General features: G+C 41.0%; 1 long non-coding RNA gene across 5 annotated transcripts; it reads left to right on the forward strand.

Moving 5' to 3' along the window:
• Positions 1-13,156: 13,156 nt before the first annotated feature.
• Positions 13,157-146,024, forward strand: LOC127019504 (uncharacterized). Of its 5 annotated transcripts, none has more exons than XR_007766946.1 (5): positions 13,157-13,200; positions 13,304-13,391; positions 16,441-16,587; positions 119,935-119,982; positions 144,508-146,024. It is a non-coding gene; the product is annotated as an uncharacterized LOC127019504 (long non-coding RNA). The 5 variants fall into 5 exon arrangements; XR_007766942.1 differs by having other exon boundaries at positions 13,158-13,200; positions 13,300-13,391; XR_007766944.1 differs by lacking the exon at positions 144,508-146,024 and adding an exon at positions 120,081-120,703 and having other exon boundaries at positions 13,158-13,200; positions 13,300-13,391.
• The last annotated feature ends 142,334 nt before the right edge of the window (positions 146,025-288,358 follow it).

Here is a 288,358-nt window from a genome sequence, read left to right on the forward strand (position 1 = left end):
GTGGACCAGCCGAAGGCTGCTTGAGCCATCCTGTAGTCCCCAGCTGCCTGTGAGATCAGGCCTTTGTAAGAAGGAATGTGTGGGCCCGTGGATGTGGCATTGCTGCAGGGCATTACGAGTGTACGATGACAGACTGGGGCTGAGCATGCACTGCTTTTCCCATGCTGCACATAGCGGAGTTCGCTTGCACTAAGCTTTCTCTCATTTTTGTTACGGAGTTTCAAAACAGTAGCAGAATAACTAAAGGGCTAGTGGTGAGGCAAGTCCAGCTGCTTTCCAGGTGAGGGAATTATTCACCCATTCCCTGTTTTAGGAACGTAATCTTTTGGCCCTCTGAATCACCACCCCTGTTGGAAACACCCCTCTTCTTTCACCTTGTATTCTCCTGGGGGGAATACAAGCTCCTGTCTTTGGATACTGTGTTGAAAACCAAAGCAGGCTCTGTGTGTGCCCCTTCATGCACACAAAGCTGGAATAGGAAAAATAAAAATATTACCATCTATTCCTTGGAACTCTGACATCTGTCTCCTATTCTCTGATTTTCATACCATGCCATTTCCTCATCTATTTTACTGGGTGCGTAGGAGCCTTTATTGCTTCCAGTATTTAGATAGAATGGAAACTATTGCTTAAATGAATAGCTCCTGAAATTGTTTCCTTGCTGGGAATCGTTAATATGCCATATGGATTCAACTCATGTATCTGAGCTAATATTGCACCCAGAATTGCTAAAACTATTTCTTTTGAACCCTTAACCCTTTATTGGGTAGGGGAGGATGATTTTTTTTTTTTTCTTTTAGTAGCTGAGGTTTCAAATGTATATATGCTGCAGTCATTCAAGATGTCGCATTTGGGCATCTTCTCCCGGAGTGTTGTATATCTCATTCTCTCACCAAGGATCTCAGGATGTTTTGCAAACTTATTCTCAATTCAGATGTGAGGAAAAGGAGGCATAAGAAATGTCAAAAGGTCTCTTGCAGAGCTGAGAATAGAGCTGCCCTCTGGCTTGCTAGGACACCAGGCAAGCCTCTTCACTTCCGTGTGCTGATGGTCCAGAAACCTGCATTGCTCAGGAATATGTCTCCAGCACTCAGAGGTCGGTGGGAAATTCAGCAGGAACTGGCCGGAGTAGCCAGTGTTGGGAGAGTTGGAAAAGGCTGAAATGAAAATGTGGAGTAAGGACAAGAGATTGCATTTGATGGAGATTTGAAGGCAAGTGGCTGTAAGCGGCTGACAGTGCTCTCTCAGCCCACTGCAAATGCATAATTAAACATACTGGCTTTCATCACCTTCCTCAAGCCTTTCTGATGTTTACCTGCTGCATGCAAGGAAATAGTCACTCTGGCTCAGCTGACAAATGGTAGTTCATTAGGATACGGTAATTCGATTGCTTGTGATTGTCTTTCTCTGCTCTTAGTATCTGAGAAAGAAGAGTACTCTAAATTGTAAGGGAAATAATCCATCCTGATTTATGCCACCAAAAAAAAATCCCAGAGGAAGATTAATTCCAAGAAACAGAAGTGTCTATTAACATAAATGACTGTTAGCTATAGTGAGGATTAAACTTAAACATATCTATTCTCTCCATGTGGCGCCACAGTTTTTAGCGTAGAGGCTTGAGTGCTACATTAAGCTGAATGAGGAATAGTGGAAGCTTTATAGCTCAGCTAGGCATTGAAATGGTACCAGTTCGGAAAGCTTGACAGATGAGACAGGCTTGAGAAAAATAGGTGAATCAAAGCTGTAGTTAGAAAACCAACTCAGCCCCAATACACCCATTTCTCCTATGGTTTAGTAACGATACTTGGGTTGATTTACTTGCCTCACCTTGTCTCAGGAGATGAGATCTATAACAATGATGGAGAGCTCCCTTTTGAACTTACGTGAACTCACTCAACAAGGGGATTAAAATTGGATTTCAGCTTAGTGGCTCTCATGTTGTCTAGCATCAGGAAGTGTGTTGCTAGCAGGATAGATATCTTGCCTCGTGTGTGCCTGTGTGTCCTTGAGTATTAATGTGCTGCATAGATGCCTCCCATTTTTAGGGCAGGGTTGCTCAGACTGCAGCTTGAAAGCCTGTTGTGGCTGAGACTATCCCTCTGTGAGCGGTTCTCAGACCAAATGGGTTGTGCTGGTACTAGCCCGCTCCTGCTCTCTGCCTTCGCTGTGTAACTCTGCCATCTCGGCCGTGGGAGGACAGTGCTGTGCATTTGCAGTCGCCGTTCTGCGTGTTGGCAGGCAGCCACAGAATTTGCGCCTGTCTGCACTACTTCAGCTCTGCAGTAAGCCCAGCATGTTTTCCTCAGCTGAAGAAGCTACTCTTCTGCACTTGCAGAGCAAAGCACATTTGCTTTGGAGGTGTCAGGGCTGTGTGGCTGTACAGTCAGCCCAGCATGGTGGGTGGAGATGTCGCTGCGGTCTCTGGCCCTTCTGAGGCTGAAACTGGGGAACTGACCCAGCTAGCCAAAGACGGGGCAGTTGTGTCCGTGCTGCAAGGTGGAGCAGTCTTGCAAGGGGGCTTTGCATGCTGAGCTCTGTTCCCTCCATTTACATTGCTCCGGCACGTTGTGCTCACGCTGGGTTGATGAGTACTCAGTCAGTTTTATTTTTATTATTGCCCAGTTGCAGTACTATCAGTGGTGTTAAAAGAAATGGGAAAAGCAACAAAAAGACTTGAGATAAGCAGATGCAATAATGCAACGCCAATCTAGACAATGCCAAAAGAAGTGGTGACTTCCACAATTAGCCAGCCTCCATTTTTAAGGGGGAGAGAGTCAAAACGTCTTGCAGATCTGTTCTGAAAAGGATGCTGGAGAGGCAAGGATACGAAGGTGTCTGTACTAGGAAGTTAAGGCCTGGTAGAAAACTCTGGAGCCTACTGCAGCTGTTTAACAGGCAGCTAGCTGTTGGAGAGCTGGGGACTCTTTCTGATCTGATGAAATGGATCCGTCCTTCAGGATTAACTTTGTGGAGGCAAGCAGGGCAGCGCCTGCTTCCTCCTCTGGCTGCTACAAAATCTTCAGCTAAATGGTTACCTCAGTTGTCAATCCTGGACCAAATAAGAGGCCTGATTTTTTTTTTTTTTTTTTTTTACCTGAAGTGTCCTTTGTCTTCATATAAAATACATGTGAGAATAGCCGTTGAAGTATTATCTTGGAAGATAACTATTTCTAACAACCTGTTCAGAAAGGAACAGACTGTTACTCTATCTGCCAAAGATCCTAGCTCCAGCCCTTGTTTGTTTATTACTGTTGGAACGCTGAATAAGAGTAAGTAAACGCTCAGATCATTTGGTAGTTGAACTTCATCCTGGTAGGAAAAAAACTAGATGAGGCTGCAGAACAGCTGCAGAAGAGGTAGCAGTGTCACTATCAGAAAGCATCTCAAAGCAGACTATATGTGTTCACCACAGCTGGCAGAACTTAAGGAACAGAAGTTCCTTGGCTTGAAGGTGGTCACTACAGTACTGAAACATAGAAAAGTATGGTAGAAACCAGTCTGGCCAAACAGTATATTCGTGAGGCTATTCCATGTATTGTCCTTGGTACCATTCATCCAAAGGTTGGCAGTTCTCTACATTGGCTGTAGCTGATTCTGAGAGCTGTTTGCTTCTGATTCTCTCCACTGGAGGATAAAGTAGATATGTGGAAGAGTTGCTACTGGATTTGCTTTTAGATAGACTTAGAAACTGAAGAAAATGAAACTTTTCCTTAAATTGAGGTGGAAAGGCTAATGTGCTGGGAGATTGCTTGCTAAAGCTGAGTTGCTTTCCATCTGACAGACTGGTCAGTAGACTGATGTCTTGATTGCATTTGCTTTTAAGCAAATGTCTTTCTGAAGGGAGAAAGTAAAATAACAGCCAGCCACCTTCACCTCAGTAAAAAGAGTGCTGCTCTTCTTCCCAAGCTTGCAGTCAACACCATCTCTTGTTCTGAGCCAGCCCCAAGGGCTGGATCAGTACACTGTTAGAAGCCTTTACAAAATACAGGCAAAGCAGACCCCAGAGGAGCTGACTGTGTTTTAGGAGAGAAAGAACTGTCTGAAAGCTTCATCCTTTGTTAAGGTATGGGTTAGTCTACTGCCTGTCGTATTTTAACTCCAGTTGCCCTTCAAGCACACATCTAAACTCTTGCCAGTAAGAGATCTTGTAAGCCATTTCATTCTGACTGCTTGATATCTGCTGTTGAAAGACTGGTGATAAAATCGCATGCATTAAATTACACTGGAAAACTAGCAGCATGATACAGAATAAACTGCAGTGTTGTATGTATATGGCTCTTGGCACAGTATTAGTCTTGGTCTGTGAGGAGGACTCCCACAAAGTAAATTAAAAAAATGCACAAAATTTCCCTATTCAAAGCATTTATTCTACCCCTGTCAGCTCTGCAGCGCTTTCTAAAAGACCCCAAACCAGATCTGTACATGGCAGAGCTGAACAAATGCAACTGGGGGGAGACCTCTTGTTAAAGAAAACACCGGCTGTGTTAAGCCTTTGCTGTAGTGCTTGACTGCAGAATAGATAAAAGGTTTGGGAGTAAAAGGAGAAACGATGTTTTCCCATTTGTCTGCTTTTTCCTGTACGATCACGAGCGGCAGAAGTGCATGCCAGATCCACCCTTCAGCAAGGTGAGGCACAAATAGGTAAGTGCTAACTCCTAGTTAGTGCTTCGGTCCCTTCTGAAGGAGAAGACAATTATACTGCTGTACTGCAGGAAGGGAAGAACTCCTCCTGCTCTGAAGGACTGGTGCTACTCCTCCCATTTCCTAATCATGCAATTAGAAGGAGCTAGTATTGGACTACAGTCCCTGAGCGTGGCCTCTTCTACATCTTGAAATGATGGCTTGGAAGTGGAAAGGACCAGGGCTGGTTTTCTTGCTGTAAGACATTTCTCTTAACTCTGGAGGCTGAGTTGCAAGTTGCATGGATAGAGGGGCTGTGAGTGCCAAAGGATGGCTGTATTGGTGGGGTTGTACAGGAGTTTGGCAAGCAGCTCCTACAGCAATTAACCCAGGGCTCTGCTGGCTCCCACTGGTCTGGTTTGCTCTGGGTGGGTTGGGGGGGGTGGTGGAAATTATCTCCACTCACAAGACACAGTGGAACACGGTATCCTATTTTAAGAACAAAATTCAAATTTTTGTAAGTACAGCTAATGGACTGAATGTTTGATGTAGAGCCCACACAGGTCACTCAGTGAAGCTGAAATAACATCATGAGCCTTAACCCTTAACAGCTTGCTGGTTCAATAGAGGCCCTGGAAATAGAAATCCGTCTTTTTAAGTTCTAGTGAGTGCCAGGCTGCATGCTGTTTGCTCTCGCAGCACCCCAGTACCAGAACAAGTGCTCTTTGGCAATGGGATGAGGTGTTAGGCAGTGAAAAGGATGGGTGGGAAACCTCTCGGCCCTTGCTTCCTTTCTTCTTGCCAGATCAAACAAGTGACCCTGAGGCTTTGGAACACTATACAGAAAATAGCAGGTGTGTATGGATCAAGCCTAACTATTCTAGATGGAGTAGGGACTATCATGTTTGACTCAATTTCTTTCTTTCTTGCTTGCTTGCTTGCTTTCTTTGCTTGCTTTCTTTGCTTTCTTTCTTCTTTCTTGCTTGCTTGCTTTCTTGCTTGCCTGCTCGCTTGCTTTCTTGCTTCCTTTCTTACTTGCTTACTTCCTTTGCTTGCTTTGCTTTTTCTTTCTTTCTTTCTTTCTTTGCTTGCCTGCTTGCTTGCTTTGCTTTCTTTCTTTCTGTCTGTCTGTCTGTCTTTCTCCTCCAGATGCGTTATTTCATTTCGACTCCAGTTATATTCACATCTGTTTCTCAATGGAGATGTTTGTTTCTATACCTGGGAGCTGAGGCTTTTTGTTGAAGATGAGTTATAAAGTGCTTAATTAGGAGGGTGGAGAGCAGCTTGAAATGAAACCTACACCTTCCCAGTGAGAGTGACATTGTGCTTCTCAGCAGTAGAGGCTGTATTGATTAATTCACGCTGCCTTGAAATGCTATTGTGCTAGTTACCTTAGCTCTAGCAAACGGTGTTTTTATAATGAAGCAGAAAGGGTTTGAAATAATGAGACACAAAAATAATCACTGTGGTGGAGCAATAGAAAACTCCATCTTCTTAAAAAATGTACAAAGCGTCTTTTCCTGTGTGGTTGGTCAGCGCAATGGTAGGGTAGCACATCACATTGACTGCTCTGCTTTCTTCCATCTGAGATCATGGGGAGAAGGCAATCTCTGAAATGAAAATGAGAACACAATGAGGGTACTTAAACTACTCCAGACTCCTTGATAAACATGATAAGTAAACTTAGACAACGAGCCGTATGTCAGAAAAGCATACAGATTATGCTCTGCTTGAAGAGGGGTGAGAAGGGAGCCCTCGCTTATGCCCCCAAAAAACCACACCAAAACCAAGCCCCAAAAACCTGCTGGGCTATTTCTTGGCTATTTTGAAAGCAAGCAATCTAGCATGCATCTAGCTCTAATAGGCTGTTTTCTAAGAGGAAGGAAACCAAATCTCTTAATATTAGTGGAATAGTACCACGGGCATCTCTATCTTGTGGCATATTCATTGTAGGAAGAAACTGGGGGGGAGAGCAGAAACAGGAAGGAGACTCTTGTCCTTGACAATATTCTGGTTGTCTATATGAAATAAGTTTGTGATTGAAAATATTTATTTGAACTGAATGCAAGGGAGGATCTAAAGTATTATATCATACCCTGTGAATAAAGGGGGTGAAGGAAGGGTGTTTAGGTACAAAGATTTCATTGCCTTTGAAACAGCATTTCCTATAGCAGCAGAAACTGTCAGGTGCTAGCCAGCATTCTTACTTGCTTTTATATAAAACAGATGAAAGAAAATCTCTACCGCTTTAATGGTTCTAAACGTTTATGTATCATCCTCTGTTTCATACCCACCAAGTACTTCGACAAGCTCTGAGTAACTTCAGCTGGCAAAACACCAAGAAGTAGTTAAGAATATTTGCTCCTTACAAATGGGATGGTCTCAAGCCCAGTTAATTTTGAATTGTAATCCTCAGAGCTGTTGCCTTCTTACATTCCGGTTGAAGACAAGGGTAGCTGGAGAAGCTTCTTGTAAGAGAGGATACAACGAGATTAGGTTGGGTATGGTGCTGTGCTGACACAGGTACAGCCTCCAGCAGTGGAGTTACTGGGCTGAGAGCAGGGGTAGGAGACTTTGCCTCTCTCTGCACCTGCATTTTCCAGAAAGCCCTAAATGACTTGCCAGGAATAGAAACCAGGTCTGCGCGGTGGTAATGATCTTTCTGCTCTCTGTGTGTATTTTTGAGATGAATACATGCTAAAACTAACCTAGTGGCCATAAAAATCAGTAAAAATTACCCTGCTTGAAATAAAAATGTCAGACCCACTTGTGATTATTTAAGAGGAAAAAGTCATCATGTGCTGCATTAGAGATGAGGCCTGTGCAGAAGAGATTTTTAGGAGATTCTCTGTATTCAATCTCAGTGCAGCACTGATGGCTACTCTGGAGCACAGCTATTTAAAATAATAGTTTGATGACTTCATTAAACTGTAAGTTTCTCCAATACAAAGTATAGTCCAGAGAGAAGTTTTTTTAAGTATACTCTTAAAAAGTCAACAGTCCATCCCTTCCTGATGTATATCCTTGCCTGTGGGAACAAATGGTGCTGTAACTAGTCTGAGTCCCATCCTTGTTCAAAGAGGCAAAGTATTTCTCTAATTAAAAAAAAAAGGGATTATTTGTCTAAACTTTTCTATGTAACCTGAATTACAGAACTGTGGATTTGGGTCCCAATGTAATATGGATGCAATTGCAAAAATCAATGCATAAAACAGAGCCAAGAAGAGAATTATATTTAACAGGAGACAGAAAATCAAAACAGATTCCAGACAAATTAGAAATTAAGACTGCAGCAGCTTGAGCCGAGTTTGCCTTATGGGGAAAGCTGATTAATATAACTAAGGTGATTTTTTTTTTGCCAGAACTCCCCATCAGTAGTATTTGCCCATGTCACGTCTCTGTTCTGTGACTTAATACAGCGATACGGATAGCAGATCATCTATGGTAAAATGACAAGAAGATAATTAAAGCTTTACTTTACAACATGTTGGAACTTTAAAGATATTGGAAGGTGCTGATACAAATTTTGAGCACCTGAGCTGTAGCAATATCACAGAACAGAAGCAATATAGCTTTTAGTCTAGAGAAATATCCTGTATTTCCCAGATCTAATAAAGTATATTGGATCCTTAATTTGTTTTAGAAAAAGATCCAAGTGCTTTGCATTTGTTTAACCTAATCCAATCTTAACTATTGCTAAAATGAAAGAGCTCTGTCTTGCATGTCACACAGAGAAAGATCTACCAAATATGTAGCTTTTGGAAGAGAGTGGTCACTTGTGTTTACAATAGTAACCAAAATGAGAAGACCACCCTCTTTCATATAGGTTCATGTAGTTTAAAAAGCATTAAAAGTCTTATAACTATTCACTAGCTAAAATATTTGTAGGAAGAGAAGGTTCAGGGGAGACCTTACTGCTGTCTGCAACTGCCTGATTGGAGAACAAGGAGGAGACAGAACCAAACTCTTCTCGTACGTGCACAGGGACGGGACAAGAAGCAATGGGTGCAAGCTGGAACACAGGAAATTCTGGTTAATTATAAGGAAAATCTCTTTTACTGCAATGGTGCCTAGAGACGTTGTGGGATCTCTGTCCTTGGAGGTGTTCAAGCCTCAGCTGGACGGGTCCCTGAGCAACCTGCTCTGAGCAAGACCTCAGGAGGACCCTTCCAACTCAAATTATTCTGTGACAATATGATTTTTGAGACTGGAACTGGACCTTGAACTCTTGAACTAATGTTTATTATCTCTAGTAGTACTAATATAGATATAATCTCTTGACCGTCTGTAGCAGCTGAAATGACTTGAAGGCATTTGACTTGACAGTATGTATAGCAAAATCATTTGCACCTGGGTCAGTATGTGTCAGGCTGTTTTTCATGGAGTCTGGAAGTAAAGAAACAACCATGGGATTGTTTCTGTATTTCCCATCGTCAACGCAGTTGAAAATAATGGGAGTTAGAATGCTGACTTGTGGTGCTGAAAAATGATAATTGGAAAGATAAACCTGTTCTAATTAAAAAAAAAGAAGAAATAAAAAAGAAACTAATTCAGGATATGGCAGCATGATATGAAGTTGTTTATGTGTCAGTGCTATGGTAAGAGTAAGAACAACTTCTATGTTACAGATTGACAGTGGAATATATTTTACCCTGAGTTTACATTGGATTCCAACACAGATCCAGGTGTTTCCCCAGTGCTTTCCTTCAGGTAACCTGTGTTGTAATGGCAAGTGTTTTATGGACTGCCCAGTTCTGCTGCTCACCTTCCTGGTCCTAGACCATTTCTGAGTGCTAGCATCAATTACTGAGGAGCATGTGCTTTTTAATCTTTACTGACAGATTTTTTCTGTCTGAAGCAGGTGAAGGAGCTCGTACAAGGTCAGCTGGTTATTTACAGCTGCCCAGCAGTCCATTAAATGTCTGCTCTGGGTACCTGAGGTCCATGGATCCATTTGGATGGATAGTTTAGAATGTATTTAGCACACTTAAGGACCACTGTCCCTTTTCTCCCTTGAGTTACTGCAGCATTCCTTAAGCCTCCTCTTTGTTTAATTCATCTTGCAAAAGAAAATGTTTAATGAGCCTTACTTGTGATTTCCAACTGTTTGTCTGGCTGCAAACTGTCATTTCCAAGAGGATATATTAATGGTGCTGTTATCTCTTGATCACGTCAATGTTAATGCATCTATGTGCTGTTTCTGCCTTGTTTCCACATAATTACAAGCTTGTGTTTGGCAAATGAGGATATGTTTGCTTTCTTGATTAAGAAGGTTCTAAGAAATTTTTGCATGCTTGGTAGGACATAACTTATGAAAAGAGCTAGTTTAGAAGAGAAGCCCAGCAGTAGAGATTCTTAGCATTTCCCTAATACTTTCCTCTGCTGGGCAGAAAGCAGTTTGTGAATGCTAATGAAATCAGCTTCGCATTACCCCAGTGAAGTAACTGTGCATTATTCCTATGAGAAGATGGAGGCACAGCATGATTAAGTGACTTGTCTGGATTCATATGGCTGCTGGGATTCCAGCATTTTCTCAGGTGTTGGCTTTCAGCACTAGACCCAAGGGCCAAACTAGGATACAGTGCAGGCTTGGTAAAGGGGTATTTTTTTTTCTTCTGGAAACTGCTATTTTGTGTCCTAAAAGCTAAACTCTTGTTTAAACTAAAATGTCTCTACTCTTTATGGTTGGGAAGTTAATATTCAAAACATGAACTGCATGTAATCAATGCCTTATTCCTGCAGTCAGCCTGAAATAATAAATATTAGAGAGAAATGGATTGCAGGCATTTTTCCCATGATGAATTAGTTCAAAAGTTTGTCATGAAGACTTGGATGATGCCAATGAACTGTTTCTCCTCCAGTCAAATGAGACAAGAAAGGAGCAGGGTGGGCACATTAATGTGCTAGAAGAGACTGTACACATCACATCTTCCACATCAGAGGGAATGGATGTTGGGTTGTATGTGAATCCCCATTTCTTTCCACTCTGATCCCTGCCTGGGTCACAAAGGGAGGAGCTGTCCCTTAGAGCTGATCAGTGGTGCCCCATCGTTCAAATTCACCTGGTGGAGGCCATCATTTAATGATTTTTTTTTCTGATGAGCCTTCCAATGTCCCTTCATAGCTGTGGCATTGTCAGAATTGCATGTTTCAGACTAGCTTCTTCTACTGTAGCACTTAAAAGGAGCCACCTTAGTATATTCTGTCTTGTTGTATACTGCTGATTATTTTTTACTGAAGTTGTTTTAGTAGCTATTGTAGTTTTACTTCTATAATATTATAATAATATTTGTCTGTATGGTCTTCAGAATTTTTAAGCTTCTCTGGAGGAACCAGGAAAGTTGGAAAGAGTTGGCTATGGAGGGCCCAAGCCCTTTCTTGATATACTCATGCACACCAATATTTAAACTGAAATAAAGCCAGTGAATCTGGTCAGGCAGACCAGACACTTTGTTGACACGTGGGGATGGGAATATGTACAGGGATTTGTTGGCTAGGTCCATGTTCAGTTCCGGAAAGCTGCTAAGATCGTCCACTGGGTGAAACGAAGCCACTCTCTTGGAATCAGTGGTGCTGCAGCTGCTTTCCCAGTGCTGAATCCCAGCCAGCTTCAGAGCTGATACTCCTTTTTATGCTACCCTGCAGAGAATGGCATAAATTAGAGCCTGTGCAAGGAGGCCAATAAACAGTTTAATGTAGTGGTTGGTAAGTACTCCTGATTCCCATGATCCTTCCAGGATCTAATTCTCTAAGCACCTGTGTCAGTGAAATTACTATTAACCCTCAGTTCACTGGCAGTGTTGCTGTACCTAGTAACTTGGGGCTCTAGCAGCAGAGGGGTATCACAATATCTTGTGATCTCAGATATTTTTGAGCGGAGAGAAGCCATCAGTTGAATGAGAGGCTGGATTGTAATGCAAAAGGATCTGTTGTGTGCTAAGCCCGGTGTGAGAAATGAAAGCATACTTAAAAGAACCAGCATGCCAGCAAGCAGCAACAGGAGTGTGTCTAATGCTGGACGGCCTGCTGCGGGACAAGGAGACAGTAGATGGTCTCTTTCATCTGGTGCTCTTGTCCCCTGTGCTGACAGCAGGGTCCCTGCAACCAAAATCTGAAACTGAGGTCATTCCTCATGCTTTGGGAAGGATTTCTGTTTACCCAGACAAGGGGAAAGTGAGCAACTTTTGTCAGAGTTAATAAAGTAGCTGTCTGAGATCGTGGAAGCTGACTGGGTTATTGGGGTAGTGCTCTGCAGTTCCTTGTCTCAGGATGGGAGTGCAGGCAGTGATCAGAGCCTGTGGCCCAGCGGCTGGCATGCCAACTTCATCCATCCCGGATCTGGGGTTTCCAGGTGGCAGCACACTACTCCACTGCCCTTCCACCTCACTAAGTCCAGTAGCTTTTGCATGAAACCGTGCCTGGAGCAGTCTGTCAATTGCTGTTCATCTAAAAATGCTATTAATAGGCAAGCATGTGCTTGTGCTTGTGTGTGTGTGTGTGCTGGGAACTGGAGAGTAAACAGTCCAACACCGGCTTTTGATTTAGGCTTTTGGGACATAGAAGCCTCCACAAAATGTGCTTTTTGTGACGGATAAGCAGTGAGATGCATTTATATGGCAACTATTATGGTACATGATAGAGACTGGGGACAGTACTAAATTTTTTCCTTGAAAGGCATCAAGCTCTACATTGCACAGGAAGAGCTGGGAAACTTATGTGTAATCTTCTGTGGATATGAGTTTGTTTGTGGTGTAAGCCTCTCCTCCTGTTGCCTGGCCTGCTGACCTTAAAATTTTAGGTCAGTTTCTGGAGCCTCAACTAATGAGGACATGTGCACACAGAAGCATTTGACAGAGATTGGGTCATGTCACTCTTCTCACTGTTGTAAAAAACTACCTTAGTATATTAGTGAAAATTGCTTTTTTGTGTGTGTGTGTGTGTGTGTGGCAGAAGAGAGGCAAAGAGTACTTTGCTGTCTCAACAGCCTCACCCCTGGCAGAATCAGTTAAAATGGAAAGTTATTGCAGCGTGAAGATCAGAGCAAAGACTCTGACAGAGTGCCGCTGGTTCAAATCAGCCTTGATTAATCCATCATCTAGGATTGAAAACTGGTGGTGTAAAGTTGGCAAGGTCACTGCATACAGGACAAGGCTGATGGTGGTTATTCCCTGAGGGGCTGGGCTTTCACCCACAGTTACACCAAGCCCTAAATGAATAATACTTAAAAAATGAAGGGAGACAGTGGTGCCTAGCAAAGGCTTATTCCCTTCTTTCTGAATTTACTTGGGCTTAGATCCTCAAGAAGGCAGATATGGGACAAGCTGCTACTTTTGGGACCTGCAAGTCCAAAATTAAAATCCTTATCACTCTAGGAACCCCAGAGGAGCCCAGGTCTTCAGGTGTATTTGGTTTTTGTTACTGAAGTGCCACAGGTGCCTTGAATTCTGCTGCTTGGCTCAGAGGGAGGTAAATCACACCCGTGCTGGGTGGCCCAGTCCGTAGCTGGGGCTGTGGTCTCCCTGTGCTTCCCAAAAGGAGGGCTCTCTGTGCTTGTCTTGATTGTGGCTGCTGATGAAATAGGTAGTTGTTAGGGCCTATGTAGGAGAGTAGGCCCTCTCTCACCCTGTAGAAGGGGAAAGGGGTCTTATGGGAGGACTAATGTTTCCTTCTTTTATTTAGGAAGATCTGACCCAACTTCTGGGTGAGTGCTCTGCCTGTTAGACCACGTGCCCTTTGGAGAGAGGAATGGCTGGCTGCTGAGAGAAGAAAGAGTAAGATGTTTTTACTTTGGGATTTGGGGGCATTGGGAGAGGGAGGAACCGGGAATCTGAAGTTATATGAAATAGCGATAAATTGGTGGAGGGGGGGAAGGACTGCAATCCAGGTTGTTTTCCTCTGCTGGTATACCTTGGGCACTGTGGTCCTCTCTGGTCAGTGATGGTGTAACTAACTACTCAATGTGGAGTAGATCTGCCTTAGTTTGTATGAGTGCAAGTATTGCTCTCTCTCCTTTGTCTCAAGTAGCCTGTTGCCAGAGCATCCTCCTTAGAGCAGTGTGCTTGAATTTCCTCTGGCAAGGAGGGATCTGAACTTGTGACTTTCTGTGTACTTGATCCTGGGGCTAGATAGGCTTCTTTATAGCAAAGCTTAAAGATGGCACGTTCCTAGTGAATCTGTAACTGCTATTTGCTGACCAGGTGAACAGCTTTTGTGTGTCAGTAGAAAACATATTGCAGGTAGCACCGACAGCTGGGGGAAAGGTATTGGTTAGCACAGAGAAGTCGGGGGGGGAAGCAGGGGCTTTTGTTCAAAAAGTTCAGGAGACTTTTCAAGATATGTGGGGAGGTGCATCTCTGCAGCTGAAAGAGAAAGCACTTTGGAGAAATGGGCGTTCTGTGCTCTCAGCACTTCCCGCTGACAACCTTAAGAGGCTCCTGTTGTGTTCTTGGGAATTCCCATTAATTACACTGGAGTCGGGCTCATAACAATAGAGAGCCCTGAACATCACAGATAACTAATAAACCACACAGGGAAGAACATGGGAGGGAGTGGTGGTGGTATTTGTTTTCTGGGCTCCGTACTGAGTAGTGACACTGGTCCTAGTGTGCATTACAACAATTGGGTTATGTTTCAGCTGGAGCCTTATAAAGGGCTCCGTGTTTAGTGAATGGGCCTTTGTGGTTCCCCTTCTGCAGTGCATCGGAGTGTTTGTATGGTGCATAGGGACCCTGGGAGTGTAAGTAAGTCAGATGCCACGCATTCCTTCACGAGGCAAAACAACACTAAAACTTGGGGAGCTACAAAACTCTGTGGAGACGTTTTGTGGCTGCAGCTTTCATTTCTTTCAAATTGGTACACTTCAATACTGTGTTGAAAGAACACAGGGTTGTAATTAGTTGAGCCCTATTTTTCTGATAATTGCTTAAACCTTAATATCCTGAAAAGCATGGTATTTTTCTATCAAAAAGGAAAGTTTATGGTCCATATTTCTGTAGAACCTCATTCTTAAGGAGAAATGGTCCATTACATAGAATAAATTTCCCCAATGTTTTTCAAGTACTTATTTGCTTTAATAGAATCATTACTACCACAATTACTTATAAAGAAAAATGCCAACTAACCAGAAAAATGCTTTGCAGGTCTTGGGCTGTTAATATATATAATGCTGCTATGTACTTTATAAGCAAGGAGGGACTTCTGTATTTATTCTGAAAGCTGGTATCATGTTAATAAGCTGAAGGCTTCCTTAAAGCAAGGCTTTAGGACAGTCAGATTCTACTGAACTTGTAATTGCTATTTGCTGGCAGGGTCAACAACTTTCAGATGTCAATAGAATACTGAATGGTTGCAAAACTATGCTATCCAAATACAGCTGCAAATATATCACCCTCTACCTCTGCTCCACCCGCACATCGTAAATAGCTAAGGGAGGAAAACATCTACTGCTGAACAAGAAGACTCCTAAATGATAGACATCAATAATTTAACGGATTGTAATTTATTTATTCCTTCATTACTCATTGCACTATGGCTAAAATGAATGTTTTTGTGTTTTGCTCTTTTCTAGCAGCGTTACCATAAGGAGAGGTTCCTTTTTTTATTCCTGCAGATTCAGTGCATCTACAGGCAACAATTCATCACAGCAGAATGAACTAGTGTAGACAAAGAATGGCAGGCTGAGAATTAGTCTGCTTACAAAAACCATGGGCAGACAATCTCTAGAGCGTTCAGGACACGGGGGGAAAATGTGCTTTTAGTTAGATAAGTAATTACTCTCACTGGCCATCAGGAGTTCTATTGTGTGTTATTTTTCTTTTTAATCTATAAAATAGCTGACCTAAGGTTTGTACCTAATTCTGAGGACAGCCTGTATAGTTTGCATAATTCACCTTGAAAGTGGCTACTGAGCTCAAAATGTGTCATTGTAACAATTGCCATCAAGGAGAGGCAACGTGGCTTGAGGAAGTTTCTGTACTCGTTAGACAGTCTGTTCATTGCAGCTTAGTATTGAGTAAAATCTAATTTAGTTTGTGTCAGAAGCTAGGTACTTTAACAAAAAAGAAACCTGAAGATAGGGTGTTTCTCAGGATGTTCAAGTTTCCATAACCCATTGTAGTAACATTGCATAGAGGGTATACAAAAGCATAGGCCCTGCTGTTGATATATTAACTAATACTGTTGTAAAATAACTTAGGTTGGGAGGGACCTCTGGGGATCATCTGTTCAGAGATGCCCTGCTTGAAGCAGGGCCAGCTTGGATCAGGCTGCTCAGAGTTTTGTCCAGTTGAGTTTTAAATATCTGCAAGGATAAAGCTTCCCCACCCACCTGGCCCCTGTTCTGGTGTTTGATCACCTGCATGGTTTAAAAAAAAAAAAAAATCATGCAAATATCAGAATTTCAAGCACTGGTCTCAGTTTGGTGTTGTCTGCAAACTTGGTGAGGATAAAAACCTTTAAATAGCATTGACTCTCGTATCTGCCTCTGAGGGGTGTTACTAGTGGCACCAGTTGGACTTGGTGCTGTTAATCACAAGCTTGGGGTTTTTCATTTAAGCCAGTTATGCTGTGTTTATAGCATTAGGGTAGTAGCTGATGACTTATATGTTGCACATAGCGTGCCTGGATGTACTTCCTCTCTTGTTGGTTAACATCCCCCATTCCTTCCCCATTTAAAAAAGAAAAGCAAACGAAGTGTTGTGACTAGTGTGCCACTTACAAGCCACACAATCATACCTGACGTTGATGTATCTCAGAGAGCAGCCTCTGGAGTGCAGTAGTGCTGGCCTGAAGGGCCCCCCCCTCTTTTTTCCTCTTTTGCAGAGCACCCATGAGAACATGCTGTTCTGTGCATTGCGTGGCTTGTACTTCAGGAGCAGCGGATCCTCAGCACTTCCAGCTTTCATGGGTTTGGGAGTAAAGTGTCACTGGGCTGCTGCTTTGTTGTGTGTACAGCACCAGTGGATCAGGGTGAGTGTTGGATAGGTGTGAGGCAGGCAGCATGCCCAGAATATCAGCAATAATATCCACCATAGCTCTCGTTGTTTTGACTCATTGCCTTGACCATCTCCTGCCCGAGTTCAACTACTAACGATGGCCCTAGAGCCAGTGTTGGTTATAGAGCAGAGTTTGGGAATAGTTTGTATTAGCAATAATGTACTCTAATTACAAATGAGCAGAGGTTACTCAGCTTCTGTTAATGTGAAGCATAACTTTGAATACCAGGTGCCCTACCCCGGTGGTGATTAAACAAGTTAGGTGTCAGGGAGCAGCAAGGGCAGACTGCTCTGCAAGGGCAGGTGAGCTGGGAGCCAAGGGTGATGCTGAGCCAGGCAGAGCGGTGACCTCCCTGAGCTTACAGACACCTCCCGAACCAAGGGCGGGAGGCCCCAGCCAAGATCTCTCCTGTATCTTTCCCCCCTGTGGCTCTTCCCAGCAGTTGGATCCCAGGTTACCGCTGTGCCGGGTCAGAGCAGGCCTTGAGCAGCCAAGCCCTGCCAGGGAGAGGCTGCAGAGCATCTTGATGCACTTGGACCCTTACGTTACAGCCGGAGATGTGAATCTCTTTAATTTGTACGTTGGTGCTACTGAAGATTAACAGTAAGGCTTGTTATTTTTGTGTGGATTTTTCTTATATTTTCTTATAGTTGATAAAGGGAATTAGGACCTGAAATTTAATGTGTTTTATCTAGCAACTTAATCAGCTGTGAGACTGGCTGTGCAAAACAAATCATAGGCTGTTAATGAAGATTCCTCTGATATGTATAAGACCTGAGGTATATTGACAGCAATGAAAGGAGAATTTGTGTATTTCAGCTACAGACTTGACAGAAGGTGAATTAGAGAGCAGTAAAGTCAGCCTGAGTATGATGTCTAGACGATATTATATTATGGGAGCCTTATTTCCAGATTAATATAATGCAAAAGAAAGGGGATGATAGTATTTACAGATCAAGAGACTCAAATCCATAGCCTTGTCTCCCTGACTGAGAGCAGGACCATCTGTTTCTTGCTAGCATTTGCAAGTGTCAGCTTTTATTGCATTCCATCTTCCTTGCTGCTCAGAGAAAATCACTTGCTAATTAATAAGGAAAACCTCCCAGGATGTAATAAATATAGAGACCTTTCTTTAAACCTGTTTGGCTCTACTGAGATCTATCTAGTCTTCAGATGGCCAGCTCTTACCAAATGATGGTACATTTCATAAATAGCTGTCATGTCCCCTGTGATCTTATCTACTCTGCTCAGGAGAATGGCAACTTGTTTGGAAAACAGATGGCCTTAAGTCACAGTTCTGCTACTCTGCTGGCCAAATGGCAAGGCATCTCTTTTGCTTTTACTGCTTTCCCACTATTTTTCTTGCCGTGACGTTTTCATACTGGTTAAAAATACTGTGGGTTTGTTGCATTGCAAGTTGTTGCGTGGTCATACTTTTAATTCCAACCGGCTCCTCTTTCTTCTATGCAATTACTATTCACAAGTTTAATGTGCTACTTATTTGCTCTTCCAGATGCTTCAGTAGAAATGTTATATAAAATGGAGTCTAATGTTAATCCCCGTGGAAGCACACTTACAAATGCCTTTCTTGTTCAAAACACTGCTGTCCAACGTTGCGCTCTACTTATGATTTCCAGTTAACTTTCAAACCATCTGACAGTGCTTCTGTCCAAACCAATTTGATTCAAACTTTTTAGTGATTTTTGTGAGGCACTGTAGTAGATGTTTGATGAAAGTTGAGATATTGCATCTCCTGTGTTCCCTTCAGCTACTGTTTTTTGTAATTTGATCAAACAAAGCAATCAATCTTCCTTGGCCCAATTTGTTTTATTGGCTGTAGTGCCACACAGACAATCTTTATCCTGGATTGAAGCGGGAATGTTTTGGTGCCAGTTACCAGGGTTGCTATCATTTCTGCCTAGACAGACAGGCATTACCGTGTAGGTGATGAAAATAGAAAAGACGCATAGATGACAGAAATGCAGCACTGCACTGTCAGGAGGAAAAGTGCTGTGTTGGTTCTGTTCCAAAGTTGCCATGCAGATGCTAAGGTAGTGGTAACGTTACTGTGGCTCAGCACGCATTCCTCAACCTCCTCTTTCTCGGGCTTGCCCGTATAGGCTCTTTATGCCCATTTCTCTTCCCTGGGCATTTCATATGCCAGTCTCTGGTCTCTGACTCAAGCTCAAGGTGCCACAGCAATGCATGTATTAAAGCACTTTTCATAGGCAAAGGGGACCAAAGGGGCTCTTCAGAGTTGTCTGAAGGAGCTGCACTTCTCCGGGACTAACAGGAATTGGTCTGGCTGAAAACTAACAGCATAATGAACTAGTGACTAAAATTCAAGATGCAGCAACTTTACAACCAAGGAGCTTGTTCTCCTTGGTTGGAATACAGTCAGAATTATAACAAACCTTGGCACATACAAACTCTCTAGTGCTCCTGCTCCCTGCCAGCACAGTAACATGCTGCAGCTGGCTCTGTACTGCAACAATTGGCTCTGTTGCTGCCCGTGTAGCTTTGTATCTTCCCAGCTACCCTGTCAGCCATTTTTCAGAGAAACCTGTAGCTCTGAAAGTGCCCCTTAGACCTGCTACGTATCCTTCACTTCTGCGTGCTTCAGCATTAGCACAAGGGAAATGGAGAAAATGGGTTTATATTTGGCTAAATGCTCAAAGCTAGGAAAAGCCTTCATGTGTGGAAATGCTGCAAGAGGAAAGCTTTCTGAGGTTATCTGCAGCTCCCAGGCTGAGAAAGGGTGAGAGGAGAATTAGGTTGAGCCCAGCAGCCTTCTGCTGTGCAGCTGGAGTGTGCAGGGTGCTGCTAGTGTCCAGTTGGCGCTGTGTGCCAGCGTGCTCTCTGCTTTCCTGGCAGTACTGCCGTGCTGACCAGGCTTCCCTTAATGGCTCTTGCATTTGGAAATTTGTCTAAAAGTGCTTGCTGTCACAGCTGTTCAACGTGCTGCTTTGCAGCGATGGCCAGGCTGGAGCTCTGTGCATGTGTCTGAAATGTTTCCTGCTGGGGCACAAAGCAAACCGCTTTTAGCGGTGTAATGCCCTGACTGTGGGGAATCGCAGCACTGCTGACGTGGTGTGCTAAAAGAGCGTGTATGTATTTTATTTCTTTTTTCCTCAGTGTCTCTTGAAAGACAAGGATTCCTGCTTGTGTCTGGTGTGTGTGCTGCATAACAACCTGTCTGTTTGCAGCTGGCAATCTGCTGCAAGAGGACCTATATCACACGCAGAATTTGTGACTGCAGTTGAGGGGTGTATTGATTTTGTGTTCTGTACTGCTTGTCATCTGTTTGGGGGTCAGGATCGTTACAGCTGCACCGAGAGCTCCTGATTTCTTCCCCTTGTCCCTTAACTGGCTAAAACAACCTAATATGCACAGTTTTCTGGAAAAGTGGGAAATAGTGTGGAAAACATAGCATGTGCTCAGAAGCGTGGCACCCAAATAAATGAAATGGGTAATGTTGCCCTGAGCAAATAGGATTTATAGCAATTTCAATATGTGGGTGTGGGAAAAAATACAGAGAAGTGTAATAAAAGAAATATTGGTTGTTTTTTCAAGCAATCGCTGTGTAAAATATTGTCCTTGGGACAGAAAAGTTACCTTGATGCTGAAATAATGCACTCAGCCTCTGCCTGTCAGTGCTATATCAAAGCCTCAGTGATTTTTCATTCCCCCAGGCATTATTGTACAGCTATTGTTCTCCATACCAAACTCCATTCATAACATGTATTTATAGGGGGAGTGATCTTTGAGATTCCTCATAATATATAAAAATGAGGACGCTGCCACAAAATGGCTTTTTGTTTCCTCTGAGACTTGCAAAATAGATGTTAAAAGCAAATGATTTAAAACAGCAATTTTATTAAAAATGTATTATTGCCATTTGTAGCTTTCACAGCTATTCTCCAGAACTACCCCAGGCTTCCAAGGATGAAGTGTGAAGCTTTGAATCTGCAGCTTTGTTTTTAGTTTATTTTAGGCTTTGAGGCAACAAATCTGCTGGACCAAATTTATGCCAAATAAATGTGTGCCAGGCTTATGCCAGTAGAGCCTCTGGTTCAGTCTGTCTCTCTCAATATATACATTCAGCTTTTGTTTCATTTCAATGGGAGACAGTCAAGACAGAGAGAAACTAAGGACTAGCTATATTCAGATGCTTAGTTATGCAGATCAATACCCAGATGGATTTACAAATGTCGAAGGAGGTTATGTGTTTCCTTGCCACTGGCTTTGGCAATGAGTGACCTACTTAAGCCTGTCTGAAATCTCTAGTAAATACCTAGGTACCATTTGGGAAAATCACCCATGGGCCAGATGTATTTTTCCAAGTCACACAGAAGCTGGGATGGAGCAGGAATTTCCAGCTAGATTTTCATGTGCTAGCTGACGCCTTCCTCTGTTTGGAGGCCAGGCTGTGCAGCTCTGCTTTGCTGATCTGGGGTCAGAATTTGCATATTGATCCAGGTCTCATTTAGCCTTTTATTTACTTCCAAAAGATCAGCAGGTACCAGGCTGTATTTCACTGATCAGTCTGTTAAAGTGGTAAAAGTGATGGTGTTTAATGAAGACTGATTAAATAGGCCAGACAATGCAGTCAGCAATTAAGATACATAATTCAATATGACGGTCACGAATCTCTGCAAGAAGTAGGAATCTACCCAATGTTATCAGTAAGAAGAGTGGTCAGCACTTGCAAGTTCCAAAAGTGGCAGGAGAAGACTGACTCAGCACAACACATCTCCATTTGAGGTGTAGGATACTTGGTAAATGGGGAACACATTGGTAAAGATGGATAATAGTTTTGAAAATTTTAATATTTCAGTGTTGTTTTCTATGTACCTGTGCTGGTCCATATGCACATGTGAATTATTTCATGCAGAGCTCTTGAGCCAGAGATGAAACAGGCCTTCATCGGTGGTAGAGAAAGAGTTTCCTTAGTGCAGAAGAACTGCAAGAAATAACATCGTCTCCTGCCTTTGCTGGAAGCACGTGGGCTTGGGGTGAAAGCTTTGCTGTCCTGCGCACCTCTCCTTTGCACACCAGCATGAAGAACAGCTGGGAGAGACGTTCATCTTTGCAGGCTGCAGGAGAAAGGTTTCTTGCAGTGTTTGGCTTTGTTGGTTTAGGTAGCTCATTTTTCCTTCCTCTCTAACAATTGAAGAGCAAGATAAAATATAAGTGTAGGAAAGCCTTTGACAGTTGAGCATAACCTATTGATTAAGTTGACATTTGTGTCGGCAGTAGTGGAAGAAATTCAGCTCAAGTTAAAGGGTAATGTTTGTGCTGCATACCCTGCTTTGTGAGCCTATTTAGTGAGAGAAAACATTTTTTTTCTCTCTTGAAAAACAAAGATATTCACTGCTACATTATGGCATCAAGAAATTACATCATAAATTGCTATTTTTGTCATTAAAACTGTTGGGCATTTTTTTAAACCTAAGCCTTCATAAACAAAATGGAGACATAAAGCAGACAGGGTATACTTCAAGGTACTGACTAGATCACTGTTTTTCCACCTCCTGTTTTTATTATTCTTAGCTTCTGATAATAGCTTCTTTAGAGGAGGTTTTAAAAATGGATTGTCCGTGATGTTCTTCAGTGTCGGATATAAATAAAAGAAAACTGCTGCATGTTATTTTGTTGAAAGCTTCTTGTAGAGCTATGTAATCAGGGCAATTATAACTTCGCCTGTAGCTGGTCTTGTGGGTTTGCTGTGCATACCAATTAAATCCGTCAAGAATTGAACATAATTGCCTGGCCTCGTTGTACATCTGGAAACTTGCTCAGAGTGTAGTGGTTTCTAAGGCTGACTCCCCTGGATCCTACATTATTTACGATAGCAGTTTTTCTTATCCCTTGAAATCTATTTTGAGGGTGTTTTCCTTTTTTGCGTTTTTCTGCATTTCTCATTTCTTCAGTGTATGGATCACAGTCAATGGTGAATGATGTACATCTGAAAAGCCCAGAGCTACTGCTTTCCTGTTAGTGGAAGGAGATGAGAAGAAAGAGGCAGTAGAAGCTGGCCAGCAGAGGGGGCAAAAAAGGATGGCCCACCTGGAGAAGCTGCAATGCTTAGGACTTCTGGAAAAGCCAGTATTCCAGTAGAATGAGACTGCTGGCATGGGTGCATGTACTTGAGTGGGGAGGAATAAGACTTCGTGTCCAGATAGTAGATTACTCTCTGCTTTTCTCCCTTGAACCTGTTGACCATCCTATTTGTGAGTGCTCTCATAATCCTCTCGATCTTGGCATAATGCTGTACATGGACAGTGTATCTTCCTTTGTGTATGCAAGCTTGGTTCTCCTTTGGAAACATTGCCTTTGCAAAAAAAGAAGTGAACTTATTTTACACGCTCTCTTGGGAGCACAGTCTGTGTCATGCTCCACAGAATGGTAACTCTAATGTCCAAACAATTCACCTTACGAATCTATTGTTTCTCTTGTACTCTCAGGGTTTCCCATCTTGATGCTAGGGAATTGGCCGCTGAGCTTCAGATCGGAAACTGCCTCCTCATGCCGCCTGCCCCGTGCTCCAACCAGCCCCATGTGCCCCAGAACACCTTGACAGATAGCGTGCCAGCATCCGTAGGGAATACGTGATGGCTGGTGATGGATGGACAGTCTGAGTAATGTAGTAAATTCAGTTTTGAAAGGGATGCTTGATTATAAAACGTAACGACAGGAAAAAATGAGGGAAGCCAACTTTGCATTGTGGAGGGAACATTCACTTCTGAAGCGAAAGCCTAAATTATTAAAAAAAACCCAAACAAAACAACAAAACAAACAAAAGAACGAATGATTGTGGGTACTAAGGAGTTCCCTATGTTCCTAGCCTCAACATTAGCACCGGGGTTGTAGGAGTAATGAAGAAAATGGGGAGCGTCTCTGCATGTAAAATACTTATGTTATGAATTGATTAATAATGATAAATAATGATAAAAAAACACTTTCAAGAGTGATTCCAATCTTGTGATATGGTAGCCAGTGAACACTGAAGTTGGCATTTATCAGGTTTATTGCTGTGACTCTAAAAGCACTGGAACTTCTGCATTTTTTTTAATAGATAATTGATTTAGTTGATTTGACAGATTATAAACACAGCTGTATTTCTGCCAGGGGAGAGTGGGAATGAGTGTCTTGTTTGGTTATCTTATGAGATCTGCAAGTGGATTTCTAATCTCTTCATTCTCTTCTTATCTTCAGTTTTGTTTCCTGATTGTGGCAATTTGTTCAATATATTATCCAAGGAAAAAAAATATTTATTAAAAGTCTCAAAATGGTGAAATGGGGAAGAGCAGTTGATGGATTTTTATCATAGAAATTAATTGATATGTATTGTGGAATATAGGCATTTTGAATAACATAGTACAGTCTCTTTACTGCTGAGTGGTGTTATATTGCTATATTGAATATTAAATACTCAAAAATTGGTTACAGTATTGCATAGGTTTTGGATGATATGGCTACAGCTCATAACACACTTATGACCTGATTATGGGTCAAAATCTAAGTAGAATCATAAAATGATGAATAATCTTAGAAGTATGTAATACTTCTGCAGTTCTTTAGTCTTCAGTAATGATCAGTAGGACTAGATAATATATTGAGAAAAATAACAAATATTAGTGGATAGGGCTTTGTTGTGGTTTAACCCCAGCCGGCAACTAAGCACCATGCAGCCGCTCGCTCACCCCCCCACCCAGCAGGATGGGGGAGAGAATCGGGGGGAAAAAAGTAAAACTTGTGGGTTGAGATAAAGACAGTTTAATAGGATAGAAAGGAAGAAAATAATAATAATAATAAAATGACAATAATAATACTAAAAGAATTAGAATATACAAAACCAGTGATGCACAAGGCAATTGCTCATCACTCGCCGACCGATGCCCAGTTAGTTTCCGAGCAGTGATCCACCCCTCCCGGCCAACTCCCTCCAGTTTATATACAGGGCATGAGGTCATACGGTATGGAATATCCCTTTGGCCAGTTTGGGTCAGCTGTCCTGGCTGTGTCCCCTCCCAGCTTCTTGTGCCCCTCCAGCCTTCTTGCTGGCTGGGCATGAGAAGCTGAAAAATCCTTGACTTAGTATAAACACTACTTAGCAGCAGCTAAAAACATCAGTGTGCTATCAACATTATTCTCATACTAAATCCAAAACATAACACTATACTAGCTACTAGGAAGAAAATTAACTCTATCCCAGCCAAAACCAGGACGTGCTTGAGGAGAAGTTAGGAGTCTTCATGTTTCTGACCAACTTCTAATTTATAAACTGTAGCGTTCAGGTATCATTCGGTCTGGGTTTTTGATGTCTACCAAAGAAAGATGGGGTTTTTTGTGTGTACATTGTCTGAAAAATCTCTTTATTGCCATTAGTAAATTAAAGAACATGCTTAAACATAAGGGATGGAGACCTCATCTTTCAAATGGATGCTAAAATGAATGTCTGAGTCATTACATATTCCAGGAACATTTGGTAAATTTAGGGATGCAAGTCTGTTTGCTCATAACAAATTTCAAAATTGTACTTAAGAAAATAATCCCTGTAAAATATTATCACTGTATGATGTTTAATTGGATTTGATATATCTATACAGTAAAACTTTATTACTTTCGCTTTCCTATGAGAGGTGTTCTGAAAAGGGTTTTATTTATATAAAATACTAGTCTGAGGAGAAACCAGGGAAAATGTCAGTGAAATCTCTCAGCAGAGGAAAACCTCTGGTGTACAGAGGGCAGCCAGTGAGGAGGAAATATAGTGTGGAAGGGCAAAATGGGTTCTGAGGTGGTGAGGAAGGGTTGGTGACTTGATCCAAGGAAGACGTTGCAATCCTGCCTGGCAGGTTGCCTGTGTCCCAGGATTAACCTCTTGTGCTTGTAGTCAATGGAAACTCTAAAAATTGATGCAACCTCAAAGATGTCTTTTGACTATATGTAGCAATCATGGTGATAATAGTAATAGTGAGTATTATTGCCAAATGTGCCTGCCATTGTCTTTTAAATACACATAAGAACTAGTAGATGAGTTTCCATTATCATGCCATCGGTTTACTGAAACTAAATATTTAATTGAGATAGAGAAGCTATTAATGATCCATGTGAATATGCTTTATGGCACTGTTAAAAAATAATTGGTCTTTTTTTTTTTATACTAGGCCAAGCTATGACTCTAAAGTCAGCAAAATTTTGGAGATTACTGTTGCTTTTGGTGAGGTGAGCTCTAGCAGTTGTGCCTGTGGGGCGCAGCTGGTTGGAACTGGGGGGCTGTGCTGGGCAGCTCCACCAGCCAGCCCTGGGGCGGCTTCCCGGGGAGAGTGGGGAGGGCTTGGGCATCTTTAGAGCTCCAGTAATCTCAGTGTTTTTTATCTTCCAGAGTTTCAGAAAAACAGCAATAGATACATTTGGGTTTAAAACAATTAAAAAAAAGTATCCTACAGCATGCAGGCAAAGCTGGCTTTTTTTTTTCTCATGGTTGTTGAGCTCCATATTTAATAAATGCTATTAGAATAACAGTGGGATGTGAAGTATCCTGTTGAGTCTTAATAGCAGTGTTATCCATGTGCTGGCAGATCATAGTGGTGTGTTAATAGGTGGCTGGGATGGTTTTTGCCACATCCATTACAAGCTTGGTTACACAGTCATGGGTGATGTTGCCTTCTGGGGTGATACCCTGACCACTGATTAGACCCTTGTGCTGGATTTACGTGCTTCTAAACTGAGGTGCAGGCAGAGAGTGTTTCTCAGACAGATATCCTGAGCAAGACCCTACCTGGTAACTCTTCTTAGGACTTGCTTTTGGGACCAAGTCTAATGTGTTTTCCCTAAAGTATTCCCAGTGGTAATAGCTTTCTTATGCGTTGCATTTGTATGTGCTCTGACTGACGATGTAACCCCCAAGAGGAGGCCAAAGGAAGCAATATGGAGAGACTAATACAGCTGCTATATCAATCATTCTCTGACAAATCGTAGAAGATGCATATATCTGGGCCAAATTATGAGAACTGCTGTATGTGTAGCAGAGGTGGATCTCTACAAGTGTGTCCTATCCACATGTGAGTAATCTGTGCTCTTGAAGTATCCCAGGGACCTTACCCTAGATCCCATCCTCCAGCTTCTTTTGTTTTTTATTTTTTTCTTGCTAAAATAGTCTTCTTTATTAACCAACATGCTATTTCCAAAATCTATTTTAACATCCTGTCACTCTCCCCACCCTTCTGCTTTCAGTAGTGTTCCTCCATTCAGATGACAGGACACTTTTCTCTGGGGTTCAGGTACCACCTCCTGAATTGCTGCGGTACTGGGGCTAGCCCAGTTAGCTGGGTATCGTTGCTCCTGTCCAGCCCAGTTAGCTGGGTATCGTTGCTCCTGTCCAGCTGAGGGTGAGGCACCAACCTTGTGAGTAAATAGCTTGTTCGGCACATGCTGAGATACTTGGTAATACAAGTCTCGCAAATGAAATGGAATTAATTGTTAGCAGGATTTTTACTGGTAACGTTGCACCTCGTTTGTATGATCTGTGAAAGGACATCTGTGTTTCCTGGTCCTCTGACTACTTTTTGATGTGATATGGGAGGTGTCCGTGGAGGTGCCCAGCGCTGGGCAGGTGAAAAACCCAGGGACAGGAGGAAGCCTTGTTAGTGTTAGGGAATTAAGAAGCAATAAACAGAGCTGGAAAACAATTGGGAGGGGAAAATTTAGCTGCAATAGAAATATAGGACTTGAAGGACAAATGTATGGACAACTCTGGTCAAGCTACAAATGTCCCAACAAAAAATCAATTAACCCTCTGCCTCCCCCCCAGTCCTGCCCCAACAGTCAAGTGAGAGTGGTGATGCCTGCAGGGCATCCTGAGGCAGCTTGAGAATTTTTCTTTCTCTAAACAGCAAGGCCTTCAACATAACATAATAAGATAATATGAATAATAGTCCTTCACCTAGCATGATTTGCTGGCTTTTAGAGATGATTAAAACAATTATAATTTATGGAAATATCAGGAAAATTCAGTTTCTAAAATCTCCTGCAGTCTTGTGTTAATTTCTGATTGAAAACTGGTATTTTTGAAAGCATTCAATTTTTGGCGACTGTATTTGATTAACAGCCAATTAAACTTGAGATGTGGTAACATATAAGTAGTTTGGGGCCTTTTGTCTTCTATAAACTACCTGAAAATGCTTTGCAATAAAAGCTGAAACGTATCTTACTAGTAAGTTGGAAAACTGCTTTTTTTTTGGGGGGGGGGGGGTAGTGTTAGAATTCTTTTGCAAGGTAAAACACTGCATCCTATCCTTTTTCCTTGTTTCCATTAATGGGAACAAGTGTTTTTATGTATGACTTGATATGTTGGAAAAAATAGGAAGGGATGTAATAACAGGCTTGAGATCACTAGTTGTGAGCAGATTCGAGCTCTATAATAGTCTCTTGAAACTTACTTTGTGTATACTTTTGCTGAAGAGCAATACAGCATTGTATAATTATGACTATAAAAGTGTAAAACCTGCCACCCCCTGAATAAATTATAGTGATATATAAACACCCAGATACATGTTTTGTTTCTTTGAGTGATGATAGAGGTAGTCCAGGGATTTGCAGTTAAGAGTTTTCCTCCTCTCATCCTTTGATTGCACTCCCTATCTACTGGCCTTAGCTGACAGGTTTTGTTTTCAAGGAGAAATGCTGAAAAATAGCTTTCTCTGTGACAAGATATGGTTTGTTATTAATACTGAAAAGAAACTTGCCTTTCAGCTAGTGTTCTAGTGAGTTGCATAACTTCTTTAATAAACTGAACCCAGCCCAAATCTTTAAAGAACCAATATTCCAATACTTAAATTTTAAATAAATAAACAGAACAGATGGTGGCTTTTTATCCAAAGTACTCCATCACTGGTAGTGTAAAAGCAGTCATCTGCTTTTCTTGCAAACCAGAAGTCTTGCATAAAACCTCTTCAATGCTACCATAATTGGATTTTACAGGCAGCTATTTGCATCATCCTTCACTTGCACATGTAATCCAAAGGTATGCTTGGCTCCCCCTGCTTGAGAGTGAAAGGACGGGGAGACTAAGGAACGGCAGCTTCTTGAGGGCTTTGCAGACATGACTTCTCCACTTAAGAGTTTCTTTCAGTGCATGGAGACTGGGGAGTAAGGGGATCAAGGCTGGCTGTTTGGGTGAGAAACCGTAATGTATTCCAAAGAAACTTTTCAGAGATGCCATTTTAAAATTTGGTTTCTCTTTGCTCTCTTCTTATCTTTCCAGTCTGTGATATTCTGGGTGAGACATGAGGAAAATGAGTTAATTATTTTGGGAGGCAAAGACTTGAAAGCAGACTAAAATTTGAGCTCTATTCTGCATTCTTGTTTTGAATTAATCCTGAAATATGGCACAAACAGCCTGGTCTGTCCCTTACTGATCTCAGAGGACCTGACGTGCCCAGTCCCCAGGACAAAAGACGGGAGCGACTGCCAAGCAAGGTTTAGGATTGCACCCCTGAACAGCAGGAGCTGTGTAGTAAAGGTCATGGAAATGTTACTCATGTGCTTACGACAGAACAGGAGAATACACAGTTTTGTATTTCAGTGGTTTTACAACCTTCTGTAGATCACTTCTTAACTCTGCTTGCTTTGTGAACCCAGGACTCTGCAGCCGTTTACCCGGGACCCTTCCTGACATCCCTGCTAATCCATTGCTTACCATCCAAGGACTGCTGCCGCATAATCTAACCCAGATGTTACGGTGACTGGTATACAGGACAAAACCCTGTGCAGAGCACAGTGGATGCTGACTGAATTGCAATGTTGGGATATGTGGGTGGACAGGATATAATCATCTTGGGTGACAGCTGGCAAGACCCTTGGTTGTAGGAGCAAAAACCATGAATGGAAAATCACTTAACTTGCAAGATGGAGTTTTCAGGCAAGGTGTTTATGAACCCAGATCTATCATCAGGTAATAAAAGTAGGATAACTGGATAAATGACGGTGAACCCTGACAGAGGTTGCAAGTTTAAGCACTTCTGAGAAAGGGAAGAGCTGGCTTTAAACTGAAACACCTAGATATTTTTGATGCTTGTTGACCCGACTGTGACTTGCTTTAAGAATAGTGCAAATTGCCAAGAGAGCAATAATTGTCCTGCGTCTAATCAGCAATCATAAGGGCAATGTGCAATAGCATCGTTATAGAGTAGCCTGGGATTACATGCATGAGAAGAGGCTGGTAAAAGAGGATTTCCTGATTGTTTTAGTCAGGAAAATCTAGTCCACCAACTGAGAGGAAATTAAGGTAATAAAACCCCCTCTGACTAGCAGGCAAGAGAAAAACAATAAAGCTGAGGGTCTGAGAGCTACATTTTTAATAGAACCTTCCCTAATGAGGCGAATATTACCTGAGAATAGATGAGTGCCCTCCAATTCAGCAGAAGTTAAGGGCTTAAACTCTTCATGGTAAGAGGCCACTTGTAACAACAGCTTACTCTATTCTCTTCATCCATCCATCCATGCATTTTTCTTCTCTCCTGGCCTTCATGCTTATCTTACAATCTCTTATGTTGTGTTTCCACATAAGAATTACAGTTTTGTCCTTTTCAGGTAGGAAATATAAGACTAATACATGGGGTGATTTTTGTTCCCTTTCCATACTAGTAACTCTCATTTTGTGAATGTATCCCTCTGTATATGGCAGGGATATCTTAACTGTTCCTCCCTGCTGTGTGTGCTGAGATTTCTCCTCGGGGGAATGTTGAAGAGAGCATAATAAAGTGAGCTCAGGTCACTTTGAAGGAAGTGGATCTCTGAAGGTTTAAAATTATCCTTGATGTGGCTGATCCCTTCAATGTCAGTGAGCATTGACTAATAAAATCAATATTATAACGCATGGATGAAGAGATGGCTTGAGTGCGTGTAGACCGTGGATGAGCAGCAGTACAGTGTCGGCTACTGGAGTTTAGCAGGAGTGAATTTCTGAGATGCGTGATCCTTCCAGTAGTGGAAGGCTGGAGTGACAAGGCGAGGGCTGTGGGCACAGCAGCCAGTGATCTGACAGTGGAGTGAAGATACTGCACGGGATGCGCACACAGATCCTGGGAGTAGCTGTTGCCCTAGACTTCTGAGAGCTCTATTTTTCCTGTGGGTGATATTTTAAAAAATTGAGAGCTTGTTCTGTAGTGGTTAGAACAAAAGACATGTGGCTGGGAAGGATTTGTGCAGATCCAGGCATCTGGTCTCACCTGAGGAAAATTCAAGGCCAAGCTTGTGTTAATAATCTAATTTAAATATGCACTCTGGCTGTAAATGTTGTTGTTTTTTCTTTTGTAGCATGAAGTGTTGTTAAACTTATAGCTGTCATCCAGTTTTGTTTGTTGGCAGTATGTGGCTCAGGTACTATGTAAGTTATCAAATTAACTTTTTTCCTTTCAGTTGCAATTACTGGTCTAATTAATAGTATAATTAAAAACGCCACTACCCATTGGGAGCAGAAGAAACTGCAAGGTGTTTCCTCTTCTTGTCAGAGTGCCAGCACAGAGCGAACTTCAGCTGAAGTTATGGATGTTCAAGTGGCACTGAAAAACCAAGCCATGGGCCTGGTTTTGAATTCTGTGTTTACATCCTGCTTCCTGATAGCAGTGTTGTTCTTCTGCATGTGTCTAGCCTTTCATTGTTGATAACAAATAGGAATTCTGGCAGGTCTGATGTCATGGCGTAATCCTTAATCTGCACAGCGAGTTTAACACCGGGTAGTTACGAATGGGACATGCCTGCTGAGCGGGAGTACGGGCAATGCTTTCCAAAGGGTGCCGGTGACTCTGTTGGATCCTACTCCAGAGACAATCTTTTTCCCAAGACACGACTGTAGATGTCAGTGTTTAACTAGCGCAGTGTTACTGACTGCCCTGCTGCATTAATTTAAGTCAACATTTGATTCTGGCTTTTCACTGCAATGGGAAAAACTGTGCTTTCCAAACTGGGACTCGGTATCTGAAAAGAGCAGTCTCCTTCAATGAAATAGTGCTTGATTTAAAAGCCTTTTTTTCCTCATTCATAATGAAATTCCCTCTGTGACCTTGCATCTTCCCACAAAAAAAGTCTGAATTACAGACTTGTAAATATGTGCTGTTGATTTGAAGCTCTGGGTTGTTTTTTTCATGTGACAGGATGCCATACAGTATTGCCAAACGGTATTCATGAGAAGCATAGAATAGTTCTGCATGTCTTTCAGTATTTCCTGAGTTTGTAAATAAGTATTTTTACCAAGGACTTGTATACTTCAATTAATATATGTTTCTTAATGGGACAACTGAAGCATAGTGAAGGCTCCAATTGACAGCAGAAGACTCTGACTGTAGAACATGGCAATTTTTGCACAACATATGCAATTTTTTAGCATCTTTAATTGTATAATCTTATTAAGTCCTGATTTTTTTTTTAAAGTCTGATTTGAAGGGCACTGAGCATTTTAATTAGACTCCTTTTTGCCAAACCCTAAATATCTTTTGAAGATGAAGGTGGGGTAAAATTATGAAATTTTGGAGCATCTGCTGAACTGTGGAGTTGAATTTTGTGTTACATGAAGGCTACTGGTTAAAACAAATGTAACAAGCATATATTGTTTCCAAATTAGGTATGCTGCATGTATTACAATATGAAACACAGTTAACTTATACTCATGTGTCTGATTTTCAGGATAACAGGCCTTGCATGTTATAATGGGCTTCCAGGCAACTGCATCCGTCACTACCCAGTGAAATCTTTCAGCTAATAGAACAATGTGTAAATAGGACTTGAAGTCAACATGCTCTGATTGTCCAGTGCCAGAAATAAAGCCTGTGGAGTGCTTGTTGCTACATACTTATTTCAGAGTGCTTCTTCAGCATTCTAGTTAAAATTTAAACAGGTGAATAATATCAGTTCCAGTTGTAATTGAAAGAGATGAGGAATTCCAATAAAAAATTAAAGGGAAGATTTCTTGTGAAAGAAATAAGATAGTCTTCTGGAGAAGAAACTCTAGAAATGTTATGGGTGGGACAGGTAGGGCAGTCCTTTAACCAGTCTTCATATTTCTATGCTTGGCGGGGGAGATTAAAAAAAAAATTAATCTGGTTGCAATTTTTGTGTCAAGGCTCCTAGCTGAGGAAAACTTGGCCAGACTGTACTCTCAAACACTGCAAAATTCCAGCTGGGACAGGACTCTGCCACCTGCGTCCTGTCTGATGTCTGCAGCTGTTGCAGGACAGGGAATGCCGGCTGGGTATTGCCTCTCCTGAGAAACCTCACTTTGCTCTCCAGAGACCCGTGCCTTGGGTGTGGAAGTGGCGGCTGCTGGCTTTGCATCTGGGGGGATAGGAGTGATAGGAGTCCAGAAAATGGGAATGGAGAGCCTGCAGGAGACTGAGGGGTTGGAAGTGCAGAGAATTAGAATGTATCAGTGAGAGCTGCTTCCAGTGGAGAGCATAAATGCTACTTAACAAGGACCTGAATTGATCTCTTCTGGAATATTGTGTACAGTTCTGATGACCCGTGTCCAAGGAAAATAAACTGGTGCAAAGAAAGCTTGCTAGTGTGATAAGGAAAATAGAGAGCTTACTTTATGAGAGGAGACTAGAAGAGGTTGGCTTGCTTGCTTAGCATAGTATAACGAAGGCCAGGAGGGGATATATTTGCCTATAAATATATCAAGGAGATAAATATCAGGCAGGGAGAAGGCTCCAGCTGGAGGCCAGCTAAAGCTTAGTTCCTAGTAAAGGCTGTTGCTGGCATGAGGATGAGGGGGTACAAAACACCTATTCTTTTGCTGGCCATGAAAGTGAAGGCCCTGGTGCCGCTGTGTGGTGGGAGATGAACCACAGTGTTGAAGGTGGTGATCAATCAGCCAAGGACTGACAAATGAAGGGTCCCGTGATCCTTCAGAGCAGGTTTCATGGGAAGGGAGCAGACCAGCACTTTGGCCAGACTGGTTATGATGCACAAGGACCTTCCAGTCTCTGATAAATGGGAATCTTTTGACTTGATCCTGCACTTACGTTTCTGTTAATATTTGTGGGCTTCAACACAGCTTGCCACAGGCAGGAGTGTTTGCCCATGTAGATGTCAGACTAAAGCTTGCCCAGCACCTTTTAACAGGAAGATTTTTCATTGTTTGCTTCATGGCAGCCTGCCATTTCTAATTAAATTTAAACTTGGTGGGTATTCTGGAGTATGGGAAAGCTTTGGGGTAAAGCTGGAAATAACAATAGATTAGTCGTTAAGGCACTGATTTGACATACTACAGGTTCAACTCTCGGCCAGCCTGAACTGGGCTTTAGAACTTTAACTTGGTATCTCATATCTTTGGGCGGGTGTGTTTAGTCCCAGTGGAGTCCTATTTTGTCCTCTCTCCTAATCAGTTACAAAAATTTTTTTATGAAATATATGTGTAAACCTATATTAGAAACAGGGGTGTCCTAGCCAGGGTCTTTTAGGAAAGTGTGTTAGAGGCAAGAACTGAAAACAGTGTGTGCTCTGGGAGCTGTGCAGCTGGGTTTTCCTAGAGTCCAAGTCGTTATTAAAGGCTATCACGCTACCACATCTATCTCCATTAATGTGAGGTGTAGACTGTTTCCACATTGTGCAAAGTTGCATATGCTTACTTAGAGGAGAAGGCAGTTGTTGTTGGCTTTGCTGGATTAGCTGCTCTCTGAGATCCTTTAAAGTCAGTTCAAATGTCGCTGTACTAGTTGGACATAAAAAACCTGTATTTCATAATTTATCAAAAACTTTACAGCATGCTGTGGGAAACAGGAATTTTGCTGGCCATTTAGTTAACTTAAAAGATTAACTTCTCTTCTTTCTGCACTTTCTCATTCAAATGCATGCTAGGAAATGCCACTTATATCAGTAAAAGCCTGAGGCTTTATTAACATAAAACTCAATTAAATATGCTAACAGAAGAGATTTATCATCATTTCTATACATTTATGGAAATATTTAGCCATGAAAGAATAAACTTGTAGGGCCCAGTCTTGCTGTCTAAACGTGGGCAGCTCAAGGATTTCTAAAGCAGATGCATGTCTTTCAAAATGGCCCATGGAAGACCCATGGGCTTTTAACACTGTGCAGAGGCTGTTCTCTTTCCATGCCACTAACTGCCAATAACTTAACTGGAGCGGCTTTACCCTGTGAGAGGGCTGTCTGTACACAGGCACTGAGCTCTGCCTGCACCAAGATTCTGTCACTGGGAGCCCTTTTAAATTGAAAGCTGACTTAGAGCTTTGTACAGAGCAGCTCCCAGGGGAAATGCTTCACAGCAAAGAGAACAATAAAGAGAAAAGGCTTCCCTCTGGGAAGATTTTCTGGATTATATCCAAGCTTTGGACCACTGTAGATCCTGTTCCCTATAGGAAGCATGTGTCCAATTTTCCATGTTGGATTGAGATTTAATTTTAACCTTAGCTTGAGGGTCTTGTGTACTTCAGCACCTTGTGGAATGATCTTTCTGCTTTGTAAAGACATTGCTGAGAACTGTATTGCTGGAAGACATATCTTGATCCCAAAACACTAACTGTATCCTGTTTGTGTTGAAGAATTTGTTCTGCGTTTGTGAATCATCTGTGAGAGATGGTTGTGATTCAGCACCACCTACAATCAAACCTGGTCAGATCTCCATTTGTACAATCTCCATGGCTGTCACTCAGCTGAAACAGGATCTTGTCTGCTGGGATCTGAGCGTTACTGTTACCCAGAAGAAATTTGTTAGGAGAGTCAAAACCTGTGCCTCCCAGGAGAACTTGGAGGCTCAGGAACCCCATTAGCTCTGTACTTTTCTTGCCTCTTGCAAGAATTGGTATCCAAAGTTCAGGTAGGCCGCGTATTTTGTAAGTGTTTGCAGCAGGGAGAGCAAATGCTCTCTCTACATCAGCATTTTAGCTTGGATTAACAGTGTGTTTTTGAAACTTATCTCCGAACTGTCCTCACTTTGAGTACCTTTGTTTGCATCATGGGGCTGTCTTGGAATCTATAACCTGGATTTCTTTTGGGTGAAACTGAACTGCAGAATACAATCTAGGATCGCATCTAATATGCTCCAATGACCAATGGGCATGTTGGTCCGTGGGACCGACTAGATTTGGTCTGAAGGGGAATCTCTCAGAAGTGTGCATAATGCAGATATTGGGTCTTTAACACCACCTGTTTTACTCTGTAGATCTGCTCCCGCTGTGCTGTGCTACTTGTCAGAGTAGACATATAACCTGAGCCCTTCAGAGCTGATAGCAAAGAACCTCTCTGAGCCAGAAATTCATTCAGTGTCAAGAAGATAATCCTATGGAACTGTGCTGGTTTTGGCTGGGATAGAGTTAATTTTCTTCATAGTAGCTAGGATGGGAATATGCTTTGGATTTGTGCTGAAAACAGTGTTGATAACACAGGGATGTTTTCATTATTGCTGAGCAGAGCTTACACAGAGTCAAGGCCTTTTCTGCTCCTCACCAGACTCCACCAGCGAGGAGGCTGGGGGTGCACAAGAAGTTGGGAGGGGACACAGCCGGGACAGCTGACCCCAGCTGACCAAAGGGATATTCCATACCATATGACGTCATGCTCAGCATATAAAGCTGGGGGAAGAAGAAGGAAGGGGGGTACATTCAGAGTGAGGGCGTTTGTCTTCTCAAGTAATGGTGATGCGTGATGGAGCCCTGCTTTCCTGGAGATGGCTGAACACCTGCCTGCCGATGGGAAGCAGTGAATGAGTTCCTTGTTTTGCTTTGCTTGCGTGGGTGGCTTTTGCTTTACCTATTAAACTGTCTTTATCTCAACCCACCAGTTTTCTCCCTTTTACTCTTCTGATTCTCTCCCCTATCCCACCATGGGGGGAGTGAGCGAGTGGCTGTGTGGTGCTTTGTTGCTGGCTGGGGTTAAACCACGACAGGAATATATGAAGATTATCAGTAGACAGCCATTCTTTATAACTCTGTGACTCAGTTAAGACTTGGATATAACTTGGTATTACTGACATAAGTTATGCTGCTTCACTTGCCTGTGACTCAAGGTAGCACTTTAATATTTCTTTAATTTGCCTAACTTCAAAAAGCCCCCGAACACTCCAACAAACCTAACCTGATTTTGGAGCGTCCCAATACAAACAGTACAAAAAAAGTTGTCTTGGGAAGCTAGACATTTTAACTGGTGAGATGCTCAGTGAAAGGCAGACATGGACGTCTCTAATGAAATGGAAATGCAGTCATGCTGAAGCACTCGGTAGAAGGGTGCTTCCCTTCTGCTGACGTACAGGTCTTCAGGTAGGATTGCACTCTTCTTGATGCTAGTGTCAAAATTCCTCTGGATTCCACTGAACAAGGCTCATGTATGTGTCAGCCTTTGTCTGACACAAGGCTGTGTTGCAGGGAAAACAAAACCTTTGCCCAGGTGTGCATATGTTGCATACAGACTTAAATATTTTTTCCCTCATATACTGTCCACCTTCCCAGGTTTAGGTATTTTGTTCGTTTTACTTTCTTATAGAAAGCAGAATGTTCCTGGGGACAGCAGAAATTGGTGACATACTGATTTGAGGCTTTGTGCTGCACTGTTAAATGAAATAGTATCTTATGCTCTGGCAGTGGATGTGGGGGGGGGGAAATTCTTGTGACTCAGTGACTGTGTATGTGGCAAGGTCTGAATTATGATTCCTATCAGTTTATGTGGGCCTTCAGGGTTGTTCTGGGCACAGTATTTCCTTTAACTTGATTTAAATCATGTCAAATCCCTAGGGTCTAGGGAGAAGAGGTGGGATTGTGTAATTGCAGAGTATTAAAATCCTCAGGCAGGGTTAGTTCAGAATATGAAAACTCAATTACTTGTTCTGGCAATTACTGAGACATCACAGGCTTTCATGCTGCACACCACGCAGTTTAAGAGTCAGATTCTAAGTTCATAGCATGCTACAGCCTTAGTCATCCTAACTCGCATCCAGCAGGCTTGTAAGAACAGCCCTATTTTCATTAACTGGCATAGTTTGCATTAGCCTCTACTTGTAGTACTGAGATCTGAACCATAGAGGTTGCATAACGTGACACTTAGCAGAATGAACTCATGTGTTTAGACCAAGGCAATTCATTGCAGGCTGTAGCTTATTCCCATGCATTTGTGTATATATTGGGTCAGCAGTGGGAGCTGTTGCAGAACAGTGGGCTATATGTGGTGCCATTGTTTTAAATATGTCAACTTTGAAGCCTCTCTGTGGAAGGTTTGGTTGCATGGGACTTTTTCAAGGTGTCTTAGGAAAGGTTTTTCAGTGTTGAAGGAAGTATTCAGAACACCTAGAAATAACATGGCTAATCCTCAGGAGTTGTAAAGGATGGCAGTAGCATACTCAGCAGAATGCAACACTTTAGCTTACAGAGTACCACCCCAGTGGAAACTGTAAGATCTAGTTGCAAACCTTTCATTAATATGAACATCCACATGACCTTGGGCAATTTCTGCTCCTTGCTTCTGTTTCTATTCCTATCTTTTCTGCTTTCACTGTCGGCACAGGATGCTTTTCTGGCGAGAATTGTCTGTTATTTTGTGGGCTCTAGTAGAAGCAGAATTTGGTCATGGTTTGCACCTCTGGATGCTTCTGCAATGTAAGTGAAAATAAAAGCTTTCACAGAACAGCATAATTATTATCTTTCTAATATCCAGTTAGTTCTTTTACAGAACATTCAAGACAAGCCTCTGAGCACTTGTCTGGGAAGCAGTGGGCACATTACAATCTAGGACAGTGAAAAAGGTTTCAAGGGGTAACCAGTGTACAGGCCGTAGAGGGGGATAAGACATTTTTGTAAGAATTAAATCAAGGAAAACTGTAGTGGTATTTTCAGCTTATTTGTTGTGACGAGCTGATGGAATCCCTTTTTAAGCTCCACATGCTTTCTTGTGGCTGTCTATCCACTTAAAATCAGTGCTATATTTGGCCCTCTGTGTTACATGGCAAAAGGTGACGATCGGTCTGCAAGTGAGTTCCCCGATGTTAATTTCTAGGAGGGAGTTTTTAGTTTGACTGAGAGCTTTTCAGGGCTTCATAGCTTTGCTGTATTCCCCGGTAGCAATAGGCTTGCCTCGTAGGGGCATTGGGAAGCTTAATGATTGTCAGGTTCTCCTCCAGAAAAGATCCTTGGGCAAAAGGCAGTCTGAGTACAATACCTATCTTCAGAATGACTTCAACCTTTTGCAGCTTGGATGGCAGCATGTTGAATGAGAATCTCTGCGACTGACGGTAGTGGAGTGCCTGCAAGCAGTTCGTTCTTGTTATATGCATTTTGAGTTTTCCAGTCATCTGCTGGAGTATGATCAGTCCCAAAGGCAGGCAGAAGAGCCTCTGAACTCATCGTCCTCTTTTCTTCAGTGTTCAGGTACTGTCTGTTGCAACAAGTATGCTCAAATGTCTCGGCACATATTGTGCCAGTGCTTAGCTGCTTCTGCAGTGAAAGACTTAATCCTGAGTAGGTGACAGCTGCAGTGGCAGGCAGGCTATCTGTTTAAACCATCCTATTCCAGGTACCTCTGCCCTCTGAATGGCTCAATAGATGTTTGTTTTCAGGTTGTTTATCTGCAGGAAAGAAGTTGTGCCCTTGTTGGGGTTATCCTCACCCCGCAGATCTTGCTAGTGGGAGAAGATCTTGCTTCTGGAATTATTTTCTCTGAATCCCGAGGACAATTTGTCCTCTCCAAGTGACAGGGTGTATTCGGTTTGCGTGGCAAGGTTTTGGTAGTGGGGGGGGGAGGGCAGGGCTACAGGGGTGGCTTCTGTGAGAAGCTGCCAGAAGCTTCCCCTGTGTCTGATAAAGTTAATGCCAGCGGGTTCCAAGATGGACCCGCTGCTGGCCAAGGCCGAGCCCATCAGTGACGGTGGTAGCGCCTCTGGGATAACAGATTTAAGAAAGGGAAAAGAAGTTACAGGGGAGTAGCAGTTGCGGCGAGAGAGAGGAGTGAGAATATGTGAGAGGAACAACTCTGCAGACACCAAGGTCAGGGAAGAAGGAGGGGGAGGAGGTGCTCCAGGCACCGGAGCAGAGATTCCCCTGCAGCCCGTGGGGAAGACCATGGTGAGGCAGGCTGTCCCCCTGCAGCCCATGGAGGTCCACGGTGGAGCAGATCTCCACCTGCAGCCCGTGGAGGACCCCACGCTGGAGCAGGGGGATGCCCGAAGGAGGCTGTGACCCCGTGGGAAGCCCGTGCTGGAGCAGGCTCCTGGCAGGAGCTGTGGCCCCGTGGAGAGAGGAGCCCAGGCTGGAGCAGGTTTGCTGGCAGGGCTTGTGACCCCACGGGGGACCCACGCTGGAGCAGTCTGTTCCTGAAGGACTGCACCCCATGGAAGGGACCCACGCTGGAGCAGTTTGTGAAGAACTGTAGCCCGTGGGAAGGACTCACATTGGAGAAGTTTGTGGAGGACTGTCTCCTGTGGGAGGGACCCCACGCTGGAGCAGGGGAAGAGTGTGAGGAGTCCTCCCCCTGAGGAGGAAGGGGCAGCAGAAACAACGTGTGATGAACTGACCCAAACCCCCATTCCCCGTCCCCCTGTGCTGCTCGGGGGGAGGAGGTAGAGAAAATCAGGAGTAAAGTTGAGCCCGGGAAGAAGGGAGGGGTGGGGGGAAGGTGTTTTATGATTTGGTTTTATTTCTCATTATCCTGCTCCATTTTGACTAGAAATAAATTAAACTAATTTTTCCCCAAGTCGAGTCTGTTTTGCCCATGATGGTAATTGGTGAGTGATCTCCCTGTCCTTATCTTGACCCATGAACCTTTCATTTTATTTTCCCTCCCCTGCCCAGCTGAGGAGGGGAGTGATAGAACGGCTTTGGTGGGCACCTGGCATCCAGCCAGGGTCAACCCACCACACAGGGGCAGGTCTGAAATACAGCCTTAACCTGACTTATGTTGCTGGGTCAACCTTCTGGTAAGCAGGACAGTATGATGCAAAGCAGTGTTGACTTGACTTCACATAACATTTTTGTCTCAGCTAAGCCTGGACAGTACTCTTGAAATATTCACATACAATCTCCCCAGCTTTCTAAAGAACTGGAACAATAACATTGAAAGTTAAGCTAGTGGATAACTTGAGATATATGATGCTGATTTCCATAAAAAGAACTGCTAATTACAGAAATAATGTGTTGATTTGACCCTATAGACAAACTTAGTGATTTCATGTGGCTTGCTTCTAGCTACCTTAGCCTTTTTTTTTCTACGTTGGACATGTATTTGATATAATATTATTAGACTTGCTTGCAGTAATCCTTAGGGATGTGTAGTCTTTCTTTCCATGAGATCAATAACACTTTCCTACTAAAGTGCTTTTTTTGAAGGATAGTCATTCCAAATATGGTAGGCTCAGTATAAAACCCTGTAACTGTTAATTAAAACAGATTGAAGTCTGCACCTTCTGTTATATAGTCATATTTGGAATGAGAGAAAATAAGATGTTCTGTACAGGAAAGCTTTTTGCTCAGACATCGCAAATGTCATCTCACCAGCCACTGATTTCCAAAGAGTGATACAAGATACCTGTTCTCCTCTACGTTCGTAGCTGGCAATAGAGGTGGTATGTGTCAGAAATTATTAATGTTCTAATGACTGCTGTGGTGATTGAGAACAAATGCTGATATAATCAGAGCGCAGGATGGTGTGCATACAGAAAAGTCCAGTTTAGGCATGACTGAACTGTTAATCATTTGAATGCATTCACATGCTTCTGAGTTTGTTGCTGGTCATCGGCCAGTAATGCTGTAGTAGCAATGATTATATTGGAACAGCGTGGCATGCAGGAGCAGGACTTATCAACTCACCAGGTTACCGCCACAGTAATTCTCTCTAGAAGTTCCCTACTTTGTTTTTTTTCCTCAAAACTTCTGATCATGTAAGCTAGTAATGTATATGCATGAAAAAGATGATAGAAAATTGCTGCAAAAGATCCTTTCCTGAAGACTTTTGTTTGGAAAACTTTCTGTTAAATCAAACTTGAAAAGCAGGTTTGCAGTGTTACTTCATGTGTAGTACTCGAAAGACAATATATAGATTCCTACATTTTTAGTATCAGACTAAATGGAGGTACCTAGTTCCTGGTCAATATGCACATTTTCCAGAACTTGAGGTACTTGAAGTCCCTTAATTTCCAGTGGCTGTTTTTTTTTTGGGGGGGGGGGGAGGGGGCTCTAACAAAGTACAGTGGCTGGCAGAAGAGCATGAAGAATATGGTTTCTTGGAGGCTTGGCCTCGAGAGAGGCAGCGTGCAGTGGCACAGTCTCTAGCAAAAGCACTGTGAATAACGGGTGTTCTGGAGGCTGAACAGAAGTGTAGAGTTGTTTCGCACTGTCCTAAGTTGAAAGCTTTGTTCCATGCCAAAGTAAAAACCCTGAACTACTTTCCCTCTAATGGATTGTCCCTTCAGTTTTCAGGTTTTTGAGAATTTTTTTGAGAGTTTAAATGTCTTGACACATTTCTTCTTGCTGATAAGTGGGGTTTGTATCTAGGAGTTTACCATGAAGCTGCAGGAAAGAGAAATCATTAATTCACAGAACTTTCTGATCCATCCCTAGTCCTTGGAAACAATCCCCAGACCTCGGCAGGTCACGCATAGCATAGGCAGTCTGGTCATCTTTGCTCTTTGTTACTCTGTAATACTGAGAGTTAGAAACTCAGGCTGAGTAATTTTTTTTGATTCAACTTTCCCTCTAAAAGAGGGTGATATGTCTATTAAAAACACTGAGAAAGAATATTGTGTTACTGCTTCACTAGTTGCATTTTTTTGGTACAAGTACTTACTGTAAAGTCTTTTCCTTTCGACAGTACTCTGCTCTTAACCTCAGCCTTTCTCTACTGTGGTTTTTAAAACAGGTCGTCAGAGGGATCATACTCTTATATCTTTCCATGTTTTAGGGACCTGTAGTATATTCTCCTGTGTACAATTCGTGTTTCTCCATCGCTGCAAGGAAGTCACTTCTAAGGTTAACTGCAAAGGCTGTTGGTGAAATGAAATTTTGCATGGTGGAAAAGGAAGCACTTTATCAAAAGGCACTGCAAGGATTGAGGTAGGTATTGTGTGGAGTGCCTAATAGTGCAAGCACAGCTTGACAGGTAGAATGGTCCAGCAGGAAATATATTATGTAGGGCCTAACTCTGTGAATTGCAGGTTTTTCTCTGTAATAGTAAATGGAAATAGGCAATGTTCAGCATAGGTTAGGACTGAGCCATGACTGTCAAAAATTAATTCTTTAAACAAATTAAATAATCGGAAGACTTGCAAGATTGCATCTTTGTTTTATCTCCCACCCATTTGAATTGATGATGGGTTATTTGGTTTAATGCAAAATAACTTCAGCAATTTTTCAGAGGGTTCAATAAATGCTAGTTCTGCTTTCCATATATGCACTCATTAAATGCTTTTGTCTCTAAAATGTTTGCAATACCTTGATTTCTATGCACTGCTCATGTTAGTACTTTTTTACCAGAGTTCAACTTCTACCTACTGCAGGGATTTAAAAAAAAAAAGGGAAGCAAAAAGGTATTTTCAGAGTTGTATAGAATGCCCCTAGATAAAATGCAGAGAAAAACAGCACAGCAAACCTTCCTTCCCTGCCTGTGCACAGAGGAAGAGCTCATGCTGACCTGCTTGATTGTTTTTCTTGTCTTGTTAGCTGTAGCATGTGATAAGAATAACACAAAGCTCTTGTTTCACTAATTTACCCCTCTCTGGTATCGCTGGTCTTGTGGGCGAATAGATTTCAGGACTGCACCCTGTGGGCCATGGCCTGTACACAGAGGAGCAGGGTGTGAAGCTGGGCTGCACCCTGCTGTTGTCAGCTCGCAGCTGGACACCCCCCAGCAGATGCTTCACATTCAGCTATGGAAGCAAAAACAGCTGGAAAGTTGATTTTTGTTTCCTGTTTGGAGATTTTTCCAGCATAAGATTATTCCTGAGTGACATAAAGTCAGTGTAGCTGAATGCACACAGGCTCTGCTGGGAGCTCTCCTGCTTGCTTGCCCTGGGCACAAAGAGAGTGGGGAGGGATGCGTGTGACTGTAAGGCTGTTGTACTCTGAGTCCAGGCTATTGGAATAGTCCCTTGCAGCCAAAGTAACTCGGTCAGATAGTAAATCCTTTAGGCTATTACAATTTTGGCCTGATGCGATTTTTTCTTTGCTAAAACTGAACATAGCCTCTTTTCTTTTTTTTTCTCCTACATGAGAAATTGGTTTGCACATACTTTTCTTGAGCATGGAGATTGTTGGCTTCTGTTGTTTGATCTAATAACTTTACTTGCTGAAGTGACAGCTGCCATGGTGCCTGTGGTATTTTTTTCACTTAGTGAGTGAAGTAATATTGGGGGCTTGTGTGTTTGAGGGCTGTGCATCATAAAGGACTGCCATGGTGTTCAGCCCAGAGGTGTAGTCTATGGGGAAAGAGCACCCCTGCTTGCCTCCTTCGTCCTCCTTTATATAAGAATTTACTCCTATAAAGAAAGCAAATTGTAGAGGACCTAGTTAAACCTGTCTTGCTCTTAGTAACGTTTTATCTTGCTCCTGGTGACCACCGGGAAGGGGGAGATACACATCCTTGTAGCTACATAGCACCTCTTCGATGTCTGATGGCATGGACCAATGAGCAGGATGTATGGCTACGTGGGGCAGGCCCTTGAATTGGGATAAATCTCTGACTTCCCAGCCTAGAAAGAGGCCAAGGTAGTTTCTTCCCAGAAAAGCTGTTCACTTGTACAGTTACCATATGGCAATTGCCTCCAAGCTGTTGCCTTGACGTTGCCAATCGAGGGCAGCTTTATTAGTGCTTAATGTACCCCCGTCCTTTGTGGGTGCTAAAAAAAAAAAAAAGGCCTAATTTGTGGACGTTATGCACTTAAACATCAAAGGAAGTTACTGGTCTCAGCTGCTTGTATTTATTTGATGGCAAGCTCTTTCTTTCCAACCATGGCTGTGTTGCAAAAGTGGAAGGAGGTTTGCAGTGTGTTGCTGCCTCTGGGTGCCTGGCTGCGGCAGACGGGTCAGCCGCTCCTTCCCTCCCTGCTACAGTTCATATGTCACAACAGCTACTCTGCTGCAAGATCTGCATGCAACTCACTCTGTTTAATCTGCATTCAGAGCCTTCTCCAAGGCAGTTATTTTGCCACTGAACAAAAAATAAAGATGATGTTTACTGGACTTACAGTTTGCCCAAGGCCACCTTTTACCAAACAACGTTATTAGTATGTTTTTAAATGGTAAAAGCAAGGTTTGTGTGCCTGGTGCCCCGACTTTGCTACCTGAATTTTGGGAAGCAAAATCAGAGACAAAATATTGTTGGTTCTACATATATGACCACCTCAACACAGTTTCTTTTCAGACACTGTTGAAGACAGGTGGATAGTGCCTAGCAATCTTTTGGTTTGGAAATTACAACTATGGCTGGGCTCTGAGAAACGTGGGCACCCAGAAGCCATGGGGGAGCCTGGTGTCCGTGAGCTATGCTGTAAGGGCTTCATTCTGTGCCTCTTGTTAAGCACCTGCGAGTCCAGTGCTAACTTCCCTTTCCAGCACCCGAGGACTGTGCATACTTATTTTAGAGGAGAAACACAGCTTGCAATGAACTACCTTTTTCATTGTCCTGTACTTCCCTAAACCTTTGGGCCAAAGTCCTCTCTGGTGCAAACCTTACAGGCTGAGAAGCCTGTCTGGGGATGACTCAGTGTGTGCATAATAAAGAGGTTAAAAGGGGTAAATGCTGTGAACTGTGGCTTCAGCCCTCTTGAGTTCTGGCCTTCAGAATGAAGGGCTGCCTCATGAAACACCATCTCCTGACTTGTTCCAGCATCCATCCTTGCACATGGTTACTGTGCCCCGTTAACACAGTATGGAATTTCTTCACGGTGTCCAGTGTATTTATCTGCTTAGTGCTCTGTGAGGGGCGGTGCTGCTGATGTCCCCAGGAGTGGGCCAGGACTGCACAGAGGAACTCAGTCACCAGCAGTCCTTAGTGAAATAAGAATTTAAATCTGGGGCTCCCAGTAGGTTAGTGCCCAAACTGCGCGTCTTCTCTTCTTCCTTGCTGTGCCTCCAAATCCAGCTTTCACAGCACCGCAGGCGTTTAATTATTCCTTGGTCATTGCTGACCTCAGTAATTGTCTGGAAAACTTCTGAAAGAAAAAAGTATCTTTAAACCATTTAAAAAAAGTGTTTTCTTTGATTAGTCACTTCTCCAAGCCTCAAGGACTTCACTACCTCTTCCTTAACAGCCTGTTGGGGGAGATGGCAAGTTATGAGTGCATTTTTGGGACTGTTTGAGCTTACGTTGTCCCTCAGGCCCTTGTGATGTACAGGAGGGTGCAAACATCCTGCTGTTGGGTGTTGCAATGGGTAATGTCAAAAATGCGTAGTTTTTAACATGAGACAGTGCTGTTTTATGAAGGAAACATGGTATTGTAAACATGTTTCTGAACTCTTCTTGACTCTGTGATAATGGAAAGTCATTTGATCTAGGTTCAGAGACTCAGAGTAGTAAACCAGGTAAATGTCTCTTAGTGTAGACATATTCTGAAAACACACATGTCTCCTGAGGGATGTTTTTGTCTATAATAAACACTAAACAGTGTACTAGCTTAACAACATCTTAATATGCTATTTTCCTGACCGACTCAGCTCTTTGTCTTTTAAATTTCCTGACTGTAACGGTGGGGAAACTTACATGTATATATTTGTTTTTTCTTTCTGAAAGGGTTTGTTGTGAGACAGCTGTGATATTAAAAGTGGTAGGAAGCTTTTAAAACAGTGTTGCTTTAATCTTTTCCTGGCGGTGAATGTAGAAAAGCAACCTATTCATTACAATATAGCCACATTTCACTTAATGTGGTGGGATTTTGACCTCTGATTGCTGTGGATTGCTCATTTGTTGTATTGAGATTCCCCCTGGGGCTCCAGATGAGGATGGCTGATGAGACTTCATTGCTGAAGGAGAGTGACTGAATCCCTACAGTAGCATTAATTACTGCCTGGAGCAGCTCAAGAGAGGACAGAGGAGCTGGCATGTTACTGAAACCTTCCTGTTGTAGCTCGATTTCTGTGGAACTAACAGAAGGAGAATATAGTCCTTTCTACGTAACATTTCATTGTTTACTCCTAATTAGGAAGGATCATGCTAAAATGACAGTTTATTTTCGTATTTACTTTTCATTTTCCTGTTCTTGAATTGCTTTAGATTTCTGTCATGCCTTTTAGGGATTTTTAAATGTAAGCACTCGTGTTGAAGTAAAAGAATGTGTTATTGTTGTATGCTGTTGTTTTCATATCAGGGAGATGTGATATATTTCTGGCAATGCATTACAAATACACTGGAGTGGTCCTCTGCACTCAGTAGTAGTGACTTGTGTGTGCTGTTTGTTCTTAGAGGAATTTCATCCTTAATTTCTCTTTTCAGTAGTAGTTGAATATCAACTGTACTTAAATATCCTGAAGATCCAGTGGAACAGAGATCCCCAAATAGCTATGTCATTATTTATGCTGTTAAAAATAGTAGAGTCCTTGTTTAATGTCTGCTAGCTGTACCAAATAATGAGAATTCATCATGTTTGCTGAGGTGCTGACAGGATGAGGGCTCAATTTTTATTTTGGAAGAACTATTTCTTGTAAAAAAAAAAAAAAAATAGAAGCTATATATTTGAAATAGTTTGTGGGGAATAAATGCCATAGTCTCCATCTAGTGCTCATCCATTTGACACCCATGGCATGTTCCAGGCTAATCAAAAGCTGTAGATATTTGTGCTGCTCTTCAGCTCACTGCTGAAGTATTTTTCCTGGTCATGCACTGAAGTGAACCAGCGACTTGCTCCAAGGTCCCTTCTTAGTGCTTTTGACAGACTACAAGAGGGTATGATATTATTCTCTGATTGCATCTGCGTCCTTGCTGTAGATAGTGTTTCGTTTTGACAACTCGTGACCTAATGTGGGTTGGTTGTCACTGGGTCTGCTCGTGGCATGTGTTAGCGGAGCGGTTTGCCTGGTGGTTGCTCTGTATGGAGCCCCTTGCACCCTCTCTGTGCTGTTCTCCATGACTATGTACCTGTCAGGAGCTCATGTATTCCTTGTTGGCCAAGCGGAGAGAGAATTTGCTTAGGTAGTGCTCTGTCCTGCCTCAAACAGCTCTCTGTTCCTGAAAGTGAGATATTCTCATACTACTTCACTAAATGTGCTGGGCAGCAATAGGAAGGTCTCAATCCTCCCCCCAGTTATTGATTTTTATGCAAATGTACAAGTATTGATAACCTCAGTTTTGCATCCGTAATCACAACAGTTATTTCCAGGTACAGGTTACAGGCTTGCTTTTGCCAAATTGTCATATATACAGTATAAATTGAAACTTCCTGATGGAGGCATTTTTGATTAAATGTAAACTAGGACTTTTAAAGCTTGCAGGCTGGTCATGTGGTTTAGGAAAGATTCTAGTCAGAGCTCCCACCGTGGACTGAGGATCCCAGTCTCTGTTTTCAGGCCTGGCAGTGAAGGAGTAGTCTGATGAATCCCAGTATGTGTTTTTGGGGTAGTCATAGAATCGTTTAGGTGGGAAAAGACCTTTCAGATCGAGTCCAATTGTAAACCTAACACTGCCAAGTCCACTGCTAAACCATGTCCCTAAGCGCCACATCTACCTTGTCTTTCAAATACCCCCAGGGACGGCGACTCAACCACTTCCCTGGGCAGCCTGTTCCAATGCTTGATAACCCTTTTGGGGTTAATGTGTCCAAGGAGATGAATTCTTTCATAAAACTAGCAATATGTGAAGCATTAAATATGTACATAACTCTTATTAACCACAAACAATTAAATCTGCAGCTGAAATGACAATGTGCATAAAGCAACAGGCATGAAGGCAGAAAGTACAGGATGAGCAACGCTGGCATGGCAATGACTGTGCTCTCAAAACGGGCCCCTCCGTGGAGATTCAAACTCCCTCAGTATGACATAGAGATGATAATACTTTGCACTTACATTGCACTATACATGTTCAGTGTTGTACAAACACTAGTTAATCCTCACAACACCCCCGTGGGGAAGATAAGTATTATTACTTATTCCTGTGACAGCATTGGCAACTATCACAGGTGGGCTACCACTGACTGGTTATTGTTGTAGTCTTTATGCAGAGATCCTCAGCAGTTGGCACTCTAATTTGTACCAGGATGTCATCAGAAATGTACTAAGTATCTCCAGCTAGTCCGTATTTTTGTGTGCCTTTGTAATCATGTGGCATCTTGAGCAATGGTGGCCTTTGCCTAATTCAGTCCTATGTCCCTTTCCTGCTAATAGTTTCTGGGCTGACGAAGTCTGCCTCTGGTGTTACCTTTGTGCAGCCCACCCTCCCCTTGCACTCCCAAAAGAGTGTTAAATAGAAAACTAAAATATCTGTGTTGTATAGAGTCATGAACAGCAGTGATGTCTAGGTTGAGGTGGTGTTCTGGGGATGTTTCTGTATGAATTTAACATTATTTCTATATACCATGTAAGTTCTAAGATTTACTTTGGTTGCTAAATACCAATGCTATTATAACTTCACACCAGGGCACTTAACCAAACTTTAAGCAACCCAGAGAAATAATGATCATCCACCCAGTGATGCACTCACTTTTGTGCCCCTACATTCATGGGACCTCTTGCTGTAAGTAGCCGGTTGTTCCTTTGCAGCATTTCTGTCCTGTTTGTTCAGGGTACCTATATGGTGTGCTCCACAAAGGTGTCTGGTTGTTATGGGGCAAGTTATTTTAACGTTTGTGTAGTCAACTCCTGCAGTTTAATTGTGAACCTGTTTAACTTTTAGTCTTACTGCCTATGGGTAAGAAACACAAAGGCACTGTATTTTTTTAACTTGGTGCAGAAAACGTTTAAAACTGATTCAAAAAAAGTTGAAAATACTCAAGAGGTTAAAAAGGATGCCTCTATAAAGACTGAAATTAAAATGGAATTTTCAGAATCTCTTTTTTCTTTGGAGGAGAGACAATCTTGCCTTAGATTTTGTTTTGGTGGCACTGAACGAGAACAGAGCTCTTGGCATTGAGAAGCTCAGTATTTCTTGCCTGATCCCAGCTTGGGAATGTGCCCGCTTTCTGCTGCGAAGAGGTGGGGATACATAATGCTCAGCCTTCACGTAGGCTCTTGTTCCTTTTATTCACATTTGCTGATGACACTGAGATAGCAGAAGAATATTAACATGTATAATATAGTGGTCAAAATAATGTATTTGTTGTTTGAAGTTGGAGGAGGAGTATGTTTTATACTACGTAATCCTGGAGATCCTAGTGGGAGTTCCTGGTATTTAGCAGAGCTGGGATCAGGTTTTAGAATGAACTTGAAAATGTAAAGCTGTGTTGAGATTTATGTTTTAACAGTGGAGTAGTTCAACAGGGAAGTTCTTGTTGTAAAGACTTCTTTTTATTATAAGAGGTTCCTTATTCTCATTATGGTTCCTGCCGAGGTTTTAACATGCTGGGCCATATCCTCATGTTGAATGACGTGCAATGCTCACTTTCATTCTGATCTGCTCAAGGAAGACTGATAACATACAGATATGTATCATTGGGTGCTGTTTCTGTTGATATATCTACCTTAATAATGCAGGATTTTTCAGAATTTTAGTGGCTTTAATCTAGTCTCTGTTGGTGTCACTCGTATGGCTCAAAATGAGCTTTAAAAATCGTTTTGTTATAAAGGGAATAATAGAAGGTATAGACCAATTGCTTGTGCAAGAATGTTGCTTGTGCATGTTATTGGATCATTATATTTGCTCTTGAATTAATGCAAGTATGTAAGGCAGGGTGTTTTGATCCTGCACTGTTGATTGGTATGTGCAAAGGCATGCATACACTTGTGTACACTTCCAATGCATGAATCTGTCATCTGCATCTGAAGCTACTATGGATTTGAAGAATTTTTTTTTCCAGTTGCACAAATGTTTGGATGCTTGTTTCAACTGCCTTTTTTTTTTTTTCTTTTTTGAGGTCTCCTTGGTGGCTTTGGAGATCTTGCACTAAAGGGGAGGAGATGCTAACCAAGCTCTTCATCCAAAGCAAAGTTTTTTAGAAGAGTCTGTTTCTTTTATCAAATTGTGTAAATGAGAAAGAGGCCCAAAGGAAAAGACTGTGGCTAGAAGCAGAAGAAAAACATCAGCCTGCCTGTAGAAGAGGGGAAGTAACTAAAATATTTATTTCTACTAGGTTGGAGAGCAACATATGTTAGGCAGGCTTGACTTTTTCCAAGCATAAACTTTACTGTGACATGCTCTGCTACACACAGCAACAAACGCTCCCTAAAGCAGAACATCAGATGGAGCATTCAGTGAGCACAGGGTAGCGGATGCAGGATGGTGTTTGTTTAAAAAGAAGCTGACATTTGTCAGAAGGCATGGCAAATATGCCATTATTTTTTATTTTCTACACAACCTGTGAGATATCAGACATGTTCTAATGAGATTCTGAAATACCAAGCTTATAAATATTGATAGGGAAAGTTTGTTCTCATCCATGGAGAGAGATTGCATTTTGCAATTATACAGCTTCACTCATGTGAGCTGTATTGCAATTTGTTCTTCTGTCTCCTTCACAGGAGAAACCATTCAGAGTTACAGTTCAATCTCTGTTCTCAATCAACCCTCTTTTGCCACCTGTATTTCCTAGTTGATGAGAGATGTAAAATTGCCTGGTGTTCAGAGGATGCCAAACAGGGAGATTTCAAAGGCTTAGTGCAAAACTTATGAGGTGGCAGCAGTTGTTTTCTGTTAGAAGAATGTGAAAGATGGTCACAAATTGTCGTTTTAAAGAAAATGATGTATTTTTAACCAAAGTTTCTAAAAAATATTGACCTGTTAATTTTTTTTTAATGAAAATTCTTTTATTTCAGAGTTTTATAGATAAATTCTGTTCAATATCCTCTGCAATAAGTCACGGCACATTCTAGATATTACATGTTATTGTGTAAAACTGGGCTGTAAGCCAGTAGTGTGCTATGGTTCTGTATCAGTTGCAATGAAAACATAGGAGATTTTGCATCAGTCTTCAGTTCATTGCAGTACAACCCATCAGAAATTTCCAGGCCTTATTTAACTTCAGACTTAAAAGCAAAACAAAACAAAAACCAAATCCCCCAAAACCCAAAGAAACCAACAGAAAACTCAGATTCCCTGGTTAATAGCCCTGCTGGTGATATTTCATCAGGTGGGCTTAATTTTGAAGTCTGTGAATATCAAAATTGGCCTGCCTTTCATTATGGAGATGTAAGTCTCTCTCCTTAAGTCTGACTGGCGCATTGATTTGCGGGCAATATGTGATTGCAGAGATTGCTTTTCATTCTTTCAGCCTTCACTGAGATATTTTCACTACTGCATCTAAACTAACATCCGCCGTGAATGATGGCTGACAGGTACATAGTCTCTCGTAAGCTGCATAAGCCGTGTACATAATCTTGTACTGCTTGTTTAATGTCTTTGAAGCTGAAGACTAAGCTTTTGAATCTGATTTGAAATAAAAGATATATCAAGCAAATGCTTCCTGGGGAAAAATGACTGACCTCAGCTGCTTATGTGTAACCCTAGACAGGGAAACTGAGCTTTGCGTTCCCTGTTTTGAAACATATACAGTAAAACTGTATAATAGTGAAGTGGGTTGTAATACACCTCACGCCCAGAGGGATGTTTGTAGGGGCATGGAGGGCTGTTCAAGCTGGCTGCTGCTTGACTGTCTGTAGTGCTGTCCCTGGGTTTTCATCTTGCAGCTGGGCAGCAAGGTCTGTGTGCTCCTGTGTCGCACCCTGAGCATTGCTCAGGACCCTGCTGCTCTTCTCTGCTCTTCTGCGCTTGCTTGACTTGGTCTTTTTCTTCTCTCCTGCATGGAAACCCTAGTGCTGTTTAACTGGGAGGCCCCTTTCAAGGGTCCTTGCTGTGGTCCAACAGGCCAAAACCATCATGGGGACTGGCTACCCTGTCAAGGTAAAACAGAAAGGGGAGAATCTCGTGGCTTTTCAGAGCTGCTGCTTTCCTGTGCCAGCCACAGGCTTCTCGCCTGGTATCCCACAGCTGGTTGTATTTTCAGCTCTCTGACCGTAATTTTCTATGATTATGACTCCAGTCTTTGTTCTCTAAATAGAAAATCGGGATAGGCCATGCAGTGAATAGATCAAAGCTGCTTTAATAGCACACTTTTTGTCAAATGTACATACGCATAGCAGAGCTGTATTCAAACTGAATGCTGTTAAGCTTTTATTGGTACCCAGTGAGAGCATGTAAATACATAAGATATTGAAGTAAAATTACATCCTGAAGTTCTTGCCCTCAGAATTATGTAGGCATTGATTTTTCAGTATATATTGCAGTTTCTTCATGCAGAACCATAATGTGTTTACTTACTATCTGGTAGAAGGGCTTGTGGAATTACCTGCTTCTGGGAGCATGAACCCATGTCAGAAATGAGCCAAAATCAAACACAAGCAAAAATCCAGATCTCTCCGAGTGCCTGAAGCTATACTGTCCTAGGCTATGATTTGGCAAAAGAAGCAGGGTCATCCCAGTTGGGCGCTTGTATTTGAGCCCCTGTAGAACCAAGTACCTTGTTGCAGAAGGCGATGGCTCTTCAGGTGCCTCTTTTTCCTTAGATGAGGAATTTTTTTTTTTCCTATTTTCCTTAGTCCTTCCTTGGGACTAAATGACACATTCTTCCTGTCACTCTGCCTGGAGACTTTTCTGTAAGTGAAGTGAGCAGCTTCATGTGACTGCCAGGGGTGAATATCACAGCCACATTGCAGAGGGAAAAATCCTCACGGAAGGGATGAGGCAGAGGAAGATGAGACTCGCCTCTCCAACTTAGCAGAGTGTATGTGCTGGGTCACTGAAATATGAGGTGAAGTTAAAGCAACACGAACTTAGAAATTGTTTTTATGACATTCAAACTGTGCTGATAAATGTACTGTGAGGGAGAAACGTGTGGTGGATGGGAGCTCCTCTGGGCTTTGTGCCAACCAAAAGTCATATGGCTGTGGCAGGTACTGTGCTGAAGCTGCACTAAGAAATTCTGGCAAGAGGCTGAACAAATGTTTTTTGGCAAGAATCTAGAGAACTTGGATTCAGCAATGCATGAATGTGATTGTATATGTTTTGGCCCTCTTGGACCTATGCTGTATTAAGTGGGCATCCCCTGGATATTTTCCTGGGCTCTGGCTATTGGTTTGGGATGAGCGGTCCCCTGGAATAGTTTTCCTACCACTGTGCAAGGCAGTACAGGATGATGGAACAGCCAGGCAGCAAGAGGTTTTGCCCACTTGTGGCTTATTAAATGGGCACAGTAGGTCTTGCAAGAACAGATACTTTATCCTTTGTGTATTATGGTGAAATTACTTCTCTGTGCAATTAAATACAAACACAACATTCTTCTTCATGTTTTCTTTTTTCCTTTGTGTTGGCAATTGCATGCCATGTGTGTCTCTGTCCCTTCTTCATCCCCTTCGTCTCCAGTACAGCTGCATTTCACTGGTGGCTGTGGTGACCTGCTGGATGATCACTTCAAGGGTGTGTTCCCTGCTTTGAACTATCCTTCGTGGCAGTAGTGGTTCTGTATGCAGATGACTTCAGTATCAGGCCCAAGACTTTTAAGAAGCCTTCAGATTCACTGAATGAAAGTGCTGTGAAGTGTAATTAGCTTGAATTTAGAGTAAACTTTAGTCCCCTTGAAGTAAATGCATGTAAAACTTACTTTTAGCTTTTGATGGAGAAAAGAGCATGATGTTCAGTCATGGATGTAAAACTCATCAATGTTTCAGGCCAGTGCTATGGTTTGTGGTGGTACAGATAAATGCCAAATGTGAAGCTCTGCCCAGTGCAAAGCAGCAGCAATGTGAAGCAGTCTGTACTTTATAAGTCACTTAGTATAAAGAGAGCTTTTCTAACAGCAGGCTGTGATAAGACTGACTGCAGTCTTTGGATGTTCCCCTAATGCACTGCAGCATGTATGGAAAAGTTAAATGCTTTAGAATGTGTGAAATGTTAGTAGAATATATGAAATGTTAGTAGAATATCTGTGGTGAGTGTTTCCTGTTGATATTAAGTGGGAGTGACTAGGGCAGAATATGTACTAAAATGCATTACACCACCTCATCAGCAAAGGCTGCAAACATAGATTTCTCATTGAAATGCAATGTTATGGTATGCCTCAAGGGCACATGCAGATGTGTTCTTTAGGTACTTACCTGTGAATGTTTTTCACAGGTTGATGCATTAGTTACCTTGCATTTGTTCAAGGACAATTCGTGTGTAGAAAGAGAGGAATTCCAACAGCCCCGGGTGGTGCTTTTATTATAATTCAAAATTAGAAGGACCACATTTTTCATAATTAGGGAGAAAAGCAGGAGCAGCTGACTGACTTTTTTTTTAATTGAAGAATAACTGAATATTCCTGGCAGATAGGTGAAAATGAACACGAATTATGCTTTGGGATTGTTAGTAATAAGGTAGTGAATCTTTCTTGTTAACACGGGAGATATTTCCCTAGAATTGTTTGCTTACTTGCAGTGCAGTTGCTGTATTCTAAGACAAGAAAAATTAACATTGCATATCACTGTTTTCTCCCCATGTTTTTGTAGCCAATTACAGCTCACAAATTCATAAATTCTGATGGATTTTAGTAGAATACAAGTGGAACAGGCAGATCATCTGCTTATTTTTGTTACTGTTATTAACACTGCAGCCCATGAAGACAAACACAAAGGAATGGAAAATCAATGTAACTAACTCCTAAAATCGGGCAGCAAAGTTGTTGGACAGTAGGGAAGGAGAGGGAAAAATATTAGTGCATGTATTGAATGATTCCCTAGGGAATGGTGTCCTTAGTGAGGTCTTTCCTACCTTTTTCCTTGGGAGGTAAAGCTGCCTGGTTTTGAATTTCAAGATTAAACTGCTACTGTGTGGTTTAAATAGCAAAAAAAAAAAATTTGAAACCCCCTAATGACTGAGCAGACCACACTTCAAAACTGTTTTCAGATAGAGCTTCCTGGCATCGTGTCTGTGCTGGATCCAAGAGCGATTTAAATATTCTTGAATACCTAGCTCAGATGTAGAGTAATGGAGGTGCAATGTGTTGGAAGAGAGCTGAGCTCCTGCTGCTGACGGTGCTGGATCTGCAAGGTGAGGGAGGGTGTGCACAGACACAGAGTGGTTTTCCTGGTCCATGCCATATAGTAAAGCTGTCAGGAGTAGTTTCTTTTGCTGATTTAGAGTTCATCAGTGACTCTTGCATTAGCAACACAGTTTTGTCTACCACACATCTGCCTGTTAGTTCTTGCTGCCCAGGGTCTGGGTCTGTCTCCTCCGTGGGTTTTCACCAAGAGCGTTGCTCGGCCGAAGGTCGATCCTCCACCAGCCACTTCAAAATTGCATTGTGTGGCTTGAGTGGGACAGAGCATGTTTTGTAGATGGATGATTTAGAGAGGACAATCTTGCTGGCTAGTACAGGGTGTTTCACTTGCTAACACAGTATCCGTTAGGTATTTGTGCTCTTTGTCTGCTCTGATTTTGAAAAGTCCCATGTGGGGATTTTTTAGTTCCATCCCCTGAGAGGGTTTAACTTGCTGCTCTTCCCATTGGAGCATTCCTGCTATGGGAATAACTCATCCATAAGCCATCAAATGGGAGTGTCCATTAACATAGCACAAGAAGCACGTATGTTCTCTGCTGCCTCGGGATCAGTTTCATAATCGTGAGACTTGGTTTTATCCAGGCAAAGCTGTTGTAAAGCAGAATTAGATTTTTAGTATTTGCATTCTTATGTTGGACTGTTTAATTTCTTGTGAATGTCATCACTAAGATAAGGACGTCACTAAGATGCCATCACTAAGCATAATAGATGACTTTTGTCATCTCAATGCACTGCACACCACAGGCCAAAATATGTACTCTGAATACGTTTTAAGTTCTTGTTTAACCCTGTTTATCAAGCAACAGTTTTGTAAATGGACAATACAATTGAGAAGAAAATGTTACCATTATACTGTCTGCTGGGGCAAGTTGTGCAGAGCAATGTGCTTCATGCACATAGGAGGAGTGGGTGAGGTTGAAAAATATATATGTCATGTTGAAGCAATGAGGCTGTAATCTGCTGGATACTTTGTGGCAGTTAATTTTCACTCCTCCTTTCTGATGATTGATACGGAGGCTTTGATCAGATGTATTTTCTTATTGTGTTTAACCAATTACTTAGCATGTGTTCAACTGTATTTAAAGCGCATAAATAATAACAAATAGACCTTCATCATTTAGTGCTTAGGTAGGGATAAGAAAGGCAAATTTCTAAGGCAAAACAGCTTTGTGAAAAAGGGACTCGTATCCAATGGATTTGGGTGATACAAGAAAGGGATGAAATATCCTTTCTCAAGAATGAAATGTATGAAAGCGGGCAAGATCATTTTAAGAGGAGCTTGGGGCCATGTTCATTCGTGGGTTGCTGCTGTAACCAGTCCATATGATTGTATAGTTTTGGCAGTGATGCATAGGTTTAACCAACCATTGGCTGTGAAGAAGACAGTGCAACTAGGCTGGCATCAGGATGTTCTCAGTGAAAGCTGGCATAGCCGCTGACTGGAGCAACAGTTGAAATCGGCTGGTTTTACATTTGTACTTAAGACCTGTACTTTTTTGTCAATGCTGTTTGATTTGCATGGTCACTAGGATGTTGTCCAGGACTGGCGCGGACACACTTCATCCATAAGCGCTGGCAAGCTCTTGTGTGTGAAAGGGAGAGGAGGAAAGCCTGCTCTGTGTGTCGGGGTCGCTCTGCACATGGGCCCCACCAGCGTGTCCATCTGCGGCGCAGTCCTTGCCCTGGCTCCTGGCTGGAGCAGCTGAGCACCATGGAGTGTGCAAGTAGGCAGCAAGGGGTCCTGCTATGATTTTCTGGAGTACTTCAGCAATTCAGCAAGGGGCATAACTCAAGTGCGGGACCTAGGAAGGGGTAGGACCATCGTTTGGGTAAAAACAAGTGGATGACAGCTCACTTCTGTGTCTGGAGCCCGAGGGTGGGAAGTGATGGGAGCACTGTGGGGTGGGAGGGGGAGTACCCTGCCAAAGCTGCAGCATGGGGAGAGGCACGGGTGGGGATCACGCTGTTCAGAGCAAGGGGCAGGCTACAGCTGCTAGAGCTCTGGTCCATTTGGAAGCTTTCCTGATTTTCCTCAAATAGGCAGTATCAGAAGGGAAACTGAGTCGGGGCACTCTCTGAGGGGAAACTGAGCTGGCCTGGCACAAACCTGAGGGGAGAGATTGTGTGGGTACTGCTGTCTTCTGTGCCTTCAGGTTATTGGAAGTATTAACATAGCTTCCCCTTTAGCACGTTGGGGAAAAACAATCCCCTTAGCTGATTCTGCCCCAGCCCCTTAACTAGATGCTTTGAATCTGTGTATTGCTCACCCTTTCATTAATTTGCACTGATAGGAGGAATAAAAAAATCTTGGTCTGGCCTGGGCCCGTGCTGTTTATGTGCCGGCTTGCTGCAGCACACTCACCATCTTAAAGCTTCCTTGCAGCGCTGTTAGCAAAAGTATTCCCTGGGTATATCATTCCCTTGCATAAACAACTATTCCTTGCTTTGGTTTACCCAATAATATGCAGGCTTTCTTGTTGCTTTTTCTTCTGGAAGAAGAAAGCTCTTTTCCTTTCATATTGCTAAAATCATATCCCCTCTGTCTCTGCAGAGCTGTGTCCCACTCGGGTGGGAGCTGACAGTCCCTGCTACATTGCTGGCATTTGATATAAATAGATTCTGAAAAGGTGAGGCAGGTTCAGCAGTTGGAGATAAGGACAGCGAAGGGAACTCAGCCAGGATGAAACGATGATGTTGCATGACTGAGAATTTCTTGCTGAAGCAGTTATTGGCTGTGAAATGGTGAGAGTTGACAAGTATTGCGTGACATCTCTTATAGAGGAGATTTCCTAGAGATCTTTGGACAGATTTGACTTTGCTTTTCACTACCTGTTTAGGTAAAGAAAATTTGAAAATGGAGAAAGGGAATAATCATGCTGATTTTTTTTTTTTTTTTTCCTTTCCTGAATGCTGTTGATGAACTGTTATATTAATTTCACTGGAAGGGGGAAACAAGTAATTGGTTTGGGCAGGTTCACAGCTTTAATGCTATTTTCTGATGCTTGCCTTGTGTAATATAAACCTAAATGATAATTTAAGATTAATATGTGACAATTCTGTCTTGATTACTTTGATGCATTGAAAATATAGCATCTATGAACAGATTGGAAGGATAAAATAGAGGGTGCACCTGGTCATTGCAGGAGACTAGTAATATAAGTGCACATGTACATGTTGCCTTTCATTTCAGACCCATTGCAGAACATAAATACTTCCACACAGGTCTTATTTTCCATTTAGCACAGCAGTCTGTCTCTGACTGTGGCCAAAAGAGGATGCCTAGGGAAAGACGTGGAACAAAGCAAATATACTCCAGTCTTCTGCCTATTGCAAATACTCTCAGCAATCAACAGTTTAAGATTTTTATACCCTCTGGGAATGCAGAGATTCCTTAATATATCTTAAGGAACCTGACAGATTAAATCATGCTTTGATTCCTTGTAAAATGATTATGCTGGGGAGCGAGCCATCCACTTAGAAAATGGGCTCTGAGAAGGGATATTAGAAGCTGCAACATTCTCAGTCAAAGCTGGGGGAAGCAGACTAGTGTTTTAGCAGATGGGAATGACAGATAAACAATAGCTGAGATCTTTGAGAAATGAAAAAACTTAGAAGCATCTGTTAAGGGACTGGGTGGCTTAGAGACTGGTAATAAATAATGTACCATTTACCTGTTCAGATTCAGTATAGACCTGCAAGAATGCTGTTTTCTCTGCTTATGACTGTTATATAGCTGATAATGCTGCTGGACTCAGTATCGTGTGTAGCTGTGCTGAATATTCATTTGTTTTGTGTATGAATGAATTTTCTACTTTGTTAGAATGATGGATTATACTCAGTACAGATGGGACTGATGTTGGCCAGAGTCTCCTCTCATTAGCTCAGTGAGGAAATTCCCATTTATTTCAGTGGAAGCACGCTTATGCCAGTGCTGGAGGGCCTTTGAAAGCTGACTTTGGCCCACGGCCACTTGCAGGGCAAAGGTAGGCTTTTGTGCCAGGGCAGCAGCATGTTAAATATTTGCACTGTTTGTTTGTGGATGAGGCATGGGTGCAAAGATGCAAACCCTCAATCCTTGTTAATGTCATTTTTCACCCACGACACTGGAATTTGGCACATTCCTATCCTCCACAAATGTTACTGCAAGCACATGGCGTTGCACAGTCTGGGATGTTAGTTACCCCTTGTAGTGTGCAAAGTATTACTGACAGTAAGTTCTGTTTTTTCTAATTCATTAAAAAAAAGCCAATGCTTTGTGACACATAAAATAATGTTGTCCAGAAACTCTGTTCTGTCTTGAAAACAGCGCTGTCTAAAAAGAGCAGAGGAACTGAATTGCTTGGGAACTTGCTAATGACAGCACTGTGTGGTCTTTATCCATCTTTTGCTCTGTGTAGCTACTCTGTACTAAATTTGTACAGCTAAACCAGCCAAGATCTGTAACAAACTCCCCAGAACCCAGGAGTATTGAGATATGTAGTTCTGGGTTTAAGGTCTTGATTTAGCTGTTTAATTGGTTAGGAATGAGCTGTGAACTTCTGTACCTCTTAATCCAGAGTTGCCAGTATCTAGAGTGTTGATTCAAGTCCCCTTTCCTGTTTAGAACCGTGGAGTTAGAGTAATCGAATATTTCGCTTCATGCCCTTTTGTCTTAGGGGGACGTGGTTAGACACTGTCCTCTGGCTGCAATCTCAGGTGCTCAGAGAGTCAAGATGGGAACTGTTTAATTGGCTTTTGCTACAAATACCAAGCCCTTTCTTCCTGACATTCACTTAACAGATCCCATTTTATAAATGTCTTTACTGGATGATGGACACTGTTTGAGGTCTCACAGCTGAGACCAAGTACAGACCAAGGCTGTACTGTTTCTTGCCTAATTTAAACCTTCTCCAGATCATGTCAGTCTGAGGAGTTCCTGGCTGAGACTTTGCTCTGTCAAATTCTGTCTTGTACAAGCGTCTGAAAAAAATCAGTACAGAGAAGGACAGAAAATGTAGTCAGATCTTCCTTTCTGCTCCTTTTCCCACTCTGCTGTTTTGAGGGGTATGTGACCAAGCACTATCTACAGTTGTCTAGAAGAATGTGAATTCTTTTTCCAGTAGTCCATTCTACTTTCAGCCAAGGAACATTTTTGGGGGGGGGGGGGGCGGGTGTTCCGATGAACCTAAATGTGGTGAGTATTCTTGAAGTGACAGCGATCTCATTTAGGTGGTGGGTTGACTGGGTCTTTACAAGCTCGTAGAAGTTTGTCAGTGCTGGTTCTGCTCTTGATTTTGCTCCCAAACATTTGGCTCATCTGGTATTTAAGTGGGCATGTGATCCTGAGTGACAGAGCCACTGCATTCTCACAACTCGGAGTTGACTCTGTTGAATGAAGAACTGTATTTCCTTCACCAATGATAAAAGAATTGGTTTCCTGCAGGAGATCAGATATCTTTGCAGAGCTCAGTTTGGATTTTCCAGTATGTCAGGTGTTTGTGCAGCAATACATAAGATAAAGAGGTATCTCTATAGATTGCTTAAGTTATTCTGCAAGTTGCTTTTGGAGGACGGAAATACTTAGTGGAATATAGGACACACTGAGTGGCAAAGAACCAAAAGCTCCTATCTCTCTTTCCCAGCCTTTTGCATTCCAGATACCTGAGCATGGGCTGAATAGATGAATCCCAGAGCTTATGACTCAACACCATCATTTAAGCTCATAGAAGCACATTCCAAAAATACATTGAAAAATAAAGCTGTTCAGCTGGTCTTTTCTAGCAGTAGAGAACGAGGCTTCCTGTGATATAGCACTAGTTATTGTGTAGTGATTTAGTAAGCATTTTAAGAATCCATTTATTCAGGGCTAGAGTTAGACATTTCTGTCCTGAGCAGCATCTTGTTTTGTTGAATCCAGGCCCTGCTGACAGCAGGGGAGTACTTAGAGACTGCATGACTAATTCAGTGGTTTTATGTTACAGTAAATATTTTTGCTTCAGCGTTCATAGCGAAGGTCCTATACATGTATATCGCTAATTCTAGTAATAATTTTTATTAATTAGCTGGTCAGTGGTGATGTGTCTTTCCCAGTTTACCTGAGCTGGAGCCTTTTACAAGCTCCTCTTACTGTCATCCATGAAACTCTTCTGTCTGGGGCTGATTGCCTCTATCTGCCAGTTGCTGTGTTTCAGTGAATCACTCCACTGAGGAGATTGCTCCACACCTCTGCTTCTTAGCAAATTGCCTTCTGAGCCCTGGCACTGAAATGCAATTGGTTATGCTTCATTATCTCATTCTACAGAAATTCAGTCTCCTGAAGACTGCAATTAAGTTTCCTCTTTGTCTGAAAGACACAGAATTTAACTGCAATCTTGTTGGTCTTCTCTGAAGCAGGGGAAGGAGGAGAAGTCAGAAAAACACAGAACCAAACCAGAGACAACACACTCTGACAGACTGTTTTTTATTTGGTAACTTTGCTTTCCTCTGTGTAACTTAGATCTGGAAGCTGAGAGCGCTGTGGATGAGACAGCTTGCCCAACAGTGAGGGAGGCACACCAGGCTGGCAGTTACAGCCCGGGCTGCAGTCACGAGGTTTTGGTGACTTTAGGCCACTCAGTTATCTTCAGGGCCTGATGCTTTGGCCCGCATGATTCCTGCTGCTCATGCCACCTGCAAACTCTGTATTTGTCAAGCAGATCCCTTGTATTTATCATGCTTTAACTTTAATAGAGGGGCTGTATAGGTATCATGTTTTCTGTTCAGTAAGGATAAAGGCCTGGTCATAAGCTACAAAAGTAGTTCGGGCAGTCATAACTGGAGATATTTATTATTGCCCAAATGGAGGGTATATGGCTTATTGACAGTAAAAGGAATTCCCTGCTTTACTGTCCAGAATCCTTTTCCTGTCTTAAGACGAGCTAAATGCATGAGAGAAGTTTCTGGCATTAATTTCTGATGCTTGAACTCCTGGTGGGTCAAGGGCTGTGACTAGTAGTGGAAGGAATGACTCAGCGCTAGGAATATTTGGCCCATCCTTTTTTCTGCAGGTTGTGGAAGACAGAGCAGGAGATGCCTTAAATTTTGTGCAAAACCACTGCTGCTGTTCTGCAGAAGTCCAAAACCCTGGATCTGTAAGTTTTAGCTGCTACTAGTCCCAACTGCTGTCCCTCCTAGTTCTTCCCTTTTCAGGTCTGCCTCGTTCTGCCCGCTGTCCCCAAGCTTGCTGAGTTATTCCATGCCACTGTTGTGAGCTCAGTGGATTTTTCAAAGTGATGGCTTTATTTTTTCTCTGTTCTTCATAGTCTTGCCAGACTGCCCTGCAGCAAAATGCATTTCAGGTACGAGCTCTCACCAGTCCCTCTAGGAATAAGTCACTGCTTCATTTCTCATCTGTACAAGGGAAGCAATAGCTTCCGCTGTCTCATGTGACATAGAAATAGAAAGTTCATTTGTAAGTATGGGATGTTGGGACTCTATAGACACAAGGCTGTCCAGGTTTTTAGGAGAGCTGTAGATGTTTATCGTCCAAGGCATTTCCTTTCCCTACTGCTTTTTTTTTTCCTGTAGGATCAGGAAAAATCATTCATTAGTCTACTATTTTGGCAGAGAAAACCAACACTGTTGTTCTTCAGAGAAGAAAACAGTATGAAGAACAGCCCCCCTACTTAAGCACCTTGGCTATTAGCTTCTGTTGGATGAAGATGAATAGTAGCTTGTACTTCCCAGCTATAATAAGAATCAACATTTTTCCTAGGCTGTTTTTTAAGTTCAGGCAATTCTACCAAGATGTAATATAATGTGGTGGCCTCACTTTTCTTAACCTTCCCAAATCGCACCAAACAACAAACGTATCGGTGTTTCTGTGGCTGGGGAGAGAAGGTGAAGCTCCAGGAAGCTATGGTATGCTTCTCTCCGCATTCCCACCACCTTCATGTGGGCTCAGCTGTAATACTTCACTGCCTGCTGGTGCCACTTTCTTTGCTCTCTGATCTCTCCTCTCCCCATCCCCTCTAAGGTGGGAGCTGTGCTGTGGAGCTCTCTGGCTCATGACTTTGTAGACAGGTAAAACTGGGCACAGCTGACTTGCCCAATAAAAGCAAACTGAGTCATTGCTGTCAGAGGTAAGATTCAGAAGCAAGGGACAGAAATACAGCTTGACTGTGGGATGAAAGATGTGAAGGTGATTTATAAAAGCTCCTAGAAAGCTGTGTTCAATGGGGCCCAGAGCTGGAGGAGCCTTATCACTATGATGGTGGCATCAGGCTGGAGGCTGGTCACCAGTGGGGTTCCCCAGGGCTCAATTTTAGGGCCACTGCTCTTTAATGTTTTTATAAATGATCTTGATGCAGGAATCGAATGTACATTGAGTAAGTTTGCTGACGATACTAAACTAGGAGGAGCTGTGGACTCCCTCGAGGGTAGGGGCCTTACAGAGAGATCTGGATAGGCTAGAGAGCTGGGCAATCACCAACCGTATGAAATTTAACAAGAGCAAGTGCCGGATTCTCGACCTGGGACGGGGTAATCCTGGCTATACATACAAATTGGGGGATGAGAGGCTGGAGAGCAACCCCGCAGAAAGAGATCTGGGGGTTTGGGTTGATGGCAAGTTGAACATGAGTCAACAGTGTGCCCTGGTAGCCAAAAGGGCAAACTGTGTCCTGGGGTCCATCAAGCACAGCATAGCTAGCTGGTTGAGGGAGGTGCAGCCCCACCTCGAGTACTGTGTGCAGTTTTGGGTGCCTCAATATGAGAAGGACATCAAACTACTAGAGTGTGTCTGGAGGAGGGGAACCAAGATGGTGAAAGGCCTCAAGGGCAAGACTTCTGGGGAGTGGCTGAGGTCACTTGGCTTGTTCACCTTGGAGAAGAGAAGGCTGAGGGGTGACCTCATCAGAGTCTACAACTTCCTCAAGGGGGGCAGAGGAGGGGGAAGTGTTGATCTCCTCTCTGGTGACCAGTGACAGGACACGAGGAAATGGAATGAAGCTGTGTTGGGAAGTTCAGATTGGACATTGGGAAAAGGCTCTTTGCTGAGAGGGTGGTCAGTCACTGGAGCAGGCTCCCCAGGGAATTGGTCACGGCACCAAGCCTGTCAGAGTTCAAGGAGCATCTGGAGGATGCTTTTAGTCATATGGTTTAGTTTTAGGTAGTCCTGCGAGAAGCAGGGAATGGGACTTGATGATTTATGGGTCCCTTCCAACTTGAGATATTCTATGATGCTGTGATTTCCTTGCTAGCGGTGTCCTTGCTGAAGTTCAGGTTTGGCTGAGTAGCAGTCAGCTAGTTTGTCCTCAGGATATTTAGATCATGTTGGTTATTACTGTACATGACAGCAATGATATTACCTGACAGATTTCATCACTGCTAAGTGGTTCCCTTTAGACTTGGCTTTTCTCTGTTAGCCTCTTGTAGCCACCTCAGGTTGTGACATACCTTTAGATCCCTGGGAAAAAAATCTCAGCTGTAATAATCCCTTGTTTCTTACATGGCCAGTTTCCACTGCTAGAGGCATCATCTCCCTGAAGATGGAATGTGGCAGATGTGAATGTCTCGATTCAGACGTCTTCCCTAGTGAAACAGCAAAATCACTTTTTTCCTTGCAAGGTTGCTTATGTATGTCAGCATTAAGTGGTGTCTCTTGCTTTTCTTAGTTTATCTGCTCTAGAGGTTCTCCCACTGTTCACTCTGTGTCTGTGTTGCTAGAGAAGCTAGGAAAGTTCTTCCGCCAAACCTTGGAGCCCCGAGTGTACAGTGAGCCCCAGCTATCTGTTGGTGTCAGTCTGAATGTCTTGGTCCTTTCTGCAGTCTCTCCTTTTTACCTGACCCTTTCACAAATGAGGATCTAAATACGGAGAGAACTTCTGAAGTACTCAACTCCTTCATTTTAGTTGACTTGAAAGGGAGTTAGGTGTCTGTATCTAATGCCAAGACTATGTGCCAAGATGACTTGTTCAGTGCTTTGCAGAGATCTGTGTTGGAGCAGGGCATTAAGCAAGTCCTGACTGGTGGCTTCACAGTGGATCATCCTCCTCTCTAAAGAAACTATTCAGTCATGCAGGCTGTCTCTGGCCCTTGATGAGCTATTTTCTATATTGACTTTACTTGTTCTTGCAGAGCCAATTTTTGACTGTCTGGTAATAAAGTTTTTGCTACTGCTTGCCCTCTCCGTTGGTTAAATTGCTGATGCATCAGGCTTGTGGAAGGGGGTTGAAAAGCTCTTTTATCTCATTGTATCATGCTGTACTGTATAACAGACTGCTTCAGCTGTGGATAGCAGAGTGTAGACAGGTAGTCTTGCATGCAAAGCTCAACCATTTAACATCCACATTGTGGAGAGTCAGGTTAAAGGGAGTTCACTTTTAAGATGTGAGTGATAACTTGGGACAATTTCTCACAGCATTTTCCTTGCTCTGCTGTTAGATTTCTCTGGATTTTTCTGTTGTTGACAGCATGCCCCTGGCTCTCATCACCTGCCTGCTGTCATTAACATGTCTTTATTTCTTTTTCTAGATCGCCAGTAAAGACTGCAAAAATACAGCCTGCTTTTTGGCAGATTTCTTGCCTTACCCTAGTGTGCTTTTCCTCGACAGACTGGGGCTTTATCTTGTGATGCTATCCTTTTCTTAATAATGTTACAGGCAACTGTCAGTAATCTTATGTCCCAGCTGTTCTTGGTTTTTCAGAGTAAAATTTGAGAGACGTTGTGCAGAAACCAAATATATTCCAGCTGCTTCTGTAATAATAAACAAGTACTTTTGTGACTAGCAGAACTAATGAAAACTTGTTTCCTATGGCTTTGTGTCTCATGGTTGATTGGCTTTTTAACTAAATTGTTCTAAAGCTGCAGTAGCGAGGCAGAGCTTTATAAGACATCAGAGAATTCACAAAAAGTGGGAACGAGTTGGAGAGAGAATATTTTGGTCATGGGAAGAGCTTTAACTGAGTTTACAACTAAGAGTGAGCTCTGGAGGATTCATAGCAGCATAAAAAAAAGTGAATAAGAGGTGGAATTTCTCATGTCTAACAAAAGCAAAGTTTGAGAGATGCTTTTTCTGCAATTAGGGCACTCAAAACAAGTCTTTCCCATGAAGGTTTCTTGATGATTAGTAAGAGCTGACCTTACACTGATGTCTTACTCTCTCTATTCACCATAACATCTCTTTTTCCTCTACTGGATTGTCTATCTTTCATGAAATTTGAGGGATTTAGTAACCTTGAAGACCTCTATCCAAGTGGATTGCCATCAACAAATAGGTTTACATGTGATTGTGGTAGAGAGGCAGAAAAAGACACACATGCACAAAGATTGTGCTTTCACATAAAGCTCCAAACCAACCTGGTGTAATTTAGAGGAAGATTTTCTGGTCTTTGCAGTCAATGCAGAGCAATTCCAAAGCAGGCATTTCTTGGGGAATGTATGTGTCGAGGGACTCGAGATCAGAGTCTGCCCTGACACCCAGCTCATCTCAGGCTTTGCTGTTACTTTTAACCATGGCTGCTCTGCTCATCTTTCCAAACTTCAGCTTGAGTGTCCATATTCCTTGTACAGTCCTTTCATTTCAGCACTTCCACTCACAGTGTAACCACTCAGAGTTAAGGACATGCTTGTTGTAAAGTTGAAAGGTAGTTGGAAAGGCAGCGGCCTTCTGTCTAAAAGAGGTGGAACTTTGTCCTGTGGACTGACAGTCTGCGTAAAACATGCCATATTGTCTTATGAGGAAGATCTTTGATTTGCTGAAATATTGGGGCATTAATTGAACACTGTTTATCCCCCATGTCTAAAGTGAAGGCCACAAACTAGTGTTTAGTTGGCTTTTTTCACTAGCCTTTAGGATATTTGTCTAATACTTCATACTTCAAGCCCATTTTCCACATACCTTTGTTTTCTTCCTTGGCTTCTCAGTGATACCTGTCGGCGGTTACTTATGTGAAGAATTTGCTAACTGAGCTGCTGTGGGTGATGAAAAGCATATTGGTTTTGGTGAAAGAGCAGCTAAGAAATGAAAAATAAAATCTGAAAATACTGATGTAAAACATCTCAAAATCCTAGCTGCCCCAGGGAGTGAAATGCTCTGAAATCCCAGGGAGAGGTAAAGTGCAGCACAAAACGTGTGAGTATGTCTTCCTTAACAGCAGGCAAACCAGTGACCAGTGATGCTGGCACTGTTTTTATTCCCTCCAGCAATTTGTGTTTGGGATTTTTTTTTTTCTGTTCGTCATATGAAAAGCATTAGTATTGGCTTTGAGTCTCTTACCTCAAGACAGTGTGAAGTGTTGTATAAATGTCTTGGTGTTCCTGTCTAATATCTTCTGAAAGGATTCTGGGCTCCCTGGCAGACATGCTTTGGCAGTCTGGCACCATATTTATTCAAGAGAAAGAAATTGTTTCATGCAGTGACTAGTGAAAACACTTTTTTTTGCCTTGAATTATCATTGCTTTGTGCTTAGCCATGTGTCGGCATTACTTTTTACAGTTACAGATAATTACAGATGGATGTGATCTGTTTCCCACATTGAAGCAAGCTACAGACAGTTTGAGGGAGACAGTAGATAGAGTGAGTCTGTGTCTGTGGCATTTCTAACAGGATTCCGGCTGTTTGAGGTTGTAACAGATAAACTTTATCCCTGTATTTAAAAGTGACTGTTGGACATATCCTGTGACCTCTGTGGGCTTTAACTTTAACCTGGAAGTACATGGAGTCGGTCTCCCCTAAATACTTAGAACTGTGAAGAGATTTGGGCATCAAAGTGCTGCATTAGGCACTCAACTCTAGAATTTAGCGCTTTAAAATCCCTGCCCAGCTCCTGCCTAACTGTGGAGGTACCAGTGTTTCCTTGGGTGAAGAAATTCCTTTGGCTCTTAGGTTCTGCTTTCCTACTGGCAGGGCCAGAAGTCCTGAGGTCTTGACACTGCTGCATAGTTAGGAACCTAACTTGCACCTTAGTCTGTGACAGTCCATCCCAGCCTAGCTTGTGTATAAAGCTCAGGCTTTCCCCCGCTTGCTAATACAGCACCTTGTGCAGCAATGCTTACTCTGTCTCGTTGTCCCAGTGAATATCTAATTATTGCATGTGAAGTGGGGCAGCTTTAGCACCTCACATTGAGTGAGAGTGTCATATTGTCATCGCCATCGGAACTGCCCTGTGTCTGCACACAACTTGTTTTTAAGCAGTTATCTGGTGCCTTAGGTCACAGTAAGCAATCTGCTTTGGAATGAGAGGAACTCCCTCTTTAGAAAGTTTATCTTAACTCTCTTTTTCTTTTTTTTCTTTTCCTTCTTCTTGGCAATCTTCCAGCTTCTCTCCTATGCTGCATTGCCCTGGGCTTGACTGAGCCTGTCTGTATACCTATGTAAACCCCAGTGCACTGGTTTATTTTCAACAGTTGCCACCTGTCTGTATGAATGCTTCCAAAGGAGACCACCTCTGGTTGCTCGTTGTGAGTTCACACCCGCTCTGTTGGCTGTGATCCTCCCCTACTCTGATTCCATGGGGATCTCTTCAGATGTTCAGGATATAATTACTCTTTTCAAGAGCTGCACCCCCAGCCTCTTTTAGGGGAAATCATTGCTGTCATGTGTGGTAAAGAGCATCCTTTACCTCTTGAGATACTTTGGAGAGACCCTTTCTTGCTTGTTGTTAATGTCTGCTTTCTTTTCTTACCCCTTTTCTTCCAAGTCTTATCTGCCTGGATTCCTTGGGGAATTTCCTCCAAAAGTTTGCATTCAATTGATGACGAAACAACACCTTGCTTTTTTTGTAGGGAATTTCTGCTGCCTTTTCAGTCTTCGGAAATACCTGGACAATTTAATCACCTTCCTCACTTGTTAGCTATATCCCCACAATATCAAAGTACTGCACATCCCTATGTAACCAGAAAGCAAGTTGCTTAACAAAGGTAGAAAACTAATGATAGCAAACTAGTGGATGACAGAAGAGGAACTCCAGGAGTTTTAGTTTGTCGTCTTGTCCAAAGTCTTCTGTTGTCTCTGGTGGGCAACCACAGCAAGGACGAGCATCGTGGGATCGTTTTCTTATGTCCTGGGGTTTAGTCAGAAGACGACAGCACTGGGTGGCTGCAGTCCCTTTAGAGGTGGGGACTTGACCCTAGCATAACTATTTACATGTATGAATACGTACACACTTCTGTTCAATGCATTCCTTCTGGTCCACATACAACAGTCAAGAGATCAGTGTGACGGTTCTGTATGCTTAAGTATAAGAAAATGATTAAGATCGGTCTTAATGTTGTTTAAGATCATGGAACAGTCTCAAGTAAGGCTTGGCAAACCAGATGGTGTACTGCTCTCCTGGGTCGTATTGCCACTTCCTGGGAGCTCACATAGGTTTTTAAAAAGACTTCTTTGTCCTGTAGACAATCAGATTTTTAACTGAAGCAAACACTAGCTAATATTTTTTTTTTTATGGTACCCTCTTAGATGGTTGATTTGTTCAGTCTTTGTAGCAAAAATAGCTTTGTGAAGGGTGCTTAGTGACCCTTTATAGAGCTGAGTCATGAATGATGAAGTTTTTGGCAAGCTGAGGGGGGGCCACAACTGATACTGAGAAACTGCTGTCATGGAACAGAACAGACATGTTAATTTTTGATTTATTCGTAACTTGGGGGGGGGGAGGAAATCAATGTTTGCCAAAGGGAAAGAACAGAATCAATAGGGAAAGACATTTGCTTTTCAAGCCTAGTGAGAGGGTATTAAAACATGAGTTAAAAAAAAAAGGAAATCTATAAAAAATGTCTTGACAGTGTAATTTTAATCTTAAAATTGCCAAAGCATACAAGTGGATTATATGTTTTGCAATAATGGAGAACTGATTGATGACTTGGATTTTGAGTGACTTTTTGATGTAGAGCATGGAGAATGGGGTAAATACATTTTACAGTGACAACCCATTACTATCCTTTCTTTTTTTTTTTCTTCTTTATATTTTACCTCTATGGGATGTTTTTTTTTCCAAGGGGGAAAGACAGGTCAGTGTTAGGCAAAGAGATAGAAGCTCATCAAAAGAATTAAAGCCTAGGGACAGGCAGAGAGAAAGGTTTATGTGAGGTTGAGAGAGACCCAGCAGAGCAGAAGAAAAAAAGATGAAGTAAAGGAGCCTGTTCCAGCGACATGCATTGTATGAAAAGTATTCTGGGTGGCAAATTTATCAATTTAGTTTCCACATGCTAGAAGGTGGTCCAGAGTTAGAGAGGTTTTCCCACATTCTTCACAGCCCTAAGAAGTCTCTTTTCATTGTTGGAACCACCTTCCCTCAAGGGGAACAAGTGGAAAAAAAAAAATCTCTCTTTAGAAGCTTTGCACCTTTTCCCAAATAGTCACCACAGTCTATGTGCTTTACGAAGGTCTGGGCATGCTGTTCTTTAATATCCCTGTGCCTGCTGCTCTGGATTAGCTTCTGTTCTCCAGCATTTTCCCTGCTTCCTGGCAGGTTTAGTACTTAAGAACCCCATTGCTATTACTCTGTTGATGCAATTTCTTGTGAAAACTGTAATTTCCAAGTATTAAATTGATTTATCCCTGGGTTCTTGATCAGGCAATGGGAGCATCTAATTATGGAAAACAGACCACATCCATCCCCTCAGCATGGGTCTGAGAAATGCAGCATGAAATCTTTTATTATTGGTTGTCTTGCAAGATTTTCAGCTGCTTTCAGCTTCCCTATGTGCATAGCGTGGAAACACTCTTGTGAGCGACATGGATGTTTCACCTGTGTTTCCTGCTGAGAAGCCCTAAGCAATAGTCCTGCTGGCAATAACACCTGGTCTGCAGGAAGAAGGTATTCATGCTAGCCACTTCTCAAAGACCTGGCTAAAGTAGATGGGCGTGATAGCCCTTCGTTCTTCAGCCAGAATGGATGAGGCCATTTCACCCTACATGTGATGGTGGAAACGGTAGGAAGCTGCTGTTTCAGGCCTGGGGAGGTATACAGCAAGGCTGATTAAATTAGACTCAGAGGACTGATGGCAGCAGCCTGGGGACTGAGTTCTGCCTGTGTGGGTAAAGCTAACGATGAGGAAGCACCGAGTGGTGAGCACAGCCCTGGGAGAAGGTAGAGAGAGCGAGCTGCTCTGGGGCATGGGGCTTGTGGCAAAAACTGAGCTAGGAGGGAGCTGGTTATTCTCGTTTGTAGTGTTCAAGCAAATGGGATTTTGTAGGTTCTTTGTTAACGGCAACAGCACCAGAAGAAACTTCTCACTCACATAAATCCATTCTTGCTCTGAAAAGGAAGAAACTCAAAACCCTGAGTGCTTACCTAGGTATCACAGTTTCTTAGCCCTTTGCATCTTGAAAATGATTTTACAGTCTAGGGCTCTCAATCTCATTTCAAACACGATGCAAATCTCTGCATTGTGTGTAATGGGTGGAAGGGAGATTCAGAGGAGAAGGGGAAGCTCGTGGGAGACATTTCTTTACGTGGAGCCATGGATAAGAGGAGGAAGGGGAACAGTTTCTGTTCCACATAGAGACTGCTAATAGGATATCAAAAGCTTCTTACTGAGGTCTAAGACCCACAGAGGTCTCTCTGGAGAGGAGTGCAAGCCTTTTTATATTCTTTCCATTGTCTGTGCTCCTCTGCTAACTTTATCAGGCACTTTGGAATGGAGATTCAGATCCTGGATCAGTTCACAAAGCATTGTTTGTGTGTCTGGTGCTGTCTAGGTAATACTAACTGTATGAGCCGCTAAGAAATGAGCTTGTTTCTGTTCTAGCACTGAGAACTACTCAGCAAGTTTTTGACATCATATCTGAACCAGAAATCTAAAATGCTAATGGCAGGAATAAGCTCCTGTAAGTGGTACAGTCTGCCCCTGTGGAACTAATGGTCCTGGGATAAAATGGAGCATTACCTCATGCCTTTTTCCCATATACTGTGATTTCCAAATACTGATGGATAATTGCCAAAAATAGGGGGCTAGTGAGTCCAGAAGATCAATAAAAAGCATGTGGTGAAAGTGCAAATAGAAAAATCATGTGTCATAGCAGTTTTATACAGTTCTAGTGTTGATAGTCAGGAGACCTTTAACACAGAGACTAAAATAGCTTTTAATAATTTTAATCAACTTCATTTCTAAAGAATGCTTTAGTCATGAATAAGCCTTTGCCGAGGTTTGGAACTGTTGAGAAGGTTTTGTCATCCTTTAATTAGTCTTGATAATGAGGCCTCATTTTAGAGGAAAACTTAATTTAATGGTCTTGGTATTGAATGACCTTGATGTGGTTAAGACACTTGTCTATATGTGTGTGGGAAATGCAAATAATGGAGACTGTTTTGGCTCACAGTCTGTGAGCCTCAGTAAGGTACTGGATGTTACTTTAAATTTGCTTGCTTTGCAGGTCAGATTGAAGGATGCCTGAGACAAGCAATAAATTTTTTTTCCTGCCGTTAGGAGGTTGAACCTGCTGATTAATGCACCTCTCATTTTTTCAAATGCTTGAATTCACCCTCCCTTTGAATTTTCTTTGTGGCGCTAGAGGCTTCCAAGATTTTTTTTTTCTAAATAAATGCCAAATGAGGGCTATGACTCATCAGGGCCTGATAATTGAATCCAAACATGTAATTTATTTTAACTACAGTAGTTTTGAATGTGCTGCACAAAATTTCTGTAACATGTTGCTCCTGAAAGCGAGATTGCGCTTGAAATAGTAAGGACAATTGTTAATGTTTGATGCCCTACTTCATTGGGCAAATGATAAAATATATTGTATTTATAACTGTACATATTGGTATTTGTAAATTGTTTTTTGTAATATATAAGTACATTTTCTCTCACCTTAAGATTATTTTTTGTGTGTGTTTTCTCTTAGACTTGAGATCCCAACTGTAGTTTATTTTAGCATTTGCTCCATATTACATCTTTGTTTTCAGTCCTAAACTAGCTCTTAAACTTCTTATATGAATTGCTTTTTCAAACTTAATGGAGGCCTGGGCCAGAGCATAGAACAGCAGTGATTGGAACAGATTTGAATTGTAGAGAAAGCTCTTTATGGCATCCTGCTAATAGTCTAATCTGTGAGAGCAGAAAACAAGCTGCTACTTTACTGGGAGAGCAGCCTGAGAACATAGTACATGGGGCACTGGGAATACCAGGTTTCTATATCTAGAAACTGGATGGTGCACGAGTCACTTTATTCTCCTGGATCTGTTTCCTCATCTCTAAACGGGGTGATACAGACTGCCATTTGAAGCTTGGTGATCATCTGATGGAAAGCTTTCTTCTATAAAAGCTACTATTACTGTCTAAGTATTGTTAATTAGGCATTGCAATGAAAGTGATAGTATGGCAAATGTGAATGACCTCTTAAAACTGAGCAAAAATAGTGGCAATGTGGGTGTCTGTGTGGGAGAAAGATGGAAGGATGGGAAATAGGATGGAAACAGCTGGAACTATCCAGATCATATCTATTTTCTTCTATTTAAAAGGAGGATTACCAATTGTGGCACAGCCGTGATCATTACAGAGCTAGTGGGCCTTTGCTAATTGGTCCCAGCCAAGGACAGCCATGTGTCTGCCCTGTGTTTTGCTTTACTTAACTGACTTTGTGCTTGTACTTTATTGCACTGGAAGACCAGAGCAAGTAGATGGGAGTCGGGGCCCAAAGTGCTACTTGAGATACCATTGAGGTGAGAGATGGGTATGAACTCATCTGTGTCTCACTTTGCTTATTTACAAAATGGATATAATACCTGCTTGTGAGAACACCTTGTGCCTCAGCTTGTTGATCTATAGGAAGAATGTTGCCATGTGTTTTGGTGGAGCTCAGTTCAGACCCAGAAGACCTGTAGCTATGCCTGGGTAGAGGGTGTTGCTGACTCCAGGCGGTGCAGTGCTGAATAAGGAGGGCTTCTGATCGATGGATTCTGTGATTACACATTATTTATTTTTGATCTCTCCTCAAAGTAAGCTTATGAGGCAGTATTAGTATTTGTGAAGAGTAAAATGGGCTTGGGGCAAAGGCCAAGGTGAGGGATGCACAGGGTTGATTGCTTGTTCTGGTGCCTGGTGAGGCCTTGAACATGTCTTCCATGTTCTCAATGTCTTCAAGTTTGAAACTGGATTAGGGTTTAAACTGAAGTCAGCAGAGCACCTAAGCATCCACCTGATGCACAGAGAACTTTCTATGACCATTACATCTGCATGTTAGGTATGTGCTTTTGCTCTGTTTAACCAAGGATCTACCATATTTGTGCCAGAAGTGGCCCTGTATTCTGGCCGTAGTGTGGATCTCCTCTAAACTGGTGCTAAACCAGTGGTGGTGCCTTCTCTCAGTGTGTATGGGTGTGCAGGTGCACGTGTGTGTGTGGAATCATGTGATGTGGCCATGTCTCAAGTGCCTCTGATACCTGAGCCTTTACCATAATTCACTGCATTTCCAAGTGCATAATCATACATGTCACCCTAAAAGCTGGTGGGCAATGTAGTGTTAAACTTTGCCTGTTAAGATTACTCTTATGTCCTGTTTCTTAAAACAGAAGGTACTTTTTTTGCCCCACTGAAGCATGGCTGACATAGATTTCAACTGCTGGTGCACGGAGATGCTTTGCTGCAGAACAGACAGATGTAGCTGGGCAGCAGGAATAAAATTTGGGTTAAAAAGAAGTGTGTCCAGGTTGTACCTTTTTTTAATAATTTTTTTTAAAGCACATTAGCTTTGCTGCTCTGTGTACTTGTGTGCTTCCTGGCTGTGGATGAATGCTGATTAAACTTCTGCCATTACGCATTTGAGCCGCATCTGTGTTGATAGGCAGCAGAGGAATGTACAGTAATGAAGAATATAACACTGCATTTCACCAGCTGCGAATCAGGACCCTCTCTTGTGCATTTGTTCTTCCTCATCCTTCTTGATGGAGAAGAAAAGGAGGGAGAAAAACCAGAAACTTATGTAATGATCAGCCAAACTAGAGCATATGTTAGGCACTGCACATGTGCTGCGTGTCTGTTCTCACAGCATCTCTCTTATTGATGCGCACTGTTATGTGCTTAGACCACTGCCTTTGAACTTGTGCAACAGAGCAACAATAATAAAATATTTTTAGTTAGTGCTATCTTAGTGCATCATATATTTGCTTCTGCTACAGCATGTTTTGCTCATATTCTAGATACTGTAAAGTTAAAATGAATCCTTTTGTGTCCATAAATTATGGTGCTTAAAGATTCAAATTTTGGTTCCTGCATATCCATAGCCTTAGATTTATGAACTCATAAAACACTCACTATGTTTCTTTGTGATTTGTATCTGACTGTTTTTTTCAGACATAACGTATAAATGGAGTACACTGTTCCCAAATGACATCAGCTCTCTGGAAACCTATAAAATCATTCTTGTGTTTAACTGACTTTACACTATTGCTGTGTAAAATTAGAATTTTATGAAGATGAATAGGAAACTTACAGATTACATAAGGCCTGCTTCGGAGCTGCAGTGCAAGCCGTTTACAACAAATGCAAATAGCTTGACGATCTTGAGCCTTCCAGTCTGCTCTTTGCTCCATGGATTATCGTGATGGTTCATTTACATTTACTTTGACAACAGTACCTGCCACTGATAAAGACGAGAGAGTCTGGATTCGAGGGGGAACATTTGAATAACAACAACATTGTATTTATAAAAATTGTCCCTTGGGGGCAGACCGTGGCTGCAGATGAGCAAAACCCAGTTTACTTCTTGTAATCCATTACTGTTAATTTGTTGTTCTCTTTAGGAGCGTTCAGATGGCCAAGTGAGAAATTATTTCTCTTGCCTGTCTATGGAGCCCTCTGAACTCCAAAATGTCAAATGGAACAGTAAAAATGGAAGGGGAGGGGGAACCACCCCAACCTTGCTTTTGAAGTCTGCAGCTCAGCCTTGGCATCCGAAGGGCAGCTCTGGAGCTACTGCCTCCTGCCCATCTCAGTTAAGGAAAAATAATCCGTTAAAGTGAAACCATGACAAGATGTTCAGAATCTTTCTAAGCTCATTAGACAGCGAAGCGGAGGGAACTCTGACGAAGCTGATCATAGTGGAAGGCTCAGTCGCGGGTCAGGGAGCTCAGTCTGCAAGGAAGTAGGACAGTAAAGCTGGAGGAATGGATCATGTAGCATTGCAAATAGCCTGGTCACAGTAACTGCTGCAGAGAAGGGAATTCAGAATGCAGGAGATGGGAAAGAGAAACGCAAGCCCTTTAAAAATCAAGGGGAAACCCTTACTGGATGTATTGTTGGATGTCTGTACAACGAACAAGGCCCATCTTTGAAGATGGTGGCCTTCCTCAAAATAGCAAAATAGAATTCCTGTTCATGATACCAACACTCTCCTTGAACAAATATCCCACTTGCATGGGAATTGATTACGGGCTGCATCCCTAGTGGTCTGGGACTTTGGGGACATAAAAGAAAAGGTAACTGTTTCCATATGGGTAACCATTCTCTTACGCAGCCTGTCCATGTGCAATCCATTTGGATAAAGCTGATTGCTCTCTGTCTAACCCAGCTTGAGTTGATGCAGACAGCTTTACAGGACAGTGATCCTGATGCTTCTTTTCTGATCTCTTTCCTTTTGCTTCTCCCTTGCAGAGACTTGCTCCTTAGAGCGGAGGACTGTCACCTTTTATGTTCTGCACTGAATGTCTAACAGCTAAAGTCTATGGAAGGGAGGTTCATGCTGAGGAGAAGCTGAGAAAGAGGTTATGTGGTCTGCAGTGAGAAACAAGCCATGTTGTGTATGTGAGAGCCCTGATGTGTTTACGGGTGTTAGTTTGAGACTGTTAGAAGTGTAGGTAGGTAGTCCAGGTTAGCTGGGTTAATAGCAAGAGTGCTGCTGGCTATGTCTGATATGCAGTGGAAGATGTGAGTGGAGCACAATATGGCCACTAAAAGCCATTCTCCTATAGAGAATCAGCGTAGCCATGATTTTGTTTGGAAAAGAAATATTTGCTAACAACCATTTCTATTGACTCATTTTCTCTGTCTCTTCAGTGTGTCCCATAAGAGACATGCCTGCCTTGAGTGTGTGGATTCCAGCTACAGCTGGCTTTGGCTGTAATGCTGTTACAACACCAAAAACTTGTGAAGTTATATCTATAAAGTTTCCATTTCAGGAATTCTGACATATTTCAAAGTACTTTGTGGAGGTGAGCTCAAAGCTTGCAGGATTTATGACCCGGTGCTTTTTGTATGCCTGGGAACAGCAGTGCTTCCCTTTGGAAAGAGGTTCTGAAGCTTCTTTGAGTGAGCCAGGGACAGATGGGAATAGAAGCAAGATAATCTCTATTACTTCTGGTATGTTTTAAACCATGGACTATATTATTGTTTGGGACCGTCTGACTGAACATCTTCTGTTGGTCCATCTGGTCTCTCCCTGCCTCACAATGGACTGGGTGACACAGTTTTTGGATCAGCCCTTGCAGTAATCTCCTTGTGCTCTGAGCATTTACAAAGCCTCTTTTTTAGTTTTATTTTTTGTTAATTTGGCACAACATTCAGTGTGCCTTTTTTTTACTCTGTAGTCTATAATCTGAATTTCCTCTGCTTCAGTTTTAAGCCTGTTTGTTTTTCTGAGATGATGACTAAACTGGTCATTAGATTTTTCTTGTATTTAGTGATACTGTACCCATGACATGACTGCTATTTTGTAGCTACATAATAATTAGAAAGTAAGAAGTCAGTTTCACCTTTTTATGAGAAAGGATGGAGATTCATAGTGGGTTTTTTCCTCTTAACCAAATGTCTTGTCATGCAGAATTTAGTGATGTTTTTGCAAGCTGGGCTGCATTTTTCTAGGTTTCTTCTCTGTGTGAATTCCTCTTTAAGTTCTTAAGTCTGAGAAGTTCTTTACTCATTTCCTTTACATCTAGCTCTACTGTAGGTGGGAGGTTTATGGTTAGGATGTGAAGTTTTCCAGATCAAGCAGTGGGAGGCTGATGCAGGTGGAACACTGCATGGTACATGGATAGCCTTTCATGTTTCATTTATTGGAAAAGTGAAAACTGTGCAGGAGTGGAGTTCTCTCCTGCTATATTTGCAGTGGTACAGGACAGCAAAATCTCTGATGATAGTTGTTACAGTGGAGGCCAATTGTATAGGTTAGGCAAACAGATACAAAAATGATTTCAGGCCTTCTCCCTAAACCCTAACATTTTAGCCTAAGGGATTATATTGTTATGAGACAATTGTGAACATAAGTAAATAAAAAAAGTTGCAGAAACTTGGAGCTAAGGCTGCTTATTGATGAACTCTTCTCATTGATGTATAGACATAACACACAGATTATAGATACAGGATGCAATGCTATTTAACATATAACATAGCTTTCTACTTTCAGATGTCTCTTTTGTTCTAGGTACTAAGCCAAGTCTGTGAAAGTAATTTATATCTGTAGTGTGTAGAACCTACTATCAATTAAACTGAACAAAGCAAGTATTTGCTGCCTTCTGTGAGGATAAAGCAAGTGTCTTGTGTTCTCAGCCAAATTAGCTTTATAGTTTAACTGCCTTCTCCCCTGGATTGTACCTTGTAAACTGCTGAAATGACTCAACAGAAAGAAAATGAGTGAGGCATTCAGTGAGGTCTCTTCTTGGTATAGCAGTTATAACTGACGATAGTCAGCAGCACAGTCTTTAATCACTAAGTGTGCTCTGCTCAGAGCTTGGCTGTAAGAGGAGTGCTGCATTGAAGTGCAGGGACGCAGTCTGTCACCATCGGCTGCTGCTTGCAGAGCTCTGCAGACGGTGTTTGCTTTCCCCCATCCCTTCCTGATCTCACAGGGGGAGAATCTGGATGTGTAGAAGAGTTGGGTGACCTGGAAAAAGATGCACTGTACCTCCTCAGATAGGCAATTCTGCATCTGAACAAATAAAACAGAGAGGAAGTTTCTTTTTACTTCTGGCTGTCCATGGCAAGGTGCAGTGAGGTTTCCCAACTCTGAGTCTCCTCTCTTTCTGTAGAGATTTGCTCTTGGATAATAAGAGTACCTGAAGCTCCTGTTGGTGGTAGCCATTAGGTATGACCAAACTCTTACCAGCCCCTCAGGTCTGGACCAGTCAGTCATGTCCACTTGTGAAGACAGAAAAACTACTGAGTATTACTAAATGGTCATTAGTAATGGTAATTCAGATCCTGGGTCAGGAAAGGCTGAAGGAGAACAGGGGGAGGCATTATCCATTTCTATCCTGTTCTAACTTCCCTGTGGCCTCTGCTTACGGCCAGTGTTGGGACACAGGAAGGAGGAATGTTTGACCTAACTCCATATGGCTGCTCTCATATTGTAATTCAAGTGTAACTATGGAAGCCTGAAGCCTTGTCTGGCTGGAAAGCTGGGCATCCAGTGTTTCTTCTCGGTACTACGTGTACAAGGCCAACAGATTTCATAACAAGTGGGAGCTTGTTGGCTGTTTGGGGTCTGTGCTGCTAATGATCAGCTGCAGCCCTGAACTGCTCCCTCACAACAGGCGGCTTTTCCATCTGGTTTCCTAGCTCTAAGCTGAACAGCTTCATCAGACCCTCCTGCCGTTTGTCAGTGCACCTCAAATGGGAAGGAATGGTAGTGTGTTGCTTTCCTGGATGGGACTGTCTCCTGGTTTTGGCTTTTCCGGAAGCGTTGGCAGGAGTTTCTCCTAAGACATCGACTGTCTTGGGGTTAGCTGGGCTCTCCCTGCATCTTCCTCTGCCAGTTTCAGTGTACCTGGACACCAAAAACTCACAAAGCTAAAAAGGTCATGTGTGACGGACCACACTGATCCTGCAAGTTCTGACTGCCTGTAATAGAGATGAGCTGTCCTTGTTACCACAAAATATATATTTTTCAAATAAAAAGAATAGGGGTGTGTGTTTTGTGGTGTGTGGTTTTGTTTGTTGTTGTGGGGGTTTTTGTTGTTTTTTTTGTGTGGGGTTTTTTTTTTTGCCACGAAAGGGAGCGGGCACAAAGGTCTCTCTGGTCTCCCCAGGGAGTTGCTCTTTTTCTCTCCAACCTCCTTCCACCCCCAAAAGCTTTTGGCTGGTATTTCCTCTGAGAGGAAAAGGCACTTGTTCAAATAATCCTGCCTCTCTAGTGTGTTGCAGGCATCGAGGCTGCTGTCATAGGCTATTCTCCTCCGCAGTCCCAGCAGCACTAGTGAGGGGCATGTGCTGTTTGATGCAGCATTTTATCCCTTCTGTCTGCCCTGCCTGGGGGGCTGTTCATTGTATTGCAGTGCTGTTTTTACGTAAGGTATTGCATCAGGCAGCACAAGGGATGTGGTGCTGAATTTAAACAGCTGGAGGTTGCGTTGTGTGCTTTTCGGGCAGACTGGAAATAGCCACTGGCTTTTTTTTCTCCTTTTCAGTATAATTCTGTCCATTCTAAGTATTATGGCCATCATATATTTCCAGTAGAGGCTGTTGAGCTAGTAGCCAGGTTTTTCAGTGTGGTATTTTACCTGTAAGCCTATTGGAGATTTGAGTTGTGTTTTATCACCACCACGCTCCAATGTGTTTTTTTTTAGCAGAACATATTTTACCAATTTGACATACTCAAACAGTCTGGTCATGGTTGGTTTTGATTGTTTTGTGAAGTTTCATGGAGGACAAAGAAAAGAGAAAGTGTAAAGTTTGTGCCTTGGGCACACAACAGCTGTGGAGGGTGAGTTTATTGGGTCATTTTCCTCAGCCCTCTGGAAGAAAGCGATGTAAGGGTTTGTCATGCTGGTACAGCAGTGTTTCACAGATGATTTCTCAGAGCTAACTTTCCTAGTGCTAGTCTCCGTTGCAGGAATCTTGGTGAACTACTGTCTTATATATGTGCAGGCATTGTGTGCATCCTTCGTTTCTAGGGAAGTGAGGGATTGCCAAAGCTTTACACAGATGGCTCTGCAGGCAAGTCCGTGGAACCAGCTGTGTCCTAGCTCATCACTTTTTAATGACTACTTCAAACTTGTCTCAAAGCTGTTTGTTAGCATGATCTCTTGGCTGGCATTTATATATATTTATCTCTTATGTCAAATTCTCCTTTTTTCATGGTAGGCTGCTCTTTTTCATTTCATAGCATATATTTATTTTAAAATTTTGTTTTACCGTTGGTAGAGATGAAGGTATGCTTTGAAATGAAATGGATCATGTTATCCTTATGCAGAAGGCTTACCTTCATACAACACTTTTTTTTATGGTCTGTTTATAAGCATAATCAACCTAGAGGGTAAAAAAATGCATATCTGATAAGCTATCATTTGGAACAGTTGGTTGCCAGTGCTGCTAATATGAAAATAAATAATTCTAAGGCAGGCTTAGTACTTGAATATGGCAAGAGCTAGAAATTAATTGCCCTGAACTGCATGGTTACTGATCTGCATCAGGTCACACTTGCACACATAATTTCCTGTCTTGTGGCTGTGTTGCTTTCACTTTCTGGATTGCGTGAGAAAGGTCTTGGCAGAAACTGAAGCTTAGAACTCATCTATCAACCAAGAATATATTAAAACAGAGGTGGATGTAGCCTTTTCTGCACGTCCATTTTGCTTGTGAAAAGTAAACACAGGGATTCAGGTAGGCAGCAGGAAAGCTTATGTCTTGGTAATGCCACAGTGCTGCCTACAGTGCAGACTCCGTGGTGAGTAGCTGGTTGAAGAGGAGCAAAGAGCAGCCCGCAACATGGGTAGCGAAGCCATTAGAAGTGAGAGATATACTGAGGAGTTCCACAAATTCCCAGTGCCCTTATCTCTTAAGACTGCTAGAATCAGTTTCTAGCACACACATACACTTCATCTTACTGGTTTTGATCACAGATTGTTCCATGTACACTAATGCTATTTCTCCAAATTATTATTTCTCCTATTATAATTGATATCTGAGGACTTCTGTTCCAGGAGCACTATTTGTAAAAGGGTAAATTAGCTGAGATGCAGATTACATGCATGAATGTATATGGTATATCTGAAGTCTGCAGCACATACATCTCTGTCCAGGGCAAGAGATTTGAGGGGAGGATTTTGCTTCCAAGGCAGAAAATGGTTCAAGCTCCCCAAGCGCATCAAGGGCCGTTTTGCACCCTAATCTCTACGTTGCTATTTGTGCAATGTCTTGTCCAAACGGGCTGCTCCATTTATATCCATGATGGTCCTTCCATGCGTGTTCAAGTTGTAGGACAGACCGCCCTGTTACGTGTGGCTGCACCCCGGTGAGTCTGCATCCTGGCTGGACGCGCGTATGGTCAGTGGTGCCTGGATAAGGACAATACTCAGCTGAGACTTTTGGGGCTGTGTAAAAGAAATTGACCCAAGCTGTACCTATATGGGATCTGGAAAATGGGCTGAAAAACATGATTTAATTTTTATCTCTAGTATTAAGAGCTCTTCCCATTTGCCTTAGTGTTACTTTGTAATAAGAGAAAACCAACCAGCTGGGTTTCACTCTCTGCTTGAAAGTAAACAAATAAAGCAAAACTCCCTGATACAGTAGTAAAACTATTTCGCATACTGTAAAAGAGGAATATTACTTCTATATGTGATTGACTCGGGTTTTGAGCATAGAGTAGCTTGCAAGTGTGTGTATTTTCATAGTATGTCATCTCATGAATCTCGGGACTCTATTTCAGCAGTACCTTCAGAGAAAGCAGTATCTAAATTAAATAACTTCAACAATAATTTTCAGAATTATAATCAATGCAACATATCTGACTTCCTAAAATCTTGGGGAGGTTTTGGAAACTCTCTTCCTCTTTATATTGTCCCTCTGTAAACTAGCTATCTCTTTGCATTTTGTGAAGGGTGTGAGCTCTTTATCAATTTTTCCTCTAGAAATTTTTATTAGTTTTTTCTCTGATACCTTTTTGATTAAGACTTTTGGCAACAAGTTGACCATTCCTTCAAGATTTGCTACTGCATTGCTATGTTTGGGAGGTAAATATCACACTGATGCTCACTTATATTCAAATAAAACCATAACATATTTTTGTTATATATTTTTTAAACAAACAAGGATGTTCTGGCCCATAGATGGACTCTTTGTGTTCCTGCTGTGAAAGCAGACTGGCATTATGTGCTTCCAGTTCTTCATTTGTTTCACATGTGGCAAGAAAGTGAATACATCAGTGCTTACTCATCAGTGTGTTTTTCTGAAATGAGTTCAGACAATGTCCCTCTTCTCTGAATTACCCTGTTGTACAGTTCTTCCGTGTTAAGCCCTGGTTTATTAGGGAATGTATAGGAAACATGCTAATTTATCCATTACGACATGAAGAAAACAAATTAGTACCAGAAACATTAATTTAACAACAACAAAGTGTCCACTTTGGGACTTGTGTTGATGACATGAGAACTACTATTGATGTGACATTACTGACTGGTGTAATAACTGGCTTAACTATGTTTATTGATGGTTGTTTCAGGATTACCATTACATAATTTTGAAATGGCACTTAAAAACAATGTTGAAAATAAGAAATAATTTATTGATGGGACCTTCGTAGTCCTCACTCTGACACCATATTCCTGCTGCTTATTCAACTTGTTTGTAATTATAGTGAGGAATTTTGTTCTTTTTATCCTTTCTCTTTGGGGGGGGGGGGAATACTGCTTCTCATATGTGTGCTGTGTTCTGTTCTCTTAAAGGGCTGCCTCTTACCTCTTTAACAGCAGTATGGCAACTGAACACTCTGAGTTTTTTGGTATGTCTACCTGACTTTGGGTGGCCTACATAGCTGCTTTTGCTCAGGAAGTTAAAGTGTAAAGATACATTGTTGTCTTCATGATCAGGAATATGTAACTGCTGTGATAAGTTTCTTATGTCTGGTTCTTCCTGCTATTTTTTTAATAATCTTTATATAACTGATATTACTCTTTTTTTACTGGAAATTGTGCAGTACTTATATAGCTTATTCATTATGGTATTGAGATAAATACAGAGCAACTCTAAATGAATTTCCATTTCATGATATCCTTCCAGATAGTGTGGAACTTAGCATTATATTTTTAATACACAAAACGACAATTAGAAACAGCATTAGTATTTTCTTCACCTGGAGTGAAGGAAGGTGTCTGATGGCATGAAAAATAAATAAAACAGGAGACGACGTACCCTCCATCACTGCCCTTTAATGATTGAATTGGACTTCCTGATGTTGCAAGCATGGCCCTGTGCTTTGTACAGGGGTTCCAAAATTCCTGACGAAGCGGGCAGGGTTTTAATAAGCTTGGCCTGAGTTGCATTTTGGTGCAATGGCGAAAAATAAGAGTTGACTAGGAGAACTGGACTCAGCACTGCAAGCACAGCAAACAAATACCAAAAGCTTGAGTGCTGTTATTGAAATAGAAGTAGGATGGGCAAATGGTCTTTCTGATGTGAAACCAGACTTAAGGAAGGTGACAAATACCTGTTGTGGCCTAGGTCTGTATTTTTTTGGTAACCAAGAAAACTTGTGCCTCTACCCCTAGTCCGGTAGAGTTTTATTATGTTTTAGCTGCAGCTGAAAGTTTGTATCTCTACTAGTGTGGTGTATTCCAAAGCAATTTTTTCCCCTTTAAATGTGACTTAGAGAAGCTACTTTTGCAGCCTGCTTCCGATGTTGTTGGTAATGGAAAGTAAATGCACAGCAAATAGGATTTCATACTGACAAGAGTCATGAGGAAAATAACTTTTTGTACATTATGAGCAAGTTCTGTTCTATATAGTAACAAATTGTGGAATGGACTTCTATTCTCGCCCCCCCCCCCCCCAATCTTAATCTGTCCTGGCTCTTACGTAGCTATAACCTAATTTCTAACAGTTTTTAAACTTAAACCATCAGCTCAGGTTCTGCTGACTGCCCAGTGACACACATCGGTCTCATCAGCTAGCTTTTAAGACTATCTCTGTAGGAGTTGCATGGGAACTTGCCACTAGCTGTATCATTTTACGTGTAGTAGGTGTACGATGGGGCCTTTTTTTTTTTTCCCCGTTCTGATGCAGTCATTAGCTGGAGCTATCAGGTGAAAACTACAATGTGACTCTACTGACCTGCTATCCGTACCCCAATATGGACAATCACATATTCCTTTGGGAGAGCTGATTTCTCCAAGCGAGGGTAGGGGAAGATGATCACTCACTTGTATTAGGCACAACAAAAGCAGGAGGCACCGTGTCCCTGCAGAAACACTGACTTGAAAAGAGATAACAATAGGGAATTGCACAGAAACTATTTAGCTCCAGTCCTTTTTGCCTGCAGCTGCATTGAAAACAAGGTGATGACATGATCTTGCTTTGTCAATACAGAATTTAGGAAAAGCTGTTTACAAACTTGTTTTCTGAACTTGTTTTCTTGGGGGGTTTTTGGGAGGGAGGGTGGAGATGCCTGGAAAAAAAAAAACCCCTTAGTCTTCTTTTTTTTTTACAGTCTCCTCTATTTTTGTTTGCACTACTGCTTTTATACTTGCTAAATACTAATTTAAAGGAAACATCATTAGATATTCATAGGTACTATAGCTAGTTTTGGTGGAGATATCACACTGGTAGTGACCCATTGCCAAGGATAGCTCATGTCTTGATCTTGCAGCTCTAGAGACAAGTGATGATTAATGGTAGGGCTTGACACAGAGGAGACAAGGCTTAGAGGAGGTCAGTGACTTTTAGGATAGATATCAAAGTTGTAGTTAAGATAGATATGTTAGTGATCTTTGCCACCCCTCACTCCTGCTAAAATGAAAGAGGAAAAGGCATATTTAAGCTGACGGAAAAATTTCACAAATTTGTGCCCATTTGTAGGTTTGGTTTTTTTCTGTAGTCAGTCTTGCTGTGTGAGTTCTGGGAAAAGAGGAAGTCTCTGTTTTTGCCATGTTCTTAAAACCAAGCCAAACCCTCAAACACTTCTGTTTAGTTAAACAAACAAAACCAAAACCACCAAAGCCCGCCCCCCCCCAAACAAAAAACCCATACACAAACCCCCCCAACCCCCCTTAAAACAGGATTAGTTTGTGATGTTTCCCCTTCCTCTTTTCAGTTTACAAAGAGGGTTAAAGTATGTTTTTAATGCTATGTTGGGATATTCTTGTGAAGCTTCCTGTCACAGGTTTACCAATTAATTAAAAAAAAAATTGCATTTTAAGTATGTATTTATGGATAATAAATGCTTGAAAGGTATTGATGTTTCATTATGTCCATCTAAAACTCCTGGGAGCATACGTACTCACCATCAGCTGTCCTAGGGGAGCTGTGTACCCTTCCCAAATCATTGGGGTATTCATCTGAAGCAGGCTGCCAGGCTGCATGAGTCTGATCTTTCCTGGTCAGGTCATGTCTTGTCTTGTTAGAATCATAGAATGGTTTGGGCTGGAAGGGACCTTGAAGATCATCTAGTTCTAACCTGCTGGCCATGGGCAGGGACACCTTCCACTAGATCAGGTTGCTCAAAGCCCCATCCAACCTGGCCTTGAACACTTCCAGGGAGGGGGCATCCACAACTTCTCTGGACAACCTGTTCCAGTGCCTCACCACCCTCATAGTGAAGAACTTCTTCCTTATGTCTAATCTAAATCTACCCTCTTTCAGTTTAAAACAGTTACCCCTCATCCTATCATTACACTCCTTGATAGAGTCTCTCCCTATCTTTCCTATAGGCCCCCTTGAAGTACTGGAAGGCCACTATAGGGTCTCCCTGGAGCCTTCTCTTCTCCAGGCTAAAAAAACTCCCAGCTCTCTCAGCCTGCCCTCATAGGGGAGGTGCTCCAGCCCCCTGATCATCTTTGTGGCCCTCCTCGGGACCTGCTCGAGCGGGTCCAGGTCTGTCTTATGTTGGGGGCCCCAAAGCTGAACACAGTAGTCTAGGTGGGGTCTCATGAGAGCAGAGCAGAGGGGTGAATCACCTCCCTCGACCTGCTGGTCACTCTTCTCTTGATGCAGCTCAGCATATGGTTGGCTTTCTGGGCTGCAAATGCACATTGCTGGCTCACATCCAGTTTTTCATCCACTAATACCCCCAAGTCCTTCTCCTCAGGGCTGCTCTCAATCCACTCATTGCCCAGCCTGTATTTGTGCTTGGGATTGCCCCAACACAGGTGCAGGTTGCACTTGTTGAACTTCATGAGGTTCATACGGGCCCACCTCTCAAGCCTGTCAAGGTCCCTCTGGATGGCATCCCTTCTCTCCAGCATGTCAACCGCACCACACAGCTTGGTGTCATCAGCAAACTTGCTGAGGGAGCACTCAATCCCACTGTCCATGTCACTGACAAAGATGTTAAACAGTGCCAGTCCCAATACTGATCCCTGAGGAACACCACTTGTCACTGGTTTCCACCCATACATCGAGCTGTTGACTGCAACTCTGAGTGTGACCATCCAGCCAATTCCTTATCCACTGAGTGGTCCATCTGTCAAATCCATGTCTCTCCAATTTAGAGACAAGGATGTCGTGTGGGGCAGTGTCAAATGCTTTGCACAAGTCCAGGTAGATGATGTCCATTGCTCTTCCCTTATCAACCAACGCTGTAACTCTGTCGTAAAAGGCCACCAAATTTGTCAGGCACAATTTGCCCTTAGTGAAGCCATGTTGACTGTCACCAATCACCTCTTCATTTTCTGTGTGCCTTAGCATAGTTTCCAGGAGGAGCTGCTCCATGATCTTGCTGAGCACAGAGGTGACACTGGCTTGTAGTTCCCCGGGTCTTCCTTTTTTCCCTTTTTAAAAATGGGGGGTATGTTTCCCCTTTTCCAGTCAGTGGGAACTTCCCCAGACTGCCACGACTTCTCAAATATGATGGATAGCGGCTTAGCCACTTCATCCACCAGTTCCCTCAGGACCCGTGGATGCATTTCATCAGGTCCCATGGACCTGTGCACCTTCAGGTTCCTTAGATGGTCTCAAACCCGGTCTTCTCCTACGGTGGGCAGTTCTTCATTGTCCCAGTCCCTGCCTTTGCCTTCTGCGACTTGGGCGGTGTGGCTGGAGCACTTGCCGGTGAAGACTGAGGCACAAAAGTCATTGAGTACCTCAGCCTTCTCCATGTCCTGGATAACCAGGTCTCCCGTTTCCTTCCGGAGAGGGCCCCCATTTTCCCTGGTCTTCCTTTTATCACCAGTATACCTATAGAAGCTCTTTCTTGTTGCCCTTGATGTCCCTGGCCAGATTTAATTCTATTGGGGCTTTGGATTTCCTGACCTGATCCCTGGCTGCTCGGACAATTTCTCTGTATTCCTGCCAGGCTACCTGTCCTTGCTTCCGCCCTCTGTAGGCTTCCTTTTTGTGTTTGAGTTTGTCCAGGAGCTCCTTGTTCATCCATGCAGGCCTCCTGGTGTTTTTGCCTGACTTACTCTGAAGTTGTTCTGAAGTTATATCTTGTTTCTAAAAACTGTCTTTAGAGTGATTAAAAATTCTGTAAGATTTTGAAATTCCAGGTCAGTGGCCATAAATTAGCGGGAGACGAGGTTGCCAAGCAGAATAGGGGCCAGGAACTTATCTTGAATGGTGCCAGTGGGTGACTGGCTAATGAGTAACTTAAACTCAGCAGAGTGTTGAATTGCCCTTAAGCATGTTCTTACAGCTCAGACCGTGAGTAGCCCCGTGGCAGGAGCTGTTTCTTTTACGACTCAAAGTGCTTTTGTTAAATTAGGGTCAGAGTCTGTAGCACTGTGCCAGAAAGGAGTCCTGAAGTTATAATTAAAATTGTAATCAATAGAATACCTGCTGGTTGGCCAGCATTAAAGTCGCGTCAGCATTGCTAAGGATGGTTAGAGAGTAGCTGCAGTTGGAGACATGAATGTCTTGCTAGGAGCATGCAGGTGTATGGTGATGGTGCATGCCCTGGACTAACAGGGGTCTGTAGCAAAGCCAAGAGCATGTGTGTCCCACGTGCAGGCAGTACGGCAGACCCTGCTTTTGGCAGGGGGACTCCAAGTGCCGAGCAGAAGATGATGAGTATTGCTGGGCCAGAGAGGAGACCTTATTTACTGCTTCTGTTGGAGCCCAAACCAATTCTGCTGTGTCCCTCGCTGTGCTGGAGCAGAAGTTTGGATGGGCTGTGGGGCTGAGCACTTCTGCTTCACTCCCATCCCAGCAGTAGAAGAGTGGCATTAACTCTGCAATTACGCTGCTGACAGCAATAAATTCTGAGCTGTTCTGTTCCAACAGGATTATGACATGTTATCTCATTACAGTAGTGCTAATCTTTCAAAGACATCTTCAATGGGAAATTAAATTAGAAGGAAGTTGCAGAAGTACAGTAAACAGTTGTCCTTGTGGAGCTCAGTAATGCTCGCAGCATTAACAGGGCTGGAGCGTCTAGTCTGCGCTGAACATTTCCCTGCCATGTGGAAGCTGATGCCTGTATCTTTACACCATTACAACCCATATACAAAGCTTTCTCTAAATGCTTCTAGAGGAGGTGGAGAAAATACACTAAGAAAGTGATGTCTGAATGGCAGTGCAAAGGCAACTGGTTTAGGAAAAGGTGGAAAATCACCATTCCTAAGGTCTTATGATGTACTTAATAATGTTTCAAATTACTTATTTTGCTACAGGAAAAGTGAGACTAAAAATGACTCATTGTAAAAATGTTATTTCTCAACTAGACTGTCTATTTAACCAATGGAAGGTGATGTCTCTGCCCTGAAAAGAACTTCTAATAGTTTAGCTCTGCTGATCTCTAGTGTTGTCTTTCACTTTCTGGTGGAATATAATGCGTTTCTATTTTTATTAATTTCTTGAGATGGGCAGCTTTTGTGTAAAGCATGAGCTTGGATGAACACTCATTTTTGAAGTTGTCTGTGGAATCATCTTATATCCTGTTTGAGAGAGAAGACAATGCTGTGGAAATGAAAAATGAGTTTGTGTAAAAAGTTATCTTTCCTCCAAGATACTACGGAAATAGTGTTTCACAGCAGGGTTTATTACTTTTCCCTAAGATATATAGACATGTGTTATCAGTTTAATGCAGCTATTGGACTTATAGAGGAATAACATCATTTCCAAAGTTGCAGATAATATTGAGTAGATCTTTGAGAGTCAAAGAACTTTGCGTTAGTTCAGCTTTGGCCTTTGTTGTTTGTGTCTCTTGGCTTCTCAAGAGCTTTTGTGTAATTCTAACTAGAATTTTAGTAATTCTAATTTTCTGTTCACAAAAGTATAACTAATACAGGTTATAGCCTTTTAAATGTAATTTTGTCCCCAGTGAAACAACAGACTATTTAAATGCAAATGGCAAAGGGGAGAAGTAGGAATTATCTCACTAGATATTTGAATGCATTGAGTGGGTATTACACAGGTACTTGTTTAGCCCAGGAATCGTGTTTCTTCTTGGACGATGCAGATAAATTTTCATTCAGTGAAGAAATTTAAAATCTTAAAGATAAACTTGAAAAGTCTGTGCAAAAAGTAGTGGTTTGGAGATTTATAGAATTTAAAACTCTAGACTGATCTCTTCCTATTCCAGGATTACAATAAAAATAATTTCATTCTGCTTACTTGAATGAAAAGGACAAAAGCTCAACCCCTTTTCCTTCCTTGTCCTTGATAGTAGCATTGCCTCACTGTATTTAATGAATGTCATCTTCCTGGCTGTAATAATTTCTGAGAGGGAGAATAATCTTTGGAAAGCCTAAGAAAAAATATCGAAGGAGACAAGATAATTAAAAGGACTGCTACTATCTGATGATATGGAGGTGCACACATTCTCTGCTTGAAGTGAAAAATCTAGGCATAATCAGGAGCTCATGCATAAACTCCCACACATCTGGATGAAGTCAGAATCAAGCCTACTGTTGCAAGTGGCAGCGGTTATTTAGGGTGGAAAGATATTCCTGCCAGTAGCGCTGGAAACCTCTCTGCTAAAAGTCATGAGGCCATCCTCTTCATTTTGATTTGAATGCAGTGAATTGCAAATGTCAACTTCTAAAAACATCGGCAGTAAATTGAGCATCTCGCTTGTTAACTGTGAGGAAGAATATTACTGTTTCAAACATGCAAATTGATAAACATGAAGACAGTCGTTTACATCTACCTTGAAATTGTTGATCTGCGGCTGCATGGCTGATGCCTTTGAGAAGTACAAATGATTAGAAACAGTAACATTTGTCTAGATCACTCTGTATTTAGTAATAAGTGTCTCATGGGTATTCAACCACTTGGCTGAGTGCAAATTGTGAATCCTAGAAGTACAGTACATGAAACCAATCAAAATGCAGTGTCTATCTACTTTCTAACTGTAACGTAAATAATATTCCTGTGCCAGCTCAAGGAGAATGCCTGAAGGTATTAGTAGTAAAAAATGAAAACATTGCCAGGTGTGCCTTGCAGGGCTTTCATAGTATGACTTACTACTCAGCACTAATAAGAGATGGGACAGCTCTCAGTCCAAAATTGCTCATATGAAGTGAAACAGCAAAACCTCATTTTAAACCTTGACCTTTCTGGTGCTAATCACTGCTGCAGGGCAGAAGTTACCACTGCCATTTGGAGTCTGATGGTTCAGTTATCCTGCCTGTGTGAGTGCTGAGCTGAGACAGTACCTGTGCAGTGATGCAGACCTGTGATGGATGCCATTAAATAAAACTGCCTCAAAAATCGGTAACGGTTGTTACGATGACTTCAAGACACATAATGGACAGATTGCTCCTGCACTCCCCTGGCCTCAGGCTGAGTGACGAAATGAAATTCAAGCCGCTCAGCTCAAAACAGTATATCTCTTACAGGAAAATAGTATAGAATTTAATAGATGCTTAACAATAGCTGATAGTTCTTCCTGCCTGTAAGATTCTCGAGGTGTTTCTCTACATCCTACTGAACGCTAGAAGATGTGTTCACAGGAGGCACTATGGAAAAGTCAGTATGCTGATTGATTTGGTGAAAACACCTTCACACCCTCATGCGTCCTGTTTTATGTACGTTCAAAGTGTCGGAATGCATTTTTGCACTACTCCAAGGAAAGCACAAGACCGCAGAAGTCCCTGTGAGCTGGACTGAGGCCCTGCATTTCTGCAGTTGAGCAGAGGAACTCCTGGTGGAGCTGCCTCGGGTTCAAAGCAGCCAGAAGGGTGCTTGCCCTTCTGTTTGTCTCAGCTTGGAGACCCCAAGTCAGAATATGTTTTCAATCATTTTGGAGACAACTCTAGAAAGAAATTTCTACTTTATTTTCCCTTAAGCCATTCAGTCCCATGCTGTACCTTTATCATGAAGATGTAAACAGATGCCTATGTTTTCCCAGATATTGTCTTCCATTCTAGACCTAGAGGTTTATAAACCTTGGTGAGCTGGAAAAGAAGTTGTTCAAATGGCTGGTGACAATCAGTCTACTTTAAGACCATTCTTTGCAGCATCCCTGGTAGAGTATCGCCTATTGGAAAGAGTAACACGTTGCCTCTGCTGTTTAATGGATTGTTGCAATTCTTCCTCCTCATAAAGATGGAAATCATAGGTAGGTGACTGTCAATCACAAATAGTTTGCAGGAAGAATATTGTGGATCCTTCAAAAAAAAAAAAAGACAGCAGCAAACTAAGTCTATTTCTTCATTAATGAGTTAATTCCCAGCGAGGACTTTATTTGCTCTTTTGGTCACTCCTAAGTTTTGTTCCACCTCAGTGTTAAAATAGCTTTTTCACTCATTTCTGATTCCATCCTTTTACATCTCTGGTGTGGAAGAATAACTAACCTTTCTTGAAAGGAACGTGAACCCACAGAGTTTACTAACAGCTTGATTCCCAGAGAAGTTGTAAAAACATCCCTAGTTTCTTCGGAAGATGTAGTGGCTGTCATGGTAAAGTATGCTAATTGGCATCTTCATGTTGACACTGTGTCAACTCTTCGCTCCATGAAGGTTTCAAAATGCAGCATTAACTTGTCTGGAACAGAAAGAACATGTTTTCCCCCAGCCAGCAGTGTCTGCAGGAAGCAATGTGTGGTCTAAGCATGTGGTCTAAGTGTCCGGTGCGTTATGAAAGTGTTTGATGTGCAAGTTATTATAATAATTCCCTTGGTAGAAAAGGAACGAAAATCTTTTCTACGTTCCATATGTTTGTCTCTCTACTTTAAACACAGAGGTGCCTCCAGTCTGTGCTTGGCTGTGAGAAGATGGATGGGTTAAAATTCTCCTGATTGTGCCCACGTCTTGTGTAGGAATGTAATCGATGGATTGAATTCAGTGCTACATCTTAAAACCTTCTAAAGTTTCTGGCAGGGAGACTCATTCATGCCAGTTGCAAAGGAGCCTTTTGTCTCCTGGGATCTGGACTGAGGCTGCTCATCTCACAGCGCCGCTTCCAAAAGCAGCTGGGAATGCCTCTTGGTTACTGTTGACATGGGCCTTGGTTAAGCAGATGGTTTGATGGTAGGGATTCACTTGTCTGAGCTATTTATTGCTTGTGGCAATGAGCGGTCGGGTAGCAAAACTGCCAGTGCGTTGTTGGGGGAAAAACAAATAGAGCTTTCTGGCTAGGATGGTTGTCGGTAGTGTCCCCTTGACTGAAGCCCATCCCTCCGTTGCTTAGTGCAAACGGCTGGTGAGCAGCAGGGAGGACCCAGCAGTGCTGGCCGTGCAGCAGGTCTCCTCTGATCCCCTATGTCCCCATGGCCCCGGCGCCTTCACGTGGCCAGGGCGCGTGGTGCTGCACAGCGGCTGCTCTTTGCACTGGAGGCAACCTGGGGTAACGGGGACCTCGTGGCCTGGTTCTGCAGGGTGTTAGGGTGCCCCACAGTCCCGGCACCTGGGTCCTTTCCTATAAATGCTGTTTAAAAGTTTTTACTTCAAACACAAGAAACGAGCAAGGAATCGCTGGGCGCTGTGTGTGAGAGGTAGCTGTTGCACCGCTATCGTGTTTCGTGTATGTTTTGATAGTCCATTTTTCTCTCAGCCTCAATGGTACTTTAACTCTCTTGACTTTGGTTTCATTTTCTACAAACTTGCATTTTATCTGGATAAGCACCAGTTCCATTATATGGTCTTTAATTGATTACATTTTTTACTGAGGTGATACGGATAGAAGTTAACTATCAGCCAGTTGTTTTTTCAGGTCATTGCCATTAGTATTAAACACCATGTGAAAAAATCAGTGTATAAGAGAGGGCTGAAAGATAAGCATTGAACCACTCAAAGTGAAAAGAGCACAATGTAGGTGGTATGGAAACTAAAAAAACCCAAAACCAAAACAACCACAACCCCCCCCCCCCCAAAACCCCCACAAAAAAATAATGAGGGAGGTGGAAAAAGTTAGCTTCATTTATGAATAAAGAGCTAAAGAAAAATGTGATATTCTCTTAAAATTGTATGCCTTGGTTCTTGTGTTTCCAACTGAGGCTGAGTGTCTGATTTCTCCAGTGGCTGGGAAAACCATGGGGCCAGAGCATCGTTGGTTTGGATTGGCAGCCTGTTTGGATTGCATTCTTATTTGTTTTTTGAAGGTACCCTTGGCCAGTTTGGTGGCATGAAAAGGTTATATTTTCATGCTCAGCTAGAACACAAGGTGTGTACGGGCCAGCATGAAAGAAGGTGGGTGGCTTTTGTGGGAAGTGCGCAGGATAAGCAGTACAGAGAGACTGTTGTACGAAGAAACAAATGTAATGTGCTATTCAAAAGCATTCAAAAACCAGAGCTGTAGCTCTAGAAACTCAAATAGAATAATTTGCAAAGCACTTTGCAAGAGCCTGAAGGGCACCAAAGTTAAATACTTCCAGCAGTGCCTTGCTTTTGCCATTTGCTAAGGAATCCTGGGATAAATAGGCAACTCATCTGCAGATCGGCAGGAAAACATGTATTGATTAGATGGGCTGGAGGTTGGACATAGCTGTCAGCAATCCAAAGATACAACACAAGTACTCAAGAACATTTTAGCTGAATTAAAATTACTTTTGTGGGGTAATGTTCATGTGGCTTCAGAGTTGTTTAACTGTCTAGCCAGTTTCTTAATATGATAATGAACATTAACATATGTTCTATCAGTGATTGTCATTGTTAAGCAATTAATTTCTGATTTTGTGAGGCTTCCTGTGGTGATAATGAACCTTGGGGTGTGAAGAAATTCTTTAATGTGTGCTGTGTGTATCTTGTTCAGTAGCTTGCTTTCTTTTGTGCTTCTATTTTTTTTTTGCCCTCTTAGGATTACATTTTTTGTATCTTGCTACCTTGCAGCAGAAAAGAAATGATTGAAACTACAGGATAGTTGGGGAACACATGGGTTGCTGAATCCAGTCTGCTGCAATCACACGAATCTATATAGCAGATGTTGAATTGAGACAATTTCACAGAAACATCCGTTCTTGCACGTCTCTGAGCGACTGCAAGTAGATCATTAAATGGCTCCCATGTCTATTAAAAAAAATGAAGTTGTTTAGTACAAAGACCAAAAAGTCTCACACACTGTATGTAAAACGCTGCAATGGGAGAGAGCAGAAGAAAGAAATCCCCCAACGCCACCACAACCCAGAGGTCCAAGGAAAGCCCCTGGTTCTCCTAAATGATCCAGATTGTTGCCTTGCTCAGTATCAAAGCTGTAAATATGTTAGCTGCCTTTAGATAATGGAACTGAGAATCCTATGAGGGAGACGAGCTATTTATGCAATGGGTTGAGAGGGTTTTAGTGCAGAGACTTCAGCTTAATATTTTGCAGCCTGTTTTATCCTTTTAACTCTACTGAGGTCACTAAAGTCAGAAAAGGGATGAGGCTGCCCATTTCTGTTTTACAGCCATGGAAAACAATTTGATGTGTACAGAGCTACCCAGAGTTTCCTCTCCTCCCTCCAAAGTCTCTCCTTTTATTAGTCCTCCCTGCTCTCCTCCTCCATAACTTCTCCTCCTCATGCTTTTCTTTCTTTCTCCGTTTCTAAATTGCTACATTCATCATTGTCGGCTTCCCTTCTTTTGTAAACTCCTTCAACTTATCTTCTGCTTCAGATAAATGGTTTTAATTTAATATTTTAGATGCTTCCAGGTTTCTTCTGAGTTTTCCTTATGTATCATCTTCAGCTTTTTTTTTCTCCCCAGATATAAATATTAGATTTGATTTTTATGTTGAGGGCCTTGAAGACTGTTTTGCACTCTGATATTTCATATGCCAAATTTCATGCAGTCAACAGTGCTTAAAATGAGGAGTGTCTTAAGGGAAGAAAACCTACAGAGGGTTTTACTTTTCCTGTAGCGGTGGAAGAAACTTTTAGTTTGGGAAGAGGCAGAGAAAAGCATGGGTGGAGTATGGCTTCAAAGCAACATTTACCAAAAGTGGACTGAGTTATTTTTGGGTTTGGTTTGACGTACTCAGGCTGACTTTAATGAAATGCACAGATTTACATTATCGTCAGTCTGTTATTGCTAAACTTGCTCCTGTGAAGATATCGGATATGGAAAAGATGGAAGGGATCCAGAAAAAGCAGTGTCTTACACGGATATCATGTGTGGGAGCTTAGACCACCCCAGCTTTTGCTCAGTGAGCCTGGTGGAAATCAGCCATCAGAGTCCTTCTCTGTTCTGCTTCTCTTCTGGGGCTTTTGCAAAATGGATATCCGTGGAAACTGGTTATCATGGAAAACTGTATGAAATGTTATGAACTTTCTCAAAACTGGTTTGTGAGATGCTGGCAAAGCTCTTAAGAAAACAAAGATAAGGCTATATTAGACTGAATAGACTATTTCAGGCTTTTGAGTTCCTTTTTGAGCATGAACCGCGGAAGTCTTCAGCTTCTGAAACTATCCTTTTTAATGTCCTTAGGAAAATTCAGTCAAGGTTTTGGTGCTAGAACTGAAAGTTTTTCAAACTCCCTGGCTGTGCAGGTTGCCATCTGCTGTGGCAGTATGCATACCTTGTTATTGTCTCTGGTTTTTTTTAATAGGTTTCTTTTGGCATGTTTTTGATGCATGCGCTATGCATTGACACTGCTCCAGAAGAAAGCCTGACAAGGCTAATGTGGATAAGGAATTCTTCTCACAAGCTGCAGTGGGAGGTTTTGGAGACAGAAATCAGAGTTTATTTGAACATTACAGGGAGAAAAAAAGTCTTAGTCTTGAAATTTATCGCATGGATTTGCCCTCTCTATTTTGGTCATGTTACAGTCCTCTCTTTTCCCATTGCCTCAGATTTCAGCTTCTCGCAACCTTCCAGCACATCTGTGATGTGACTTCCTGGCACATTTCCTACACAAACTTCTTCATGTGCTGCTGGGCTTTCTTCCTACTCAACCGTTCCCTTGTCATCTCTGGGTCGGTCTCCTTTAAGGTGTCACAAATTAACCTGGTTCATCAACACTGTTCTTCTCTGGTCTGTACTTCTGCATCTCCATAAATTGCATTTCAGCCATGCAGCCTGCAGTGCATCTGGCTGATAATTTTGAGTGTTTGCTCTTGTTTCTTCCCCTCTTGCCCGTCACAAGAGGCTGACCAGAAGCTTTGTGTTACTTTTTTTTAACCACTTGCACATCAAGGGAAAAGTGCTTTTGCAAATCTATAGTAATAATCTTGAGTTTATTAGCAACAGTCTTATTTCTGCATCAGCCCTTTTTGTGCTGTCTGTAGACTGACGTGTTTTTCTGTTTTCCAGATTTTCTATCTAAAACAGTGACTAAAGCTATAGAACTGACAAATTGAGAATTTTAAATAAAGAGGTTTAGGAGAAATCTGGATGTGGTTTAAAATGCCAAGGAGACGGGAGCTGAAATGCCATTAGGAAGAATGCTTGGAAACATTGAGTAGAACACTTTAAAAATACATGGCCTATTGCTAGCAGACTAAAACAATATTATGTTTTTAGTGTTTTATCTGAAAGCTTATATATAATAAATGTTGTTGATGTGAATTTGAAAACATCACTAGCTTTGTAGCAAAGCTGTTGGAGCGTGATGTTTAGTTTTTTTATTCCCTCACTAAAAAAAAGTAATTTTTGGATACAGTTTTTTAATTGCTGCATTTCCCTCAAAGGACCCACGCTGAAGCTCTAATTTACTGTCTTCATAACCGTGGACAATGCAGGGAGTTTAGACTTTCACTTTTGCTACAATGGCCTTATTAAATATGGATGTACTCTTGCCACATAAGGGAAAACTAAATCAGACCAAATTTGTTGCACTTTACATAATTATGCATTGAGAACAATGTATAATTAATAAACTCATTGTAGATTCAGGCTATGGGGTGTTATTACCACTGAAATCTAAAATGTTTTTTTTAAGGTGAGTGTTTCCTGTGTCTCTTTGGGAAAAAAACCCTACAAATAGAGATGTCACCCTAATAAATGAAATCACTGGACTGATAAATTTCTTTTGTAGAAGCAGGAAATGGTTTTAAACTCAGGTGAACCCAGATTTTCCTTCCGCCGATTTTCTTTTTAGTTCCAATTTTTGACATTGTTTCCACAAAGTTGCAGAGTTAAATTTAAATTAATATTGAATTAATACTTTATAGCTCAGTTTTTAATGTGCCAAACAAAAAGTACTTCTGGACTCTTTCCCAGTGTAATAAGGCAGGAAGAATATGCCTAAAGACGGATGAGGAAGACAGGAATTTGTCAAAGCTTGTGGAACTTAACAGTAGATCTCACATTTATACATAAAGGGAAAGGAATAAGACTGTACTGTTGATTTTTAGTTTTAAATAGGCTTTGGGTTTCTATTTTTAATATTAATCTCTCCTGTCTCCCATCGATTTGCTGTATTTTAGAGGCCTGAAATAATGAACTAAATCTTGCTCGAGCAAACATGCTGAAAATATGCAAGGGAAAATAGTGGCACCACATCATCTGTGCATCCTAGTTCTGCCTAGGTTGGTTGTTCTCCTCAGCCAGAGAAAAGCCTATGAAAATCAGTGCTCAGGACCAAAAAGACATCTGCCTGGCAGGTGCCTGCCATCAATTCCCCTCTTGGTTGACACTTTTTTGAAAAAACAAGTATCCCTACTGTAAGAAACCAGAATCCATCTTTCCATGCTCAGTTTTCCCCCCATGCTTTTCCATGTTCTGTTCCTCTTCTCCACATGTTTCCATTAGCCTCTGTGCATTTTAACTGGAGTCAGTGATAACCCAGCTTGGGATTCCCGCTGCAGGGTCTGGGCGCCAGCACCCTGGGAGCTGGTAACAAGGCTGGAGGATAGTGCTTGTCATCAGTGTTCACTGTACATCCAGGAAAGCAAAATCAAGATGTGTTTATCTTTTCTTGCCAGCAGGGGAATAGTTGATTGAATGCACCTTTTAATTACTAAGAATTTTAGCATCTTACACTAAGATATAAAGCTGCTTAAATTAATTGCACTTAAAAATTGGAGGAGTGACAGACAGAACAGACATAATTTCTTCTATTCAGGTGCTTCTTTGTTGTCATTGTTCTGCTGCATTGCCTACATGCAGCTGTGAAGATGTGATCTGTTGAAACACCATGGTCTGAGAGAACTTGAGGTCATATTTCTTCAGACTGACATGTGATGATCTTATTTATCCTTCCTCTTGCAACACCATAGCAACAAGCTACGTTTTCTTGTTTGGGAATCAACATGGGAATATATTCTGCCCAGCAACTGAATTTTGGAGCAGTTCTGAAAGGAGAAGGTTTAGGGGGATTCCCAATGCCCTCTGTAACTGCACTTGCTTTATTAGCTATAGCTTCACACTAGAGCAACTGCAGATTTATACTGAAGACTGTAGGTGGAACAATGAGAAGAAAAACAATATAGACAGAAGTAGAATCCAAATGCCAAAGCATCTAGGCAAAAAGTTTGATTGTGTGGTTTTTTTTTTTGAGTAGTTGCCAGTGGACTGTTTGGTGGTGGCGTTTTAGTGGAGCTATGTTGAGGCAATTACTTAAGCATCGAGATGAACTTTTCCTTTGAACCAGAATTTACAAGATCTGTTAACAGGCATATGGTTTTCTTGCTAGATGAAACTGGTGACGTTACTTTTAGAGGGGAAAAATAGATTTCAATCAAAGATATCTTGTCTTTCTTTACAGATTATGATAGAAAAGATGAAACCAAAATTAACCACTTTTTCCCCCCCTAAAGAATCCTGATTTCCATGCAACGCTGCTGCTGTCCTAGCTCAGCTCAATCTGTGCTGTCACGGCATGAGGATAATGAATAAAATGGTCATTTTAAGTCTCCACATCAAGTGAGTTCAAAAGAAGTAAGTCAGGGTAGGGAGCAGAAATGATTTTTTGGCATCTGCAAACAGGGAAGAGATTCTGCTGAAATTCTGTTTAATCAACAGTGTTCACCAGCTCCTCTGCTAGTTTCAGCTGTACCGAGTAGTTCTGTTATGTAAACTTCTCCAAAATAACTTCATGTTAATGTCTGATAACCAGTGGCTGCCTGTTAAAAGCTAGTAAATTCAAAGTGCAAATAGGATTTCCCTTCTGCTAACACAGAAGATAATACAAGGTTAGAACAGGAATGCACAGTAGTATTTTTCTCCCTTTCTTGATTTCCTTAGACCAAGACTCAAAGCTTGCCTATAGTTTAATTAAACTTCAGCTGCTAGATTTCAGTGTGGGAGAAAGTGAATGAAATGTCGAGGTCCTTGTGGGGCTGGACAGACCCAGTGTTGCCTCCTGCCTTAATAAGTAAGAAGGAACAAAATAAAGCCAGAAAGATGCAGGATTAATAGCATTTCTAAATACATTCTTCTTTTATGGCAGGATATATTAGATTCATTCCTGTCCCCCAGAAACCTTCCCAAATCAGATAGAATTTTAAGGATAAAAATTATCTCCCTGAATAGCACTCGGAAGAAAATTGTAAGGTAGGGGAAGCTTCAGGGAATTAGTGTAATAATTCTTGTGGCTCTGCTAAATAAGTAGACAGCCACTTTGTGTATTAGTTAAAGCTTCTGAATAGTCTTCAATGTTGTAATAATTATTAAAGTATAAAACAATTACAGCTTTTACTTGTTTGCGCTTGCAAGTCTTTCATCCATTATTGCAGCCTTTGAGACCTTCAGCATCAAGTTAAAAAAAAACCAACCCACACAAAACCCAAATGAATATAAAAATATTCACATATTACTCAAAATTAGGTGTGTTAGTTCCCAAATTATCATTTGTTTGTATCAGCATCTATCACCATGGAGTCTGCAATTGTTAAATCCAGTGTTAGAAACTCCAGGTATTCCACAGTACGCAGAATTCAAAAGCAAACCCGAATGTGAATTGTCTCGCAAAATGACTTCAAGTATTTTGGCTGAAGTTTGAGGAAAAAAATAATTTGATTTGCCCCCCTGCAGTATATCCTTTATGGCTGATGTGTTTAAGATGGTGTTTTTCCTTTATTTAATATTCCCAGTCCTTGTATAGTCCAGACTGTTGCTGGATAAGTAATGGCCCAGTGACGTTATACCTGGTCCCCGCTCCCGGTCTCCAGCGCAGGCTTCTCATGGATTTATCAGCAAGTGCAGCAAAAGCTCTGGGCTGCTGCATCTACTGCCAAGAGTACATTTTGGCCCTGATGAAATAACCTTGCATCTGGTAAAACAATAGCGTGTGACTAAATGGCAGGTAGCATGCAGCCCTCATATTTACACTGCAGGATGTAGGGTTTTTTCTTCCCCTCCTCTCTAACCAGACACCAGACCACGTGTACTGTCTGAGGATCTGTTCAGGAACATCCAATGAGTAATTACCGCCCTTCCTAAGCCAGCCAGCTCATCAACTTGGAGAGAGTATTGCTGTACTTATTTATTTTCCTTTCTTGTCTGGCTTGGTTTTTCCTGCCTCTTTATTCTACAGGGTCTGTTGTGACACCAGACCGACTGACCGTCTCAGTGGGGTGACAAATGCTTTCTTGGTGTTTGCCAAGAGATTCACTTCAAGACCAGTGCTGCAGATACAACACACTCTAGGCCTGATTTTTCACCTCCAGAACTGGAGGCCAGATCCTAAAAAAGACAAACTCGGGTTTCTCTTTTTCCTTTGGACCAAGTGTAGGTGCCAAAGTCTAACAGAGCAACCTACAAAATAGCACCTAACTGCTCAAGTGTTTCAACAGCCCGTCAGCTGCTATTTGTCTGTCAGATGTGGCTTCGGCGCCCGGCGTTGTGTTACTGTGCACATCTACAATGGCGAATGTTTTGGCTAGGTGCCTCGGTGTTGGTAACTGGGGACATCTCTCCAGGATGCACAAGCAAGACAGAGGGACGCGGGCCTTGCCAGCATGCTGTGGTGAGTGTCTTGCAACCCGGCAGTGCGGTGGTCAGCACAGGGCACCGTGACAGCTCAGGCTTGGTCGTTGGGACTGCTCTCTCTCTTTCACTTGCTGGTTAAAGCATTTTCTCAAGAGCAGGGATTCTGGGTGAAGCTCCGTCCGCAGGCACTTGAACCTACATCTTGTGCCTTCCAGGAGTGGGCAAGGTCTTCTGTTTTCTCGAGACGGCCCCATGGGTGCGGCGATCCCCGTGGCGTACGTGGGAGCAGAGCCTGCCGGCTCCGGGAAGGGCACGGTAAGGCTGCAGCCCAGCAGCGCGCTCGCCCGCGAGGAGAAGCCCTGCTTCCAGCACTGGCTTCCCCAGTGCCATGCCCGCAGCTTATTTAAAAACCGAACAGAACCTACCCCTCCCCCTAAATTTGGCTGTTGGAGGTACCACACCCCAGAAATCTCATGTCGTGCATCTGGCATGCTTAACAAAAAGTAATAAAATAGAAGGAATGATAACTTTGACATGAGATGTGAATGCTTGAGGGGAACAGCCCCTCTGCCTTTCTTGTCTTTTATAAGCCAGTGTTTTCTAAGGAGAGCCTTGTTTTAAATCATTTGCTATTACTAAATATCTTTATTTGTCTTTTTCCTTTCCCTTCAACCAAATGTTGGATTTTGGAAAAACAGCCCTTTATATATGAAGCTTTTTTGTGTGTAATAACTGATACAGGGAAGTCGTACAGAAGAGAAAGGCAATAGGAAAAATACTATTTTTCTTGCCTTGTCTTCACCCTGCAGGCAAGATTTAACATACAAAGTAGTTGGCCATATGGATATACTGTTTCTCATCTCAATGGATTTTGCTAGCAATTTTTTTTAATTCTAATTCTTTTAACTTTATGCTTACCTGGCTTCTTGGGAGGTAAACATCTTGCTTTTTTTCTTCCGCTTTGTTTTCCCTATGCTGGCATATGTTGGAAGTATGGCTATGAAATGAAAATACTGTTATACAAGAGTGAATATCGCAGTCGTTACATTAGGCTGTACTAACCAGCAGAAGATTTAGTATCTTCTCCATGCTTTAGGTCAATTAATTTATAAAATGAGAACATCTTGTACAAACACAAAGATAAGTTGAAATTTGAGACTTAAGATCAGTTGCATCCCACGTTTAATTAGGCACATATAATAAATTACAAATAGTGATTATGGAAGAAAGGAGGGGGAGGAGAGGAAGGCCACATATTGGGAAGAAAGTTTTCTGCAAGCTACTTAGGAGTAAATGAGCCTTTTCTTTAATTATCTGCACTAGTCTTTGAAATGAGAGTATCTGACTACAGCTGTTCTCAAAAAGTAAATTAAAAACTGTGAAGAAAACCCAGTTGTGTTCAGAAAGAGTTTGCCAAGGTTTCTTCATGTTCTGAAATGGCAAAAACTGAAGTGAAATTTGGGTGGCAGAAATTCTCACGCTGGGGTCCCCCCTCTGGCCTTTGAGAAGAGAGATGGGATTTTTAGGATGATGATGAGCAAAACCCTGAGGTTTCTGACCTGATAAGTCAGTTATTGAATTCAGTATACTAAAACATGAGAGAGAGGTTGCCATACTGAGAGATCGTGTCTGGATTTTCTGGTGTTTGCGTGGTAATAGCCTCTCTTGGGCTATTAACTGTCTGATAATGTTTAATATAGTGGTGAAGTGCACAAGGTCATGAGTAGCATAGGAAGGGGGGGAAAAGGCACTGAGAGAAAAGATGATCAACTATTGTTGCTGCTTTTAATATAGCGTAAAATAATATGGCACTGAGGTGGAGTGGCTCTTCTGAAAGTTCACTCTTGCTTGGAAATGTAGGGTTTTTCCAGTTCTTGGTGATAACAGGACTTTGGAAATACAGCATCCTCCCTTGAGACAGTACTTAGTAGCATCTGACAGTGTTATACTGATCGATGGAGTAGTTTGAGATGTTTAATTCCCACAGAAATTTATTGCTGCTGGAGAATGATAATGGGAACCCTGCACGGTAAAGAGGCTTATAAGAAATGGCTATTTGTTTTGTACTGTGTTTAGCCTTTTGTTAAACCCTTAGCCTAACTCTTAGACTGAAGATTGTCAATGATGTGGAATTTCTTAAGTCTGTGCCTTGATTCATCAAGTATTTTTTTTCCCTGCTGTCATGTGCTGGATGAGTACAGTTAATGCCACTAGATACAGGTAAAAGATTAGGAGAGGGCAGGGGAAGAGGAGGGAAAGATAGATGGTCTAGAGATTTTAAAGGGTACTACCAGTATTAGATGCTTAACACCAATTATGAGTTGAGAATAAAACATCCAAACAAGTTGGAAACTTGCTGTTGCTGAAGCTTAAGGATCATATGTTGCTTAAGGATTATATGTTGCTGTATAAAATGGTTTTCTAGATAGTTGCTGACCATGGATAGGATTGCTGGGATGGTGACTTCAGGCAAAACTGCAAGTTATAGAGGCCTTAGCAAGAAGGTTCCAGTACAATGGATGGAGAAGTCGTCTAAGGAAAAAAATTTCACGTGCTCTTCAGATGAGGGGAAAGCTGTGGAAGTGAACTAGAAGAAATTGCCAGAGACAGTGAGATGGACATACATGTACTTCTCCAAATCTCTACTGGAAAAAAACTTGATTGAGAGTTGAATGAGAACTTTGAGAAGTTGGTGGACTTTGATAGTGGACATCGCTTCCTAAAGAAGCAGAGACAGGGTTAAATATCTTCATCACATGTACACTAAAATCCGTCTCACCGGTGTGCATGCACATCTGTTTCTTTCTGTGATTTAGTAGTCCATAATTAGCAGGATAGAGCACCGGGACTCTGTCAGAGAAATGAACAGAGCAGAAATGTACTTTTTGAATGAGCAGATAGTACTTCTGTTTGCACCTCTTGCTGAATCGGGTATCGTTTTCAAAGGCAAAGTTGTGTCAGTGTATGAAAAATGATTTGGTTTTGCTTCAAATGGAGATAAATTAATAGAAACCACCCCAGAGTGAACTGAAACCTTGGATGTAAGCTAAAGAAGATCTAAAGGATTGCATATTAATCAAACTGTGACACTTTGTTCCTGACCACTTGTGCTGCTGTCACTTGTCTGCATGGAAAGTCACTTTAAGGCCATTCTTAACAGACTATGACTGCATTTCCTAATCCTTGTTAGAATCAAGGTGTCATCAATCCTCATCTGATTTTGGAGGTTAATATAAACTCTTTTTTTTCTCTCCCCTCTTTACCTTGATATACAATTGTGTGTGTGTGGAACACTTCCCAATATTTCAAACCTTTAATTTATTGTCGCAAAATGCAAAACTTAAAAATATATTTTTCCAGCTTATGTTTTTCTGCCGGGTAACTGCCAACCTGCTTATGAAGATGCTGCCCTCTTAGTTTTTGGTCTCGGAGTCAGTTCAGTGGTGGTCCTTCTCAAATTATAAAAAGGCATCATTAAGCTCTACAAGAAGACAGTCTATGTGAGGGTAGCAAGAATTATCATCCCTGCCTGTAGCTAAGCTGAGCCCGTCCCCAAAGTTCTTTGAGATTGGTTTAGTTTTGCTGTTCGTTCTTCTTTGTTCCTGTTTCTCATGCAATAGCTCAGCATACTGTTATTTTTTTTTTTCCTCCTGTGACAGGAGGCGTAAGTGTTAAAATACTTATTAACATAAGCCAAAGCTATGAATTCGAATACACCCACATTCGAACTGGAAGCTTGCCATCTGGGCCCACCTCTGTGTAAAACCAGTCTCTGGTGCTGTTTTCAGACTATTTGGATTGAAGAAGCACTGGAAACATCAAGATATTTTGCTCCCAGAGGACTTTGGATGCATTTTGGAGAGCTCTGTACGAGTGTTTTTTACTTTAACCGTCTCTAATTTCTATAGTCGTCACTTCCCTGATCTTTAACATATATGTAACTGCATCAATATTGCCGTATAGAGGTTTTCATTTGCTATAATGTGATACAGCATGCGTAACATGGAGTTTCTTTCAGAATTGGTTAAGTAGTTTTTGAATTGATTAAATATGTAATGGTTTATTTGGCAAACTCCTTATTTTGCTTCACTCCTGGCAACTCAATTTCTATTTAATTTGCTGGGTTTGTGTTTTTTAGGAAAAGGCTGGAATAAAGAAAAATGCTGAATGATTACTGACAGTGCTGCCTTAAATGCAAAGAGAAATAAAGTGTGATAGAAAGGTGGTGCTGCTTAAAGATGCTGTGCTGGCGCTGGATGGAATATTTTAAGATTTGTTTTCATCTAACATGAGTTAGGTTGAAGGCTGGATTCACGAGATAAAATGACATCGAGAGCTAGGTTATGCTGTTCCTATGAGTCTTGCATGCAAATCACGATGTCGACTTCACCATATGAATGATAGCAAAGTTCTTGTAAATGCAAATTCTTTATAAGCAAAAGTTAGCTAAGATTTGCATTTAACTGGATGATGGGAAGCAAGGTTTGCAGAAGATTAGCAGCAAGCAATACAACTTCATAGTAAGGAGGAAACCAAATATTGTTGTGTTACAATCTTACGTGCTCACTGAATTTATTTATAGGTCTCTTTTAATCGTTCTTCATCTAATTGCTGCAGAAAAAATTGTAACCAAAAACAGAGCAGGGAAGGAAGAGTGCTCAGAACTTAAAGGCTGGATGAGCTGGTAGGGAACCTGCATCGAGGGTAGTAAGTAAAGCAGGTGTAATGGTGAATAAGACAGGTAAGGGCCACTCTCTAGCACTAAGATCAAGTGGCATAGAGCAGCACACATTCTCTCTTACCTCTCCCCTGCCCAGCAGTGTGGCCTCATCTATACTGTTTATTAGGAAGTATCCCCTGGCTGTGCTTGGCTGGGGGGCTTGCGGCTGAAGTGTGCCAGGGAGGGTGCGAGCAGTCTTGGTGATGCTCAAGCCTGGTTAGTCACTGCTGTGAGCCTAGTGAAGTCATCTTGTTTCTCTGCCTCTAAATTCCCTGCAGTCAAATACTGTTGTCCCTTTTTTTTTTTTTTTGGTCCCTTGTATACTACTTTAGGCATGGCCTGTGCATGGTTTTTCTTGTGTGGTTATCTGTGGTCTTTATAAGCATAGCTTTCAGTTGATACACTTTCATGAAGCTGATTATTTTTTATGAAGGTAATCACTGATGCAGTCGTAGGTATTGCTAAAGGCACATTGTGTTGAAGAACCTGGCTCCATCTCTTTAATAACCTCAGCGTAAGGATGGGGTGGCTGACATCGGGTGCCCTGAAGCAGCCACTTTCTAGGCTGAACAAGCCCAGCTGCCTCAGCCTCTCCTTACAGGGCAAGGGCTGCAGGATCAGGTCATCTACAAATGATTTAGCACCAGGTTTCCTACAATCATTCTGTTTGCAAAGGGTGAGATGTGGCGTGATGGTTTTTTTTCATGCCTGGTCTGGCCAATGAGCAGTATTCTGCCTCGAGTCTGCCCCATCCTCCAGCTTGTGTGGAGATGCTGGTGGAGAGACAGTGTCTTGGAAGATAATGAAAGGGGCATGAGCATATTTTTCATATGCTGATGGCAATTGGAAGCAAATATGCGGGCTTTCCAGCAAGACTGTTTAATGGGAAGACTAACAAGCAGAATGGTGTTGCAGGACATTCGGGATTCATTAGTGTTCTGAACTTGTAGATGTGTTACCTTTCTGTCTGACACTTGGTTTCCTAGTATTCCATAAAAAACATTTCCCCGCCGCCCCCAGTTTTATAGTAGGAAAGCGCAGTATTGACAATGCAACAAAATTCCCTGTCTATTCAGTTACAAAATCCAGTAACAAATACCCTCATCAAAACAATCCTGCTAGGAAAAAATCTGAATACAGGATTTCACTGAATGTTTTTGCTCATACTGCTAGATAAACCCCTGTGGTGAGATGGAGTTAAAGCTGACATGCTTGTGATCATTTAAGAGCAAAAATATCACAACAGGGGATATTAGTTATCCCCCAAACAAGTACTACATATCAGAAAATTAATAATTTACTATTGAAGGAAATAGTAATACTTTAAAATGTGGAAATACAATATTAAAGACCCAAGTAACGTTGACAGTAACAATGCTGCTTGGTAACAAAAGTAAAAATAATTAGTATTTATGGTATCAAATTAGATTTGAGAGAAAAAAAAAGACAACCTTTTTATATCCCTTCTCCTCTCCTATGGTTAAAGTGCTTGATTTAAGTAAAGTTGCTACGTTCATGAGCAGTGAGCATGGTTCATTTTAAACCATGTGTAGATATGTTTGAGTTAGTGCTCAGTGTGTGTGTTATATGCATATTTGTACTGTTTTCTTTCATTTGTACACGACTGCTTTGTGCATCAAATCTCAGTAAGAAACAACATTGACTTATTGATGTGTAATATCAGAATCAGATGGATTAATGGGGGACTAAGGGGATCAGGCAATTGGTGCAGCTACATCAAAGCATTTCATAGGCAGATTTGCTAGTGTACCGAATGACAAAAAGTCTGCCAGTGCCCAATTCCCCCGCTAATGTGCAACTTCTGATCCTTCAGCAGGCGGTCACAATTGGCCCAAGAAGAACAGCTAGTCAACAATAACACACCTACTGTGTCAGCGCTAGGGTAGATGATTGCGACCTCATGCATTCCACCAGGTTGCAAGAGGATAGACTTGATCAACTTTTCTTAATCAAAGGACTGGCTAACTTCTATGAGAAGCCCAAATGCATTCAGGACTGTTTTGTGCAATGCTGCCATGGAGAATTTGCATTCTGAATGCAAGAAAAAATAGTTTTTATATATGTTAATTTTTTTGTGTTTAATTTTCCCTCCCCTGTCTGTCACTCCGTTTTGTGTGCTTGTTTATAAGCATAGGAAGGTGTAGGTGCTCTCTATTAATGTTTGCGAAGGTTTCTTGTGTCATACAGCCCTTCAGGTGTGTCCCGGATTGAGAGACTCTAAGGTCCTTTCCAGTCCTGTGAAATTCTGTACTCAGAAATAATATGCATGATATTTTAATTAATTTTGATGTGGAACGTTAGAAATCTCTGTTCATTTGGGATATAAAAAGGCCAACACATGCTAAATTTCTTTAAATTAATTAAACTGGAGTAATTAAACTCAATTTAACTAATGGTTTTACTTGTACAGTCTCCGAGCAAGTAGGTACTATCCTCCTCAACATATGTGCTATACTTCTCATACCCAAAAAAGTTCAGATCCCCGTTAAAACAGGGAGGAAGGAAGATAATCCACGGTTTCCTTGGGTTGTGTGGTTTTTGTGTAGAGTATGAGAAATACCAGCATATTTGTGATGTTTTTTCATGACAACAAGTTCATTTAGATCTAGAAAACCTATTTGCTTTCCCAGCACAGAGCTGTGCTGCTGCACAATTCTGCCCCCCCCCAATCCAACATGTGGTGCTGAAAAATAAACACATTTTGTATCTTGGCAATGATTGTGAATGGCTTCGATTTATTAAGTCCCCTGAGGCCTATGTTTAAACAGAAGTGGACAGAAATGGCAGGTGAGCATTTCCCTAAACTGAGAAATAATTACCTAATTTGTGGCAAGGGAATGGTGACTACCTGACAATTATAATTTTGCAGAGAATGAGACTTTCTAGTATTTATTTGCATTATTCAAGAGGACAGGAGAAAGAAATTACCCTCATCCCTCTTCTTCCCTCCTCCCATATGCTCAGAAGCCATTGGTGCCGGACGCACCTCGAGGAGGCAGTGCCGCTGCCTCCATCGCCAACTGCCACCACACGGGAGGGTGCGCGTGGTCTAGGCACAGACCAGAAGAGAGCACCTAACCATTTCTGTCCTGCTTCTTGGCCTCTGCTTTGGTTTTTAAATTGTTGTCTGATACCGTTTTGCAGATAGAAGAGTGAATAGGAGCTTAAGCACGTTTCCTTAAGAAAAAGTTGGAGGAATCTTCTCTTTGCCCTGGCTATCAATGAGGCGAGTGCAGAAGTTTGCACTTAAACCTGTCGAGCTTCAGTGAGATGTAAGGACTTGTGATAAGCTTAGGAAGTCACTGGACTCTCATATGTTTTGAGACTACTGCAAAGCCCAGCATCGGGCACCAAGAAAATCGTAACTTTAACATTCTCTTAACACCTAAGCCAAAGTTTTTTCGATTGTTTTCCAGTCTTGGACTGCTTAGTGGTTAACTCCTTTCTCTAAAGCCACAAAAGCTGAAAGGATTCTTAAAACAAACTCTGAAACCTGAGACTCTCTCAGGAGCTTGAGCTTGAAGAAAAACATCAGAGGCCACAAGTTAGCACTATATGACATGCAAGCATCTCATCATGCGGCACCAAAACAATTAATTGTCTTTGGTTAGGGAATAACGTAGCGTTATCTGAAATCCAGAGTGAGATCCAAGTGAGCTAGACTATCCAAACTCTAATAAAAAAGAAACAACCTCCCCCCGATTTAGCAGTCAGAAGCAGCTTCTAGCTTCCCCACCCTCCAATTTCTTGTAGCATACGTCACTCAACATTTCAATTACAGCATATATGTCAAGGAGAAGCCTCTAAAGATAAACTAACTGATTTTAATATTTTCTATATTTAATATATGAATGGTTTGTTACATAAAAGTAGTCAAAGGATACTCTGTTAATCTGTGACATGGAGAAAGAGACCAAAATCGGTGCATTTCAGGAAGCAGAAAATTTTTAATTAAAAATGCCGGGCTAATTTGTTTTACTCTGAGCCATTGCTATTGTGCTACTGGGCTGTTGTGCAGTCTTGTCAGTTGTTTGTCTGAATATAAATAACTGTAATTTTCACACTTGTCTTTTCCTATGGTTTGTAAAAACAGTTGGTTACAACAGCAAATTAATTTCTTATCTGCTGCATGGGTTTTAATACAAAAAGTTCTCAACAGAAAATTATTTTATCTTTTGTAAAAAAAAATAAATGGACTTAGTGGCACACGGGAATCCTATTTTCAGGCATGCTGTAGTTATTTGTCAGGCAGCTTTAGTAATGCTCTCTTCTTAAGCTCACTTCTCCCAGACAAAGACCCTCTTGCATCGTCAGGGCTGCGTGGGAGGCCGACCCTCCAGGCTGCCAGTGCAGGTACGTTAGCAGCTGCAAATGGAGGGAAGGTTGCTGGCATGGGTGAGTTTCCCTCTGAAAATGCTCTCCCACCCTGGGTTCTGACTGCTGTCAGAGACGAGAGGTGAGACCAAGGACATAGCTCTTCATGTTATCAGCGAGTTTCTTCGCATATACAAGGAGAGCGGCGTGGTGTTGCTAAGCTATTTTGCAAAACCTTGCTTAAACACCTTTTCCATGGCTGAAGGGAGCATAGAGCCATAAGAACAAATATATTGGGCAAGAGCAAGGCACTGTCTGGTATAGTATCCCACGTCGACCTGTGCTTACAAGTGAATAGAGTACGACAGTGGAGGGAACAGGCGTCCCGTCCTGTGTTGGGCTGCCAGCCTCCAGCCTTTTGTGGCTTCTGGAATCCCTAAGCCAATGGATGGGGGAGTATGTGTGTTACGTAGGATTTGTACCTAAGCTAAGATACTTGTATGAGTCTGACTTCTGCAGCCCACTACACTTTTCTTTTTCCTGTGCAACACTTTTTCCAAATGGTGATTTCCAATACTTGAGAAATCCGCCAAGTTTTGATTAGGCTTTCTTCAAGCCTTTCTTGTACCTCCAAGGGAAGAAGAGTCCTGGGAGTCCTTTGCTCCTTCGTTCTGTTTCAAGGGCAGGTTCAGTCTGCATGCGGGGGGCGAACGGACTCATTGTGTGTGCAGCCGCCTGGCCTGGGCTGGTGCGAGTGCTGCGAAAGCCTTGTGTGGACGTAGGGGTCTCTTTACTGCTCTCTTGGGCTCCTCTTAGAAATGTTTGGTCAGGCTGGCTATCCTCAATGCTTTCCCCATTGGGTACAGGAAGAATATAGGACTGGGCACAGTGTAATTCTTTATCTGGTGATAGTCGAAAAACTTTACCAAGGTTTCTGTACGTCAGTGTTTCAGGGGCTTCTGGATTCAGCTGACCAAAACAGCAAGATGTCTCTTCATGCTGATTTCAGAAGGTTTTAAATTATTGCTATTTTGGGAGCTACAGCTGCTTTTTGTATTCATGTGACCTGGTGAGGGACTGGTAATTGGACTGCCATGTAAAGGTTTTCAGGCATGTAGCAAGGAAGAGCAGGTACTATTGTATCAGATGTCTGGAAATTTTCAGAGTAATGGGTTGAACTTCTCGAAGTTGAAAGAATTTTTATTTGGTGTGTGAGTACAATGACAGAAAAACCTTTAACAATAGCTTACATAATCTCTTTCTTCCTCCAAACTGGACACGATTGGGAAAAAAAAAAAATGTTGGGTTCGCATTCATCCCAATTATTTGTGGAATTGAGTGGATGTATGCACTTGAAAAGCAGCAGCAATGTGACTCTCATTACTGATTGTAAAAATAGCTGGAAAAACCATCTGACTAAATACCAGCAGTGTTTGAATGTAAAACCCCTTGGAAAAGTATGGCTTGCCCTCACCTTTTGGCAAATTTGCACCTATGTCAGTGTGCTGTCAGGTAATAATACAAGCTGCCCATGGGAATCAGCTGAAAGTGGTAAAAACCAAACACACAGAAAAGTAGTAGCCTTCGTGACTCCCTTAGCTGTTACACACGGGATCCTGGAGCTCCTCGGAAGGGAAGAAGTCCTCCTGCCATCAGCAGGAGCTGCGTTGGCCTTAGCTGAAAACGAGCAGTTTTCCTCTGTACAAACTGGTACTTTCATTTACAGCCCCGAGTTGCGTTTCAGTCCTGTGCTCTCAGGAGAGCTGCTGGAATCGCGGGTGTGCAAGTTAATCAGGCAGTAATTGGCTAGTGGGAGAATAACAGGTTTCCTTGTGTACGGCTGATCTTAACTCACTTATAAGGCCTAAAGTAGAAGGCTGTTGACTGCTGCTGTTTTTGTTACTCTCTGTATTTGTAGGATTTCTAATATCTGTAGACATTGGTTGTACCTGAGAAGCTTGGTCGTGAGAGAACTGAGCAGTCTGGTTCTTGTCCACAGTGTTTTTGGTGACAGTATCTAATCCTAAGGAAATAAAGGGGTTTACTTTAAAAGGAAAAAGAAGGTGTGTCTGTGTAATTTTATTTATATTCTCTTAAAACATTGATAATTTGACTGCGCAGGTTTTCTTCATCTGACATGAATGTAAAAAATGTGATTTGCCATAACATGGTAAAATGGCTGTTCTCTTTAATATCCACTTTATTGTTATTCTTCTTGTGCTACAAGTTGCAGGCAAAACATTTTGGCCATCCTTTCTTCTGAAATCTTTTTGTTTCTGTTTATTTTCATTCCCCACTACCATTCTTTTTTTACATTACTGGGTTTTCAACTGTCTCGCATGTTGTCTGTGTTTTCAGGAAACTTTCCAGTTTTCTAATTACTCCTAGAATCTTAGTTTGATCCCCAAAATGGTTACTAATGATTTAGAATGAGGTCATACTTCAGAGGTTTGCAAAGGCCATTTTGGAAAACGTCCTCAAACAGCTTCTCTTTCAATATACTAGCGCAGGAAAGAGATGGGGGAAAGGAAGACTATCATCTCTTGGATGTGTTTGTCGTTGGTTGCTGGGACCATCTGTGTGGCTGCTGACCTTTGAGGATGTATTCTTGTGCAGGTCATAGGCCTTGGCTTTTCCCAGCTCAGAATAGCAAAAGATATACTCTTAAGATCCATCACTGATTTACCAACCCAGATATGCTTTGTCTTGAAGAACCCACTGGTTTTAATGAAGTTTCTTTCATACATGAGTGTTTGTCCAAGAACTTTATTAAAACAGAAGTGTGGTATGTTTGGCAGAAATGAAAAGGCCTTATTGAGGAAGGAGTTAAAACAGTGAAAAACAAAATGAAACAAAACCCACCCCAAAACAACAATTAAAAAAATAATCCACAAAACCCAACAAAAAAACCCCCAAAATATCACCTATCTCGACACCAGCATGGTCATTCCTGTAGAGCTTGTGCTGTAGTTACTCTGAGTCCTTTCAAACCCTGGCCAGTGCTTGGGACTCCTGGGTTCAGAGATCTGGCATTTTTTCTATAACTGTTCTGAGAGTGTCCCTTCACTAGGGCTAGGTTGAGCTATTTTTCTCTGCCTGTCTGTGTTGTAAACTGATTCCTATAGAACTGAGCTAATGTATCCATGCAGTAATAGTGCAATACCCCCATGCTCTTGCACAGAGCTTTTAATGGGTAGAGCTCAAAGCTCATCTTGAGGGAGGTCAGATGTATTGGCTCAGCTTTATAGACACGATGCTGAAGTGAATGGACTAGCTCAAGGTCACCCAACAAGCCAGCAGCAGATGTAGGAGCAGAATCTGTACCTCCTACGCTGCCTCTGGGGTCTGTCTGTCACGTTGTACTGCTGCAACTTCTGTTTAACACAAATTACAAGCAGCTCCATAACTGTTGATGTCTGACTGGATCTTCAACATCATTTTTTGCTGCAAAGTCATGGATTGGCGCTGCTAAAGGAGAGTAACAGGGACATTTGTATAACTTTTTTGGACATGCATCGAAAAGCTGATGTTGCTGTCTGTAAGGTAGAAATATGTTAACTTGGAGGAATGGGATGAGATCCCCAAGAGCATGAATCACATTAATATCTGTGGCTAACGCTGTGTTACCCATAAGATCCCAGAAGAATTAATTCCAGTTGTAGCTATGGCTCATGTCGTGATGGTGATGCTCAGTCTCAGTTTGCCGCAGGTCCCTCTCAAGGCATGAAGTCCCATGTAAGGGGTGAAGCATGGTGCAGCCCGGGGCTGCTGCACTGTCCTGGAGTGGTGCATGGACCTGTGGTGCAGGGAGCCTCTGGGCTCCAGGAGATGTGCCTTCATTTGTATTTTCAGCCCCAGCATGTCACTATTACAACAGAGACAGGGTCAGGCCCTGGGAAGCCATACTGATGGTGGCTGCTGCAGCTCCTGCAGCGTGTATGGCTCTGCCTGCCCTTGCTGCGTGGCACGGAACGTGGAGAGATAAAAGGGGAGGGCAGGGGCAGCAAGCGTTGCTGTTGCCAATTCTCCTTTACTCCAGTGAAGTGAGATTAAAGAGGTAGGTTAATCGAAAGGTATCAGGAAATCTTGCATCCTGCAAGGAATTCAGGAAGGTTCTAATGACGACAGATAATCACGTGCAATCGTGTTGTTATAGCTTAACTACATGCGCTGAGGTGCCCCTGTGCTTTTGTGAATTGTAAAGCTTTACAAAGCTTCTGCTCGCGATAAGACTGTTTGCTTTCCTTATTTGTGTGTCTTCGTATTCTTCTGTTGTACCCATCCTGTGAGCCTGACTGCTGCTCTCCCTGAGCTGTGTGCAGCAAGCGCTCTACGCTGTTCCTCAGCACTGACAGAGTTATTGTTTCTGAGGAAGAAAAATGAAATGCGTGTTCACTGCATGAAGAATAAGCAAAGATATTAGTATTTAGTAAAATGCATTTGCAATCCATCTCCAAAATAACCATTCAGAAATTATTGTGAATTTCAGATCATTTATAGGAATGGGATGCTTTGTAGTATGACTTTTTAGTGGCAGAGTATATAAAATTTCACAACCTGTTCTTATTTAGTTGTGAGTCACATTTACTTCAAAGCTTCTTGGATATTGACTGAATCGCCTTTTTACCAATACAGTGACATCTCTTTATAAATCAGAAGGTTTATGGCCTTGACTCATGCTCTTTTTATTTTCCATCCATCTAAACAACCCACAACTATTGCTAGATAAGTATCTGAATGTTCGTCCTGTCAAATGTGTGCTATCACAAAATATTGTTCAACAGAACAGGTTTTCCAATGCCTTTCAATTTTTGGTATAAATATATAACCCTAGGGAGTAATACAGGCGTTCTTCCTCCTCCCTCACTCTTCCTCTCCCAACCTATAAACTCCATTCAAGTCATTTCTGAGCATGGATGGTAAATTACGGTAATGCAGAAATGCAGTGTGAATTGGGGTGTGTTTACGGCGTTTGGAACTCAGTACCTGCAAAATGCCTTTGGGTCTGGCCCAGGGTGGTGACAATATGATGACTACACACAGCGGTTGAGATAAGAACGTGAGGTACTTTTGTGGAAATCTTGAAGTTTTGGTTTATTCTGTCTGTGGTAAACGCCATGATATACCCAGCCTGTCCTCAATACCAGCTGTATATAAAAGTTAGTGGCTTGTTTAGTGCAGCTAAAGCTTGTTATAAACCCTGAATTTTGGGTTTAATTTAACTTCTCCCCTTTCTATAGCTGTCAAAAAGCCCTTTATTTATTAGTGCCTACAATGTAGCTGTTTCTGCACTTTAGATTTAAAACATGATCTTTAAAAGTGGCAACCAATATAACACTGGGTGTCAGTAGCACATCCATCATGTCAGAGCACTGTTTAGGAAGACAAAAAAGATGAGATGTTATTCTAGCAATATTTACATGTCTCCTTTCTCATACTTCATTTCTATGAAATCCATTGCTGTTCAGTGTCTGTCTAGAGCTCTGCTTCCTGCGGGTGAAAACAGGTGCTGTGTTCAAACTACAGCGTCGTCCTGGCCACCTCAAGGACATTGCTTTTCTCCAAAAGGAAATCTTGGAGGTTTTATCTTGACAAGAGTCATGGTTTTTTTGGGTATTAAAAAGTGTGAAAGCATTTAGAAGTCAAATGAAAGTCCTTAAACAACATGAAATCCTTTCCCTAATCTGTTTTCACTTAAATCTTTGACCAGGATTTCATATTTCTCTGATGTATCTCATCAGTTTATTGAGGATCTCTGTAAATCTTTTATCCTCCCTGTGTAACACCTAAGCCCAGGGTAGGATTTCTCCCCTTTACTGTGAACGTGAACTTTTTATTCAGAGGAGCCATCTGATGAGTCATTCTTTCATTCTTCCAGTGGAAATCAATGTCTTACTGTCTTTTTCTGGCATATTTCCTTCTCCCAGGATCTGGAATAAAAAGGAGGATAATGTTCTTTTTCTGTCACAGATCTGTACTTCTTAAAGGGAAGTTCCCTTGGAGATGGATGAATTACAGGTAATGATTTTGTTTACTAGTCCTGTAATGCGGCAATAGCTGCATTTACTGGAGCTCTTTTAAAACTGATGGCTATGTTTTGTTCTCCCCCCCCGCCCCATGAAAGACCAAACCCAAATCCCATCAAAGTCAGTGGGAACTATTAACTTCTTCAGACTTGCATTAGAGCTATAGTCACTGCAGACTGCTTCAAGGAAGAGCTTATACCTGAACACCTTTCTTCAGAGCACCTTTAATGTTTTTTCTGTGTTAGCAGAGAAACAGCATTATGAATATCCTCATATTCCTTGGAAAAGCTTATTTCTTGAGATGGGAGCTGCACTCACAAACAAATGTGGCCCAGTTCAGTGTCACAGCACAACTGATGCCCAGCAGAGGCCTTGGGTGGAAGCAGGGAGGGGTGGTGATGGTGCAATGCGCTCTCTCCAGACGCTTGTTGCATTCACAGCAAGCTGGACCCGAACGCTTGGATGCTAGGAAGGGTTAAGTGGTTTCTGTTGCATCTGACTTTATTGCTCGGACTTTGCTGTGAACCGAGCAGCCTGCATGGTGCAGTTGCAAAGCTTTGCAGGGACCTCCTGGCCCAAGCATCCATCTTCACCTCTGTTTGTAAGTGTTTCCATGTCTGCCACCAGCCCCTAAACTATGATTCTGCCTCTCAGGTTGTGCCTTATGGCTCTCGGATGAACGTGTGGAGCTTAAGAAGTGCACCTGCTCATCTTTGGGTGTTGTGGATAATTTGGGAGCTGGTTATTGAAAACCGGTTCCTGTACTTTGGTTTGATGGATCAGCAGATGGCCTGGGACACACTAACAAGTGGCAGGCTACACAGGGATAACGTGGCTTGCAAAATCAAAATTCTTCTAGTGGAACAAAGGTTAAAAAAAGTGTAAAAAATAATAAGGTGCGTTATGAAATGTGCTAAACAGGAAGGTCTCTCCTTTGCCCTCTCTGCATCTCATTTTCTAAGGGCGGTTAACAACTGTCTCTAGTTTGCAAGAGCTGGCATCCCCTGTGGTGTTCTCCAGAGAAGGATGGCCCTGTTGGTAAAGGAGGCTGCTGGGACTGCCCTAACCACCTCTCTCCTCCCTCCTCTCTTTCTCTTTATCCACACCTTGTGCCTATGACTGGGTGTAACACAGCTCTCCAGTACTGTCCATCCTTACTGCCCTGCTCTTCAAAATTTCCTGATTGCTTTTAATTTGTGTTTACATTCATTGAAACATTTTTGGCTTTAGGCCTGTAGCTGTTCTGTATGCCTTCCTGAATATTTAAAACAGAGTAGTTTGGCTTCGCATATTGAACGTTGAGAGAAATATGGTGTAAATGCTGATAAAGATGTATAAAGTTTAGTTTGCTGTGATGCGCACACTACAAAAAAATTGATATGAGGATAAGGCTGCCAACATACTTTGGCAAACCCTTTAGAGATAAGCTTCACATTTAATGCCTCTGTGTGTTTTGTTAATGACTAGCTTCCAAGGAAGGGCAGAAGCATGAACAAGGTCTTACAAGGATTTACTCTGGTAAATCTGGGATTCACAGATATATGTAAAATAAATAACATGGAGAGAGGAAGAGGAGGTCTAACTTCAACAAATATCCTTTAAGCAAATGAAAGCTGTTTGTACCATTCAATGGCAGATGAAGTACTCTTTCCAGACATGAGGAAAAAGACTGTCAGAAATATCTCGCCCTTTTTAAAAGGGAAATTACAACTGTCTTCTCAGCATTCTCTTTTTTCTTCTTGATAATAGCACCCGTGGTACAGGGAAGCTAACTGGACGTTAACTGTGTCTGTTCTCCTTTCTTCACTCTGCCAAAGTTTTAAATGGTTGAGACTGAAACTTCTTACTGTGTCGCTACAAAAAGACAAGGTTGGTAGGGTACCAGGCTGTCCCTCTGCAGGTAATGACAAATGAGAATGCCAGGTAACATTAAGGATAGGGACTGTTTAATAATGACCTTTGTAGATATCCAATATTTCTTGTTCTTTCTGTATTTGCTATTTTTGCCAAAATACAAGCTGTGTGGTAGGTAGCAGAACGTGATGCCATGCATGTATACATACCTAATCTGATTTTTTTTGTAGATGTTGAAGCTGTCTGGTTAGCAATGGAAACTCTGAAGTGCAACTCAGGTTGGTAACATCTTAAGCACTTAGCTTAGCTTAAAACACTGGAATTAGGGCCACATATGTAACCAAAACTGAAAGATTCTATCTGTCTTTATCTTCAGGTATCGTAGCATCCTGATGACCTCTGGCAATACGAAAAGCCCTGCCAACTGAGACAAACCTAGTGATCTGAATAGGAAAATGTCTCAAAGCCACTTCTTTTCTCTCTTTAAGTGCAAGGGAGAAAAATCTACTAAAAGCTCTAGGTACTTGACAGAATATGAATGCTGAAATGTCAGTGTGTTAAGCTTGCTCTACTAACCAGCTTGTGTCATGGATAAATCTGGATTAATATATCCATGGAAACAATTACACACTGTCACAACAGTAATAGAGATGGCTTAGCACTTTTGTTTGAGTTTTTGGATTTGTGAGAAAATTGAAGATCACGCCATTGATGTTCTTTCAGCACTTCTGAAAGCACCCTTTATCTAAAACTGAGTAGTTGCTGCTCTGAAACAGGTTCTCTTTCCTATACGTTTTTGCTCCTAAAGTATGTGCTTTGAAAGGATAGATTTTGAGTATTTGTATCTTGAAACAGCATGTAAGAACATATAATTTCTTTTTAAGTTACCTTGTTTGTTCAGTTTTTTGTCCAAATAAGTGTGCCTGGAATGCTCCTGGTTGGTTCCCAAGTTCCAGGTGGTTTCCTTAGTTGCAGATTTCTGCAATACAGAGATGGAACTTCAGCTTTAATTACCTTTCTGGTAGGACATGATGATTTTTGGTTGGCTAATCTCAGTCACTTCATCTGTCACAGAGTCTGACATTAGCATTTTGTCATTAGCATTTTGTTCTTTGAGGACAACTTGTCTTAGGTGTGTGTACATAACAGGGAAACTTCTTTTTTTTTTTGTTGTTTTTTTTTTTTTGGTAGCTGGTATTTGTCCAGCTGGCTTTTGTGAGTACCTTGTAAGGGTTGCCTTTTGGATCTGGCCCTATATCTTGGTGGATCTCGACCTTGAGACTGTAGGAGGTGGCAATAGAAACCCTGGGATATGTGGGCGGGTGGAATAAGTGAGGGAGAACTTTAAGAATGAGCTTTTAAAGGTAAACTGCTTTCAAGGAGAATTTCATTAAAGCATTTATTTTTTTTAGCACCAATGCCTGGAAAACCATTTGTTTTGATCTGTGGGACCTTATTTAGATTAACAGTTACCCTAAAACCGTAATAACCGTTATAAAAATATTTGTGATCATTCCCATCCTAAGAGTTTGGGAGTAATTGGATTTGTCTGGGCTGCTGTTAGTAAAGTGCTCACCTACAAACACCTGGGACCAGGAGCTCCTAACTGGGCCTCAGCTGGCATGGTGGAGCCCCGCTTCCCGGTGGCCGCAGGAGCGGGAGGGAGCTGGCGTTTGCAGACGGATTAGTTGTCGCTGTTCCAGTTAATGATTTTCTCTTTCCGGCTATTTCCCTGCATTTGTAGTGCTGTAAAAGAACTGCACGAGGGGGAAAAAAAAAAAGTGCAGTCATGTTTAGCAAGAGGAGAGCCTGGGTTTTTGAACATTCAATGTTTCTTCTCAATGTGCAAACATACAGGTTGGTAATATGGACCTCAAATACCAAGTTTTGGCCCTAGGAAGCCTTTCTTGAGGCGGGTCATAAATCTATAAAGGGAGATCATGATACCATTGCTGATGCAACCTGATTATATCAGTGTGAATGGAACTGCCAAAATACAATTAAAGAAACTGCTTATATTCTCTGTCTTCCAGGCAGGATACAATTATTCATGTCGCTACCACACTTTTTATTTTCTTGGTGACAGTTGATTTAATATACTGTTTGGAAAACGTATGTGCTTATTCTCTCAGTGCTGATTTATGACATGATAAGAAAGTGCCAAATTTTTTAGCAATAAAACAGATCCCGTGCGGCATGCTATATATGGACAGCATTTCATCCTCTAGTCCTTAAATACTAGTGGATAGATTGAGAGAATTACTGTTGGCTGCCATTTACTACAGATTCATGTAATATAGGTGATGTGTGGCACTTCTTTGGCTGGTTCTGCTGTTGCGCCCGGAGTATGGGAAGGCAGAAAAGCTCATCGCAGTTCTGTGTTTTGCGAAGGCTCAGACTTCATACAGCCTGTGGACATGAGTGCTGGCTTTGCTGGGAAAGGTGATGGGCTGTGCGTGCGCGGGGATCTTGGTGTGGACTTCACATAGCTCTTCCACCTCTACCTCATGCCTGCCCAAGGGCTAATATTCCCTTGCTGCTCCCTAGGCACATTAATGTCGGAAGGGGCTAATCCAGAACTCACTACAGCCAGTGGGGAGGGGAGTGCAGGGTTGGGGAGATTATACCGGTGCATGTCAGTGCTTGTCAGGTAGGTCTAGAAAGCATCGGTGGAAATGGGTGATAGGAAACAGAAATAAAAACTTTGCTGTATTGGCATCAGTATTATTCTTGTTTCCTATTTATACTTTTAAAGATCACTTTTCTGAAGGGAGGTTTGCTCTGATTAACTAGTAACCATTAGAATGTGGATTTTCGATGAAGTCAAGTCATTATCCAAAATTTGGCACTTAGTTTTAGAGTTTAATGATGTATCTACTATATCACATGAACAGATGCATAGCTCTAACATGCATTAGGTTGGCTCCTTAATTTTACAGTTCGTTTTGCTCAACAGGCCTGAATAATTTATTTGCTAGATTCATTTTGACTTAGGTTTGATCTGGCTTTTGAATAGAAACTGGAATTGAACTTATGCAGAAAACTGGTACTTTAAAATAAATTAACATTAAATGTACTGAATAATGAAACAAAATGTAATCAAAATATATTTCCCATTTTCCTTTAATGTGTCATCTAATGCTGATTTACTAAAGACAGTATTATCAGCACTTGGTGAATTGAACTGATGATTTCTGCTCAAAATATCTTTCTGTAGTTTTTGAATTCTTGAAGTTAGCTTTTATTAATAGATTACAGAAAGGAAAGAAATTTCTGAATTTGCAAATCCTAGCTGCTCTTTGACTTTGAAAGAATTACGTATTAAACTGAACTAGACTGGGAGGGGAGTTGGAGTCTCCATATTCTTGGAACATGTTGGAGAGAGAGCTAAAATGTCAAGGCTGGGTTTATTATATACCAGACATCAGCTCAGATGCTTAGACAGTGACTCCCTTACCTCATTTTTTTCATAAACTTTGTCAATAGCATATAGTGCTTGAATATTACCATTTAATTTGTTGATTTACTTTGCTTCAGTACAAGCCCAGTAACTTTAGGCATTGATGAATATTTTCATAATACATTGAATTTGCTATTTATAAAGAAAAATGCATATTTTAGATTTGAAGTATTTTAAATAGAACCAGCTTCTCTCATTAATTGTCGGGGTGGGGGTGAATCCCTTGAATCGGTAAGTGCCAGTCATTAGATCACCAAATTCCAGTCATGATTTGCTCAGCTCCAGAGCATCAAAGTGCCCTGTTCTCCTAAACCGGGGCATTTGTCCATATAAAATTAAGCAGATGCCCAAGTGCTCTGCTGTGCAGCAGAACTGATGTTCCCTGATGTCACTGCTTTTTGTGGGGGTGCTCTGGGAATAGCCATCGGTTGGGCACAGGGTAGAGCAAGTGTCTGCCCAGAGGCGTTGGCAGCCCAAGGGGCTGGGGTTGGGGGGAGGATCTAAAATCGGCCACCCAAAGGGATGGCGTAGGGGAGTTTGAGACAGGCTCTTCTTGGAGGTGCTCCATGGAAGGGCAAGAGGCAGCAGATGCTTGGGCTAGAGACCTCCCAAGGGCCATTTCAACCTGAATTATTATTTCAACCTGGTTCTCTTTTCAGTGGTTTTGGATTAGGGCTCTGCTGCTCCCATCTGTGGGTTTGCAACTGGCTGATGATGCTGGGCCCTGCTACCCTGTCACCCTGAACTTCTGTGGATGCAAATTCCCTATTTTTCAACCTTCCTATTGTGATAACTTGTGTATTCTGTCTGTGTGCTGCCAAGTACTACTGGAAGTATCGTTAATCCATACGGATTTATTTAAAGCTATTCTATCTGAGGCTTGGAGGAAATTTTCTCATCGTTTACCAAGCTGAATGTATAATAAGCACTTGTATCACTTACTGAATTCCTAGTGATATGTATTTCCCAATAGGTTGGCGAATATCGTTGCAAATCAGCTTCCTTTATGAATGGCTTTGTATTGACTGTCACTTCTAGTTTTGCTGGTTTTGTGTAAGAGCATTGCACAGATAATGGCGTTTGGCCTAGAGGAAAGATGCCTCAAAGAGTAATGGGGATTTCTTTTATGAGGATCATTATTATTTGTAATGCACTGACCTGGTCATGAATCAGGTTTCTATTGTGTCCTATAATACCACAGGGCAAAAGCAGTCTTAGTTTTAAAGAAATTCCAACCAAAGCATAGGTTAAATGTTAACAGAGCTGACTATCAAAAGAACAAAGCATGTTAATAAAATAACTTTTAGGGGACAGGAAGGAAAACAATTGTTCATGATTTAATTAAAGAAGCAAAGAAATCAGCTGTTCTGGAGTTGAGGCTGGTTGTGTGTGCTGATGTTTCTCTCTTGTACAGAATCCACATTTGACCTTTCAATAGAATACAGTATCTCATAGTAGAGAAAATGTCTCATTAAAAGTGAAAGTGATAGATAGCATCTATTAATCAATGGTATGGAAATTCTTTAGGCCTCAGACTTGGTGTTTAGATGCATCTCTTGGGAATCAATATTGTTTCCAAGTAACTAAAACAAAATCAATAGGAGACATGGATTTCATTTTGGTTATAAATCATTAGTTTCCAGTGTTTCTGAACCTTAAACTGCAAAACAAAATCTTTATAAAATTGCCTTTTAAAGAATAAACAGTACTCAGGAGACCTTGACATGTTATGTCATTTGAGATACAGCACCTTGCAAGCATCTAATTCATTAAGAGCTGCTCCTGTGGTCTTGCAATGCACTGTTACTGCAAATAGGCTGCAAGCAGGATTCTGGTTGAAAATGCTCCGTCAATGCCTTGGGGGTCTGTAGTAGGAAGAAAACAATCTGAGATTTTCCCCTCACTCCTTCCTGTGTCTTCTCATCCTTCTGCTCTTCTTTGGAGTGTGCTCTTGTAGAAAATGCTGCTATAAACCACCAGGCTGTTGTCAGCCTTCTTTCAGCCATCGTGCCCTTTTCCCCAGCGCTCCCTTCTTGTATAAATCCCTCCCCAAAATGCTGCATCCCATCTGGTACCCTAAAAACCACTACCGTTACAAAAGTGTTAGTACTGTTTTGCTTCTGCTATGGCTTGGAAGAGATAGTTTGTTGTGGTTGTTTTCTTAGAAACAAACAAAAAAATGCCTTGAGCAGTAGAGACGTAAAAAGCCAAAGGAGTGACAAAAACCTTACTGCCTTATGTTACTCCTGGAGGCTTAGATTGGACAACTGTTAAAGCCTAAAGAAAACAAAGTAGTAACAGAGGGTGGGGAGAGCAGAGCACAAACTTCTCTTCAGGGAGCTAAGAAGCCAGTGAGTCATTTCTCCTCAGGGACAGAAACAAGAGCTGTTTGTCACACAAAAATAAAAGTGAATTTTGGGACACTGTCTATACTGCACTGCAGCATTACACAGTCACTGTCCTGTGTTGTTTCACTGAATTATTATGCTGGAAAGTTTTCGCCCGCCCCCCCCAGTTGAGCACCTGACCTGTGTTACGCAGGTGCTCAGGAAAGAATGGGTCTGTTGTGAAATTGTGTCCTCATTAGCTGTAACCTGCAGAACATTCATCCTGCTTCCCGTCACAAAAAGCCTAATCAGTGTCCTTGGTTTTCTTCGGTTAGGTGATTCATACAGAGATGAAGGCGTTGCTGTTTTATCTTGGCTAATGTTTTTTTACAATGTTGTGTCCCCCCATTTCTGAAGTTATGTTTGTTTGAAAAAATATACTGGGGGAAAAGAAGAATTAAAACTGAGTGACAGAACTTCCAGTCTTCTGCTACAGAAGGTCAAGAGTACTTAACACAGACTTGAATCTTAAAGTGTAAAGGAATTTTCTTGGAAATTCTTACTGGTTTCATATTTGTACACTGTTTTGTTCTTTGCTGTTTTCAAGATGTGAATCCTCCCTACTCCTTCGTAGTGCTCCCTAGTGAAGCTAAGTAGAAAAAGGCAAAAACCCAAGTCTAACTTCTCCTAGCTGTTACTGTGCTGTTAAATGTGCAATTAACACAAAACGAGATGTAATACTAAGAGTAACAGAGACTTGCAGCAGGAATGAAACTTCAACAAACCTGTTAAAAGCTATCAAGAGAAGGAGAGGCTGCTGGAAGAAAGAAGTAGAGCCAGAGAAGCTCAGATTGGAGTTGAGTGAATATAGCAATAAAGTATTTGCAAATGTTCTTGTGAATAAAACCTGCTGATTTAATTTGCTGATATTGCATACCATTTTAATCACTTATTTGCAAACATCTGGTTGAGCTAATTCTTATTCACAAGAACAAAACACAGAAGACAAAAGCACCATGGATACTTGCATAGATTTCTGAGGTATTCCCACTAGAAGTGACTTAGTCCTTTTGAAAAGGTTTTTTTTCTTTTCATTTGCACAAAAGACTATCAAAGTTACACATGTAATGAGGGAGCTCTTGAAAATAACAACCTGTTTGTAGAACATTCATGAGTTAAAGGAAGGGAAGAGTTCTGATACACGGTGCAGATCATACAAAGAAGGGAAAAGTGACTCAGGTGTGACTGTCATGAAGTGACAGGTATGAATAATGTGTGGCTACCAGTTTATGAACAGAGATGGCCTGGGGATATTACTACTTTCAGTTTAGTTAAAGATTAATCCAAAGTCTGCAAAAGTTAACCGTTTAATTGCAAACCTTGGGTACCAATGTATTATATAACCTTTTAATGTAGTATGGTTGGTAATACAATAAATCCGGCTTCTCTAAAGTTGCAGCTATTTGCAACCCTTTGAAAAGCACCGCAGATGTGTGGTGTACAGCATCAACTTACAGCGGCTTTGTCACTTCAGATGTATTCAAAGTGTTTGGGTGGTTTAACAGAGTGACAGGCTTTGTGCAGGTTCAAGTTTTGTATTTCTCCACTGTCCCAACTTTATGCTAAATCAAATATTGTTTGCCCTTCCATAGCAGGCAGTGTATAGTAATGTATATATTATAGTGATATAATGGTATGTTTCCTCAACAAGTAAGAGCTCTTTCTGTACTCGGATCAGTATGCTTTTCTGGTCTTTGGCAGAAATACCAGGCTATGTCATTTTAAATTTTGTCCTTTTTCAGATACACTGCATGGTCTCTAACATCCACAAGTCCCTGTGAGACGCAGCTCAGAGGGAGAGGCTTTATTAGGTCAACATCTCTTTCATCTTCTGTTGCCAGTTTTAAAATTTTCCATGTGGATGTCATCTGCCCACTCTCCTCTGAGACGTGGAAGCCCTGTGCCCTGCAGCAAGGGAAGAACACACCAGTCCTCAAGGAGCTACCTGGGGGGAAGGAGGCTACAAATACTTGTCCTGTCTGCTCCTTGTCCAGGATGGGATTTGAGCTTGTGATGTGGGGCTTCTCTGTTTTATGCTTTCATTACTCTCTTGTGTTGAAGTAGATGAAGAGAGGTCTAGAGTCCACAGCCTATTTTAAGACTTGGGGCTTTTTCTTAAGTTTTTCGTGGTGTAGCTTTGTCAGTTGGGGCTGTTGCTCTCACCCCATCTCTCAATGGCGTTGCTGTGCATGTGCACAGGAGTAATTATAGCAGAAGAAAGTCCTCTTCCTAGGATAGCTCATAGCTCTCAAAGAACTGCTGTATTACCTGTATTGCCCAAATAGTTGCTGGCTGGGGTGGTTTGGTTTTTCTAGATCTCATACCTAAGCACTGAGAACATAAACAAGGTCCTGGGCATCTTTCTGGGCTCCCTTTGTTTTTACTCTCAGCTCTGTGCTCAGTTGTCCTGCCCTGTGGCTGCTGTAGGGTGCTGAGGTTTGTTACTGCGTTTGAGGCTTTGTTAGGCATGCAGCGTGCCTGATAAAATCAACACTGAGTGACTTCTACTCCCCTAAAATGTTAATACACCTAAAAGGAGTCTTCGGTGGATGTGCTTTGATGGGTTGGAGGCAGCATTTTCCAGGGCTGAATTTGTAGCCTTTGCTGCCCATCTCTCCTCCAGATGAATGCTTTTTCTGCCATTCTCTCCTGCAGGGAGATGGGCCTCTTCTCCCTAGCTGGACGTTCATCTTCTCTAAATCTCGCTCCAAGTTCCACTTCATTCCTGACTCCCATACCTGAACACTCTGTTCCTCAATTTCTGCAGAAACAAAAGTTGTGGCTATAGGTATCAAACTGTGTATTCTAAACTAAAGTTGCACCTCCAGCTTCCAGCCATTGTCCTTCACTTGGTTTCTGCCTACTTTCATGTTCTCTGTCTTAATTCTTCCTTAAAATATCAGGGGAGATGCTAGATATATATGGGAAACATTAAGTTGCACTTACTGAAACTGGGTATCCCAAGTCCAGATCCTGCAAGGACTTTTGTATGTGCTTAACTATACATAGTGGGTGTATTCCCTGGCTACAGGGAGCAGAGTTGAATCCATACATGCATGTGGGCAGGAGATTGCAGGAATCTTTGTAACACGCCATTCAGGATCACTGTTTATGAGTGTTCACATTTATGAGTAAAAAGACTTGCAAAAATCCAGTGGAGAAAAATATTATTCTCTCTCTTCCCCCTCAGACTGATAGTGTAATGAGTGACAGCAGTGGTTTTTTATTTGTTTGTTCTTACAGGTTCCTTTGCTAAGGTACTATTCTTATTGCCGAATTGTTTATTCTTGCTATAGCTTTATGTTCCTGTATGCAGATGTAGAAAAGAGGCCACCTTCAACCCATGCTTGGTACCTGCTGGAATTTGATTTTGGGATGACCCCATTCTCTTGAAGCTTGAAGATGGTACTTTGTAAGTTAATCTGTTTTCAAGGTCCAATCTAATCTACGAAGTGGGGGTTGAAGGAACCTGTTATAAAAAGCTGATGATAAAGTCTAAATGAGGTCACTGTAAATTTCACTGTGTACTTCAAATGAAGAGAAAGGATTAAAAAACATTTATTTAATGTGTCGTCTTTGAGACCAAAGGTACCAATTAACTAGGACATATTGCAAGTTAAGAGTTCTTTTTGCTGTCAATAACTGTCATACAAGATACATTAGTTCTCTTACAGGCATTCTACCACAGGAATTTTATGCCTCCCATAAATTTAAGCATGAATTATTGTGAGAAAAATGCACAAAGGCTCCTACTAAATAATATGTTACAGTTAACACAATCATTTCTTCATGACCTGGTGAAACTAATGACAAATAAATGGTAGGTCATCTTGTTGGTAGTAATGCAAATATATTCTCAAATGGTTTTGGAGCCAGAGAGCGAGCATAATTACCTTTGATCTAATGTCCAGCTCTATGTTGTCACTTCACTTGCTATCTTAATCCTGAATTGATCCCAGCTTGAAATTGGTTTACTTGAAAAATATTTTAGGACATGCTAGTATTACTCAATCATATTTTCCTGATCAAGTAAATTTTAGTGTCTGTTGTCATTGATTTCTGAAGTTGGAAATTGAATATGCCTACATGTGAGTGCAAATTTCAGCTGATGGGACTTTCCTAGCCTTCGTCTTTATTCTTGCTTTCATGAAACCTGATAAAAGCTTTGATCAGAAGCTACTAGAAGCAAGTCAGTCAAATAAGAGGTGAAAACCCCACAAAAACTTTTACCTTTGTTTGGGTCACTTTTGTATCACTTTAGATTTAAAGAACATTTTCTTTTCCTTATGACTGTAGTAAGAAATGGAAAATATATGAATTTTCATATCCCACAGACTCTTATTGTGAGAGAAGTGATAGTGTCATGGAAATCAGCAGAACTTTTTCCATTACTTGCATTTTTCTACTAAATGTGTTGATCAAAGAGGTCATTCTAAAAGCATTTATTTGTCAAAGAAAGGAATGATGAGACAGACAAGTCAGCTTCTCAAGTCTATAGGAAGGAGAGTTGGGGCTTAAGAAGCTGGCCAGTTGGAGAAATAGCAGAAGTTCAAGCAAACAGTTGTGTCCATGCCTGGTGTGGAAATAGGTGTCTAGAAATGGTTTCATTAGGAGGCGAGAAACTGTTTTTTCATTCCCACTGGTACTGAGCTAAGGACCTGTGGGAGGCATTGCCTGGTGTGTATTCCTGGATATCCAATATTATGTAGTGGGACTTTATTTGTCCCAAAGATTATTAGTGTCTGATACATGAACTGAGGCACTCAGTTAAGTGAGCTCAATTCATCTCTAGCAAATTATTGTTGGGGCTGATAACATAGTGCCCTAAAGTGCTATAGAATTTATCAGCTGCCCTGTCTAAGCAGTAACATTAGCAAAACTTAAATTTGATATTGTCCTACCTGTGTCCTAAGGGTCAATTGAAGCAACTTTTTCATATGGGAGTATGTAATTTGGGGGGATCACATAAGGAAAAAGCAAGAATAGTTTCACATCTTGACTGAGCAGAAGTAACCCATCTGGAGATGTTTACCCTGATTGAAGCAATAGAGGTCTTCTGACAAGGAAGCCTCAAGGTTTGCCTTGTATCATGCAGGGTTGGACTTGAGATTCTCAAATGCCTCTCTTGGTCAAAAGTGATGGGGAAGATAGCATATTTTCAAGAGTGCAAGAAAGCAGAAGAATGGCTCTGTAGGCATGGTTAGAGGTATATAGGCTGCTCTTGGAGTTGGCTTGGCCTTAAGTGGGACACCCAGTTCTGCCAGCACTTGTGGCTATTCAGTATTAGTTGTTATAGTTATGGTACATACTCTGTTTGCAAGCATATGCTAAAGCTGGAGATGCCTAATGGTTCTGCTATTATTGCTTGTGCTAGATAGATCTAGACAGCATCCTCCCAAATGTGATTTTGTTGTTGTGAGAGAGGAGGTAGGCACTTATGCTGTAGATAGTGCAGGATTATTGATTTCAAATGCAATGTACACAGACTTTGATAAACTCCAAGAGTTTAGGAGGATTTCCTTTATTTGAAGTCTCTTGTCACTTTTAATCAGTCTTGAAACAATTTTTAAAAATTTCTTAGGCTATTCTTGAACCCAGGAAGTGGAAAAAAAGAATTTAAAAAAAATCCTCAAACAAGCCCTAAATCTCTATGCTTTTACAGTCCATTTTTTTCCCTTATTGACAACAAATATATAGAAGCTAGTCTTAAACTAAAGCTACACCGTCTCCCATGGTGCTGTGGCTGCTTTCCTAGGCTGGATGTGTACCTACAAGCAGAGATGCCTTAGGTGTTGTACACGTGGTGCTGTCACCACAGCAGTGACAGTAGCGTAGACGCTGCTCTCAATTTTGCGTTAGCAGCAGCTCTGCCCTGCACAGCACCTTCATGCCAGGAATGCTTCCCCAAGCATTACTGAGATGACACCTCACACAAGGGAGGTGAGTAGTTGAGTTTGGCGAAGAAGGGAAGAGGTGGCCTGCCCTTTGGCAGGCAGCCCTTCTCTTGAGCTCTTCATGGAGACAGTGGGAGATGAGGAATAACAGGTATTCCTTTTATAGCTGAACAGAGGTGTTAGTGGTCGTAATGGCTTCAATTTTCATTTCCTCCACTATCATATGTTTTAAGTAAATATGTCCTGGTAACCTGTTGGGGCTACCACTGAGTCTGCAGTACATGAACAGGAGTGAATAAGTCTTTGCTCCCAAAGCTTGAAAACTTTCATTTTGAAATGAAAGAGCAGGCAAGGATGGGAGGAAGAATTGAGGTAAAGAGACTTACTCAAGACCATCTGGGAGATCAGTAGTGATGGCAAAGCAGTCACCTGCATCCCAGACCACTAACATGTTTGCTGTTGAAAGTAGCCTCAGAAAAAGCCAATTGTGTTAGCAAGGCTTTTCTTGCATGTTATTTATTGCTTCCCCTCTCCTGGCCTTTTGCAAGGTCTTTAGGAAGCAGTTAGGACAAATATTTGAAAATCCTTAGTATTTCCTCCTTGGTTTTCCCTCTTTACTGTTTTCTTCTTTCTTTTGTGGGGCTAGGCTCCTCTCAAAACATTTAGAGACTTCCCTGACCGACAGTCTTCGTACTTTTCATGACTGAATTATGTTACATTAGCTGTTCCACACAGACATTGCAATGATCGATAGCATAAAAGTAAGACAGTGCTACAGTTCCCACTGAAGAAAGATTAACTGCCTCTATAGACTTCAAAGAACAGGAGGAGATGAATGGAGACAGGAAAATAGGCCAGTTTTCCCCCAAATGCATAGAATATACAAAGGGCATCTCTTATGCCAAATTCCCTGTTGTATGTCTGAGAGAAAGGTTAGAAGTAGAAGGTGTGTTGTGAGTGCACAAGTCTGTTTTCTGTGAACGCTGATTTGGCCTCTTGCTATGATTGGGTGTTTATGCTGATCCCAGGGGGCGGTTCATGACAAAAGGATGGATGTTTTTGGTGCTATTGCTCAATTCTGAGTGCCCTTGACAAGTAGGGAGATTAATGACTTGAATGCAACAAGAATGTATCAGGAGGGTATTTATTCTTTGGAAAGATTAAGAATTTAAAATGAGAATGCTTTGGGTGTAGGTGTGTCAAGATGCTTGCGGGACGCAAAGGTGAGGGGGGATCAATGAGACCGCAAAATTAGAAGCGGATGAAGGGGAGTTCCCAAAGTTCCCCTTGGGCACTGCTGCCATGAGCACTTCCACAGCACTGTGCGCCTACCTAGAGATCGGAGCTCCATACCCGTTACTACTGACTCCTGCCATTTTGTGAGGCTGATAAATGGGAATTCTTTCACACCCTCAAGAAGTATGGGCCTTGGTGACTGCTGAATGATGCACTGGATGCTAAGGGGCTCTGTAAGGTAATCTGTGGGGCTGGGCAGTGTTACTGAGTCAAACTGCAGTGGAATTGAAGGTAGGCAGGAAGACTGGCCATTCTACTTCGATAAAAATGATTGAGGAATTCCTTTTGCAACCGTGAGAGCTGTCAGGGCCCTAAATACATCAACAGGCTTTGCATGTCTTCTCCTTGCCTGGGGGTTTGGCTGCTCAAGGCCAGCTCTGACCCTCTGACTGCCCAGAAGAGCTGTGGGGAAAAGAGCTGGCAGAAATCTCATCTGGAACTTTTTGGTTCAGGTGGTGTTTGCAAGCTCAAACACCTTGCCTTTGGCTCTTGCCTGAGCTATGCTATAGGTATGCCTGTGCCCTGCCAGGTACCTCGCTGGTCCTGACCTCATCTTGCTGACTTGACTTCTTGGCTTGACCTGCTGGCTTGCCTTGATCACTGTGGCTGCTGTCATGGACCTGCTCGGCTCTTCTTGCTTAGCGCTGTGGGACTGTGCCCTTGTTGAGGAGGTTGCTGCCCTATCTGGCGTGGTGTCACCCTCTGCTCCTGGCTCACCTGCTGCTGTGAGGGGCAGCCGCTGGGCTGCATCCAAGTCCTGGCAGGTAGCACTGTGAATTCAGGATCCGTGTCCTCTGTGGACTTGTGTGAGCCACTATTGGGTCCCATGTAGCTTGACTGAGAGAAGGAAGCACAACATGAGCTTTGTATCCAGTTTGTGTGGCCCTGGGACACCTGGGGGTGCAAGCTGTGATCTACTGTCTTGTATCAGTTGGGGTCTCCTAGGAATTGCATGCAGCAAGGGTTGGGAGACCTGTCTGTCCTGTACGGTAGCCGGGGTGCGAAGAGTGGAAAGCGGGTGGAGGAGCAGTGAGCATCTGTCTTACTGCAACTATATTAATCTGGTCTGTGTAGCACTTACCTGGGAAATGCTCTGGCTTTGTGTGAGGGTGTCCTTTTCTAAGAACTGACCTTAACAATGATAATGCTGCCATTTGCTAAAATCTGTTATTTTTCACTGCAAACCCTGAGTGCGTAAATGCTGAAGGTTTTGTGTTTGATCTTGCTAATGACCTACAGAAGATTTGTTCTGTCTGCCCTTGCACTTCTCATTCTTTGGTTTATTGAAAGTCCTACATTTAATTACAGTCAAACAGCTACTGGTTTTTTTCAGAAACATGCATGTTACAGACATCAGCACTTAGAATTATTAAATGTAGTGTGATGTACCATTTAGTGTGCATATGAACTTTTACTCTCTGCCTGATGCCTGTAACTGAGCAAACATGTATCGTGTGTCCTGCACCTTCCAAGAATGAGTGGGAAACTCCCTTTTCCCTGTACTTTGGAAACCAAGTCCTGTCTTTGCTGGTTTTCTCTGTCAGCAGCACCAAAGCTGGATTTTGCAGTTACCTCGCTATGTATTTTTCACCATAGGGGCTTTACGTCTGCTGAGTGAAACTTGCTACGTTGGCAACGGCTGATCTGTAGGTTTGGTCCACATCACTGAATATATGCCCACATGTGCTAGCAATGGTACGGGAAAGAACGTGCTGGTATTTCTTATGGTACCTGACTTGACACTGTGTGTTGAGCTGACGTAGACGTATGGCTTCTAGGACCTAATGTGGCTTTTCAGAGCTCACTTGGGTATCTCTGCACAGTGCTGTGTACAGTCCTGTAATAAAGAATGACTTACCGTATGCAGACAACCAAACAGTATCTAAACCCACAGGAATTGCCATACCTACTTGGCAGCATGGGACGTGTTTCCATTTTATCTCCGTTCAGACCAAAGGAAGGTAGAATCTCATTGTAGGATAATGCGTCTGTGGGTGCATACGTGCTCTACCTTGAATACTTGGTAGGAGTACTGAAAAAGGAGCTGGTTTTAGAAGACATAATGTGGGATAGGCAATGGAGTCGGGAAGGGTGGGGAGAGTGTGTGGACCTTGTAGCTCCACATATGAATTTCAGCTTCAATGGTTTTGAAGTATGTCTTTTGAGTAAAGCTCAGTTTATACACTAAAGTGTGATTTATGGCTAAGTTTAGATCACACTAATTAGGGGAGAGTCGAAGGCAAGACAATATTTCCCATTATTTATGAGCAAATACGCATTGTTCTATATTGTCCTAGTTGTTAAAAGACAAAATATTATTGGAGGACTATTTGATATTTCCTACAGTATTTAAACCTGAGCTCTCAGATATAGCTGTATTCAATCATAACCTGAAAAGCAGTAATGCTTGTGAGTTTTAAAATCAAGCAAAGCAGTATTTGGAACTGAACAGCTGGCCATCAATTCCACAGCATTAATTCCGTCACAAATAAAATACATTGGAACAAAGGTCTTGTCACCAATTGTTTCTTGCCATGTAGAGAAAGAAAGTAATTCCATGTGATCATGCAATTTCTTTACATGAGCTGTTTTAAACCAGAATCATTAGATGAGGTACTGTGTTAATGGCAATTAGTTTCCTACTACTGCTAAGGGTTCATCATCTCCCATTGACATTCATTATTCTGTTTTGGCTCATTGACTTGCAAAATCACTAAACGATTCCTTTGTTACAAAATACCATATTTGAAGAATGTGTTTGATGGAAACACAGGTCTACTCATCATCTTCATATCACTATTGAGAACTTGTCTTCTACCCCAGAATGATTCACTATGGAGAAGAATTGGAGAGAACAGGAATTTTTGCAAATGGCTTTCAAAAGAAATTAAAGTTGTTACATTTAGAGCATGTCTACTTGTCACTCATACTTAGCTATCTCACAGTAGAGGGCAGAAGTGAATTCTTTTCAATTTGCAATTTTCAGGCTTGTAAATTGAAAAATCCACATTTGCCCTTTCTAGCTTAAGAAGGATTGACAACAAAAGGTCACATTTTCAAAATGAATATGTTATACATTACTCCTTATTGTATCATTATTTTCAGGTTTTATATTGGCCCACTGCAAGTTTTTTGATTACCTGGTAATCATCAATGTAGTTATACTCACAACACCCTTGTGAAAGAGGGAAGTCCTATTACCTTTTGTTTATAACTAGAAAACTCATTTGCAACAAGTCTCTTGGACTTGTCTGTGACTGCATAAGAAGTCTGTGACAAAGTTGTCAAGTTACTGTGCAAGTCGCTGGACTCCTGGTTATGTCATTGTAGTGTCTTCTGCAAGGTGGGACTCCACTGCTGTTTGTAAAGATGAGGGTGCAGGTTTTACCTTCTCACTCCCTGTGTGCTTTCTGATTTATTGCTGTAAAATTTTTGATGTACTAACATACATTTGAATGTTTTACAAGCTTTCTGACTTAAAAGGCACTGACAAACCAAGGAAACGATCAGCAAAGACCAGCAGTCAATTGGTGCTTGACAACAAACACGAGCAGGAATTCTAGAGAGCAGCAGGTAGAGAGAGTGCAAATATTTTTGTCTCTTATCTTTGTGGGAGCCATGAATTTGGGTTGCACAATGTTAACTAGACACCTGCTTTGCTTTGTCTGAAGATAGAAAAGCAAGCTTTTCACTTATGTCATTTTTAACTGCTAGGAGTAGCGTCAGATGGTTTTTGGTGGACAATGCTATCATAGCCCGCAATTAAAATCTTTCTGTGGGATTCATTCCTAGACAGTGACAATCTAAGAAACAAACCCATTTGGGAATACAGTTCATACCAGGAAGGAAGAAGAATCTGAGATGTATGACTTAGCTAAGTGACAATGAAGGGTCTTAGACTGACATAATCAGGCAACTATCTTAAGGGTATGAGCATCAAGCAGGAAATAATTTTTCAGGATGGAATGAGGGATAAAATTATGAAATGTAAGACTATAAAATGGTCTCTCAAAGTAGATGGGGGAGGCACATTAGAAACAAGAACAGCAAAATTTTATTGGAAGTACTTTAAAAATGGACACATCTAACCTAGTGAATAATGGTTTTGCCTCTAGCAGTTGCAGTTCATGAGTGTCAGGGATCTTGGTGTAGGGGTACCTGGGTGGTAAGCCAGTAGAATAGCTGAACAACTTCAGCTCAGGCATGCACTGTGCACTAAAAGCTGTATAACAGTTTTACAAGATGGAGAAGATAACCTAGAAGAAAAGATACACTGGAGCAGAGGAATGGATAAGAAAAGGTTAGCAGGAAATGTGGCTGTGCAGGCTTTTGAGAGATGGTCTAGGATGAAAAGTGTGAGTTGTGCTAAAAGGGGAGGGATGGTGTTGCAGTGGGGAAGAGGCAGCGCCTGGAGGCACGCAGGGAAGTTGCAATAGAGGCTGTCTCGGAGCAAGTTTTGGTGCAGGTGCCTCCTTTCAACAGAAGTAAATGGGGCTCTTTGGAGAGGCGTGAGTCCATCGGCTGGGGAATGCCGGGGGCGGGGAGAAAATAAGAGAGATTACTTCCTAAGGCAGAGGAGGGCATGGTACATGGTTGCAAAATCTAGTACTGGGGATGTGCCTAAACTGAGAGTTGAGAATCTCCATGCTTCAGTTCTTTTTCGTATCAGCAGATTATTTAATTCATGTGTTTTGGGGGATTGAAAATTTCCTTTTGACTGCAGTCTGCAGTTTTCATTGGCTCTTCAACATACATTTCTTTTTAGAAAAAATTAGTGACATTTTCCATTGGCATGAGGTGATATTGTGAGTTATGTGGATTTGCAGGAGCTGCTCTTTATTTTTAAAGTGTTTAAAGACTGCCTCTGTGCTTTTAAACCTCCTAAACTACTTGCCTGTTGGTGAGGTATCATATATAGTATTCCCACTGGAAGAACGTATGTGACTGGTGTACTTTGAGAGCCAGAGTCTCTTCATATTCACCCTAGTTTTATACCAGGGCAACTCCAGGGACTTGTCTGAGTGGGAGCAGAATCAGGCTCCAAATCTCTTCCGTTTGTGATGGGAACTGTGTGACAGGATTAATAAATCATCTTCCTAGCTTTAAAAAAAACCCAAAACCTGTTTGGATAATAAAACTTTTAGTAATGAAATAATCATAGATCAGTTGGGTTGCCTGAGGGGAAAAACGTGTCCGTCTCTCTGCTTAATATGTTTTGCTCTTTTGCTTAACCATCCATTCATGGTATTTCTCCACTGCAGAAACACAACCCAACACTTCTGCTGACTGGACAGAGGGTCAGATCAATGCAGGGCAAATTCCTGTTAATGAGATTTTGATTCTTTGACATTTCCAATCAATGTTTACTTGAAACGCGTGGAGGGAGTCTGATTTTAGCAATCCAGTTCTCAATTGTTTCTCAAGTAGGCAATCGCAAATATTTGTCTTGTCTGTTTTTTGGGGTTTTTTGTGTTTTTTAATGGAGGACATAAATTTGTGCTGCTCAGCGTTAATTAGCTCCTTAATATGCCATGTTCTGCACTTCAGTGAAAGCTTGCTTTTGTTTGTGTCATTATTACCTTTCCAGAAAGAAAGTATCAGTTTATTCTAGTAGACAACTTCAATGTCTCTTAATTAGTAACTTTTCCTAATTTAATTCCTTGGCAGTGACTGTTTAAAAAATGAACTATTCTTGCATGTGTATGTAATGCAACCGGAATTCTTACTAAACATCAGAGGTGCGCAACCAGGGAACGTGTACCTCAGTTGTGCCACTGTTCATTATGTTTTGCCAACATCTAATTTCTGGGGGATTGCACTTTCCTGTTATTCACCTAACTTTACCAAAGCAGCAGCTCAGAGGTGAAGCCTCTCGTTTCCCGAGGGAGTGAGGTAGCTGCTCTGATGATAAAACATTCCTTCTTGTCCTGTCTGGGCTGTCAGGAACAGGAACTTATAGTAATAACAGTCTGTATGCCCAGTTAAATAATGTCCTATCTCGGAGAGGGCTGGAATGCCATGAGGTGTTGAGCTAGGACATGTGAAATACAGATCATTGGCAGGTAAAGGTATTTGCTATTATATCAGAGACAGATAATATCTTCTGTACTGGTGGCCACATTTTGAGACACCTAATTTCTTTCAAAAACTATTTATAGGTGCCTGTTCTCAGGAAAGCATGTTCTTTGGATCCAGAATGTGTGAAGTCATTTAGACTTACAATACTGTGTAGTATTAGCAACTGCCTAGAGGCTTAACTGTAAGCTTGAGTTTCAATCGTGGGAACTAAGAGTCTAAATGGTTAACACCGGAGTACCTGACTTGCAGTGCCTGTGTTCTGCACTAGATCTCATCCTGACAATCTCCAGCTGTGGGAACTAGGATTGCTGCTGCATCCTCCCTGTTAAACAGGTCAGTTGGAGCCAGTCATTATGGCTACTGCACTCGTTCTTTTGAGAAGGGTTTGTCACACCTACCTGGCAGTGAAAGGCCTCTGCTTAAAATTTTTTTATTTTAAAACAAAGTGTAGCTCAAGGCCTGGTACAATAACTTTCAGTTAGCTTGAAAGAAATTTGCTGGAGGCCAGCATTTTTAGAACAGACAAACCAGCATTTGAAAATTTGGCCACCTAGAGCTCTTCCAACAAAAGGTCGCTCAGAGATGCAAGGGGAGAGTTGTTTCAGATGCTCCCTCTGTGGTCTGAACTGGATTTTCTTGACATTGGGGACCCTCTGCATAAAAGAGAAAAAGAGCCAAGTTCTAGGAATGGGCTGACCCTGCAGCCGAACACGGCTGGGTCAGGCAGCCACAAAACAACAGTCAGAATAGTCACATAAATTGTGATGAATCGCAACTTCTGTTTCTGGAGAGGCAAAAAAAAAAATCCAAATCTACTGAAATTGAAACATAATAAAATAAAATGCCTCTAATACAGGGTAATCATGTGCATTTGCCTTATATATAATGATTTATAGGGTCTTAAATGTACTTCCAATTTCTGTCCCTTTTATTTTTTGCAGTCTTGGAAAAGTAATAGGTTGAACTTAGCTTTGAGAATAATGTAATGCAGCCAGCGTAGCTCTGCTCCCAAACAGAACCATGCTTTTTATTTAGATGAAAATATTCAATTAACTCCTTTTGTGCTGGCTTTGCTATCCTTCAGGATAAATAAGTTTCCAATACAATTAATAGCTAACCAAAATTGAAGAATACTTGTTTGAGATCTTGGTGGAGGAAATGAATCTTGGAGAATGCTGCAAATTGCTCTCGTAGTATCTTTTCAGAAATATAATACTGAGCTGCAATTGCAGTCAATTATCAGCTTTTCTCTACTGTGCTTTGATCCTTATAGCAATTTTTTTTTCTTTTGCTAGTATGCATACCCCCCAAAAAGAAATGTAACAGGATGCCTAAATTGCTGACTGTGTTGTGTGCAATATCGACTGGGCTCATTGATGCTGCGTTATCTAAGACTAAATTGGCATCAATTTTTTTTCCCTCTGAAGCCTGAAGATTTTGTGTTCTTTTTAATTGTTGGAGGAAGGTCAGCGCAGAGTGTACCCTCTGGCTTTTAATCTTAGACAGAAATGTCCTAAATGAATAGAAAACTGCATGTCAGCGAAACGAACTCTTGCTGAAAGCAATGTGTAGGCTTCTCATGTTTTGCGTTTGTGATGACATAAGCTTTGACCTTGGCCTGTATCTTTTTGAAAGAAGAGTAACATTTGTTCCCTTCAGCCTAATAGCACTGATGGTAGGAGCTGTGCACTTGAATGAACAGCTCCTGACCTACTGCAATTTGTAGCACTGGTTGGAGAAAGACTTTTTTTAATATTGAAGTGCTGTTCTTTATAAGCTTCTGTCTTTATACAGTCAAAATGTAAGTGGAAGAGACATGACATGTATGGTTAGGGTTTAATGTGGTAAATTAATTTCTTTGCCCATTTGGCTGTTTCTGTAGCCAGTATGGCAGATGGAGAGCTGAACTTGTGGGGAGGACTGTTCCTACAGCCTAAAAGACTTTCTGAGCTTATCCCTTCTCTTTTTTTCCCCAGCTATGGCAGGCGGGAAAGAGGGCTCCTGTGATATCTCTGTCTTTGTCCCCAAAAGGGGGAGGAGGGGGATGGATGCTGTGGGGAGAGCAGTCCTGTTTATTTCTCCCTGAATGCTCATTGAGGCCTCTGCTGTGTCCTGCAACCCAAATCTGAGAAAGGGGAGGAAACGTGGATCAAAAAATATAACTCATAAACAACTGGCAGGATGGAGCTGTCGGCATAGACTGTGGCGGGCCTTCCTGCAAGAAGGGCATCCACCCCAGAGAGATCCATGTCTCTGTGCCAGGCAGTGAGTAATCCCGTGTTGGTGCACTGTGAGAGAGGATTAATTTTAGCATCTACTTTTGAAATTATTTCAGGGCACTTTCATCAAATGCTGTGGTTGAATGCAATCAGATTGAATGCATAGGGACATAAGTTTATTTTCCCTCCACTTGAGCTCACCAAAAAATATGAAAAAACCTCAAGGCCATTTCCCTCGGGGCTTTGGCTCGTATTTCCTTGTTGAGACAGGAGATTCAGGAGTAAAAGAACAGCTGCCCATCTGTTAGGAAGGTAAAAGAGGTGAAATACATCTGGTCCTCTGCTTTCCTTCACCGCCCCAAGTTCTGCACATCCTGAGGAGAAACAAATTCAGTTTTCCTCTTGAAGCCCAACAAGGGCAAGAAGAAAGTGGAACAACTGAAAAACTTCTCAGCATATTAAAGAATAGTTGGAGGATAAAACAGGCCTGGGGGCATCGCTGTGACTTTGAGCAAGGCTGGGAAGCGTTACTGGTCTCTTTTTGCAGAGGTCTGTGTAAACAGTTTCCAGTTGGGTGAATTTAGAGGTTTCCCCGGTCTGATCTGAGATTTCACTTCAGTTGTCCCCAGTGGCTCAGGGACACTCTCAGGCAATTGCAGTTGGGAGATTTTTCATGCCTCCAATTTGACCATCTGCCTTTGACAATAAAACGTGTGCAGCAGTTGATGAAATGTCACAAGGAAACACACAGAACATGCTGGGCAAAACACTGTGAGCTCTTTGTGTCTCATTTCTCCCCAAGCCTGCAGTCAAGGAAAGCTGTGGAGCAGATGTAAGCCCAAAAGTAGGGGGGGGGATTTTGTACACAGAAAAATTGAAAGCTAAATTCCAGTCTTCAGGTGTGAACCAGCCGTGAGAAATGTAAGGCACCTATACAACGTTTGTGGGAGTCTGTACCAAATCCATGTGTAAAACCTCTAAACAGACAGATTAATGAAGACTTTATACAGAGTTCTATTTTATCAGCAAGAAGATGTGGCAGAGTTTGTGGTTTCTGCGTATGGTTTAGCGCAGAATATCCAGGTGGAGTTTGGGACATCTCATCCATGGGTTCCAGGAGATGACTGTCATTGAGAAGTACTCTGTATCAAGCAAGCCTGGAGAGTGTGTGATTGCCAGGTCTGGCTTTGAACGAAGGTGGAAGAAAATCCACCAGCTCTAGCTCTCCGTCCCACCAAAGTGGGCCAGGTCCCTTTTCATCTTCCTTCATGTCCCTTTCTTGTTCTGTGGCTTCTATCAAAAAGCATGCTTTTGTCTTCACAGAAGGAGTTGGAGAAAGGATTAGAAAAAGAACTGGGTTCCAGTGTCCATTCAAAGCTCCCTGATACAGTCCCAAGTTTTCTGCTGTCTAATGAAATGTAAAAACTGCAAGTCCATGTGTCAAACTGCATAAGTGCTTTACTGTGTGTGTAGCATACCCTCTTGGTTGCTTAAAAAGATGGGTCAAAGAGAGTGTAAAGGGAATGTTTAGTTATTAATCAAATGCCTTGATGGTTACTAGGTGGCAACAACTGATCTATCTTTAGAAACATAAGTTCTGAGAGTGCAACCGGGAAAGATCAGCTGACTTTTATTTTCTTAAATGAACCATGATTTGAGTCAACACTGAAATCAGCAGCTTGAATTTCTGACAAATAATTTCGCCTTGCTTTCCCCAAGCCACCTTCCTCATCCCCTCTCTTCTCAGACGTTCTTTTTCACCTTCAAGCTCACTGACCTCCCAGGCCGTGCCGAGGCATGAGCTTGGTGCTGCTGCGGCTGTCTCCCCCTGGGACGTGGGGGCCAGAGGGATGCTGAGGGGCTGACAGGCCACAGAGGTTGGTGGGGAGGGTGACAGCCCCCCTCCCTCATGCCTGGCAGTTGGGGTCACTCGGGTGGTACGTCAGGGAGCCAGGCACACTGGGGTTCCGGCTGGACACCAGGTTTGGGGTAGCCTTGCTCCATCCTGTATGTCTTTGGTTGCAGGAGGTGCTGGTCCTGTTATGTTTGGGCTTTGTATGCTGCAGAGGGCAGAGATTTCGGAGGAAAATAGCATGTACTGAAGGGGAGGTCAGTGAAGAGAAGCAGACAGCGTGTTTATGTAATAAATCCTGGTCCCTTTTCCCTTTGTTTGCCTGGCACGGTCGTTTCCAGAGGGACTCATAACTGTGAGAGGTACCTGTGTGTGCCGCAGCATTGCTGCAGCACTCCAAAGTTATGAAAAACTGAAGGGTGGCAGCAAGGTTTTACTACGGAGCTGTTCTTAAATAGTTATCATGGGCATTCATTTGCAGGGAAGGGGATTTGCAGGAAAAACGGAAAGAAAAAACGTTCCAGTTCCTTAAGAAAGAGGGAATGGCCTTATTTGCTTAGGAAGCAGAGATTTTTTTCAGAGCTGGACCTCATTCATGCATAACAAGAATTTCCTTTGGTTTATGCAGAGCTAATTTTGGAGGACACTTTTCTCTAGTGATTAGTAACATTTTGTTAATGTTTTGTTGTGCTATGTTAGAGCAAATGTAGTCATTTTCTGCTGGGCAAAGAACTAAAGAGCAGCATTTTTCAAATAACACAATTCAGTGGGATAAGGGAAAACTTGCAGAACTCTCTTACTGTTAGCAGGAGCCTCTGACTGAAGCTGCACCCTGGGAGGTTTGCTGCTTCTTTACTCCTTCTTGCAACTTCTTCTGTGCCAGAGCTAGCTGCTTCCAGCAGCAATAGTGTGCTCCCTCTCTTCCTCCATCACTGAAGTGAGGATGGCCATGCCCATTTCCCTGGAAGATGAGGCAAAGCTCGGACCCTCCGGGCCAGCTCCTGCTCACCTGCTCTGTGCCCCATCTGACCTACTGGCCAGGTCTTGGTCAGAGCTCGCTGTGCTGGATCTTTGATCCACTTACTCAGCACACCTGACACCAGATGCCTGACTTTATTGCTTCACTATGTTGAGGTTTGACATGAGCTATGGCCCTTCTCTTCCCTCTTTTTCTCTTTGAGACCATGTTTAGGAGAGCTGGATTTATTTTTCCCTTCCTGCAGCTCTTTAAACGCTGAGGGCTCCACGTAGAGAACACACATTAGTGTTCTCCTGTCCCGTAGGCTTTGGGAAGTGATATTTTTTAGCACATAGAAAGATCAGACCTTCAGAGAGACTGCTGTGATGTGTTATGAGAAACACTTTGATTTCTTTTCTTGCAGAGCACATTATGGGTCATATTGCCCTGAACTGTTCTCCTTGTACCCACCTGCTGTCTTGAGCTCATTTCCTTACATTGAGAAAGTATCTGGGAAAGAATTGACTCAGAAAATAGTTCACAGTGATGCAATCCTGTAAGACTTTAAAAAAGTAGGCAAAAGAGATATTTTAAGTAATATAGCTGTTCATTTTGGACACCTGAACCTGCACCTGTAGATGTTTTTCTCATTGGTACAGGTGGATCTGTCCTTGCCACGCTTGTTTGCTCTATGCTTTTCTGAGCTCTCCGAGGAATCCCGGACACAGACATTAGGATGCACGGTAGTGATTTATTATGTGGAATGAAGTAATGGAGAGCCAGCAAAGGTTGTTTATAAATTGGCTCTCTAAGCACTGTTGGACTGTTCTTGTATTTGTGCAGTGTATTTCCCAGTATCTCATCTGCATGTTCAGCAATTGATACTCAAGCTTACTTTTCAGTTCTTTGTTGTGAGTTCATGGCCTGCTAAAAGAAGTGTTGGACCAGTGTTCTACCTGATCATCTGCTTGTGCAGTCATTGAGGAGAACTTTTAAATCGTCTTTCTGCTCTGTATTGTAAAATCTAGTGTGACTCCAAGCAAGCATCTTGTTGTATACAGTATGTTTCTCAGATTTTCAGAACAAAACCCATATGTAGCTCTGTTCCTTTCAGTAGGACCCTGTAATAACAGACTGCTGGTGTTTCCCTGTACACATTAATTTTGCCTCAAAAGCCAATAAATATGTTTGATGCACACTTAATAATCTAAAGAAAAAGTGATTTTCTGCTGTGGTTTATATCCTTTCATTAGATACTTCAAAGAGGATGTAATATTGGTACTGTTCCCAGATGCTTCATGAAAACAAATACTAATACCTAATTATTGCCTTACACTTTATTCTATGTGGCAGTAATATAAAATTGAATAGTATTAATTAGACCAGAGGCTCGGTCCTGATCTGAGAGGTATTTCCCTTTCTGATCCCAGTTCTGTTCTTTTTAAGCACATATATCATTGTTGTCATAATTTTGTGACACAGACAAAAGAAGTAGAATCCTTGTTAAAAATGCACTTACCTATGACTTGGTTAGAACTTTACTTGAGTTTCTAGAAGATGAAAGGTAGTGAATGAAATCATGAAGTCATCTGGTGTCTTTCGCTACATTGTCATGTGTCATCATAGTAGTTTGAGGACTGGTAATAGGTTAATTTCCTAATTAATACAAATTATTTCAAAGAGTGGATTGTAATCAAGCTGGAAACCATTCATGGGAATGAAACAGAGCACAAGCCAAAGAGTTCAGACACAGAAAACACTGTATATCAACACAAATCCAATAAAAAGTAAAATCGAACCAACTGTGACATTTTCCCAGTGACACAGAAACGTGGTACATCCAGCAATGAGCTGACTTGTCTGAGGACCTGTGGTGACCAGGCACCCTCCAGACATTGGACACACGGTACTGAGTGTTCGAAGTATGCTGCTAGTGATCCTCCTTCCTGTTTGCTGTTGCTGGCTGAAGCCAAAATGTTATACTATTTGATTTAAGAATAATTTACAATGATATATTCTGGTTGATATGTTTATATCCCGTAGTGCATTTTGCCATGAAATTCAGAACATGCATTTTATGGAGTATAGGACTGATTAAAAGCAAGGAATTGTCAGTAAAGACATGGTGCTTCTCACACAAAATACTAAAATGGGCTTTTGATGCATATGAGTTCATATACAGGCTTGGTTGCTACCAACTGAGCCTTATAAATGCAAATTATGAACAATTTCATACTAATGCCAGCTAATGTACCATCTAGACATGTTTGGACACCAGAAATGTTCCTATTTTGCATTCTATTGTAAATCTGTTTCTTGACAACCTGGTAAAATACAAAATAATAAAGACATAAAATGTAGTTAATGTTCATTGGCAACATATTTCTACATATGTTATTGTCACAACTGAAATAACTTATGTGAAAAATAAAAAGACCAACCTTCAAGTGGGTTTAAATTATTACTTGTCATAGAGTATATGTGTTAAATAGTCTAATGGCACTTTTGGTAAAATCTATACTGTCCTCTTCTCCAGTGGATCGGCTGTACTGATAATTAACCAAGAGAAGAAAAAAAGCCATAATGTTGTCTGCTTGAAAGCTGGGCAAAGAAAAAAGGTAAAAGACTTTGAATTCACTAGTTGCAACTTTTTGGTTGCTTCTTTGGAAGACCATGTTGTTATCAATGAAGCGATTCTCTGAAAATGTTGAATAATCAATTCCTGTTTATCCTTTTATAAACCCACAAGCAGTGAAAATTATCTCTTTTAATAAAGAAGAAAAAATGCGATGGTATAATACACCATTAAAAGAGGCTAGTAATTGCTATAGCCCAATTATAAACTACTCTTTTTATGATCAATAATAATGGTTCTTTTTATTCTTGAGACATGGCTGTCATTACTTTGGCTGAAATGTGTGTTAGGATTATATGGCAGAAAGCTGGTTTGGTATTAAAACACAATTTACTGTGAAAAAAATTGCTTGGTGAATTGAGGTGGCAAATTTTGTCCCTGGTGATGTCTGCTCTTTAGCTTGTCCGGCTGGTTTCTGTCCCATGTATGCAGGGGACAGGTGAGGACCAGATGCAGGTCAGGAATGGGAGTCTGGGGACCTGCTGGGCTCTCCTCAGGGTTATGCTGGGTCTTAAGTAATTTGTGTACTATGTTTTTGATTACTTGTTTGTGCTGTGGTAGTAGTTGGATACTGAATTTTGTTGCTAAGGTCTTGGTTTTTCTAAGTGTGTGTTAGCAACCTGGGATCTTCCAAATGACTGGTGCAAGCAATCCCTAGCCCAGCTAACAACTGAGTTACACTGTCCTACAGTCTCTGGCAGACATTGCTTGTACATTTTGCTCATACACTTGCAAACTGATTAAATAGCCCAGAAATTTCAATGGAAGGTACAAAAACTCTGTAGAGTTTCTCAGGCCGGTTCACAGCTTCTCAGCAGAGCAGGCAAAACTGTGTTTTCCTGCCCTAGCCGGAGGGCTGGAAGCAGAAGTGGGACAGGGAACGATGCGGGGAGAGGTCTGAAAATCTGGGTCGCTGACTCACGCTCCCTGGGGTGGCCGGAGGGAGCTGGGAGGCTGTGACTGCTCTCCAGCCCTTGGAGCAACCTGCACTTGTCCACTTCATTTAGGCCAGGAGCTGCCCTTAATAAGTAGGTAGGAACAATCTGTCCCCCATTAAAGTTTCATCTCAGTTGCTACTAGCTGCAGAGTGACTTAACCCAGGCAGCTTCTGGAAAGATGCTCATCTTTCCCCGCCAATGTTTTTCAGCACTGGTCATAGGACTGTTGTTATCTAGGTGGTTTTTGTGTGTGTGTACCCAGTCTCTTTGGATTGTTCCCCTGTTCTCTGTTTGTTTTCAGCCTTTTCAAGTTGAAGCATCTTTTCTTAATAGTATGTATTATCTTGCTGAGATGGAGAACATCCCATAGGAGGTTTAGGACACCAGATGCGCGTAATGGCAAATCTTTGTGCTGCTGCAGGGTGGTAGCACTGCAGTGGTGGATGCTGGCTGATATGTAGTGTTGCTGCCCACAGCCAGGAAAAAGAGCAGCCAAAAGGGAATAAAAACGTTCTGCTTTTCTCAAGTGGATTACCTGAAGATCTGAAAGTGATCCCTCTCTCTAAGTTCCTTTTATATTAGAGATGTTGTCTTCCCAGGGCTTGCATTCAAATCTTAAGTCATGTAACATAATTATAGGTGAAAATTATTCTCTTCATACCTCCTATCCCTGAGCACATGAATACTTCAGCCCAGTTAAGGACGTTTCAGATATCTTTCTCTTTCCAAATGGTGTTAGTAATGCACTTCAATGAGCAAAGTTTCCCAGTGTTGCTGCATAGGGATTTATGCAAATTTTTTTTAGGATCCTCTTGTTGTTCTCATGACTTTATATGAAATGTCTCACAAAGGAGACCAGGTGCAAAGTGTCCATAGGATGGCATGTGGAGTTTAGGCTCACAAATCCACAGGGAAATGTTCTGTTATCCCCTGCTAGCATAAGCAGTTTCACAGCTGGTGTAAAGTAACACAAGGTTTCAGATAACAATCAGATTCACAGATGCTGTTTCTAGAAAAACAAGTTGCAAAGGACTCTTGAAGATGCTAACCTTACACTGTATTTGCCTGTAATGCGATTTTGAAACTGGAGCAAAGAGAATAGCAGAGTGAGCTATTAAAATTCAGCTTTACAACTGGTAGGAAAGGTGGCGTGAGCTGACTTCCACAGGCACTTGTTTCTACTGTCTTTTGTTCTTGTTGTTCTTAATGTTTTGCTTAATTAAAGAGCACAAATCTAACCTGAAAATGTCTGTACAAGTACAGCATACTTCTCTTTCCTAGGTCTATCTGCAGTAATGTTAAGATGCAAGATTTTTCTTTCTATATTATCTTTTTGCAGGCGGCTGTTTTAGCTAATAAATATAATGAAGGCAGCTAGGCAGCTGTGTATTTCAGTTTTCAGATGGTGCTGGGCATGATTAGCATAGACTGCTAGGGAAACAGGTGGTAAGGATTAAACAACATGCTCAGATCGCTTTCAGGCTCTTCCTTAGGGCCCTGTTTATTAATTCAAACAACAAATACCCCCTCACAGGGCAACACAAAATGAATTGTCTTTCCTCGACCAGCACAGCTGCCTGCTGCCTCACTCGCTTGCCTGCCTGGGGCTGATTTCAGGAGTCACCTTCCCCTGCTGACCCTGCAAGTGAGTCCCTTACAAAGTAGGAAAGACCTGGCTCCACACCTGGGACGGGCTGGAAGAAGGATCACTCGGTTTTAGGAGGCACACCATGAACATATACAATCATTATGATTATATTAGTATGTAAATAATCTCTAATTATCTAGCTCTGTGGTTGAGAACTATTCAGAAGGATGTGTCTTCTTCCTGGACCAGGAAAGGCATTTGCAGCCATTTCATGGAAGGACAGCTCTGCTCTGAGCTTAGGCAGTAAACTGTGTCCCTGATGTAAGGCCATGTCGGTGTCCCCTTGAATATTCTTTTTCATGTTAAAGTTGGTTCTGTTGTAAATCTACCACTTTCTGTAGATGAATATCGTGAATTTGGTTAGTGAATGTTATCATGACCATGTCCCTTTAACAAATATAACAATGTATAACTAGGCCTGCAATAATTAATTAGTTGGACTCTCTTACTAATGAATTACCTGAGGATATTTATAGTCTGTTCAGCAGGAGGAGAACTGGCATTATTATTTAAAAAAAAAAAGTGTTTGTAGAAATGTTCCCAGTGTAAAGTGTGTTATCATAATGCTGCATTTCAAGAACAAATGTTAATACAATTTTTCTGTTGAAATAATTTAATTCCAGGCCTTCTGGTTCATAGCAGTAATGCATTTACTCCAAGCAAATATTCCAAAGTCTTCCATAATGAAATTGTAGAAGTTAGAGGTGAAAACTGTGTGCTTATTCTTGCAGCCTAGTTCCTTTCCCTTGCAGGATTGCTTCCTCTAGAATATATGCTGGTTTTTCTTACTGCAGAAGAGCTTTCCTCTGGATATTGCACACAATGCGTTAAAATCTGGCACTACTGAAGTCAGAGCTCTTGATTTTATTGAGTGATGATTTCATATAGCAGATAATAAACTCTAATGTTAAGCATGGCAAGCAAAGAATTGGGAATTCTCCTTACTCTGGCTTAGAGGTGCAGTGGGATGGAGGATCAGATCTTCCCAGTGGAAATTCAGGCGGGCATGTAAGCGCAGAAGTACAATGTCCTGTCTGTCTGTGTCCTGCTGCCCTAACACCCATGGCAATAAGTCGATCATCTGACCAGTAAGATCTGCTGTTAGATACCAGTGATTAGGAAAAAAAATAATTGCTTAACATTCAGCAGTCATAATTTTCTAGATGAACAAGGGAATATAGTATTTCTCCAATTATTATTACTGATGTCTTATTGTAGCTGTACTTCCAGGCCTTGTCTTCTCAGCTTGACTTGGCTGTCCCAAAGGCTGGGATGATGGGGAAGGTCTGAGCCTAACCCAAGGGGTGGCTTAATGAGTTACAGTGACACAAGCTAGCAGGGAAGTGGAAGGGAGGGTACAGGAGACTGTGGAAGGGAAGAGATAAATGGTGGGGATGAAATAGTAATTAACTGTGTCCTTTAATCTAGTAAAGGCCAAGCTACCAAAGAGGCTGGGGCAGGTGCTGCTCGAGTCCTTCCTGGGGAGCTGCCCTATGTGCAGCGGGGAGCTCGTGTCCGGGGCTCAGAGAGGGCTGGAGCAAGGTAGCAGGATTACAACTTAGCATCACTGAAATCTGTGGGTGCTTTGGGCCTTGGTCTAACAAAGCTTGCGACAGTGTTCTTGTGTCGCTTCTGCCTCAGTTGCTATACAATCCCCAAAGAGTTTTTGTTTTGTTGTTTAAGTGTATAGTGCCACAAACCCTGATTTTAATGGGTGAAATGCCGCCTGCTGTCACTCCGTTACCTCCCATATACAGGCAGCGGCTCTGACCGTGGCTGTATGGTTAGTGGATCTTCACATGAGGTCATCCACACATTCTAAAGGTTAAAAGGAAAATTTTCTGGGTCATTCAAGCATTTACTTGTTGGTTTGAATGTGTCTGCCTGCACTTGATAAAATAGCAGCAATTAGTATCATCTTTCTGAGAAACAGGAGTGATCTTATCAAATTTTGGGAGGAGGTTAATGCTAATGCAAGTTATTTGTATGGCTTCGCATTGAAGAATTTCAATTTGCAGCATGAATAGTTCAATTTCTATTTAGGGTGCAATTCCAGAGGAAGTATAATTACAGTTAAGGGGTGTCACAAAACTGGTGAAGCATTAGGTTAGGAAAACACAGGAGATATTTTGTGAAAACATTTTAGGGTTATGCCTTGCTAAATACAGAGGAGGCATAACTAAGTGAGAAACAACTTACTGCTCAGTTGGGGCATTTCACCTTTTAAAAGTATGAATGAATAAATAATGCTACTCTGACTTTGACTTGATTTTTGAAATATCCACCTCTGTTAGAGCCAGTATATATATATGCGATTCTCTAAACTTCCAAAATATAGTTAGCAGCACCTAAATCAGAATTTTTTTAAATCTGTCATGCTTGAGCTATTTTTGTTAATGAGAAGATTATTCAGTACCATTTCAAAGCATACATAAATCTGCTCAGTGGCAGAACTTAAAATTCATTTGAAGTGGATACAATTGATACTCATTTAATATGGACAAAATTTGAAGATGCCCATTTTTCTTCACCTTTCCCATTTATTTTCTCTTGCACAGTGTGAATAGTTCATAGTGACCATGATTGTCCCTGTACACACCTGTTCAATCGTACTTTCTCTTTTTTTAGTCCACCCATTTACTGCAATCTCTGCTTTTAGTAAAATATTGAGATGCAATCAGACAAAGCTGTCAGATTGCTCAGTGTCTGAAGCAAGCTGCTGATTACTGTTGCCACTGTTAGCTGAATTACACTATTAAAGGCTTTTATGAAGTATTTGCGTTGCTTGCTCATACAAATATCAAATCATGGCTACACCACAGTGAAAAAGGAAATAATGCTCATCTTGTGACATGTTTCTTCCAAGACAAGACAGCAACAATAATCTGTGGAAAACATCTATATACAGAACACATTTGACAGTGTCTTTTGGTTTGTTAATTGCTAAATTGTTTAAACAGCCCTTTTTATTGCATCCAGCTTGTCATACTGCTCTCAGCAACGAAGGCAGAGTTGATGGGACTAAAACCATCAGCCATGGTTTCATGAGCCATGTGCCATGAGCACATACATGACTTCAAGCTCTGCCCTGACATGCTTAAGCATCTTGTTGAATTGAGGCCAGTAAGAAAAATGAAGCAACTGAGCTGCATAGCTGTGAAGAAAACAGATCAGCCAAGTGCCATGTATCTTGGAAGTAACTTGCCCAAGAAAGGCATCATGGCACTATAACTGTGCATCTGGTTAGAATCTGTTGGGTGTCAGATACTGCCGTTTCTCAGAGGCCAGATGTTATTTTGTGGAGTCCCAGCACCAGCGGTCTGAGGTGGTCCAGGGTATTTCCCCATCAGTCTTGTACGATCATCTCTCTCATTATGAATTTCTACAGCTTCTTGAGGACAGGGCTGGGTCTGATCAGTGTATGGGGGAAGAGTTACAGGCAGAGAAATGTATTTGGCATTTGGTCCTGGTGTTGCTGTGGAGGTAATAGCCTACTATAAGTAGTAGTGTGTGTTAGGTTAGAGGGTGGGCATATCAGTGTCTCTGTGGTACAACCACACTGCACACTGCTGCTGCACGGGAGGGGAAGGGGGAGGAAATCAGAAAACAGATATGAAATAGGAAACAGTGAGAATAATGGATTGTGTTATTGCAGAAAGTTGATCTGTGGGGTGATGAGCCTACCATTCTGAAATGCTTTTTAGCACTGGATAAAGCTGTGTGGAAGACAATGCATAAAGAGATGCCAGCCTTTGCAGATAATCCTCGTGTCATCAAAGTTAGTGCAAATGGTGTCTGACAAGATGGACCAAAAAGTGGTTCAGCCCTGCATGAATGCTCAAGTACACTCCTTGTACTACTTGCTTAGAAAATACAGTCTTTAGAGAGGTGTCAAGTGAGGGAGCAATTCCAGAGAAATCACACAAAGCTGGGAGACTTTCTACCTGGGGCAAAGGAAAAAGGGCCTTGGTTTAGCTTACGAAGTGATGACACCCTTGAGCTCTCCTTGCTCTCAGCTGTAGCTGGAAACATCATGTAAATGAAAATAATTGCAAATGGCCAGAAAGCTTGTGTGGTGCTGAGGCACATCTGCTTGCTTCCTCTCTTGCTTTGGTATTGTATTGTTTCTTGCATTCCTTTGTATCAGTTCTGCTACTAATACAAAAGAAAATATCCCATTGTTTTAACGAGAGCCATTCACTACAAGCTTGATGACAAAGCCCTTCAGCAGGCAGGCACTCTGCAGAGCACAGAAATACATTGCTGCAGGTTCATCCACGGCAGCAAGGAACACCACAGCAGTACAGCCGAGGTGTTTAGAATAGAGTTTCTGCATTTATGTTTCATTGCTCAGAGGAGTCTTTCCCAGCTGAGAGAATTTGCCCTGTGTTCAGTAAGTTTGATTCACCTGGGATAAATGGATGGGGGACAACACTCGGTGCCTCTCAGACACATAATGTTGAGTGGCTTCCTGAGGTCTACTTTGCCACTGTGGCTAGCTGTGTACAGAACACAGGTGCTGGGAGGAAAACTTTGACTGCTGAAGCTGCTGATTTTCCTGCCTTGATTGTCTCTGCTCCTGGGCTTGTTTTGGTGCAGAAGGCTTTTTGCCCTCCTCTGCCTCCCTGCTTTTCTTTCCTAGCTGTCCTCATTTCTAACAGGGCTGGTGTACCTCTTCTCTCCCATGGGAGGTGCTGGTGGTGGGGTGGGCAGCTGGCTCAGAGGAGGTGGCCTTGGCATGGGCTGTGCGAGCCGAGCTACGAGCTGACCTGAAAATAGCTGCATGTGGGAAAAGATGCCAGAGATGCGCTGGGATGGGCTTCCCAGCGCAGCTCACCCAGGATGTCCCTCCTTACAGGTTGCTTAAGTATCCCCCGGACTTTGTGCTCTTTGCGCTTTCTGTGTCAGGGCAGGACACAGCGCTGGCATGCCCGATCTGCCTCTGGACACTGTGCCAGAGATGGGGACAGTCACTTTAGGGATGACAGAAATGATCTGGTTGGTGACCTTTTGCCTTGCTGGCTGTAAATTTGTGATCTTGTCTGTGCCTGGGCATGGATTGCTCTTGTCTGGAGTGGCAAGACGTATGAAAAGTAACAGCAGAAAGTACAGCTGTAAGAAATGGTACAAACCCATAATCCTTGGAGTGACCTGCTGTTGCCTCTTGGCACCTTTCTAAAAACTATCTCTGTTACAGTAATACACTTGGGAGAAAATTGTCTGCCTTGTCTTCTGTTCTTTATTGCTTGTAAATGTCATTCTGAAATACTTACTGGTGCATTTCTATTATTTAATAGCCATTTAATAAGATGGGATAAAGATTTTACATTTTGGCTTTTGCTTTCAATTTAACAGGCACTGTTTGGTGCAGTAATGGCTCTGGTAATCAGTTTTCAGTGCCATGTGACTGAAAGTCTAGTGAGTGTGTCTGCTTTCGGCCAGCCATAATCTGAAGTTATAAATGTTCCTTTCCCTACACTTGAAGAAATTGCCTTTGTGTTTCTTGCTTTAATTTGTGCCTGTTACAAATGTGGGACTGTCAAGGTACTCTGTTGTCAGAGAGGACAAACAGATGTCATGGAAGCATAGAATAGAATCATAGAATCAGTTAGGTTGGAAAAGGCCTTTAAGATCATCAAGTCCAACCGTTAACCTAGCACTGCCAAGTCCACCACTAAACCATGTCCCTAAGCACCACGTCTACCTGTCTTTTAAATACCTCCAGGGATGGTGACTCCACCACTTCCCTGGGCAGCCTGTTCCAACGCTTGACAACCCTTTCGGTGAAGAAATTTTTCCTAATAGCCAATGTAAACCTCCCCTGGTGCAACTTGAGGCCATTTCCTCTTGTCCTATCACTTGTTACTTGGGAGAAGAGACTGACACCCACCTTGCTACAACCTCCTTTCAGGTAGTTGTAGAGAGCGATAAGGTCTCCCAATGTCCAGAGTAATTTAATACTCGATTATTTTTGCAAGCTTTTTGACATAATGATTTATCCTATACTTTAATACTACCTCTTTTCATTCTTACTATTTTGTATCTTTTGTCTGATAAATGTTTATAATAGAGTAGAAATAAATTCAAACTAGAGCCAGGTTATAACTTTTATGCTCTAATAAGAGCTGAAAATATGACAAAAAAATTCAACTGACCTGGAAGCAAATATAATGAGAATATAGAATAAAACAGTTGCATTCTCAATGCAGGATAGTCCTTGATGGATTTAAGTTTCCCTGTGAAATGTGTTAAAGCGCTGAGCTCACTTGAGGAAGGATTTGTGTGTCCCAGCCTGGAGCAAGAGACGCAGAACTGATGTCCTGGGTTCTGCTTTAGGATCTGCACAAAACCACAACACCTGTGTTGTGTGTGTAGCTTTACATCTCTGCCTCTGTTTCCCCACTCATCTCACCTATGTGGTGATAATTAAAGCTGAATGAAATGTTCTTACAAAAAATGCTATAAAAATTGCATGTACTTGAATTGGCCAAATATTAATTTCACTCCAGTCAGTCCGTATCAGCCCATTTCTTTCTTCCAGTTTCAATTAATCCGTTGCTGAAATTGTTGACAACATTTGAATGTCTCTGCTGCCTCCTGTCTTTCCACTTAGCACATGAGAGGGTGATGGGCTAAAGACTCTTGTCATCCCCTTCTGATGTGGTTTGGCAACAGATGGCAACAGGTCTTTGAGGAGAACTGTGTTGTTTCTACTTCTAGCATCAACATAATGTTTCAGTGCCGTCTGGGAAGGGGACGTGACATGAACCTGAACTGGCTTCTGGCCTCAAACATTCTTTTATCAATTAGCAAAACCGCTGATGGGTTTGACACAGCCTTGGGAGTGTCTCTGTGTCCTGCAGGATGTGATCTGCTGTGCATACTGATGATCTGCTCTATGCAGAAAGTTGGGGGATATGCAAGTCAAATTTATCACAGATTTTTTTTTTTCCCCAGTTGTGGGTACACTGTCTTTTGTTCATTCTAGAAAGGATAGAATACAAAGCCTGATGCTTTCAGGAAGCACAATTATGCATAGTATATTAGGTAAACATTACAAGTAGAAGCCAACAATGTCAAAACTTCATCCAGGAAAGATTTCCCAAGGAGTATCTTCAGTTCAGTGCCATGTAAGTGCTGGTCGGTAACCAGCTGATGTGCTGGGGAGTGCTGGTTTAATTAACGTAATCAGTATTTCACAGCATGACACACAGCATCCATGCTGCTAAATGGAGCAAGAGCTAATGCTGGGGCTAGCCAGGACATGGCTTCCCAGGCATACTGGTGTGACTCACTTTCCCTGCCACTGACCTAGCCGTGCTTGCCATTCTTGCTGCTGCACCTTGTCCTGAGCCTCAAGATGAATAAATTATGTGTGATTTCATCAAAGGAGAGACTGGAGCAGTGCACAATGCCAGGCTGAGGGTTAGCAGCTGGAGTCATGTTCTCATAAGTAGGCAGGAGGGATGAAAGGCCAAGGAGGAGTTGCGATGTTAAAATAAAAGGCTCAGGGAGTGCTGAGATGAGAAGTGTACTGAAGCTTAGCTAAATGAAAGTGCCAGCGCTCCGATATGTCAGTATTTGCCTTGCACAACTCCGGCTTACAGGTCTCAGCCAGGTCCAAATGGTGAGAAACCCCCAGCACATCAAGAGCGGTCATCCTGGCTGTGAAGACACTGGAAACAATCCCATCGGTGCTCAGGCTCACGTTTTAACATGGATTTAGATCCTCAGTTTGGTTTTGGTGCTTTTTTCCCCCCCTTTTTTTTGTTTTTTTCTTTCTCAAAAACAGACCCTCACTGACAGCAATAGTTTTGGCCTTCATCATCCTCATCTTGAGGGCACGTTCATGTTCACCAGTCAGAGTCATGTCTGGTCATACTTCTTATAGCTCTTAGATACCTTCAGCAGCCCCTGATAGGAAGTATGCTTTGGTATTTTGGCCATCTTCATTCTCCTGTTCACCATATGCTGGGACAGATTTATGAAGGATTACATCTGCATAATCACCAACCTGTTTTATGGCATCAGCTGTTCCAGTTGGCAGCACCAGGTGCTTTCCCCAGTCCTCCTGCTTTTTCCATTTTAGTTTTGATCACTGCCCACAAAACAAACGATCCTCCTGTGGCCACCTAAATGGCTGCCATTTTCTTATTACCATACGGCTCATCCGTCAATGCTTCATACATTGTTCTGGTATTGCCTAGCCAACAAGCTTTGCTGCCTTTTGTTTCTCACGGACACAGGGCTGTTTGCACTGTTTGGGGATATATGGTTTGAGCAACTTCTGACAAGGCAAAGTGATCTCGGCGTTGTGTCCTTACCTGAGACTTCTACACAGGCTTCATCTTAACATAAATAATCCTTCAATCTTATCAGTCCATACATCTGTCTTCTGCTTAGTGAAATGGTATGGGACATGTCCAGGAGTAGCTGGAAAAGGTGCTTTTACTACTTAAATTAACGTTTCTGTCGTCAGAAGAAAATAATGCATTAACTTGACAACCTGTTGGCTGTCCCATACTAGAAAGAAACATTTATTCGTGTCAGGGTGGTGTCCCTATTAGGGACTGCAACATTAGTCCCACTTGAATTTGTATCACAGACCTTCTTGTGTTTTGGGATTGTTTTTGTGTTTTTTCTTTGTTTGGAACAGCCATCTGGGACCTACTGTGTTATTTACCATAGAGATAATACACAGTGATACATTTTAAACTGCTTTTTAATGTGTTTTCTGGCAAATTGTGTCTGTTGCTGTGTTAGGTGTGAAATCATCTTAAGGGGGACAAGTGATATTGGCATTTGTGCAGGCTTGTTGATTCTAACTAACATTTGCATTAGATTAGAACGGTAAATGCTGTCTTCAGTGAAGAAACGCTTTGCATTTTCTCAATGGTATTTTAAAATGGAGTATTGCTAGTTTGAATGAGTCAGCTGAAATTACAGAAAATGTTTCCTTTAAAATATCATCTGAATAGAAACAGCTGTCATATCACACAGAACCTGAAACAAAGCATAGCACAAAACTTGGTTGGCATGTAATAACCCTAGTATTAGAATCTATAATGTTTTAATTTCTTCCTTGGGATATCTTTTGTGCACTTGGAATAGTGCATTTGCATGTGAATGGAAAAAGCTAAATTATATTCCTAGGTTCATGCAAAGAAGCTAATTTCTAACACTATCAATAGAGGAACTTCTTCATTTTTATTTCTAGCATCATTGTATCAGACTAAAACTCCTCTTATTGCCATCAGTGTGTTTGTCAGCTAAGTTCTGAGATCATCTAAATATTTTATGAGGTTCAATGAACAGGGAAAATAATCTTGCTAAGACCTGTCTCACTAGTAGGTTAATCAGTACAATAGTTTCTCTTTCTTACAGGAAGTTATTGGTAGACAACTTAGTTTATGCTCATCTTTCTATTTACTTTTGGAACCACCCTCTGCAGCTCCATTAATACCATCTCATTTTAATTCAGTGAAAATGCCCTGACAAATTTTTAAAGGATATATATATTTAGTTTTGTTTAACAGACAAACAGAAAAAAACCAAACCAGAAATAGTATCCTATATTGGTCCATTTTGATGCTATGGCATAATATGAAATATCACTTTTGGAAGGGCAATCAAAATAAAAACTTGAGTATGTTTGAAATCAAAATGATCTGGAGGCACAGCAAACACAAGGCACTTTATTTATGGCAAAGGAGTTTCACATAGAAGGAAGATAAGAGTGACTGGGTAAACAAGTAGCTTTTAGATAGCAGATAAAACTGTAAAATGAAAGCAGTAGACTGATGGACAGAAAATATTATATGTCTATTCTCTGAGCTATATTATCCATTTCACAAAGAGTGAAGCAGCAGACTGACTTTTTCACCTCTCCTGCTGGCTATGTAAAATGGCAGCTACTGTATTTAGTCAAATTGTCACTATAGATTAAATATTTCTAGAAACTCAGCACAGAAATATAATCAACACACAGAAAGCCTTTCCTGAAAGGGGAGAGAAGGATAATTGTAAAAAATGAGTGGAACATTCAGAGCAACCTTTGCTTTATAATATTTAGGGCTGACACAGAATGTAGATGAAGAGGATCATCATCTCCTGCTGCTCTTGCTTGAGGTCTCCCTTTGCTTAAAAGGAGGATGTGTCTGGGTCTGAAAAACTTGCTAATGGTGTGCTGCACTAAAGGCAATTTGCCTCTAATATTTTAAGTGGAACTCTTTTCTTTCCTACCCCCTCCCTCAGTGTCGTGGGGATTTCCAAATTCAAAACTGAGAGTAAAACACAACCTAAAGAAAGATGGTGGAGTGCAGATTAGCTGTTGTGGCTAACTCATTAATGTAGGCTCATTGTCATTAAACAAGCTTAGAAAAACATGCTTTGAAGTCTGTATAGATCTTTTAGCACTAAAGCAATAGGGCTTTGCTGAGGTTTATTAAGTAGTCAGGGTGAGTCACATGCTTCTGAACTTGGTGTGCAAACTAGAGACCTCAATTTGGGGTTAAAAGGATGAAGAAGGTAAAATAAAATCTGAGAAATAATGTGGAAGTGTATTAAGACTTTCCCTTGGTTTTGACTTACTCCATTGTACCTGTGTGTTGTAGAGACTACGATCATCAGGTAACCTGATATAGTGCATTGATTCAAGTTACAGTCAATACTAAAAAAAAAAAAAAAAGATGAATCAAAGATGGAGGGGAAGCCTTTCAATATTGACTGTCTTGTGTCTGATGGCCTAACTATCAGAGTCCATTCTGGAAACGGTTTAATTTGCCCTGTAGGTGTTCTTTTATTTAAATAAATAAATAAAGTAGTGTAGCAGGAGTTGTATCAAGACCAGTAATGGCTCCCCAAGTATTTTTTTGTCTTAAGTCTCAGATTTTGCACAAAGATTTTATATATACATAAAAAATCCATACTCATCTGGGCCTTTGCAGTAGCTCTAAGATGCTCTCTTTGTTACCAACTATCTGAAATAGAGGGAGAAATATACCCAGATGGAGATGCATAACACAAGGACTGGGAGCATGTTCTATACAGGACAAGATTGAAATTAATGATGTTCATATTAGTGTTAACACTTTGGGGGGATCTTTCCACATACAGGGATCCTCAGTCATCCGACAACTCGACAGAAGGGAGTGCCAAAAAAAAAAGTGTAGCATAATTTAACTCCACTGAAGGGAAATGAAAGTATAAACACTAGCTCACTTGTCCTCCGTGTCCAACAGCACAGCTGTTTCTGAAAGATGTGAGAATCATAGTATTGCTACGCCTAGTAATAGTAGGGCACAAAATGGTGGAGCCTGGTTGTGGCATCTTTGAGTTCCCATCAAATTGCTAGCGTTACTTTAATGCCCATTTTCATGACTACGCTTTATTGTTAGCTGGTGGCTTGCTTGCCTTTCACTGTGTGAGAAACTCTGAAAATTAAGTGACACCTGGCTTGCTTTTTTCTCCTTGGTCAAGGATCTCAATACTTTTCATACCGAGTATTTTGGTACTTCTTAACCAATTAAAACTCCCCTTCTGTATCTAATAATCTACCTTGCTCTTTCACTCCACTACACGAACATTATAGATCTAGGAGACTTTAAAGCTTTTATATTACTTCCCTTACACTCTTCTTGAACTTGCCTAGAGGATTGATTTTTTTAAAATATTCTTCCCAGCCCATGACCTCTCCTGACAGTACCAGCCCAAGGCACATTGCTTGCTGTTGGGTTATAACACTGTAGACTCGAGCATGCTTCTTGTGCTTTTGCTGCTGCAGCTGTCATTAAAGAAAGGGTAGTTTGTGCCTGGTGTGCCAAAATGATGCATTTGAATCTGAAATCAGGGGCTTTGCAGTAAGCAGAGAAACTTGTATCTCCTGTGGTTTAAATATTTATTTTAAATTTTTTTCAAAAAGACAGAATAGTCAGTGGGTCAGAGCTGCAGAGCAATAACCATGTTTGTTGAATAAAGGCCTGCTGTTTGATCAAAAACATTCATAACAATTAAAGTCAAGATAACAGCTTTCATTTCTCAAACACCTTCTAGGCAGATGGATCCTCAAGCCCATGGCAAAACTATACAGTGTACAAAAGAATTGTTTTATCTTCACTGACTTCCTGTTGCCTCAGGGACATGATGCAGCAGTTGTTTCAACTGAGTATGTGTTAAGCATTGCCATGCTGTAGGGAGGTTTTATCTGGAATTTTCCCAGGACGTGTGCTGATGGTGTTTTTTCATTTGTGTGAAAGGCCTCAGTGTACTACAAGAAGCAGATTGATCTTGCCTCAACCCTCACTTGGGAAGAGAGCATCCTGCTCCCCCTTCTTCTTGTGGCTTTGTCTCTTAGCTGGCAATATACCTGTATTTATCATTCTCCTTTCCTCATTCCCCTTTCAGTCTGGCGTGTTGATGTGTGCAGGTGCTAATCTATACCTGCAGAGACAATATATTATGGACAGAAGAATTGTCTATATCAACTAACAAAAATCTTTTCAGTTCGTGATGGCATTTTTCACTGATGTAACAGTTATCTACAACTAAGAAAAATTAAACTGCAGTTTCTCAATGGGGGGAAGGTTAGGCTCAGACAATTAGTTTATATTGCATTTAAACAATGTTTAAAGTAACCAAAAGCAGTATTAGATCACTTGCACTAAGTTTTTAGCAGAAAAAATTAAAAATATGTACAAATAAAGGGGAATTTGTGCTCAAGTGACATTGACTAAAGGGATACTATTGTCATCTGCCATATCCCTTGTTATACAAAAGATAGCATCCTTCATTAAAAATATAATCTTTCCATGGATATTGTGATTCAGAATCAGACATTTATTAAGGAGAAGATAGGAGTAGATGTATCAGCAGAGAGGGGGTTTCGTATGCTCAGACAGATCAGAAATTTATAATTCTGTAGGGTAGTAATGGCTGGTGGTTCAGGTTTGTGCTCAACAGCCATGAAACAAAACGGACATATCGGGTCCATCTAGTACTTGTCAGAACCATAGTGGAAAACAGGACTAAATGCTAGCGGATCACCAGTTTACGTATCAGGAAAGAGTGGCTTCAGGCACTGCTGCAGAGTTTATGCTAAATGGAGAAGTGAAACCAAGTATAACCCACTTGTAGGTGACAAGAGAACTTCATCGTTTAGAACTATGCACTTGAACACATGATCTGTACACAAGACAGTCATGGGTATTTGTGCATCCAAAAATTAGTAAGACTTCTGTATTGAATAGTATTATCCGCCCTAAAATAATTCTATTTTCAATCAAAACCAGCTGTCTCCTCACTTTTCAAAAGTTAAGAACACCTTACCTTGATCATTTAATTTCAGGTTTATTTTTTATTTCCGTATGTTTCAGATACTTATGCTCAAGGGCTTAAAGAAACTGAGCTAGAAACTCTTCTGTACAAACTAATAAATTGTAGGCACTGTTAGTGTGCCTTCACTGACCTCAATAGTGGTCATGTGGGCACATTTGCTGGTCAAGTAACAAGTGTTGTAATTCACGTACTTTGTCAATTAATCTAGCTTTAATTAGTAGAAATTGCTAAATGGTGTCAAATTATGGGCAGAAGTTTATGAAGCAAGAGCTTTTTTCCCCTAGAGATGAGACCAGCTAACAAGTTATCTGGTCTTTTTAAAGAAAAAATATGTAAAACCTGGTAGGCCATAGAGGATTTTGCATTCACAAAATCAACTGTCATTGTCTAATTTTTACATCAGAGCCACAACGTGGTAAGCATGTTTCAAAAAGTATATCACGTCATACATACAGTAAATTTTGCAAAACATATTGTTAGTTTTATGCTTGCCATTATATTGATTTGTTACTTGCATACCAGATAAATCAGTCTTTTTATAATAAAGATTTCAAAGAGCAGTCCTGAGTTTAATATGTTGATACCGTACAAATGGCTGGTTTACATCTATAATTCGTGGTGCTTACATGGCTTCAGATAACATACAACTTCTTGTATAGTCTCCGGTTGCAATGCAATAGGTTTTGTAGCTGTAACAACTTGCAGTTGTTTTAGTTAATAAAATTCTCATTACTGCCTTTTCCTATAAGAGATTGTTGGATATAGCCAGACTTTTATGATTAGGTACACATATTTTTATAATGGATTCCCTCACAGAGAACAATTTACCACGCTGTCATGCAAATCCTGTGGATTCGATCAGTGCTTTCCAGCAGTGTCATCACCAGAACAGTTAATTAGAAATGGGGATGGGGACAGGCTGATTTTGGCACTTGTTAGAAATGAAATGGGGCACTGTCTTTAGTGAACTATCTGAACTTCTCATTTTCTTTGTCTTTCTCAGCTTTTCAGCTCATTTCCATTTCATTTACTTGCTCCAGGACTCTGAAACTTTTCCAGTGCTTCATATATTGACCCCTTCCCTCCTGCCTCTTCTGACCCCTTTCTTCTACACAGAGATTTTTACACCGAGATGTGAGATTAGAGCATCTCAAAGATAGGTTTTTATGAACTGACTGTGATTTTTATCATGTATCAAGATTGGAGCTGCTTGCACAACAAGCTGCCCCAAAAGATACGCTGGGCAACGTTTCTTACATAGAAGAAAGTAGAAGGCAAGGTGAAGGCATTGATGGTTCAAACCAGTAAACGCTTTCTTCTGTGTTTTGTTGTTGTACAAACAACAACAACAAGACTGTAAGTCTTCAGTAATACATTGCAAAGGAATATGCCTTTCTGTAAGTTCTATAAAACCCCACCGTTACAAACTAAGAGTCATAGAGCTCTTCATTTAAATGGATAGTTGTCTAAGAAGAAATGAGCCCTAGGTAAAACAGTCCATTAATTTCATCAGCTTACCACAAATTCATGCTAGTCCTAATATGGCAGATGTGAAACTCAGTAATATGACTATGGTTTTGCACAGTGGCTGATTATGAGCTCCCGAGAGGCTGCCTGCACCACCTTAGCCACACTGCAGAATCTCCCTGTGATGGTATTTTCACTCTGTTTCTGTTGGCATTAAATCTTTGAGATTTACTATATTCAGCTGACGACATAGCTTATTCAGTTGTCTTGCCACCACATGTATTTATTGTTTCTTTTGTTTTCCTCCCTTTTTATCTTTTCTAAGCTTCTTTGAATGATAAATGACTGCTCTAATTAGCTATTCAGCAAAGGTAAGAACTTCTTGAGCTCTACTGGCTACTGAAATTCTTTCTTTAATACGTGTACTTTTAGGCTGAATGTGATTTATGTACCGTAAAATAGTTACTGAAAAAACTCCTATTTCATGAGAAAGGAAATGTTCTTTTTACTTCAATAGAAAACATTTTTCCTATGTGTTTTGCAAAATGTAACTAATTTCTTTAACACTTTCATTGATTGGATTTTGCAATTCAAAACATCTTTTACCACTACACTTGTATGTATTAAAGCGAAACAATTTGTCTGAAATGAGCTGCTTCATGCTCAATTATATCTAAATTTCTCATCTACAACTCTTGATTTCAATCTCGGGTGTCTGTGCAGCTATTGAGGCTGAAACAATGTAGAAAGGAAACACTGTTATTTTCAATTTGTAGCAATTATACTCAGAGTGAGGCAGATGTGGTGGTTTTGAGCTTCTGCACATGGAACAGGCAGGCAAGTTGTGGAAAGGTTGGCTGATTTCTATTATACTTGTGACTGTCTTCCTGAGTATGGACTGCTGGTCATAATGTCTGAAAACAAACTCCCTCTGAACACAGCAGTACTCTAAGATGCAGTTAAGTCCTCCCATGCTTAGGACAGCACTTAAGCATTACCAGAAATAAGACTTGAATGTGTTTATTGTGAAAGATATGTGGGAAAGCTTTCTTGAATCAGGACCATAAGCAGATGCCTAAACTCTGCTCTGTTTTAATATAAGCATGTTGAAGTCAGTGGTATTATGTATATGTGTCCTTTGAGGCAGATTAGCGAGAAATTGAGAGCATTAATGCAGCCTGGATGCACCTACTCCCAGTAAGTTTGATGTACCCAAGAAGAGTAAAACACCATACCCGGATTTAATTAATACAGAGTCTGGAATTAAGTGTCTACCACAATCCTCCCTAGTATTGCATAGTTGCACACTGGAGCTGAAATCCTCAGAACAGTGTTGAGAAGTTGTAAGCGTATGTTGTTTGGCTGAATTGGAAGTTGTAAAACCACTATTGGCGTTGTTGTTATAATTGGTATTCTAGTAGGACCTGGAGGACTCAGTAAAGTTCTGGAATCAATTACGTAGATTTTTTTCTAAGATATGACAAAAATGTTATTTTGTCCAAATATTATTTAATGTATGATATTTGTAAGTGGCCTTGGAGTGGGGCATAGAAACTACAGCCCTCTGCACTTAGTGCTATAAGCCTGCAAAGCTGTTCTCCACACTGTCGTCTCTCACTGGCTCTGTGAAAATCTCTGGTCTACAAAGTAGAACAGCTTTGAGAGAAGGAATAGAAAGCAAACGTCATCATCATATGCTATGGCCTCACAGTGGGAAGGTGTGCTTGCAAAATAAAGGTGATGGGGAGATTATTCAAATCATAAGACAAAGGTTAAAATGACAAGACTGCCTGCACAGTTCACAACTTCTTTAGGTCTCACCTTAACAATTAAAGGTCCTTTCTGGGAGGAATGCATGTCTGAGTTGGCACCAGGAGATGATGGAACTGAACCCAATTCACCATGTCCTGGGTGAGTGCTCTGGCTGCTGTCTTCCTGGGGAGAGGGGACAGGGAGGCTCTGACCCTCCCCACCTCCTTTTGTGAGCCTGTACCCGGTCTCTGGGAGAGTTGATAAGAGCTCAGGCCATGCCTTTAGCAGAATGCTAGCCTCTGTTTGACAGTCTGGTCAAATCCATGCTTTGGGAATAACTCTTGTCTGCTTTAAAGCAGAACTAGTCGAAAAGAGATTCTACAGCAAATTACTCCTTGCTCTGGGGGCCGTAGAGAGAGGCAGTGCTAGATGCAATACAGGGCATTGAGCTGCCTTGACCTCCACACTGTTCAGGAGTACCTGGGCTGAGGGCAAAGTCCCCTGAAAGGTCATGGACAGCCCTTTCTTCTATGCAGTGTTTCTTCACACACCTGGAGTCTTGCCTGGCTAATTTTGCTGCAAGTCAGCTTAACTTTGTACCCAGAGACTCCTTGATTTATAATGCTTTATTTCTGCGTCCGTGTGGCATCCTCTTCTATTGTCCCTTCTCATGAGTTCTTTGGCCAGGTGGGTTTTGGTTCAGTTGCTGCCCACACAGAACTCAAATTTGAAACAGAAAAACAGAAAACAGATTTGCCTATGATGAGAGACATCCAGGTATGTGTCTGTTAAAACAGAGTCATCTAAGGCTGTCCCCTCTGTGTTGTTGATCTTGTCCCATCACCCTTTTGAACTGCAGTTCAGAATGAGGGATGGCAAGGATGAGCTGTACTATCAAAATGGAGTTTGCAGGCTGACTCAGACTTTACAGAGAGTTTATATGTTGTATACTGATTCCCAAGGCACAATCAATTTTTGTTAGTTTGCAACCCACAACCCTGAGATTAAGTCTCGTGCTCTACTGACTGAGCTAGCCGGGCTGAGCCGAGTGCTCACCATGTAGGCAACTGTGACCATCTATGAATCATTTTAAGACTACATTTCTTTTTGAGTACAAACATAACATAATATAGGCTGTTAAATTAAGCATTGCAGATCGTAAAGGTAGCTATGGGCCAGATTTAACTCATACATTTAGTGGTCAAAAAAAAAAAAGTTTCAAAGAAGTAAAGTCCTGCTGATCAGGTAATACTGAGTATAATTAAGCCGCGTTGTGTTAAAGGATACTGTCAGCAAAATAAAATGCCAGCTAAGGTGAAGAATACAAAAACTGCAATGCACTACTAAATTGAAAACCTGCCAGTTTACCTGCAGCTTGTTCATTCCTCAATCATCCTGAAGTTAGATGAGTAAAGGAATTAGGCTTGGAAAGAAATACAAATGCATTGTTACCTTTCATTTTGGGATGCTCAGGCTTGTATCTATTTGTAAAGCTAGAGCTTCAACTCCATGCAGTGTGAAAAGCAATTGTACTATCTAATCTCTGCAAAAGCAGAGAGGAGTCATGTTTTAAAATGCATTACAGAAATACTAATAGAGTGTTTTCAGTTACTTTAGTCATACCATTCAGAGAAAGCTAAGTGCTGAGAGTGTGCAAATTGAGTCTTTACGAACGGACTGGTGTTCTGCAGAGTTTCTGGTTTGGATGTTGCAGATTCTCTAGTATTCAACATATCTTTTGCATTTAAAAAAAAAAATAATAAAATTGCATAGTTGTATTGTCAATAAGATGCTCCAGATTAGGGAAAAAACCCAAACAAATGGAATTTTATCTCTGCTATCTAGAGTTTGAAATTGAGGGGCTTTTCTACACGATAAATTTGTCCCTTTCTCATTCCTAGAAATACAGACTTCTTGCATGTTGTGAATAGGAAGCTGTTGGGTTGTGTAGGGAATTTGGAACATGTTCAGAACCTTTAATTTTTCTTTTAATTTGTCTAAGATGTTCTCTTCCAATAGTATTTCATTGCCATAAATAAGTTCATGAACGTTGTGGGTGACCTGCCTTGCAGAAAGCAGATGTGAGACTTCATAGATATAACTTGGAGATCCTCCTAATTCCAAAGTGCAATTTCTGCCATGTGTTATTAGGAAAAAAAAAACAAACCTGAAGCACTGTAAGCAGTTTAGGCTGATAATTTACTCAGAGCTTTCCTGGTAAAGGCTGCAGTAGAAGAGTAGTTTACTCTAGAGTTGCATCTTATTCTTGGCTGTATTTATATGTACACCCGTGTCCGGGTCTTACTGGAAGGAAAGCTGTAGTCTAGCAGAAGGCTATGAAAAGATATTCTCTTTAGGTGTATCTCATCTCTGGCAACACTCACAAAAATAACAGTTGTAAAGGAACTAAGTATTTCATGTGTTTACTTCAAATTCCTACATTTTGGATGGATGTTTTTCTTAGTGAGGACTTGCTTTGCTGTCACAGATGGAATGCAGAATAAAATACTATCATATCCATCACAAAACAGAAAATTTTGCACTATTTTAAATCCATAAATCTCATTAATATTGGGAGACAAATTTTGTCTAGGAATTAAATCCCACTGATTCAGCTATAGCAAAGTGGGAAAAATACATTAAGAAGATTCCCCCTTATTTTATTAATGAGAGGATGCTGGGGAGACGTGAGGAGAAAGGGGAGAGGAGGGAGAGGGAGACAGCGGGAGAGAAGAGAGGCTGAAAGAGCCAGCCTGGGCTGAGGAAAGCTTGCAGGGACGTGGGTGAGGAACGAGTCTAGATTTTATTTTGGGGAACGCACTGGGAAGGGAGAAGAGTTGCTGAATAAGGACTAAAATAGCTCTGGAGACACATGTGGTGACAGGAAGAAAGTAAGTGTGAGGTAAGGATCTGTTTCACTTGAAGGTGACTTTGAGTTTTCTTTAAAAGGCTTTTCCAGAAAGTGCCAAAGCTGGATGTTGTGACATGGGTCCCAGGCCCTAATCTCAGTAGCTGCTTATATAGTGCACTGAGCATCATATATTTGAATTATTAGAGACTCATGTGTGCCTAAGTTTATGTGGGTGAGAAATAGAAACTGAATGGATGCAAAGCGTAAGACCATGTCTGGCGCTGGAATCCATTTTGTGTCTAAAGATGGCCGCTGGGCCTGGGCACAGCCCTGTCAGCCCTGCTTCCTGTGGTAGCAGAGGCGCTGCATATGTGATTCGCAGTGTTCAATTACAAAAGTAAAACTTCTCTGCTGTATAAAAATTGAAAGCTACTTATCTTTATGTGAAGGTGTCTGTCAGACTGCTCTAAAAACAATGTACTGCAAATTGGAATTTACCAAGCTAACTAAATGCCTTCAGGGAAGTTATGATGAGCCGTTGAAAGAAAGGGCACTGTCAGATAATTTAAGCAACTTTGAGCAAAAATGCTGCAAATGTGTTTCCTTTTTGTGTATCTTTGAGGGTGAGATTGGACTGGCGTCTCGTTTCTGTTCCAGAGCGTTTCCCTGCCGCTGGAGCCTGCTGGGGCCGCGCTGCTGCGGGGAGATGCATTCCTTGTATGAATATGAGGTTATCTGCTGTTTTATTGTGGCACTCAGGCTGGGGCTGACCTGGCGCTGCAGCTCCTTACGCTGAGGTTTCTGCAGCCTCAAGCCGTGCTGGTCTGCCCCCCATCCCGCTCCCTACCCGCAGCGCTGGGGCATGTCTCATCTGTTTTTCTGGCTCTGCATCTCAGACCCCTGGCAGATGCTCTCTCCTGCCTGTGTTTAAGTCCATGTCCGATGTCTGTGCAGGCAGCACGGACATCAGAGTCAGTCAGTCTGTCCTTCCCCAGGCAACGTTGTTTGATGGTTGTGAGTGTGACAACACACATTCCCTCTCTTCACAGTTAGTCCCGGTGCAGGGTTTTAGCTGCAGAGATGGTGGTGGATGTAATTTTTATCGTACCTGTTGGGAACACAATTCTACTAGAAATACAACTGATACTTTGCAATATTTAGTGTTGGTTTTAACAGGAAGTTATGTGCAAGTTGAAATAAAAGCCATAGTTTATATGTCCCTATTTAACAGAAAATATGTACAAGCTGGCTTTTATTTTTGGACATATTGCTTTCACCAGCATCACACCTTATCTAACAAAGCAGGATTTCTTACATTTTTATGAACTGAAGATTGCTGCTACTTTCAGGAGAAACTGAAATCTAAACCAGTGAAATCTTTTTGCCGTTATTGTAAAATCCAGGGTGTCTGAATAAAAGAAACCTACTGGCTCTTTTGTCTGTTGGTTTCAAAAGACCTTAGTTAAATGCAAACATTTAGGACCTTGAAATAGAGAAAGGCTTAATACCACCATTTTATTTTCCCAACCATTTTAAAAAAAAACCAAACCAAAAACCAACAATGAAAAAATGTTGGCCCAAGTTTTGTTAGGGACTAAAATTAGAGTTATCAGACATTAACAGCATAGTTCAGGTTCTAATTTTCCTGTTTTCCTCATGATTAGTGTCATTCTTTATTTGTTCAATTCTCCAGAGTTTTGAAAGAGATTCCTGAGCATTTTGGTACTTTCAAACTATTTCTTTAATATCTTATTGCTGCATATCACTGACGCTTGATGATCTGGATATAGCTGTGTTGAAGAGTTTATTCCCACGCATTTTATCAATATAATATATCCATGAATTCTTAATGTTCAAAATTTTTCTTATTTTCTCTTGTGAAATACCAATATTTATAATGAAATAAAGAAATGCTACTGTTTAATTTTTTTTTTATTTATGTGTTTTTATCTTTGCTGGTCGAGCTGGAAAGATTATCTTATTCCTCTTAAAACTTTAAGTATGCTCTCATTCTGCCTTCTCCTGTCCTTTATTGTTCTATTGCAAGCCTGTAACTGAGTGTGTAGGCTATCTAAGGTACAGTCTGCCCTCACATAACCCACTTGACTGCTCAGCATAAATGAGATTTTTAATGGTCTGGTTACTTGTCATTAATTGGCTCAGACAGGCTTGAATTTTGTCACACATCTTGACCTTTATTGAACCAACAACTTTGACAAATATAAAGGTCAAGAAATTCTGGCCTTAGCACCTCTTTATAGAATTACTTTGATCACATATGCCAAAATCCAAATCTCTGGTCCCTAAAAGTGCTTCTATAAATACACATAGTTATTCTAGTACCTGAGTGGAGCTGGAATATTAAAATATACTATACATTATCAGTGGTTTAAGTAATTACTGCTCCTCTGAAACCAGTCTGCTTCAGTCTTTGAAGGGACAAAACAATCCACAAAACTTAAAACCACCCTATTTTAAGGTTTAGTACTGTCAAAAAATCATGCTTCAGATCCTAATGTCCTTAGGCAGACTTTTTAGAAGGCTCTTTAAGGTGGTTACATCAGGTGTAGTTCAGGGTTGCAGAAGATGGAGGCAAGGAGCAGAGTCACTATTGCTGGGTGCCACCACTGCGCTGCCTAGCCAAGGCTTACCTCTTTATCCATCTTCACGTGTCTTTTTGTCTGTTCGCAGCCTAAGCATGATGTGGTCTGAGTAATGCTTGGTTAACTTGTGCGTTCTTTAAAACATGGAATAAAGAGTTAGTAGCAGTAGTAGGCCTCTTCTATAGTAAAAACAATGTACAGACAGGCATAGGCTTAGACAGGTACCCCTCCATACAGAATAAACAGTGCTGGCAGGATCTTCATCTTATCCTATATAAAAAATTGAACAGTTTTCATGGAGTTGCTGTGTCTGTAGGAGGAGAATGAAAATTTATATGTAGTCTGTAAATCAGTGTCTTATTTAAATATTGAATTTTATACATTCTGTATGAAAGCAGTCAAGTTCAGCCTGTGCTTCTGTGTTACTGAGACAACATGTAGTGCATTGTGTTCAATAGAGGAAGAGCAAAACCAACATTTTTATCACAAGGAAGTTAAAAAAACCCCCCACACTTATCTGTGGAGCAGCCCTTCTATTTGTGAGCATGATTCATGGCCTGCTGGTGCTCTCTGTAACCTCTTCGTGAATGTAGGGCACTGTTGTCTACCCATGTGTGCTGCTCTCCTAGTCCCACGGGTTTGTAGCTCTTAATAGTCCTTATTTCCAGGCTTTCTTGAATGGTGCTTTTCTTTCCCTGTGGTTCATTTGTCCTAGGTGTTTATGAGTCTTGTAGCTTTGACTTTTGTGAGCTGTAATTGGGGCCAGACGCTCTCCTGTGTCAATAATCTCTAAAATCTGTGAGGGTAGGAAGAGTGCAATTTACAGTTGTGCTTGTAAATGGCAGAAGCAAATATACTAATGAACCTGACATATGGCTTTAAATGAGAAAATTCTCAGTGGCATTGCCCTTGATTTTAGCTGCAGCCCTTTAAAGCTGCTCAGGCTGCATGAATCTTTGGGTATGGTTCATGCCTGTAAATACGTGAGGCATTTTATATATGCCATTTCAGATGTCTGTCTTTAATTTTATGAGTAAAAGTAAGTGATAATCAGTCCAGATTAAGCGAGATATTGAAAGGTTACAAAATGTTCAAGGTGTAAAACTAGAGAATGGCAGTAATTCAGAACTCCTACCTTTATGGTAGGGGCTTCTCTCATTGTGCTTGGGGTACAGTGCTCCTAGTAAAGGCTGAAGAACAGTATGTGTCAGGTAACGGCAAGAATTGTAAAGGACAGAGAGATTTTTGTATTACAGGGACATGCAAACAATCTGCTTGGTTTTTATTATGCATATATGTACAACATATCTCAAAAGACAATCAAAAGCTGAAACTTCTTGTGGTAATGGTGCAAGATTGTAGATCAGCCTGATTTGCTTCAGAGTTTGGAAACCCCATGATACCAAATACAGATGTCCTAGCTGTCATATTTTGAGATAAAATGAATGAGATGTTTTTAAATACAGATGGACTATATGCGCAGCTTAACAAGACTATTTATATTCCTTCATCAATGTGAGACATCTTATGCTCTTCTGTGATGAACAACAAGATTTAATAAGTGAAGAGTCAGAGTTGTGAGCTGATCAACTTGAAGGGCTTCTCAACTTCACGCACTTTAGACATTGAAGGGCAGCACTAACGTGTCCAGAGAAGCTGTGAAACAAGTCTGAACTATTTACTATTCAGTTTTAATTGTGGAGTGGCTAATTGCCCTACTTTGCTATTTAGTGTTCTAAACAAGCATCCAATTTGGTGTATTTTTGTGATTGACAGAATCCTGCCAAGAGTCTTTCATTTTAGAGTAAAATCAAAATGTTTGGAGACAGCTGCCTTTGAGTGATGCTGTAATTCTTCATGTTGTTTCAGACATTGATACTTTTACCTCTAGTATGTTTTCCACTCAATATATATTCCTTTAACATCAGAAGACCCTCAAGAAATTGAGACATGCATACTTCTGCTTCTAAACTGGGTTTTTGGCATACAGAATTATTATACAACCATGAGCTTTACTGATTCCAATGATTATTAATTTTAGTGCTTCTTTTCCCCTTCAGGTAATCTTTGTTAGTCTAGTGAAACAGCTACTATCTACTCAGTATCTTAACACACCTCATAGAACTGAATTAAAACCTGGCACAAGGTCCCTGACTCATTTTGAAGGTCAGCAGCCAGACACAAGAAAGGGCAGGAATAGTCAATAGCTTAGATAGAGAAACGATAAATGTAGATATTTGTTTCTTCATTTAAACCCATCCTTTCAGATGATAAAGAGCTATCAAAAGGAACATTAAATGAGTATGCCAGCTGCCCTCATCCTCTTTCCCCCGTTCACTCTGGCAGGTTGTGGCCACATGGAGCCTATTTAATAACAATTCTGAAATATGTATTGTGCATGGTTACTTCTGCACCAGCACAGCGTAGACGAGTACGCTCCAAATTCTTTGACTGTAAGTTCTCCAGGCCTTAGGCTGCAACTTCTTGTGTTTCTTTCTATTTATGATGCTTAACATAATGAGACCTTGATCTTAAGTGAAGAGCTAACCCAACACAAACGGTATGTTATCATTAATCTTAGAAGGAAGTTGGAAAATAGCATCTCACACCTTAGACATCTATCTTGGTATGATTTAAAATAGGATCTCAGTATGAAACAGTGGCTAGAAAGTAAAAAATAATTACTATTACATTAAGTCTCAGCTTTTTATTAGTGCCCACACCAGGATCAGTAATGTTTCACTTCTCTTAAAGGAATTCTTACTGTGCAGAGTAAAAAAGGTATTAAAATTTTCTCACAATTTAGTGCATAGTCACCATATCATCATTTTTATCATTTTAATGTTTTTCCAGGTGTCTTAAAAGATTTTAATGCAGTAAACGCTTTCCTTTCACTGCTTCTAATCAATATTGACTTCACTGTGACATCTTATTTCAAGATTAATGTTCCTGTATTGCATAAGGTTGTAATTTTAATGAACTATCCAAAATAACACGTAATTTCTTATTTTAAGAAATCTGATAATTATTTTGCCCCATGGCAGATAATTTTGCTCCCATTATATTGAAAAATACATTATTATTTTCTTTTCCGATTGTTATTAAGATGGATATTTTTCAACATATTAGAAGATCATTACTAACTCAAAATAGACTTATGAAACTGGTAATTTGCCTGTCAAAAACAGGCCACAGATGTAGCTGAAAGAGGTATACTAATGGAATGGCACTAATGCAATTTCACAAATAACTTAATGAAGCATGTAAAGCATATTTCTTCCATTAAGTACACATACCATGGAGTCACATCTTGCTTACTAGGTGTGAAAAATATTTTTAATCAGCTTAAAGATGAAGAGACTTTTCAAGGTTATGCTACTGAAAGCCATAAAAAGGAAAAAATCAGAGAAGACTAGTAGGAAAAAGTGAAGCAACAGTATCTCTTTGGATATGTGCCTTTCTTGAGGCCCTTAAGCTCCAGGAAGAAACAGCCTGATGAAAGGGATGATTCTTCAACACTCAGGCAGGTGCTCTCAGAAGTTCTGCTGCCTTATCTCAAAGTGTGGAACAAGGGAAGAAACAAAGTAGAGATAATGTTTCAGACGGTGGTAAGCACAAAACCACCAAGACAAGAGCCTATGCTTAGCATACCTGTGAGGCTTTGCAGAGCTCTAGACCCCTTTATAATCCTGTTGGGTGCAATCGCAGCCACGAAGTCCCTGTGAGATTTTTTCCCAGATCTTTAATACTGGCAGGAATTCGTAGGCATTCCTTGCGAGCATTTATGTTCATAAAGTTCATCATAAGCGTAACGCTTCTTGAGCAGAGTGAGGGGATGCACACAGGCAGTTATCTTTTCTCCACCCTTCCTTTGTCCCGTGCTTAGGTGACAGACTGTGCTGTGGAGCCGTGTGCTCACCCAAGCGGCAGTGATGTTACCTCGCCACTGCCGTGTGAAGTACCTGCACAAACATGCAGGTAGGTGACAAACACTGGGCTTTCCTTGCTGCTGTCACTGCCTGCTCACGTCTCAGCAGAGAGATCTATCGTTATTCAGATGAGTAGAGCACTGAACGATAACAGAGATGAAAACAAGGCAAAGGAAATGAAGAAGCACTACTATAAACCAGGGAGTCCCACCATGAATTTATTTAAGGTCATTATGGCTTAACAAGAATGTGTTTAGAGGAGTTAAATACCAGACCCAGGACTATTCCCATAAGCCTTCCAAATCTTTCCTTTCCTAAAGGTCAGTGTGATGGAGCATGCAGTTGGCTTCTCACACTGAGAGCGTGTATTGCTGAAAATCTATACTCCCAATTACAATTTTTTCAGTCTTCAGAGTGAGCTCAGCCTGCCATGCCTGGTTACGTTAATGTCATTGTCTAATGCCATTAACAATAAATGCACTGAATGCCAATACAATGTTAATCTGCACTATTCAGAGTGACGCAGTTCTTTAACCCATTTATTTTATAAGAGTTTAAAATCCCTTTAATCTTTTATTTCAACATGGAATATTTTTATTGAAGTATAAAAATAGTTGCTATTATTTCCTATGGTAGGTGCTAGTAAATCTGTGTATGTTCTTATTTACAATGCCAAATATCAAGGAAGTAATGCCTGTAGTGTAACTGTCCAATGCAGACTAAAGGAGAAAGTTATCTTTATTTTAGTTATGATTTTACTTTTAAAGCCTTGAGTTAGCAAAGCATTTAAGAACAAGCTTTATTCATCCAAGCATTTTAGCACGTACTCATGTTCTTAGCTAATCGCAACAGGTAGTGTTATTGGATTTCTGTTTTAAGTTACTTGGCTGATGACTACTTGAGCTCTTCTAGTCACCAGTAGTTCATCAAAATAGGGAAAATGCAATTTTGAGTTGAACTAAAACAAGAAACATTCAATATTTTTGATGAATTTAAAAGTAAAATGTGGATACTGTCAAGTTGAAATATTCTTGATTTTATCAAATATCAATATAGATTGATATCTGATAAAAGGAGTACATTGCAAAAGAAAACATTGCATTTTAATTTTGAACATTTTAGATAAAATTTGTTTTGGATTAAAAATATTGAATTTGGATTAGAAAATATTGAAGGGAAACATTCAAATTTATTCTCAGTTGTAAATAATTTTTCCTAAGTTGCTTAAAAAAATTAAATTTGTCACATCTTGATGTTGCTAAATCTGCACTAAATACTTAACTGAAAGAATTTCACTTGGAAATAAAAACCATTGAAGCATCTTTCAAATTAAAGGAACTATAGTCTCTATTAGAAATGTAACAGGTAGCACTTTGAAGAGTTTACATTTTTGTCTCTGTATGGAATGGAATCGAATTTATACAGTTATCCATGGGCTTCCTTCTATCCTTCTGCCTTTCTCCCTTATGGTGCTCAGAAATGAACTTGGAGGTTTACTAGCATATTAGTCGTCAACCCAATTCTAGCAGATTGAGTAAAATAGTTCATCATGGTGTGCCTGTTTCACTACTGGATGCAACAACTGTACTTCTAAGAGCTGGCCGTTTCAAAAAATGGCAGTCAGGGAAAAATGCTTGCTTCCAGTATTCCAAATCCTCCAAATCCTTTTTTTTCCAGCTATGAAGGAAAAGGTCCTTTTATTCATTCTTTCATAAAAGAACATTCCTTTTATGTGGAAAAACTGCCATACTCATCTATAAATGTGAGAACCAGTAAAAGAGAATTGCAGCAGTTCCTTTCACTAAATGACCATAAACCAGGGTGAAGGTTTCACTAATCTTGTTGATTTCTTACCTTCTAGTTCTCTTTAGTCATCCATACCAACACAACCAATCTGGAATATATTGGATGGTAAAAAGTTTTTGGAGTTAGCAAAAGATTTTACTGAAAAAAAAATTGTACTTGCCATTTTTTCAAACAACCAGTGTTCACGTTGTAGGATTATCTGGCATTTCATTGAAAATCTTTTGGAATATATATACTCCTAATTACAGCTTTATTGAAGAATACTGGGAAAATAATTCACTGGTTTGTCTAACAAAATCTCTGAGGGAGTTTAATTTACGACATCTGTATTCATGATTAATTTCTATGCATATGTTTTGTGTGCAGTACTGCTAAAGCCAATGGGAATTTGTAATGGAAACACTGTAGATTTACCCACCTAATTTTTGCCCCCAAGGCAGTCCATCAAGTGTAAAGTTTTGGAAATCAGATTTACATTCCAGTTCTCAGCTACAAGGTTAATTTCCCTCTGGCTGCTACCTGATAGAAATCAGGAATTAATATCATTGATTTCAGCTGTTACACTCATATTAAGCCAGCTTAATGGAAGTTCACTTATTTAAAACACCACAGTGATGTAGAACAAACAGGGCAGTCAGTTGTAGCGGAAAGAGTTTTGCTGTTTCTAGTTTCTTTGCTATAGGGCAACCTATAGCAGGAAAGAAACATCCTGCGTTCCGTCTGGAATTTAAGTTTTGCCAGAGTTAAAAGCTAGTGTTTAGGGAGGAGGAAAGTCCAGTATGTGATCTGTCAGTATAAGCTTTTTAGTGGGGATCATTTTCTTAAAGCTAAAAGAATGACAGTCTAGAGAATAAGTAGCACGTATTGATCCTTTTGTTAAATATCAGAAAATGACATAGTGGTAAGGAAATGGCACTTCTTAAAAAGTCTGGTGTGTTCTGAGGGGAGGAGAAGAAAGTTAAAAGTGGTTTACTATTTACTGAAGTTGGCGGGGGGGGGGGGGTAAATCCGCAGACTGCCAATACAAGTAGTTGGCTTGCTCCATGGATTACCCATGAACAGTTTTTCTTATTATGGATAAAGTCTGCAACTTCTTACTCTTGCAAAAAGCTGCTGAAGCCAGAAGCAGGACAGATCACAGTGTGTAGTTTATTTTTCTTTCATGAATGCTTTCTTTCATATATGGCTTTCTGCTCCTGTTTTCTCAAATACTTCATAAGTACAAGGCAAATTGGTAAGATCTAAATTCTCAGCAAGCATGATGTAGGTAGAAAATTAGCTGATACTTGTTCACCCGTCCATAATGGTAATTAACCCGTGTCTATCTTAAGGGGGTTTTCACAACTGCCTGTGGTCCTTGTGATGAATTCATAAACCCTATTCAAAAGGGGAAGAAAATCTAATTAGAGTATAAATGATATGAAATAAAAGCCACCAATCAGTAAACAGGAACTACTTTACATAAATTGGAGTCAAAGTGTCTTTACAGAAATTGAATGTTTCTCATGCTGAATTAAAGAGATCCAGAATGAAATTACTAGTAATTCATAAACCCTAACATAGAAACATGCCAATAAAGAAAGTGTTACCGGGAGTTTATAAAAATGAAGAAATATCCCTTTTTAAAAATATTGTGTTTGGTTTTAATAAAAAGATAAATACATTATTACGCAAAACCAAGCATGTGTGCATATGCAAGTAAATATGAATTACCGAATTTTTACACTGATTTTTTAAACTTTTTTGAATTTCACAATAGGGTATAGATGATATAAAATAAACACTTTTCAATATTACCCTTTATTTGTATTTTAAGTAATTGACCTACCTGGAGAATACATATTTTTCATACTGCTATTTTTCAATTAATAAAAAGAAAAAGCTGGTCCACTTTCTACGTATTAACTATTTGTAATAGACAATGTTTGTTATGGCAGAGTTGCTCATAATCCTCTTTCTGCTGGGATTTTAGCAGGGTTGAGAGGAAGTAACATGTTTTTCAGGCAAATATCTCAAGCAAATGCTGGCTTCCTGTAAATCGTTTTGCAGTTGTCATCTATGGAAACTCCCTTTGGTCTACAAAGTAAATGTACCAGAAAGTTGTTTTTTTTTTTTTCCTCTTACTACATTTTTTATGTCTTAGTGATACTGTTGGTGCTACTTTAACAGGCTTACCTGGCACTGAAAGCACAGCTGAACTTAGTATGTGCCAAATTTTCTGCTGAATTCTTCTGTTGGTGCTCAGTTAAGTCAATGAGGTTGCACTGATGTAAACGAGGGCCCAAGGACTCCAGAGTTTATTGCTAACTGCCACGGATGCTGTGAGGACAGATACATGAAGATAGTGAGCAACTTGGGAACTCTGGTGGCAAAAGCTGTATAATTACCAGTGGCAGCGTCCAGTGGCTGGGAATTACAACCCTTTGTATTACCAGCTGGGTGATATGCAAAATCAGGCGTTTATTGTTTTACTATCTGCAGATATTGGTGGTCTTTGATTTTTGAAAGTATATCCTACGCTGTGTTTTCAGAATAAGATTGCTTCAGCTGAAGCATTTTAAGGATGTGAGACTGAACCTAAGGATTTATTTACAAAAATGTAATGATGTTTGCCAATGACAGAATGTACGCTGTCGGAACTGTGAGGTACAAGAAGTTCTGTAGTGGAAATTAAATGTAAGAAGACTTCGCTGAAATAACGGCAGGAACTTGAAGAATTTGAGAGCGCTGCACTCTATTTGTATCACTTTTAAGAAGAATTATCATTCCTCACCAAATGTTTTTGATTTCAGAGCAAGGAGTTTTCCAGCTTTATGTTGTTTGGCATCAGGGTTAGTAGACAAAGAGCTTTACATTACAGTTTTGATGAGAGAAAGGTAGAAGAAAATGTCAGAAGTGAGAACAAACCTAGTAGGAAATTCTTGGTCTGCGTAAAATATATAAAATATAAAACTTGAGAGTAGAGATATGCACAAGTTGGTTATGCTATTTAGTATTGATTTTATTGATCCAGATAACGCAGAAGCTTTATTTGAGATCAAAGCACATCTCTGCATTGTGTTATGTTGTATTGTCTGAATGTTTAGCATTTTGAATTTGTTAGCTTGGAGAGTGACACGGGGATTCATCTAAGCCTTACGGAAGGCAGAGGGAAAGCTCAGGGGACACGGAGCAGCCACCCTCCTGCTGAGAGCTGCATGAGAGGGGTGGCCCTGCCTGCCCTCGGAGCCTCACCCCCCCTGTATGATGAGACGCTAATTCTTTTTGTGGGAAAAGAAAAGGCGAGGTGCAGCTGGGTTAGATTTCTCTCCAAAGACAGCACATGCTCCTCTGACTAATGACATGGCTTGTAAACTAGTTGTCATGGCGACTGGGAAGCCTCCCCAGTCCCACTGCTCAAGGATCCTTCTCAGAAAGTTCCCCAAAACAAAGCATGACAGCAGCCTGCAGAAAACCTGCAAAGGAGGGAGATGGTGAGGAATTAATGTTCAGGGAAGGTGAATGAAAGAGGTGGCACCTTGGAGAATTCTTTATTTTGTACCTCTGTGTTTCGTCGGTGAGGCTTGAAAGACATCTGTGTAACTCAGACTAGCAGGGACAGGATTTAGGATGTACACAGCATCGGTTAGGGATTCACAGGCAGTCTTAACCTTGATTTACTCAACGTGCAAGGAAACAGAGATCAATACGGTGCCAGTTGTACTAGGAAAAAGCTTCACATGCAGGAGGACCAAATCCAAGAAAGGATGTGTAACAGTGTAAGGACTTCCTTACATTACGCACTGTCCATCCACCTCCTGTCCTGAGTCCTTTTGGCTTTATGGTCTGACAAGGCAGAGTGAAACAGCAGCCTGCACTCAGCTCTGTGCTGCTGAGATTAGATTGCTTCTCTGGTGCAACTAGTTAATTTACAGGCTACTTGGGTAGTAGTTATTGGGAAGGTTATTTCTCCCTTTATGTTAATCCCTTAAATGCCCTGGTTTCCCTGTGCCGTACTGTAACTTCCATACCTGCGTATGAAAGCTAGAGCTTGCCTCGGGAATGCAGGTTTTGGCTCTTGCTATTGTTGTTGCTCAGGCTGTTGCTAAGTGATAATTTTTTTTTAGAAATTAAAACTGGCAGTTTGGGCATAGTAGATGTCAACTTTCTTTAACTAGTTTTTAATCTATGGCATGGGTATTTGGCAGTTTGTGGTTAATAAGTTTCCTTAACAGCTTCACGGAGCTGGTGTTGCTTTCCCTGTGCTGTTCTCCATTTCTTTAGAAAAGTCAAGTGCTTTGTGGATTAAAGAAAACACGGTAAAAGCCTTTAATGTGTCTGCTCCCCCATTACGTCCTGAGTGCTCAGATGTAACTGATTTAACTTGAGTGACCTTGGTATTACTCTGCTTGATATTCAATCTGTAATTTCACACTTAATCTTTCAAAACATTCAAGAGAGGGAACCAATTTTGTTCAATTTCAACAACAAGTGTTGCAGCTCATGTAGTCAAGGTCAGTCAGAATAGAGTAACTGAGCTGAATCCTAGGATTAAATTATCAGGGAAAATTGGACATAATCAATTACAATTAAAGAGCTTAGCAATACAATCGCAAAATTACTTTGGAGATAAGTGCAAAATCTCATTATTTGTTTATGGATTTTAGGAGGCATTTTTCTCTAAAATGCTTGTGATAGTTCTTGAAATGAAAAAGTAGGAAATTTAAGAGCAATAACAGGTTGTAGTCTTCTACTCAAAATGTAGTCTACCTATGGTGCTCATGATTGCAGGGCTTTTTGTTGGATTTTAAAAATAGATTATTGAATTAAGAGGCAAAATGAATCATAGATGGAAAAAGGATAATAACCTTTGGAACTGCACAAAAAGCATCAGAATTTTGAGTTTATTATTAACTGATCACATACTTAAAGTAATAGATTTGTGAATTTGAAGGTCAGCTGAGACCCTACTCTGTTCACCTAGTCCAGTCTCACATATAACATGGCCTAGTAGGTTCCTGCATCTTGCCAGGAGCTTGTCGTCAGCTAGAATGGTGTACTGTGGTTGAGCCCTGCACGACTTTCTGCTGGGCTGTGACTGAGCAGAGAAGGTTTGACAAATCTGTAGGAACTGGATCATGAAATCAAACTGTGTTTGCTTACACTGTAGGTGGGAGGCATGTGTGTCTGGGTACATGCAGGTGGCATACCTGAGGTAGCTTGCATTGAGATGCCATGGGTTCCCCAGAGCAGGGAAGACCATGCTTTGGTATGAACCACACAAAACCTGCCAGGGACCCTGGGACTGAAATCCATTAGTTGCTTAGTGATACCCTCACTGACATTGCTACCTGCTGAGCTAGCTATGTTAAAGCTGACCTGAGTATATCTACATACATTGTGGTGTTACCTCAATCACAACCGGAAAATGGACAGATAGTTAAAGTACCTTCAGAATATCTATTCTGTAGCGAGACAAATACATCTCCTGAGATTTGCATTCACTGCAATGTTTCTCTAGTAGCCTTCTGTAGCAACCTACCTTCATTGTGCTCACTGTTGTCTCTAATATAGACCAGGAATGGCTGGGCTCTGTGGTTCACCTCATTGTGATGAGCAGTCTGCTGTTCAGTGGAGGTCACCAGTTTGCTGGTGGGGTGGGGTTTAATCATGGGACCCTAGAGGTGGAGAGAAGCCTGTAAGGTCACAGTCCCTCCTTTTGTTTGTGTGGGTGTATTTCTCAGATACCACTCTCTCGTGCTGGGTTAAGGGGCAGTAGTACGTTAATTAATGCAGTGACAATCATCTGTTGCACTGCAAAGATTAGAAGTATTGCTGGGATTTAAAAAATACGTAGACAAATCCGTAGAGAAATGTATTTGGCAAATAGAGCATTAGGTACCTTGTAGACAAAAGTGGTGTTTGACTAAATTTAGCCTAAGAACTCTTAGCACAATTAGTTAGGGCCCAGTTTCGGTCACAGTTTACGTGTTGTGTGGTATGATATTCAACAAGCAGTTGCATATCTTTCGGATATTATTTAAAGAGAGCGAGTGTATCAGATACTCTCGATATGGATGAGTGGACCTCCAGAGGTCCCAGCCAACCTACATTTCTGTGATTCTGAGAGCACATTTTTTAATGTACAGTTTGAAGAATTGTTCAGTGGAGAGGGAAACGAGTGGCAGTAATTACTGTCTGAATTGATTAAATCGGATTGTATTAGATTTAGTGATCACACAGACAGTCATATGCATGTGTAGTTATGGTTCTGTGAGGAGACATCTTTTATGGAAAATATGACATCTTTCTTTTGGGTTTGTGTAGGATTAGATGTACCCTGAGCTGTATGAGCAACTGATATTTTGGCTTGCAAAATGATTGAAATACAGAAAAAGTTGTTAATAGAAAAAACCCACTAGAATTAAATGTAGGCTTAATTTTGACACACAATAAAAGAAATATTATCTTTTGAAACCATTTTATTGACTACCAGAGCTTTTGAATCAGCCTTAATGTAATATTGTTTTTTTAGAACTGAAAAGACAAAAAAAAAATAAAAAAATCAGTGTGTCTTTTTGGTCTTCCACACAATGTATCACATACTTTTGGAGACAATGGTAAATAGATTATAAAGGTCTACAGTGAGAAATACAGACATCGCAAATGAAAATCTGGTATCTTAAACCCAAGTTGACATATATTTGAAGTACAGAATGTTTTAAGTACTGTGTCCTGAAATGAGTATTAGGTACAGGAACTTAAAATCCTTTCTTCCTCTTTGTCTCTCAGCAGGCTCATAAAGTTGAAATAAAAAAAGAGCAGATATACATCCTTCCTCTCGAAAATGTTGCTGAGGTCCTTGGCGCTGAACTAGTCTTCACATTACCAAAAACAGTAGGTAAAAAACGTCTTCTACTGAAGAGTAATGCAGCAAATATATCTGGTTGTATTTTTCTTTTTTTGAGTGCTCCTTACAAACCTCATTATTACTTGCCCTATGCAAGACTCCAAGCAGCTATTAAAGCATTTAAACCCATGAAAGCAAAAATGTTCTGAGTATAGGCCAAAATGTTCCCCTTATTTCACTCTCTGTGGCACTGTGTCTCAGGAAATATGGCCATCTACCAGGAGCTGACTCAAACACAATGAGGTGGAAAAACATGACCTTCAAAAGGATGATTTAGCATGTAGATTGTAGAATACATTTCTATTAGGTTGCTCCCAGCTTGGAACCATTGAGGATATTTGTAAAAGAGCTTCATAAATACGGCATGTTGCCATGTGCACAAGCTGCCATCATTAGGAGTAAATCCCTGCTATAATATTAAGGGTAGTCTCTTGACATTGTCAAAGTGGAATTCTTGCATCACAGACCTTATTTAACCCTCAAGTTGGGCAAGCTTTGCTATCCCTGTGTAGAAATCATGTTTGAACGATTGCTTTTAAAAAACAAAGTGGCAGCTGATAACCAAAATTTTACCTCTAAGGCAAGCAGAGCCAAAATGAGCCCTTGCTATATAATACAAAAGGCCTTGATCCAAAAAAGCCTTTCTCCTTCATTTGCTGCATGCCCCAAACTTGAGGGAATGCCTTCTCTAAATACTGGCAGTGTTCCTAGCCCCTTTGTGTGCTTCCTGGTTAATTCTTGCTCATTCCGTATGGTGTGTAAAGCTCTGAACATCTCTGTCCAGCCTCTATAGCTGCGTGTAGGCTAGGCCTAGCACCATGTGGTCCTAGAAACAGCTTTTATGCCAGAAAGACATTACTCAGATCTGGATGGTGTGTCACACTTTGTTATTAATAGTGATATTGACTGTGATAATAAGGTTGCATTCTGCCAAGACTCTGAAAAACCAGGAATGAGTGGGCAGGTTAGATAAGGGGTAAGAAGTATTGGGAACAAAACTAAATACAGAATTGATGTGGAGACTTTTAAACAATATTTGTATTAATTTATAATCCTTTTCTGTGGTGTTAGAAACAAAATCGGTGCAATAGAGCTTGCTCAGGCATACCTAACTCATGTGAGTAATTGGGCCTATAAAAGTTATTTGGTCTGATTTCAACATGAGGCCATGTTTGTCACCCTTTTTTCCTACCATTATGTGTGACCCCACCTCTTATGACCATTATGCTTCCCCTAACGCTGTGTCTGCAGCTCTCTGGGCAGCCAGGAATGGACACAGCATGACTCCATGCCCGGCTGGGGAGATGCACACTGCTGGTCAGAGCCTGGATGAATACAGCACCTTGCCCTGCCTCTTAGCCTCTGTTGGCTGGACAAAGGAATTGTCCTGCACGTGGCATGGCTTACTGTGTTCAAGCATGCATGTTAACACTGAAGCCAGCTCTTGGACCTTTTGGCATTCACAGAGTTCCGTGATGTGTATCAAGTTGAGACAGGGCCCATCTTCCTTTTTTGATGGCATCTTTGGATAAGAGGCAGATATGTGTGGTGTGCCTACATTAGTGGTTTTAGTTTGGATCAGGAGCATGTTTTGAAGCTAGTCTTCTGGTGCTGCTTCTGTATGTGCTTTGGTTAGCATCAGAGAGCAATCTCAAAGCATGTGCAGTGGATTCCTTCTGGATGAAATGAAAGTAGAAGACATACTCCAGGAGCACAGCTAAAGTACTCCAAGTGCAAATGGGCTTTCATCAGTCCATGGGACCAGACTATAACTGATCTGAAGTGGAAGAAACACCCTGGAATATGCATGCTGTCGATATCAGGACCTCAGCATCTTTTTGCTCTATAGATCTGCTATTATTCCATGCTGCTTGGTAATGAATATATGCATAGCCTAATAGCCATCACTTTGATAAAAAACAGTGATATTTGAGGAGAAGAGTATGAGATTTACAGCCCCTTTTTCTCCTCTGAGCATTGTCTGGCCACGTGACATAGGTGTAGCTCCGTGATTGCGCAGTCATCCCATCCACACTATGACATGATTAAGTCCATTTGATATTGAAATGTCATAAAGGCAGATGTGGTCTTTCAGGCTGACTTCTTCTACAGCACTGACCACAGTTTGAACAAAACTTCCTCAAAATAGAGTAAGGGAATTGAATGAACACTATAATGTTCCTTTTCCAAGAGATAGCACAATCTGTTCATAACCATTCATAGAGGACTGGGAGACACTGGAAGGAGTTGCTAGGACTTTCATAAGAATAAGTGACAGATGCTCTAGCAGCCTTATTTTGAGAATGTTTATATGGAGGACTGAGTAAGAAAGTTGCTGGGGTGGAACAAATTAGGTTAGGCAGAGGAGCTAAGATGAGAGAAGAGTCAATATTTAGAGTGGAGATGCAGACTGTTGTTGTCCAGGATAAGCAGGATGAGAATGCTATTGATCTTAGGTATTTATAGAGCACCCATCACTTTAGTATATTATGTAGTCAATACTTCCATTTTCAGGGGCACTCATGAGAAACATAACATTTTAGAAAATCTGCTGATGGAAGCGGAATAGGTCCTGGTGCCTTTCTGTTCACATGGGTGCCTAAGGAGACTATAAGAATCAGTGCTCAATTCTCTAGCCACTTTCTGAAGAGAGGAATGGCTAGCCACATGTTTCAGATTTGACATTGACTTCAAGCTTGTTGCTTGTCCACAAATCACATCACTTTGATACAAACTGCCCATTTCAAATGTGAAATTCAGGATGCAAATTAAAGATTTATGACTTTTTGGTCTGTCAGTTTTGATTCCATCATGTGCTCATTAGTCATGCCCTACTGTGCTGCCCTGTAACAGTTCTGACTGACGTTGACCGCAGATATTATAAATGATCCTTTTTGATACATTAGTTAATTACAAAGGAAATCATCCTTCTCCTGGCAAATTCAAATCCATCTTAAAATTTCATGGAGAGGCAATTCATTATGAGGGAAGTTATTTATGAATTTACTAAAAAAATGGATCTGTTCTCATTAAAATAAGCTTAAAGGTACAAAATGATAAAATGTCAGTTGCCTACTTAACTGTTTTGGTGCATGTTTCACTAATGAGCTGAGAGACTCTGAGACTTCTCAGTTAGCACTTACAATTAAATTCAGCTAATGCAAAGCAAAAAGAGACTTGGAAAGGACTTGCTTTATAGGTGTAAAAAATTAAAGAAGGATGAAGGAACAGACATAATGTATATGCACAGACTTTCTTACTTAAAAGAACACCTAGATGCTACTCAACTTTTGTCTTTGTCTTCCTGTTAAAACTCATGAAGTTTTGTATGTAGTCATGATTTACTCCAAGAAGAGCGTAAGATTTAAATTCAGGATTTGCACAGATACTGTCATTTAATCCAGGGAGACATGATAGAATTGGATATGACCTTTGCAAAATTACTTTCCTTCTTTGATTAGTTTCTGCATGTCTAGGATAGGATTTTGCCAGTATGATCCAGTGCTTTCAGTTCCTGAGATGGTGTGCCATATGAAGTAAAGGCATCAAGTTTTCTTTCCCCAGATCTTCATTCTTGACATATCAAGGGCTTGCTTAAGAGTGTGGACTGAGGACCAGTTGGTCACTGTACCCGCGCGTCCATCCATATGCAAAGGTTGAGGGATGTTGCAAAGCCATCCCCTCACCATCACCAACAAATTGTCCCGAAGAGGTGATTTGAAGAGGATGGAGAGTACACAGATCTGTAAATTTGCCGAGAAATATGTGAAGGTGGATTCAGGGCATCTTTTCAAGGAATGTGAAGTCAAGAAAATCATCAAACTTGCCAAATTACATGGTAATTTTGTAGGATGTGGTCACCTCTTGGCTGAGAGGTGTAGCATGTCTCTGCCATTTGACACAGATCGCTGCTCTGCCAATCAAACAGCAGTGGCTGTCACTCGTTGACCTCCTGCTTTAAATTTTCATCATTGATTTTGCAGGATAGCAAAATGTAACTCTCTCTGACTGAATGTGCAATCACTCTTGCATTTGTTTTCACAGGTGTTTCTTTTACTACACACTGTAAGATCAGTAAAATGAAAAGGAAAAAGATGATAAGTGTTCTCGGGAATGTGTTTACCAAATGACTGGAGAGTAGTTATCATGGCATCCGTGTAATAAGTTTTCTTCTGCCTTCTTCCTGGCTTCCAAAAATGTATATTTTTTTCATATCAAAGCTACAGCTTGCAGAAGAACTTTCAGTGGAAAAGATGATTGTTGTTTCTGTAATATTGAAAGGTTACCGACGGGCCGCACTCTATGTGTATGTACTGCTTGGGCCCAAAGGTACCCCATTCTAAAAGGACCTGGCTCTCCATCCCACAGATCAGTGGTTGTTTGTGGATATATCCAAACTGCTCTCTAACATTTAAGTCTCATCAGGCCTTGGAAACATTTTGGTTGAGGCTCAGGAGCAGATTTCTGAAGGAAGCATGGATGCGACCCTCTTCCCTTACCTTGTTAGTGTTCCTAGCTATGTGCCTGCTCTGTGTCATGTGGCAGGAAGAAGGCAACAGCCACCCCGACTGCATCATAAGGTCAGCCTGGTGTGCTGCTGCCCCGGCTTTACCTCTCGTAGGGAGAAATTTCAGCTCAGTTGGAACAGTGTTGTCATCTTGTATGTATATTTAGTGGTTTTTTTTGGAGGGCTTGAATATCATCTTCTAGTCTGGGATGGGTTAACAGCTTAAAATAAAAATTGAGGAAAGAAAGTAAAAATGCTGTCTATCTCCTGGGACTTTTCTTTCATGATTATTTTTAGAAGTGGTGATAAACGTAATTTCTTTTGCTATTTACTTTTCCTATAATTCATTTGTACTGCAGTTCTCATGGATCTCCTTGTAAAGTTAGGCCAGATCTAGCAATATGCTCCAGTGTGAATCAGGAATTCTGTGTCAGTCCTTTGTAGACATCTGGGATAGCAATGGTTCAGCTTGCGATTCCTATGAAACCTGGGGCAATGTATTCTTATGTATAAAGTATATTGAAAGTGAAGAAAGGCAAAATGATTCATTTAGAGGTATTGGCTAAATCAGTTTTAGGTGACAAAGTTGAACACATGATGACACAATATTTAATTTTTAATTGTATTTTGTTAAGCTTGCCCATTTTACTCAGCAGTAGGTTCACCTAATATCCCTAATATATCCTAAATACTGTCTTCTGTGTTTTTTGAAAAATAGTTTTGTCTTTTGTTTTATTGTTTACAAGATAATGTATTCTCCCCCTGGCAGTCTATTGGCATTTGTGTGGCACTGGCAATAAACAATCACATTTAAATCCACATATTATAAATCTACATGTTTTTTAGTTCAAATCAATGTCAACTCATTGCAGACTGGATAGGCATCCTACTGAAGTTTAATAAAAACTAGGTCAGCTATATTGTACAGTTCTTTTATTTTGCACTAAAAGGAGATGTTTAAGTTAATGAGAAAAATGAATGGTTTAACATTAAAGCTGCTGCACTTGTGGTTCCAGCAGCCACTGCTTTACCTGTGGAAAACCTCTTATGATCTGTCAAACTTTTAAGTGTGCAGTGCAGGCTAGCATGAGCTATCAGCAATTAAAAACTGGGCAGAGCCTTAAAATTTATTGCATGGGAATTTTCTGCAATGGATATGAAGAAGTTAGATTAAAAATGTAGGTCATCCCATTTCCTGTCTTGTGATTCTTTAAAAGAATACTTGCTGATGTCTTACGATCTGAGAATTTGCATGCACTTTTATTGTTCCTTCGCAGTCGGAAAATTAATTACCTAGGAGATTTTTTCTAATCTTGCCTACCTCTGCTTCACAATTTGAAGGAGAAGTGGCCTCTGGAAACACCTGGAAGAGCTTTGAAAGTGCTTCAGAGTTCTTTTAAGACCTCAGATTATTCTTACTTTCCCATGGGTAGCTGGAGGAGAGAAGGAAGTATAAGGGTGAAGGAGCTTCCATTTCCTGTCTTGGCACCAGCTGCAGTTTCTGTAGTTTTTCTTGTTTAGCTCCCTGTGTAACACTTCATAGAATCATAGAATGGTTTGGGCTGGAAGGGACCTTAAAGATCATCTAGTTCCAACCCCCTGCCATGGGCAGGGACACCTTCCGCTAGACCAGGTTGCTCAAAGCCCCGTCCAACCTGGCCTTGAACACTTCCAGGGAGGGGGCATCCACAACCTCTCTGGGCAACCTGTTCCAGCGCCTCACCACCCTCATAGTGAAGAATTTCTTCCTTATAGCCAATCTAAATCTACCCTCTTTCAGCTTCAACATAATCAATTCCAGAAACTACATATTATTTAATTTCTTTGACCAAGTGTTTATCTAACAACATGGGGCATAGCCTCCTAGCGAAGTACCAGGATGAAATGGCTTGGTAGTGACAAAATGTTGCAATGTATCTCATGAATTTATTTTTCTACCCCAGTAAAGAATCTAAGATGGCTGCAAGGCCAAAGGTTGTTCCTACAATACTATTTAGACTTCATTGATAATCAGTTTTGTCCCAACTAATTTTCAGCTACAGTTTCTGAAAGTGTTAGGGCAAAATGGAGTGTAGTTTCCAAAAATAGTTGCTGCTGCTTAAGCAGGGTTTTGTGGAGGGAGGCTGTTGTAAACCCTTTTCCCTCTAGAGCTGTGACTCTGCCTAAGGAGGATTGCCACACTAGTGAGCTAGACGCTAAACGTATCTAACATGGTGTTCTTCTATTGATTTCAATAGCATGAGCTTCATTTAGACCCTCTGATAATCCAACCTAGTGTATAATCTAAATCTGACTGAGAAAATTTCCTTCTCTTAATTTAGTAAAGCATCAATGAGAACTTAAACTTAAAAACCCCACTCACAGTGAAAGCCTATTTCCCAAAAGTTCTTGTTTTGCTTCTGAAGCCTTTTTTGTGTACGAATGATCTGTGAAAGGGCTTTAAGCACTCGTGAAGACATTCATTAATTCGAAATTATTCAGTGAATGCTGTATGTAATTACAACTCAGTCTGTGAGTTGTTTATAAATTATCAGCTATGAAAGCTGTAGTGGGGCTTCACTCTGTGTAGTTTGCTGTTCGTATGACACAATCAGTGATATTATAGTATTGCATCTGTCTCTCTTTCAGTGGCTCTTGAGCTTCCGAATAACTTTCTTAATATGAGTAGCCACAGGATACTTCTAAAGTGGGGGGATCTGTGAGTGAATTTTAGATCCTTGCTCCGGATGGGACCTGGCTGTGAATGCAGAGACTGTGCTCCCCACCTGCTGCGCACATGCTTTTACACTAGAAGGAAGCCTGGGCCTGCTGAAAAAGAGAGGGAAATGGTGGGCTCTGGTAGCCAGTCTGGGTGATGAAGGAATCAGTCCTGTGGGATGGATGGCAGACAGCGGCTCTTCTCCACCCCCTGTCGCCCTCGAAAGAAAGAAAGAGAAAAAAGAGATTAATGTGTGTCCAGCCAGCATCAGTATTAACTGGCCTAGTACCATATTTTCCACAAATACTGCGTGACACATGCTCTCTAAATTATTTCAGTGGGTTTTATTCTATAAATGCAAATGCTTTACTGTCCTATGCACTTGGGTTGGAAAGAAGCTGCAAAAGAGTTCCCCTAAATTACACAAAGGACTGGCCTGGCTGAGGGACTGGCTGCTGCGGTTTTGACCTGTGATCAATAGGAGCTTTGTGGCAAGATAATGACCCTTATAAAGTGCATCTGCAGTCCTGTATTTCCTTCCTTCTCCCAGACGGTGCCTTGCAGAAGAGACTGTGGAACTCTCGGTCCCACTGGGGCCCATCCCAGCCTGGTTCGGAAGTGTTCATGGGCCCTGAATTGGAACCACCCAGGCAGAGTACCCACCAACATGCTGTTTCTAAGCTCTTTTCTCTTCTTCAGCGTTTCCTGATGAAACTCTGCATGTAACACATTCATAATTGCAGTATGTAGAACTGTTCCCTCAAGATGTAGGCTGCCACGTACATGATTCATTGAATTCATTTTCCCTCTCTCCCTTTCAAGACATCTTCCTATTCTCCCTTTGATGAATCTAGCTCTGAGCCTATTATTTATACAGGGCACATACTGTCGCTGAACTGGTGGCACCCACGTGTATCTCCCTTGTTGTAGTAATGCTTTCCTAATACTTAATGGTTGCTGTTAAGGTTAAATCAATCATTTTAGATATGATGAGGCAGGAAGACTGAACCTCAGTTTAATATATAAACCAGGATAGCTTCCTTTAACTCCTTTCATTCACAGAGAGCATTAATTAATAGAAATGCAGAGAAATTTAGTGGTTCTGTTTGTCTGGTGTTTAGCAACAACATAAAAATAAATTTACTGTGTCCTTTACTAAAAGTTGATTGGACATCTAGTTAGTTAATATGATGCCTTTTTATGTTTTCTATTATCATTTTAATTTCCTGGTCAGTGAATTTATAGAAAGTAACAAAAGGCAAAGTCCTCAGCTTGAAAAGTGATATTGTGGAATATAGCTTGAGTATAGTGGACAAGATTAACAATCAGGGTGAGTGAAGATGAAGGAGACAGTATTTACGCTGGTAGGATTACGTGGAGTATTGTGGTAGTTAGTGTCACTATTTTAAAGCTCTGTTTGACAGAGCTATAATGTAATTGAAATCATAGTGTGTGGTACATTTATGATTATGCTCTGTGTTTAGAAGGAGGAGCATGCGTTTAGATGCCATAAAATGCAAAATTTGTTTCTTATTCCTTCCTCCTCTGCATAGGGAGAAAAACATAAACAAGATAATTTTGCAGTTTGGAATTGTATAGTGCTGAGAGGACAGTATCTGTGTCTTAACAATTAATTGAACCTTAGCTCTGTTTTTACCTCTAAAAAAATTTTATAATTTTTATATTTGTTTAATTTGCACATTATGCATGCCTCCAGAAAATAAACCTGTCAAACCCCTGAGGTTTCCAATTCTGGAAATAGCTGTTAATGTGGGGTTTTAAAAAATAATATTAATAATGTTATTCACTCAGACCAGTACCTGAGATTCCTTCTTGGAAACATTTTCATACTTTACAGGGCTTGCAAAGATTATTTGCTATTCAAGGTTTCAAAAGAAAAAGGGAATTGGAAAAAAATGGACCTTTGGGTACAGCTTGCTAAAAGAAGTGATAAATGAGCTTTGCCTTCCTAAGCACGGTCGTCTTTGTAACTTTGCTGATACTAGCTAGCTTTGAGGTTTCTCACATATTGCCAGTTCCAGCTACACCTGTGAGACCTGTCTTGGAGGTGTATCTGTTATTTTCATGCAGCAGGTACTGTAATGTTGCAGTGGCAGCGTTTGAACCCAGGATTGGTTGTAGGTTAAGTTCTTTAGGGACCAGGAAAAACAGGGTGCAAGCAGAGGTGTTTCTAAAAGACCAAGTGCTGCACATTGAGAGATGCTTTCTGGTGTGACTGCGTGACTGCACTTTGCTCATAAATCATCGCTACGGAATGATTGCGGCTTTCTCTGCAGTCTTGAGCAGACATTGTTTGTTAACACCACACAAAGCATCTGAAACACTGTTCTTCCCAACACAGGGAATGGGCAGTCATGCAGAGACCATCTCCTGGTAAGAGTTAAATGTTCTCTCTCAAAGAATAAAAACTAGATGGTCTATAGTACAGATTAGTAAATTCTACAAGAGAATCAATTGTCTTTGGAAAAGTAAAGCTCTTTCTCTTACTGTTTTATGAATATTTATAATCATGGGCATTGATATTGCCACAAAGATACTACCGATTCATATTGAATCTTTCTGAAAGTTGGAAAACCAACATTGGAATCTTAAAATGGAGACAATATTGGAAACTTTCTCTTGTACATTGTTCATTTGTACTGACATTGATTTTGGGTGGCAAGCAATGCTAGCACAAAAAGAAGTAAAAGGCTATTAATATTTGCACTATCAAAATGAGCATGAGGCACTGATCATTCATAAGTGCTGCTGTAAATAGGCTTTATTGATGTTACTGTTCCTCCCTTCATACGAGATGTTTCAGTTTCCTGGGAGCTCTTAGGACTTGGCTCAGGTTTGTAAAGAGTAGGGAAAAATTGTTTTTGCAGTGAACATCCTGAAAGTGTTATCTGGTGTCTTTTGGAAGTAACTAATGTTACAACTGTTCCTCAAATACAGAGAATCTATTCACAGCAATCATGGGGTAATGCTTGCTCTTAGCATATCATGTCAAGAGCTATGGGCTGTGCTCTGTCTCACTGTGAGATGCTCTGCTACCGTCAGTCTACCCCCAAGCATTTTAGACCCAATTTTATCCTGCTGGATTCATCCTACCCACTGGCTTTCTTAATGAGACTGGAGCAGAGCCCATTGCCTGAGGGAGCTGCCAGGTGCTCCTCCGGCATGGCCAGTGTCCTTGAGCTGGAGGGGAAAGGGCCAGAACACATTGTCCATTCCTGGCACATGTGTGATGATCAGCTGCAATTTGATACTGAGATTTGACTGTATTACCTGAACTAGAGAAATGCATAGATCAGGCTGTATGTAGGAGGAGTCCTCTAGCTACAAAAGCCCCTTAAAAACTGGCCACAAGTTCCTGCCCTAAAGAAGTGGAGGAACAAAATAGACCTGGAGATGCCAAGTAACACAAAAAATGGTAAGGACTCAGTTTCTGCCCTCAAATATGAGAACTGGCAATCCAAATAGAAGCTCCTATATAGGTTACCCTGCTTTTATCTCAGACCTCTTATTCATTTTTTTTACTTTTAGAACAAAAGTATAAGGGGTAAGATTTTAAATGGCAAACAAGAATTAGTGAGCCTGAAAGTCCTACTTTCCAAATCTGGGAAGTCTAAGTGATATCAAAAGCACTTCAGATATAAAGTCTTATAGTCACAACATTGATTTACATGAGAGTTAGATATGTAAAAACCTTTGGAAATCTGGATTGAAGACACTGTAACTTTTGGAGCTGGGATTTAGTATCCAAAGTTGCTTTGAGTTTTTCTGCAAATGTTACAATCAGTTCTGACATGCTAGAAAGATTTTCTGCCTGGGACTTGATTTTAAGACACTAATTAATTATCAAATATTGTAATAAATAACCATAACAATAAAATCATATTACTGTTCAGGCTGCCCTTGTGACCTCCAAAGTATGCCTGAACTTTTAAATACAGGTTTTTTTCCCAATAATACTCAAATTTTACTTAATGCTAATTTATTCCCCTAGACTGTTTCACTTCAACATTTTAGCTGATTGATTGTTAGTTCAAGTCTACACATTACACAGGCCTTCTTTTTCCAGTGAAACTGAAGCTGGAAGTCACGTCACAACTTAGTGTTCTCCAAGTAGGTGCTTTAAGAGATGGTCTCTGAGCAGGGGCTACCCATAAATCCCACAATTTATTACATTCATTAGTATCTAGATAAAGGTTATTAGGCAATCAATCAGGGCCATGTCTCATTACCCTTTAGTAGTTGGGATGTTTTCGAGGTTTTCATTAGGGAGTCAAGTTATTTTCTTTCCTGCTACTGAGCAAAGAACTCCTCCAAGTGGATATTGTCTAAACTGGAGTATTGAAACATTAAGTCCAGACCATGTGAAAAATGGTGATGACTCAGGCAGTTTAGTAGCCCTCCTCAAAAGAATACAAAGAAGGAGATGTTCTTTGCAGATGGAGAAGTGGATGAGTCATTTAAAGGGCAGCTAATATGCAAGGACTGTGGGAGAGAACATCATGTGGCAGACAGAGGTAGTAGCTAACAGCGCAGCTTTGGCTGTGAAGATAAACCGGAGTGTGAAGGTTTCTGGTGTGGTCTTTTATCTCACTTTTAGCTGTGAGCTTGCAAAAGCAACAGCAAGGTACTGTCAGGCCATTTCTGCACTAGACTGTAGGAGAATGGATTCAGCTCGGATCAGCAGTCACAGGACTTGGGGGCAAATTCTCTGCCCAGTGGAGCTGCGTTCATGTATGCAGGCAGGGAATTAGCCTCTGGATGCTAATCTGGTGCTCCAGCCCTTTTCATTCTTCAGCCTGGGGCTAGAAATCTTATGTCAATTGCTTTTCTCAAAGCATTTCAGCATTCAGTCCCTGTTTGTCTGGACTCTTCAAGTACAGAGGCAATAAAAATCACCAAGATTTAAAAAAAAAAAAAAAAATTTATATGTGTGTCAGCAGAGGTTCTACCCCAGCTGTAGGAAAAAAAGGTTGAGAGGTTCCTATATATATTGGAACCAATTTACTCTGCTATCCCATATTATTAATGATACTTTTATAAATATTAATGTTCAAGGTAGGTGTTCATAAGAGCTCTTTGCTATAAGTCAGCAACCACACTCATTTTGCCTCTGTATGTATGTATTGTGCATAGGGATGACTAATGACTGCATGAGCTGCATGACATTTACAGCCTAAAATCTAAGTGTGTGTGAAACTAGACCACTAATGGGTTTAGGTCCTAGCTCAGATTTACTGAATTTTTGCCAAAGATCTTACTGAAACTCAGACTGTATTTTGCATTGTTGCGCTGTTGGTTTCCTGAACAGTGATTTTAAAGTACACATAACACATCCCTGTCCTACTAAAGCTTCTTTCAATTTTGTGTTAGGATTTTGTAAGTGCAACTCTTGGTGTAAAACAGCTGTTTTCATTGTGCATCTCAGTCTCTAAAGCTCTTCCTGTGAGGCTGATGGTACTTGAGGAGGGGAAAGATTCTTACTGCTCCACCCATGGAGTGGTGTGTGCTGTTGTCCTGCAGCACTGTGGGAGCTGGAAAGAGCAGCTCCACTTCTGGTTTACAGTGATTCAGTCTTCATGGGGATTTATCAAGAGTTGTGAATCTGGTCCAGGCAATGATGTTTTAAACATTTTTTCCTAGTGAAAGTTGTGCTTTACTGTCAGACAGTGCAAGCATGATAGGAGGGTAATTGTCTAATGCTCTTCAGGAGAGGTTTGGGGAGCAGGAAAGTCTGTGACTGATGACTATTGTATGATCCGCTTTGCATAATGGAGGCACAAAGTTATAATCAGCACTAGACAAAGCACTGCCATGTAATTGGTCAGTGTGATTTTGAACAATGCAAAGATTGACTGAAATTACTGACTTTTATTTTTGATGATGAAATTAGTGAATTTTGATGTAACTGCCACTTGAAGATAAAGTCATTCAAATTTGCACAGCTGACGGGATTACGCCAGAGAAGAATACCAAGATATGCTGTGATATAAAGGTTAATAAGTGAGGACTCACATTTGTAACAAATCTTAGAGTAGATCATGGATATGTGATTTTGAATTTCTTCCCCAAAATTGTTTCTATTGAAATTTATTGATACATCTATTCCAGAGCAGAATCAGGAAACCTGCTCTTTCGTATTCCTATATGTCACCAAAGTAGCTGGGAAATGAACTTCCATACTCTATTTTTAACTGGAGTGTGCTCAGTTTGCTATTGTGTCAAAGGACCTGTTGTAAATTAAATTAGAAGCTGCTTGAATGCCTACCAAGTTCTTTGCTACATCACTAGGAGAACAGCATGCTGAAATGACTGAAAGTTAATAACATGTTCTCTGACATCAGTGTAGTGATGTATAGCTCACAGAATGAATTTCCATTGTCAATAAAACTTTAAAAACATTTACATATATCAAACTCACAATTCTGAAACCCTGTAACGTCCTTTCAATATATGCCATGGATCCTAGAAGCAAAGTGACAGCTATATATCCATCTGGTGGATTGTTCATTATCAGCTGAAGACAGGGGTATAATATCATTGCACATTTACTACTGTGAATGCCAGTACAAAGAGAAATAAAGATGGAAAAATGGATAATACTGTTCAGAGATTTTAATTTTGCTTTGGTGACAACATCCAATATAAGATTTAAATGTTTTCAGAGATGCAGGAATCTCTCTTTGCAATTCCTTGCTAGTTCAAAATTAGAGTGACCTCAGTAGACCTTCGTATATTTCTTAATTAGGTCAAACCAAATAAATGCATGGTAGTTTAACATTACAAGGAAAAGCTATAAAACAGTTGGGCCACACTTGTCTCAGAAATAAAATTCTCTAAACATTAATACTTAAAACACCTCCAACCTAACCAGAATTTTCTCCTGTATGTCCAGCAATGCATCATTTTACCAGGATGCCTCCCCTCCAATCCCCCTGCGAGGCCACACATTTGCATGGACCACACAACCTGACCACAGCCTGGCAGGATCCTTCCTTGGGACCCCAAGAGTGTGGCTACTGTGGGTGGTGAGCCTTCTCTAGAACTTTTGGTTACTCTCGCCGCTGTCCAAGAGCAGCGGCTCATGTCAGCGCTCTCTAGAGCTGCTTTGAAAAGCAGCAAAAAACAGGACCAGTGAAAGAAACAGCAGCTGGCATGAGTGTCTGAGGACCCTTTGGAAAGAAAGGTGACCTGTCGGGTTGTATGCACAATATATGCTTGTGTGTGTTGGCCACAGCATTGCTGTTGACCAACAGATAGCATCTTTTTCATCTTCATTGAATAGCAATTAGCAAAGCGGCATACTCAGCAGTCCTAAGCTGGCTCAGTGCTTTCCTTACCTGCAATCCTGTATGACTAATCCCTTTGGGAAAAGGAAAGCACTGAGCACATCCCTAGTGCTTTGTAACAATAATGCTGTTGTATCCCCTGAGAGAGCCCCACCGATTTGTGAAGGGCTTCTGAGACATTCCTCTCAATTGACTTCCACTCTGTCATCAATAACAGGAGCAGCTGGATAACGGGAACGGTCTCAGAAGTGATGAATCCACACATACACAAAGGAGAGAAGAACAGGCAGGCACTAATCCCATTTCAAGTTTAGATAGTCACAGTCCCAAAAGCCTGCTTGTAGCCTTTGCCAATATTCTTATCATTACTTTCTGTGCTGAGAGTCAGAAAGCTAAGAGCTACTCCTCCAGATATGGTGGTTGTCATATCTTGTGTGATTCATGCCTCCTACAAAGAATTTCAAGTGAAGCAGAAGATAGGAGCCCCAGTTTTACTTAAACGGTTTACTATTAAGTGTTTTAAAGGGAAAGAATAGCAAACTCCACTTCTTAATGACATGTTAATGGTGCAATGTATCCATCTCATTCCTTTGGGGATAACTTTTTTACTGCTGTGGGTGACTGACTGTGAAGCTATGTTTAAACATGAAAGTTCATCCAGAACTGTAGCTGCTCTGTTGGTAGATGCAGTTCTTTGTGGCGCACCACAGCTCTTGCACACTAGCTCTGGCATCCCAGGCTCTGGGATGCTCCTTATCTTTTGACTGTATTCTTTACACTGGCCCAGCAGAGAGATGAGGTACAAGGAGCAGTACTCCAGCTCAACATCCCATCCTCCCCTTACCACCACCCTGCTCATATAGCAGGAAGTTTTCTGTTGCCGTTAAGAAGGGGTATTTGCGCTTGTCTCCAGCACAAGCGTAGCGAAAGCGTACGTTGCTGCTATTTGGACTGGTTGTCTTGCAGTTGTTTTATTTCAAACTAGGTTTCCTTTTTTTTTTTTTTTTAGTGCTGTTCAGCATGTTCTGTGGTGACGGAGTTACTGTGTCTCATGTCACCAAGCATATTTACTCCTGGCACAGTCCTTGGAGCTTAGAGTAAAGGGACAGAACTAAATTAAAGAGGAGTGTGGAGCTTTGCATGGGCTGGCACAGGACAGGACACCTAGAGGAGGTGTAATTTTTGTGAAAGCAAGTAGTCTACTGTATGGAGGCTTCAGTTTTACAACTGCAGGTAAATGCAGGTGCATTTGTTCGTTGGGCACAAGCCTTATGGCACCTGTGAATTATGCAGAAAGGTGTTTAAGTGATGTCAATGTCTTTTCCACTTGCCAGTCTCCTAGCAAGAAATTGTGGAAAGGACCTGGGAAAGGGAGAGTGGCTTTTCAGGTATGAGTTCCTAACTACAAAGCAGCAAAGTTTTCTCATTGATGCTGATGATCAGGCTTTGGGTGTGAGCATGTTGTGTTTAGGTCCTGGTGTTATACGTTTCATTGTTTCTGCCAATTTCTACGAGACCGTCAATATTTTAAGATACCTTTTCCAAGGCTTGTAAACAGTACATTAGTACTGTATCCTCATTGTATAAGGACTGATCTTTCCTATGTGACTTAGCTCATTACCTTTTATAATTTCTCCAGTAAATATATTGTGCTTTATTTAGAGGAATGTAATGTAAATCCTCACCAGCAGTAAGTTCTTTTTGGAGAACAGCTGCATTTTTCATTGCATGTTTTTACATTTCAGCCTTTGATTACATTTCAATGTGCAGCAGTAACCCAATAAGTCCTTGTGTTTGTCATTTGCAGCAGTGGCTGGCATCACTGAACTTTAGTGAAGTAGGTTTTCATGTATTGCTTAATTGGGTCAAACCAAATAAATGCATGGTACTTTGGCATTACAAGTAAAAGCCATAAAAATAGAAACATAGCGCAAGTACATCTTGGCATGTTTTTTCTCTTGCTCACTAAAAGCCTTTGCACGTGAGAATTAAGAATAAAAATATTTACATTCTCAAAAATGAAAATTGCTTGAAAAGAGCTAGTGCATAGCTAGCAGAGTGCATCCAACAGCACTGCAGGTGGAGGCAGCCGCTGCAGACTGTCATGAGGTGCTGAAGATTTGTCTTAGGCTGATGTCAGTTAATTGATAAATTCCACATATTCATTTTTTACTGCTGATGCTCTATCAAACCAATAAAATACATCTACAAGAATGTCTTCAGCTGGAAGTCTGTTTCCATCCTGAGTGCACTGTTGGAATTGGAATGTATTTCCCTCTTTACTTTAGATAGATCTCTTATTATAAAATACTGTCAGAGAAGTAGAATTGCCACCCACTGAAACCAACATAAGTCATGTGCAAGTGAGAATATAAATGGATTTAGAGCTGTAGATAAGAGCTTTACTCTATTTGCTACACTCAGGCATCAGTGCTGGTCTTCAGGCCGGGATACAGCTATATCTTGGCAGAGCAGGTTACCTGGTGAATATCTCCTTTTAGCTGTGGACAGTAGGCAAACGTGTACATGCTTGTTACTATAGTGAACCCTGATGTGTTACTAAGTCCTCAGGAGTGAACTGATTTAAAGGTCTGATCCCTCCCTACAGAGAGATGGCAAAGACCCACAAGTGGCAGCTGCCTTGAGAGCATTCATGAGCATCATACTATCTTTTGTTATATTTTGCATAAATGTTGACTCTTTAGAAGAAAAGCCTTTTGCTGCAGTACACATATGGTAACTTCACCTTACATTTCCTCCTCAGCTGCGGTTCTGGCATGTATGTTGTACTGCCTCCTGAAAGATGCTGCCTGCGACTATGAAGGGCCAAAGAAAGAACTTATGCGAATGGCACAGCTCCAAGGAGTAACCCATGCTATAGCCTCATCAGTCAGGGTTGTCTCCTGATTGTTCTGGACTCTCAGTTGAAGTCTCCAAATGTAGCTAAAAATACTCTTGGAAGCTATTAGTCTCCCAGCCCCAGCTACAGTGTTCCCAGACGTTATACTACCTCCACTGTCAACTAGTGCAATGCTTGCTATGAGGGATGACTGAATTTGTTGTCTCAGTTGTTGTCTTGAATTTATTTAGCATTTGGAGATGGCAGTGGCCATGTTTCACATCAGCTTTCTCACAATACCATCATAATATAGGAAGAAAAAATTATCTTTCTCAGTGCATAATGAGGCAAGTAGGAGTGTGCATTTTGCTTGCTCTCTGAAACTTTGGTGGTCCATCAGTTACCATGGTGATGGCAGTGTGATACTTAGAATTTGACACCACACACAAGATGAGGGTCCCTGCTTTGAGCAAGGACTAGACAGTACTGGTGCCTGTGAGAGACTGTGTGTGGGCAAGATTCTCAATAGGTTATCGTGCCTGGGGACTTAAAATTCACATTCATCAAGACATTTGTCATTCCTTTAACTCATTAAATGAAAAGATTCCACTTGGGTTGAAAAGTTTGTAGGATTTCTTTTAATTATTTTGGCAAGCTTCATAAATTAAGCTGTCTAAATGCACTGCAGATTTCTCTCCATCCCTAATAGTTTTCTGCATGCTTCACATGGGAAGGATTGTTTGCATTTAGTTATTGTTCCACATATTTTTTTCTTTAAGCAGAATTCTAGAGGGTTTTTCCCCAATCTCTGTAGTATATTGCTGCTGAAAATTTGAATCACTGTTTGAATCACTGTTCTTTGAGACCATTGGAAATATATGCATTTGGATGATAAATTTGTTTTTCACACATGCAGCAAATATCATATGGAAGAAATTATTCTAAAGAACAGAAGGCAGAGAGCTGCAGGATTCAAAGTTATTTTCCACTGAACAATAAGGATCAGTAGCTAACAGGCATGGATCAAGCTGGAGCTTTAAATCTTAACCCTTTGATATTTCAGGGTGAAATTTGGACTTATGAATATCTGAATCAGATACCACTACCCCAGATGTAGATTTTGACTCTGGATGGGAAACAATAGAAGAATGGATCCAATTTACTGGTCTGGATATCTTGTGATAAAATATTTGCAAAATTTCTGTGAACATTAATTCAGAGACCGATTTACCTTCTTTAGGAACAATCAAAATACACTTTCTCACAAGCGTATTCAAGATTTCAAAATGCTCCTAGAGAACTTGTAACAGCTGTGTAGTATTGGGTCATTTTGCACTGCCATAATCCAGTTGTGTTAGTGCAATAGGCCTCTCACGAGGGTTAAGTAGGTTGTTTAGGAAACTTAAGTACTCTATATTGCCATTTAACTTTCACTTACAATTGTGATTCCCTTACCTTACAGTTTTCCTTTAGTGCAGAATACAGTGAAAGAGACTGTAGATCTGATATTCCTGGCTTGGGAAGCAGGAAGCACTAGGAAGCATCTCAGTGCACCCTCTTACAGATGTTTTGCTCTGCTGCACACTGCATTGTTTGTCTGGAACCTCAGACAAGAGCCTGCAGTCATTCATTCTGTTTGGACCTTTGGAATTTCACTTAGCCATAGCCTCAGGTTCTGGCTGGAGAAAATGGAAGGCTTTCTTATATTTTTAAGGATTTTATTCATCATTTTTCAATATGGAACTGCTGACTCTTCTACCACTGGGTACTGTGGTGCTTTCCATTCAGTTCAGAAGTCATTTTATGTAGGGTGGCTGCAACCTTTTCTTCTGCTGCCTCTAATAAATATTATATGTCTGACATTTGAGCTTTGCATCTCACAGTCACCAAGATCCTTCTAATAGCAGAGCCTGAGGTCCTATTAGATGAAAAACCGACTGTGCTGACATCTAAGCATGTGGAATGCCTGTTCACCGTGAAGCATCTTAAAAATGACCACAGCATCCTAGCTAGGAGCAATTTCAGTAGCTCAACTGATCATGCAAAAGCTCTGGTTGGTTGACAGTGCAACATCTTATCTACTGAATAACACGGCCTAGTTTCATATTAACACTCCCGGATCTATATTAACTCTTTGTGATGCAGAAAGAATCAAATTCAAGGTATCACTAAAGATATGCATAGTACCTCTGGCAACTTCGCTGAGCCAACACCACCCAAAGTGCTAGTATTCTTTTTTCTATGACCGTTAATCATTTGTTTATCCTTAATATTATATCCTAAATACATAAATCCTTAATATATTCCTAATATGCAAAACAATACTTGTATTGCTTTTTCCTTGTATTTTAATTCCATGTTTGTAGAAAAAGGAGGAAGAATAAAAATTGCATGTGGAATTTACTTGGAACTGCCTGTCTGGCTCTGGGGTCAGGCTCAAAAACTTAATATGCTCAAAATATCACCAAAATTTCTCATGTGTTTAAGGCTGAATAACTGTTTCCCTCCCCAAATTACTTTCTCTTTTGATCTCATAAGAAAAAAAAAAAATCCTTTTCCATACCCATACAAATTTCATGTTCATAATGCGTGTCAAGAGGCTGCATTTTTACATTTGGAAACTCTGAAATGATCTGTCTAGTAGGTTCAAAATGTAGACCCAAGCAAAGGAAATTGTAGCCCCACATTTAAGAGTTTTAAAGGCCTTGGGAAATGTACAGTCTAAAGAAGAAATAGGCTTTCCCCTTAAACATTGCAGGCCTTGCCCTTATTCAACACAATTATTATTTATAAAGATTCATAACTTTTCTCTTTTCAGATATGTCATGTCAGAGGCATCAAGAAAGTAGTCTTAATCTGTGCAGAATTTAGACAAATTAGGAAGATAATGGAAAAAAAGGGTGAAAGATGGTATGAAAGAATTACTTGGTGCAGGGTTTAATTGGGTCTTAAACTACCGCAGGTCTGTAGAAGAGTCAGAGGCCCAGGGAGGGGGAGAAGAGCAGAGAGCTGAGAAATGAAGCGAGTGGTTGACTGTGAGCTGAAAAAAGGAGAGAGAAGAAAAGAGAAGATGCCAGACTTAGAGAAACTGGGATGCTATTCCAGGTTTAGTGGGTGGAGTGAAAGAAGCCCAATGACAAGGAGCTGAAAAGCATTCATATAACATTTCTGCAGTGCACATATATCCCTTGCACCCTGTTTCATTGATAGACACGCATATATTATAAAACTGTGCGTGGGAGCACCACATGGTGGTTTCCTATATCTTTTAAAAAAATCCATATGAAACATTTCATGATTTACCACCTGTCAGCTTCTCTAGATTTTTTTTTTTTGCCTTTACTTTTTCAGTTGTTGAAGACAAATGTTTTCTGTCATTTGTTGCTAGCTCTCTCTGCCCGCCTCCAGCCTTCCCCCAGCAGCTGCAGTAAATCGGCATGGCCCCGGGTAACGCTTCCTGGCTGCCGGTGACAGAAATCCCCCCGCCTGCCTACACACCACGCTTGCTCTGCGTGGTGCTCAGCAGTGGAATAGGGACAGGAGTGACAGAAAGCTTGGCTTTTTGCTGCTTGGGAGAACAATCTGTGAAGAAGAATGTGGGCATGAGAAAAGGGGAGGTAGGAAGTGTTTGCTGTTTCTCAAGCTTGAGAGACTTGAGGGATGGTTCAGTCTGCACAGAGAAAACTTTCCATGACACCTAGATGGAAAAGATCTCTCCTGAGCAGAATTCAGAACCTGTACCTTAACTGGTTTCTATTCCCCGATCATACATTAAGCAGGATTCTGGAAAATGACAAACACATATGGTAAGACACAACAGCAACAGCAAGAAATGATCTCTAGAGGTGGTGAGAGAGAGGCTGAGTGTAGGAAACGGGGATTTCAAGGTGATGGGAATAGCATGAGAATCTGGATAGATTCAGATGGGCTCTTACACATAGCTGAGGACTGCTGCTTGCAAATTATTTTCTTTATTTTGTACAGCAGTTCTCCCCTTTACAAGAAAAAAGACAATGTATAAATCTGTCGGACTAGAAGATACCATAATAAATCTAACACATGTGTGGCATATTTATAGCTTTAGATGTGCCATTGTTGATGGATCTGGACAAGCAGCATGCTAATCACTGTTCTCCAGAGGGGTTAGGAGGAGAAGAATCATTAAAGAAAAGCTCCTTGGCATAATAAAAAATTGTGATTGTCTTTTCCAGCCTTCTCCTATGTGTCCATGGAGGATGGGACAGGTTATCTAATTTAAAAAAATATCATGTATTTTGTAGTATATTTCCTTAATATCATTACATGAGAACTGTTTTTAAGAAGAAAAAGAATGAATAAGGCAGGTATCAGCCCTGACAAGGACAAGCAACATTGGAATTAAAATGCAAAATGGATTATGTTTATTTGGAATTTTCTCTGTCATTTAGTAGAGGTTCTTTAATTTGTTTATCTCTCCCTAAAATTGCCTATTGAATTTAATTAAGTGCACCATAGATTTATGAGTCAGGGCAATATGAAGAATTTTTTTTTTTAAAGCAAGCTTATTTGTTCCTCAGATGAGTTTTCTCAAAGATGTTGTAATTATATGCCTGGATTACTACTGGCACAGCAGAAAGTTCACTCAAATACAGCAATTGCAGATAGGCAAGGCACATGTCATGGGCTCGATGAAATCTGTCAACCCCCATGGCCACGCATGTACACCCATCTGCGTCAATTGCTTAAGAAATCATCGTTGATGATGCATCTTTAAATTACTCATCATGGTCGTAATACTTTTAGATACATACGTGACATATCTCAAGTCACGACGTATCTCCTATAATCCTGGCATGTTTACTTTGCATGTTTGTCTGGACTCTTCTACAATTCTCTTTATCTTTTCTTTCAAGAAATGTAAAAGAATATCTAGTTGTCTAAATTTATGCTCATACAAATGGCTAGCGTATCCGAGGACTCAGTGAAATTTTGCCCATCGACAGCAACAAAAACAATTGAGTCGTTACATTTACCACAATACTAAAGAGAGGAAAAAGTCCCTTAGTAAAAATTAGGTTTTGACTGTTTCTCACTACAGCATTCCAGATAGGTGGTACATTAATGTTAATGAGGTAGCTAATCACAGTTTGTCACTGATGGATCTATAATCATTAATCCATGAAACTTTAGATTATTTCTGTAAATCGAGAGATAATAAGGGAACTGAGTAGGTCTATTTCATGTATCTGGCTCACTTGAGAGAAGAGCTGTCATTCCCGTGAATAAGGGGCAGGTTATTCATGTTCTGTGTGCCTGCACGTATTGTTCTCAAATATACTATATATACCTATAACTGAATGAGCAGAGTCTGACCCAACTGCACCAAATTCAATGGAAAGCCCCTGATTGATTCAAATGAAGTGAGAGGAAGCACAACCTTGCTTTTGGGGCTTCTCTGTTCCTTCAGTGACTGTAACACATTGAAATAATTACTAATTGATGGGTTCTGAACCTTAATGTGGCTACAAATTATATATAAAAGGATGGTTTACTATACCCGTGATAAAGTTGTTCCTTTGAGTTTGTATTTATAAAATGTTTAATAGGATGTTTTTAATACATGTACACAGGGATTAAAAAAAAACAATAATGAAAAATGCTTTTTTATCGTAACAAATACAAAACTTTCAGCAAAATGATGAAATTCTGGTCCAAATTGAGCCCATCGCAGCATTGCCTTCAAATGGGCTGGAGTTTCAACTGTAGGTAAGTTATTTACTAGCTAGAAATATTAGGTTTTCAAACTGGTGCCACACCATATTGTGGGTTAGGGATCAGTCTGAAGCGGTGCTGTGTTAGTCTGGGCTTCAATTTTGGCCACTATATGTATTAAAGCTGTGTGAAAATTTCATGAAATCTGTGAAATTTGAGGGTGATTTATTTCAGCTCAGTAAAATAGGGTAGAAGTAAAAGAAGGAATTTAAGACAATTTGAGGAAGCCAAGGTTGTTTGGGATTTTGGTCAGAAACCACAAGATACATAATGGCTTTGATCAAAATGTGACAGACTTGATGGCTTCAGCTGAATTTCCCGTTCCAATCTGAGATTTGTTAAAACTCTAAGTATAACTGAGAAAGGACAGCTGTCAGCTGATACTGAATGAAATTTTGCCTGAAATTTTTCAAGCCGATACCTCTCCATCCAGTAAGTCACATGCTATTGCTACTATGGCTGCTTCTTAATAACAGTTCTTACTGTTGTTTTGCTTTCTTTTTAGTAACAAAAGTGGTGAGAAGATCAGGACCGACATTGTTTTGGAAAGGCATGAAAACTTGTGGGTGTGATACGGGCATATGTGAGAGAAAGAAAAGAGACACGGTAAGTAAATCAAGAACCAATATCTTCTGTTCCTCCTAAGAAGAAGAGGAAATACATATTAATCTTTAATTTAGGTCAAAGGATTAGCAAGGAAGTAAATGTAAGGAAGATGAGAAAATTAACAATTGTAACAGATTAATCATAAACTTTTTAAAATTAAGATTACGGTTTTCTCTGTCTTTGTAGTCTTGCTTGTTAAGTTACTGGTCGTGGTCATGAATTTCATATGTTTTAAAAAATACGAAAACAATCATGCAAAAGCTATAAGGTTTCAGAACTATGTTCTGGTGTATTAGCCATGGGAATTCCTGTCTTCTACAGGAGAATTTTTTTTCAATGAACTAGTTTAAAAAGTATTAGATGCTTTCTGTTTGCAGCTTCACAGATTATAAAAGCAGAAGAGAGGACTGTGATTGTCCAGTCTGACCTCCTGTAGGTTACAGTATTAATTTCTGTTTGCAGTAGAACATGCCTTCTAGGAAATGGGGATATAAAGATATTAAATATCCTTTGGTGAACTGCTCCTAAGCTTATCTAATCTCACCGTGAAAAATGCTTCTAGTCTGATTTTGTCTAGTCTCAATCTCTAGCCATTAGAACCCATTCTGTCTTTACCTGCCAGACTGAGGTGCCTCGTTAATCGCATTATTACTGTAAACTTTACTGTAGAACAGAATGATTTTATTTTCCTTTGAGTCTATGTGACCAAAAGTTTCTTCTGAATTGCCTTGGAGAGACATTTGAGAAATAGAATATTGGTAGCTGGGAAGTTGACTGTCATCACATTCGTTGACTTGCGAAGGCTGGCCAACAATACTGCAGGTGTTTTTTCAGAACTTAGCAAGGTAACATAATGACCTACTTTAAATATGCTTCTCAGATAGAAAAAAAAAAAAAGGATTTGAAGTTGGTCTTCAATTTCTTTTTTCTATCTGTCCATATCTATATGTACATATGAGCTCTTCTACCCTAATATGGCATTTCTGTGTGGTCCTATCTTTTAGACTGTGCATAGAGACTGTCAGAAAAGTAATTTTCAAGCTTTAATTCTTTTATGACAATTGTTTGACAAATGAGTGTCTGAGTTTCAAGGGAAGGCTGCATGCTTGATGGGGATGAAGGCAAAGACATTTGCACAGGCGTGTTACCTGTGAGCCTCAATAAGTTTTTCTGTCCAGGTCCCTGAGTGTGAGATCCCTGGAAGTCCTAGTACAAGCTGGAGCTCTCCAGACCTTTAGTTCAAGTCTGCAGTGGGAATTTTTAGGCTCAGGCTCCTGCAGAGGAACAGATCACATCCATTCAGGGTAACCAGGGCTGGGGCTGCCATGCAGGCCATGAACGAAGGAGACTAAAGTAATTAGTGCCTTCGGGGACTGAGATATACTGAGTAACAGGGCTGTCCTTAGAGTGTTTAAGCCATGAAACTTCAGCAGTTTAACTGTAATTTCAGTCGCAGCTGTCAGAGTCCTAAGAAGCATATTGTGTTTCAGAATCAACATATGCTGGCATTTCCAAAATGAATTTCTCATCTACCTTAAGATTTCCACTTTATGGGAATCCTGAAATATCAGAATTTCCTCTCTTTTGTCTCTGTGTCCTGAAGAGTTTTGATCACCGTTGCTGCAGTTCTCTGTATCTTCTCTGGTGCTTTCCAAGATGGGGAAATCAGATTTCATGCAGCAGCAGGCTCACTATGGAGTTATAAAAGGGCATAATGGTGTTTTCTTTTTCATTCTCTCTTCCTTTCTGATAATTTCTAATGCTTTATTTGCCTTTTTAAGTGCTTCTCAGTACCAAGCTGATGTTTTCATGGTACTATCTATTATAACTCTGAGATAGCTTTCCTGAAAGTTAATAGCTAATTTAGACTCAGTCACTGAATACGTACAGTTGAGGTTACTTTTCCATGTGTTACCTCACATTTATTTACACTGAATTTTGTCTGTAAGTTTATTGCCTAATCATTCTGTATCATGAAATTCCTATGCAAGTCTTTGCAGTGTGCTTGCCTTTTTACTACCCTGAATAATTTGTCACCAGTAGCAAATGTTGCTATCCCTGCCACCCTTTTTTCCAGATCAGTTATGAAAATACTAAATAGCACAATCCTCAGGGCAGAGGCTTCATTTGAAGTCTTACTGTTTATTCCTACTTTAGTTTCCTATCCTTTTAATCTGTTATTAATCCATAAGAAGACATTCCCATGGCATTTTATGAACCTGTGGTTAAGAAATCCTACTGAAAACCTTTAGAAAATTCAAGTACAGCATATAAACTGTCTTGTCCTTGCCCTACAGAGAACTCTAACAAGTTTCAGTGGCATGACTTACCTGTATGAGAACTGCGTTGACTTTTTTTTATTATAGCAGGTTTGTTCCTGTATCTACTGTTTCCTTTGCTCATTATTCTATGATTTGGTTGGGTGCAGATATACTTGCTGTAATTCTCTAGATCCCCTGAAAACTCATTTTAAAAAACTGAGCACCTGTTGGCTCATATTTACCATCTTCCACTCATCTGATGCAAATGATATTTTAAGTGATCGGTATAGCAGTTCAGGAGTTTTAAGATTTATGATGCTCCTCTGTGTCCTATAATGTGTTACTATTCCTTTTACCAGGGTTCTTTTTTTATGATCCCTTCTCCTAACACATCAGTTTAAGATAAATCCTCTCGTTATATCCCCAAAGGTTGTTGAGTCTAAGTGGCTGTGCATATCCCAGCTACAGTAATTTATTAGCTTTTCTTCTACAGCATTATCCTCCTTGAATGTTCCCTTTGTACCTCTGTTGTCACTTGGTCCTGCAGAAAGACTGGTAGACTACATGCTTTGGCTATGCTTTAAGGATTTACTGTTAGTTTTAGTGTCTTCTTCAAGTTGTTTCTCAACAAAAGATCACAAGATCTTTTTTTTTTTTTTCTTTTTTTGCATTCTTACATATAGCTTGCTAGATACTATGTTCTTTCCTGTTTTCCTTCTTGGAGACATTTGCACTGTCTGAAGCATGTCTTCTTTCTTCTGATAGCCTCTGTTATTGAACCATACTGGCTTTTTTGAGCTATTAAAGCTTTTTTTCATATGTTGTGTGTTTTAGCTGATGTCATTATACAATCTGTGACCTTCAAAAATATAAGTTTTTGGCTGCTGCTTCTTATATAGTTCCCTTTTTGAAACTAAGCACAGGTACAAAAGATTTTTTGTTTTGCCTATGAGATGTTATATCTGACTACATTATAGGACTTTTCCATAACACTAGGCCTTTGAAAGCAATATCCTGAATAAGGTCACAGGCACTATTCAGTATGAAGTTGAGTTAGATTTTTTTCTTTTGGTCCCTAAGAAATTTCTCCAAAAAGCAAATGTTTATGTTATCTAAGAATTTTGTCTCAGTATCACCTACATTGACACCTAGCCAGTTTATGTGAGCGTGGTTGAAATCTTCCATTATTGGGTTTTTTTTTTTTTTTTTTTTTGTCCTTAAAGATGCTCTTGACAGTCGTTGTCACCTTTCTGGTAAATCAGTAATATGAACTTAATACTGTCCTTTTGCTACTGAGGACTGGAATTGCAATCCATAGTGATTCTGTTCCTTGTTGATATATTTTATTTATTTATCAAATTTCATTCTGAACTTTCTTTAGTAAACAGCCTATGTATATTTGTTCTGGTTGCTTATTTTTAGGCTCAAATTTAGGACTTTGTTACAACTTTTATTTGATGCTTCCTACTTGCATTTTGTTGATTTTTGTCCTATGCTTTGTTCGAGGATACGGAGCTGTTCTAACTTTCATCCAGAGAGAATTGTTATCCTAAACTGTATGTTCTACTCCTATCAGCTTTCTCTGTGGTTTTTTTGGTTTGGTTTTGTTTTTTTTTTTTTTTTTTTTTGGCTCAGAAACATTCCCGTAAAACCATTTGAAGTGCCAGCACTGAAATAAATTTCCTTGAGAGTTAATGCCATATTCATCTCTGGACGTACTAGACAAACATCAGTCAGGAGTGATCTAGAGGCATTTGAACCTGCTTTGAGGCAAGGAGATGGACTTTATCACCTCCAAGCATCCCTTCTAGCCCTATCATTTCTTTTAAATTGATACCTGGGTAAACAGATGCAACTTCTGTAATCTTAGCAAAGTACCAGATCCATATCTTTTTTTTCTGTAGTTGGAGATTGGAGCTCCTCAGAGATAAAGGTAGTGGATATTCTATTGAAGTGCTGGAGAGACAGGGATTCTGATGTATGCTAACTTTTTATTACTATTAGGATTGAAGTAAAGAAAGGTCTTTTCTTTTCCCCAAATTCCTTATAATATTGCCAGCCATAACTCCAGCAAAGTAGGCAATCAGTATTTGCTTTTAAGAAATGTAGTGGGTTTTTTTTTTGTTGGTGATGACAGTATGTTCCCAGTCCTTTAAAATATCCTGGGTTTAGTTAAATTATTTCCTATGACGTGATGCAACTTGGCAGAATTCTTTCAACCCTATTAGTATGGCCAACTGTCTTGAAAAACACAGAAGCAAAAACTCACACACTAAAAATAGCTGCAATGAAGAGCTGAAAAATAGATTTTTTTCCTACCTATTTGTTGGTAAAAATCTGCACCACTGAACAGCACACCTCTAGTTATTGCAGTTGTTAGGTAACTATGCAGCCTAGATTGAGTACTTATGAATCCTAATGTAATACCCTTCTGCCTAAACATACTGTCTGTGAAAACACTTTGCCTTTCACTCTGTGTTTGTCTAAAATAGCACAAGGGGCAGTCATGCCATACTTTATTCCACTTGCATTCAACACGACACTTGCTAAGAATAGGTGGATATCATATTGTATAAAAAGTAGCATAATGGCATGTGACTGTATTTTCAATGAGGGAGGCAGTATGTGACTGTACTGTCAATGAGGCTGCTGCCTCACACTTTGTTATGCAGTCCTGCTTTCATGAAATCAAAATCTGGATGACTCATCGTATCCACTCAAATATTGTCATAGTGTATCTTCATTGCACAAAACAGTATTTAAGACTTCCTAATCACATTACAAATAATCTTGATAATTCCACATGGTGCTGATAGTAATCAACAGACTTCAGGAAATATTTTCAACATATCCATTATGTAAAAACATAGACACTATACATATCTATGAGGTACACAAAATCCCTGACCAGAAGCTGCAGAAGGATGTAGATGAAAGAACTGACAGTGTTATTGAATTGTTAAATAGGAAAATTAACACAATGAATTTGACTTTAAATATGTCTTATTACAGCTGATTTAACATTTTCCTTGGTAATGTCAAACTAGTTTCACTATTATAATCTACTTTAGTGTCCCTGGTAAAACTTGGAGGTGCAAGTCACAAGGATATAGAGATAAGGTTATATGCTTTTGAATTTGAAATACAGAAAAGATTTAGAAGGTATGGTGGAGATGTTAACAAAAAATGCGGGAGTGGAAGAAAGATGGAAATAATAACAGAAACACAATACGGAATGACTGAAAGAAAATGATATAAAATTTAGTGTTTCAAAAATGAATGCACATGGGAAAAAGAAACTGAACTACAGATACACAACAGTGGACTCTAAATCCTCTGTTATCGTTCAGGGAAGAAATCTTGGAGTCATTGTGGACATCCCTCTAAAGAATTAGTCCATTTCTTAGCAATAAAATAACATTTGAAGCATTATTAGTGAAGGAAATGAGAACAAAGCTGAGAACATTGTTACACCACCATATATTCCCCATTTTCCCATGTATTGAATGTGCAGTTCTGGCTCTGCCCTCTCAGTGAGGATATACCCAACGCTGGAAATGCATGGAGAAGGGTAACATGAATGGTCAAGGATGGTCAAAAGCACTAAAAGCTTTCTCAGAGAGGAGGTACCAAATGGACTGGGATTCATTCATCTAGAAAGAGAGATGATTGAGGGAAAATATGATAGGTATCTATAAAATCACAAATAATGTGAAGATGGCAGGTAGATAACAAACATTTATTGTTTCCCATAACAGAAAACTGGAAGTTCATTAAGCTGTTAGGCAGAAGATTTAAACAAATGAAAAGGTGTACTTTTTGTACATACTCAGTTGCAAAATTCATTATTACTGGAAGATTTTGCGTACAAAATTGTAAAGAGGTTTAAAAAAGAATTAAGTATCTTACTAGTGAATAGACACAGCAATGACAATTAAACATGATTGCTTGGACACAGCCACTCTTTGGCTCAGGAAGACGTAAATTGTTAATACCTGGGAGCTATGAGTATATGCATCAGTGGAAGTATCACTCCTTTTTGTTATATACTCCTTCCTTCCTGGTCACAGCTGGAGACAGTTATACTGGAGACTGAACTAACATTTGCTCAGACCTAGTACAGAAGTTCCAATATTCTCGCTTCGAAAACTAGCATGCAATAACCAAAGATGGTTATAAGATTTTTTTATGAGATGTTGAGTAACTCAGAATCCCCAGTGTTTATGGATCTAAACCAGAGATGATATGAGCTAGATGGAAAATCTGGTGTCTGGGAATTCTGGACTTCTGGCCATCATGGTCCTCTGTGTTCATTTCCAGTACATGGATATGAAATGGTTACACCATCTCTGGTCTTCTTTCCATTCCTACCACTAATGTACCCCATTCCTCTGTTTTTGTCTTGGATTGTAAGCTATTTGGAGAAAAAAAAGAACAAACCCAAAAGAACAAAATATCCTTCTGTGAATATTGCCTGATTTTTGGCTGAAGCCTGAAGACACCACTGTAGTAAAATTGCATTGGTTGATGCAAAGCACTGCTGAGGAAGCACAGCTTCCGATGGATTTGCATGTAAGTTGAGCCCACCTCCATCTCCTCTCCTAGGTCTGCAGCCTCCCTGTCATACCCACTGCTTGTCCGAGTGGGTCGGTGGCGGCGTGTTGTGCGATGTACCAGCTGCCTGGCTACCCACACGTATGCAGCAATACGCTGGGTCTTTCTCTACTTTTAGCTATTGCTTTTGATGAAATATGCAGAAATTTGTATGTCTGAGACCTTTAGCCTTCTGTCAAATTGGCGGAAATTGTTCAACAGGTTCAAAATGTGCTTGAGGGAAAATAACAATCTGACAGATGGCCAGGCAACACAACCACATATGCCTCATTTCTTGAAGAACCAGGTTAAAAATACATCATTATAATAGACTTCAAGAAGGAAGGCAAAGAGTAACAGGAAAACAATAGGTTAGAAAGTCAAGAATTGACTATTTGATACACACCTCTGTCTCTGCATGGTCCTTCAACTTCAGCGGGAAGTGCCTCCTGTTTTTACATGTCTTTTGGAGCTGCACATTTTCACTGAATTGGTTGATTCCATCCCTTAGCTCTGACATGTCGAATCTTTCTGTCTTGCTGTGATAGACTGTACCACGTTGGGATTCATCACTAGTAACTGCCACTAGGGAATGGGTGAAATTAGAAGTTACTTATAGTATATAGCTGTAAGTAACTTATAGTATATAGTGTTATAGTATATAGCTATTAGCTTTAGTTATAAATAGTGGGTTAAAGGTCTCCTTGTAGAAAGCTAAAAAGTGAGGTGAGTTGTATATCGTTTAAATTCCCTTTTACGAAGCGGTTTTCTGTTAAATTAGTGTTCTTGAAAATGAAAGATTAATAGCACTGGTTACAGCTGTATAATATTGGCCGGTGTTTTGCAAGCTTCCAGGTGCAAGCATGCCATCTCGTTCTGGACTTGACTTTTAAAAGCCTGCTTAGTGGAAATTCCTAGACCATTTTGAAAAGAATTTCCTAACCATTCTCAAGGAGTGACTTTGCTGTGCTAAACGTTCTTTGAAATTAGTGGGAGTTTTCAGTAACTGAGAATGTGCAGAATCACTTCTGAATGTTCTAGAGATGGTATGTGGATAAACAGATTAAAATAATTTCACAGGGCTGTTTTTCACTTTGAAATTGATTCCATGCCTACTCTGTGAAGTCAGCACATGAACACAGTGCGTCACGTATTTTTCGCTCTTCCGCTTCCCTCAATTCCTTGGTCATATCAAGACGGACAAAGTATTTTCTTTTCCTCTGCTTTTCTCTGTTACACAGTGGCTACAGCTGTTGTCATATTTTAGTTGAAGGAGAGCAACAGTCTGAATTGTTCTGTTTGTTTTGCTGCATCAGTTTTATTTGTGAGACTGAGCTTTCGTGAAAAGCTGTCTGCTTATGTTGGAGGATTGTAACTGTCCTTGTGTGGGCAAAGAATACATATTAAAAATGGAAATCAGGAAGAGTTCTTCTGCTAACAAGAAAAAAATTATTATCTTACACCCATTTAGAGATGTGGAATTAATATCCTTAGATTTTTAGTAGCAGCAGGTTAATTAAAACAATCACCTCTCCCTTTTTAATCTTTGGAAACTGCTTCATCCCATGAGATAAAGTATTATGAAATGTGTTAACTACAGCGCTTCAGGATGACAACATCCTGCACACAGCAGAAATAAGCAAGAGCTTTCTCAGTTCTCTGTCATTCACAGCATTAGTAAATAGAGTACAAAAGGAAAACTCTGTGTCTGATGTTTTAATTATCCTATACTGTAAAAGTATATAATATGTAGATCTAGTCCTAGTTTCCTTTAGTACATGAGCGCTCCATAACCAAGGAAGCTAATTGCTAATTACTAATAAAGGGCTAATTACATGAGAAGGGAATCCATTGTAAGGTATATACATGCCCAGTGTTTACACTCACACATATAGAGTAATGTTGCTATGTCACAAGATATTGCTGTAAAAATAAGGAAATGGGTTTTGCTGAGTTCCCTGAAGCAGACAAAATATTGTTCTCTGGTAAAGTCTGCCAATGGAGACTAGCAGATGCTACCTTAGAGATGGAAGTAAGGTAGGTCTAATTAAACATTTGTGCATTTAAACTCAGTCATTTGACATTTAGTACAATCCATTTAAAAGTTGCAATATTTTTATTTACTGTGTTAAATTTTCTAAAGTTGCTTTAATACAAGATATTGAGAAGAAATTTAATAAACAAGCATCTGTAGAGCACTGGAAGATGCAATTGCAATCACTCTTCTTACCCAGGCTTGCCTCATAACTCATTGGGTTACGGCTAGTGCTACTCCGCTGTCATAGCGGAGTCTGCCAGCACAATAACTTCAGTGTACTGATCTCATCAATCTGGTGTATTAGAGGCAGATTGTTCCTCCTCTACTCTTCTTCCAAGTGAATCTGTCTGCCTGTTACCTTCCAGTCCTCCTGCCCACCTCCAAGAGCTGGCTCACTGGAGCTTTCACCCATAATGCTGTAACCTGTTACTGTGAGACTGCTTACATATTATATTTTAGATACTGTGTTTTGATTGTGTTTAGATTTACATATAGGTGTTGTGTAATATTTTATATAGCTGATAGATTTTTAGATTTGTTCCCTTTATTATCTGAGTTTTCAAGGATTCTGTTAAAAACAAACTCGCAAACCCTTGACAATACCGATGGAATAAAAAATGTCTTTGACTCTGTCAGACTAGTCTTCGGTGATAGCCTTCATCCTCTGAGGAGCTGTACCTTTAAGATGCCCAGATGAGTCGGTTATGTTTTGCAGATGCTCCCATTGCACCGTACTGACCAGGTGGTTAGAGGGAGGCAGATTGCCATCTCAGTTGTCTTTTATTTTCATGAATTTTTGAGAATTGTGCCCTGCAATTTAATACACAGAATCTGATCCTGATCGCCGTCCCATTCGCTTCTCACTAGTTTTCTGCGAAGAGGTCTCAATGAATTCAGGTTCTGATGTGAATCTAGTTAGGCTGCTAGTGCTGCCAACCCCAAATTTAGAGAGTAATGAATGATGTTCAGAAAAGGTTCATTCTTCTTTCAGGGTATTTTTCATGAGAAATATCTTTCACTCATGAATCTATTTCCCTTCCCAATACTGAATATGCAAAGTTTGGTGTCCAAGTAGATTTTCATTGTGGCTCTCGATGAATTGTTCAAATTCTCTAAGGCACTAATTTCAAGATGTTGGATAAGACATTTTTTAATGAATCAGGCAAGTGAACTTACTACACTACGAAAGTGTTGTAATAAAATATAAGTTTCTATTTTCAGAGTGGTTTTAGATGGGATTTGCAAGACATTTGCATATATGGCGTGGCTTTGCCTGTATATTGCAAGATAATTCATGCAGTTTGAGATAATTTCTGCCAGATCTTCTTCAGATCTATCAGACAGCATTGCTATTTATAAAGCTACCGTGAAGTAAATTAGATGCTTATCATATTAATTGAAATATATTAAAATGTATAATAAAAGGATAGCAAATCCAGTGTGTACCAGATCATATATGTTAGTAATACTCTACTGCAAGACACTGAGAGAACAATAGTAGTTAAAGAGAATCAAAGGGCCTCTATATGTTTTTTCTTCCTCTTGATGTTTAATGAAAGCAACATTAATATCAAGCTTTATGCTGGTGCTATTTAACTTTTAACTTAGTGAGTTCATACTTCTGTATTAATGACATAGTTCAATTCAAGGGGCAACTATTATGTACACTAATAACTTAGGCATCCACTTCACTTAGAGCTGAACATCAAAAAATCTTATATTGTAGGATTATATCCACTATCTACAGCCTTCTTTGATATCGTCAGCTTCTGAAAACAAAGGCTAGTCAGCTAAATTGACTCTTTTATTCCTCCCTGGGGGAACTCAACAAAAAAGAGAATTAGAGCTGTTAGCATTTAGCCTGTGAAGCCTTTAATAAAATATTTTGAGTCCCTGAGAAATTTCAATCTGGCAAATATGGTTCAGACAGGGGGTTAATTGTCTAGAGGTGGAATTAATGTACTACTGTGTTGTGTTAGCAGCAGATAAGAATGCTACCATCAGGTGTGGAGTAGCTGTGGGTAATTGGGATAGTGCAGCAGGTCAGCAGATGCTGTAACAGATACCGATTTATCAACACTCAGAAGAGGAAATTAAAAATTCTGTTAAACTTGGGACTTTAGGAAGTTTAAGGGTGCCATGCCTTGTCACAGCTTATACATTGGATTGCAGTCATGCACATTAGCAGTGCATTTCAGCTGTATACGCTGATTTCAGTGTGTACCCTACAATGGGTGAGCCTCGGCTGTTGACAAAATTCTTGACAAATGTGCATTTGACTGCTAGAATCCTACAGGTTGCTGGTTCAACAACCCAGATGTGACTCTGAAGATCCTCAAAGAATAAAATTGTAAGGAACAGAGGGGCATAGGAATAAAATACAGTATTTTGAAATTGTCTTTTAGAATTATTATGCAGGGTGAAAACAGACATACGTATTTTTAGATTAGCAATTAATGCACACTGAGTTAATTCCCATTGCAATTTTTAGGCTCTGCCTAGCACTTTTAGTACCTGGCCAATAAAGTATGTCTGAGCAAACAGAAAGTTGAAATGTGTTTGACTGATCTGTGGGGTTTTTTTTAGGTATCTCTTTACTGATAGATAGATGCATGACAAAATAAAGGAGAGTGTTTGCAAAGGGTTTCGTTAAGGTTAAGTTATGAGAGCATTACTGCTCTTGAACAATACCTAAATTTATGGCTACCCTACAACCTAGGGCTGGAGCTTATAGATATTACATCTGGGAGGCAGGAGACTGATGGGTTAGGGAGGGAGAAAAGAGGAGGTAGAAAAAAACGTATGAGGTAAACATTTTTGGTTTTGACAGGAAGCTGATTGTGGCTGAATTTGTTAAAGATTTGCATGAACATTGCGTGAACAACAAGAATGCCTATATTTTTGGTGTAGGTGAAATTAGAAATGAACATAAAGAGGTATATAATTCTGCTTTTGATTAATGCTGGCATATCATAGAAGCATATATCTGTGGGCCAGATAAAGTTACCTATGTTTCTCATTGTATTCATGGGTGTCTACCTTGTCCCATTTATTAGGCAGTGCTATATTCTTCCATTGCTCGTTTTTTCTGACCATCAGGGAGAAAGTTTGAAACACCTTCATCATCTTTGCTTCAGGCCATTAGCATGGGTATTGCAGATACCAAGAAAAATAGCGTGTTCATAGATAGCACTTTGTATCAACAGGCTTGAGGGGAAACAAGCTGCTGGAGGCAGAAAGCAAGCTCTAGTTGAGAATATTTTTGAAATAAGAAAGAACAGTACTTGCCTTTAATAGCTATTATGGAACAGCTGAACAGTTTTGCCAGAAAGATCTCCAGAACCATGTGCTAATGTTCTTCTTTCACATCACTTGTAAGTACCAGGTTTTCTGTACATTTCTTTCCTAAATAGGTACAATGTGGAAGTGTAACTTTGTTCTTAGTAGAGAGAGACTTGTAGAGTTTTACTTAAGCTCAGAGTTCAGCCCCTGTGGGAATGTGGAGAAAACTCTGTGCTTTCTTAATAAAATATTACAAAAGAGTTGAAATCCAAATTTCTGAGAAAATGAGGACACACTGAAAATACTGTGAAACCACTAGAATGGTGCAAATATAACAGGGGAGGGAGTTTACTCCAGAGCTTCTCATCTTCCCAACAAGTTCATTATAATAATACGTTATTCAGTCTTGCTTTACTGGATAAATACAAAACACGAATTTATGTATAATGGAAGACAGAGATTTTGCCCTTTCTAGTATGTGCGATCATTCATTTGGAATGCCTGGTTGTACAGATCTGCTCGTTGCACGACATGGGGTTATTTATTTGTTTTACAATAACAACATATAAAAGAAAAAATGATTTTTCTGAATGATGTTTGCATAGCTGAAGTTTCTTTTGGCCTCTTCAAAAGCCTCAGGCTCTTCTACCTGGGCATCACAGTTCTAACCTACAAACATGATGTGTGAAGTCGGGGTTCCTGAAAGAGTATCCTCAGTTCTCTCCAGAGACTTAACAACTGCAGAGTAAAGCATGCCCAATTTGTAAAATCTTCTGCTGTTTTGCAATCATGTATCCTTTGGGAAAGCAGCATTTGATGAGGATATAGTTTCAAATTTGACTTTTTATTCCCTTGGTTTTGGTGTTCCTGTCACACTCCTATTGTTAATTGACTGTAAGGAGTAATTTAATTTCCTCCCTCAACCTAGGGCTGTCTGTTTAGCTTCTCTGTATTTAGCAGAGGCCCGTTAATCCATGCTGCTGACTCAGAAGTCCATCAGTATAGCAGCAATAAAGACAATTTTCTTTGGTTTTGGTCTCTACCAAATTCTGCTAACCTGTGTATGACTATTCATGTGGGAATCATAGATGTTGGCTCTCAGGGAGTTAAAACGTGAGTAAAATTTCCCAGTATTAGGTGGATTCCCTTGGTTATAAGTTTGCTGGCTTTTCCACATAGCTACTGCGACTGGTTAAATATATTAAGACTATTTTTTTTAATAAGCGTACGTGTGTGTCACTTCCAGTGTAGCTCTCTGTTAAGGACTGGTCAGAATTCTTCTGGGGTCATTTAAAAAAACCATCTTAGACCTCAAGTCCAATATAGAAATCCCTAAGGCAGTTACCCTACACTTGCTTAGCAAAACAAATATTCATTGTACAAGAAAACCTCAGTTGCAATTAACTTTTAAAGAAAATCTATTGATGCAAATAAGGAACTTTTCACAAGTTTTTTACTTCATCGCACCAGACATTTATTTGATGGGTGAATACAATATAATGATTGTAGTTTTGGGAAAGCTTGGGATTTTGGATAACACTGCAGAACTTTGCAGTGTCGCCTAGTAACCCACCCATGCTGCAGAATATCTGATGTCACTGTTTTCAACATTGCACTCGGACTGGGCTTGGTTTACAAGGCTAGAAATAGATGAAAATTGCTCAGAAGAGCTTTGTTTTGGCAAAGCAGCAATTCTGTCTCTAATAAAAAATAGGGCTTTGCAATTGCAAATTGTCTCTTCAACGAGGTCTTTAAACTTTTTCACACCGGGAAGTTTGTTTTAAAATGATGAAAAAGTAAATGAATCATCATAAAGTGACTCATATTAGAAGATTTTTGCAAAGTGGTTATCACAATCAACTTGTCTGAATCATCTGTAACAGTTTTTGTCAGGGAGGCAAGGTTGTCAGCTTTCCCTAAACAATGAGATGCAGAATAGCAGCAGTGCGACTAGAGATCTCTTAAAGTCACCAGAATAATCTGCCTTATGATTTTGCTGATTTCAGACTACTGAATGGTCTGACATTAGTTGCAGCCGAAAGACAACGTTAAATGAAAAAGACGTTTCTAAAGTGGAACGTTCAAGTTTTAGGTTATTCCTACATCCAGATGTGATCTTAATTTACAGTTTCTAATTACTCTGTCACATTTTATTTTTCCACCTTGTGTGTTGCACAGTGAATGGAGAGCAACTTATTTCTTCTGGTCTCCTTACTTAGAAAGCAGTGATAGGATTCATTTAATGCCAATTAATCACACTGGAATTGCTTATGTAGTTTTTTTCCGAAGATTTCTGTGGCATTCCTGAGCAAAATCCCATTTTGAAAGGTGTTTTAGACACTTTCAAAGCTTCTTATTGAGAATTACTTAGGCCTTGCAGAGTGGAGCTATGCATAAATACGTCAAAGGCAAAAGCTTGTATCCCTGATAAAGATGAATTGCTCTTACAAGACCACTGTGATATTCAGAGGTATTACCATGGCTGGAGGGAGGGCGTAGTGTCAGTCCAATGGGGAATGGCCAAAGGCTGAATCACTTCAGGTGGCATTTCCTCTCAAATTCAGCTTTAGGCCGTTTCTGGGAAATTTCAGCTCAAATAATTACACAGTTGTAGTCAGCTATAAACAGGATTGTGTAAGGGAAACACGGGTTCTGCTAGTGGCACTGCAGTCCCCAAAGCTCCACCTTGGCGAAAACTACACGGAGAGCGCTGCGGAGCTGCTGGCCATGAGCGTCTGCCGTGTCTGCGGCAGGCACGGAGCTTGCGGCAGCTGAACGCGCAGCCTCAGTCCCCGAGCCCACCCCCTGAGTGTCTGCTGCCCGCTCACAAGGGGAAATGCTCTTCTGGAGATCTTTGCCTGGATGTTGTGGTTTGTTGGGCTCTCTGATTCACAGAGAGTTACCCAACAAAGTTGCATGTTGTGTTTGGGATTCTTCCTCTCCTCATTCTCATATCAGTGATAATTTTAGCTTGCTTTAAAAAAAAAAAAAAAAATTAAAAAAATTAAGGTCACAGTTTTCTCTTGCAAAATACCTAAAATGAATCTACTGAATGTTCCTTTTGGCATACGCATTTAACCCCGTATCTCTTTGAAAGCTTAGATGTACATCTGTTTCAGCATAATGACTTTCCACAATATATCAAAGAATGTGAGTTTCCACAATATATCAAAAGAATATTAAGATTTAAATTCTTCTTTGTTTGATCCTGACAGCTGGTCAGTTTTCATCTTCTTTCTCTAAATTATTCTTTTTTCCATATACTTCCACTAATTTTTCTTTTGCTCTAGGAATAAACCCAGCTCATAGATACTCGTAATCCTTTCCTTTTGCTAATAGATCCTTCTTTAAGTTTCTGTTCTTTTTTCAGGTGAAACATCTGAAACTAATTTTCCTCTTTTCTTCTTATCCCCTCTATGGTTTTCCTTCCCCCTAAAACTGCCTTTACTTTTTATTTTTCCCCTTTTACCCCTGTAGATCATTGCTGAGTCGCCTTCCCCCCCGTTCTCACTGGTGCTCTGGAGCAGTAGCTGCACAAAAAATTCAGTTTCAGTGGTGCTATTTCTGGACGCTGCCATCTGCCAGGTTTTACTTCCATTTCAAACAAACTTTCAGTTCAGTTTCATCTTTCATTTGGAGGCACAGCTGCTCATGAATGCCTGGTAATCACTGGTGTGCAGCACACACCTGTAGCCACATATATAAAGGAAATAGAAAGAAAGAGCTATATATTCCCAGCTTGTTAGCTATTAAACAGGTTAAGCAGGAAATGGGGACTCTGTTATCTTTGCTTGTGCAGATCTTTATTTTATAAACAATATTTTCTCAAAGGACTAATAAAGAAGAGCAAACACAGAAGAAAGATTACCAAGCTCCTCTTAGAGTGAACCGTTGCCAATAACAAGTTTATCAGGGCAGTGCATGTGCAGGGGGCTTGGCATAGCGTTAATTTGTCGCTACCACCAAATTAACTATGCTCTATTTTGTTTTCTTTCCAATTTTACATCCTTGATTACATATTCATAAAACTGTCCTTCCTTCCAAGCATAAATACAACAGATTTGAAAATATAATTGTGTGCGTTTATCAAGCACCTAATTTGTTTTATTTGCCAGCTACTAATTACACAGGAAATATAAATGAATTGCAGGTCATATATTCCATTTGAAACACTAACAGAAAAACTTTCCAAATCACAAATTGAATTTAAGTTGCAGCATGGGACACACAACATGCAGTACTGTCTCCAGCAGTACTAGTCAAAGAAAACAAACATTTGAGCTGATAGCACATTTAAATTTATCACAACATACTGAGTGATGTGTTCGTTCTGTTTAAAGTGAATTGTTTTGGTAGCCTAGAGAGCTTTCTCTCTCTTTGGTTTCTACATAATCTGAGTCTATCACTGCTAAAACTTGTTTATAGTACAGCAGAGAAAATCAAATGCAAAACAGACTGAGAACACGCTAGGAGTTGGTTTTATCCACCATGTCGTTCATTTTATGTCTCATCCATTTTCTGAAAGAGATATGTAAATTCTGTCTTGCTTCCGAGTTGGATTATTGTACCATCTCAATCCATTCAAAGTAATAAAATGAAATTTAATAGACTATGTTAGTTAATTGTTTAGGAGACATGGAGTTTTAATCACTGTGACAACCACAGATCTGGGAGTGGAGAGCAGAATGTCTTTTGCATATGAAACAACTCTTGCAGAAATTTGGTATTAGCCAGCAAATTCCAACTTTCACACCAGTCTTAAAACTACTGCTTAGAATTTATATAGCACTGAACAAACATTAACTAATTAAGCTTAGTAACACATTTGTGGGGTAGGTCACTAAACATAGATACAATCCTGGATATTTGGAATTTCAGCAGTGGGAAAGAAGAGCAGTGACTTTTAAAAAGGTAGCTGATGCTAATAGAGCATGTTATGAAGAAACAGATTATCTAGCGGGAATAGAGTTGTAGTTTTTAACTGTATCACAACTCCACAGCAGACGCAGGGCTGAATTTGATTGTATTATGTGCTTGTAAATGAGTTCTTCTGTAGGTTATTTCAAACATACCTTACTGGATTATCTAGACAGGTATTTGGGAGCCATCAAAGCATTAGTCGTGGGATTTTCCCTTTAGTTTGCTGTAGCCTGATATTGATGTTCTTACTAGAAAAGTGTATTTACTTCTCCTTTCCTATTTACTTCCCCTTTCCTATGAAAACTTAGGGAGTTAAGATTCCTGCCCTATGGCACATGATTGGGTTTCCAGCCCTTGGTTATTTTCATATTGGAAATACCAACCATGCAGAAGCACAACCTTCAAAGATGAGAGGTGCACATGGCGTTGACAGATGGGTACCAGATACTATCATTATACATAATATACATGTGTTTGAATTGGGAATTTTGTTGAGCCCTGGACTCGGATTAGAACTGGTGTGATAGCATCTGACCTTGAAGGAGGTTGAAAGACTTCTGTTGATTTCAGTGTACTTCAGCTAAGATCCTATAATAGTTTTTGCACACAGTTTTCCTTCATTCATATTAATTGAAGATGTTGATGCTTCTGACTTGCTTATGCTTGTTCCACTTTTCCTCTCTCTTTACTTTCCATGATTTTCATTTGTAGTTAGTTGCATTGGCTGTCATTGAGGGAAGAGGTTGTTGGGGAAAATCACAGTTTCTGATGGTGTCTGCAGGTAGTTTAGGATATTTATTATTAATAGGCAGGAAAGGTGACTGAGCACAGAAAATCTGGAAATAAACCTACTATCTAGAATCTAAGGGTAGTGTGGCATCAGTGTGGAAAAATGCAGAAATCAAATATTCTCTTCCATGATGGTGGATCACAGTTCATTAATAAAATATATATTGCTTACATGGGCTTTTAGCACATTTTGCCTGGAAATCCAATAGAACAGTTGGACGAATTAAAATGTAATAAGCTGTTAAAAATAAGAATGAGATAAGCAGAAAGGTATTGACTTTCTCCAGTCATAGAATATTTAAACATAGAGAGTAGCATTGAAGTGTTTTTTGCAAATGGGATTCACTGAATATGTATAAAGTGTATGCAGTTCCCATCTCTGACATTCCTTGTTTCCCTCCTTTTTTTCTGCTTGAGTTAAGAAAATACATCTCCAATTGTTAACCTTTAAGATTGCAGTGGCTTTAAGGGAGTCATCTGAGATTTGGGGTGAGGACTACTGCACTTATTTAGCCATGCAAATGAAAGTAGATTTTGGCCCAGGTTGTCAAACGCTGCACATGTCTCAGTGACCTACTGCACTGTGTCTTTCCTTTCTTTTTTCATCTGGTGAAAGGAGAGGGCAAAAGATCATTCTAAGCTTGTTTGAGAAGCCAGTTTATGGACTGTATTTCCCAGTGGTTTGTGTTACACAAGATTATTTCAGTAACTATTTTGAGTGGTAGAAATGTCCTTGGTGCCATCAACTTAAATTTTGTCAAAACACAGTAACATGCTGAAAGTGCATAATTACAGCATTTCAGTGGTGGCGCTGATGGAATGCTCATTCTCACGGCATTTCCAGTAAGGCTCACAGAGGTGCTGGGTCAAAAGATTTGGTTTTTTCCTGTTACTCACAAAGATGCATTTTTATGTGTGTATAAACCTTCAGTGTTGTGTATGGGCATCCTTATTTTGCAGTTTCAGAGCAGAAAGAACCTATGTGTCTTTTTTCCCCCTTTTTTATTTTTCTTTTTTTTTTTTTTATGTGATGTTTTCCTTACATTTCACCAAAGTATGCTTGGATTGACCTTGGTGACTTGGTTAATTTGAGCATCTTGTTTTTCAGCTTGTGTACTGAAAGAAGAAATCAGATAGAGAGTTGTCCCCAGAACATGAACTCTGTTAACTACTTGATTAGAGGAAATTTGCCTAAAAAATTCTAGGAGCCAAAGCTGCAAAGTAGGCAAAAAACCCCCAAACAGCTGCTGAGGTAAAATAATGAGGTAAAATTTTTATCTGCAGAGGTTAAATATCTGACTTCAGATTTGCTGGGCATTTGAACCTCGAAACAGAAACACTGGTGCTTCTCAGCACCATGTTAGAGTGCTGAGTAACCTCATGTGCAGTCTTTGCTCTAGCTGTAGGCAATTTTTGAAATTTCAGAACTTGGAAAGAAAAACGTATCCAGAATCTGACCAATGTCTTGTAGGACCATAAGGGGGAAGAAGAGAAATCATTCCTGAACCTTACAGGAGTCTGCATTGGCCTTATGATATAATATTTAAATAGGTAAGATATCCTCATGCAAAGCTGCAAGTAATATGCAGAAACTGAAGTCAGTGCAGGGGCAATGTAATTCCTTCGGGCTATTGAGGATGAGTCTTGTGCAGCACTTCAAATGATGTATGGTTTAAAGAATGTCTTTTAAAAAAGTGTTTCATCTCATTTTAAAGGCTTACATTGGGAGAAGTCTATCACCTTCAATGAAAAACTGTTCCAGTGTTTAATTAGCCTTTGTGACGGTAAATTATTTCTTATTCCAGATTGAATTTGTATGACTTCAACTCCCATCTGTTGGATCTTGTTTTTCCTTTGTCAACAACTTTGAAAAGCTGCCACCACAGCTATCTCTTTCACCTGTATGTACAGTGATCAAGCTGCAGCTGAAGCTTTTCTTGAGAGCTAAATATATTTAATGCCTTAAGCCCTGCATTGTAAGGCATGTTTCCCAGCTAGTGAATCACTTTTGTGGCTCTCCTTTAAGCGGCTCATCACTTTTTCACATCTTTGAATTAGACTGGGAGCAACAGCCTAATAACAGTTTCACCGATGTTGGGCTTAAAGGTGATACTGACTTTGTTCTTCGTCAGCTGTCTTCTTTTTAAACATTCAGGGATGGTATTAGTCCTTTCTGCCACTGCAGACTATTGGGAAATCATCTTGAGGCAATTACCTGTGATGGTCCCTAAGCTTTTCTCTGTATCTCTGTTTTTGATTGAACACCATGACTTGTCTCCAAATGTATTACATGGCAAAGTGCTGTATTAAAATGTATTTTACTTACGGTAGTTAACTGGCAGTAAATATCAGGTTTATACCATCTGTTAAGCTGTAAGATGTCTAGTCACTGCTGCCCTTTCTGCATTGCCTTTGCCCTTTTAAATATACAAACTAAGCTGGCAGTCCTACCTCCCTTTAAAATTTTCCTCCTTTCTGAGACATGCTAAAAGTAGACCTCAGTGGTTCAGAGAGTTCTTCAGCGCTCTGTTCAATATCTGGGCCTGTTAGTTTGGAAACAGCAGTAGCTTAGGCTGGCTCTTTCGTGTCTTCAGGAAAATTCCTTTTTTTTTTCTTTCATTCACAATGTTATGCATCAAATACAAACCAGAAACATCTGCTCAACTTTTCTACATTGATTGGAAAAAAAAAAAAAATCTGCTCCAAGTAATGGATTTTTTGCTTCATCTAGAATTCTCTTTTCCTCTTATGTTTTCAAGTTCTGTTGTACTGTATTTAACCTATTGGCCACCCATAGTTCATTGCTTTAACTTCCAGTATCTATCACTAATGTTTTAGAATTAGTAACATGTTAATAGCTAGTTTAGTTTCCCTTCACTTTACACATGGCAAGTCCAGATTGTATTGTTATTTTCATATTTCCCTTTCACCAGGATGGTACTTGCAATAATATAATTGTTTTGAATACACCATTGGAATTTTAGCTGTTTGACTAAAACAACTTTTTAGATATTTTCACTGATTTTATGAATGTTAGGTACGAAAAGGATGAAATGTGGAAATAAAAAATTGAATCTGAATCTGAATTCCCTTAAAAGGTGAATTTTCATTGCTTTTCAATGGGATTTAGGAACCCATCTCTCCTTAGCCTCCCTGAAGATCATAGTCTAAATCTGGACAAATACTCTGTTACATATGGAGAATTAGCTTGCAAACTGTTCATTTTATCCTTTTATTCCTCTGAAATACCATAGGGACACTTAACATTTTATTCTGGATCTAGTGATATTAGCAATGTTTCAGCAGTAGTTCCCTTTTTACATACAGGGAAGGCATCTGAATCTTCAATTTTTCCTGCAGCTAGATGAAGTTCTGCACCAACTTTTCATTTCACCTTCAAATGGTCTCTGTTGTCCGTAAAAAAACAAACAAGCAAACAAATAAAACCCCAACAAAACTTTGAGTAAAAAGAAGAAACTGAAATCTAAGGTAAATTCCAGGTAGCAGAAGCCTGAGTTTGCTGTGACCCTGCATTTACTCCTACATTTGTATTGTGGTGATGCTCCAATGTAGCTGCAAAAGAGAGTCCTAAAAGGAGGCAAAAATGCAGCATTAGACCTTGGGGCAACTGTTACCTGCTCTTGATGTTACCTGCTCTTGATATTCCCAGTGCTCGCAGTTGTAATTACACAGGCAGCAGTGCTGTCCCTCAGCCACATCTGGCTGCATAGGGATATTAATACTGGCCTCACAGAAAGTGATCAGACAGCAAGCTTTTTGTAGCTCAATGAAAATACTTTTCTGTTGTATCATATCCTTCCCATCTTCTATGTTGAAGCTTGTCTTGTTTGGTTAAGCAGATGCATAAATGACATTGGTGCCAGAGCATGTATTATGGATAGTGAAGCCATCTCCCCTGTTGACTGATCTTTTCTGCTCAGAAACATTGACCATAAAATTTTAATGTTGATTTGGAGATATAGAAGCTATTTCATGGATGGAAGAAAAATACAAATCAAGAGTTGACAAGTAAAATTCGCAACAGCAATGATTAGAAGAGCTGTAGGGAGAAAAAAGCAACTTAAGGAATAAGAAAAAAAGAGAGGTTTTTAAAATAAGTCAAAGAAAATGATGGGGATCTGACTCTCACCTGTTAAGTGTGCCTCTCAGGAGTCAGGCAATGTAACTGGTGGGATTACAGGTGGAGCAGGCAGGAGATCCCGGCCTGCTGGTTCTGTTTCATTAGGTAGATGGCTCAAGTGTGCTCAGCCCTGGTGCTTCAGGGTGTTGTAGCTTTGTGTGATGCAGGATCTCGAAGCCCACACAGGCTTGTTCTGGGATAACCAGTGGTTTCAGGAGGAGGCAGCTCTCCACATTCTGTCTTCTGAAATAAATAAGTAAATACATTTTTCATCTGGGTTTTGATTTTAATCTAGGCAGCACTACTCACTGAAGAATTTATGAGACTTTAATATTAAAATGATTTCTGTTGAATAGTGTGATCTTTGATGCTCATTGTAATTTCCTGAAAACTCCTTGGACAAAAATCTTTGGATGATTGATGCATTTATGAAAACATATCTCAAGCTGCAAAATGTTTAGATATAAGTGTCATGCCTGCAATATAAAAAAAAAAATCTTATATAATTATTTTCTTGGTTAGAGTCAGGGTGAATACAGGCTAAGAACCTGATTCTGCCAGAGATGTGAGTGTTTTGGAAGTAGCCCAGGACTGGGAGATTTTGCCAAAATGTTAGTGAGTGGGACCTCAAGCCTCCAGGCTCTTTACAAATTTAAAGCAATTGCAATTAAAGCTGCTGCAGGAGTCTGCAAAGAAGGATCTTGCTATAGCACACTGTGTTGTTCAGATCGTCTGCATGGCTATAGTCGCAGAGAGCTGCATTTCTTTACCAGTCCCTCTGATGTTATTCACTGTGCTGCTGAAGCAGGCTCTGCTGCATCCCCAGACTGCTCCACATACTCATTAGCTGTCATTAGCACTCCATCGGCACCCACTTTGTGCAAAGAATGCGCTGTACTAGGCACTGTGCCTATGTGCACATACATACAGCAAAACCCAGTCCTTGCTGTGGAGACTGCATGGCCCAAGACCTGCAACAGACTTTGCCTCCATGCAGAATCGCACTGTTTGGAATGCGGCTCTGTGCAAGCTGTGTTTTCCAGCAGGTTGCAGCTCATTGCAGGACAAGACAGGACAAAGAGCCAGGAAAGGGAAAGGTACCACGGGAGGAAATGCAGGGGTGAACCCTGTTCCAACAGGGAAGATACAGGACTGCTGTTACAGAGCCTTCCAGTGACACTTACGGCTCCCAGCTTTCCCCAAGAGGATCTGATGCGTTCACTGTCCACTATCTCCGTGGCTGGTCTGCAGCACGCGTTTGACCGTAGGCTGTCACACTTATGTCGTGGTTTAACCCCAGTCAGCGACTCAGCACCACGCAGCCGCTTCCCCCTCTCCCCTCCCAGTGGGATGGGGAGGAGGAAAGGGGAAAAAAAGTAAAACTCGTGGGTTAAGAACAGTTTAATAACTAAAGTAAAATATAATACTAACAATACTAATAATGAAATATAATAATAATAGTAATGAAAAGGAACATAACAAAAAAAGGAAGGGGGGGAAGAAGAAAAAAACCGGTGATGCACAATGCAATTGCTCACCACCCACTGACCGATGCCCAGTTAGTTCCCAAGCCGCGATCCGCCCCTCCCGGCCAACTCCCCCCTGTTTATATACTGGGCATGGTGTTCCATGGTATGGAATACCCCTTTGGCTAGTTCGGGTCAGCTGCCCCGGCTCTGCTCCCTCCCAGCTCCTTGCACACCTGCTTGCTGGCAGAGCATGGGAAGCTGAAAAGTCCTTGGCTTAAGATAAGCGCTACTTAGCAACAGCTAAAACATCAGTGTGTTATCAACATCATTCTCACACTAAATCCAAAACACAGCACTGTACCAGCTACTAAGAAGAGAGTTAACTCTGTCCCAGCCAAAACCAGGACAACTTAGAAATGGGGCCTTGATTTCCAAATATCCGATCCAATGCCTAAAGCATAGTCAGTGTGTTTTAAAACAAGACAGCAGTGGACAGACAGCAGAGCGAGGGGAATGTCCAGCAGCAGCGTGAACTGTAATTAGATATGGATAATTCCCTCCTGAGCAGTGATCTTTCTTGAGGAAACTGTCCCTTAACCATTTGCACTAACATGATTATTGATACCACAAATCTAATCACCACCACAACAGAAACTTAAGAAGGTTTGCAGCCTGAATGCACAAACAAAACTCTTCAGTCTGTTTTATGATGATGGAGTGAGTAGTAGTACACTAATGCATTACATGATTTACCTGCAGCTAAGGTATAGCTTTGTTTCTGTACCTACACTTGGTAACAAACTTCAGAACACCAGTCGTACAAATTTTCATTGCCTTTCAGAGACAAGACAAGATCTCGACAGACATACAGTGTGGCTTTCCTCAAGAAATGGGCCTGAAAGATTCACCCCCAGTCCTCAGAGAGAGGTCTCAGGAAGCTAATGCTGTACGGGAAAGATTAGTCTAAGGGACTGCTACATGTACTGTTAATTTTGTTGTGAACCTTATTTGAATATCAGGCACCAAAATGGAGAGAGAGTACAATACAGTCATTTTTATATGCCTTTGAAATTAACAGGCAGGGATTTTGCTCAGAAAGCAAGCTTTTTGGTTTCTGAATTGCAAAAATGGGATTCAAACACCTTTTATTTTTCTTTCTGTTTGGCGCTTTTTCACCACAAAGTCAACTGAACGTTGGCTAAAAGAGATAAAGGAAGTATTTTACTCAGAGGTTATTTCTCCTGCAAGTATTGTCCTGCAACATTCCGGATTTGTTTGCTTCAATCTGTAATGAATTTAGTTCATCTGAGAATGAGGTGGAAAATTCCCATCAGAAAGCCTACAGCTGAGAAATGTATTAGATATATGAGAGGGGTGAGGTAGATGCTGTGTCTAAGAAAAGGTTAATGTGAGAATATTGGGGTGGGGGGCGGAAGCTAAAGCAAACACCATGGGAACAGGGAGAAACTGCTATGGAAACAATAAGAAGATAATGGAAAAGTCAATTTTTCTCTAGTAATGGTCGCTACAGGACATCTAGCAGAGGAGGAAGACTTTAAGCATACCTTATTCCGTTCCTATATTGCTAAGCAACACGCTCAGACTTCAGCTGTTTTGGCTCAGAATGGAAACAATGAAGAAAATATGTGTGTTGTAGGGGAGAAGGCGGTAGGTGACACAGATCTCATTAGTGTAAAGAAAGCGTATTACAAGCAGGCCCAATTTGCCAGATTTTCTGTTCTACAATTATATGTGTTGAAATGGAGTTTGGGGAGAAATATAGACATTAAGATCCCAGATTCTTTGTGCCTGGCTCTGCATCCAAGTCCAGGTTAGCACTGCTTTGGTCCCAGCAACATCTCTCACCAGCAGGACAGCCAGAGTCCATCTGTCTCCCAGCCAAAAAAAGTTTCCCCTCTGGGTAATGGACCACCAGAGCGGCACAAAGGGAGTAGGACGTGGCAAAGGTTATGGCAGAGTGATTAACACATTGGAACTGTTGTTTTTCCCCAGGCTACATATGAATTAAGGTGACCAGGATTTGCCAGGGTCATTTTTAAACTTGAATTTTACTGGGGAGAGCTAAAGATTGGTTAAAGAGTGACGCTAGCCTTGCTGCATGGGGAGGGAAGCGGCATCTGTTCTGGCCTTCTTCCTCTCGCAGAATGTGATCTGAAAAGCGATTGTTGGCAATTGTTCTCTCTTCAGAGCAGTGTTGCAGGCTGAGCGGAGAGCATGGTGGGGCAGAGTCTCAATAGCTTCTTTACTTCCTCAGTTGCTGATTAAGCTTAAGAATACTTTTTTTTGGTCTTTTTTTGTAAGGTTTTTGTTCTTGAAGCTGGCAAGTCCTGAAGATTTGGATTTGGATATGGTTCTGCCTTATTTTCTACTTTTTTGATAATGCCTGTGAAAAAGAGTATAAAACACAGATACAGCAGTTGCCATGGTGTATCCCTTCTGCCCAGTGTAACTGACTACATGTGCTTCAAGGAAGTGAAGGTACTGCTCAGGGACTAACTAGGTTTAGATGCATCATGTTACTCTTCTACTTAACCTTCTGTGGAAGATTTTTTCTGAGTTGTCCCTAATTTTCTGGGCTGCTTAATATAGTCTTGTCTCCCCCATTACATAGAGTTGATCCTTCATTAGATCCCTTTGGAATACTCAGTCCTCCAACAATCAGTAATGATTTTTATCAGTCAACATGAGCAAGAATGGGCTTAGCATAATGCCTAATTATAACTGTAATTTTTTTGTTGCAAAATCAACCTTTCCCCCTCAACCTTTGAAATCAACCTCTTCTGACAAGCTTGGCCTTAAAATTTTTTGAAGTTAAATTATGTAAAGAGAGGAAATCTAGCAGAAGGTGCTTTTCTGACATAAGCCATGACATTTTTATTTAAAATTCTGCATCTACTGTCAAAGATCCTGAATGCTTTGGTAACCAAACCATAGGTAATCAGAATCTTCTGTTATATTACTTGTATAATTGGACACTCCCCCACTTCATGAATATCAACAATTAGAACTGTTCAATTAGAAATCAGAAGAAACCTGAAATTATGACAGCTTTTCCCACCAACCAGCTCCAACAGAAGTGTGTAATCCACTTCTGAAACTATGGACACATGAGGCTTTGCCAGGACACAAGAGCTGCAAATTCCTTACTAACCCTAAACTAAGCTGATATTTTTCTCTCTGTTGCTTCTAACTTGGTCCTTTGGGGATGTTTCATCCCTCAAATTAGCTCAAATGGAATATTTTTATTTATTTGTTGCAGATCCTCTGCATACACAGAGCCTGAATTTGTCACTGGACACTGACTCAGCTGAAATCTCAGCATCCACTAGTTGCTCAGCTATAGGCATGAGGCTGAGAGCTATTACCAGTAGCAGTTCACAGGGTAATACATAATGGAAGGGAGGTTTTCTGCCACGACAGCATGTACAGAGTGGTTTTATGGTAAAAAAACCCACTTGGCTTTGACTTTAGGGGAGCTTTGTTTAATTTCTAGATTTGTCACAGACACATCCAATTGTAGTTATGTCTAATCTCTGTTCCCAGAACAAATGCTTTCCATAAATAATATAATTAGCTAATCTTGTAATAGTATAATACTTTCTGTGACCTTTAAAGTAGCTATGAATTTAAAACCACCTTTTCTTATTCTTTATTTTGATTTTGTAATGAGAGCAAGAAGATGCAGTACCTTTGCTAGTCCCTGGGAGTCACAGTTTTAATACTTATTGCAGCTGTAGAAGCATCAGCGGCTGGATGTCAGGAAGGCAGTGTTGGCTGGGACCCTTCCTCTGAGAAATTCTTCTGAAAGAAAATGCCGTGTCTGCAAAAAATATTATTTCTGCAAAAGTAAGCATTTTTTCCTCCATCAAAAGCTTAAATTTTGCTAAATGTTGCAGATTTTCTGACAAGTTTTTTAATTTTTAATTTTTAATTTGGGGTTGGTTGTGATCTATACTGATCTCTTTTCAACTCTACTATTGAATGGCTTCAAAACAAACCATCCAACTATGTTTGCTTAAGAGTGGCTTTAGCTGAAGTAGCATCTGAATGTTGATACATCTGAATGTAACCGATATTCAGTTACCTCACTCTTGTACACAGATGTGGTTGAAAACTTGTCTATCAATCAGACTGTTTCTCCACTTAATCATGCATTTCATGGAGCTGTGCCAATTTCGGTAAACAAAAGTTTACAAAAAAAGTTCAGATATGAAAATTGTAAACACTTAATTTTTTACATTATATTACTATGCTTTTTTAAAAAAAACCCAGCTGTGAGGTATTTTTGTTTTATCAAAACATTGTTGTCCCACAATAAATTTTCAGCTTCTCAATTTGAATAGGAATTTGAATATCTTCAGTGTTGAATTTTGGTACGGTGAGACTTTAAAATCTTGACAATTCTAATTACATTAAGTTAGAAAACTAATAAGGTTATTGTAGAAAGACTGTAACATAGAAAGATATTGTTCCCATTTTAAGGAAGGTGAAATGAAATGCAGTATTTTCAGTGTCTTGGTCACTATGACCTGCAAAGCTTTGACTATAGCCAAGAGTTAAACCCAGCAATCCTGAATGCACGTTTACTTTGTTGCTGAAAGACTGTAATCCTTTTCTGAAGGCTTTAGTAGACTGAGGTAGAAGTTCTGACTCTCGTCTCTTCTGTGGCCAATGGGCTGTTTGGGCAATGGGTCATAGTGTGAAAACACCGTTAATCCTGGCTGCTTTGCATGACTGCTAGAAGAAACCATGGTATTTGTGAAGCGCATTTTGTGACTTTTAGCAACAGCACTGAGAAACTTAGTTGTATAGTAATAAAATTTCCTGGTATGGATAATACAGTAAGTAGTGATGACTGTGCATTCCAAGGGATAAAGGCTAAATATCTGGAGGTTAAATGTCACAAACGCTACTTTTCTGTGGAAAACATGGCTACAGCAGCAGCCATTCAGTACAATCCATTGAAGTCCTGGGGCCACCTGAAATGCCAGATGGTTCTACTTAATTCTGAATTTAAAAAATTACATTGTAGAGTGTTTAAACATTTAAATTATCTTATAGGAAGTTTTTTTAATATTTAAATTAAAACTGTTATACTTCAGATAATTTCTGTGATTTCATGTAAAAATTCTGCTTCTGCTATCTGATAGTTGGATCCAAAATCTTCAACTATATAGCCTGAGCGAAAGGACCTGATTTGCAAAAGTTTTTAGGCATTTAGATCCATAGAAATAAGTGCATCACTGAAATCAATAGGAATGAGAAGTTTAAGTGTATTATTTATTTCGTAGTACGCAGAGTATTGAGTCTGTTGTCAATAGGCTTAAATTTGCTAGACTCCAGGGTTCATATTCAAGGTGATTGTCTTTTTTTAAATTTTGGAAACAACTCTGTTAAATACAGAAAATACTACACTTAGTTCAGTGCCTTTAAGAGTAACTCAAGTACAGCTAAACCGACATTCTGCTGTAAACAGATATATATGTCCCCTCACCTTCCCTCAGCAGAAGTCTGAGCAGATGGATGAGCTTTGCGCTGTGCCCTGAAGGTGAACCAGCTTTGGGATGTGTCTCAGACCATGGTGCAAAGTGACTTGATTTAAGGGCCCTCCACTGAGATTGCTTGTCACCAATCCATATTCCCAACTGGGGATTTCCTGCAGTCAGTCCTGAAGATAGGGCTTGTACAGGTAGATCCAAGTGTGTATTGGGCTATTAATGATCTGCATTATATCCCCCCAATAGTGAAAAGCCGGTGTGGTCTTTGTGACGTTGTATCCCTGAAGCAAGGCAGGAGATGATTATTAATTTAGCAGTGAAACAAGCAGCAAACACTCTACTAAAGCAGAGTTTTTGGTGTCATATATAGTGACCTTTAAAAAAGCTGTCAGTACAAGTTTTTGCAATGCTTCCCAAGATACTGCTGCACATTTTTGGTTATAGGGGCTTTAATTCCTTAGGGGCAGATTTTGTATTAAAGGAAGCAAACCATAGAGAACTTGTAACACAATTATTGAATTATTGTGCAAAACATGCATCATATGTACAGTCCAGTTTTGGGTATGTCTATAAGCAAGTATGATTATTTATATCACCTCTGAATGTGAATTTGAAGGGGTTGGCAGAGCCCAATGGGGCTTTACGAGTGGGGCTGGCACAGGGATCTTGGTTGTCACCCAGGAGCTGTGTCAGGGCTGGGATGGCTGCTGGCTTCGTCCCACTGCACGTGCTGCATTGGGGCTGCTGGAAGCTGCAGGCTTCAAGGACCCCCACTGTGCAGGGACTGCTGGCCTGGCCTGCCGGTCGCCAGGACTGGGCTAAGTATGCGTGTCTGAGTTTTCTCTGGGATTTCTGCACATTTGTCACCTTCATTTGATCTGTTACTCTGGATTAAAAAAAGATAACTGTTAATTAAAGAGTTATTTAATTTATTTCTGTGAAATAAAGAATTGGTTAGAGCTAAAGGTGAAGCATGGGGAAATTTTCTCAGGAGAGAAGCCAGAAGGGCACATGGGGGTCTCCTTCAGTGCTGGATCTTTCCTAAGAATTTCTAGTGGAGATGTTGATTTCCTTTTTCTTGTTTAATGGTGTTTGTTCAGGTTTCTGGTGCTGGAAGCTATGGCAGAAATCCTTGATCCCATTTGGGACCACAGTAACTCATGGCAGAGGGCCCAATAAGGCGTTAAGTCACTGCCAGGACTCTCTCTGTTATCTAAACAGTTGTATAGTTTCATCTCATTCAAGATGCAACGTCTAGGAAAGATTTTGCTAAATATTGCCAGGATAGGCAGTTTTATTTGTTTTATAGAAAGGGGACTGATGGAAGGGTTTTGGGAGGAGCTGAGCCAGGCTGTTACGATTACAGTTTCTGGAAGGCTAAGGAGGGACAGAGAGGATTCTTCTATGCTGCAGGTTTTCCTATGATGTTAGGTCATTTCCAGCTAGCTGCCTTCCTGGTTACTACTGCTAGTCTGACCTTTTGGGATTCTTTGTAGCAAAGAAGATGACTTCCTCAAGAACGAATAAATGAATTGGCAGATATACTTATGCCAAAAGCAAAGTGATTTGTATACGATATCCTCTGAAGAGAGAAATCCACGGGCAAAACCCTCTCTCCCTGTAGAAAAATTGAGTCATGTGGGGTTATACGTTGAAGCCTCTAAGAGGATGGCTCTTTCAAATAAGGTTTGTGATACCAGACCTTATGCCTTATAGATCTGTTGGCCTCCAGGATGGAAATTTCCTGGGGACACAAGTGTGCTGCAGACGTGCATGTCACCATGCATGCTGAGGACTGCACGTCTCAAAGATTTTGGTAGGAAAAAAGTGGTGCAGGCAGGGTAGGATGAGGTCTGTGGTTGTGTGCACTGAGTAATATCTACCCACAGATCTGCTTTTGGCTGCAGATGCCTGGCTAGCTGTCTGTCCAGGGGCCATGAACTGGAGGGACTTGTGTTTACTTTGAGTTTGGGAGGAAGCCTGTCAGAGGTAAAATGCTCTGTAGCCTCAATAACCTTTTACTTTTCAGATAAGCAAGTGAGTTATTTCTGGCAGAAAATAAGGGGATCTTTAAAGTCTTGAAAGGATACTATATCCAGTACATTTTTGTTTGGTGGTGGTGGAAATGCCTGTTGGGAGCAGCTTTGGCAAAGGAAACATGACATATTTCCCTGTATTGCAAATATACCATCTATTCACTGTGTCAGCGTAGTCAAAGTAGACTGCTGTACCCACTCTTCCCTTGGAAAGCAAAAATAATTGTTTAATTGACTTTGCTGAGAATAAGATCAGGCTTAGCTTCTGTAAATCACCACTTAGGGCTGCCAGTTTCCTGTGATATATGTCCTGTGATTCCTTCATGAACCTGGCTGCATCCCTGAGGTACAGATACCTGCTGGTTCTGCGGAGCGCTGTCACCTGTGGGTCCTACTGCCTGCTGCGGCAGTGCTCAGTGCAGGCCTTCCCTGGAGAGCGCAGTGGGGGACACTTCCGAGTAGCTTTCTCCTGATGTGCAAAACATAGGGAAGGGAGACTAATCCAAATCGGAGGAGCAGCTGGTATGTCCTGTTCTCTGTCATGGAATGAAGAGCAGGTAGGGACCAGGCAGTGTCCAACTTCTGCAAAGGCGGGTAATGATGTTCTGCCTCTAAATTAGCCTGGTTTGCAAGGTACCGCTCAATTCTTATAAAAATATCTGCATTTAACTGGAACAGCATGAACATTGTGGTGTATCACAGCTATTACCTCAAGCCTAGCTAGCAGCAATTTAGTGATGAAAGTAATGTAGATTAAATAAGATCTCATTTGTAAAATTTCATTTAAACATCTTCAAAAGAAATCAAGCATCAATATGGTTTGTTGGTTTGTTTTTTTAAATGAAATTGGCAAGTCACATCTGTGTTTTGTTAGGTGCCATGACTTTGATATCAGACAGTGGCATTTGTCATCACAGCAAATGTCTTGGGTAAGGGAGTGGAGTAAGTCTGTAGCAAAACTAAGTGGCATATTTGTGTTTACAATTGGAGGCTGCTACGAGTTTTTATGAACCACCTCAGGAGTAGCAGCTGCAGCTTCTTTGGGAGGATATTTGCTCTGATATTAAGGGGATGGCAAGTCGAGGAGAACAATGAGCTCATATTTGGCTAGGATTTACCAGGCTCTATTACAGGCAGTATGATGTATATTAAATAGACCCAACTTGCTGATATAATTTTGTCCCTCTAGTAATAGAAAGGAGCCCATTTAATGCCTGTATTTATGGTCATTGCTCCATCCTCCTACACCATGTGGAAGAAAAGCAGCTCTGATAATACATGTATGTATTAAGGATCTAATTTAAATTCTTCCACTGGTTGCAGTGGAATAGACTTTTGGCGAAGCTGCTGTGGCTTGTCTCTGCTGCTTTTTGTTATCGCACAAGTCTAAGACGTTTACATGTATTCTGGGTTAATCACAGCCAGAGCGGTACCATTTCCTGGTAGGCTTATAAAGCCCGTGAAAGCTCTGGTGAAGATATCCCTGGAAAAAAAGGACTGTTTCTCAACAGCAGAAACTGCAATTCTGCTTCATCAATTTCTGCCCAGTCCTAACAGTAAAACAAGGCCTTGAGAATTTTAAAGCTTTCTGTTGTGAAACATCTGAATTGGGCAGCCTCTTTGTCTGGGAGGTGGTAGAGTCCGAGGCCCTTTAAATACCACTGCATTGCCATTTTATTTATTATTCATTCAGTGAATGTATCAAATAGCTACAGGCATCCATCTGTCATTTTGAGGCCTGTCCCATCAATTCGAACACGCAGCTGCACAAAGAGATGACCTCTCAATATACTCACCTCCATCCCCGGCCTCCTCAGCAGTCTGGAAAATAAAAATAAAGGCTGATGTATGAGTTACACACACAAGCAGCTATTTTGGTTCTTTCCTCTGGGTTTCACGATGATGTTTTACCCTCTCCTTTCTCTAAGGGAGGTAAGAAACAACTGACAAGTCTCTCCCAGGGCATTCTGTGAAATGAAGCTTTTGATGAATCCATATATGCTTTATAACCTTTGAACTCAAAGGGCTTTGCTGCCTGCGCCCCAGCTCCTTTGTGCACAGTACCCGAGGCCTGCTAGCTTGGGCACACTACCTGACCTCAAGGCTAGATGCTGGCTGTGACAGTTTCACAGCTGTCGTCAGATGTTGCGTTCAGTTTTTGAGTCTGGAAAGGAATGGAGTGGCCAGATGTTTCCAGTGTTATTCAAAAGCTGCATCTTTTTTTTCAAATTAGTGAAAAACACCTTGACTGGTCTCTCAGACAATTGTTTAGTTAACCTAGGAGATTTCAATCCATTTGCATTTTTTTCCTCACGTTGTTTTATCATAGCAATGCTTTTAACTGAGGCTTTCAAGATTTTTTTGCATTTGAAATGAGCAGAGTTCAGGGGAAAAGCCTTTAGTGTCACATCTGTGCAATCTGTTTAGGATATATTTTTGCTCAGGGCTCAAGATACAAAGTTAAAGGTACAGTCCTTTCAGTCCATCTCTCTCCCTCCCTCCTGTGTGGTGCAAGTGCAGATGAAAAGACCTTCACTGAAATCTGCCAACAGTTAAAATCTTCCTTCAAGTTCTAAAATAATTCATCCAGATTTCAGTCTTGTTGAGCTCATTCTAGGGCACTGGAGAAATGCATGAGCCGCAGACAAGGATACAATTTAATGTGCTTTTTAAGTGCATATTCACAGTTAAAATTGACTTTGTGATTCTCCTTGCCTTTCTAATCTTTGCCTAAAGAAATAGGTTTGCAAATACATACAGTATAACCAATATCTCTGTTTAAATCTGAAAACCTATTCTAGGGAGAATTTTTTCCAGTTGCTTGGTCCTGTTACCCAGAATCACGTCTCTTATAGAGTACCCTATTATTTATGACAACAAGCAGGATGATGATCAGCATAAAACCGTAGAACCAATACAAATGCCTCTTACCAAATGTATGCTGAATGTATCCTGAGGCATTAAAGAAGTCAAGTGGATCAAGGAGTAGCTACTACTTTGCAGACATCTGGTAAAAGCACAGATTGATTCTGAATGTCCCCCAGCAATGAGGTAGTGCTATAGATAAAGAAATAAGTAGTATTGTGGAAACATCTGCTAATTTTTATGTTCACTGGGGAATTTACACTGCAAAAAAATGTTGCTCCCTCATTTGCAGTTACCTGGATTGCTTTTTAATTAGGGCTAGATGGTGCAAGTTGGATAGTAGCAAAATTGTTTCAAATTGACACAGTTGTAAAAAATAGTCAGCTAATTTTATTTATTATGAGAACCAGTGTGAAATGTCTGACTGTACTTCCTGATGGCAGCCCACAGAGGCTCTGCAACTTGTTCTCCCCTTCCTCATGCAGTGCTACTTTGCTTGGTGAACAATCTGTTTCTGCAGCGTTAGGGATCTCTAGTGTGGCTGGGTCAGGCTGCATTAGCGGGAGCAAAGTCCTCGAATCTCCTGCTATTCTCATCTTCCTCTGAAGATGAGGGAGAAGATTTTAGCAATACATGGATGGTACAGGATATGGAATTTTTCCAAAGAAATAGCTCTGCAGTGGTTGGAGCCCTGGCCTCAAGCATCAAGAAACAGGGTGCCCATGGGGGTGTGCTCCCCTGTACTCTTCACTCCCTTTCCCAAAATTCATCATTCTTCCTTAGGCAGCTCCTCTGTAAACTCTGCACTGTAGCTCCTCCTAAACTTCATTGAGCAGCAAAAGGCAAGTTATGCTGCTTCTCTTTGATATGAAATATAAATGTAGAACAACTCAGTCCTGAGTGTGTCTTCACTGGGGGCTTGTGCACCTTGGCCTCCTTGGGTGTGCTTGGGCCTGTGCGCACCTGGGGCTTGTTGTGTGCACTTGGGGCTCGTTGTACCTGCTGAGGAACCAAGCTGGTTCAGCTGCGGAGGAGCTGGCTCTGCCCACTCCGCCATTTCTGCTTCTCAGTGGTGAAGGCAGCATGGAGCCCATCGTTTCCTGTGGTAGCTTCAGTGGGCCTACTCAGCATGAAAATATCTCCTGCTATTTGTTGGAGGCTGTGCTGTGTCTTTGCAGAGGGTACAGGAATGGTAAAGCCTCTGGAGGGAGCGGAAAAGTTAAGGTTTGTACTGCTGGATAGCGGGACCTTCTGTGAATAACAATGTGTTTGCAAAAGATTTGAGGTTTTCAGAGGGGAACTGCTTTTTTGTTTCAAATGGAAGTCAGCTTTCAGCTAATATAGATTTATCCACTTTGGGATACAAAATCCTGCTTTCTGCTCTGTGCTATTTTTCCTGAATGCCACAGGAGGCTTTATTTTTCCCTGACAGCTAGCTAAAGGGCACGTTTATTTGACAACTCCTTCATCAGTGAAAAAGGAGAAAAGACATTAATCTAAAGCTATATGCAGCATAGTAGTACCAAGGAGCTCAACTGAGTACTTCAGAAAACAATAGCGAAAGCTTCTTTCAGTGCTGTGGGGTTAACTGGGAGATCAAACTTCTGTACGTCAGTTCTAATGTACGATCTGTGTATGGAGAGAACTGCTTTTCAGGAATAAATCTGGTGTAAGTGGTAGGGGATGGGAGGGTGGGTAGCAGGAGGGTGGAGAAACCCCATGTGTGAAAGAAGTGTGAGAAGTCAGGGGTGTTCTTGGATTATGCAAGGTTAGCTCTAACTGCTGGGAGTAACAGCATTTTAAGTCCTGCCCCCAGGATGCAGTCTAATTAGCTCAGCCTGGATTTTTAAATTATTTATATTGTAGCATCATGTAGAGGCCTGGGTCAGGGTATTATGCACACACAATTCAAAGACAGTCCTTGCACTGAAGATCTTCGCAGGGAAGGGAAACTACACTGGTATTTCTTATGCATGCGATTTATTGGCCCCGTGGGACTTCTCATGGTCTCGGTGGGGCATTGTATGAATGTACAGTAAGAAGATGCATGCTTTGAAGGGACAGCAGTCCTCAAGCAAGCAAAATACGTATGTACCTGCTGTAGTTAAACAAGTGAATGGCCCCGGAAGTCAATAAGACTATTTATATGTCTACACGTAAGCATGTGGCTTACGCTACTATGAAAGAGGAAAATAAGCAATGAGAAGGGAGGGGGAGAGAGGAGAGGATTGTGAACTTCTTGTGTACAGTAGCTCAGGGCACAGCCCCAAGTACCAGGAATGAAATCCTGGCTGCTCTGAGGGTTTTGTGGTTCTGTTATTGACTTCAGTTGAGTGAAGGTTTCCCAAGTCTTTGTTTCCTTTTTATAGCCTTTTATTTTGATCCTAAGCAACTGAAAAGGTTTGGGCTTCTGCAGATAAATTCTTTTCAGGCATTGACTTTTCTTGACAGTTTTAAATGTCAGTCTTAGCTGGTGGATTAGTGAGGCTTATTATAGACAATGTTAATTTTGTCTGTATGTGTAGATCTGCATTTATAAGTAGCGTGGAAATGTGTTAACAGTTTTACATAATGATAGGTAAAACACTTGTCAATGTTTCAGCTGTTGATGAGAGGAGTCTGAAAGCTTGTCCGCAAATTCTTTCCTGGGTAGGCAGAGCTCTCCTGCTTTGCCAGGTGATCGAGAAAGACCTTTCCTTGTGGACAGAGCATGGAAACTTACTTAGGTAAATTGACAGCACAGCCAGTGGGCATTCTGTGTGTAATGTTGACAAGTCCCACCTAAGATGAGACCAATCTAATCTGACTTCCATTAAAATGCAGTATTTGAGATTTTATTAATTCTTGTCTGCAACCAAGGCTGACATTACTTACTACAAGAAACTGCTTTAGTGTTTAAAAAAACCCCACAACACAACCCAGTCCCCAGACGTTAATTACACAGGATGCTAGAAATGAACCTTGAGAGAAATCTGTGCTAGTTGTGGGGAAAAAAATGAGGCAAAGTGATAAGTCCTTTAGTGACTTTTTTTTTTTAAATGGATTCCTTTGTCAGATTTATTTTTACACCAGGAAGAAACTGTGCATTTTACAGATGATGAGCTTGTACTGTTCTTTGTAAGACAGTATTTCTGGTATTCACAAGAAAATAGACTAAACAGAAAATGTGAGTTAGTAGCTTCTGCAAGTTAAAGTGGAACAATCCCTTTTAACACTTAATTAGATCAAGTGGAATCTTTACAATTTGGAATGCTTATTTGCAATATGTGTGAGGTGGAAACTGTATCTTAATTCATATTTCTATTTTTGCATTGTGTGGTTGTCTTATAAGAAAACTTGGGTACAAATAAATATATATTCATTTTGGAAAATAAAAAGACTGTCAGGCAGGTAAACTGGATCCTGGGGCCTCTCTTGTTTGCACATTATGGGGAATAGTAAAGTTTCTTATTGTTAGTGGAGTGCAATAAAGAGCTGGGCATCTATTGCTGATGGAGGAGCCAGAGAAGAATCCAGATTTCACTCCTGTGACTTTGAGATAACAGGAGTGAAACGCAGAAATGTTTGTTTAACTTGGAATGCGTGAAGAGAACAAATCTGAGTAATGCAGCGCATGTGGGGTTTTTTTTCATAGTCACATTGACAAGGACATTCTTTGCAGGCTGGGAATTGAAGACAAAATATTCATACTCAGAGGCTCTGTTTTTGTATGGGATAGGGAGCGGAAATCCGCACCACTTTGTGTGTGACAGTGCTAAGGAATGAGTCATTTTGGTGCAGAACCGGACAGCTTATTCCAATACGGCACACTACTACCTTTTAAAGTCAATCCCTCTGCTCCACTTGAGATTCCAGTATGTTGTGGTTTAACCCCAGCCAGCAACTAAGCACCACGCAGCTGCTTCCCCCTCTCCCCTCCCAGTGGGATGGGGAGGAGGATCGGAAAAAAAAAGTAAAACTTGTGGGTTGAGATAAGAACAGTTTAATAACTAAAGTAAAATAAAATATAATACTAACTAAGAATAATAATATAATAATAATTGTAATGAAAAGGAATATAACAACAACAAAAAAAAGAGAAATAAAACCTGAGAAAAGACAAGTGATGCACAATGCAATTGCTCACCACCCGCTGACTGATGCCCAAGCAGCAATCCGCCCCTCCTGGCCAGCTCCCCCCAGTTTATATACTGGGCATGACGTTCCATGGTATGGAATATCCCTTTGGCTAGTTTGGGTCAGCTGCCCTGGCCATGCTCCCTCCCAGCTTCTTGCACACCTGCTTGCTGGCAGAGCATGGGAAACTGAAAAGTCCTTGGCTTAAGATAAGCGCTACTTCGCAACAACTAAAACATCAGTGTGTTATCAACATCATTCTCACACTAAATCCAAAACACAGCACTGTACCAGCTACTAAGAAGAGAGTTAACTCTGTCCCAGCCTGAAACCAAGACACACAAAACCAAGTATTGTTTTTTTCTGCTGCTCTAGGGATTTGTGTTAGAGTTTTAAAGAAACAATGCACATAGTGACTTTAAAGAAGAAATCCAATAATGGTTGTTTTGTTTGTTTACACCCTGCCCTGCACCTTGCAGTAGTTGTTAACAAAATGAAGTTATTGAAGCCAGTATCTTGTTTTCTTTATAGCCTGTTGTAAAAGTGTGGTACTTGTGGGTGGGGTGAGGGGGTTGTTTGTTTTTAATAAGAGGCTTGGATTATTTCTGTAACTTTGGCTTCACATTAGGGTGGCATCTCTGTGTTAAACACCTATGGCTTGCCCTTGCAAGATAGAAAGATGTAATGGGAAAAAATGGCGTGTTTAAAGTACTGTAGGATCAAGTGTTTCTGTGGCTTCTGTGTTGGTGGCAGGGGAAAGCAGAGCCAGGTGTCTTCACAGAGGCAGTGAGTGACTCCGGTTCCCCAGGGTCGCGTGGGGCTCTGCACGGGACTACTGTGTCTTGTACTTTTTTGTCAAAGACAGGTAGAGGAGGCCAGCACAGGCTGTGCTCAGGTAGTAAAGCAGCCATACCCAGCCACCTCTGGAGGGGATGCCCCATGGCGTGCCAGAGATGGTACTCTGCGGGTCAAAGAGACAGAGGAAGCAATCTTGGATGCAGCAGTGCTTAGCAGGAGTTTGACTATTCAGAGGTGCTCTTTCAAATGTGATCATCAGCTCAAAGCAGTGAACAGATCTGGAGTTCAGTGACGCTGCCTTGCCCCCTCTTAAATGAGATTTCCCATGTGTGTTACTTTTGGTGTCAGGGGTGTGCTGATGACAGTATCTGGTTGTGGGTTCAGTCACTGTTGCCGTCACCGATATGGACAATGACATCCTCCATTCCTACTGAGGTTGAACTGACCTAACCTTATCACGCTTAATTTATCTGATAGTATGCAGTTTGTTTTAATGTTTCTTTTTATGACAGTCACTTCCCTTTCCAAAGAAACAGCATTACTCTAGTGGTAATGATGCATCCCTGTGTCTACATGGTACCAGTGGAGCAGCATGTTAAATGCAAACCTTTAGAAAACACATCTTTGTAGCCGTCTAACCTTTGTATTCACCACCTAACAATATACAAATGAACCTGGGATTGTGTGATGCAACATCATGAGATGCACCACAAAACATGTATAGTTTATGAACTGAGTAGATGAGCTGGAAAAATAGCAGCTGAATTTAAGCTGCCAAATTAGTTTAGCAGGGGGAGACTGTAAAGCATTTTTCATAGATTGAAATGAATTGCTGTAGGTTGTGATGCCCGTGACCTTTAGATATTTTTGACAGTAAAGCATAACCTGTTCTCATGAGAAGAAAATCGCCATCACAAAAGGACACCTCTTACATTATTCAATCCTTTGGTGTGTGTGGGTAAGTCATATTTGGAAAAGTTGGTATGATTTCATCACGAGGATGCCCTCTGCTTTAATTCAGTCTCCCTGACCTAAGTTCAAACCCATCACACATTGTAGCAACTGCAAATAATTCCTTTGTAAAGATTGTCAGAAGCGAAATGAGGTTAAGTCAAAACCCTACAGCTCTGCAGAATGCATGACTAGTGCATATGAAGGGGTGATTGGCAATTGCTGGCCGGAAGTGTCAGTTTTAAATTGTCCTTGGAAGAGTTGTCATTCTCAAAGGTTCAGCTCAATGACAAGAAAATTAGAGAAGTGCCTATAAGAGCTGATCTCAACTTGAAAATGCTGAACAAAGAGGGTAAAAGTTCAAGAAGATAATTTAAGAAATGCTAGAAATGTAACTTTCTCTCAACACAAATGTTAATGGCTAATACTACAAGCTACTTCCGCACTGGTTTTTATCTTTTGACTTAGACTTACTAGGTCAAATTTAAAAAATATTCAGGGACTAGGCATGTAGGTGACAAGTAGGATTTTCAAAGCATAGGAAAGGATAAACAACTAGGTCTGTCTAGCCACCAGTAGGGCTTGGGTCTTCAGCCTGACTGGATGTTAGGGCTTGTCAGAGGAAAGCAGCTTCTTAGCCTGTACCTTTGAGATGCCAAAATACTTGGAAGATAAGGGTCAGTCATCTCTGAGCCTGTAGATTCTTCTTGTAAAAGCTGTTCTGGGTTGGTGTTTTTTTTGGATGAGATGCATTCAGTGCTTTTTTGGAACGTAGATTTTATTCTGAAGTAAAGTTTTGAAACTCGGTGGGTTAAAATAAGGTATCTTTACATTAACAACCACACAGTCAATATGGAGGAGTTGTGTGCTCCAAGTGGAAGTCTTAACTGGGAGTTTGCATAGGTGGTGTTCTCACTCCTCTGAGCAGACTCACAACTGATGAGTTTACATTGAACATAGCTTCTTCCTGGCTTTTAGTCAAAGGTCGATATTTAAAGATCTAAATCTGCCTGTATTAGTAAGGAGGGGAAGTGCATCAGTGTAATTATATCATTATAGTTGCACTAGTGCTGGCTTTCTGAAGTCACCACCTTTTTTGCCTTGTTTTTGCTAGAATTAATCTCCCACCTTATCTCCAGAAGAGCAGGAAAAGACACCAGCCACAATGAATTATCAGTGAGTTGAATTTCAGCAGCCACTAACAGATGGGGCCAATGGAAAAAAACAGTAGTCTTTTAAAAAACAAAACAACAAACAAACAAACAACATTTGTAGAGCTCAGTTTTATTAATGTAATAGCTGTGAAAACTTTACTCTTTAAAAGAAAGGGGAAACTAAGGGGTAGGAAATACTAAGATGGACTGTATCTCTCTCTCTTTCTCTCTGTTTTTGAATAATAATGCAGAACAACCAGAGAAAAATCAGAAAATTCTTTACCATACTTTTTCTGCATATGTGTAGAATAATTAGAAATGTCTCTTTGTGCAGTATATCCAGCTACTTTTATGAGCTTCTCTGGAATGTATCTTTCAAAGTTAAATTTAACTCGACAGCTTTCTCAGTGACCATTAATTCAGTTTGTAAGAGAGTCTGGAAAACTTTGATATTGATATTGTGTTGCTGCAATTACTGCCCATCGTCCTGCAGCCATGCTAAAATAAAAAGGCCTGCATACTTTGCTGTTAAGTCAATCCCTTAGAGGCTCAATCAGTTTGATTTCTGAAACCTGTGCTTGGCAGTGAAGCTGATTAAGTTCTGCTGGTATCAAGGCTGCGCACACTGGGTTCAAAACCTAGGTGCAATGTCATGTTCTCATAGTGGAGGTTATTATACCAAATTTTGATGTTTTAGAATCTAGATTTTTTAATAAAAAAAGTCTTCAAAGGTATGAAAAGATACCTGTGGAGCTGGGCAGCAAATGAGCTCAAAAACTGTAGATCGAGAGCCATAGGACACGTTTTGCTCACATTGAGTTACTTCTTTAAGCATGCTTCTTGCCGTAGTAACAGAGGTTGCAGCTAGGAGAATGATCCAAGCAGCAAGGGGACATCAAGTTGAGGCAGAGGCAGAGTGCATTAGCAAATCAGCACCTACACTTTGATGCAAATTTCTGTTGGATTTTGCAGTATAAGGAAATGCAGTAAATTGCCCCAGAACTAATTCCTTGTAATTAGAACCCAAGCAAAGTATTGCTGACTGCCCTGTGGGTTACCAATGTGCAATGCTTAGTCTAGCATTGCATCCAGTTTTCAAACTGAATGATGGAAAAGGCTGCAGATCTTACTCATCGATTCAACGTAAGTTTATAGGACTCTCGAGGATCTTTCTGGCTTTGAGATCATCTGCATTAGCTTTTATATGACATTTTCAGGCTTGTCTAAGATGCAGCTGAAGAATTTATACCAGAGAAGAACTGATTCCTCCATTTCCAGTGCCACAGAATTGCATGGTCCACCCTCCCATTACATCAGACTGTCTAGAAGTGTCCTATATTACTGTTATTATTTTGGTTAGAAAAGCAACACTCCTTTTTACCCCCAATTGCTCTCATAAATTATACTAGGAAATGTCTGTCAAGTAATAGGAAGCAATGTATCCTTGGAAATGAAAGGGACGGAACTGTTAAAAATAATCCACTCCTCAGTAATTGTAGCATACTTCTCCAAGCCTTGCAGTCAGGGCATTGAGCCAGACAAGAATAAGAGCTGGGTAAACAGGAGAGGGATTTTACCACTTTGTTAGTTAAGGTAATGTTTGTGGAAAATGCTAAGCCCATGCCAATTTACCCTAAAGGACTCTGTCTAACAGAGCCCTTCCTTAAGAGAGATTTTAATGATATTTGGTAATTCCTGAGTCCTGAGAAAAACTTAGTCCAGTGCGTGATCATGGAAGTTGGTAAGTGACTTCATCTTTTTGAGGGATTGCTCAGTAGTGCAGCAGTCTTACTTGCCTTAAAACAGACATACTGATCTAATGCCCAGAAATTTTCTTGAGTGAATCAGGAGCAGCTCTGAGAATGAAGAGCACTGAGCAATCTTTCCCGAGTGTTGGCTGGTGTAAATCCTCGCACTTGTGACTGTTTCTGTTTTTCATTGACTTTCTAACAGGAAACTTCTTGGCAGACACATTTTTATCACCAAAGTGTCTTTTAAACGTATATGAATGGTTATCTACAGAAAAATGAATGGCATTCTTAAAGGTGATCACATACCTGAGGACATCTGGTTGTAAGCCTTTTATTGCTGTCAGTAAGAAAGACAAAATGCATTCCTATCATCAAAAAAATTAATCATTTTGTATTCAGTATGCGTGTGAATAGAATTAATTCATATCCTCATTCATTTCTGCACTCAGATAATTGAGGAAAACATGAATAGGATAGGCTGTTAGAAAAGGTGGGGGAATTGCAAGTTATCGCTATAGATTAACTGTCCTGGGTGACCAAAACTGTAAATGTAGCTGTGCAGTACTGTAGAAGTAACTAAATCCCTTGCAATGGTTTCATTATCTAGGGCTGCCCTGATGAAAGGCTTTGGTCCTGTTTTTCTGCAGTGTAAAAGGGTGGCCAGATTTATCCAGAACACTTGTAATTTTTCAACTCTGAGCTCTGTTACGAAAATTGTTGGTCTCCATCTAAGCCTACAATTTCTTTCTGCAAAATTAGTGAAACAGCCTCACTGACACTACAGTGGAGAAAATCTGAAATGGCTAGTGGGATCCTGAAACTCACGGAGGAAGGAATTTTCCTCCACTAGAGGAACTTTATTTGAGTAGCTGTAGTTGAATTCTTTGCTGCTTAGGATTACGAGCAAATGCAACATTGTTCTTTTTGAGTGAGGGTGATGTAGATCCTAACTAAACAGCAGGCTAATGTGAAACAAACCTTAACTACATGACTGCACACAACTGATGAGAGAGGTGCACTTGGTTTCCCTGAATTAATCTGAAAGATGGAATAAAAAAGTATGAGGCATTATTCTAAGCATGAGAAAATGCATCAGTGAAATGATTTCATTATGGGAAAACAGACTTGCATTTCATGCTATTGCTTTACAGAAATGAAATGAAAAGGCAGTTCTTGTATAGCTATGTATTTACTTTCTAAACAAACCGGATGCCATTCAGTCTCAGTCCTCTTGTAATTCTCTCTCTTGCTGATGCACGTTGACCTTTTGCTCCAAAATTTAAAATCAAAATGCAACTCATCTCTGTGGACACAGATATAGCCCAGAACGAATGATAATAGCGTAGTTTACATGCAATTGTACGTAAGAGATACAAGGGCGAAGCAGCATCTAAATTCAGTTCTTGGTTCGGGGGAAGGCTGCACTTTTTCATACATCCGACAAATACAGCATTGGGAGTGGATTTTTCAGGTTGCTTCATTTCTTTTTTTTCATTCCCCAAACTAAAAAGATTTTGAAACAACATAACTGAAGAGACAGCAAGCAAATTTTAAGTGGAACATAGTATGTCTGGGCTTCTAAGGGCAGGCAACAAGAAGCTATGTTCACAAAGTGCTGCATGAAGCTCTTCCAGTAGGTGTCTACAATACATCTAAACCCCACTAATCTCTTTTGATTCCAAGTAATGACTCACACTGATGTCAGGGCTAAACAGATACAAAAATCTTTTCAAACCTGTGGGGGTATGGGAGGGTTTTAGTGTCTCTTACTCATGTTTTTGACAACTCTGACAATTGCTTATACCTCTTTCATAACCTCGTTTGGTTTGGGCGCAACACTGCACGAACACTCTGGTTGATTAAGGACCACAACCATAGCCACTCAGCTTTAGGGATTTGGCTGATTTAATGTTTATGCACTCTTGAAATGTGAACTCCTATTCTTTGATTTCTATGCATCTTTGGATGCGTAAATGAAAAGATTGCTGCCCCGAGCTGATTAGTGTCTTTCCATCCGTTTTCTTTTTCCTATAAGAATACACTGACTATTTTCTGCATCAAACATTTTAGTTTCATTTTTATTAAAGCAGGAGTAAATAAATACTCTTTGCTAACATAAATCTGAATCTTGGGCTTCTGCATTGCCTTATATAAGTTGTACTTCATGTGCCTCATATTCTTTCTACCACTAGGGCTAGATAGTATGGACAGATGAGCACTGTGGATGGCCATAATTATTTCTCTCTGGCTTTGCTGCCACGGTGCGTTGGAGGAATGAGTAGGCTTGTGTCAGCAATGACATAGCAGATAGTGAGCCAAGGAATATAACAGACCTGCAAAAAACTGCTACTGAATGGATGTGGGAGGAACCTTTCATCCTGTGAAAAGTGCCTGAACTTTTTTATTTTGTGGGGTGGTTTTTTCTGTCGCGCGCCGCCCCCCCCGCCCCCGCTTCGTTCCAATAACAAATGTTAAAGCATTGTGGTGTGTGTATGAATTTTTGGGGAGTTTTTTTTGTAAACAGAATTTCTAGGGTTTGACTAGTTGTATTTATTGACTTCAAGGTGTAGGAGTTGACTGCTGGACTCTATGCAACTTATTTTGATGCTATTTTCCTCAGTGTTTAATGCTTATTAATGAATTGACATGTTGACCAGTCCAGCAAGAGAGCTGTGGTTCAGCAGTGTCCTCAGCTATTGCTAGGCTTCATGTTCTGCTTGTTCTTTCATGCTTTTCCTGTGGGTCATTCAGACTAACTCTGCAAACTGAATGCAGGGGATGTGCATCAAGTGCTTTGGATTAGCATAAAACCAATTAGGACAAGCTGAGGAGTCTGGTAAGTGAAGATCCAAGCCTTTGGTGATACGTGTGCTTCCCTCTGCTGTACTGCTGGCACTGGGCTATAGGAAATACCTCCTAGTTCAAATACGTAAAATGGGTTCCGGAGATCAAATACAAACAGAAATGACAATGTCAGGGTGAATTATCTTTAACTGATAATTGATCTATAGGTTCTCAGCTACATGAGAAAAAAGCTTAGGAATTTCTTATAGAGGGCAGAATCAGGCCTATGCAAAGGATTATGAATTGTGGTCTTCTCCAGAAGCTATGCCACTTAATGGAAGTAATTTACCTCTTGGCATGATGTTGAAAGAATCCTCAGTTGTGCTAAATTAAGATATTTTCGCATCTGGTGGTGGAACAGAAAGGTGCTGGACTAATTGTATAAAAGCTTTTTACATATAGCCTTCATTAAAACTATACCCAACTACCACTTTTTTCTTGTTTTCATTAAGCTATTTAGCTTTTGGCTTAAAAGTAATTAAATCTGGATTACACTTCTAAACTCAGGAGGGGAAAAAAGTATGAGAGAAGATACTGCAAAAGCAAATGCTTACTGTAAGCATTAAGTATTTCAGGTCCCCATCAGGACTGGAGACATGTTTTTAAGGCATTTTACGAGCTCTTAATAAAACAAAGTCCTTCCTGTGAAAATATACTTCTTTCCAATGATATCTTTGCTTTAAGTTTTACAGTGTTTTTTTGCTATTTACTGTATTGTTCAGAATTCTGTTTACAAATTTAATCCTTAAAACAGCACATTCATAGAAGTAGCACATGAAAAATTTCACACTGAATTTGTCTCAGTATGTTTTGTTCAAGTTGATTACCAGTAATTTTCTGGATGATCTGCTTAGAGTGAAGGTGTTAGAACCATACTTTTTCAGAAGTACTATTTTGAGTTGTATAACAATGCAGATTTTGATTTGGTGTAACAATAGCGTCTCACTTATGGAGTATGGTAAAGCAATTCTTAGTGCTTGGAGAGCATTTAAGATCTTCTAAGCAAAGTAAAACCTTAAACTAATCCTTCTAAGCAATCCTGTGAGAATCACCCGTGTTTGCGTTTTGCAGTAATGCAGAATGAGAATACCATGTGACTTGCCACAGGCTAGGCAGTGAGCAAGTGGTAAAGTGGGGATTAAAATTTGAAAGCTCCTGACTCTCAAGCCTGCACTCAACCCACTAGATATCACTGACTCTTCTAATCAAACCTCTGAAACTACAATATCTTGTTTGTGCATCCATCTGTTGTGCAGATTTCCTTGGGGAACTTCAAGACACTCTCTCTTTTACATTTCAGGCTCTCTGAAAACTGTATTAAAAAAAAAAAAAGCTAGACGTGAACCAAAAGTACATACAAGTCATGCATTTATTCTTGTGGTGTGTTGGTTTGGGTGTTGGAATCGGCTCATTATTGAGGAAAACAAAAGGTATCTCCTACAGAACATTTCAAATTTTCATCTGTTATGCAAAATGTTTTTTTCATGATGAAAACAAAAGGGAAAAAACCCCAGCTTAATTATTTCCATCTTCCAATCGCCTCTGTCGCACTCCTTTTGATTCAGGGACTTGCCAGAATTTACCCATTGGCACAGCAGTTATTTTTAGACATGTTGCTAGATTTCAAGTAAAGCTCACTGGTGCATACAAATTATTCATTTAAGCATTGATTTGAAAATAATAATAATGATATATATCTCTCTAACAGTGTGTCAGGAAAGCATTAAATGTAGTCATTCTGGAAGCAGTAATTGTAAGCAACAGTTTATTGGAAGATCATTCAGGTTTGAATGACAACAGAAAATGCAAGCCACAAATAACGAAAAGCAGGAATTGAAGTGCCTGTTCTGCACTGGCGTGCAGAGGTTCCCTCAAAACACCAGCTTGCCCACAGCAGCAACAACCTTGGAGCTCTATACTAGAAAGCACTTGCTCCATCTCCACTGCTGCTTTACTGCACTGTTGTCTCAAAGCCAGTCAGCACAGAGAAAGCAGCTCATGTGCTGGGGTGAGGAGGAGGGCATGTTTTACCCCTGTCAGCTCATTACCAAGATACAGGTCATCTCACTTCTCCCCTGATCTGGAGCCTATCCTGCAAGCCGCTGATACTTAAAAGGAGATGCCCAGATGCTTTAACATCCTTCACTGTGCAGCATCAAATCATATGCATTTGATTAATGCTTCATAGCTTTAGCACGGGCCAATGCTCCTGTATGTTGTGATGCTCCTACACCTATGCAATGGTGATGTCTTCACATTTTGGATAAAGTTCTGCATCCACCCCTGGTCATAAGTGACTTAACTCTCCCGCACCTCACTTTTTTTAGCTCTCCTTACTCAACACATCAGCGGTAAGCTGCTTAGCTATCTAACACCTGACAAGAAGTGATTTTTATCCCATCTCATTTATCAGCACTCACATGCTCTGAAGATACTGGCTTTCCCTTGCTTCTTTTGAATTGTCCCTCATGCATGAAATATTCTCTTTAGTCTGCTTTGGAGTTCCTCCTTCCTCCATCAGTCCCCTGTGTAGAGGCTGCTGGCTTGGAGGAGCTGTACTGAGACCATATCTGCTGATCGGTTGTGGGAAAGTCTGCGGGAGTGACTGCAGAGGGAGATCTGAGCTGGTGAGAAGCCATGTGTCACATGCAACACATGATACCTGTGGCACCATAGAGATCCATGGCAATAAGCAGGTGATGCCCATTGCTGATCTCTCCTCTTTAGTTGATGTGCTTTACTTAGGCTTATGATACATTTGCCTGGTACTATGAAATCTCCCAAGTGAGCCGTTTTGGGAGCACTGGAAGCTGTATGGCCTTATACTGTGGCACTGCATGAAGCTAATACACCATGTTTCTCACTAGGGCAACACTGAGCAAAGATGTTTCCCAAGGACTGTAGTCTGTCTTGGCTAGAAACCATGTGCTCAGTCTATATGGTATCTAGGACAAGAAGTACCTGGTTTGTGTTTGGAGCTCAAATGGCTTCTGCTTTACACGTGCAGATTACTACCTACACGAGGTACCTACAACTCTGCATTGCAACAATTTGTTAGTATTTTCCAACTATGCGGTGGAAAACTTGCTCTGAATGTACTTGACACCTAAACATCACCCAGTCTTTGAGGACTATCAGATTGTGACTGTTTGCATATTGTTTGGACAATGTGCTACATAATAAACAAACTAAAAAAGTTATTGATATTCAATAGAATCCACAAGGCAGGGCAGATGGATTTTTAAAGGGGGTTGGGCTGTACATATGTGCATCTGTTTCTGCTGTCAGTAACTGTTTGATTTATGTCACTTATTGAGTGGCCTCTGATAAAATATCTACCAACTAGCATTCATCCAGGGTTGTTTTGGTTTTTTTTTTGTCTAGAGTGTTGTTTTTTTGTCAAAAGATGTAAACCAAAACACTTTCCCAGCCAACCAAAATAATTCGGAAGGTTGCCCTAATGACTCTACTGGGATCTAGTCCCCTAAAGCAAGGCTCTTCCTTGCTATCTTGTATACTTCTAAAAAAAAAAAGGGGGGGGGGGGAGAGGGGGGAAATGCCTCTCTTAAGGATTAATGATCTGTGAATTCTGTGATAAAAGTTGTAACTTAAACAGAAGAAAAGATCAATTAAGAGATGTGCTAGAACAGCTAAAAAGTAAGAGGGGCTTTCTGTGAAGGGGATGGGATGCCAACAATTTGTGCCTGGCCTTCAAAAGAGAAGTCCATGAGTTGTCATGCTGTTTGTGTGGCTGGTCGACAAACAGACTGTGTATCCAGACACCCATCAGCGTAGTATGGAGATGCTCTGATTTTTTTTTTTTTTTTTTTTTTTTTAAATGTGGTTATCAGTTCTGACTGGGAACTGTAGCTCCCATCTGCCTCTCGTTATTGTTTTCTTTGGGAAGACATTTTGGATATGAAATGGCTTGCTGGCAGATTGCAGCTGACTTGAGGGGTTAGTGTGTAAAAACAAAAACAAAACAAAAAAAAAGAGGTGGTGTACTTTGTTCATTCCATTGCCTTATGTGAACACCCATTGGGAGGAAGTAGTTTTGCTGTAAATACCAGAATCTTGTAATCTTGGGGGGGAAGGGTGAAAGGCAAGAAAGAAGAAAAAGCATGTTCTGCATGGGAGAGCATCATGTACACTTCCCTTCGGGGTGTTCTGTATGTGCTCTACCTTTAGGAAATGATGCTATCTCCTGACTAAAGGAAGGTGCCTTACAAGTGTGGTCCAAGTAAAAACAAAAACAAACAAAAAAGGCAAATCATGCTCCTTGGACTCCTGCGTAGTCCATGGCAGGATGAATAATTGCTTTTGTTGTCTGGAGTTACCTGTATCTGAGGCCTGCCATCTTTCTCTCGTTTTGGACTCACAATCTTTTCTTCAGTGAAACCACGAGCTAAAGGGGTTGACTGAGTGCAGTAATTCCTGGCATTTCTAGAACAAAATGCAGTGAATTTGGCCAGCTGGAAGTGATTTAGCTTCTCACTTCAAATTCATTAAATCCAATGGATTTTTAGAATGGGATTTCAAAAACAAAGCTGAAGCCTTAATATTATTATGTAGGAGTTTGGGTTCCCATGGCTATCTATGCATGACAGTAATATTTAAGCCTATTTGAAATTGTGCAAATGCAACACCGAGCTGGAACAACTCTGCCATACTAGTCACCATTGCTGCCGAAGTTTTAGCCCACAGGAAAGTACAGAAATGCTGGTATAGGAAATATTTCAGTAAGTCACATTACCAATGAAAGTATTTTCACGTATTCATATTTAAGAGGCATGGCTTCACACTAGCTCTCTATTTCCTCAGACAGTAGTGGCTTCACTGTCCTGTTAAAGGACTGTCAGTAATTCTCACTGCCATTTTATCAAGTTAGTCCTACTAGGATAGAGAGGAAATTATCTTTTGTATAGAGGCAAAGCAAAGGCTTCTGAGTTGAAATTTGACTAAAATTGCATTGCATAATTATGCTAGAAGTGCTGTTTCACTTCATAGCTTTGTATTGGAGATATTTCAACCAATCCACAGAAAGTACTTAAACAGGAAAATACTTTGCAGAAAAATTCTTTGAAAATCTTATTAAATTTGTTATTTGGCAACCATTTCTAGAATACTGAAAGACCTGGAGGGAACCAAATATACATTTACTGACAAATGCTGCCTAATACAGTTTTTATAGAAAGAATTCAAATGTAATATTAAGCTACATTAAAGAAACATCATTAAGGTTGCAAAATTAAGCAATCAAAGGTAAGGTTGTCGGTGTAACCCTGATTCAGGCCCCTTGTGTGTATGCATTATGATACAGTCTTTAATTACATGATCATATACTATTTTTTTTTCCTCCTGCCTCATTCAGTGAGCAGGATGAATAGCACTCACTAAATGAGCAGCTATTCAGTATTATGTTTTCCCCATTGTTCAGTGTGTGGTCTTATGCTTTATTTATGGCACACCATTCAAACTCGGCTCTGAAAAGGAAATCTAAATCTCCTCATGGGCTTTTTAACAGCAGTTGCCACTGCAGTGTCTGAGAGATTCACAAGCACTAATGATTCACAAGCACTTTATCTTCGCAACAAGCCTGTGAGATGAAGTGGTGACGGCAACTCAGGGAAGCTGAAGCAAAAGAGATAAAGGTCAAAAGTCTTCTGCCAGCTTGGTGTGCTCAATTTAAGACCTTTAGCATCTGATTCTTTAGTGCCAATATTGCACTCCAACTGTTTAAGAGTAGTTTCTGTATATGGAGTACCTATGTGTGTATCCCTGCCATTCTCTCAGTCTGATAGTATGGTTCAGTTGCCTTAGTTATGAGACCGTCCTTTCTCTTCCTATTCTCTTGGGTCTAATTTAGCATGGACCTCTCCACTACTCTCTCAGATGAGCTTCAGTGCTGGCACATGTGTGGTAGTTCTGTACAGCTGCGTATGTCATGGTTACGTGTAGCGAAAGATGGAGCACATTCAGTGACAATGAGATTATGCAGTATTTTAAAGACTAAAATAGAGTGCTTTTGTTGAATGTGTTAGATTTATAGTTCTTCAAAACTTGTAGTCTGGCCAACTTAGACTTTCAAAAGGATAATATAGGGAATATCTCTCCCTATTGCATGCTTATTGAATTCCAAATGTTTAACATCTCTAGGGCTTGGGAAAAAAACTTTAGCTGTTAAGAAGTTGATGATGTGGTAGACAGTATTTGGCCTTTTTGGTCACATTGTGATGTTTTCCTTTAAAAAGATTGGGTTAGGTGGAGCTCCTGATAGAGAGGGGGAAATTACTCCTTTCCTAGAGAGCTAGTGAGTCTGCTTATCAAGAGAAGGTTCAAGAGAGTGGAGGGCATAGACAGGGGGTTGGAAAGTCCCAGCATCTCTTGCAGAGAGACTGATAATTCCAAGAAGATCTGCCAGCTGGGCCGTTGGGATCAGGGGAAAACTTTCCCAGGGACCAGGTGGGACTGGGCAGAGTTTGCTTCCACTCTGTTGTTGAGTTACCTGCATCCACGCTCAGGCTGATATAGTTCTTTACTGTGTTGATGTGGTAGATGGGAGAGTGGAGTGTCCAACTCATTTCCATTCTGTTTTCTGTAGTCTTTTTGAGTTTTTCTCTGTTTAAGTGAAGTATTCCCACTTTTATTCTAATAAAAATCTGACTTTTGATCATTCTGGGAGAGCTTATAGTAGAGAAAAATATTTAGACAGATCTCAAAGCTCTGACTGAGGGTCATGGAAGAAAATCCACATGTGCTTTCTTTACTATGCTGTTAAGAACGGCTGAATTATTTTGGCTGAAGTTTGTATGTACTTCAAATCAGCTAGAGGTCAAGGCCCATTATAAAAATATTCAGTATTGTGTACATTGGCTAACCTTAGGGGGAAAGAGAAAACAGACTGTTATAATGGGAAGACAAGGAATCTTACTAATGCATAGAATTACCAAACTTAGCAATGTAAATGTCAGGTTTTCAGCTACCATAAATGGTGATGACTATGTGGACTTCAAAGATGGCATGTTGATAGAGCAGCTAACAGTCTTGCTAACATATTTCCAAATAATGTTTGTTAAAGATATAACGGAGGAAAAAAAAATAGTTGCAATGCCATCTGTAAGGTCCCATTCTGGACACTGTTGAAGTAATACAGCAGTTCGACAGGATTCTCTCGCATGCGTCAAGGATATGAAAATATATAATATGTCACATTCTGTCACAGTTGCTAGCAAAAGTTGGGTATTTAGGCACATTCTTTCTCATCAGTGTAAACGCCCAGTTTGGCTCTCCCAGCTTGCTCTTTTACTTTGTGGGTTATTTGTGGGGGGAGGTTGGTGAGTTTATTTTAGTATTGCTGAGTGAAGTTGGTGCTACGAGATCTCTTTAGATTGTGCTATTGTAAAATACCATGTCATTCTGCATTTGTGCAGAAGTCTTGTTCATGGCTTTTCTCCATTGTCTGGAATCAAGTGCAAACCCAGGTAAGAAGGCTTCATAATTCGTGATTTGGTGAAAAACAAAAGGTTCTTCAGCTGTGTGTTCCTAAACTGATTTAGCAATCCATTTCTGTGTAGGGCTGCATTGATGGCAATTTGGAGAAGGGTAGAGAGAGGTGAGAGAGACAGAAAGAGGAGGACTTACTATAGTGAGTTTGGTTTGTAGCTGAATTGATGGATTCTGAAGATGTAGGAGTAGATTGTCTACAAAAACTCTGCTGGTGTCTGGAAGCATAGTGTAGTTCATAACGTTGCATCCTTGAAAGCAGGGACTCCTGCCTTGGCCGTCTGGTTCTATCCTGTGTGAAACACTGACTATGATGAATTCTCATAGCTGTAGCATACAGATTTGCCCTCTCTGGAAAACAGTCTGATTCCTTGAATGTAAGAACTGACAGGCTGGCAAACGTCAGCTATTCTCCCTATCATACATAAAGCTGAAGCTAGTGTTGAGCTGCATTTATGGATCCTCCAGTGTTTCCTACCAAATTCTTCTGTTGCAGTGATTACCAATGAAGCCCAATGGGTGACACAGTGAGTTGAACTGGCGCAAGGACAGCCAGATTCTTCATTGGCTGGGCACTATGTATTTATTTTTTAAGTTGTTTTCTATCTGATTGAAGCAAGCTTTTCTAGTGGTAACACCCACTACATCAAATAACAGCAATTCAAATGCATTGAGGTTAGCCAAACATTAGGGGTTAGATTTTCAAAGAAAAAGGTTGATGTGGACTTTTAAATGTCATAGTTACACTACTTAGGTAAAAGTGCTCACAAAGCCCTTTAATGGTGGTGTGCTTGTTAAAAAATCAGCCTTATTTAAGCCTTACAGCTTTTTTATACATGCTTCATTAAATCCACTTGTAGTTAGCTAATGCAGCATAAGCGCATAGCGAAGGATTTAGCTGGCCCTGGCCCACAGGTTTGTGTGTGTGTTTATGTCTTTGGGATGGACTTGCTGGACCTCCTGTGCCTGTCTAGCTGTGTGCTTTGAAAAATCCAGCAAGGAATCCTCGCTTCAAAGCCAGTAATAGCCAAGTAACTTGGGCAGGGGTTTCCTTAAACTCCCCTTCTCCATCTGCTGACATATTGCACACAGTTTAACTTGGATGTTGCAGAAGCACCTGTTATAGCAGACAGTGAAAAGTCATTATAATCTGCCAGTTGTAGCGTGCTGTTCCATCCTGCATCCCAATCGCACATCCTAATGGGCTGTGTCACGTTGGGCAGCACGGTGGCTTGCCTGTCATGCTTTGCACAGGCAAAGCTGCTGCATCTTGCCAAGAATTACAGGGTTCAATATATGATATTAGAAGCCTGTTACAACAAGCCTTGTGTGTGCTGCTGGCAGGAGAGGACAGTGAAGCTTTTTGTAGTAAAATAAATGACTATCAAGGAATCTCATTTTTCAGAAAGTAGTTTGGGGGCTGTGTGATATGTGCTCTGGCTGCTTTGCCAAGTGCTTTTGCATTTACTTAGTACCTGTTTGGAGAACGGGAAAAGAAAACAGTAGCAACTCATTCTGATATTTGGAGCAGGGCTTTGGGCTGTCTCCTCTTTCTGTATCCACGCATTCAGAAGCAGAGCAGTTCACTTGCTGTGGTGCTTGTGCAGTAGAGAAACTAGACAGTCCTTACCCTGGCCTGCTCCCTGGCACAGCCAATTTTTCTGTCGGTAGCATCTGGCGGCAGGATGGTCAACCTTAAGTGTCTAATATCTTAGATGTGGCATATTTGTCATGGTATCTATCCAGAGATTTTGAGATGAGGCCCTTTTGGCCCAGTCATAGTCTTCCTGGGCCCATCTCATAATTCTCACAGCCAGGCATTTTCCAGCTTGCCTAACTTGTTATTTCTCCTTCAGGAAGAAAAAATGTCCAACTGTCCCTTATCTGCTACTGAAGTCCCTCTGTAGTTTAAAGGCTATCCCTTTTCTCACTGGGATGGGGGGATTTTGGTAGCGCTTTGATTTTTAACACCCCTCTCTGAGGGCTTCTCATCTAGCCGTAAATGCAAAACACATCTTGCACCCAGCTTAGTTTTAGTTGGTGCTGGTACAGTCAAGAAATTGGCAACAGGTAAGGAAGAGTCTTCTTTGATAGAAGCAGTCTTCAAAGTTAGGTGGCCAGAAAAGAAATAGTAGAGCAGAGCTGTTCCCCTCAAAATGTCACTGCCTGCCCCATGAACAATAAAACTGGAAACCTCTTTGAGTTCTGCAAGTCTAACAGCAGCACTGGCAAAATTAATGACTGCGCCAGTAGCGACAGCAGAGAAGGCTAGTGTACTGTGACTCGGTAGGAATGTCTCCTGAAATGCAATGAGATATCTTTTAGTAGGTAACTGGAAATCCTTGACTTGACTGAAGAAGGCTTTCTCCCATGGTTCTGCAGCAGGACCTCTCTGCACCCTCCTTTAGCAGTGGAGGTGGCTGGTGAGGTGGTGGCAGGACTGGAACAGAGCTGAGATGTAGTGGTGCTGAGCAGCCTCCTCAAAAACTTCTCAGCAACTGCTCAATTTCTGGCTGTAGCCTCAGCCCTTCTGCTTATATCATAGAATCATAGAATGGTTTGGGTTGGAAGGAACCTTAAAGGTCATCTAGTTCCAACCCCCCTGCCATGGGCAGGGACACCTTCCACTAGACCAGGTTGCTCAAAGCCCCATCCAACCTGGCCTTGAACACTTCCAGGGAGGGGGCATCCACAACCTCTCTGGGCAACCTGTTCCAGTGCCTCACCACCCTCACAGTAAAGAATTTCTTCCTTATATCTAATCTAAATCTACCCTCTTTCAGTTTAAAGCCATTACCCCTTGTCCTAGCACTACATACCCTTGTAAAAAGTCTCCCCCTCCCTTTCTTGCAGGCCCCCTTTAGGTACTGGAAGGCCGCTATAAGGTCTCTCTGGAGCCTTCTCTTCTCCAGGCTGAACAACCCCAGCTCTCTCAGCCTGTCTTCATAGGAGAGGAGCTCCAGCCCTCTGATCATCTTTGTGGCCCTCCTCTGGACCCACTCCAACAGGTCCACGTCCTTCTTATCTTGGGGGCCCCAGAGCTGAACACAGTACTCCAGGTGGGGTCTCACGAGAGCAGAGTAGACGGGGAGAATCACCTCCCTCAACCTGCTGGTCACAGTTCTTTTGATGCAGCCAAGGATACAGTTGGCTTTCTGGGCTACAAACGCACATTGCTGGATCATGCTGATCTTCTTGTCAACCAACACCCCCAAGTCCTTCTCCGCAGGGCTGCTCTCAATCCACTCATCGCCCAGCCTGTGTTTGTACGTGGGATTGCCCTGACCCAGGTGCAGGACCTTGCACTTGGCCTTGTTGAACTTCATGAGGTTCGCACAGGCCCACCTCTCAAGCCTGTCAAGGTTCCTCTGGATGGCATCCCTTCCCTCCACTGTGTCAACCGCACCACACAGCTTGGTGTCGTCGGAAAACTTGCTGAGGGTGCACTCAATCCCACTGTCCATGTCACCGACAAAGATGTTAAACAGCGCCGGTCCCAATACTGACCCCTGAGGAATGCCACTCGTCACTGGTCTCCACCCAAACATCGAGCCATTGACTGCAACTCTTTGAGTGTGACCATCCAGCCAATTCCTTATCCATGGAGTGGTCCATCCATCAAATCCATGTCTCTCCAATTTAGAGACAAGGATGTCATGCGGGACAGTGTCAAATGCTTTGCACAAGTCCAAGTAGATGATGTCCATTGCTCTTCCCTTATCCTCCAACGCTGTAACCCTATCATAGAAGGCCACCAAATTTGTCAGGCACAATTTGCCCTTAGTGAAGCCATGTTGGCTGTCACCCATCACCTCTTTATTTTCCATGTGCCCTAGCACAGTTTCCAGGAGGATGCACTCCATGACCTTGCTGGGCACAGAGGTGAGACCGACTGGCTTGTAGTTCCCCGGGTCTTCCTTTTTTCCCTTTATAAAAATGGGGGTTATGTTTCCCCTTTTCCAGTCAGTGGGAACTTGCCTGGACTGCCACGACTTCTCAAATATGACGGATAGCGGCTTAGCCACTTCATCCACCAGTTTCCTCAGGACCCGTGGATGCATTTCATCAGGTCCCATGGACTTGTGCACCTTCAGGTTCCTTAGATGGTCTTGAACCTGGTCTTCTCCTACAGTGGGCAGTTCTTCATTGTCCCAGTCCCTGCCTTTGCCTTCTGCAACTTGGGCGGTGTGGCTGGAGTACTTGCCGGTGAAGACTGAGGCAAAGAAGTCATTGAGTACCTCAGCCTTCTCCATGCCCTGGATAACCAGGTCTCCCGTTTCCTTCCGGAGAGGGCCCCCATTTTCCCTAGTCTTCCCTTTATCACCAACGTACCTGTAGAAGTTTTCTTGTTGCCCTTGATGTCTCTGGCCAGATTTAATTCTATTGGGGCTTTGGATTTCCTGACCTGATCCCTGGCTGCTCGGACAATTTCTCTGTATTCCTCCCAGGCTACCTGTCCTTGCTTCCACCCTCTGTAGGCTTCCTTTTTGTGTTTGAGTTTGTCCAGGAGCTCCTTGTTCATCCATGCCGGCCTCCTGGCGTTTTTGCCTGACTTCCTCTTTGTTGGGATGCATCGCTCCTGAGCTTGGAGGAGGTGATCCTTGAATATTAATCAGCTTTCTTGGGCCCTTTCTTTTGGGGTTCCCCAGAGTCTAAAAATGCGTGCAAATCCCCCTGAAAAGGCAAAGAAGAGTGCAAAGTGTTTGAAGTGTGTGTGTGTGGTGTTTCAGAACCTTCTTCACAGATAAATTTATTTTTTATTCAGAAGGTGGCTCTAAATGGTCTATGTCAAAGACAATGTTTTCTATCAAATGTTTGTTGGAGTTTTGTAAGATTTATGAAAAGAGCAGACTTCCGTAGGAACCATACTGGGACAGCTCTTCATAAGCCTTTTGAAATAACTTCTTTTATTAGCTTTTGAGTTTCTCCTGCTGGGATTATAATGGGTTAAACAATTTTAAAGCACTCTATTATTTTTTTTTAATGTAATTGAGAACCCTTAATAGGCGATTAGTAAAATAGGTTGCTGCTATGTTTTGCTCCAAACACTTGGGCAACAAGATGAAGGAAAATGAGTTTCTTGCATCTTGCCTACTGGATGGCTGGCACTTGGTGTGGGACAGCTGTCTCTGAGTTTTGAGTACCGCCGATTTCATTTATGTGGGATAAGCTTAGTTTACCAGCTAACTTCTATTGTGGAGGAACAAGATGTAGAAGGAAGCTGATATATTTGAGAGCTGGATGTTGGAGCAGAGTGTTATTCTGGTGAGAGGTGAAGGTGCATGGTTGTCAGGAGTACATGTGAACCACGTCTGGTGTCTGCCACTTGTGAGTTGGGACCGTGGTTTCTGTAGCATCAAGTTTGGGGACGTGGAAGGGAGCATATCTGAGCTCCCTTTCAAGCTGTGCGCTTCAGGTTCCCTCTTCATGGAAACCAAGAGTCCTGCAGGTGGGGTGGAGGAACTGAACATCTAGGTTTTGCCCTAAAATGGAGGTTAGACAAGATGTGTTGTTCTTCCAGACCTTGGCTGATCAAAACCACTTCCAGTCTCTTGAGTTACACATTGCTATAGACACCTGAAATGTGTCTCCTCCTCCTATGGGAGGGAACCATAAAGTTTAGAAGTAGTTAGCATCACTCAGTCTCTCCCTTACTGGAAAGGTGTGCTATCTCAAGGAGGATTTTCTTTGTGTAATCTACTCCTCACTGAACAGATGATATATGTTTTCTGTGATTTTATTCTGGGTCACTGCCTAGTGATTGTAAGGAAGGGTAATGCTGGGTCATTCAATGTTCTGCTTTTCTCTGTTGCAGTTATAACTTTATTTTGCTCATGGTAGTTACTGTATATCACTGTTTTTTTCAGTGAGATATTTAGAAATTTTTTTAAATTGATCATTGGTGTTAAATCTGACAAGAATATTATAAACAGAAGAACAGGGCAGCCAGGCACTAACTCCATTCAGATGAACATGTGAATTCTCAGCACAAATCCGCATCATACCCTGTCTTAAGAGTAGAATTATCTATCTGTACTCGTGGATAGAACAAGCTAATCCCCAGAGCCAAAGATGATGATTCTGAGCAAATCTTTCAAATTCTTGTATCAGGTATCACCTAGCTACTTTTGGGGAAACAGGTCTTGCTGTGCATAAATGTGACATAACTTCACCTTTGAAAATGATTAATGCTCACACACAGTGAGGCCAATAAATAAGCTCTATTCAATATAGGATTTGCTTTCAGAACTGCACAGCTCATTGCTGGCTGTTGTTTGGTCATATATCTCTTCAGACCACATTGCCAACTTTTTTTTTTTTTTTCCTATTAGTACAAATGCATTATTATTACTTTCTGTGGAATCTTGGGAAAGAAAAAAATACTTCAAGCAATTTCAGGTAATAGTGTTTCCCAAGGATAATCACACTTTGAAGACACTAAAGGAACTTGGCTACAGTTTCTGCTTTGTTAAATCTTAGAGGGATGATTAGCATGTGGTAAAGGTTCCCTTGTGAGTTGTTTTTTGTTCTTCATATACTGTTCTCTTATCTCCTTCTTTATGATAAAGCTCTGAACATCCTTTACCACTGCCCCTTCTCAGTATCAGCCTGCTCAGAGAACCAGGGGACAGATACTGCTTTTATGTGCTTGCTGTTCCTGGTAAAGCACTGCTAGCCTGGCAAAACTGGATGATGGGCTGGTCTGGAAAACTGAAAAAGTGAACACAGAGACTGATTGCCAAGGGAAAAGCGACAGGGAAGTCCTTGAGGAAAATATGTTGCTGCAGAAAGATGAAATGCCAGTACACCACTTCTCGTCTGCTCTGCGTCATCCATCCAGTCGTGGAGCAAGGCAGGTGACAGCTTAGCTCCTGAGAAGGCTTAGGGATGCTCTAATTTGGGACAGCAAAACCCTCCAGCCAGAGGCTGTTAATATAGCTTGAGCTCCAGCCAAGGTTTGTGCCAAATGAAGTCCCTGATGTCCAATTAAACTTACGTGTTTAAAGTAGCTCTAAGAGCTTGCTGAATCTGCTAGAAGGGTTTATCCACTTAAATTTTTACTTTGGAATGTGAGTGCTAAGGAAGGGTTTTTGCCTCTGTTCTGTTCAGGTCTGAGCCTTGCAGAGTACAGTAATCTTTTGATGGAGAGAGACAGGATAACAGAAAGAATAGGCGTCCAGTGTCTGATACTGCTTAAATATGTTAGACTGTCACTAGGGTTTCTTTTATGTCCTGTGTCAGATTGTGACCTGGCTCTAATGTGACACTGAAAAGCCTGAAAGTTTTTATGCGTTTATTACTAATGATATTATGAATGCAGACCACAAAGATGACCAATATTATGTTTGAATTGAGTTTAAATCTCATTTCCACTGAATGCTACATATTATCTTGAAGTAGTTGATCATTTTTCCTGAGTGGGGTGGGGAAAGGATGAAAAGGAAGGGACAGTATCATATTCTGAGGGGCATTTTAGGAAAATTCGATACCCATTATTATATATTTTTATCTCATGTATACCTTTGTACTCAACTGCAATAAATTTAAACTCACTATTTAAAGAGTCACTTAACAATCAATATGTTTTCATATGGCTTTGACTTTACTTTTTTAATCAACTCATAGAGTTCTGTATAGGTACAACTGGAATGAACTATAATCAAGGTTCTTCCTTAAAGAATCAACACAGCAGAAGGTTATTCTATCTGCATACAAAGGAAAAGCTTTTCTTCCTGCACTTAAGTTAGACTAAAATAAATTCGGTATGTCTTAAGATTGAGAACTGGAATCTGAAGGTGGAGCACGGGACCATTTTCCAGTGTAAGACTTCAGGAGCGCATTCATGGCTCTGCGCAATAATCCTCATGCAAATGATTCTTCTGTAATTGTTGCAAGCTGCAGCTCCTCAGGAGTGCTTACAATTTCTGAAAAGTCAACACTTCTTATTTCATTAGAAGAAGGTCACTGAATGATATTATGAAAGAAAATAAAAGTAATCACTATAATATAAATAATCACAGAAAAATCCTGTCCATAGTCCCTTCTTTGCAGTGTTTGTTCAAAAATAATTCCTATCACTCAGAAAACTTTGTGTTTTACTGTAGGCTATAAAAATAATAGGATAGTAGGATATAGAAATAATCATCCTTTGGGGACATGCCTCAACTTTTTATGCATTCAAGACTGATAAAATGAAGTATGTTCTCTAATGGTGAAATTCTTTTTGTAGATGAGGAAAACTGACTGAAAATGTTTCTCATCTTCCAAATTAATGATTTATCTGTACCACAATTCATTACACCATCAAGAATACGAACTGAGCAGTTTGAAGCAAATGTTTATACTGATTTTCTGTTTATTTGCAGTTAGAGGGATGTCTCTGAAAGATAATGTTGGAATTATCACTTGTAACTATGATATTTTCAAAAGTCTGAAGCATTTGATTTAGCTACACTTATATTTCAAATATTTCTAGATCAGCTTTACTTTTTTCAGCTGTCTACTGACAAACATTTATGAAAATCATATCAATGGTTCCAGGATTTGAAGTATTAGTAGCCACAGAGGGGAAAAAAGTTTACTTTTCAGCCAAGTCTATACTTCTTTTCTCATTTAAGAGAAGAACTAATGTATTGTTGGCAGTACACAAAGATTTTATCTTACTGCAATGTATCATGGTTGTTCTCTGGGTACCCAGCCCCCCGAGCTGGAAGACAGGGATGGGGAGCAGAATGAAGCCCCCATAATCCAAGGGGAAATTGTTAGCGACCTGCTACACCACTTAGACACACACAGGTCTATGGGGCCGGATGGGATCCACCCAAAGGTACTGAGGGAGCTGGCGGAAGCGCTCACTAAGCCACTTTCCATCATTTATCAGGAGTCCTGGCTAACCGGGGAGGTCCCGGTTGACTGGAAGTTAGCAAATGTGACGCCCATCTACAAGAAGGGCCAGAAGGAGGATCCGGGGAACTACAGGCCTGTCAGCCTGACCTCGCTGCCAGGGAAGGTTATGGAGCAGATCATCTTGAGTGCCATCACGCGGCACGTACAGGACAACCAGGCTATCAGGCCCAGTCAGCACGGGTTTGTGAAAGGCAGGTCCTGCTTGACTGACCTGATCTCCTTCTATGACAAGGTGACCTGCTTAGTGGATGAGGCGAAGGCTGTGGATGTTGTCTACCTAGACTTCAGTAAAGCCTTTGACACTGTTTCCCACAGCATTCTCCTGGAGAAACTGGCTGCTCGTGGCTTGGGTGGGCGTACACTTCGCTGGGTAAAAAACTGGCTGGATGGCCGGGCCCAAAGCATTGTGGTGAATGGAGTTAAATCCATTTGGGGGCTGGTCACAAGTGGAGTTCCCCAGGGCTCAGTATTGGGGCCAGATCTGTTTAATATCTTTATCGATGATCTGGACAAGGGGATCGAGTGCGTCCTCAGTAAGTTTGCAGACAACAGCAAGCTAGGCAGGAGTGTTGATCTGCTTGAGGGTAGGAAGGGTCTACAGAGGGATCTGGACAGGCTGGATCGATGGGCTGAGGCCAATTGTATGAGGTTCACCAAGGCTAAGTGCCGGGTCCTGCACTTGGGTCACAACAACCCCACACTACAGGCTTGGGGAAGAGTGGCTGGGAAGCTGCCTGGTGGAAAAGGACCTGGGGGTGTTGGTCGACAGCCGGCTGAATATGAGCCATCAGTGTGGCCAAGAAGGCCAAGAGCATCCTGGCTTGTATCAGAAATAGTGTGGCCAGCAGGACCAGGGAAGTGATTGTCCCCCTGTACTCGGCACTAGTGAGGCCACACCTTGAATCCTGTGTTCAGTTTTGGGCCCCTCACTACAAGAAAGACATTGAGGTGCTGGAGAGTGTCCAAAGAAGGGCAACGAAGCTGGTGAAGGGTCTGGAGCACAAGCCTTATGAGGAGCGGCTGAGGGAGCTGGGGTTGTTCAGCCTGGAGAAAAGGAGGCTCAGGGGAGACCTTATCACTCTCTATGGCTACCTGAAAGGAGGTTGCAGCGAGGTGGGTGTCAGTCTCTTCTCCCAAGTAACAAGCAATAGGACAAGAGGAAATGGCCTCAAGTCACCATCCCTGGAGGTATTGAAAAGACGTGTGGATGTGGTGCTTAGGGACATGGTTTAGTGGTGGACTTGGCAGTGCTAGGTTTATGGTTAGACTTGATGATCTTAAAGGTTTTTTCCAACCTAAACATTCCTATGATTTCTATTCTATTTAATTTGCTGTCTCAGTTAGGTGATCTGTATGAATAACTGTGGATAATGCTGTGATACACTCTGGCTGTTTCTGTAGCAACCACCTATGGGGTTTTTTTTGTCTGTATTTTCACGTTTCTTTCCAAGAAATGTTTTTTTGCAACAGTTTTGCTCTCAGAAGCGTTGCTTGAATTATTTTTATTTTCTTCATTTGTGTGCTGTCTTATATGTGACAGTCCACCACAGACAATTGAGAAATTGTTGTATAAATTACCAAAAGCACTGTGGCAGTTATAGCGATCTTTAGTGATCCTTACGCTTTCTGTAATGAGTGGAAGATTGATTTTTGTAATTCCTCTTCTTCCTTTTGAAGATGTTAGACTTATCTGATGAAATGTTATTTTTGCAGTCACTATGACAATCGTGATTTGTGCAGCAGTATAACTCAGCCAACTCCAAATATAAGTGAAACTTAAATTGAACTTTAAATTGTGATTGCTGTTTACTTTGCATTGTTTATGTGGGAAGTATTATCCCAGTGCAGATATTTTAGTGCTTGATAAATACATGGCATCATAACTTTTTTTTTTCCCAGTGGCAAAGGCTGAAGAATTCAGTATGAATTTCAGACTTGTCTGTATACAGTGTGGGTTGTGGGGGTTGTTTTTAAAAAACACAACAGATCCTAGTTGCCTGAGTGTGTGTGCGTGAGTGGTTTTGCATTGTTTCTGAAGTTGTAGTTTCATTTTATCAAACCTTTTAAAATAGTTTCAGAAGTCCCTCTCTGGATGATGGCGAATAATCAGAGCATGTGTTTCCCTTCATCGTAGTTCTCTCTCGCTTTCAGATTCTCCATCCTCAAGCAATAGGCATGGGGATTTTTACAAGACAGTTGTGGTGGGTTGACCTTGTCTGGCTGCCAGACGCCCACCCAGCTGCTCTCTCACTTCCTCCCTCCCTCCAACAGGATGGGGGACAAAATAAGATGAAAAAGCTCATAGGTTGAGACAAAGGCAGGGAGATTGCTTATCAATTACTGGCATGGGCAAAATAGACTTGACTTGGGGCAAATTAATTTATTGCCACTTAAAACTAGAGTAGGATGGTAGAAACAAAGACAAAAAGTATAGAGCACCTTCCCTCCCCAGTTCATCCCAGGCTCGACTTCACTCCTTCGCTCCTGACCCCTCCACCTTCCCTGGCCCCGAGCAGCGCAGGGGGTGGGGATGGGGGGGTCATGGTTGTCTGCCGCTCCTTTCTCCTCACGTGTTCCCCTGCTCCAGTGCAGGCCCTCCATGGCTGCAGTTCCTGTCAGGAAAACCAGCTCCCCTGGGGCCTCTCCACAGCCGCAGGGGAGTCTCTGCTCGGGGCCTGGAGTGCCTCCTCCCTCCTCCTGCCTGGCCCTTGGTGTCGCAGTGATGTTTCTCATGCTTTTCCCCTCGCTCCTCACTGACCAGCAGCACTTTACCCTTTCCTAAATATGCTTTGCCAGAGGCGCCACCAGCCTCCACACAGCTGGAACCGGCCACGTCCGATGTGGGGCAGCCCCTCAGCTCTCCTCACAGGGGCCCCTGCAGCCCTGCTGCCAGCACTGGGGCACGGACACCCAGGACAGTAGTTGATGCTCCATTTTTTGTCCTTTTTCCCTTTTCGTTTTCTTAACAAGTCTTCCCCACTGTTTTCCTCTGTGGATCTGCCCTGGAGGATGTCCTTGGCTCTGAAGCAGTCGGCTTCTCTTTCCAGTGCCATCCGCTGGCACCAGGTTATCCTCCACACTTGTGACCACAGGTCAGACTGTTGCACAGGGTGCTATAAAGCCTGTCTCGACTTTCTTCACTCACAGGCTGCGAAACTAGCAGGAGATTTGCAAAGTTACTTAGGTACCTTCTTATATGCTGGGGATGACATGCAGTGTTTTAACAGGCTAAGTCTCTAACATGAAGCATCACCAGTTGTTGGTGATTGACAAGTGTGCAATTCAGTGCAGGCTTTGGGCTATGTGAAAGAAAGGACAATATTGGTTTCCTTAAGTGGCTTCAAGTATTTTAGCATGTTATAATTTTTGAGATGTTAATTGCCCTTAATATTATCTACCTATCTATTAAACTTCCCTAAAATATTATCTAAGCATTTATAAAAATGGGGATACTCAGAAAGCACAGATTGCAGGCTTCAGAGCTGTGACACTTTCAGCTTTCCACAAAGGGCAGGTATATGATAAGTTACGTGTCTGGGGATGCTGAGGCTTGCAGATTAAACGACAAAGCAAGTATGTAGCCAGGATAGCTGCTATCCTTAATTAGACTTGATCTGCTTAGTACTTTCATGTTAATAAAGTTAGGAGCTTTTTGGTATTCTCCTGTAATCTAACAAAGCATCAATATTTTCAGTGACAAATGGGTGTTGATTACCTGGTGAAGATTGATTACAGGCTTTAAATTTGCTGGACTGAAGCTTCTGTTAATGTCCCCCCTCTAATAATCATTCAATTTACTCAAATCTACTCTAATTTTAGGCCTACGATACCAGTGCTTCCACTTCCTGGTGACAGGTAAATCCTCACTGATATTGGTTAAGCCATTTGGACAATGTGGTGCAACAAGCATGATGGATGGCTTTAATTTGATGTTCTTAGACTGTCTTTGATGTTGCTCCTGCCCCAGTGAAAACTTGCTACAGAATTAAATTAACACTGCATCTGCTTTTGTGTTTGTATTCCAATAGCCAGAAGGCATGTAAGCCTGCATTAAAAAAATAAACAGAAACTTCTTTTTACTGTGGTATTGGGGGAGGGGCATGGATCTGAAACTCTCGATTAGAGTGACAATGTTAATAGCCAAGATCTCAGTTTTTCTCTTATAGCTGCATCAGTTGTATCTTTTGCTAGGAGGTAAGAATATTATATTTCTACACATATATATATTTGTGTTGCTGAAAATGCAAATAATCTTTTGAGGGAAATGTTTCCTTTTTGTGCAGAGGGTCCTAAAATGTCCCATATTACAAGAAAGCGATGAAATAAAAGTGCGGGGAAGATATATACACATAACTAAATAGGTTTTACCTCATGTTGTTTTTGTCTTTCATACTTGCAACTTGAACTTAATCAGTCCCGAACTCTGAATTCTTCTTAAACAATGTGTTTATTGGTCTGAAAGAATGCATTAACTTTTCTTTCACATGACCACTCCTGTGAGCAAGGGCTGTATCCCTGTGTAAGCAAACATGGCAGGATGTCTACGTCTGTTAGGGCTTTTTGGCCTAGTCCAGGGGACTGTTACCAAGTTCAATGAGAAGTTTCAGTAATTTGTTTAAAAAAACCTCTTGCTAAAGACGTTGGTTTGTAATTACAGCAGTCTGGGATTGACTGCTTAGTGATGATTTCAGAACAGGCTTTTCTAGGAATTTTTCTGACACCATGCTGACTGGGATTGTGTTTGTTTTGGCATAGTCTGGTGTTATCCACTGCCCTTCACCTGCACCTCCTGCATAAGCCTGCTGCTGTACAGGTAACAGCAAAAAGCACTTTTCTTCCTTTCTTTTCTTTTCCCTTGTGTCCTCTTCTGCTTTCTACACTAAGCTGCTTTTCTCTTTACGCTGTGGTAGCCTTACTCCATGAGGGTGCAGAGACTTTCTGAGGCAGGAGAGAAGCCATTTCTGCGTTCCTTCTTGCTCTGCTGATCGAACCATCCGTTGGCCAGCAAATCTGTCCAACCTGCGTGTGGTCTTGATGGTGGACTGATCTCATCTGGCCCACTTGGTAAACTCTATGTCCTTATCAGTGGTCTCCTGAAAGGTGAAGCGCTTTAAGTAGTTGTTGGCAACATGATATTGTTTGATCTGCAAGCATTTATGCATTCCTTTTGATACCCTTGGTAATTACTTAATCACCTCACCTACCGTCTTTGTTAATGGCTAAACCCTGAGATGCATAATATAAAACAAAAATGTTTTCTCAAGGATCTAATAGGAATAATTTTCACTTGACAATATCTTAATTAACCTCCCCATTTTTGTGAAATTTCAGTCAGCTAGTAATTGCGAAGATGAAAATGTTTGCGATGTTACACACAGAAATGAACAAATCTGTTTCCAGCCTCTGATGTTGAAGCAGCTGAATTCTCTTTTTAAGCAAAGATTAGAGTAATGGTAGAGGTGCATATTTGGTGGATAAAGATGCTGTTTGTTGCTGTGGGAGAAAAATCAAACTGAATAAAATCAATTACTAGCTGATCCGAAGTCCGCTCAGATCAATGAGAGCCTTTCTGATGACTTGAATGGGCTTTGGATCCAGTCCTGCTGCACAAATTATAAATCCTGTAGCTAGGTCATTTTATTCAAGAAATACACTGAGCTAGAGAAGGTTCAATTTTCCACTAGCATATGCCCTTTTAAGATAGTTCCTCAAATAGTAACATACTCACTGACCTAAGTCCAGACTATTTTACTCTGCAAAGGCCACAAGATCTTGACGGACCTATTGGCACCTCCACCAATTCTGTTTGCTCAGTTTATGTGGCTGGACTTCAATCCGTTCAATAGCCTCAATAGATCCATATCAGTAGAGAAGAGAAAATGAGTTTTACACTATTGAGGTGAAGTAGTATTTACAAGACTCAATAAGATCTTTCCAAAGGTTAACCCTTCTTTTGCATGCTACAATACGTAGGGGTGAAAGTGTGTGCTGTCTGGGCTGCTTTTTTGTTGCACACTTTGTCCATTACAGCCAATGTATGTCTGTAGGTTTAGTTAAATGTGTTCCTGTATCCCATAAGAGTAATTTTTTTTTAATATTCTAGATAGGCAGTTATTGAAATACTCACTTGGCACTTCAGAGCGCGTGTGGTCTCACACTGGCAATGTTACAGGGGTTAGACTGTGACTGGAGCTGTACAAAATATTTTTTTTATTTCATTATATATCTGAGAAGGTTGCTTGTAGGAGGAAATCATTGAACATGTGTTGAGGTATCTGCACTGGAGGAAGTTTAACTCCCCTCCTCCCAGCTCCTCTCTCCACCCATCAGAGCTAAGCTATCCTAGTGCTGGGGCACAGAGAAGGCTTGTAAGTGGCTGTTCGGCATCCGTGAAAATTAAATCCCTCTAACTTGGACACCTAAGGATTTTGGAAGAAAATTGCACAGACTTGGCATTCAAACCCTTTCACTGTTCTTGTTGGTTTTAATCACTATGAACCAAACAATTCTCATTCTAAACTTGAGATTCAAGTGACTTAGTTTCAGGAAGGAAGCCATAAAAAAAATGTACATTTCATGGAAATATTCACAGCTGTAAGTTGAATAAGGTTTTTTAAAGACAGGATGAGTCCAGATAGTTTTAGACACTCAGCGTATCTTTTGGTACATGAGTTCCAAAGAAGGAAAAAAAAGAAGTAATTTTCTTAATAGTTTTGGGATTTGTACAGATGTTTTCTGAAGAAGTGTGTGTTCCAGCATTTCCTCTGAAGTCTTAGAACAGAATAGTTTTAAACCCAGGATCACTTTCTGGCCATGAGGCACGGAGTCCTTTCAGCTAGTTCTGCATATTTTTTAGTTGCCTATTTTAGTTACATATTTAAATTGGCAACACTTCCCCCAACTCCCCATATTTTGGACAATGCAGATAATATCCACCTTTACTTTACAGTCTGAGTGGAGAAAAATCATACCTGCCCTCTGTAATGATCACCTCTGTGCTTCTAGGTATTCACTCAGCACGTGCCTCTGGGCTTGTTGGTTTTTTTGTGGGTTTTTTTGGTCTTCATTACTGTTATCAATAGTACATCTCAGCGACTACCAATATGTCAGCACAGCTTATATTAATATTCCTTCCCCTGCTCCTTTTTTGATTACTGAAAGTCTTATGGCTTTATTGCCTATGATATTTTAAACAAATAATGCCTTATATTCCTCTACAGAATCATAGAATCATAGGATTCTTTTATCATAGGCTACTATTATCATAGTATTCATAGAATACTAGGAATGTTGTGAACCTCGACTTGCATTCCTTGGCCAGTATAGATTTGGTCGTGTTGAATATTGAAATACCACAAGAAGGAGGTGCTGAACAAACCCATGAAACAACAAAATTTCTCTCATTTGTGTTTGCAATTGCTGGTAGGATTTGGAGAAAATCTTGTCATATCCTGTCCAAGTGGTATTAATGCAGGCATTTCCTGACATCAGTTAAAATCTGCAGCACCTCTGCCTTGCAGAAAAGGTGAATCAATTTCTTAAAAATGTTTTTTAACACTTGGTTCTCTCAAACAAGGCGTTAGTCTCTTGGGTCGACAAGGAGCTAAATTTAAACTCGAACAGTATATCATCACTCTCCCATCAATCTTTGCATTAAATACTCACACTGCACTTACCTATATGTACTATGATAGCAATCACAATTAATAGGTGGAATAGTGCATTTATATTATGTGTGAACATCCCAAGTGCTGGGTGCTCTGGCACTGAACCAGCAGAGCATTTGAGCGTCTGCCTAACTTCAGGGAAAACGGGCTTGGTTTTTCTTTTAATGAAATCAGCATTCATGGTGTGAGTTCAGAGCTGGTTTGAATTATCCCAGTAAAGCAGCAGGGAGGTTTTTTTGTGAAGTTTAAAGGCTAAAATCAGTGGGCAAGGCTACTCATATCTTTAATGCACACAGAGAGCCTTTATTTGTTAATGCCAGAGTTCTCAGTACCTTGCATGACTGAACCTATTGTGAGGATCAGAAAAAAGAGCTATTTATGGTTTAAGATAAGTGATTGGGGCTGGGTACTCTGACTGGATTAATATGCTATTGCATGCTTTAGTTATACATTTATTAAAAATGTTTTATGAACTTGCAATAATGCACTCATTCCTGGCATCCAATATGATTTGCCCTACTTAATCTATTTTGCTTCTCTTCCTTTCCCCCTATCTATTTTCAGATTGACTTTGTCCAGTTTTTTTTATAACTATTTTTAGAGGTGAATGTCCTTTGTGGTGTATTTTTAATCATGCTGAGTTGCTATATTATGTTAAAGTCTTATTAACAACTGACATGAACTGAGAATAGTTCATTGTACTGGGCAGTAGAGTGCAATAACTTATGACTTCTTAAAATAACATTGGCTTATTTGATTTCTCATTTTCTACTTCTGAGAGAGATTGGAATAAAAAAATTAGGACCTTTAAATCCCTTCTGTTACCACATCATAAATCCTTTGCTTATCTGAATTGCATAATTAGCATGAGGTGACAAAGGAGAGGGAGGGGAAAATTTCTAGTACTTGTCCTAGTCCCCTTTCACTTTCATTTGTGAGCCAGCTGCTCTTACAGGTTGAATCTTCTGGGAATCTGGATGGTTACCTAGTGGATACAAGGTGCCCTGTAGTAGATGCATCACTGAAACCTCTACCTATAAAAATGCACAGGAGACCTTAGTGGGTTGTCCCTACTGATTGCTGGTCAGGAGAGATGATAAAGATGACCTTTATGGGGAAACTAAGTGCTTCCCATCAGCTGCTGGCTGACCTCAGTCTATGCGGGGACAGACTGGAAACAGGAGTCTCACTACTACCTTATGTCACTCCTGAATACTTCATGTTTTCCAGTACAAATGTCAGCGAGGAAAAAAACCTAGCCCCTGTTTCAGGCCTGTATCTGGGGATTTATGGCTATGAGAAAGCATCAAATCTAACCCTCACTTTACTTTCTTTCCGGTACTCTCCTAACGTATTGCACCATTTGGTTGTTAAAACGTAAAAATGATGGCTAATGCATGCTTCTCCTATGAACTTAGGACCATTTACAAAAGTATTTGTATGGACTGGCCATGGAGGTGCCCAGTCTCTACAGGGGTCTGGCACTGCATCTGTCCCTCACTTTAGACTTGCATCCTTCACAGCCTTTCTGCTACTAGGAAAGGCTTCCTCTAGCTAGCTGAGACTTCGATGTAGGTGACTCCTTAGAGGTGACAGTAGCAAATGATAAAGGAGTAAAGGTGCCATTGCTCAGTGAAACACCAAAGAGAAGCACACCACATTCAAAGCTAACCATAGTTAGCTAATGGCAATCATGGTAGCTAATTGTACTTGAGCAGTGAAACAAGATCCTTGAAACAGCCTCCTTAGGGTCCCTCACAAACCACACTGGGAACCTGGAGGCAAAGTTTGTTCTTGCAGTCATGAATTCAGGGAGCTGATTTCTCTGGCCAAGGTGAGTTATGGTGAAGCTGCCTAGGCAGTGTGAATCTCCTGTGGGTGGTGGCACTAAGCCGAAATAAAGGCCTTAGAGCCTGTCAGTGCTGCATGGGGACTTTCCAGCCCAGCTGTCACGTGTGGAGTGCCGTGGTATGTGGTCTGGTGTCTCAGGCTGTACAGACCAGCATTCCTACAGCTGTTGGCATTGTCCCTGAGCTTCCTTTCTTTTCCCAGAGATTTTGAAAATAATGTGTATAAAGACAAAGATCAGGTGAAAAACATTCTTTATCCCTTTTTTTCTTCCTGTTTCCATACCAGATAGGCTGCTTTTTATCTTGTTCTCTAGTTGGGCTATTAGCTTGGTCTAATCCTTTTCTGTTACCAAACTGCCCTTCTGTGCACAGATTGTCCCCTTGATTAGTTTTCCACTCAAGAAGAATTAAAGGCATGTGTATGAAGGAAAACTGGGGGCTGTGAGAAGTGTTAAGGAATTGAGAAGTCTGTCTCCTCTTCATCAGTCCCAGAGTGATGGGGAGGAGGAATGCTCTGCTCGCTGGACCTTTGCAGCAAACTTCACTGTTACTTTCACTAAGACAAAATCTAAAGATTTTATAATCTTCTTTATAAAAGTTCATCTACCATGCTGCATGCTTACTCGTGGTGTGGTGAGATAAGTGCCATGTGTGAGGAAGGTGTGTAGAATTTGGATTTGGAACCTGGAGGACTCTACTGTGATATGAGGTTGGCAGGGTTTATTTGCATAAATGCTTCTTTTTTTTTTTTTTTTTAATTGCCTTGTAGTTTGCGTGAAGAAGTAAAAAGTTGATAGGTTGTGGCCTAGAGGCTAAATATTGGAAATCAGCTAGTGAATTAATACTCAGTGTAGGGAAAGTGTTTCAGTTGAACTACTTAGATATGACTTGCTGTTCTTATAAAAAAATGTCCAGTATGATTAATTTGCATTTAGTCTTTGAAAAAAAGCTTAAACTGAGCTATCTACAAGTGTTTTTCATCTTTGTTTTAACACTTTAACCTTCCACTATATTTTAAACATAGAATAAGTTGTATTTCATTTTCTTGATATAGTCACAGCTTTGAACTTACTTGTGGTTAGATACATTAGACGTTTCAGGGAAGTTTGAGGGCAAGTATAGTATCCCAATTGGAGCTGGAAGCTGTTCCACATGTAGTTATCACTTTGCCTGCAGGGACCTCAACAAGTTGCTCAGTCTGGGCCCTGATGTGCTTGAAGTCCGTGCTCTGGGGGACTAGCTGGTTGTGACACTGGGGTTGCAACTGAGTTGGATCTGTAAGTTTTGGGCAATGGTGTTCCAAGACACTCCAGTTTAAATCATTGGTATTTGGCAGTTCTCAGCTGTTTCTAACCTGGGACTTGTGTCATAGAAGTCTGACTGCTTCAGTGATCCTGGAACTTCTCATCGGTTTTTGTAATGCAGCACTTTTACAAAAGTGGGCAGAATCATCTAATCAGACGATGACTCCTCAGATTGTTGCAGTATTGGATAGAGGAATTGGTGAAGTCGTATTCCTGAACTTCCTCTCCAAGCATGGCTTAGAAAATGGTTGTTTAACAAGCCCCAGGAAAGTGATGTCTGGTATGGGCTGTGTGTGTACATGTTTGTTTGTAAAACTGTGTTCTCCATTTTCCTGGCTTCTGAGACTTCAGGGTGTGACTCTTCTCACCTTTAGTCTCTGTGGGATTTCTGAATTTAAGTACCACCTTGCCAGTAAGCACTGATCCTGGCTACTCTTACAGGACTTTGCCTTCAGCAGTAGTTATAAATGCTGTTGTTTTCCAACATCTGAGAAAAGAAAGCAAGCTCTGAAGGGACCTTTCCTGGGTTCTTGTCCAAACCTAAGGTCTTTGCCCTTGAGAGCAATAAAGCTGGGCTCTGCCAGAGCATGCTTCTTAGGAAAATCATTCTTTGACCAGATCTCCCCATCATAAATTGGGGGTCAAGGACTGGAGTGAAATTCCTGATTCCAACAAGATGTCATGAGAGAGATGGGGAAGAGTGCTCTCCCTTCCCTGGACCTTGGACCTTTATGCTCTGCATGAAGCACAAGTGTGGTGGGTTGACCCTGGCTGGACGCCAGGTGCCCACCAAAGCCGCTCTATCACTCCCCTCCTCAGCTGGGCAGGGCAGAGAAAATATAACAAAGGCTCACGGGTCAAGATAAGGACAGGGAGATCACTCAGCAGTTACCGTCATGGGCAAAACAGACTCGACTTGGGGAAAATTAATTTAATTTATTGCCAATCAAATCAGAGTAGGATAATGAGAAATAAAAACTAAATCATAAAACACCTTACCCCCACCCCTCCCTTCTTCCTGGGCTAAACTTTACTCCGAATTCTCTACCTCCTCCCCCTGAGTGGCGCAGGGGGACAGGGAATGGGGGTTGTGGTCAGTTCATCACATGTTGTCTCTGCTGCTCCTTCCTCCTTGGAGGAGGATTCACACTCTTCCCCTGCTCCAGCGTGGGGTCCCTCCAACGGCAGACAGTCCTCCATGAACTTCTCCAACGTGAGTCCTTCCCACGGGCTGCAGTTCTTCACAAACTGCTCCAGCGTGGGTCCCTTCCACGGGGTGCAGTCCTTCAGGAACAGACTGCTCCAGCGTGGGTCCCCCGCGGGCTCACAAGCCCTGCCAGCAAACCTGCTCCAGCCTGGGCTCCTCTCTCCATGGGGCCACAGCTCCTGCCAGGAGCCTGCTCCAGCACGGGCTTCCCACGGGGTCACAGCCTCCTTCGGGCATCCCCCTGCTCCAGCGTGGGGTCCTCCATGGGCTGCAGGTGGAGATCTGCTCCACCGTGGACCTCCATGGGCTGCAGGGGGACAGCCTGCCTCACCATGGTCTTCCCCACGGGCTGCAGGGGAATCTCTGCTCCAGTGCCTGGAGCACCTCCTCCCCCTCCTTCGCTGACCTTGGTGTCTGCAGAGCTGTTTCTCTCACATCTTCTCACTCCTCTCTCTCTGGCTGCTGTTGCCAGCAGTTTTTTTCCCCCTTCTTAAATCTGTTATCCCAGAGGCGCTACCACCATTGCTGATGGGCTCGGCCTTGGCCAGCGGTGGGTCCATCTTGGAGCTGGCTGGTATTGGCTCTGTCGGACATAGGGGAAGCTTCTGGCATCTTCTCACAGAAGCCACCACTGTAGCCCCCCCGCTACCAAAACCTTGCCACGCAAACCCAATACAAGACTTGAGCATAGGCTAGCAGCTTGCTGTCCTCTTTGTGTAATTTCCATAGAAACAAAATCCAAGTGCAGGGACTGTGTAAGAGCCGTGATGTGCTCCAACAAATCTAGATTTGGCCTATAACACCAAATCAATAAAGCAAGCTAAATACATCAGTGCAGCATGGTTTGTGTGTTATAATCCAACTTTTGCCCTGAAAACCTTAGGCAAATTTAGGTATTGGTGCTTGTTTTACTGCTAGACGCTCGTACCTGAGAGTCAGTCCCTTTGCTGAGCTCTCTGATAGTGATAGACCTTCATGCCTTTGGTGAGGGAGCTTGCTGTGCAACACCTTGGTTAAGGTACTGATGTTCTCTTGCATTGATTCATGTGTGAATCTTGTATTGATTCATAGCTCTAGTGATTAAGCCTATTCACTCAGCTTCAGATAAGTATGTGGTTTTCTCTAGGTCAGTTCAGAATTAGGGTACAGATTAAGCCAGTCAGTTTAGATCCATATGGTTAGGCATGCTGGTTGGCTTCAGCAGCTTTGATGGCTTGCTTGGTCAATTTTCAGCACCATGAATGCAAAGCAGTTGGAGCCTGCTGGTGAATGTCTTTCTAATAAAATGTGCTTGTGCTATTTCAAGACACTTGGTTGAAAACTATACGAAGAGCTTTCTTTGCTACACTGAATTATTTTTACCCAGTAACTCTTCCAAAGAGTATCATCACTTTGCAGATCTCGAATAAAACAGCTGAGCTGTGTGCTTTCAGTTCCACTGGAGAAACGTTTGCAAAAGACAGAGTTGGAGTAACTCAGTGCAACAACTGGCAAAGCCAAATCCAGGAATGACCACTGTAGGGTTCTTTAACTGGCTTCTGCTACGTGCTGCTGGATGTGAATTATTCACCGGTTTACACTTATGAATAAAATACATGCCTTGGGAAATCCAGCTGGTATGTGCCCTTTTTATGCTGTCTCCTGTCCTTTTTCTCCGCAGCCGCCTCCGCCGCCCCCCCCAATGTTAAGTCTACATTCATGTTTTCTGTGTTTCCAGGCTAGGATGAGTTTTGTGATTTAGCCATAAGATTCTAGGGAATATCTGCTACACCCGAGCCCGTTCAGAAAGCAATACAGTGGTGCTTATTCAACTTTTCAGTAATAACTATGTGTTTTCTAAGTAGGGATTTTCTGCACTTGCTTGGTGTGGGTTACAGAGCACAATTCACATAAGCTGCCTGTGCTCTTTCACCATAATGGTAGGTACACTAGCAGGAGATGTGAACCTTTTGGGTTTTCATGCATTGTAAACTTACTCCCATCCTCAATGCACAATGTATTTTGGAATCTTTTTGTAATCTGTTAAAATATTAATTCTCTTAAAATGTTGTATGAAACATGATGACAACTTAAAACAAACACTACCACCCTCAGCCAAAACCATAACCCCCGAAAGTTAAGTTCAAATAAAAAGTACACCCCCATACCTTCCCCCTCCGCCATGTTCAAAAGACTTGCAGTATAGTTAGGGGCTAGAGAAGCTATCCCTGCCTTTCATATGTCCCTGACTTGAAATGCCTCTGGTCTGCCACTGGACCTTTACTGATTAAAGATTGCCAAATTTGACTGAAATCTCTTAGTTACTTGTTTATGTCGTAAAGGATTAGAATTAGATCACAAACCTATTTTTTTCCTACATTTAAAGGATTTGTTATAGAAGGGGAAAAAACAGTGTGTTAACCTCTTCATGAAACCTGTAATTCTGTTTAATTTCTTCCTCCCCAACAAGAAATATGGCTGATTTATTTAATAAAACATTCAGCAGATTTTACAAATCTCATTATCAGTAGACTCTAAACAGATGCTGGTTCAGTTATTGTGTCTGCTGCTGCATTCATTTGGCTCTGCAGGAGTCGGATATGAAGGAGTTGCAACAGCCTGAAAACAAATGTAGCCCTTCGTTATGCTTTTGAGTCTTGGTGAAAGATCTTGAGTGATCCAAGTTGCAGGGGTGGGCCTTGTAAGTGTACTGGAGCACTAATAACCATAATTACAATAAAGATACTAATGACCTAATCAAAGGGTAATTCTGACAGATGTGCTCAAATTCAAGATTATATTAGAGGCTTTGTCGTGTAATGTGTAATACCTGGTGGTACGTTTCTACACAGCCTTTCATCCCAAAGATTGCGAAGTGCAGGGCAAAACCTAGAGTCTTGGGAGGAACTAATGACCTGGCAAGAGACTTCTCTAGGGTATCTTTCCTAAAGACATTAGCAGCAAGTGTAAGTCCTTTTGGCAGTTATGTCCATGTAATTGCCCTTCTGGACTAACTGAAGTACACTAGGGAGCAGTAGCATCAGTAGCCTACGGATCTGCAAGGGAATTCCTGCTTTCTGTCCCTCCTGTGTTAGGCTTTGCTGGCCATCCAAATTCCTGCTCAGGCTGGCCAATGCAGGACTGCATCCGCCAGGTTCATTGAAGGGCTTAAACTGGTCATCTGCTGTGTGACTGCTCTGGGATGGAACAAAACAAAAGTGGGGAAGGAACGCCAAAGCAAATTTCAAAGAACCTTTTCCTCATCTTTTGCCCAGTTCGAATTTGGTTTTAGGCTTTTCATGTGCTTTTATATTAAACATAGTAAGGACTATATAAATAATGGAATAATGGTGGAGAAGCAGCCTTTCGTTATTAAGGGGTCCAATATCATTGCAATGTACCCTTCGCATTGTCTAACAGTAGAAAACAGTGCAATGGCAGGGTTTTCTAGTGGAAAAGAGAAACTTGAACGATCAGCAATTTTTTTTTTCTTAAAATGGTTTCCTCTTCTTAGTATCCACAGAGAGAGAGCTTTTTCAATCAAATATTACCGACAGCAAAAACATTATCTAGCGTATAGACAGATGGCAGGATGATAATTGTTTAGAGGGACAGATGGTAGTTTCTTGTACCCACTTTCTAGTTTCTGTGTTTTTAAAGCTCAGCAGTTGCATTGTGCAGCATTCGTGGTGCCATAAAATACCAACCACTTTAAATAACTCTGAACCAGGCTTTCGAGTGATTTGTTTAAAAGGAGCCAGTCCTATTTAAAACATGATCAGCTGAGGATGCCTAGATATTTGACAAAGCAGATTGTAATTTGGAGAAATAGTGCCTAACTTGAAGCTTATATTCTCAGCAAATGCAGAGCCCTTCTGCCTCCTTTCTGCTGGAAATAAGAAGGATGAAATTACAAAAGAGGAATATTCTTTTTTTAAAAGAAAGAAAAAAAAATCTGACTTGGCACTAAGGACAGGGCACCATAGGAATAAAAATAATGTATGAGTTGGAGTGAGCTGCCACAGATATTGTTTGTAGAGACATGCCTGGAATTCCAAGTTAGTTTCTCCCACAGACTACTGTAAATGTGATTAGATCCACAACGTAAAGAATCTTCTACATAAATGGCTTACAGTGAAAAACCAAATATTTAGTTGCCCTGTGAATCTGAGAATTACATGAAACACCTTTATCCTTTTCCACAAAAACTAAGAGATCTTTTCAGGAGTAATTTTGTGAAACACGTGGGGATGCTTCAGGCTGAATCCTGCATGGTTTAACAAATCTTTTGCTTGTTGAAATCTTCTGTGTACCTCTTCCTTCCCCCTGCCTCCCTTTTTTCTGCATCTCATTCTTAGTAACTGTCCTGGTTTCAGCTGGGATAGAGTCAATTTTCTTCCTAGTAGCTGGTATAGTGCTGTGTTTTGGATTTAGTGTGAAGACAATGTTGATAACGCACTGATATTTTTAGTTGTTGCTAAGTAGTGCTTATCCTAAGTTAAAGATTTTTGAGTTTCCCAGGCTCTGCCAGCAAGCAGGTGTGCAAGAAGCTGGGAGGGAGCATGGCCAGGGCAGCTGGCCCAAACTGGCCAAAGGGATATTCCATACCATGTGACATCATGCTCAGTATATAAACAGGGGGGAGTTGGCTGGGAGGGGGGGGATCGCTGCTCAGGCATCAGTCAGCGGGTGGTGAGCGGCTGCATTGTGCATCACCTGTCTTTTTTTGGGGTTTTATTTCTATCTCTTTTTGTTATATTCCTTTTAATTACTATTATTATAATATATTATTATTATTATTTTTATTATATTTTATTTTAGTTATTAAACTGTTCTTATCTCAACCCATGAGTTTTACCTTTTTTCCCCGATTCTCCTCCCCATCCCACTGGGAGCGGGGAGGTGTGAGCAAGCGGCTGCGTGGTGCTTAGTTGCTGGCTGGGGTTAAACCACGACAGTAACCTAAGCAAAAGGAAAGAAGAGATATCTGTTGAACAGGATTGCTTTCCAAAGTTAGGTTGATGGAGGCAGCTTTCAGTATGACTGATGAAGCCCTCATCTCACAGGGGATCAAGGGTCTGCATCATCAGATTATGTTTTTCTGGTGGCTTCTCTTAGCATCCACACAGTTCCACTTTATATAGTATGTTGAAATATTTGCAGGCTTTCTGGGGTGGAGGCTTTCATTTGGAGGTGAACTACATGGATTCTTGTCTTTGCTTTGATACTTACTGTTTGTATCAATATCATTTATCGTATATGAAAGTTCCACTGAAATAGGTACATGTAACTGGAAGACTACAAAGTTATTAATACAGTAATTTTCAATATAGTAATAGCCATAGGCAAGGTGGCTGCATTCCCAGTAATGATTACGTGGCTTCAGGGGTGGTGCTCTGCTTGGGTGGTGAAAAAAATTAAGCACCTGTACTTTCAGTACTCAACCTTCAGGATGCTATTCTATGAGAAACTGTTCAGTCCAAGATAGAGTTATCTAAAATGTGAATAGAAATAAACAGGTGAACTTATAGTTTCAATGTTTTTAAAAAAACCCTTTGTATATACATTCTTTCTCAGCCACCTATTAAATAATTTTATGGAGGATGTATGGGGAAAAATAGGAATTTTAAATTAACATTTAGAGAAATGCATGGAAACTGAACTTTCAGCCAGTGAACACGGACCTCTCCAGTTCTGAGACTAATGGCTATCCAATCTGGGAAATGAAAAATATGCCATGCAACACTAGGTGAACCAGACCAATTTATTTTGTTTTTTTAAAATCTTGCATAATCACAATGAACTGCTTGTGAGCAATCTGGAATCTCAGAATTATTTAAAAAAGATATTTTGCAAATAATTCCAAATAAGGAACATGTGTGAAAAATGCCAAGTGTTCTTGGACAATTCGCAAACAGGAGGAAGCTAAATTCATTAAGTAAATGATTCACTACATATTAGCTCAGTTTTCCTTCTGAGCTTGGAGCCTGTTGGAGCTGAAAATCAGTTTTATTGTTTTTTATTAAACTTTTTTGGTATTGTTTTCCATACTGTAGTCGTGTTGTTTGAGTCATTAGTGTCAAAATAAACATAGAGGCAATAAGAGTGTTAAGAGACTTTCTTTAAAGTTAAGCCTCTTAAGGGGCATCACTGTCTGCATGAACACACATGCAACGCCCTGCAACTGTTAAAAGGCTGAATTGTGTGGAATTTTCCCTTTTAAAATTGTACTATTCTGATCAACATGAACCTTGCACACCTGGGTGTTGGTATACGTGATCAAACTAACTGAAGGTGGGGGGTTTTAGCTGGTTTGGGTTTTTGGGGTTTGTTTGTGTGTTTGTTTGTTTTTAAGGAGGATTGTTGAATTTAGTATCTGATATAACTTTGCTATCAATTCTTGTGGGGGTCAGGCATCCCCTTCCTCTGACTTCAGTGGCCAGAGCGTGGTGCCAGTGCTGAGCACCGTCTCTAAGTGCCACTTTGCAGTCAGTAGGCTGAGTCCATATCTGTCGTATGCATCGATGCAACTGGCAAGTTCAATCTGAGAGTGCTTGGGCTATCACGTAGCTGAGGCTCTCCAGTGGTCTTGTCCTTCATTTCCACTGCTCCAGTTAGCTTAATGCTTTTCCTTAACTGCTTCTGAACTCTTTCATGATAGCAGATATATAGCCAGTGTCATCTGACAGATTTTTAGGCATCTCTGTTGTAAACATGTAAGTATTCATTTAATGCTTGAATTGGTTTACCATCCTCTGTGGCTGTATTTCTCATTCCTTTCTGAAATGATCTTTCTTCATCCTTGGCTGAGTCCCCATCTATGCTTTGAGAAAAAGCTTCTTGATATCTAACACTGCCAACTATACTTATTCCAAATTTATTTCAGATTCTTTCCTGATTCATGTGTCTTTTTTGTGAACTCTTTCTTCTTGCTCTCTGTTGTCTCGTATCGCTTTTTTGTATGGCATATTTATTTTAAACTTGGTTGGAACTTGCAGGTCTTCATAA

Source organism: Gymnogyps californianus, chromosome 9, assembly GCF_018139145.2.
Source record: "Gymnogyps californianus isolate 813 chromosome 9, ASM1813914v2, whole genome shotgun sequence".
Lineage (NCBI taxonomy): Eukaryota > Metazoa > Chordata > Aves > Accipitriformes > Cathartidae > Gymnogyps > Gymnogyps californianus.